The sequence below is a fragment of the Salvelinus namaycush genome, chromosome 18, assembly GCF_016432855.1.
Source record: "Salvelinus namaycush isolate Seneca chromosome 18, SaNama_1.0, whole genome shotgun sequence".
In the NCBI taxonomy this organism is placed as follows: Eukaryota; Metazoa; Chordata; class Actinopteri; order Salmoniformes; family Salmonidae; genus Salvelinus; species Salvelinus namaycush.
The window spans coordinates 22,919,145-23,183,398 of NC_052324.1; the positions used below are offsets into that span (position 1 = coordinate 22,919,145).

Genomic DNA, 264,254 nt, shown 5'->3' on the forward strand with positions numbered 1-264,254 from the left:
GCATACCAGTCTTTTTAGCTAACATTCCATTCCTTGCCATCCATGTCATTGCCTTTTCGCAATCTCAACGTGTTGCTCATTGGTTGTTGGAAATAACATTAATATTTCCCATGACAACATGTGGAGCCTTGGAATTAGAATTATAACAAAGTCAAAAACAAAACACTTACTGTAACTGTTAGCTAGGCAAGTGGTTGTATTTTGAGGCTTAACATCGAAGCAGAGGTTTTGTGGTTGGAATTGCAGTATGTATTTAGTTTGAGAATTTAGAAATTTTTTGACAGACTGGTTTCGCCTGGAAAAACAAACAAACGGAAACCAAAGTGTTCTGTGGAGGGAAAAAAGTGTTTGAGTTCCAATATTTGTACAATCGTTGTGATTGGAGGATAGCTATGAGGGTTATCGAATCAGGATCAACTCCTCGAGGTCATTGACAATAGAATGTTCATATTTGAAAACAGCAGAAAGGCCAGTCTTTGACAATGACAAGGAGTGGAATGTTGGCTAAAGAGACTGTTACTCACACGCTACCGGACGCGTCACGTGTGCGAGCGTTGCAAAATAAATTTAAACATGCATGTTATTCAATCATTGCACCCACACTGCTTGCGCGCCAACAAAGCGTCTGCATTGCCACATGCTAAAATAGAAGTTGCTTCTATTTGTGACATCGAACGCAATGCAAGTCCTGCCTCTCCCATCTCCTCATTGGCTTTTAGAAGCATATACCCACGTGCCATCTCCTCATTGGTTATACCCACGTGGGGGATTAAAAGATGAACTGAGGGCGGTCGGTTGTGGTAATACACCTTATTATGAAAGTTAGATGCCAATCGACATGTAAATTCCAAAGAAGAAAAATCCTGGAAGGAGAGATGACTAGAAACGATTTGGTTGACTGTTTTATGTGTGGATTAATTGTCGGAGTAGAGGACCTTGTGCATTTCAGGTAAAATAACAACTCAATGTTTATATCCCAGGACAAATTAGCTAGCAACAGCAATCTAGCTAGCTAAATTGCCATAAATGTTTAATGATTTTCGACCTGTCCCCAAATTAATATAATTGATTCAGAGTTTGTTTTGATATATCAACCTGCGTGTCATGATTGAGTTTGGTGTGGGGGGACTAAATCAATTTGCGCATCCGGTTTGGGCATGGTGTTAGTTGCGGGTAGAGGTTGTTTCAAACGGAAGAATAGGCTTTTATGAAGGCTCCAACAAATTAAGAGACTGTACGTTATTTATAATGAGACATACCTGGAGAAAATCGGACCTCTGAAATGGAAATAGATGGCCCTTCCTTCAGTAAAATATGTTTACCCTCCCTGAACGCTTGAAAAAAAACCTTCCCTTACCGAAAATAATAATAAAAACATAGGATAGCACAGAACATGCCTACAGTTTACCCTCACTCCTAGGACAGATCAGAGCCAGAAGATTCGCAGACCACCGCGGACAAGGGTAGGAGTGACAAGATAACCATTATAACAAAAGCACTGCATGAATCTATCATCTTATTTGCGATCTGAGAAAAGATAGCCTTTTATGAACGAATTTCATGCAATTCTATGTAATTTTACATGACTGGAGACAGGCAGAATCTTTTTTAATACCACAACAGAGCATGACAACGAATGATCGCATGCTGCAGCACCGGAGACGTTTTGATTTCTATACAGGCTATTGTTAAAAGGAGGATAGTCTGAGTTGGGAACAGTGCTAAAGTTGTCTATCAACTGTAAAATGTAGCGCAACAGAACCAGTTACAACCAAAGTATCTGATCATCACTAAGTATGGTTACATAGTGTCTCCTGACCCCTACTGTCTCAGCCTCCAGTAATTATGCTGCAGTAGTTTGTGTGTCAGGGGGCTAGGGTCAGTCTGTTATATCTGGAGTATTTCTCCTGTCTTATCCGGTGCCCTGTGTGAATTTAAGTATGCTCTCTCTAATTCTCTCCTTCTCTCTTTCTTTCTTTCTCTCTCTTGGAGGACCTGAGCCCTAGGACCATGCATCAGGACTACCTGGCATGATGACTCCTTGCTGTCCCCAGTCCACCTGGCCGTGCTGCTGCTCCAGTTTCAACTGTTCTGCCTGCGGCTATGGAACCCTGACCTGTTCACTGGACGTGCTACCTGTCCCAGACCTGCTGTTTTCAACTCTCTAGAGACAGCAGGAGCGGTAGAGATACTCTCAATGATCGGCTATGAAAAGCCAACTGACATTTACTCCTGAGGTGCTGACCTGTTGCACCCTCGACAACTACTGTGATTATTATTCTTTGACCATGCTGGTCATTTATGAACATTTGAACATCTTGGCCATGTTCTGTTATAATCTCCATCCGGCACAGCCAGAAGAGGACTGGCCACCCCTCATAGCCTGGTTCCTCTCTAGGTTTCTTCCTAGGTTTTGGCCTTTCTAGGGAGTTTTTCCTAGCCACCGTGCTTCTACACCTGCATTGCTTGCTGTTTGGGGTTTTAGGCTGGGTTTCTGTACAGCATATAAATACATTTCATTTTGATTTGACATACACACATTAATGTGATTATTGTGGATAGTAAGATCAATATAACAGTTAAATTAAAACATTTTACATTCAACGATTTCCCTAATAATCCTGTCTACATGGACACATCTGAAATCAGGCTAATAAAAACAAGTTTTACCACAACGACCACGTTATTTTCAGACATAATGTTTGTATGTGAAAATGACTTCTATGAAGCATACATTCAGTTGTTCTGAACTCACTTCACTCGTGCTAAAGAGGAAGGCTCGCTTGTCTGGTGCGAGCACATGCGTAGAGCGGTGTATTTGAGCTAATGCCGATTTAAGGTGTTTACAGGTCCTAATAATTAAAAAGCTGACTCAGAAAACCAGGTGTTTTAATCGGCTTATATTTACTTCCATTTTGACCTTAAGGTGATTAAAATAATCAGAGTAAGGTGTTTACATGACAATTGCCTAATCTGCCTACTGCCATAATCAGTTTAATATCGAATTATTAGTGTGCATGTAAACATACTCAATGAAATAGAGAAAAAGCCATTTTGTTTTTTAACACAGCAGCCACATATCATCAGGTTAGGCCTATATGCACTTCTAACTTTTAATTTGGGAAACTACAATTTAAGAATTTTATTTTATTCCATGATATTGTTGTTACAGAATACATTTGTGTTGACAGTGATTAGGGCATGGGAATATATGAGCATCTGCTAGGTTAAATTAACCAACTAGGCATGCATAGCTCACCGCATGAACAAAAGACTGGCCAAACTCGTGTTTCTAAAAGTGAATTCAAAGGCATGTCAGTCTGACTATAAAGTCTAATAAGGCATTTTTCGTTTCATTATTCTTTAATTATAAGTAATTATTGTTTTAATTTAATTTTATACAGCCTAAATGCGAAATGTATATGCATGTTGTTTTGGGCACCTTAGTGGCGCAGCGGTCTAAGGCACTGCATCTCAGTGCTAGAGGCGTCACTACAGACCCTGGTTTGATTCCAGGCTGTATCACCACCGGCCGTGATTGGGAGTCCCATAGGGTGGCGTACAATTGTCCCAGCGCCGTCCAGGTTAAGCTGTCATTGTAGTTAAGAATTTGTTCTTAACTGACTTGCCTAGTTAAAATTTAAAAAATGAAATTGTTGAAGTTCTTGATGTGTTGTTGAAATGCTGAGCGCTCCTGCCAGCCTGTAGCATGTCACAAATATTCACAATTTATTTCTTAAATGGCAGGCTAAAGCCTTGAAATAATAATAATATAGCTTAAATCAGTCATATTCGTTCCTCCTTAGTCTACCTGGCTTTCTCCTGATTGATTTAGAGTTAGTATGTTGTTTAATAGCTTTTTGAAATGTTGAACTTCAAATTATAGTATAAAAGCTTCTCCCAAGTGGGTGTGACACCTACTCCCATTGCCTGCTGCACTGCTGCTTGGATTCCACCTGGCGATCTGTTCACCGTCTGCCCTGGCCTGTCTCACCATGTCTGGTACAGGTACTCCCACCACACTCCCAAGCTTTTGCTTGCCTCCAGCACACACACACTGTTGGGGAGAGTGACTCTGAACGTACAATGGCTAGCCCCAAGTCATTATATATATATTTTTTTCTTGTGCATTTTGCTATTTGCCTCATGACTCCTGCATGCTTTGTTGACTATGAACTTTCTTGTTTATTTATAATTTATATTTTTTTTTCGGCAAGACAGATTCCAAAGGTGGGGGAGTGGCAATCTTTACCATGGATCACCTTCAGTGCTTGGTTGTCTCCACCAAGTCTGTCCCCAAACAATTTGATTTGCAGGTTTTAAGCATGAAACTTTCAAATAGCTCTTTGTTGACTGTTGCTGGATGCTATCGTCCTCCATCAGCACCGGCCTGTACCCTAAATGCCCTAAGCTCTCTCCTGGCCCCTTACACTAAGTCTGAATTTGTCCTACTAGGTGACCTAAACTGGGACATGCTTAAACCACCTGACCAATTCCAAAAGCAATGGGACTCCTAAATCTTTCTCAGATTATTACCAATCCCACAAGGTATGACTCCAAACACCCAGAAAAGGCTGCTCTCTTCGACGTTATCCTCACAAATAATCCTGATAGGTATCAGTCTGGTGTTTTCTGTAATGACTTTAGTGATCACTGTTTAACAGCCTGTGTTCATAATGGCTGCTCAGTGAAACAACCTGTCCTGATTTGTCATAGATGCTTGCTAAAAAACTTTAATAAGCAAGCCTTCCTTCATGAACTGGCCTCTGTAAATTGGTATAGAATCAGCTTGATCCCCTCTGTCGAAGACACTTGGACCTTCTTTTTTAATATTTGCAATGGTATTGTTAACAAACACACCCCCATAAAGAAAATTAGAATTATAAACAGGTTCAGCCCCTGGTTTGACCGTGATCTTGCAGAGTTACTCCACTTCAAGAATTGCATTTGGCGAAAGGCTTGGCACGTGCATACTCAGCCTGATTGGCTCTCGTTCAGGCAAATGAGAAATAAGTGCACTCAGGCTATCTGGAAGGCCAAAGTTAACTAACTTTAAGGAGCAGTTCTCTCTATATGGGTCTAACCCCAAGAAGTTCTGGAAAACGGTTGAAGACCTGGAGAATAAACTCTCCTCCTCACAGCTGCCCATGTTGATTGATGATGTGGTTGTTACTGACAAGAAGCACATGGCTCCTTGCCTCCTTGCCCATCCAACATCTCATCTCCCACTACTTCTAAGGCGACTAGCCCTGACGCTCCTCCCTCTTTTCCCCCTGCCCCACTACAAGGTTTCTCCCTGCAGGCGGTCACTGAGTCCGAGGTGCTAAAGAAGCTCCTTAAACTTGACCCCCAAAAAACATCTGGGTCATATGGTTTAGACCCTTTATTCTTTAAGGTTGCTGCCCCTTTCATCGCCAAGCCTATCTCTGACCTTTCTAACCTCTCTCCTCTCTGGGGAGGTTCCCATTGCTTGGAAAGCAGCCACGGTACGTCCTTTATTTAGAGGAGGAGATCAAGCTGATCCTAACTGTTATAGGCCTATTTCTATATAAAACTTATCAATGATCAACTGACTGGTTTTCTTGATGTCTATAGTATTCTCTCTGGTTTGCAATCTGGTTTCCGCTCAGGTTATGGATGTGTCACTGTAACCTTTAAAGGTCCTCAATGATGTCACCATTGGCTTTGATTCTAAGCAATGTTGTGCTGCTATTTTTATTGACTTGGCCAAAACTTTGAGTATTGGTGTCTCTGAGGGGTCTTTGGCCTGGTTTGCTAACTACCTTTCTCAAAGAGTGCTGTGTATAAAGTCAGAACATCTGCTGTCTCAGCCACTGCCTGTCACCAAGGGAGTACCCCTACGCTCGATCCTAGGCCCCACGCTCTTCTCAATTTACATCAACAACATATCTCAGGCAGTAGGAAGGTCTCTCATCCATTTATATGCAGATGATAGTCTTATACTCAGCTACCCCTCCCCGGATTTTGTGTTGAACGCTCTACAACAAAGCTTTCTTAGTGTCCAACATCTTTCTATGCCCTTAACCTTGTTCTGAACACCTCCAAAACAAAGGTCATGTGGTTTGGTAAGAAGAATTCCCCACTCCCCACAGGTGTGATTACTACCTCTGAGGGTTTAGAGCTTGAGGTAGTTACCTCATACAAGCACTTGGGAGTATGGCTAGACGGTACACTGTCCTTCTCTCAGCACATATCAAAGCTGCAGGCTAAAGTTAAATCTAGACTTGGTTAAAAAAAAAAAAAAAAGATTTAATCCATTTTAGAATAAGGCTGTAACGTAACAAAATGTTGAAAAAGTCAAGGGGTCTGAATACTTTCCGAATACACTGTAGAAACACTCCAGACTAGTACTCACCGGCACACAACCAGCTAGATGACATTGGTGAAAACTCTGTTCAATACCTGAGCCAGAGTCACCGCTGAGGAGCAGAGGCAAACAACTGGATCAGTATCTCTCTCTTTCTCTCCCAGCAGCTGTTCTGATGCCAAACAGCATGTGTAGTTTACAGTCAGGCCTTACCTAGCAAGGGCTCCCTCTCTGCTCTCGTCAAGAAGATAAGCAGCAGCATCACCAGAAATTGTGTAAAACATTCCACACACTGATACGAGGGACATGATCAGTACCATAGGAATATAATAAGTAAGGCAGGACAAATGGTAACAGGGGAGTATACAATCATGAAAATGTCATGACTAGTTTCATAAAGATGTTGCTTCATGAATACCCCATTCAATTAAAATGTTACCAAACAAATATTTCCATTTAATGTTCCATGATTTCATTGAATTCAGTGCCTCCCCCAGCACACACCAGTACTCACAAACATGAGAGAGGTGGGGACATGGTCGTTCTACACTCTGTGAAACTTATACAGCCACATCTCCTCTGCCTGGATCTCACAAATAAAGGTGGGAAGCTGTTGTCACACTGAGGGAGATCTCTCTCTCTCACACACACACACTTAAGATCATTTAAATAATTGAAATAGCACCAAACAAGTCAATTTGTCAATGTTATTACATATTTGGATGTAACAATGTTAATAAACGTTATTACATTATATTAGAAACCATACAACACTCACAGGAAGACAACCAGAAGCAGCAGTTGAATAGACCCCTCTTCATCTTGTTTCTCAGGTTAGTTTCCAGACAGATAACTTGGTAAATTCAATGGCATCCTCTCCTAAATTGGAAGGGGAAAATAAAGAAAATGGTTTCAAAATTATTAATTTATAACAAAACAAATGTTATAACAAATGTATAACACAATTCATAACGCATTTAGTCTGACTGGTGACACATGGCTGAGTCTGGACCAAATCAAAGGGGCTGATTGGTAGATTGATTGGCGCAAGAACAGCTACATTTAGCAAGGAGAGAAGTCATACTAGTCTTTCCTGTTCCATATGGAATCACGCATCCTCGTGGTGATGTTTAAAATGACCAACTTAATTAGCTAACGTTAACTAATGCATATCTTGAACATCCAATTGATTCACAATTTCGTAATCTTACACTTAGTGCACTGCCCCGATATTGGTGGCTACACCTCTATTCTCTTGCTAGAAGCCCAGCAACATTTTACGTCTCTCCACATCTGGGAACTGATAACTTTATTATTTTTTTAAATTTCACCTTTATTTAACCAGGTAAGCCAGTTGAGAACAAGTTCTCCTTTACAACTGCGACCTGGCCAAGATAAAGCAAAGCAGTGCGACAAAAACAACAACACAGAGTTACACATAAACAAAAGTACAGTCAGTAACACAGTAGAAAATAAAAATAGAAAAATGTATGTACAGTGTGTGCAAATGTAGAAGAGTAGGGAGGTAAGGTAATAAATAGGCCATAGAGTGAAATGATTATAATTTAGCATTAACACTGGAGTGATAGATGTGCAGATGACGATGTGCAAGTAGAGATACTGGGGTGCAAAAGAGCAAGAGGGTAAGTAATAATATGGGGATGAGGTAGTTGGGTGTGCTATTTACACATTGGCTGTGTACAGGGAAAGTGATCGGTAAGCTGCTCTGACAGCTGATGCTTAAAGTTAGAGAGGGAGATATAAGACTCCAGCTTCAGAGATTTTTGCAATTCATTTCAGTCATTGGCAGCAGAGAACTGGAAGGAAAGGCGGCCAAAGGTGCTACGGGTGGGTGTTGCTATGGTGACCAGTGAGCTGAGATAAGGCAGGGCTTTACCTAGCAAAGACTTATAGATGACCTGGAGCCAGTGGGTTTGGCGACGGATATGTAGTGATGACCAGCCAACGAGAGCATACAGGTCGCAGTGGTGGGTAGTATATGGGGTTTTGCTGACAAAACGGATGGCACTGTGATAGACTACATCCAGTTTGCTGAGTAGAGTGTTGGGGCTATTTTGTAAATGACATCGTCGAAGTCAAGGATCAGTAGGATAGTCAGTTTTACGAGGGTATGTTTGGCAGCATGGGTGAAGGAGGCTTTGTTGCGATATAGGAAGCCGATTCTAGATTTCATTTTGGAACTTCTTCTGAAAAAGTGTGGGAGCATTACCTGGTGAAAATCTCAGATCTATAATTTTGCTAGCGAAATTAGCAGGATCAACCTTTAAACTCGGTGTTTACGTCTTTCTCTGCATATTGATGTTCGCACCGATAGCTACCGTTCCCTTCCTGTCATCATCATCCTCGTCACGGGAGACCTACAAGAGTGATGATGCCCGGGGGAGAAAGCCTCTTGTCGTCACGTTAACCGGGTGACCTGTAGTGGACAAATGGTAGAATAACACATTTGATTACCAGGGCCGAAGAACACAGCAAAAAATACATACATCCAATTACTACAAATTATTTTCATCTGGCAATTGAAAGTATGATATTTTATTTCCCATGAAGACAAATGAGTTCCACTGAGACACAGTACAGCTTTATTTAAGTCAAACTTCAGGCATGTCTGAACTCCTCAGCTCCAACTCAACCTCACAACCTCATTTAGAATGAAAAGACAGAATCAATTGTTTGAAATAAAAAGACAGTCATGTACAAAAAGAGTGTCATCCTCACAGTCACACATATTTAGAAGCAACATTTTACAGGCAATAGCACGCCACAGTAACATGATCCTATGCAAGTTCAATGCAATCTATGTACAAGTCTTAACATTATGCAATATAACACAGGCTGCTGAACAGTAAAATAATATGGTAACTTTTTGTTCATCCAATTTTTCATTGAAGCAACATCGAGAGATGGGTACGACCAGAGCCATATATTTAGGAGTTGGGACACTGAGGTTTCTGCATTATGATGCATTTTACATGACACAACAATATTCTATGGCAGCCATAAACAATGCTATGTAACTGAATGTCTAGAATTAGAACAATAATAAACATTTTAAAAGTTGGCCCAACTCTCTAAAATATATGGCTTTGGGTACGACCCCAGCAGATTCACCAGAGCACTTTCACTACATTACTGTGGTGAAATTAGTTCTTCTGAAATCACTGTTCCTCCTAATATCTGGGAGAGCATGTCAATCACATGTAATGACAGAAATAACAACTAGTATTGCACAAAATAAACAATAACTGAAAGGTGTAGAACAGAAACATATGACTCAGAGAGGGCCACTTTCAAAGTCTGTGTTGGATAATACTTTGATAGCTTAATCTTCGTAACCCTACTGTCTGACATCCCTTTCAGTGAGAACCAACTGTCTTTCCTAAAGTATGGCCACTATATGATCATGTATAAACATGGGTCAAATCGATAATGTCGGTGACAAACAGAATGACAACCTGCAACACACACTCAGACTATACTAGGCTGAATGATGTGTTCAAGTTCAACTGGCATAAAGTGAGTAAGTTCAAAAGGAGGTGCAAAAAATAAGGGTTATTTGGTTTGGCCTTGATAATCTCTGTGCGATACCAAGAGGATAAAAAGACAATACAATGACATAAAAGAGCATTAACATGTGGTTGTTTTTAACATAATAAAGTAGCTTCAAAAATGCATACAAAAGATATCCCCAACAGATAAAAGAACAGATTCAGAACAGATTTGCGCTTCTTTCAGAATGGAAGGGGTGTTTTGCAGGGGAAGGGGTAGTTTGCAGTTTGCAGTTCTACACAAATTGCTGGTGTGTGTTGGGGTGAGTGTACAATGGTCTGGTTTACATGTTCACTTAGTGACGGTTAGAGAAGGTTAGAGACTAGTGACTCCTGTACAGGATCTGAAATTTGTCTGAATAGGCCGAATATCTATCATCTACCATGTCAAATCAGTTATCAGTAAAATACTCATGAAGTTCTTGAACACATTGCACTGTAGTACAAAACATGAACAAATACAAAAATAAAGAATGTAAAGAAAGAAAGAAATATATTTCAAGTTTTAAAAGTTTGTTAAAAATATGGAAAAGTGCATTGATGCACCCCATACTGCGCTGTGCGGACCAGTACTGAAATGATCTAAATCGAACACCTATCTGAAAAAAAAAACGATAATTTGGCAGGTTTGAGAGCAGTATGTCTATTAAAGTGTTAGTTTACCCTAAAATCTAATTTGATAGACGTTTCCATACTTCCACTTAAGTCTAACTGAGTCCATATTCCATTCTGTCGAGTTTAACCTGGTTTATGCATTAGGAGAATTCAGCATGCTTCAATTCGAAATGAATAGAAGATTTTGGCACAATCTAATTTATATTTTGTTAAGACAGACGTTGAATGTGGACAGCTTGACACTAAACAACAGAGGTATAGAAACGTTTGACAAACTTTTTGGGTGAGCTATCGTTTTACGGGCATAATCATAATCAGTCGGTAACGTACCAGAGAAGAGAAAGCACAGGCTCAGACTAATCTTGTAGTTTTATCATGATAATGCGAGTTTAGGCTGAATGAAGTGCTCGGTTACTTCACATCACAATTTTCACTTGCTTTTAACTGCTTCAACATCAGTAAAGAGTCACAACACAGCCAGCCTGGCATATGAGCAGCTGTTAAACATTGTGGAATCATTACACTAATAGAAAACATGGTAAATGTATTAGACAACTACACACAGAATCATCAATTGTAAAGCTCCCTATTGTTTCATAGTATATGTTACTTAATACTTTGGGAGGGAGCGATTTTCCAATAGGTGTTTTTGATACATAAATCAACTAGTATAAAAATGGTGTGATATAATTGTAAAAATCTGTCATAGGAGGATGAGAGATTAAAAACACTTTACATAATACATGTATATGTTTGTAGAATATGATATTTTCATTGTACCAATTTGTGGAGATGCACACAGTCATACAAAAAGTGAAAATAAATACCCACTGAATGTACTTAACACCTTGAATTAAGATGAGGGCGTTAGTCGTTCTACTAGGGCAAAGAATAGAAAGTGTGGACGGCAGTAACTTGTGTCAGAGAACGTTTTCAGTCTCTCAAAGATATTTGGATCATGTCGTTGGACCTATAGCAGAAGTTACAATACAGTTTAAAATTCCAACATTACTACAGAAAAGAGGTATCCATTTCAAGCATGTACAATGTCATATGTTCTACTATATACATGTATGTTATGACGTACCTAAAGTATGTAGCAATAAATGGTGAAAGTGCTTTAAAAAGGTTTAGCAGAACAATTTAAAACAAAACATTTGAGTGCACAGTACAGTACACACACCATCACTTACATTACTGCACACAAGGCCAATGAACAGCCACCTATCTGTCAGGTCAGTGTATTGGAAATAAGAATCCCTCTAGGCGGGCTGCAGTACTGTGTACAAACAGACTGGGATCATATCTGTATAATACTCACTTAGGAGGAAATCATCACCAAACGTAAGCTGCTTAACCTCTCAATTTTAATGAAATGCAACTTCCTCTCCTAAACTGCCTTTCTATTTCTGTTTCCATAGATATACAGTGAAGGGGGCTGTGGATAACACTGATGTCTCCCCTCTTCTTCTGTGGTTTACAATAGGAGCCAATTATGTACACAATGGAGAGTGAGACTGGGGAACTGGCGAATGGATCTTACATGTAATGATGATGTGATGTCATACCATTACACTATAAGCCATTATAATTCACCTTATTAGAAGGACTATATTCACAAGGAGATCTGCTCATTGCTAAACACCTAAACAAACAAACAATAATACACCACTCACCGAGATGAAGTGAGATAATCTGTCTGTAAACATTAACAAACATATACATATATATATATATATATATATATATTTATATTCATCTATACTCATAAGTATATCAAAAACCGGTATAAGGAATGTCGGAATGTAGTGTGTAGTCCTGAAAATTGCACAAATCTGATTTTCTTCTCGTTGTGAAAGGAGAGCTAGATAGGGATAATAGATCATGTTTGGAGTGATGAGGGTTGCAGAGGAGTGTTGGGCCTGGCTCTGCTGTCTCATCAACACACAGCAAAGCCTTCTAAGGGTGTGAAACGGCACCTGGCCTCTGGCAACGGGCGCCAAACAACCCCAGCTCACAGGAAGTAAACAAAGAGAAAAGCAGCATGATGGAGGGAGGTTTACACCCACTCTTCTTCCCCCTCACTGAGTTATTCAAAGTGCTGATTAACCAAGAACATAAGAACACTAACTGAGTTTCCACGCCTCTAGAAATGACAGAATCATGAAGTGTTGAAACTGAAACACTGGGTGTTTGGGGTGATGTCAGCGGCCGGAGAGAAAGGCAGGGCTATGGGCACACCTCTCCATCTCCCCTTGCCCTCTCCTCCACTCCCCCTATCCTTAAACACAGAGGAGCTCTGCTCCGATCTCTGATATAGAACAACTCTCACCGCTCACATCAGCCCATGGGAATCTCAAGTGTAACTGGTGGCTGCAGTTCTGGTCTATCTCACCTGAGGGCACATCTCTAATCACACCCTATTCCATAAAGGTATAGTGCTACATTTCTAGTGCACTATATAGGAATTAGGGTGCTATTTGAGACAGCTTCACTCTCAGTCCTACTGGCTGTGCTCCTCCTCAGGGTCCTGTGGCTCCTCTTTGACGCTGACCGTGCCAGGGGGGTGTGTGTGAGTGTGTGCAGGGTTGATGTTGGGGCCCAGGGGACTGAGGGGGTTGTGGTTGGAGCAGCAGGGGCGGCCCTCTAGGGTAGAGGGGCTGAGAGCCCCCCCCTCATGTTCCCGGCAGAAGGAGCGAGGGCAGAAGTCACAGAGGGATGAGGCTAGGACACCACACACACTGCAGTCATGCCATGGGCACTCCCAACGGCCTAAACACACAAAGAAAAGGTTACTACTGACTTATAGACACACACACACACACACACACACACACACACACACACACACACACACACACACACACACACACACACACACACACACACACACACACACACACACACACACACACACACACACACACACAGAGAGAGAGAGACAGACAGAGGGTGCGTACCATATGGAGGTTTGGTGAGGTTGAGACACAGCAGGTGGTAAGCTTTAGGACAGTCCTTCTTGTCACACATGACCAGCTCTCCTCCCTCTCCACAGCAGAAACAGATGTACTCATGTGTGTGTTTCCCCTCCGGTCGCAGCTTACGCTTCTTGGGCTTCAGTTTAGCGTTCCTCGCCTTCTCCTCCTTCTCCATCACCACCGCACTCTGATGGACAGACAGAAAAACAACGTTGTTTAACAATCCGCTCAGAGTGGACATTCTGAAAAATGACCTAGTTAAAGCTGAGAGAGAGGAGTTATCAGCCCTACTAGGCCAGCTTTTATATCACCAGACTAACCCTTTAGGTGTTCTCCGTGATTGAATGTAGACCCTGCCACATACATCTAGTGTCTGAGCCGTTGAATTGCGACGGCTCAGACACGAGACGTATGTGGCAGGGTCTACAGTCAATCACGGATTACAAAAAGGAAACCAGCCCCAACGCGGATATCGACGTCTTGCTCCCAGACAAATGAAACAACTTCTTTGCTCGCTTTGAGGACAATACAGTGCCACGGCCCGCTACCAAAGCCCGTGGGCTCTCTTTCACCGTGGCCAACATGAGTAAAACATTTAAACGTATTAACCCTTGCAAGGCTGCCAGCCCAGATGGCATCCCCAGCCGTGTCATCAGAGTATGCACAGACCAGCTGGCTGGTGTGTTTACGGACATATTCAATCAATCCCTTTCCCAGTCTGTTGTCCCCACATGCTTCAAGATGGCTACCATTGTTCCTGTTCCCAAGAAAGCTAAGGTAACTGAACTAAATGACTATCGCCCGTAGCACTCACTTCTGTCATCATAAAGTGCTTTGAGAGACTAGTCAAGGACCACATCACCTCTACCTTACCTGATACCCTAGACCCACTCCAATTTGCTTACCGCCCCAATAGGTCCACAGACGACGCAATCGCCACCACACTGCACACTGCCCTATCCCATCTAGACAAGGGGAATACCTATGTAAATATGCTGGACTACAGCGCAGCATTTAACACCATAGTACCCTCCAAACTCATCATTAAACTCGAGGCCCTGGGTCTCGACCCCGCCCTGTGCAACTGGGTCCTGGACTTTCTGACGGTCCGCCCCCAGGTGGTGAAGGTAGGAAACAACATCTCCACCCCGCTGATCCTCAACACTGGTGCCCCACAAGGGTGCGTTCTCAGCCCTCTCCTGTACGCCCTGTTCACCCACGACTGCGTGGCCATGCACGCCTCCAACTCAATCATCAAGTTTGCAGACGACACTACAATGGTAGGCTTGATTACCAACAACGACGAGACGGCCTACAGGGAGGAGGTGAGGGCCCTCGGAGTGTGGTGTCAGGAAAATAACCTCTCACTCAACGTCAACAAAACAAAGAAGATGATTGTGGACTTCGGGAAACAGCAAAGGGAGCACCCCTCTATCCACATTGATGGTACAGTAGTGGAGAAGGTGGAAAGTTTTAAGTTCCTGGGCGTACACATCACAGACAATCTGAAATGGTGCACCCACACAGACAGTGTGGTGAAGAATGCGCAACAGCGCCTCTTCAACCTCAGGAGGCTGAAAAACCCTGACAAACTTTTACAGGTGCACAATCGAGAGCATCCTGTCTGACTGTATCACCGCCTGGTACGGCAACTGCACCGCCCTCAACCGCAAGGCTCTCCAGAGGGTAGTGCGGTCTGCACAACGCATCACCGGGGGCAAGCTACCTGACCTCCAGGACACCTACACCACCCGATGTCACAGGAAGGCTAAAAAGATCATCAAGGACAACAACACCCGAGCCACTGCCTGTTCACCCCGCTATCATCCAGAAGGCGAGGTCAGTACAGGTGCATCAAAGCTGGGACCAAGAGACTGAAAAACAGCTTCTATCTCAAGGCCATCAGACTGTTAAACAGCCATCACTAACATAGAGAGGCTGCTGCCAACATACAGACTCAAATCTCTGGCCACTTTAATAAATTGATTTAATAAAGGTATCACTAGTCACTTTAAATAACGCCACTTTAATAATGTTTACATATCCTACATTACTCATCTCATATGTATATACTGTATTATATATCATCTACTGCATCTTGCCTATGCCGCACAGCCATAGCTCATCCATATAGTTACAGTGGGGCAAAAAAGTATTTAGTCAGCCACCAATTGTGCAAGTTCTCCCACTTAAAAAGATGAGAGAGGCCTGTAATTTTCATCATAGGTACACTTCAACTATGACAGACAAAATGAGAAAAAAAAATCCAGAAAATCACATTGTAGGATTTTTAATGAATTTATTTGCAAATTATGGTGGAAAATAAGTATTTGGTCAATAACAAAAGTTTATCTCAATACTTTGTTATATACCCTTTGTTGGCAATGACAGAGGTCAAACGTTTTCTGTACGTCGTCTTCACAAGGTTTTCATACACTGTTGCTGGTATTTTGGCCCATTCCTCCATGCAGATCTCCTCTAGAGCAGTGATGTTTTGGGGCTGTTGCTGGGCAACACAGACTTTCAACTACCTCCAAAAGATTTCTATGGGGTTGAGATCTGGAGACTGGCTAGGCCACTCCAGGACCATGAAATGCTTCTTACGAAGCCACTCCTTCGTTGCCCGGGCGGTGTGTTTGGGATCATTGTCATGCTGAAAGACCCAGCCACGATTCATCTTCAATGCCCTTGCTGATGGAAGGAGGTTTTCACTCAAAATCTCACGATACATGGCCCCATTCATTCTTTCCTTTACACGGATCAATCGTCCTGGTCCCTTTACAGAAAAACAGCCCCAAAGCATGATGTTTCCACCCCCATGCTTCACAGTAGGTATGGTGTTCTTTGGATGCAACTCAGCATTCTTTGTCCTCCAAACACGACGAGTTGAGTTTTTACCAAAAAGTTATATTTTGGTTTCATCTGACCATATGACATTCTCCCAATCTTCTTCTGGATCATCCAAATGCTCTCTAGCAAACTTCAGACGGGCCTGGACATGTACTGGCTTAAGCAGGGGGACACGTCTGGCACTGCAGGATTTGAGTCCCTGGCGGCGTAGTGTGTTACTGATGGTAGGCTTTGTTACTTTGGTCCCAGCTCTCTGCAGGTCATTCACTAGGTCCCCCCGTGTGGTTCTGGGATTTTTGCTCACCGTTCTTGTGATCATTTTGACCCCACCGGATGAGATCTTGCGTGGAGCCCCAGATCGAGGGAGATTATCAGTGGTCTTGTATGTCTTCCATTTCCTAATAATTGCTCCCACAGCTGATTTCTTCAAACCAAGCTGCTTACCTATTGCAGATTCAGTCTTCCCAGCCTTGTGCAGGTCTACAATTTTGTTTCTGGTGTCCTTTGACAGCTCTTTGGTCTTGGCCATAGTGGAGTTTGGAGTGTGACTGTTTGAGGTTGTGGACAGGTGTCTTTTATACTGATAACAAGTTCAAACAGGTGCCATTAATACAGGTAACGAGTGGAGGACAGAGGAGCGTCTTAAAGAAGAAGTTACAGGTCTGTGAGAGACAGAAATTTTGCTTGTTTGTAGGTGACCAAATACTTATTTTCCACCATAATTTGCAAATAAATTCATTAAAAATCCTACAATGTGATTTTCTGGATTTTTTCTCTCATTTTGTCTGTCATAGTTGAAGTGTACCTATGATGAAAATTACAGGCCTCTCTCATCTTTTTAAGTGGGAGAACTTGCACAATTGGTGGCTGACTAAATACTTTTTTGCCCCACTGTATATGTACATATTCTTATTCATCCCTTTACATTTGTGCGTATAACGTAGTCGTTGTGAATTTGTTAAGATTACTTGTTAAATATTACTGCACCGTCGGAACTAGAAGCACAAACATTTCGCTACACTCGCATTAACATCTGCTAACCATGTGTATGTGACCAATAAAATTTTATTTGATTTCGACAACATGGCAGACAAACCATGGACAGAAGGGATCTGTTAAGGTGAGACATCAGTAACATGTTACTTGATTCCTACATGATGCTGTCATAATGAGAATGTGGGTTTGTCCCATACCGTAGGCCGCACCCCCAGGAAGCCAGAGCAGTTCTCAGCACCACAGTGGCACGACGACCTTCTGTTACCCATAAGGTCCAGATTATAGTTAAACGTCAGCTCAGTGCCTGCAGAACACACACACAGACTATTATAGTTAAACGTCAGCTCAGTGCCTGCAGAACACACACACAGACTATTATAGTTAAACGTCAGCTCAGTGCCTGCAGAACACACACAGACTATTATAGTTAAACGTCAGCTCAGTGCCTGCAGAACACACACACAGACTATTATAGTTAAACGTCAGCTCAGTGCCTGCAGAACACACACACAGACTATTATAGTTAAACGTCAGCTCAGTGCCTGCAGAACACACACACAGACTATTATAGTTAAACGTCAGCTCAGTGCCTGCAGAACACACACAAAGACTATTATAGTTAAACGTCAGCTCAGTGCCTGCAGAACACACACACAGACTATTATAGTTAAACGTCAGCTCAGTGCCTGCAGAACACACACACAGACTATTATAGTTAAACGTCAGCTCAGTGCCTGCAGAACACACACACAGACTATTATAGTTAAACGTCAGCTCAGTGCCTGCAGAACACACACACAGACTATTATAGTTAAACGTCAGCTCAGTGCCTGCAGAACACACACACAGACTATTATAGTTAAACGTCAGCTCAGTGCCTGCAGAACACACACACAGACTATTATAGTTAAACGTCAGCTCAGTGCCTGCAGAACACACACACAGACTATTATAGTTAAACGTCAGCTCAGTGCCTGCAGAACACACACACAGACTATTATAGTTAAACGTCAGCTCAGTGCCTGCAGAACACACACACAGACTATTATAGTTAAACGTCAGCTCAGTGCCTGCAGAACACACACACAGACTATTATAGTTAAACGTCAGCTCAATGCCTGCAGAACACACACACAGACTATTATAGTTAAACGTCAGCTCAGTGCCTGCAGAACACACACACAGACTATTATAGTTAAACGTCAGCTCAGTGCCTGCAGAACACACACACAGACTATTATAGTTAAACGTCAGCTCAGTGCCTGCAGAACACACACACAGACTATTATAGTTAAACGTCAGCTCAGTGCCTGCAGAACACACACACAGACTATTATAGTTAAACGTCAGCTCAGTGCCTGCAGGAGACAGGAGATCGATCAGAGAGATCAATCAACAAAGATACAGAACGTGTGTGTGCTGCTCTCCTCACCAGCCTCCATGTCACACAGGGTGAAGAGGCCTATGCGTATGTCTCCGTTGACAGTCCATTTCTGTGTCTCACAGTTGGGGCTGCAGCTGTGGTTAATGAAGCGAGAGGAGTTCCCTTTGGGCCCGGCATCTATCACCCGGTCCTGAAGAACACACACGCACACACACACAGGCAGTTAGACATATACACACCGTTAGACCCCCCCACACACAGCCAAGAGACGCACACTACTGAACAGCGAGAGAGACAAATAGCTTAACAGATTCATACACATACTATGTATTACCGGTCATGAGGTGGAGATGTCAATTAAAGGAGCCCATTTCAGACTACTGGGACACAGTCTAAAATGTCATTACCTTGGTGAGAGTGAGCATGTAGAAGTCGGTCACGTGGTTCTCATGAGCGCGTTTGATTCGCTGCTGGCACTCCTCTGAATCGATCACCTCTCCCACGTACTCTGTCACAAAATCTCCCTGCGGAAGAGGCACAGAGCACATACAAAACACAATACACATCAATACTTACAACAAAGCACACCTGTGGTGTTATTAATAATCATCTCTGAGCTACACATAACACAGGCTCGGTTCCATTTTGGTCTTTAGCCCCGTTCCCTAAGCCCTCAGCCTGTTCACAGATCTGAAAGGTTTGGATAGGTTCAAACAATATGACAGGCTAGGTGGAACCCTCACAATGCTGCTAATGCCAGTCAATTTCAAAGGACACCTAAAGTGTTAGGGTCTAGGGATAGAAATATAACCAGGCCCCACACTACGTCCACCCCAGTGACACCTCACTCACCTTCCTGAGGGCCTGGTTGGTCTTGAGGCCCCAGCCGCAACCCTCTGTCTTAATGACTTCTGTCTCAGAGTACAGACGCTTCGAGAAGCATTGGTTCTCACAGCTATCACCTGCTGGACACACCTAGAACAGGAAAACAGGGCTGAATAGGGCTGCACACGCAAACACACACACACACACACACAAACACACACACACACCAACCTGTGAGTGACACTCATACTGCAGCATGCGGTTGAGACATTGGGAGTCCAGGCTGCAGGGGTGTTGGTCTGTGGGCTTACAGTTGCATCGTGGGATTTCTGACAGGTCGGCTATGTGCACCTGCACCTTTCCCACTGGCTTGTTGGACTGAGAGAGACATGACAACAATGTCACAATGAGATATAAAGAGGTCTCATTCAGCTCATTACATTTTGTTCGGCAAAGCAAGACTATATATGGCAGAAGATTTGTAGGGCAGGGTATGTGTTTGTAGGGCAGGGTATGTATTTGTAGGGCAGGGTATGTGTTTGTAGGGCAGGGTATGTGTTTGTAGGGCAGGGTATGTGTTTGTAGGGCAGGGTATGTGTTTGTAGGGCAGGGTATGTATTTGTAGGGCAGGGTATGTGTTTGTAGGGCAGGGTATGTGTTTGTAGGGCAGGGTATGTGTTTGTAGGGCAGGGTATGTGTTTGTAGGGCAGGGTATGTATTTGTAGGGCAGGGTATGTGTTTGTAGGGCAGGGGTGTATTTGTAGGGCAGGGTATGTGTTTGTAGGGCAGGGTATGTGTTTGTAGGGCAGGGTATGTGTTTGTAGGGCAGGGTATGTGTTTGTAGGGCAGGGTATGTGTTTGTAGGGCAGGGTATGTGTTTGTAGGGCAGGGTATGTGTTTGTAGGGCAGGGGTGTAACACAGGAGGTTGGTGGCACCTTAATTGGGGAAGACGAGCTCGTGGTTGTGGCTGGAGCGGAATCAGAGGAATGATATCAAATAGATCATACACATGGTTTGATGCAATTCCATTTGCTCCGTTCCAGCCATTATTATGAGCCGTCCTCCCCTCAGCAGCCTCCACTGGGGTGTATATAGTATGACTGGATGTATTACCTTGATGAACTTGTATGGTGAGGGTTTGCGTGAGTTGCGTTCCTGCTCCAGGGCCTCCCTACTCTCCCTCTGAGCCTTGAGCTCCTGGAACCTGCGAGCAGCCTCCTCCAGAGCTGACACACACAGAAGGGATGGATTTACACGGTGCCTGTCTCACACACTCAGGGTCAAGGCACTATCATTTCACTCAAGAACCAATAGTCCATTTCATAGTTTCCCTTGACGATTCCCAATCTATTGTAGCACAGAGTACAGAGCCCAAGGTGGCCTCACCTTTCTTGAAGGTCTTGTTGATGTTGATTTGGCCAGTGACAGGGGTCTTGTCGTTCTCCACGTAGGGGAACACACGGCCCTGGTTGATCCAGTAGTAGTCATGGGAACCAAAGAAGAAGACGGGGAATTCTCCGATGTCGTGACGGAGCGTCTGGATGTTGGGAGGCACCAGGCGAGGGTTACAGATCTCCGCTGGCCACCACCTGACGGGGAGAGACAGGGGACAGCATGGAAGATCAGGAAAGAAAGAATGTTACCAGTCCAGAAGTTACAGCTAGCTATAAGTGGCGGTGGGGGGGGGGGGGGGGGGGGGGGGGGGGGCGCAAGGTACGGCCCGCTGGGCACTTCAATCTGGCCCGCGAGACATTAATACCAATTTCTTTTTTTGCCCTTTTTTCTCCCCAATTTCATGGTATCCAATTAGTAGTTACAGTTTTGTCTCATCGCTGCAACTCCCGTAAGGACTCGGGAGAGGTGAAGGTCGAGAGCCGTGTGTCCTCCGAAACACGACCAGGCCAAGCCGCACTGCCTCTTGACACAATGCCCGCTTAACCTGGAAGCCAGCCGCACCAATGTGTTGGAGGAAACACAGTACACCTGGTGACCGGGTCAGCGTGCACTGCGCCCGGCCCGCCACAGGAGTCGCTAGAGCACGATGGGACAAGGATATATCGGCCTGCCAAAACCTCTCCTAACCCGGACAACGCTGGGCCAATTGTGCGCCGCCTCATGAGTCTCCCAGTCATGGTCAGGTGTGACACAGCCTGGGATCAAACCCGGGTCTGTAGTGACACCTCAAGCACTGCGATGCAGTTCCTTAGACTGCTGCGCCACTCGGGAGGCCCCCACAAATACATTTTAACAAAAATGCGTCCCTCCGTTGAATTTCAAAATCCCAATGTGGCCCTCGAGCCAAAAAGTTTGCACACTCCTACTCTAGACAGACTGGTTGCCTCCCACAATGTACCAATGCTCCAGCTTACACGTCTGTAGAAGTTCCGGCATCAGTTGGGACAGAGAGGACGAGTCGGAAATGGGAACATTTGATGTTTATCCATTACATTTTTGGGAGCATATGCAAGTATCTTCATTTATTTTTTTACATATGTTTACTATACCATTAGTAACCTCCTCTCCAACATATTTTAGGTATGCGTCAACTCATGCTGCTAACCTGTAGTTTCCCAGTTTGACCCAGACGATCTGTTTGTAGTGGGGTTTCTTTCCTGCCCTACACTCCCTGCAGGACCACGCCCCCTCTGGCATCTCCATCTCCAAACACTCTGGGTGGAACGACGCCGGGCACAATGCACAGCACAGCAGCTTCTCTCCTGCAGGTGTGTGTGTGTTTGTGTAGAGAGAGAAAAGAGCAGCACAGGGTTAGAGAATGTACTTCCACACCTGGGCACTAGGGGCCACCACACTCTAAGCCTCATCCTTAGGCATGCCAATCATTCAACCACTTCACTTTACACTGTGAGCAATGCTTTGCCCAAGTAAGTAATATAGTCTTCCAGAGAACTAGGTGGAGCCATTGTGACATTGCATCCGCTCGTTTCATGTGTATGAGAAGTGGCTAAGGATAGATATCTCTTGAGTCTTTCCCAAACGAGTCACATTGTTAGAATAATTTCTAACTCCCACAATATAATAAAGATTGCTTTATGTAGATGAAAACTATGCTGTTGTGGACACCATTTTGATAAGAGAAAGCAGTGTTGACAATGCTGAGGTCCTCTGCTTTTACCTCAGCAGTCAGTCATTGATGGTGTAATGGAATGTCTGACAGGCAGGTTTAGAGTACAAGGCCCATTGTACAATCACAACACATGCTATAGCACCCATGATAATAATACATCTGTAAATAAACCATAAATCACAAACAAACTATTACCAAAACAACAGAACGGCACAAAGCTGCCATGCACTCCTGCTTGTAAAGGGGGATGTTTCTATTCCCTGCACCACTGTACTCCACATAGTCTTGGATGGAATCTCATTTAAACAGCATGTGGTTGTGAATGTGTTTTAAATGTCAAATGGGTAATATCGTTGATGAGTAATAATCACATTATATGACAACTAGAAGGAAGACTGTCAGCATTTTATTCAAACATTGATTTCTTCATCGAATTGATGTGCTTGTGAGGAATAGTATAACTGCTATGAGCTATAACCTATCACAATCAATATTTCTTGGAATAATTAACTCCTTAACAAAGCAAAACCTCAAAACGAGACAGCAAACATCCAAGACAGATCGCAGTAAAGTGAGAGCAGCAGATAAATGAGGGACAATTATTTTCATTCAAAAACAGAACTTAGCAGTCATCAAAATAACACCATTAGATTTAGTCTTTCAGATGACGACAGGATCAAAGTGCTAAAGCAAAGAAGTTGTGTTCCTCCAGCAGCAACAAGCCCTCAGACAGACAGGTCGTAAAATAACCGTATTTGTGACTTCAGCAGCAACAAGCCCTCAGACAGACAGGGCGTAAAATAACCGTGATTGTGACTTCAGCAGCAACAAGCCCTCAGACAGACAGGGCGTAAAATAACCGTGTTTGTGACTTCAGCAGCAACAAGCCCTCAGACAGACAGGGCGTAAAATAACCGTGATTGTGACTTCAGCAGCAACAAGCCCTCAGACAGACAGGGCGTAAAATAACCGTGTTTGTGACTTCAGCAGCAACAAGCCCTCAGACAGACAGGGCGTAAAATAACCGTGATTGTGACTTCAGCAGCAACAAGCCCTCAGACAGACAGGGCGTAAAATAACCGTGTTTGTGACTTCAGCAGCAACAAGCCCTCAGACAGACAGGGCGTAAAATAACCGTGTTTGTGACTTCAGCAGCAACAAGCCCTCAGACAGACAGGGCGTAAAATAACCGTGTTTGTGACTTCAGCAGCAACAAGCCCCTTACAGGATGTACAATAACCCAGTGAGACAGGTCATCACCCTTCCAAATGATGATGATGAAATGGGATGATGTTATGTTACAGTGTGCTATGGTCCGCTTGTACAGATTCTATTTTGGGTTTGTGCAAAGTGCCTCATTCCACCGTTTCACAGAGACGAGCTTAATGTCTGTAACACTTTGTTAACGTGGTTCCTGTTGAACCTGTGCATGTTAGGCTCCCTGACAGGTTATTTTAAGCCCTGTTGTAGCATTAATAGCAGCAGATTGTCTGTTCACACTTTAGAGACAGAACCAAGCAATAAAGAGGAATAACAAATCAAATGTGGGAAGTCTAGACACATTCAAAACACACATACTAACATACATACACACGCACCAGTAGGAAAAGGGAGAGAGAGTAAAACAGTTCTGTTACCTTTCCCAATATTCTTTTTGGTAGCTGTCCAAGAAGAGGGAATCATAGGTAATTTCAACTCAGCACGATTTGACTCAGTCAGAAGGTAGTGGGACTTATAGGCATATGAACTTAATATGATGTCAGTAAGGTCCTGCACTAACAGTCCTACACAAGACACACAGGAAGAGATGGGGTGAGCCGCAATCAGACTACAGTACCCATGATTCCACAGGAAAGAAAGAACACATACGCTGTTAGAACACATAAACGAGAGAAAAAAACGGAGTAATAAGTTAAATGAAAGAGTCGTCCAAACAGAATACTGTAGATATACAGTGCACTTCACTTATAAAAAATTGAGAATCAACTGCTTTTAGTAACCATGGGGACAAATGTCACTAATACATTCACAAACAGGCAAATGCATCATAAGTGAAGGCTTAATGACATTTTTTCCAAACACAGACAGAGCTCAGTGGACCAGTACTCTCCCCCTCCTGCTGCTATGGTGTATCTGAGTTCAGCTAAGCCTCTGTGGTCTCAGCGAGAGCATCACACATCAATTATCTCTATGGGAATAAATAAAGTGTTATAGAGTTGAATGATTAGAGAAGAGGGGATCAGAGTCAGAGAGAGAGACAGAGGGTCACAATTGGCTGGCCATGATCACAGGAACCAACGTGAATGGAAGCTCTGGCTAACCCTGAGAGGAACAGAAGGAGTTGGTTAAGTTGTAGCTATGGCTCTATTCACTCAAACGCTTGCCTAAGGGGCAGGACAAAGCAACATCCCTCTCCCCTGCTGTCCTCCAGAGCCAAGCACTATGAAGCCACGGGGCTGAATCTGGAAGCTTCCCTTAAAGAGACAGTGGGTCAGGGGCCCTGGTCAATAGTAATGGACTATATAGTGAATAGGATGCCATTTGGGACACAGAAAAAGGTGAGTGAGTCAGGGTGGGTACCCCTACAGGAGGTCTAAAGTGGAAGATAGATCTTACCTCGGGCACAGAGGAAGCACCAGGTCACGTTGACGGGTGAGGAGAGGAGGCCGTTCCTCTTGGTGATGCCATGGCTGCTGCAGATCATGATGTGGTGGGTGAGGACCACACTGCCCGCTGCCACGCAGCTGTCCCCTGTGTGGTACGCCACCGGGCAGCGCAGACAACGCATCATACGTCCTAGGGAGAGGGGAGGAAGGGAGGGAGAGAGAATAACACTAACAGTATTTGAGGGATTTTTTAAAAGCTTAACGTGGCTTCCGTTCCTCTCCTTCATCTAGACCAGTGTTCTGCCCCCTACCTTTGGCAGCTTGGTGCAGGTCTCTCTCCAGGCAGCAGGTGGTGCAGGTATGTTGGGGGCAGTGGAACCCCCCGCCAGTACCCCCTCCCACAGTGCCAGGGAGTTTGTGCACGCAGTCATCATGGTAATATCGCCCGCAGCCAACCACAGAGCAGCGCAACACCTCCCCTCCCCCCGTCTTACAGCTGAAACACGAGTGAGAGCCTAGAGAGGAGGGAGGGGGCAGAGAGAGGAAGGGAGAGCGTGTGTGTCAGAGACAAAGGTTCCTCCATCAGAGAAATCTCTCAATGTTAATTAGGCTGCCGGGCTGAAATCACACATAGATTTGTCTGTACGGTCATTTGCATAATCAGGGCTTGAGCAGTATTTTCTCTGTTCACACTCATGGCTTCATTAGCATTCACAAAGTAGAAGGATGTGTCTTGGAATAACTTGAATAATCCTTTCAGCCATTTCAGCCTAAATGAGACTGTAAAGATGAAAGGAGCAATCAAAGAGAACTTGTCTAATGGTTGTGCAGGTCAAGTAATGATTAGGATGTAAATGCATAGTGTATACGTTGTGACATCGTGTCGTGTCTCACCGTTTCTACATTCCAGACAGGTAAATGTGCCCTCAGGTAGGAAGGTGAGGCCCAGGCACTCCAGATGGAACAGCCGACAGCAGTCCCCCTCACACGACACCAGACCCTCTCCATACACCTCACAGATCTAGAGGAAGAGTTATCACCAACGGGGTATAAAACCTTTTTTTTGTATCAGCTATTTAAAAAGACACAGAGAGCAGAGAGAGAAAAGTAGGAAGAAAGACAGACAATAGGACAAGGGCTGGGACAGGAGACCTCTTGGCCTACCTGGCAGACAGTGTCTCTCTTGGCCTACCTGGCAGACAGTGTCTCTCTTGGCCTACCTGGCAGACAGTGTCCCTCTTGGCCTACCTGGCAGACAGTGTCTCTCTTGGCCTACCTGGCAGACAGTGTCTCTCTTGGCCTACCTGGCAGACAGTGTCTCTCTTGGCCTACCTGGCAGACAGTGTCTCTCTTGGCTGTGCTGCTTCCTTGTCTGGACAGACTGGAATCCACTGACTGGCTGTCTGACGCGTCGGCATCTACTGCTGCTGGGCTGTCCAAACTCTTCCCAAACAGACTCTACATAGGAGAGAGAGCATGAGTGAGTGAGTGTGTGTCTATCTGTCTGTGTGTGTGTTTGCATGTGTGTGTCTGTTTACCTGGGGGTCGTTGAGGCCTCTAGAGTCAGAGTCGGATGTGTCTCTGTACTGAGAGGAGGCCATCTCTACGTCTGTGGAGGCTCTGCTGCGTTTCTTCAGAGGCTTACAGGCATCCGAGATCTCACTGGCTCCTACACACCACACCACACGTTAACACACACCTCCACAACACTGCTTCCCCCAACACGTTAAACAAAGCCAGTATGCTTAGAGCAGGATGGGAAAGAGAGTCATAGGACAGAGCTGGAGTCTCTACCTTTCTGTGAGCCTGTTCTCAGAGTGGTCTCAGGAGCCATCTCAGCCTGCAGGGAGACAGAGAAAGCGAGAGAGGGATGTTGAATATCTTTATGTTGTATTGTAATCCTCCTCTAGAGAACAGAGTGAAATAACATGCTACACTACAGAGGGGAACAGAACAGTAGGTGGTAGCAGCAGGTTGGTACCTGTTCCTTTTTGGTCTTCTTCTTGGGAACGGCCTCACAGCCTTTCTCTGACTCAGATCTGCTCCTCACTGACCTACGCTGCTGCTTACGCTCCTGAGAACCTACAGGAAGGAGACACCTGGTTAAACACCTGGTTAAAGGTCTGATCTGTGGGGAACATATTGGGGAACATATTCACACCAACACAATATTTACATATTCCAGCAGCCAGAAAACGTCCAAACACATGTGCATACACACGCATGCACAAACACTGCTGTAGAAGTGTTATGTACCTGGTGGGGTGCTCTGCTGAGACCCAGGAGAGGAGGTGTGCTGTGCTGCTTCCTGGTCACTTCTCTTCTCCTCCTTCTCCTTTCTCTCCTCATCACCCTCTTCCTCTGGACTGGGTTCTGGCTTAACTCTACAGCCCTGCTGGAGAGAAAAAAAACTCCACTTAGAAATAAATGCTTCAATTCAGTTTAGAGCGACAACAACTTTTAACATCATTGTCAACTAGGATGTCTAGACAAATAGAGAGCACCCACCTCTGCTGAAAAAGATCCCAGATCGGCCTGCCGGCCCTCTCCGTCCTCCCTCTCCACCTCTCTCTCCCTCTGTGGTGAGGGCAGGGACTTCCTTTTTAGCAGAGGCCACATTTGGTCACACTTGGTGATCTTTACATTTAGTTTCTTCATTGTGATGGAGAGAGGCAGCAGCTTCCTGGCAGCGGCTGTCTTCCAGGCCCGTACCGGGGCACAGGACTCCTGGGTTCCCCGTGCTTCAGACTGGGTCTTCCGGGCTGGGGGGATGGGCTGTCCAGGGTCCCCGCGCTGGTCCTTTTCTCCCTCCGAGGTTTTGAGGTCGGCTGGGTTGTCTGCATTAGGAACACTACACTGCCTACGAGGCTGTCTTCTGGCTGGCTCCGCCCGGTCCGGTGATGTCACTGCTCCTTCTTCTTTCTTACTGGTTGAGCTGGAGGAGCTTTGGGTGCGGCTGGCAGCCCTGACAGGGGTCTTCTTGGTGGGCGGGGGGGCGTTGGGGTCGGGGTCGACATAGATGAAGGTATAGTTGTCGATGCGTTCCTGCTGCGTCATCAGGAAGGCGTCCTCTGCATGGCCGACGCCCACCTCCCACTGAGCACGCTCTCTCTGGGGGAAGGGCTTCATCAGCTGACACACACATACATACATACAATTTACATTACATTGTAGTCATTTTGGAAGACGCTCTTATCCAGTCAGTGCATTCAACTAAGATTAGTATGAAAACAAAACTACATAATCAGAGTTATTAAAAGTAGACTCTTCTTACACTACTTCACCAAAAGTATGTGGACACCTGCCTATCGAACATCTCATTCCAAAATCATGGGCCTTAATATGGAGTTGATCCCCCCTTTTCTGCTATAACAGCCTCCACTCTTCTGAAGGCTTTCCACTAGATGGTGGAACATTGCTGCGGGGACTTTCTTCCATTCAGTTACAAGAGCTTAAGTGAGGTCAGGCACTGATGTTGGACGATTAGGCCTGTCTCGCTGTCGGCGTTCCAATTCATCCCAAAGGTGCTCGATGATGTTGAGGTCAGAGCTCTGTGCAGGCCAGTCAAGTTCTTCCACACCGATCTTGACAAACTATGTATTTTTGTTTATTAAACGGTAAGCAAAAACATTGAATTTGGTCATATCCGCATATGACCAAATTCAATGTTTTTGCTTACCGTTTAATAAACAAAAATACAAAATAAATGTGCCTTGCGGAAAGTATTCAGACCCCTTAACTATTTCACAATTTTGTTGTTACAGACTTATTCTAAAATGGATTAAATCGTTTTTTCCCCTTATCAGTCTACACACCATAATGACAAAGCAAAAACAGTTTTTTATAAATGTTAGCAAATTTATAAAAAATAATAAACTGAAATATCACATTTACATAAGTATTCAGACCCTTTACTTTTTTGAAGCACCCTTGGCAGCGATTACCGCCTTGAGTCTTCTTGGGTATGACGCTACAAACTTGGCACACCGGTATTTGGGGAGTTTCTCCCATTCTTCTCTGCAGATCCTCTCAAGCTCTGTCAGGTTGGATGGGGAGAGTCATTGCACAGCTATTTTAGGGTCACTTCAGAGATGTTCGATTGGGTTCAAGTCCGGGCTCTGGCTGAGCCACTCAAGGACATTCAGAGACTTGTCCTGAAGCCACTCTTGTGTTGTATTGGCTGTGTGCTTAGGGTCTTGACCTGTTGGAAGGTGAACCTTCGCCCCAGTCTGAGGTCCTAAGTGATCTGGAGCAGGTTTTCAACAAGGATCTCTCTGTACTTCATCTTTCCTTCGATACTGACTAGTCTCCCAGTCCCTGCCCCTGAAAAATATCCCCTCAGCATGATGCTGTCACCACCATGTGTCACCGTAGGGATAGTGCCAGGTTTCCTCCAGACTTCCTCGGCTTGGCACTCAGGCCAAGGATTTCAGTCTTAGTTTCATCAGACCAGAGAATCTTGTTTATCGTGGTTTGAGAGTCTTTTAGGTGCCTTTTGGCAAAGTCCAAGCGGGCTGTCATGTGCCTTTTACTGAGGAGTGGCTTCCGTCTGGCCACTTTACCATTAAGGCCTGATTGGTGGAGTGCTGCAGAGATGGTTGTCCTTCTGGAAGGTTCTCTCATCTCCACAGAGGAACTCTGGAGCTCTGTCAAAGTAACCATCGGGTTCTTGGTCACCTCCCTGACCAATGCCATTCTCCCGATTGCTCAGTTTGGCCGGGTGGCCAAGAGTCTTGGTGGTTCCAAACTACTTCCATTTAAGAATGATGGAGGCCACTGTGTTCTTGGGGACCTTCAATGCTGCAGAATTGTTTTTGTACCCTTCCACAGATCTGTGCCTTGACACAATCATGTGTCGGAGCACTAAGGACCATTCCTTCAACCTCATGGCTTGGTTTTTGCTCTGACATGCACTGTTAACTGTGGGTCCTTATATAGACTGGTGTGTGCCTTTCCAAATCATGTCCAATCAATTGAATTTACCACAGGTGGACTCCAATCAAGTTGTAGAAATACCTAAAGGATGATCAATGGAAACAGGATGCTCAGTCTCATAGCAAAGGGTCTGAATACTTATGTACATAGGTACTGATTTTTATTTTTAATAGATTTACAAACATATCTAAAAACCTGTTGGGATATACCTATGGGGTATTTTGTGTAGATTGATGAGGAAACATATTTATTTAGCCCATGTTAGAATAAGGCTGTAACGTAACAAAATGTGGAAAAAGTCAAGGGGTCTGAATCCTTTCCGAATGCACTGTATATTGATTGACACACTCCACTTAACAAAACCATTGCCAAATAATTTCCTGTCACCTGCTTTTATAGTGAGCCTTGAGGTGGTACCACCCAGCACATCTAGAAGGGAGTGGATTTTATTCTGAACCCCTCTCTTGAGATGACGTAGAGCAGGGTTCCCCAACTGGCGACCCACGTGACACTTGGCCCGCGGGTGATTTTATTTGGCACCCCAAGTTTGTTTAGCAAAAAATATATATTTTTATATTTATAAGAAATATATTTATTTATTTATTTTTATTTCTGGGCACAAAATACTGTAAAAACACCAGCAAATCAGCTCCAAGTGATTTTATTTTGGAAATCTGTTCCAAAGTATTCCCATGCATAGAGATATATGTGATCTTATACAAATGCAAGCAAGTTTTGAAATGATTATGTTTTATCCGCTCAAGAAAAGATCGGCCCACAGTTGAATCTATTTGATGATCCCTGAAGAGAGGCACCTTCTCAAGATTTCAATGGTAGAGTTGGACCGCTAGGAGCAAAAAGAGCTAGATTTACTACTAAAAGACCAAAATATATCACTGTCAAAATGATGACCAGAATTTACATGTTTAACAATAACTAAGTCTAAAACATCTAGTTTTCGATTCTTTTTTTCTCTTCTTCATTAAAGTTACTCTTTAAACCAGTGTCCAGAGTGTGAGGAGGGTATACTTGTCAGGCCATGCAGTGCTGTGTCTCTACCTTGTGTCTCTCTGCTGTCTTGGTGGTCTTGCGTAGAGTCTCAGCCTGCAGCTCATCAAACTGGTGTTCTCCCTGGTACATGACCACTCTCTTCTCATGGACCCAGGCCCGCTCTGCCACACTGCCAAAGAACTGCACATGGTACTCTCTGTGACCTGGAGGGCCAGGAGGGACACAGGCAGACAGCAGTTAGAGGCTTTTAAACAGTTATGTCTATAAGTGCTGTACTGGAGTGCCAAGTCTCGGTCCAAAAGGCTTCTCAACAGCTTCTACCCCCAAGCCATAAGACTCCTGAACAGCTAATCAAATGGCTACCCAGACTATTTGCATTGCCCCCCCGCCTTTACGCTGCTGCTATTCTGTTTATTATCTATGCAGTCACTTTAACTCTACCTACATGCACATATTACCTCGACTAACCAGTGCCCCCCGCACATTGACTCTTTACCGGTACCCCAGGTATATAGCCTTGCTATAGTTATTTTACTGCTGCTCTTTAATTATTTGTTACTTTTATTTCTTTTTTTTTTTTACTTATCTATTTTTTACTTAACACGTATTTTTCTTAAAACTGCATTGTTGGTTCAGGGCTTGTAAGTAAGCATTTCACTGTTGTATTTGGCGCTTGAGACAAATGAAATTTGATTCGATTTTAATTTGGAAAAAAGTATACACATTTTATGCTCCATGACATGCTCCATGACAGCAGTGTGTGTGTGTGTGTGTGTGTGTGTGTTTGTTCACCTCGGGTGTTGATGCGTGTGTGGACGTTCATCTGGGGGTCACAGGAGACCATGCAGGGCCACCAGGGGTAGGTACCCACTTTGGCCCACACCAGGTCCCCCACCTCGTGGTTCTTATAGCAACCTGTACCTGTTATCACTGTAGGGTACTGCTTCTGGACCTACAGTACAGGAGGGAGAGAAAACACATACACTCAATTAACAACAGGAAGTCATGATTTAAAAGAATCAGATGGGTGTATGCAATTGTCCACTAATCCCTTATTTTCAGATGTCTGAAACTGTTGAAACAGTTACTCTTTGAGTACTGAATAGTGAATTAATCGCACTGGATGACCTCAACCAACAGAGAAGGCGCAAACCAACACTTGCCTTAGGTGCCTTGGGATCTGCTTTGATGGGGGTCTTCTGTGGCTTCTCAGTCTGCCCCACAGGCAGCTCCCGTGGCTGGGTCTGGGTCTGGGCCTGGGTGTGGGTCTGGATGTCCCTGGCCTGCCCTATAGTTCCCCCCTGTGGCTGCTCCTGGTCTTGCTCCTGCCCTTCTTCTTGCTCCAGCAGACTGGCTGTATTTTTCCTATTCTCCTTCTTCGTCTCGTGTCTGCTGTGGGTCTGGGAGTCCTCGCTGGCCTGGGACTCCTGCAGCAGGTCTCCACACAGCGCAGACTCAAACAGCTCTCTCCCGTTCTGGTACGTCTTTATGATCTTCAGTTTGATCTCTGGAGAGCTGGTCTTCTTCAGGATCCCGCTGGAGGGAGCAGGGGGGGTGTGAGGGGGATGTGAGGAGGAGGTGCTGTCCAGGAGGGAGGGGGGAGGGCTGGTGGAGGGCAAGAGTAACGGGGGAGGAGTGGGGAGAACGTGGGACATGAGGTGAGGTGGTGGGGGGAGGTGGTGTTGGGAGGGCAGGGGCAGAGGGCTGTGAGGGTAGGGATGTGGGTGAGGTTGAGGGTGGTAGTGATGAGGATGGTGATAATGAGGGTGATGGAGGTGGAGGTGGGGGTGTGGGTGGTGTGAAGGTGGAGGAGACAGAGGGGAGCAGGGTCTCTCTTGGAGGACAGGTGCCCTCAGGACCGTTCCCTCCCCAGGCATGAGGCAGTGCTCTCCGTAGCCCCGGATGGCCCCATAGCCGTTGGCCGAGCCGTTGGGAAACTGGGGGTACATGGAGAACTTGGCCTGGGGCTCGTACAGCCCCAGCCCAGGAGGGTAACCGTTGGAGACTGGGGGCATGTCCTCGGAGGCCGAGGGCGGGTAGGAGAACTCTGCTTCCAGGGCAGTGTCGTAGGAGGGGCCTCCGCCCTCATCGCTACCGGTGTCGTAGGCGCCCTCCTGACGGATGTTGGCTGAGTCAATGAGCTGAGGGGGTTGCTGAATTGTATTTCCCATGATCCCTTGCATGAAAGAAAAGGAGAAATCCATTGTTGTGCTCCTGCATCCTTAACTGTCCTGTTCTCTGGCTGGACCTGGAAGAGGACAGACACATAGGAGAGGGCTTGATATATTGATATGGGTTGATATGACGTTAGAAAGGATGTGACTGAAAGAACAATCAGATCTACTACTGTGCATCTATCTTTTTTAATCAAGGGTAAGAAATGTTTATCAATCATTCCAGGTAGAGAAATAATGTGATTTACAGTATAACGAGATAACAGAACTGTCTATATATCTAATCTAATCCTACTGGTAAGGAAAGGCACAGACTGTTCTGATGAGAACTGGTGCGATATTCTTTCGATGCATCAAATAATAAAACTGATCTAAATGTTTTCATGCTTGAAATCGCTTTCCCATAATAAGACCTAAGAGCTCCCTGCACAGTGTGCACTGAATTAACAAAAATATGTCTGCTGAACGCTTTGCTTTCCCCCATCATTTTAAAGGCTGGCCTCTAATTAACTTTAATGTTATAAAGTTGTTATTAGTGTCCTAATCTTAAACACTATTAGTGTCCTGATACTCAACTGGTAAATGTTCACGTACAGATAGATTACCAAAATAATAAAAATGTAGATCAAGATCATCACGCTATGAGATATACGTTTTGGGAAACACTGACTGAATGAGCTAGGCTGCCATAGTCTCAGGGGCCACAGTAACTCTGTGTAATGTCTGTATAATATGAGAGATCCCTGCCAGTAGTGGAGACATCAGAGCCAACCTTTGAGTGCCAAAGAATGCAACTCATCACTCAAACAGCACAGGCACAATTAGCAGTTCTGAACGACTCATAATGATTGCACGGTAGTAGGCAATGTTGTGGTTATTTAAGTTAACCGTTGTTGTAGTTATGGTAGTTTTTCTGACCTTGTGACCTGATCAGGAAAAACCCTCTTATGATTGCCTATACAGTCAGAGTGATAGCCTACAGTTTAGGGCACAGAGTTTTTCCTGGTCAGTTCAAGCAGTATAAATAGACTGTGTGTACCTAATAAATGCCTTTGTTTTTGCCTCTGCCAAAATATGAGAAATCCTTAATTTCACTTCTAAAAAAAATAATATTGTTTGATCTCAAACCACCATGAATAAATGCAATGTACTATTAATGTGTAGGCAGGACCTACACATTTCATTCAGTCAAACAGCTCTAGATGTGAAAGCATAGCCTAGATGGCCAAGCTCCCATGCCCTGGGTGAGACAGAAGTACAGGGATAATACAGTGATAATTACAGTAATAATACATTGATTCCGAAATTGAACAGTTAAATAAAGTGTCATAACGTTGTTACATGCACAAAATAACCTTGAATCAATGTGTCCTTTTTTGGTGTCGACTAAACCTGGATTTGATTGAGATAAAGCAGCCTTTATTGCCATTCACAAGGTGATATAAGGGGAAATTCATTCTCATTAATATGTATCACAGCTACTACTGCTGGATGAGAATATAAAGTAATGTAGATCACGCAGTCCAGCTTTGTATACACGAGTTGATACACTGTAACACTGGGGTCACTTTATTGAAGAAAACGACGCGCACACAGACTGAAATATTGTTACATTGTACTGAGTGATTGAACTGCATCATTAGCAGCCGTGCTGTGCACTGTTCTGCTGCGATGTTTTTATCTAGCTAGCGTAGTTAGCTCTCATGAACACTGGCAAATGAAATATCGTGTCAATATAAAAACACGTATCTAAAGCCGAGACGATGTTCTTGCATTCTGACACGTCCGCAATGTTTACTCATGTATGTTGACATTTCAATACGACGCGGAAGACTAGAAACAAGATGGCAAAGGAAGCTATACATTGTTGCCAATATGGCTGCCTTTGCCCCTTTAAATCAAATTGTCTATCGTGATAACACCTCCATCATTCGTTTGAAGAAAATGTTGAAATATAAACCTAAATCCACACGGCGAAAACCTTTGCTAAATGCACAGTTAGGATGTCAGCAAGCTGTTTATCAATGAGAAAGATTATGAGAACGGAGAACGATAGATGCTGTGAGAGTCGCGAGATGTATTAAAATAAAATGTCAATACCTTCAGCGTGTCCCATTCTAAACACATACACCAGATATCTGCGCTTCCTTGTGCAAATTACAAAAAGGGATAAAATAAAAAATCTTGGGAAAATATTAGAATGCAGGCCTCTCCGTTTCTAACGCAATTCATTAATAGGGGCAATTTACGGTCACTGCTCGGTCTCCATGTCTTGTCTATTTGCTGTAGAACCTAAGGCCTAGTATTTTGCGGAATCTTGGTGGGAATGATCTCGCCCCCTTATGTATTTTCATTTTACTGGCTCCCTCTTCCTTCAGCTGTAACAAAAGCACCCTGCTTTGGGCCTTGTCTGTCTCGCTCAGCGCCAAATCACAAGCTCCCGATTGGTGGGGGTCACACAACCAGGCGCAAACCGGGATGTGTAGTTCTAATCGTTTAGAGAACATCTCAGCAGCAGAATAAAAATACAGGCCTATTAGGAAAACAATGACAAATAAAATACAGCAAAAATATTGTATACATAAGTTAGGTCTGGATAACGTTGGTATAAGCTATGTAAACAGAAACAAATTGGGCCAGCCCATATGGCCTAATGTCAAACATCATGTCCTAAATATATGGTGAAAATATAAATTCCTGTTTAGATATTCTCTTAATTGAAAAAAAATATTCTCTGAAATAATCAATGTGGAACGATCATGATATGATAGATAGCCCAGCCCATGTATTATGGCATGAAAGGTTAAGAGGACATAATGGCCCAGGAGGCCTTGACTGCACTCAGCAGATTTAGTAAACCTGACAGATAATAAAACATAGGCTACTGTACCTCAACATAGAAATGTGAGAAAGGCACTAGTGTGCAGGCTATATATATATCAATAGTGTGTAGGCTATATATTTCATAGTGTAGTCTTATATAATGTATAACTTACTATAATAGCCTACACTAGCCTGTGTGCAAATTGTGAGGCATACAGTGAGTTCAATGTCTATGTACTTTGGTTTGACCATATGTGCCATTTTATAGCACCTGCCCACTCTTCAAACCAAATCAAATGTTATTTGTCACATGCGCCGAATGCTAACTTTCAAGCCCTCAACCAACAATGCATTTTTAAGAAAAATAAGACTTAAGAAAAATCTTGACTAAATAAACTAGAGTAAAAAATAAAAGAGAAACAATAAAAATAACAATAACGAGGCTATTTACAGGGGGGTAATGCAAATAGTCCAGGTAACCATTTGATTAACTGTTTAGCGGTCTTATGGCTTGGTGTAGAAGCTCTTAAGATGCCTTTTGGACCTACACTTGGCGCTACGGTACCGCTCTTTGATGCATATTAGAATGTAAAATCATACAGTATTTGTTATTATTACTTTATTAATGGTGCAATTTACGTTTGAAGGGAAGCTTCTTTTCAATCAAATGCAGTTAATCAAACCCCGATATGAGTGGGTCTTCCCTTTAAGTGGATTGGTTCCCACTGGGAAAAAATTACTTAATCTATTGGTTCTCAGCCCTGTCAAACAAGCCCATCCTCGCCTGATCTAGTACGTCAACAACAATCATGCTTATGTGAATTGCAGTAACCTTTTCAGAGCAGCAGCAAAAAATGGGCGAAGTTGACCAAAAGGGTACTTACTACAGGACCTTTCTCGAAGGAATACTAGTAATAAACCCATCGTAAATGTGTTTATTATCGTCGCACATCTTCAATCAGCCGACTACTGTGAATGGATTGTACTATTTTGTTATTTTAGATCAGCCTTACGACGCCCAGTCGGCAGCCAAAGCAGGACATTTGACATTCGAGGTAAGTTAAGAAACAAACCTCATCGTCAATCGACTTCCAATTTCAGCTTGTATTAACATGTTTGCTAAGGTCATCCGATATTTTAGATGTTCCGTTGTCAAACTGTGAAAAGACTGCAGACGTTAGCTATTTAGCTAGCTAGTTTAACGGTCTTCATCCAATCTGCACATACTAGTTAGATAGCTAGCCACACTACTAACATGTTGTTGTTTTAACTAGCTAGCTATGGCGTGAGCTTGACAGTGGTTGCGTTGTGGCCAGATTGATAGTTGAGCAAATTGCCCCGTTCAGGCATCTTTCGAGAGTACGTTAGTTAGGTGGTCGATAGCATGGAGAACTCTCTGTACCTTTAGCTAGTCAAGTTACCAGTACCTAATGATTGTTCCTATGACATGTCCTGTTTACGTTCTCATATGACATAGTCATATGTCTAACTTTACCTACTCATAGCTAATAAAATGATCGCCTAGTATTATTAGACCAATTAATCCACTCATGGAAACACAACATTGCTATCAGCAAAGATGATTGGAGATGTGAATTATTCTGCTAGCATACAGTCACTGCTCCTTTCCACCCGCCTCGCTCTGCTTGCTTCGCACTCCCGCTTCTAGTGATTTTTTTGTTGATTTATCTGTGCGGTTTGGCCTTCAGCTGCTCGAAATTTGAGACAAAATATCCACAGGAAAGTATTGTTTCCCCGACTTTTTAGATAGCCGGTAGGTATATGGTTCGGTTCTGCACCAAAGTAAAATGTGTTGCGTTATCTCTCGTCAATAGCTATTAAACCATGCTATGACAATGAAAATGACATTCTGAATCAGGGGAGCAGATGGACAACCATACACACTTGTATCATTTTCATATTATATATATTTTTTGCAGATTGAAATCCGAATAAAAAAACATTTATTGTTCTCCATCCTCCCCTAATTAAGAATATACAATTTTCATTATCATGGCATACTTGTTGTCAGTTCGCCGGCTTTTCTTGCATAGGAGCAGATAAATACTCTCCCTCCGAGCCCTACAGTGGAGGTGTCATAATACCCATAAAACCTAGCGGTCAAACAGTGAAATGGTTCCTATCGTTTTTCCACAGGGAATTTTAGAAACACTTAAATTAAGGGCTGTGTTTCTTGTAGGCTTACCCTGTCGTGACGTTTTTATAATCTTGTAAATCTCTCTCGGACCAGGTGACTTTTATTAATATATTCAGCTCTATTTACTCTCAGATTCGAAAATGCAAATTAGCACGAAAATAGACATCATGCAAGACTACAAATCCCTGCAAGCTCCTGCATGTAATTTCCAGCTGACACCTTTGCTAACAGGTGAACTGCACAAGACAGTTCACAGAATTATCAATTTAAAGACATTTTGCCAATTAATTAATTACTAGATTTAGCTAACATTAGATATAAGATATCATGACATTTGTAGTTCTTTATGATAGCCACATTAGCAGCTAATTAGCATTTCATTTTGGGGGGGGGGTAAATACACATTAGTATATTGATAAGCGTCACATTGTCCTAGAGAGATTTACACGGATATCAAAACGTTATGCTAGGGTAAGCCTACACAAAACACAGCCCTTATATGAAGTGTTTCTAAAATCACCTATGGGAAAAATCCATGGTGAAAAAACAATTGGAACCATTTCCTTGTTTGACCGCAAGGTTTTATGGGTATGACTCATACTGTGGTACTTGTCGTGCAGTTAAAGATCCAGGGGATAGCATACAGGGACGGAGTTTCCATTGACACACTTAACAGCAGGTACCAGCATAGGGAAAGGGGGATACCTAGTCAGTTGTACAACTGAATGCCTTCAACTGAAAAGTGACTTCCGCTTAGGCCTACATGCACTCAAATAAAACTTGGAGCCAGCCAAGAAATTGATGTCAATTTCGGGATGTGAAACGTGGAACAAATGGACAATTAGTCTACAGAATGACTACAGCTTTCGCTTATTTTCTTCTCTAAAGATTATTTAGAATTCAAATTCTTCTCCTTTTTTCGCCGCAATGAAGTAATTCAAGGATGTGTACGCCACCATCTTGATGCATGTCATGATGACACTTACCTGTCTCGATCAATGTGAGAAGATTTGTAATAGACAAGATAGTGGCGTACACAATGTTGGATTACATAATGGAGCAAAACATTTATTTTATTTAATAATGGAGCATTTTCTAAATTCAAACGAGCTCCCTGAAACTAGACATTGGTATTAGTTGTCTTCCAAGTCGGGAATTGAAGTATTGGTCAAATGGTCTGTGCTACGCCAAGACATTTAGGGTTGTGCCGATATATGATTCATTCGGATATCGTGATATTTGACATTGACGAGATATTGTGAAGTGCAAGAGGATATATTGTGATGTTCAAGACTATACTCTATTTGAACTTTACAAATCAACTGCAGTTTTATCATTTAGGCTGTATCAATATGTTGAAAATGACATCTAAATGAATTAACTAAGCCTTGTAAAAATGTTTTGACATCCTAAGTGTCAGGTTTTGGCCAAGACTGTTCGGGTTTTGGTCACTAGATGTCCCCATTGCACCTTTTTTGTACCTTTTTGTTTTTCTTGCTCTATTATTGTTTGCACCTGTAGGTCATTCCCTTGTTAGTATTTAAACCCTGTGTGTTCCTCAGTTCCTTGCTCAGTGTTTGTAAGTTAGCACCCAGCCCCAGCCCTAGCCTTGTTTTATACAGATATTTCTCTTGTTGGATTTTCCAGAGGTTCTCTGGTTTAGTTCTTGTGTATTATTTGAGTAGTCTTTTGAGGTTTGTTTTTCCCTGCTGTTTTTTACCACTTTGTGGAGTTTCTTTTGTATTTTGGAGGATTTCCATTTTGTGCCTCTTGGCTTTATTTTTGGACATTGTGGATTTAGTTTCTTTGCCTGAAGATTTTGTTCTTTAATTAAACCACCATCTCTAGTACTGCTGTGTCTGCCTCATCTTCTGGGTTCTGACGATTATTAGTGACTGTTTCTCGCACCGGGTCCTGACACTAAGATTATTTAATGAGAATGTGATTAGAGTATCGTAAATAAGCACAAAAATTGCACAGTTTGGAATTATCTAGTCATTATCGGCGCAAAACGATTATATCGGATATCGCAGTATTTCGACTAGCATATCGTAGAAGAGGACTCCCCAAATTTCGCCCAACCCTTATGACATTAGCCCGTTACAATCTGCTAGCTAGCCTACACAGTCTTTGAGTCATCGGCCTATCAACACGTATATACTTATCATGCTAAATGTGACAAATGGAAACATTTTCTTAAAGTTTAAACAGAATTTTTTTTCTGTTTAGACGATAAGAAACAAATCATAAAATTTAATGTGAATTCACAAGGCAAAAGGGTCCTGCATATAACCGCTAAGGGGCAATGCAGTTCCATCTACTGCAGTCATGGCTACTCCTTCCCTCCATCCCCGAGTCTCACTGTCAGATTTGGAAAGAGATGTAGTGGTGGAGCGTCCTCGACTCCTTACATGTCGACTCCTGGTGTCAACTCCCATTCTGAGTGTCAATATTTGATTCAGCTAGGAATCAACACCTAAGAATCAGTCTTTTTGGAACGGAGGAGACTGATTCGTTGCAGTACTTCTGAGAACCCAAACACTTGCATATTTCATAGCGAGAGGGGAGGGGCATAGTATAGGCAGGTTTTCCACCAGACAGTCAGAACCATTCACTAGGCCTATCTATCGGTAATCAAAAGCTGTATCTCGCAATGGAATGCTGTATCTTGCAATTTCTTGGTTTGGATGTGTCCACAACTTCGGTAAAGCAGGGCCTAACAACAGTGAATAGGCTAGGATATTCCACATACAACAGACTGAAGAATGAACACACATTCACATTAACGAAGAGAAAGAGCAGACGAGCCAGCGTGAGGGAGGAAGGAAGGAAGGGAGAGAGAGAGAGAGAGAGAGAGAGAGAGGAGGGGGCAGGCAGAAAGAACCATGTGCATATGTCTTGGTAATCTGTATCTCGCATATTCACCAAAGTAGCCTGAAGTTTGCCTCTTTCTCCCTGGTTTTATTTAAATTATACAACTTTCCCAAGGCCTTTTTATAGCCTATCATAGTCTATAGCACGTCAAATAAATAATGTTTTGTGATAACTGCACTGTGATTTAAACATTTTCGGTTAGTGATTTCTTTCTAAACGTTAACGATCCCAATGTTGTTTTAACGTTTAAATGTCACACCCCTACTAAATACATTACAAAGACATGGGGTTCAAAATTAAATAGTTTCACATTATACATCCATCATTCCTAGAAAATTGTAAAGTAACATTATTTATTAATTTCACTGATCTTGTTGTTCACCCTTTCAGGAGACCTCGATTTGCCTGTGCAATGGCAGTGTTCAGTCCACAGGTGCTTCTGGCAGTAACAAGATCAAGGTAGGAGACCAGGTCACCTGCTCTACATTAGAAACCATTTAGACCTGCACTAACCTCTACTACACAGACAGTGGGGCCACTGTCCGTGTCCACAAGATCCCTGGGTGCTAAATCAGTTGATTAACACTCAGGAGGTCTTTTGGAAGAGTTGAATATGTAAACAAGCTAACTGTAAATACAGCAGGTGGTCATTGGTCTTGTCTACTTTACAGCAGTGTGTATGACTGACTGCTGTAGTGAAAGTAAGGATACTTCACATATGACCAGGCAGTCACTGACATACAGGTGTATCTGTGTTCTGTCTCCAGGGGATCTTACCTGCTGTCTAAAAGGCACAGCTGCTGTCCCCTCCCCTACACTGCTTACGTCCACCACCACCTGGACCCCGCCAGCCGCCTGTCACCCCTAACCTCCCTCAGGCACTCCAGGTCTGGCTACCCTCAGTGCGTTCGACTCCATGGCGCCAGACCCCACCACACCACCCTGCTGGCCAGATCTCTGCACAGCTCCTGTGTCTGGCTGCAGGGCACCAAGCAGGACACCAAAGCCCCCGCCACCCAAGCCCAGGATGACCCCCCAGGGACCCCCAAGAATGGCCCCTCTGTCCCCGCACCCCAACCTCCAGCCCCTGCTCCCCCCGCTGCCGTCACTGTAGCGGCTGCAGCTGCCCCTACGGTCCAGGTAGTGAGGAAGTCTATTGGCCAGAGGGTAGTGGATGAGCTGAAGCACTACTACAATGGTTTCAGGCTGCTGGGAATCGATACCAAGATCGCAGGGAGGATGGTGTGGAGACTTCTGCACGGACAACTGCTCTCACGCAGGGAGAGGAGACGGGTAAGGCCAGGGGAGTGATACAAATAAACCAATGTTTCATCTAGCTGCTCCATCTCAGTCGTTAGCCACCATGGCCCATAACGTCCCACCAATGGACAGCTTAGCTGACAATATCACAAAAACTTTGTGTTTGCCTCAAAGGGGCAGAAGGCCATGTGTTGTAATGGTTCTGGGTGACCAGGTAGCTAGCAACAATGACAAGAAACTGTCATGTTGTGAATCATGTGTCTTGTTTCAGCATGGTTAATCTTGTTGATACCATGTCTTGTTTTGAGGTGTTTTGACTGATGTCAAATTTGCTAGCTAGCTAACCAACATCTGTAATGTTGTATTTGAGAGTACTCATTGTGCAACTTCATTTATGTTTTCAATAAACATTGGAGACGAAATATAGTTTACATGTTATAAGCAATCTAAGCCAACCCCACCTGTTTTGCCTTATAGTTGCGTACGCGTCGGTTTTGTTGCTGAACAACCAATCCGTCTATTGGTTCCACCGATCTGACCAACACTGGACGAGACTAGAGCTTGGACTTAATGAGGATGATCAGCATGTAAACATTGATTGAAAGTGCTGAGCTGTATTTGACCTGTATGTGACTATGTTTTAGGTTGACTCTAAACTGTCTCCTGCATATTGCCCTCACGGCAGCCAGCATGTGTATAGTAGGTCAGACTGTCATTGTTGTGACCATGCAGGAAGTGTAGGCTGAACTCTCCCTGTGTTTAACATGTTCCTGAAGGAGTAAATAAAAGGCTTGGGCGATATACAGTGTATTTAGAAGTACCGGACATATGATTTTAAATACCGAAGAAGAAAAAAACGTTTGTTTTGTTAGTTTTTTGGGGGTCTGGGTGTGAGTGCTACACCACTGCTTATAACTATAAGAAATCTAAGATATGTCAAATATGTTATACCCAGCTCAGGGCTCCAGCTATGCATTTGGTTTACTAACTTGCTAGCTAAGTGGCTAGATGTCAAGATCAAGCTTCTTGGTTCCAGCAGAGACATTGAATCCCCTCCTGGATCAAGATCTCTTGTCCCCCCCCCCACACAAAAAATGTAAAACGCGCCCCTTATGGGCACTTCCGGTAATACCATATTCCCCGGTATGGTACAGAGATGGTATGAAAATCAGGATACTGCCAAACCCTAGTAAATAACAGGGTGAATCATAATTTTATGCCTGAGGGCAGGGTGAGAGAACCTTGGATGCGTCCCAAATGGCACCCTATTCCCTATGTAGTGCACTTGTTTTGACTAGGGCCTCATAGACTTCTGTTCAAAAGTAGTGCACTATATAATGAATTGGGTCCCATTTGAGATGGGGATTTGATATGCATAACGTGGTGACACAGCTCCATCTTGGGGAATCCAATTCAGAGGGTGTCCTGTTTCTAACAGTGACTGCAGTTGGTTGAAGGGTTCACGGTCTAGACGAGCAGCACTTTCTCTGCTAACTACCATGTTGACGCTCAACGCTCCATGACAATAATAACATGATAAGAATTCCCATTAGAATACTAAATCTATGGCTTTGAAATGGGGTGCCTTTCGTAAATTCGCTCTTGCTATCCTTCGATTTCAGAGCACTCTCGTCTGAGTGTGCAAGAGTTTAGAATATTTGAGGAATTTACGAACGCTCAACACCCGTTCGAATATGGCAGGTGTAAACAAATGTTGTCAAAAAAGCGTAATTAAATTATTGCCAGCAGCACAGTTACAGTCACCAACGCTCTAGATAACATGGAAACAGCCTAACCAGCTCTGCCAGAGTGAGTAAAATGGTCAGAGTGAGCTGTTCTCTCATTTGTGTCTGGAAGTAGCTAGCAAGCTAACCAACGTTAGCCAGTTAACTTGGGTGCTTCATTGCTGTTGTGAGGTCAGAACGCACGGATCAACCCTACTCCTCGGCCAGAGCGTCCAGTGTGAGCTCTGAACGCTCAGAGAGCGAAATGCTCTGAATTTACAAACGGACAATCTGATAACGCTCTGAATTTACGAACACCCAAAGGGCACTCTGAGCGCACTGGCACTCCAGATTGAGTTTACGAACACACCCATGGTCTTACTGTACATCCTACAGTTACCAAAGAAAGCTTTGGCATACTGTAGTCTCGTGATTCTCATAGATCTGTCTTATGTAACATGTGCCTTTCAGTTAATTGGAGGGCAGGATTTACAGCAATGTAGTACTTTAGGAGTACCAGGAACCGGAGAATCATGAAACAATGATCAGCTGATCACCTCAATCTCTGGGAGGTGTTCAGCGGTCAGGCACGTAACAGGGAAAGGTGTTACCCGTTAAACTTGTTAAACCAGTAACAATGCTGCTCATTTTTGCTTTCAGTTTGAACATTTTGCTTTCAGTTTTCTCTCGTTGTGCCTATTGAACGCAACCAAAGGAGTCCACCACATGCTGTGAGGTATTCTAGTTGAAGCCTCAGACAATTTTAGAAGCCCTCCTGTTGGCCATAGTGACAAAAGCTAATTTCCTGAATTTCTACACATTTGGCCATGTGGTGAAGATAACATTTTGCAGTTTTAAAGCACATTTCCTGCAATTATACACATTTTGCCATGGCTTATGCTATCTGAGTGACTCAAACATTATAACAAAATCAATGGGGGCCCAATAACATGGCAAAAAAACTCCTGAATGCAGCATCTTTGGAATTTTAGATTGTTTGTCCTGAAAGAGGATCTTATAAAAAATATATATTTAGGTACATTTTTCTACCTACGGACATAGGTGGCCCGCCCAATACTTTTCAATGCAGAGAAAAAAGTCCTCTGACTTCAGCCTCCAGGTTCATCAGTAAGGCTGATTTAGAAGGATGTATTGACCCTATTACCTCAATGATACAGGATAGGCACACCAACAGAATTTGTTCTTAACTGACTTGCCTAGTTAAATAAAGGTTAAATAAACAGCCCGCCGTGTCACCCATGCTCTGTGAATGCCATGGTAGAGCTTTTCTCGGCACCGGTCTATTTTAGAAAGACTCATAGTCCTGGTAGTTTGCCAGAGACTGAGGGACATAATCCTAACATATTGTTGCCCATGGTGGGTCAAGGTGGAATACTTCTTGTCTAATGGCTTAATATGTGACCACAGACATTCGTTTTGGTGACTTGGGAGGTCAAAAGGTCAAAGAACATTTTTGCGAAAAAGTTTTGTTGGTCATATTTAAAAATGTTTTTGTCAGTCACATTTCTAAATGTTTGGGATCCACTCTGTACATAGGTGTTGTGCACTGCAAAACTCACATTGCATCACTGCATCTTCTATAATGCCAATAAACCATATGGCAATGTTTGGCTTCCAACCCCTGTTATTCTCTCTCTCTGTCTCTCTCTCTCTCTCTCTCTCTGCCGCTCTCTTGTTCTCTCTCTCGCGCTGGCTCCTCTATCTGTCTCGCTGTCCTCTCTCTCTCTCACTCTGTCGCTCTCTCTCTCTACTCTTGTTCTCGCTCTGGCTCCTCTCTCTGGCTCGCTCTCTCTCTCGCTCCTCTCTCTGTCTCTCGCTGTGTCTCTCGCTCTCTTCTCTCGCTCTCTCGCTTTCCTCTCTCGCTCTACTCTCTCTCTCTCTCTCTCTCTCCTTTCTGTCTCTCACTCCCTATCTCTTCTCTTTCTCCTCTCCTTTGATGTTGTTACTTATCGTTGTCAGACATGTTACTGTTTGGTTTGCTAAGTGTTATCTGTGTTTCTCCAGCTGATGAGGACGTGTGCTGACCTGTTCCGCCTGCTACCCTTCATGGTCTTTATCATTGTCCCCTTCATGGAGTTCCTGCTTCCCGTCTTCCTCAAGCTCTTCCCTGAGATGCTGCCCTCCACCTTCGAGACAGAGACCAAGAAGGCACGTTTTTCACGCTGTTACAATGTTAATGACCCTGTTGTATGCTGCTTATCAATGGTCTAAACTTGCTTCCTTGTTTCCTCTTCTTCATCTGGACTGATCTGAAGTCATGATATTTTAGGTGAAAATGGCTGTTTTCCTGTTCTTCCATATCAATGCAGATGAAAGGAGACAAAAGTACACTATTGAGATACATCCCAGTAGGAATATCCTTCCACAGACCTGTAGGCCAGTAGAATAAGCAGGGGTGTGTCCCAATAATCTCTCCTTTCTCCCGACGTGTGCACTTGTTCACCTCCCTTCATAGATTTGACAGTGCATTACTGTTCTAAGAAACTCTTCAGCCCATGCCTATACCAATCCAATGTTTTTACATTTGTCAGGAATAGTGAACGAGTGCACACTTCAGGAAGAGAGAGAGATTATTGGGATATACCCCAGGTCTTTGTGTGGGATTAGCCCCAGTAGGCCTGACCTGTCGGGTCTAATGGTCCCTGTCTGCTCATGGCTGAATGACTCTCAGATATGTCCTCCTGCTCCTGTACAACAGTGGTGCCTGGCCTGGCCTCTCACATCATGGCTGTTGGGATACCAACAGGAAGCAGTGGTAAAGACCACCATTAGCCAACTGGTGCATTTTGAAGTGGGAATGTTTTCAATTATGAACAGGGTGGTTTGAGCCCTGAATGCTGATTGGATGACAGCCGTGGTATATCAGACCGTATACCATGACAAAACATTTATTTTTACTGCTCTAATTACATTGGTAACCAGTTTATAATAGCAATAAGGTACCTCGGGGGTTTGTGGTATATGGCCAATATACCACACCCCCATGCCTTATTGCTTAAATATACCCTTTTAAACATTACCTTTCAACTTGATTAAATGCGATTGAGGCTCCTTTTTAGAACATTCTAAACCAATTGCTATTAGCTGATGTTAGATTATGCATAAGGACCATTTGAGAAATAACTCTTTATAATAATATAATAATCTCTTTCTCCTATCCTTCTCTCCCTCTCTGTTTCTCCCTTTTCTTTCTCTTTAGGTGGAGAAGCAGAAAAAGGGTCTTGCTGCTAAGCTGGAGCTGGCTAAGTTCCTCCAGGAGACCATAGCAGAGATGGCCAAGAGGAACAAGACCAAGGCTTTGACCGAGGACGAGACGCAGCGCTTCTCCACCTACGTACAGAAGGTAATTTAGCCAGGGGGCAAAGGTCACTCATCCAAAGCTCTGATTCATGATTTAATGAGTGTTTCAAATGTTCATCCCGTTGTGTTCGGTAGCCCTTGTCAAAAGGTCTTAAGGCCTGATAACGCTCAAGATGTGATTATACGTCCTAAGCCTGTCTGCATGACTAGAGTCCCAAGACTGCTCTAACTAACCCCTGTCCTCCCTCTGTCATCTCCAGGTTCGTCACACAGGGGAGCAGCCCACCACTAAGGACATTGTCAAGTTCTCCAAGCTGTTTGAAGACGAGTTGACGCTGGAGCATCTAGAGCGCCCCCAGCTTGTGGCCCTGTGTAAGCTGCTAGAGCTGCAGCCCATAGGAACCAATAACCTGCTCCGCTTCCAGCTGATGATGCAGCTGAGAAACATCAAAGCAGATGACGAGTTGATAGCCACTGAGGGTGTGCCTGCTATGAGTGTGTCAGAGCTACAGGCAGCATGTCGTAGCAGAGGGATGAGGTCACTGGGTCTGACCACTGACCAGTTACATCAGCAGATGCAACAGGTCAGACACTCAACCGATCTATCTGCAGATCACCTTGTTAAAGATGCATCACTTCAAGCCAGTAAAGGAATCAATCTATTAATTGTATTATAAGAGATGCGTCCCAAATGGCACCCTATTTCTAAGGGAATAGGGTGCCATTTTGGACAACAAACAATTGGCTTCTTCAGTGACCCGTAACCTCTCTCTCTCTGTCTGTTCTAGTGGTTGGACCTGCACTTGAAGGAGAACGTTCCTCCCTCTCTGCTGCTGCTCTCCAGAGCCATGTACCTGACTGACGTCAAACCCATCATACCCGTCATACCCCCTGTACCCAAACTAGAGGTAAGACATCATACCCCCTGTACCCAATTAGAGGTAAGACACCCCCAACCAGCTCAGTTCAGAATGCTGAAAGGTAATCTGATTCTAGGTTTGGGATCAAGGTACATTTCTGCCTTCAGTGAGTCCCATAGAAGCACAGGTTTCCCCGAGAACTAAGGCTTGACCATCAGATCATGGAGACCTGCCCACATTCTCATGACTGTAGTGATGTAGAAATGCAGGTCAGCCATGTGAAGTACTGTACTTGCTGCCAACTCTCTAAGGCTGAGTTTTCACAGCCAGCCCAATTGTGATATTTTTTCCACTAATTGGTCTTTTGAACTATCACATCAGCTCTTTTCACCACAGCTCTTTTCACATCAGCTCAAAACTGATCTGATTGGTCAAAAGACTGTGTAAATGCAGCCTATGAGTCTCTATCACCACAACAGTCTCAGGACACTTTGTGGAAGGCACTACCGCTGCTTACACTACTGGCTTTATCATTCCATTTGTGTGTGTGTTTTTGTTTTCAGAGCAGTGTGAGATCATGAGAGAAATGTGTAAGTATGTATGATGATAATGTAACATCGAGTTGTGTTGCAGAAGGCCACTCCTCCCCCAGCTGAGATCCCAGAGGGAACCGCAGCTTCCTCCTCAGACTTACTGGTAGACCCAGCTCTGGTCATCAAAGACAGGCCGGTCAGTACACAGACAGACACACACACACGACAACAAGGTTTCTGTTATGAAAATGTGGCGTTTGACCGGCAGCATTTGAATTTACCGGACCCATATGCATTGGATGTGTAACCTGATTAGGGTGTTTGTTAAGTTCATGTTTTAAGTATCCCTATATTTCTGTTATTACGGGGCTATCACTCAGTCAAGAGTGCGCATGCGCAGGAAGTCTGGTCGTTGATGGACCTAGCCTTGAGTGTAATGGCTACTTGTAGTGTGTTCATATAGTAAACTTTGTTAAACTGGAACCTTGTCGTTGTGTCATTTCGAGTTAACATTGGTAGCAGAGGATGGTTTCTAACTACAATGTGCCACCTCGCTTCGACGAGAAGAGGTCGTACGAAAGTTGGAAAAATGAACTGGGAATCTGGACACGCGTTACTAATCTGGACGCGAAAAAGCAAGCACTTGCGGTGGTATTATCGCTCGAGGGAAGAGCGAGAGATACAGCACTGGAAATATCCGTTGAGGATTTGAACAAGGATGACGGTATGGGAACTTTGATCACAGCACTGGATTCTGTATTTCTTAAAGAAGAGAAAGACCGTGCCTACGAGGCATATTCAAACTTTGACAGTGTTACGAGAGATATTTCGGTTGCAATGACGGACTACATCATTGATTTCGAACAGAGGTACAATAGAATGCCCAAGTACGACATGGTTCTCCCGGATGCAGTGTTAGCTTTCAAGTTGATAGATACTGCCTGTCTAGATGGTAGGGAGAAACAGTTGGCTTTGACTGCTTGTACTGTGCTGACTTTTGCATCTATGAAGTCGGCACTAAAAATAATATTTGGTGAAAAGACGTCTGTCGCGCCAATAACAGATGGAATGCAAGTGAGTGACGCAGCATATTACACCGAGCAGCACAAAAAAGGCGCCAACAAGTCACGTTCTCAAGACAACCAGAAGAGGGCGCCATTTTCCGGCACAAATCCACTGGACAAATATGGAAGGAGATCGAAATGTGCTATTTGTCAAAGCACTTACCATTGGGTTAAAGACTGTCCTCATAAAAATGAACAAGTTAAACTAACAGAGGAAAATGTAAACACAGAGATAGATCAGTGTAACATTACACTGTTTTCAAATGAATCTGCTTCTGATACTGAGATTTTTATAGTTGAATCCTTAGGATCTGCTGTGATTGATACTGCATGTACACGGACAGTGTGTGGTGCAAAATGGCTTGATAGCTATGTCAGTGAACTAAATATGAAAGAAGTACAAAATATGATTGACACACCAAGCAACAGAGCTTTCAAATTTGGAGATGGGATAATTCTCCATTCTACCAAGAGAGTTAAGATACCAGCAAAAATTGGTCAGACTAAGTGTCACATTGAAACAGAGGTGGTCCCTACAGATATCCCCTTACTATTAAGCAAAGCTTCCCTCAAGAAGGCAGAGGCTGTACTAGACATAAAAAATGACAAGGCAGTGATGTATCATAAGGTGAATGCACCAATTTGTAAGTCGCTCTGGATAAGAGCGTCTGCTAAATGACTTAAATGTAAATGTTTAAACAACCACAGTGACTATTGAACTTACTACCCCAGGCCACTATTGTGTAAACATTTTAGACAAAGACATCACACAGTCCATGCAAAAATGAGATTCTGACTGACACAGAGAACATGAGCACTAAAGAAAAACACAAAGTATTGTTAAAGCTTTACAAACAGTTTGGACATGATACAGTTGACAGACTTCTGAAGTTTCTCAGCAGTTCAGGGAATAATGATGATGAGAAGTACGAAACTGGAAACAAAGTGTACTACAAACGAGTTGATTGTCAAAAGTGGAAAGGACCGGGAGTAGTCATTGGTCAAGATGGTGTGGTGATATTTGTGAGGCACGGAGGCATGATTGTCAGGGTGCATCACTCAAGATTGCGGAAAGTAAATGATCAACAAGATAGAGGGGCTGTTGCTGAGAATCAGTCTCCTAATGAAAATGACAAAAAGGACACAGTAACAGACACAAACCTACCAGATGTCGCATCCAATGATATGGACACTAAAACTGACACAGGAAATGGAGCAGAGACCTTCAACCATGCCACAGGTAATACTGTTGAGCGTTCAAATGAGGAAAACATTCAACAGCCACATGTGTTAAGAGAACATGGTTGTTCCAATCTGAAAACTGGACAAACTGTTAAATACATGGACAGAGAAAGTGGTATTCCACATACAGCAACCGTCATTGGACGAGCAGGAAAAGCAAAACACAAGAACTGGTACAACTTGCAGTACTCTGAACCAGCTACACTTTCTGGTACAACAGGGTCAGCTGACCTGTCACTTGTAGATAATATCAGAATTGAACCAATGGAAAATCGAGAAAAACAGAATGACATTCAAAATGATGATGTACTTGAAACAAAGGACGTGTCATTTGACTCAGCTAAGCTAGATGAGCTCAGTAATTGGAGGAAAAATGGAGTGTTTGAGGAAGTCAAAGACATTGGCCAAAAGTGCATCTCAACAAGGTGGGTGTGTACCCTTAAAGAATCCTTAACTGGAATAGTGCCCAAAGCACGTCTAGTGGCTAGAGGTTTTGAGGAGCTGGCTGCTAAAGAACTCCCAGAAGACTCACCGACATGCGCCTCAGTCACTCAGATTGCTGATGTCAGTGATCTGCCAGAAAAAATGGAAAATTAATTCCATAGACATAAAATCTGGATTTTTGGGAACAGAGCTGTCAAGGGACATTCACATCCGACCTCCGCCCGAAGCTAAAAGCGAAGGAACACTGTGGAAACTAAAAAAAGTGTGTGTATGGACTGGCAGATGGATCACTCTACTGGTACAACAAAGTCAAGGCAACAATGCTGAATACAGGTGGAAAAATGTCACAAGTGGATCCTGCAGTCTTCTATTGGCTTGATCAAGACTGCAATGTGACTGGAGTACTTGCCTGTCATGTTGATGACTTTATCTGGGGTGGCTCCCAGACCTTTGCTTCAACTGTGATTCCACACCTCAAAGCTGTTTTCTAGGTTGGCCGTGAGGAGCATGATCATTTTTGTTATGTTGGCATAGAGTTTATTACAGTTGAAGGAAAAATACTGATGCAACAGGAGAGCTATATCAAGAATCTTCAACCCATCCACATGGATTCTTCAAGAGCCGTACAAAGGAATTCCCCTCTGTGGAATTGAAGCTGGTCAATTGAGGTCAAAGATAGGACAAATTTTATGGGCTGCGAGACAGAGTAGACCTGGTTTGATGGTTGCAACTTGGCATCTAACACAAAACACGCCACTGTACAAACCATTCATGAGGTAAACAAAGTTGTTCGTAAACTGAAATCACAACAAGTGAAGTTTCAGCATGTTGGAGTTTCAGCATGTTGGAAAAGATGACTCTTTGAAACTAGTTGTCTTCAGTGATGCTTCGCTAGGTTAACACTGGTGGGACAAAACGGCACTTCCTACCTGTAGTTTGTGTCACTGACAACTACTCATTAGTTGATGCTGTGAAGTCAACCAAGTCTGTCACAGAGAGAAGACTTTGAGATTAGCAGCATCAAGGAACTTATTCAAGCACAGAGAATCCAGCGGATTCTGTGGTCGACCACAAAGGAACAGCTTGCTGACTGTCTGACTAAAAAAGGAGCATCCGGTCTTGTGCTCCTACTCAGTAATGGAAAGTGGCAGCTTGAGTAATACAAATAAAAACTGTCACACAACCCATTTGTAATGGGGATCTTGAATAATACTTGGACATTTAATTATGTTGTTGATGTTTTATTTGTCTTTAAAGAAAAGGGGGAGATTGTTAAGTTCATGTTTTAAGTATCCCTATATTTCTGTTATTACGGGGCGCATGCGCAGGAAGTCTGGTCGTTGATGGACCTAGCCTTGAGTGTAATGGCTACTTGTAGTGTGTTCATATAGTAAACTTTGTTAAACTGGAACCTTGTCGTTGTGTCATTTCGAGTTAACAGTGTTCACCCACAGTGCTCAGAATGACTGAATTCAGATTTAGATTATGGTAATTCATTTTAACAGAACGGTGTGCGGTTCCTTCTTACCGAATTCCAATGCCCACATTTACTTCTCCCCAGCCAACAAGATGAGTAATGAACAGGAAAATCACTAGCCTATGTCAATCTACGATTCCCCCATAGTAGAAAAGTTGACCTATTCTATTGGTCAGCTTGTCGAGAAAGAAATAGCCCAAACAGACTCTTGGACAGTTGTGGGACAATAGATCCCAAATTCATACAACCAGTAGGCCTAGGCTACATTAAAGTTTATATAAAACGATTGCTTCTCAATATGGTCTGATTTTGGCTAGGCTACACAGTAAAGGGTATAAAACATGAGCACTTTTTTTATGGACGGGAAATGGAATGCAACACATGATTGGATCATCACTCACGTTTCATCAAAACACAAAGTGCTTTCATTAGATAACAAAAGCCAAAGATAGAAGGCATACAATTTTCCCACAAATCATGAGCCCCAATCATGAGCTTGGTAGCACTGGTCAAAGACAGACCGGTCAGGAATCTTCTCCAGGATGAAGCAGTATACAGTGTCCTCATGTCTGGTGTGTTTCTGTTCCTCCAGGCAGAGGAGTTGAGAGACAAGGCTGCCATCATCTCAGACAAACCTCCTACCCCTGCCCAGGTCATCCAGGTCAGTCACCTTTGACCCCCAGTCATATACCCACAGGGATTAGTTACCAGATGGAATGGCAGAAAGTGCAGTGCTTTTCTAGCATGGCCAGATAGTGATGACCGTGAGGATAAACCAGTGCGTGTTTGTTTCCAAGTTTGTGGCTGTAATCCCATTAAGCCCAATACGGTCTCATCTTTCTCACGACATCCTAGTCTCTCTCTCACACACACACACACACACACTTGCTCTACGGGAACAAACAAATTAACTATACGACAATTAACCATTTAGTAGTTAAATTACAGTATGCCCATAACAACAGGTTCCTAAAATATCAAGTCAATAAACACCATGCACTGATGTATGTAAATAAGCTATTTAAAAGTATGTTTATTTCATTTGTTAAAGTCCATGTCACCATAATTCAATGAATGCCATTGGTCTCTTTTTCATTGTTTGTTCCTAGAATAACCATTGTCCTCTGACCTGTAGGCTAAAGGAGCAGAGGCGTCCCAGAAGAGCAAGATGAGCGCCAACGGAGTGTGAGGAGGAGCTAACAGTGAGCAGGACTGCAGGGGCTTGACCACACCACAACCCCGTGTCCTCATGGGTTGGGGGGGCTAGACAACAAGCTAATCGACAACCTAAGGGATCAGTCAACCCAACCACCCATCTACCCTCCTTAACGCCGCCTCCTCCTGAGTCTAAGATCCCTTTATAGCCAATGGGATCGGTGTCTGATGGAGAGAGGGGTCATAAGATCATCACATGAGATGTTAATGCCGTCAGACCAGACGACGTTTGGCAAAGATAGCACTTTTGCTCTCTTTAATTCTGTCCATGGATCAGAGCCCTATCCTCTCTGGCTACACCTGGATTGAGGTCGCTGGCAGGCGTTTCAAACGGGACACACACCTCTGCTCTGTCTGTTCATTCTCTGGGTCTTCTCACCTGCATCTATTTGGTTTCAAGTTCATGCACTCCATCCATTGGGTTTCACACTCAAACTCAGCAGGACAATGTAATGTAACGAAAACTCTGAAAAGACCCTGGATTAGGATAATTGTTTTGTTTTGGGATCACAGTAACCCAGTGATGTAACAAATATTATTATTATTTTTATGTCCTTGAAGAGTAGACACCGGCTGGTTGGTTGGTCTGGTGTAACTTTAGTCTGTTTCACTTCAGGTTGTATTTAGACTCATTCATTAGGCGCTGAAGCTGATTCCTCTTGACTAGATACACCTCAAAGACGAAAGCAGTGGGTGGCCGCGGTGTGTTAAAGGTGTCCACATGCCTCCCAGACTAAACAGTTCGGTAGAGTATGTGCATATATTATGCTGACATTTTGTTACGCTTTTGTTCGTTTTGATCAAGCTGAAGTTCGGAGCCGAAGTCTACACCCCTTCATCGGTGATTGTTCAACAGTAGGGATTCTCCGATAAAGTCTTTGTTGTCATTCAACTAGAGACGAATGGTCTTCATGACATTTTTATCATAAAGAAATACTGCGCCTTTTTCATCTTAGTTAGATGTAAAATTGCGCAACTAAGATCTCTTGGGCAAAAACGTCAATTTATGACAGGTTTCTTGAGTTATCTTAGATGAATTCTGACTTTTGAGGCAGTGTACAGTCATTTTGAGACTGGCTACGGCGTTTGATGCTTTTTTCTTGTTTTTCAAACAAGTGTATTTTAAGGGAGTATGCAAGCACACTCGTTGGGTTAGGCGCCAGCCGAGCTGAAGCATGCTGACGCCTTTAGGGGTCACCACCTTGGTGTTGACAAACGGTGGGGATTCAACATGTAGAGTTGTTGTGAAGTGAACAGAAAATGAAGGCCGACATTTTAGTCAGAGGTGATAGGACGGCCACCCGCTGCTTTGAAAAGGTGTGTTTTGTCTCTTGAGTTGGCTGAATCACCTCCAGATCAGACTAACAAAAACCACCACCTCTTTCTCTTGTATATTTGTAAATACCCTGTACAATGTTCATTGTCTGGTAGAAAAGGTACAACTGTTCTGTCCAGTTGGTTTGCCACTCCCTCAAGCTCTCTCAAAACTAAAGAGTTCTATGAACTTTTGCCCTCCTAATATTTTATTTTTTGTTTGTTGAATATTTCAATCTTAAGACTGGGCAACACTTCACTTTAACTTGCCTTTATGCCATGAAGTTACTCTCTAACTACCCTGGAAACCAGACTGTAATTGTTCAGATGTAAATGGTAATTGCAGATAAGGTACAAAACACTAATGTCTAAAGTAAGGACATTTTACAAATTATGTCCAGGTAGTTACAGTGTAGTTGCATTTAATTACACCAGAAAATGTAACACGTGGTATCTATGCAATTTATTGTGAAGTGTCACCCTATGACTGAATGAAGTGGCATTGTGTAGTTGATTGCAGCTGTAAATAGTACATGAACACTGATTATTTTTGATTGTAAGAGTGCGAGAGAGTTCACTCATTAACACAGAAGAGGCTGTAGTAGCGCCTAATTAAGCAATAAGGCCCGAGGAGGTGTGGTGTATATGGCCAATATACCAAGGGCTTTTCTTATGCATGACGCAACGCACAGCCCTTTGCCGTGGTATATTGGCCATATATCACAAACCCCCAAGGAACCTTATTGCTATTAACTGGTTACCAATGTATTTGGAGCAGTAAAAATAAATATTTTATCATACCCGTGGTATACGGTGTGATATACCACGGCTTTCAGCCAAACAGCATTCAAGGCTCAACCACACAGTTTAAAACTTGATTATAAACACAACCACCAATCTGTGGACAATTAGCTTTTCTATTGAAATATACAGTGTATATATTGTGTTAATGCTATGACAGTACTACCGTTTATTTACACATAAAAAATAAAAAGATAATACTTGACTGCTATTGGATATGATCCATACCCACTGTTCCAACAAAACTAATGAAATATCTACAGAGAAATCTCAAATAATGAATTTGAGTGAAACCACATGAAAATGCAGGATTTGCGAACTGTTAAAGGATTGCACTAGTGTTACATTTTATTTTAGATTCTCAAAGAGCTTGAAAGATGGCCCCTATTTCATGCTGAAATGCCTAGTACATATCCTGCTTACATTTAGAGTTAATACAACCATGTGAACAAGAAGGTATTTGGAAGGTTTACCATATAAACATATGTGTACTCTACTGTATATGCTTTATGCTTCAGTGTGTGAGAGTGTGCGTTTGGTGTTGCCTTAGCATTGAGGAAAACCTTAAGTTAGGGGATTACCTTTTTATGAACCTCTCCCACAACTCACCAACCAAATTACATTGTTTCATCATAGTGCGTCTTCCCTATCTCCGATCTGTATGTGAGTGGATAATCGAAAGCAAGATGTCCAACCTTCTGCTTTGACCAATCCAACCTTCTCAGATCTGTTATTACTTCAAGGGAGTACTATTGGACCTGGGACACTTCTTTCCATCCCAACAGTTTATTTTTTTACTTGGTTTAAGGATTGTTTAGAAAATGAATTTACAGGCAGAAGGTCTGTAACGAGGTGCTTTGTTACCTATGCTCTCTGTGGAGTGTCTCCTCTGCCCCTTCCCCACTGGCTCTTATGGAAGATGTTTACACTGTGTTCCAATTCCCCTGCCTTGATTACTTACCTTGTCTCCTATCCTTCATGTCCATACATGGGTGAAAGAAATCCACTGTATTGCTTACGCTGTTACCTTTTTAGGTCCTTTTGGATCCATGATCATGAAGGAAATTAGATTAGGAAAGGAATTTGGGAGAGAATTAGGACACAGGTAAACACCTGTATGAACCCTCTCACTCACATGCCCAATTCCAAACCCCAACCCCTAGACACTTGTTGGTACAAGCAATATAGTGAAAATCACACCTAGGTGGAGCAGCACCATATTGCTGAGCGGTCGGTGTGTAGGATTAGGATTAGTTTGGTGTGGAGTTGGGTAACATGAACTTACTCCCAAAGGTATTTCTCATTAATGTCACACAGACCTGCGGAGAAAGACAGACATTGTGGTATTTCAGTGTGTTGCTGTTGATCATTTGTGGTGAAATTGAGAGTTGATTTGGTCAGGAGAACTTTAATGGAACAGTAACTTATCCAATCATTTGATGGCAGATATGGTCAATGGTCCTACAGTAAGACATGGGCTTGAATCAACTTAATATAATATATGATACGTATTACTAGAACTAGCCACATAAGTCATCCATTGATATCAATGGGAGATTTGTTTAAAGTGATGGACACATAACTGAGGTTAGGATTCAGCCCTTCAACTGCTTGGACCTACACTGGGGGAATAAGGATGAGTGGAAATGCCCTTTGCAAATGTGTCCACAGGTATTGCACTGTATCATGTATTGATATGACTATTACAGACAGGACAAGACCGTGAGGCTGTGGAGTTTATGCCTTCTGAATGATTGACGTCTGCACCTTTTGTCATAATGGATTCCATAGATAGAGAACATACTCTTCTTCAACTTATTTTCCTTGAAATTCCCTAATTTCTCTTCAAACAAGGCTTCTTTTTTCATAGTTTATTATTTCATTTGGCAGAACTTATTTGTGTTACTAGTATTAGCTAGCCTTGTGCAAACTCTGGACGTTATGACTATGACCTTGCAGGAGAGTGTTTGTGACTGATGGATGTAGATCAGGGATGGCCATCCTGCCTAAAGAGCTACTGGGTATGCAGGCTTTTGATCCAGCCCAGCTCTACCATACCTGATTTAGCTAATCAAGGTTCTGATCAGCCGATGAGTAGAATGAGGTGTGTGTGTAAGAGCAGGAATAGAGCAAAAGCTTGCATAACCAGTAGCTGTCTGGGAAGAGGGTTGGCTACCTCTGAAGTAGAGGTTACCCCTAACCACAGATGTAGAATCACCTATCCCTAACAATAACCATTTGGGTGACGAAAACGTATCTGACCCTGTATCAGTGGTTATGGACAACCTCTACCTCCTCCTTTGGTGGCTTTCCTTGTGTAACAGACATTCTACCTCTCATGTTTACCCTCCTGTCCAATAAGCTCTGTAATGGAGGTCAGATGACACTCAACCATGTACAACATTGCTACATTATTTAACCAGCGTTGAAACAATACATCGTTCTACGGTGTCAAATGTCTGCTTGGGAGATGAAGTTCTGATGAAGTTCAGCATTACATTTATAAAAACCCTTTACACTTGAGTTCTGTTTCTTTATTTTTGGCAACAAACTTTTGCTACTACAGATGTCTGGCACTATGGATATCTGGCCCAGCTACTGACAGGCTAGGAGGTGCTTACATACATAAAGCTTCAGCATCTAAACTCAGCAAAAAAAGAAACGTCCTCTCACTGTCAACTGCGTTTATTTTCAGCAAACTTAACATGTGTAAATATTTGTATGAACATAACAAGATTCAACAACTGAGACATAAACTGAACAAGTTCCCCAGACATGTGACTAACAGAAATGGAATAATGTGTCCCTGAACAAAGAGGGGGTCAAAAGTAACAGTCAGTATCTGGTGTGGCCACCAGCTGCATTAAGTATTGCAGTGCATCTCCTCATGGACTGCACCAGATTTGCTAGTTCTTGCTGTGAGATGTTACCCCACTCTTCCACCAAGGCACCTGCAAGTTCCCAGACATTTCTGGGGGGAATGGCCCTAGCCCTCACCCTCCGATCCAACAGGTCCCAGACGTGCTCAATGGGATTGAGATCCGGGCTCTTCGCTGGCCATGACAGAACACTGACATTCCTGTCTTGCAGGAAATCACGAACAGAACGAGCAGTATGGCTGGTGGCATTATCATGCTGGAGGGTCATGTCAGGATGAGCCTGCAGGAAGGGTACCACATGAGGGAGGAGGATGTCTTCCCTGGAACACACAGCGTTGAGATTGCCTGCAATGACAACAAGCTCAGTCCGATGATGCTGTGACACACCGCCCCAGACCATGACGGTACCTCCACCTCCAAAGCGATCCCGCCCCAGAGTACAGGCCTCGGTGTAACGCTCATTCTTTCGACAATAAACGCTAATCTGACCATCACCCCTGGTGAGACAAAACCGTGACTCGTCAGTGAAGAGCACTTTTTGCCAGTCCTGTCTGGTCCAGAGACGGGTTTGTGCCCTTAGGCGACGTTGTTGCCGGTGATGTCTGGTGAGGACCTGTCTTACAACAGGCCTACAAGCCCTCAGTCCAGCCTCTCTCAGCCTATTGTGGACAGTCTGAGCACTGATGGAGGGATTGTGCGTTCTTGGTGTAATTCGGGCAGTTGTTGTTGCCATCCTGTACCTGTCCCACAAGTGTGATGTTCGGATGTACCGATCCTGTGCAGGTGTTGTTACACGTGGTCTGCCACTGCGAGGACGATCAGCTGTCCATTCTGTCTCCCTGGAGCGCTGTCTTAGGCATCTCACAGTACGGACATTGCAATTTATTGCCCTGGCCACATCTGCAGCCCTCATGCCTCCTTGCAGCATGATGTGTGATGCAGAGTCAGTAGAAAGGTCTCTTTAGTGTCCTAAGTTTTCATAACTGTGACCTTAATTGCCTACCGTCTGTAAGCTGTTAGTGTCTTAACGACCGTTCCACAGGTGCACTTTCATTAATTGTTTATGGTTCAGTGAACAAGCATGGGAAACAGTGTTTAAACCCTTTACAATGAAGATCTGTGAATCTGTGATTTTTACTAATTATCTTTGAAAGACAGGGTCCTGAAAAAGGAATGTTTCTTTTTTTGCCGAGTTTGTGTGAGGGCTAAATGTTAAGGACCCACATGCACAATTTCTCGCATTGATTTTACAATGGTGTAAACTCCCTCCAGACAATTCTTACACCAATCCTATACTTTTAAATCCATGGAAGGCAGTGTGCAAGGAAAAGGGTGGAGAATTGAGACATAGCCCAAGATAGCAAAGTAACATCTGGTTCTAGTTCTATCCTAGTACCGTTCTTTATCAGTAATAGATGAGGGGATATCGTTTTGATACTTAATGGGCACCATTCCAATTTGCTCTCTTCCCCTAGGTCTTACCGTTTTATGCTTGAAGACTTGACATGTCTGGATAGGTAAAATTTGTGTAGTGGTGGAGCTTCCACCATATTGTTTCCACCTTGCAGATCTGCAAACATTAAATAGTTATTGGACTTGGGACCAGATGATGGTATAGCACAATGCCTTTCTGACTAGAAGCAGCAGAGGGCACCATTACCTGTATTTCTAGAGCAATAGGGGCTTTCTGCATTTATAAATGAGACCAGCAGAGAGAGGCATTTGTATTTTGTATTTATTATGGATCTCCAAGGCAGCATCAACTAACTCTTCCTGGGGTCCAGCAAAATTAAGGCAGTTATACAATTTTAAAAACATTACAGTACATTCACTACAGAACTCACAACACACTAAGTGTGTGCCCTCAGGCCCATACTCCACTACCACATATCTACAACACTAAATCCATGTGTACGTGTGTGTATGCATGTCTGTACCTATGTTTGTGTCACTTCATTGAGGCTTAATTACATGAGTCTACTACCTCTACTGTCCCACATAGCACCAGGTTCACTATATAGTGCATTACATGTTCCTGGTCAAAAGTAGTGCACTACATAGGGAATAGGCTGCCATTTGGGATGCAGAATACTTGTCATGCTATGGTGTGTGACACTTCAGAGGATCTATTTTAATTAATGCTTGGGCTACCCAACTGACCCAAGAGCCGTGTCTGGTTTCTAAATTGTTTTGTGATTAGCATAGTATCCTGCTGGAAAACATATGTGTTATGGCTTTACACCCCCTGCTATATTGTGGATAAAGATTTACCTGTCAGAACACAGAGGGTGCTCTTTAATGGAAGCCTCTCCAACATAATCCAGGTAGAATCAGGAATTCTCAGGGCAGCCCCTTACTTTGAGTAAGCCAGTGTGTATGTATGTGGATGACTTAACACTATACACGTCAGCTACAACAGCGATTGAAATGACTGCAGTTAGTTTCAGAATGGGTGGCAAGGAATAAGTTAGTCTTAAATATTTCAAAAACTAAAAGCATTGTATTTGGGACAAATCATTCACTAAACCCTAAACCTCAACTAAATATTGTAATGAATAATGTGGAAATTGAGCATGTTGAGGTGACTAAACTGCTTGGATTAACCCTGGATTGTAAATTGTCATGGTCAAAACATATTGATAACACAGTATCTAAGATGGGGAGAAGTCTGTCCATAATAAAGCGCTGCTCTACCTTCTTAACAGCACTGTCAACAAGGCAGGTCCTACAGGCCCTAGTTTTGTCGCTCCTGGACTACTGTTAAATCGTGTGGTCAGGTGCCACCAAGAGGGACTTGGGAAAATTCCAATTGGCTCAGAACAGGGCAGCACAGCTGGCCTTTGGATGTACACAGAGTGCTAACATTAATAATATGCATGTCAATCTCTCCTGGCTCAAAGTGGAGGAGAGATTGACTTCATCACTACTTGCATTTGTGAGAGGTATTGACATGTTGAATGCACCGAGCTGTCTTTTTCAGCTACTGGCACACAGCTTGGACACCCATGCATAACCCACAAGACATCCAACCAGAGGTCTCTTCACAGCCCAGAACAGACTATGGGAGGAGCACAGTACTACATATAGAGCGAATGACTATATGGAACTCTATTCCACATCAAGTAACTCATGCAAGCAGTCAAATTAGATTTTAAAAAACCTGAAAAAACACACCTTATGGAACAGCGGGGACTGTGAAGAGACACAAACACAGGCACAGACACATGCATACACTCACGATAACATACGTGCGGCACTATACACACGTACACATGGATTTTGTGTTGTAGATATATGGCAGTAGAGTAGTGGCCTGAGGACACACACTTAATGTGTTGTGAAATCTATTGTGAATGTATTGTAATGTTTTTTAAATTGTCTAACTCCCTTAATGTTGCTGGACCCCAGGAAGAGTAGCTGCTGCCTTGGCAACAGCTAATGTGGATCCATAAAATACAAATTACCTACCTAAATCTTTTGCTATTCAACACATTTTCCCTTTAGGCTGAGAGAAAATGTAGCTCTTTTAAAGCTAATTTCCTGCAATTCGACACATTTTGCCGTGGGGAATAGAGTAAAATGTGCATGTCTGTAGCTAATCTCATGTAGTGGTGTAAAGTACTTTACTATTTATATTTTTGACAACTTTTACTTTTACTTCACTTACATTCCTAAAGAAAGTAATGTACTTTTTACTCCATACATTTTCCCTGACACCTAAAAGTACTCGTTACAATTCAATGCTTAGCAGGACAGGAAAATGTGGTCTAATTCACATACTTATTAAGAGATCATCCCTACTGCCTCTGATCTGGCGGACTCACTAAACACATGCTTTCGTAGAAAATGTGTCCGGGTGCTTTGCTTAATATAAGGAATTTGAAATGATTTATACTTGTACTTTGACACTTAAGTATATTTTAGCGATTACATTTCCTTTTGATACTTAAGTATATTTAAAACCAAATACTTTTCAATTTTTTACTAAATGTGTATTTTACTGGGTGACTTTCACTTTTACTTGAGTCATTTTCCATTAAGTTATCTTTACTTTTACTCAAGTATGACTATTTTACCTCTGATCTCATGCTATTCTAACATTGTTTCTTCCACCTAAAATGGCGGGTGGTACGCCAGTGTGTAGGCCATCACATTTCCACTTTCCATCAAAAGTGATTTTAGAGAGGAGACAACCATCCATTAATGTAAAGGCCATTGGACCACTTAAAGCGAGGACATCAACATTGTTTCTTTCGCCTTAAATGGAAAACACAAGTTTGAGAGACTTTTCAGAGGATATAATTCTCTCAGTAGAATTCTACTCATCTCATTTGGCATTGATTTACCTAGAAAGTTAATGCTATAAAATAGAAATTAGCCTAATAACAGTAGGCCTACTAAGAACCAGATAGGACCTGAATAGATCCTAAAAGATGCATGTAGTGAAATAAAGTCTATATAAAGGTAAAAAGATGGGCAATAAAATAGTTCATTATTAATTTTATTAATTTTGTTTTTAATTGATGGGACTAAACATCAAATCAAATTCAAATCACAGACAACAGGTGTAGACTAACAGTGAAATGTTACTTACGGGTCCATTTCCAACAATTCAGAGTTAAAGATAAATATTTAAAAATGAAATAGTGACACGAGGAATAAATACACAGTGAATAAAGAATAAAAATGAGTTAAGATAACATGGCTACATATAGAGAGTAGAAAATAACTTAGCTACATATAGGGAGTACCAGTACCAAGTCGATGTGCAGGGGTACGAGGTAATTGAGGTAGCTATGTACTGTACACACAGGTAGGGGTAAAGTGATAGATAGACAGTAGCAGCAGCGTGTGTGTGTAGTGTGTGTGTGTGTAGTGTGTGTGTGTGTTGGGGTGTCAGTGTGTGGGTAGAGTCCAGTGTGTGTGTGCATAGACTCAGTGTAAGACGGTTAGTGCAAAAAAGGGTCAATGCAGGTGGTCAGGGTAGACATTTGATTAGCTATTTAGCAATCTTGTTTAGAAGTCTTATGGCTTGGCGTTATTATTAGGTACACCCATCTAGTACTGGGTCGGACTTCCCAGTACAAGTTGTCGGAAATGTTCCACAGGGATGTTGGTCCATGCTGGTGCAATAGCATCACGCAGTTGCTGCAGATTGGATGGCGGTACATTCATGCTGAAAACATCTTGTTCCATTTCAATCGAAATATTATCTATTTGGTTGAGGTCTGGGGACTGTGCAGGCCACTCAAGTAAACTGAACTTGCTGTCATGTTCCAGGCAATGTTTTTCCACTCCACAATTATCCAGTGTTGGTGATAACGTGCCCACTAGAGCCGCTTCTTCTTGTTTTTAGCTGATAGGAGTGGAACCAGGTGTAGTCATCTGCTGTAATAGCCCATCCGTGACAAGGATTGACAAGTTATGCGTTCTGAGATACTATTCTGAACACCACTGTTGTACTGCACCGTTATTTGTCTGTTTGTGGCCCGCCTGTTAGTTTGCATGATTCTTGCCAATTTCCTTCGACTTCTTTCATTAAGGAGCTGTTTTCAACCACCTCTGACACCTCTTATTCCATTCCTTTACTTAGATGTGTGTTGGATTAGCATTAAAATTCATCATCATGAACACTTACCAAGCTGCGCCTTGGTCCTCCTCTCTTTCACCCGAAGACGAGCGTTACACTGCGACCTGGCCAAGATAAAGCAAAGCAGTGCAACAAAAAACAACACAGAGTTACACATGGGATAAACAAAACTATATGAAGCAGGAATCAAGGCATTCAGTAACTGTTCATTGAAATTTAGAATGGGCAAAACGAGTGACCTAAGCGACTTTAACCATGGTATGATCGCCAGGGCCAGGCACGCTGGATCAGGTATCTCAGAAATGTCCGCCCTACTGGGATTTTCACGCATGACAGTGTCTAGTGTTTACCGAGAATGGTGCGACAAACAAAAAACAAATCAAATCACATTTGATTGGTCACATACACATGGTTAGCAGATGTTATTGCGAATGTAGCGAAATGCTTGTGCTTTTAGTTACGACAGTGCAGTAATATCTAACATGTAATATAACAACTCCACAACAACTACCTAATACACAAACATAACACTACAAAATACAAAACAACAAACGAAGTGAACAAACGAACAAAACAGTCCCGTGTGGCACAAACACTGACACAGGAAACAAACACCCACAACTCAAAAGTGAAACCCAGGCTACCTAAGTATGATTCTCAATCAGGGACAACGATTGACAGCTGCCACTGATTGAGAATCATACCAGGCCGAACTCAAAACCCCAACATAGAAAACCACACATAGACTACCCACCCCAACTCACGCCCTGACCATACTAAATAAAGACAAAACAAAGGAAATAAAGGTCAGAACGTGACACGCAGTTGTAAATGAGAACTTGTTCTCAACTGGCCTACCTGGTTAAATAAAGGTGAAATAAAAATAAAATAAAAAAAATTGTTCCAGGTTTCAAATCCTGAAATTGACATAACTTGTTGGCTCCGGTAAGTGTCTGGATGGAAACTCCGCCCATGTCGGCTATCCCCTGGATCTTTAAATGCACAACACGCTATAAGGGAGACTATTCAACTTCTCTTTTGCAAGGGCAGCGGCAACATCCACATTAATAAAAGGTAGGGGCTTACATTTTAGGCTATTCATTTAATAAAATGTGAAGTTTTAAAATATAATGAAATAGGGAATTTTTTGTTTGGCTTTCGCACTGCGCTTGTCTGATTTGATAGATAATGCCGCCGGAAAGAAATGGCAGCAGTTTTACGGGCGCCCAACGAATTGTGCTATTATGTGGTTTTTTTCATGTTATTTGTAACTTATTTTGTACATCATTTTTCTGGCAACGTAATTTACGGCAAAAAAGAGCTTCTGGATATCAGGACAGCGATCACACCTCGGATTAGACAAAGATTTTTTCTTCAACAAGCAGGACGCACAGGACATACTCCGAACACCCAACAAAGCCAACATCCCAGTTATTGGCAAGAGGAAGAGACGCAGGTACAGAGGACACAGAGCAGGGTGCCTCGTAAGGATCCGCAGAAGGCGAGTGGGAAAGCTGCCGTTACCGTCAATTTTACTCGCCAACATGCAATCATTGGACAATAAATTAGACCAGGTATTATCACGAATATCCTACCAACGGGACATCAAAAACTGTAACATCTTATGTTTCACGGAATCGTGGCTGAATGATGACATGGATATTCAGCTAGCGGGATATATGCTGCACCGGCTAGATAGAACAGCACACTCCGGTAAGACGAGGGGGGCGGTCTGTGCATATTTGTAGACAACAGGTGGTGCACGAAACCTAAGGAAGTCTCTAGATTTTGCTCTCCTGAAGTAGAGTATCTTATGATAAACTGCAGACCGCACTATTTGCCAAGAGAGTTTTAATCTATACTTTTTGTGGCTGTTTATTTACCACCACAGACGGATGCTGGCACTAAGATCGCACTCAGTCAGCTGTAGAAGGAAATAAGCAAACAGAAAACCGCTCACCCAGAGGCGGCGCTCCTAGTGGCCGGAGACTTTAATGCAGGGAAACTTAAATCAGTTCTACCTAATTTCTATCAACATGTTAAATGTGCAACCAGAGGGAAAAACATTCTAGATCACCTGTACTCCACACACAGAGACACGTACAAAGCTCTCCCTCGTCCTCCATTTGGTAAATCTGACCACAATTCTATCCTCCTGATTCCTGCTTACAAGCAAAAATTAAAGCAGGAAGCACCAGTGACTCGGTCTATAAAAAAGTGGTCAGATGAAGCAGATGCTAAACTACAGGACTGCTTTGCTAGCACAGCCTGGAATATGTTCCGGGATTCTTCAGATGGCATTGAGGAGTACACCACATCAGTCACTGGCTTTATCAATAAGTGCATCGAGGACATCGTCCCCACAGTGACTGTACATACATACCACCACCAGAAGCCATGGATTACAGGCAACATTCGTACTGAGCTAAAGGGTAGAGCTGCCGCTTTCAAGGAGCAGGACTCTAACCCGGAAGCTTATAAGAAATCCTGCTATGTCCTCCGACGAACCATCAAACAGGCAAAGCGTCAATACAGGGCTAAGATTGAATCGTACTACACCGGCTCCGACGCTTGTCTTTTGTGGCAGGGCTTGCAAACTATTACAGACTACAAAGGGAAGCACAGCCGTGAGCTGCCCAGTGACACGAGCATACCAGATTAGCTAAATCAAATCAAATCAAATGTATTTATATAGCCCTTCGTACATCAGCTGATATCTCAAAGTGCTGTACAGAAACCCAGCCTAAAACCCCAAACAGCAAGCAATGCAGGTGTAGAAGCACTTCTATGCTCGCTTCGAGGCAAGCAACACTGAGGCATGCATGAGCGCATCAGCTGTTCCGGATGACTGTGTGATCACGCTCTCCATAGCTGACGTGAGTAAGTCCTTTAAACAGGTCAACATTCACAAGGCTCCCGTGCCAGACAGATTACCAGGACGTGTGCTCCGGGCATGTGCTGACCAACTGGCAGTTGTCTTCACTGACATTTTCAACATGTCCCTGATTGAGTCTGTAATACCAACATGTTTCAAGCAGACCACCATAGTCCCTGTGCCCAAGAACACTAAGGCAACCTGTCTAAATAACTACAGACCCGTAGCACTCACATCCGTAGCCATTAAGTGTTTTGAATGGCTGGTAATGGCTCATATCAACACCATTATCCCAGAAACCCTAGATCCACTCCAATTTGCATACCGCCCAAACAGATCCACAGATGATGCACTCCACATTGCCCATTCCCACCTGGACAAAAGGAACACCTACGTGAGAGTGCTATTCAATACTACAGCTCAGCGTTCAACACCATAGTACCCTCAAAGGTCATCACTAAGCTAAGGAACCTGGGACTAAACACCTCCCTCTGCAACTGGATCCTGGACTTCCTGACGGGCCGCCCCAAGGTGGTGAGGGTAGGTAGCAACACATCTGCAACACTGACCCTCAACACTGGAGCCCCTCAGGGGTGCGTGCTCAGTCCCCTCCTGTACTCCCTGTTCACCCACGACTGCGTGGCCAGGCACAACTCCAACACCATTAAGTTTGCAGACGACACAACAGTGGTAGGCCTGATCACCGACAACAACGAGACAGCCTATAGGGAGGAGATCAGAGACCTGGCCGGGTGGTGCCAGAATAACAACCTATCCCTCAACGTAGGAGGACTAAGGAGATGATTCTGGACTACAGAAAAAAGAGGACCGAGCACGCCCCCATTCTCATCGACGGGGCTGTAGTGGAGCAGGTTGAGAGCTTCAAGTTCCTTGGTGTCCACATCACCAACAAACTAGAATGGTCCAAACACACCAAGACAGTCGTGAAGAGGGCACGACAAAGCCTATTCCCCCTCAGGAAACTAAAAAGGTTTGGCATGGGTCCTCAGATCCTCAAAAGGTTCTACAGCTGCAACATCGAGAGCATCCTGACCGGTTGGTATCAAATAAAAATCAAATCAAATGTATTTATATAGCCCTTCTTACATCAGCTGATATCTCAAAGTGCTGTACAGAAACCCAGCCTAAAACCCCAAACAGCAAGCAATGCAGGTGTAGAAGCACGGTGGCTAGGAAAAACTCCCTAGAAAGGCCAAAACCTAGGAAGAAACCTAGAGAGGAACCAGGCTATGAGGGGTGGCCACATGCGGATGATCTCCGCATGTGTATTTCCCACCGTAAAGCATGGAGGAGGAGGTGTTATGGTGTGGGGATGCTTTGATGGTGACACTGTCTGTGATTTATTTAGAATTCAAGGCACACTTAACCAGCATGGCTACCACAGCATTCTGCAGTGATACGCCATCCCATCTGATTTGGGCTTAGTGGGACAATCATTTGTTTTTCAACAGGACAATGACCCAACACACCTCCAGACTGTGTAAGGGCTATTTTACCAAGAAGGAGAGTGATGGAGTGCTGCATCAGATGACCTGGCCTCCACAATCCCCCGACCTCAACCAAAGTGAGATGGTTTGGGAAGTGTCGGACCGCAGAGTGGAGGAAAAGCAGCCATCAAGTGCTCAGCATGTGTGGGAACTCCTTCAAGACTGTTGGAAAAGCATTCCAGGTGAAGCTGATTGAGAGAATGCCAACAGTGTGCAAAGCCCGGGTTCGGGGGGTATGGCGGTGCAGGTGGCTCCCTGTTCTCCCGCTCGGTGCAGGGTATGGGGATGGGCCCCTCGCAGCAGTCCAGGGGGTTTGGGCATAATACAGCGATGGCGGCCGGGGACAGCTCGGTTTCCCTGGCCTCACTTCGGCTTCCCCAACCCCCAGGAGTAGTACTACTATAACCACTACATGTACAGGAGGTACGCACCAAATCCACTGATGATAATGACTACAGCAGGGACTACCGCTTCAGCCCACCTCCACAGTCCTACGATAACTTCATGGAGACCTGTATGAAGAGGACTGACCTGCTGAGAGGTGGGGAGAAGGGTAGATCAGAGAAAGGAGCAGGGGAGAATTCACACCCACACGGAGCTCCAGGAAGCCCCAGCACTCAGGGAATTGAACCAAGTGGAGGAGGCACTGCAGACAGGGAGATTTTTATTTTATTTTTTAAAAACATTTATTTAACTAGGCAAGTCAGTTAAGAAAAATGTCTTATTTACAATGACGGCCTAGGAACAGTGGGTTAACTGCCTTGTTCAGGGCCAGAATGACAGATTTTTACCTTGTCAACTCAGGGATTTGATCTGGCAACCTTTCGGTTACTGGCCCAATGCTCTAACCACTAGGCTACCTGCCGCCCCAAAGTTGAAGAGTCAGCCCCTGTCCCTGGAGGTTCCACCAATACCACAGACCACGGCTCCACCCCAGCACCAGGCAATGACCCCAGTAAGAGCTCCGCCACAGGCAGTCCCAGTGAGAGTAACGTCACAGGTGAGAGTAACGTCACAGCTGCATCGGGAGAAGCCTGTGAACCCAGAACCCCTGAACCCTAACCCTCAACCCCCCCTGCTGTAGCCAAGTAGCTGTAGCTGTGCCGGAGGATGCTGATGATGAAGATACAGTGAACATCTCTGAGATCGGCTATCCAGAGCTGATAGAGCAGATGGAGGCCAGGAGGTGTGTGGAGCTCTACATGGTGTATGCAGAACACTACCTGGAGAAAAAGAAGAAGAACCAGCTCCGGGCAAGACCCAGAGGAGGAGTGGAGAGACTGGGAGGAGGATACCAGGAACTGATGACTGTACTCACCGAACAGCAACCTGCTACTACTGCACTGACTGACTGACTGAGAGTCAGAGAGAGAGAGAGAGAGAGAGAGAGCACTGTTTGCTGTCACACCCTTTTGAGTCAGGATTGGGGCTGATGGAGGGGTGCAAGGATAGAGGGATCAATGGGACAGTGTGTCTTCTGCTCTCAACCTCCTTTGAACAACAGCTCAGGATTCTCCATCATAAGTGGACTTTTTTTAATTGATAAAATGAGCGGATTTTTGTTCAGTTTTTTTGTATTGTTGTTTATCATGAACTGTTACTTCCATTTATATATATCTGGAATCATGCGAATGTTACTAGAATGCTGACACTTTTTAAATACAATCCATGCATGAAGAAGGATATTTCATAAATAAGATTAAGGTTAAACTGGTACTGTCTCAATCCGAAAACTGCCCCAACACAAGCCCTCACTGCCCAGTTCCCAGCACCAACAGGGATTCCAGGAAGAGCACTTAGATGCTGTATTATATGACAGACAGATGGAATGGAAACTGCCCATTATCCATTTACATCACATTAACTGGCTCTGTGGGCAGAGAAGACAACATGTTTCTACACCGGCTGGAAATGTTAGATGGTGTGTGTGAGATTATGTTTGATGGGCTTTCAGTGTGCATGTGCGTATCTAAATAGACAGCAATGTTGTTGTGTAAATATTGATTTGAGGTAAGATTAATCTTGTAACTATGGTAACACCACATATTAACATCCATATTAACCTTCCTGTATTAACATTAGCTGGGGGAGTGGAGGGTACCATTGTGAAATAGGACAGTCAACAAGTATGTACGACAATGAATGTGATTTTATTTTATTGACTGTGGGTTGTATTTATTTTAGTCTAATACAATACTAATACCTGTACAATTCTAACCGGCTGTAGCTTGTAAGACTACTGATAACACTATTCTAACAGCCTCTTTCATACATGAGAGCTATAAGCCTATGATTCTGCATATGCGCATATTTGTATACATTTTTACTACAGTGGCGAAAGAAAATCCATTTGACAAACATTGCTAGCTTGATTTCACTTTTGTATGGAAGTGCTAAAAGTTTGGTCATATGCTCTGATGAGGTCAGAAGACTGAAATGTTCAAACAAAAAAAGGTGGGGAAACAGTTGAAATTAAGCAGTAAGAGCTTCAGAATTTTCTTTAGAAACTGACACATTTGCCAGAGACTCTTGCCAGATATGTGCTTGCATCCCTTGTCATTCACCCACTGATATCCTATTAAATGGATGGCTCTCAGGTTATTTGAACCAATCATCCTGTATCGGGGCTTGGTGTTATCTTTATCTCTTATGTATCTTTAACGTTGTGGTTATTTAGTTTGACACTATTCAGTGCATTTATTGATTTGATTTTGTTTGCTTTGTTTTGGTATTATACTGTATGTCAAGTAAGCTGCATGTGCGCAAAGATACTTGCGAAAACCTGATTTCTTCCTCTGCTCTGAATCCGAGGGCCCTCTTTCCCCTTGATAGTGTCTTGCTTCTCTCGCTTCCCTCTCTGGGGTGGTGACTGTAGATTGTACTGTAAATGCTCTTACTGTCTAGGCCCAACCAGGCTTTGAACCAGGCCACTGTAGCAGTGGCCCTACAAGCCAAAGGATATGAATTCAGACAAACACTGTCCACTTTAAAGTCAGGGTCTTAGTCAATTTGGTACCTGGTAAAACCAAGGTCAACTATAATGATACAAGTTGAACTATAATGTTAGATGGATGTTCTAACCAGATATATGGAGAGAAGTGACTGGATTGAAGTCTAAATTGTTATACTGTATGTGTTGGGATGTATTCATTGAATGTTTAACGGTCATAAAGTTTGAATCCTTTTTGACTATATTGGATATAAACATTCCTTGTTTACCACCATGTCACAAACTATTTCTGCATTGTCACGGGCCTTGAATGTATGGGCGTGCATTCTGTGTTTATGTAAATACTTCCACTTGTTTGTTTCCTTTCTTCTTCTGAAATCTGTCTGTTTTCATTTTCACTCCCATTAAGGCTCAGTAGGACAGTCCTTATTCAAGGCTTTATTTTCCCCTACCGGTCTGTATCCTGGGGCGCGTTCAGCAGGACACAACGTTTTGGAAAGTTCAGATAGTAATATGTAGAACAAACATTCCTCTCTGACATGTAGACCAAGGAATAATGTTGGCTCTATTCATGGAACGTTTGGCTACTGAACGTGGCCCAGGTTTATGTTTGTGTGGTTTGGCTCAAGTATCTTATGACTGCTCTGTGGACACAACATTGTTGTGCTTCAGAGTGCTGGCAAATTATGACATTTTATGAACATCGCTTACCTGCGCTTTTACCAATGTCCCTGTTTGTCTTCAGTAAATAATTGTTTCCCTAACCTCAGTTATTTTCTATTCTTTGAATGACATATTTCACCCATATTCTACCTGATGTTGCGCTGATAGCAGAAAACCATTCAGATACCATGGTTGTTCTCTTCATTCCTGCAGAAATGAGAAATGTAACTTGAACATGAATTTGATTCTATTAATAAACTGTGAGTTAGAACTGTAAATGTTCAGAAATGTAACACTCATTGCACAGCCTCGTTCCAAACCAAACAGGGCTTCACATGTGGTTCAAAAGATGGTCACATCACACTTAGGTTTTACTTTACAAAATGAATGTTCGGGACTTGTTTCTTCACCGTCTTTTATAACAGCTTTCATGTTGGATAAGCTGTGGGAAGACGGCTACATTTGTACTAAAAGTCTTACCTCAGAGAATCAAAAATATGATTTTATCTGTAGGATGTCTTATCATTTTCTATTTGTTTTATGTGTTTGAATGTCTGTTTTGATTAATCAGTAGCCTTGGCTATAATACAGAAACAGAATGACTATTGTTGCTAGGCCTTCATCTATTTTAATGGACACCATGTGATACACTGGGGATGTAACCATAACTAGAGCCTGCACAGTGTTTGTTGTTGCTTGGTAGCTTAGAACTTGCTCCTGAAATGAAGCATGGCTATTAAAAGTGAAGGAACAGAAAGAAGGGGAGGGGGAAAGAGGGAAAATGGAGAGGAAAAAGTTAACCCCTTTATTTGCATATTAGGATGCCTGGACATTCTGGTGATCCATTTATCGTGCTCTCTCGTTCTGAGAGAAAATACATTTGAGAAAAATTCTCTCTAGAGTTCTCACTTTATTTTCTACAATAATCATGATCAACATTATTAATATAACAAGTCAATAAATATCAACATACTGTTCCTCCAGATATTCAGGGCAGTAGCAAGTAGCACCTTGTAGGTCTACCATCCATAATTGCATGAGTATCATTTCCATAATGAAACAGACCTATGGGGTTAACTAACAGGTAACCAGTATTCTTCCAGTTCTCCCATGTCTCCACCTGGTGATGAAGTGACTGTATTACAGCCTGCCAGCCAGGAGACCTTCCACAGTAACAGGATCACACAGTGAGGGTTTAGTCATGGGACATCCTATTATTGACTGCTGACCAACATACCTGGCACATGTTAACATATGTGTCATAACAATAGCATTGCAGCCCAATGATACTCTGGGCAGTCTAAAACCATTTACCATGGCAATGAATACCTCCACTGTGTGAATCGGGTCCCTAATCTTATTTTTAACAGAGATCCACTTCAATGAATGGTCTAAATACAGCCATTCACAGATTCCCAAGAACATATTTCAGAATCTAGAATCCAATCTGCCTTCAAGAGCCATCCTTGATTGACTGTTGGTTGTTGTACAGGTACTGACATGACTTGTAATGTTTAGTCTCATCAAAAGCCTCATCTAAATATTACTTCTATCTGAACTGACACATTCTCATTTTAATGAGCTGATGGTAGTTCCTCTTCACAGTCTGATTATAGTCAAGATCATAAATGGATACATTAATATCTCTGTCTCTCATGTCTTTATTGGAATAACCCCACAGGAAAAATACATCAAATGACACCGAAACAAAAACTTTTTTGATCATACTAGAATTTATACACTCCACCACACACATACCCTATTTAATAAAGTTAGAAACATAATGGAGACAAAATATAATTCATAGAATTGTACAATATACAGAATTTACAAATCCAAACGCTGCCAGTGTTCTACCAGGTGTTGAAATAAGTGAAACCTGTTTTAACGGGACTATTTAAAATAAAGATTTACCTTTATACTGTATGTCCACAGCATGGCAATATTAAAGTGTTGATAACAACCATGGTAAGGAAAATATAAAGTAAATCATGTGCTATTGAGGTAGTGAGTGCTCGACTGGGAGGAATATTATCACACTAGATATTTGTATGTTGTTTAAGTATGTCTCAGAAAACAAATGTTGTGCAAATAGTTAGTTGACAAAGAATCTGCATCAGAGTGTTTCTGGATCAGCGAGCTATACAGGAAGTTTATTTGCTCCACTACACCTGCAAATCAAATCAGATGGAATCACAACCTGTGAGCTCAGTGTTCAGTCATGGTTTGGGACTCAATACCCAAGGTCTTGGTCTAGGTCTGGGGTCAGAGTCTAGTTTTGGTCTTGGTCTCAAGAGTTTTTATATACACATGGTCTTGGTCTATCTTTAGTTGTGACTCTGTCCCTCTCTTCCTGTTCACTATATCTCTACATCACTCCCATCCAGTGCCCCATCACCAGTGACATTAGTGACCCAATGATGACGATGATGCTGTTATAGATGGGCCCGCTGGATGCTCCATAGTAGTACTCCATATCCCCAGAGCCCTCTGGTCCCTCATAGCCACCAGGCCTGGGGCCATACCCTCCACCTCTGGGGTAGCCCCCATAGCCTCCTCCATAGCCTCCATAACCCCCCCCATAACCACCTCCATACCCCCCATATCCTCCTCCATAGCCAGGACGACTCAGGGCACTGCCCAGCATTGCTCCCCCCAGGGCACCAGCAGCAGCAGCCCCTGCCATCTTCCCCGCACTGGAGCCTCCACTCTGGGCAGGCATTGGTCGGTATGCCGGTCCGCTCGAGGATGGCATTGGTCGGTATCCCGTGCCTCCACCTTGACGAGGGTAACCGCTACCTCCACGTCTACTACCTCCCCACCCCCCACCGCCACTACGTCCGAAGCTCCCACCACGACGAGCCTCTAAGGTGGGGCATAGGGTTGCTAGGAGAAATAGGCAGGTTGCCACGGTGAGGAGAAGTCTCTGTTGGCCAACCATCATAGTTCCCTGTGAAGACAAGAACATGACGAGTTTGTGATGAGCATATCCCACATTTCTACACTAGTGCTGGGTCGTTACCAAGACGAGAACAAGACATGAACATAAGCATGATCTGTGTTTAGTGTGAGACCCCCACAGTGACATAATGCCTGCATTCATCAGCTTGTCTGGAAAGTCTGTCCAGTGATTAGTATGGTGGAACACAATGTACACACACACACACGTTTTAATACTGTATGGTAGAACCCAACGCACACACACACACTAATGTTCTCGTCACTGCAGGCTTTGCGAATGTGCTAAGTAAGGGTTATTTTTACGCTAGAGACAAATTAACAGCGAGCTGGCCCTGCAAATCCAGCTTTGTCAGAGAAGTGTTACACAAGAGCCGTGAGAAGTCAACACCATAGCATCGATAGGATCTAACAAGTCAACATAGGATTTCTGGCTTCAGTGCATTGAGAAGCCAGGATATAAACTCAGGTTGGTATCAACTCTGGTTCTAGTCTGTCAGAGGAAGATCTATGAAAAACAACAAGGGGAATGAAGGGAGACTTTTTCCGGTCAACATTGTCTTTAAAACCTTTATCAGTGCGAGTTGACAATAATCCTTGTCAATCCCCTTGTTTTTGTGTTTCAAAACCCAGGAGATATATTTTCTACTAGGTCAGGGATGACCACTAGACCAATGCCATAACAGATTCATTTCATAAGGACCATGTCATCATCTCAGTAATCATCACACGGTTTTACTTTATGTCCATCATCTGTCTCTACTTTCTCTATCTCCCTCTAATCTCTCTGTGCATCTCTCTCTTCTGTCTCTGTCACTCTTACTCAGACCTCTTTACCACCGTAATCAATGTCCTCCCTAAGATTGTCTGTCTGTCCTCCTCTCTCCCCATCATCATCACACAGCATTACAGTGTAATCTGTGTCCTTGGCTCGGAGGCTATACTTATCAATAGCCTTTTGGCTTTAGAATAATCCCACACAGTAGCTTTCCAGTTTCCAAGATGACCTACTGTATTACGTAGAGAGTTCTAGAACATCCCTTCTGGTTCATTCAGAACACAGAGCTCTAGAACTTTACTGCTGGTCCATTCAGAACTTTTGGTAACTGTTTAGGCATGCTGTAAATGTCTATGTAAAACTTATCCAACGGACATTTGACCCCTATAGAATGAATTATACATGTGCAATACAACTGGGTCAAATGGCAAATAACACTAATGACACACTTGATGCACCTGCATTAAATAATTACATGCATCTTGGTATTTCTATTTTCAAATGCCAGATAACAGTTACAGTATGCTACATCATCAACAACAGATTTAAATATCTTCAGAAATGATAGGATAATGACAGTAATGGAAATTCCCTGCAAACACTGAGCAAAAAGCAGTAGTGAGGGTTGAAACTCTTACCTGTAGAAGTTGGCGAAGAGCTGAAGAAAATCACAGACAGGTCAGAGGATGTCCGTTGCTAGTTCTGTTGTTCTCTTGGCTCTCTCCTGTGTGTGTGATGGTAGGTGACTCCTGTCACTGTCGGGTCTCTTCAACCTCCAGACTTCTCATTGGCTGAGCAGGATAAACAATGATGCTCCTCCCTGCTAACACTGTAGTGTTTCGGTAAGCCCCTGCCCCACCAACACTGTACAGACAGAAATACCTGCACACTTCGATAACCTGTGTGTGTGTGTGTTCAGCTGCCAGTTACTGTAAACCTCAAAGCCCACCAAAACAACCAACAGAAATACTTCAGAGTTATATCATACAGTTTTAAATGACATCATATGATGTTCAATGTAAGATACAGTATATAAAATGGCATCAGTTCATATCTTTACATATTATACATGATTCAACAAGTATTATACAACCAGGATGACATGGTTTCTACCAAATGACCCAGAAAAGGATAGACCAAATCGGCTTCAAGATAACTCTTTATTAAATAATAATAATTCTTGTAAAAATACTACATTTCCAAATAGTGGCATGTCTTTGACTTTGAAGAGGGTGTCCTCAAAAAAAGGAGCGCTTAGTCAGAATGCAACATTACAACAGCTAAACAGCTATCATGAAATAAACGTGTCAGTCTTGAAAGAGCAATAGAAATTTAAATGACAAACATATATGCATGCACGCACACAAGCGCTCACAAACAATATACAGCAACCTTTTAAAAGCTGAGGGTAGATATACACTACCGGTCAAAAGTTTTAGAACACCTACTCATTCAAGGTTTTTTATTTATTTGTACTATTTTCTACATTGTAGAATAATAGTGAAGACATCAAAACTATGAAATACATATGGAATCATGTAGTAACCAAAAAAGTTTTAAGTCAAAATATATGTTACATTCAAGATTCTTCAAATAGCCACCCTTTGCCTTGATGGCAGCTTTACACACTCTTGGCACTCTCTCAACCAGCTTCATGAGGTAGTCACCTGGAATGTATTTCAATTAACAGGTGTGCCTTCTTAAAAGTTATTTTGTGGAATTTCTTTTCTTCTTAATGCGTTTGAGCCAATCAGTTGTGTTGTGACAAGGTAGGGGGGTACACAGAAGATAGCCCTATTTGGTAAAATACCAAATCCATATTATGGCAAGAACAGCTCAAATAACCAAAGAGAAACGACAGGCCATCATTACTTTAAGACATGAAGGTCAGTCAATACGGAAACTTTCAATAACTTTGAAAGTTTCTTCAAGTGCAGTCGCAAAAACCATCAAGCACTATGATGATACTGGCTCTCATGAGGACCACCACAGGACAGGAAGACTCAGAGTTACCTCTGCAGCAGAGGACAAGTTCATTAGTTACCAGCCTCAGAAATTGCAGCCCAAATAAATGCCTCACAGAGTTCAAGTAACAGGCACATCTCAACATCAACTGTTCAGAGGGGACTGTGTGAATCAGGCCTTCATGGTCGAATTGCTGCAAAGAAACCACTACTAAAGGACACCAATAAGAAGAAGAGACTTGCTTGGGCCAAGAAACACGAGCAACGGACATTAGACCGGTGGAAATTTGTCCTTTGGTCTGGAGTCTAAATTGGAGATTTTTGGTTTCAACCGCCATGTCTTTGTAAGACGCGGTGTGGGTGAACGCATGATCTCACACGTGTATTTCCCACAGTGAAGCATGGAAGAGGAGGTGTTATTGTGTGGGGGTGCTTTGATGGTGACACTGTCTGTGATTTATTTAGAATTCAAGGCACACTTAACCAGTATGGCTACAACAGCATTTTGGAGCGATAAGCCATCCTATCTGATTTGGGCTTAGTGGGAGTATAATTTGTTTTTCAACAGAACAATGACCCAACACACCTCCAGGCTGTGTAAGGGCTATTTTACCAAGAAGGAGAGTGATGGAGTGCTGCATCAGATGACCTGGCCTCCACAATCCCCCGACCTCAACCAAATTGAGATGGTTTAGGATGAGTTGGGACCGCAGAGTGAATGAAAAGCAACCAACAAGTGCTCAGCATATGTGGGAACTCCTTCAAGACTGTTGGAAAAGCATTCCAGGTGAAGCTGGTTGAGAGAATACCAAGAGTGTGCACAGCTGTCATCAAGGCAAAGGGTGGCTATTTGAAGAATCTCAAATCTCAAATATATTTTGATTTGTTTAACACTTTTTTGGTTACTACATGATTCCATTTATTTACTACATGATTCCATGTGTTATTTCATAGTATTGATGTCTTCAATATTATTCTACAATGTAGAAAATAGTAAAAAAAAAAGAAGAAAAACCCTTTAATGAGTAGGTGTTCTAAAACGTTTGACCAGTAGTGTAGGTGTAACAGAATTAATGTACCACATCTCAAAGTCCTGTATGCAGTCATACACACACACAGATCAATATCTACAAGGCAACTAAGTACTGCTTTAGATATGCGTGCACACACACAACATTCCCTCGTTTGAGCTATTGTAGTTGATCCATCATCTACATAATTCATAATCTTAAGGAACTCTGGTCCTCTCTCTGTTTTGTGCTTCAGTCTCCAGGTGTTTGTAGACACACAGGTCATATCACATCACGGGATTATAACCCTGGCAAGCAAGGCTAACATTATTAACGGACTTGCCAAGTTAAATAAAGGTTAAAAAAATCTATGAAAAAAAACAGTTCTGACCGACAGCGTCTTGGTACACCAGAAGTACGTTCATTTCCAATGGAACGCAGCGTTTGCCTTGCAGCATTGTGTTGCAGAGGCAGTTTCTGTGTTCTGTGTGGTGCAGATGTTGGATAAATCCAACATATGCATCAAGTTGTATGAGTAGACTTGACAGAAATAGTAGCAAAAGGTGAATGAACGTTTGTTGCACACATCTTGCACACATTGGATTACATAATGAAAAAAGTTTGACAGCAAAATTTCTTACGCAGCATTGATGCAATGACGCTGTCAGTCTGATCGAGGCATAACACACAGGTAACAGAAATGTGTACATGTTTTTGACATCCAATAGAACAGGTTAGGTGGTGGTTTCAGATTAACTGTGGACAATCATGAAGTTACATTACAGTTACAGACTCACTAGAGCTGATCATAAAGAGAGTCCTGCAACACACTGGGGACAGGCACGTTTCAACATCACATACTGTCACTGGACAGGAGTCATTCAACTCCCTCACTGACTGGCTGAGAAACTCATCTAGCGTGTGATGTCACTGAGTCTGAGGTATGTTCTGGTTTTGAGAGAGATGTAAAAGGTGAGACAAGTTTAGTTATCTGCAGGTGGCAAAATTGTTGAAAGGAAAATTAGAGGGAAAGAGAGCGAGAGATCGAGTGCTGTCTAGCTCAAAAGAACTAAGAAAGCTGGTTTTGTGCTTTAAATTCTTGTGCATCCGAGTGGTATGATAGAACATGGGGCAGGCTCAATGCTCCATACAGGCCCCCATATGAAAAGTGCCAGCCTTCACCTTCCCCACAAACCATTATTATTGCTGACATGGTACAGTTATGCAGATAACACTACAGAGGGGCAGGTATGTTAGAAAGGGATTGGGATGGCAAAGAGGATACCCACTGGGCAAAAAACGATTAAATCAATGTTGTTTCCATGTCATTTCAACCCCCCAAATCAACGGGATGACGTTGAATTACAGTGGAAAACCAACTGGATTTGCAAAAAGTAATCAACGTAAGGGCATTTAGTCTTTTTTTCAACCACCTATACATTTTTTTTGTTAATTTCAAGTTGAATTGACGTTAGTTGACAACTCAGTCAGATGTAATTCAAAACTAGAAGTTGAACAGACTTCTGTGTTCAGTGGGCATGTACTGTCTGTAAATGGTATGGACAGAAACAGCAGGAATCAGGAAAGAGGGTGGCATGCTTCACAATGTGTACACTGTCCCTACGGAGGTCTTGAAAGATAAAAAGGCGAGGTTGGAATGGTTGCCTCTCCTCTGGGTGGTTCTTGGTCACTCCTGTTTTGTGCTTGGGACGGAGTCAGGGGTGGGGAGGGGTAGCTGAACAGGTCTGGGAGATCTTGGGAAGGTTTTGTGAAGATGTGGTTGACCCTCCCTAAACCAGGTCACATACAGGTGGTCCCCTCAGGAAGACAATGCAACTGCTTCTCTATGATACACCGCAGATATGCATACCTATACACACAGAGAGAGAGACATAGAGAGAGATAGATAGATAGAGAGAGAGAGGGGGAGAGAATGAGACATTAACACACAGTACATTGGGGAGACACCATAGACACAGCTATGGGGAGAGGTAGATGTTGCCACTGCAGAGACTTTGCCAATACTGCACCTGCTCCTGAGTTTCTGCACCTCCCGGTCCTCTTCCTCCATCAGCTTGGTGATGAAACTCTGCAGCACCGGCATCTCAAACTTAATATACTGTGCCACCTGGTGGGGAGGAGGGAGAAATGCAGTTACAAACACAGACCTGACCAGGACCCAGCCCCTCCACTATTATGAAATCACAATACTGTAGTAGTAATAATAATAATAACAACAACATAAAGGAGGCCATAAATAGTCATAACAGCTTATGTCAGTTTTTGGCCATTGACTACACTGTCAAGCCAGTGTCAAGCCATTGTTGAGGACAGCTAATTGGCTTGGCTGGCAGCCCCTCAAGCAGCTTAACTTAAGTAAATGATGGTTTTGCTTGTCTAGTGCATAAATAGCCCACTGCAAGTTCTATTGAACTGAGCCCTTTTGTAATCGAAAGGGGGACGGACAGAACATTCCATTCAGAGGATGTGATTTAGTTTAGGGGCACTGAGAAGTAGTGAATGATTTATCAGTTGTATAGTGGGTGGGGAGTAATTTGGCAGTTACACATCAGCAGTCTTACGTCATAGGTGACTTCCTCTCCCAGGTCCTGCTCCATCAGGAAGATTCTGCTGACCTGTTCACATGGACCCTGAAGCACACGCAGCACCAGGGGGTAGTCACTGCGCTTCAGCTTCACACGCTCTGAAAGAAAAAACATTGTCAGACCTTTACTGCATTACAACGGATGTACTTAAGTTATGTTAGAAGATTGCCATGTTTTGCCACAGAGCTGCAGCACTCTTGCGCACACGGACACACACGGACACACACACACACACACGTCTAGGATAAACACAAACGGATTACATGGACCCTGTGAAACAGAGAAAGTGCTTCAGCTTTAAACTCTGTGACAGACACGCAACCACACAACAACACACAAACTCACTCACCCCCGCTTGTGTGTACAAGATACAGCGCAAAGTCATCTGGGCTGTTCTCAATCTTAAACTTGTTAAGTAGCACTCGCAGCACCTGAGGCGTGGTCATACAACTGTTGATCCGCACGTTAGTCACTGAACCATACGCTGGAGTAAAGACTGCAGTCTGAAGGGGCGATGGGGGCCGCAAAATGATGAGAGGGTGAGAGGATTGAGTGAGAGAGAGAGACAGGATTAGTTTATTTGTGGTAGTATGTTGTCATTGTAGTAGTGTTTGGTTGCAGTATTATAGTGTGTGTGTACCTTGTGATTGTAGAAGTGTCCGTTGATGGAGAAGCGGTGTCGTCGTAACCTTCTCTGGTCGCTAGGCGACCGGCGCTGGCCCCGTCTCAGAACCCCTGCATCGCTCTTCGTCCTCAGCAGCTGGGCGGAGCTCTCATATTCCTCTGTCCAATCAGAGCACAGATATAGGAGAAAGGGGAGGAGTCAGACAATCAAGCTCCTATGAACGTCACAAAATGTTCTAAAAATGTATTGTTGAACAGACATGGCTATCTGATGTTGGATAAATAATTGGGTTTTCCATAATAACAAGCTGAAGGTTTTCAGACTACTCTTCTATAAAACCCACCTTCTTCCTCATCCTCCTTCACAATGCTGTCCTCTGATTGGCTTTCGTGCTCTGTCACTTCTATGGTGGGCGGGATCTGCTGGGTACCTTCGTTGCTACTGACATAAGGCAAACATGAATATTCCCATATTTAATTAGCTGACCTTATTTATGACACATTATCTTCTCCTTATCTTCTCATTTATGACACATTATCTTCAAAGTTATACTACATCAGTGTGTAAATGACACAGGCAGAGGAACAGTAAAATATGGTTTCTATGTAATCTGATTGGAGAATATAATGTATGTTCAGAGTAAACTAAAAACCCAGAATATAGGTCATAATAAAGATATAACAGTATGGCCACAGGACAAACATTCACCAAACCAAACTCTGTAAAATGTCAACCACATGCCCACTGCCACACTATCCTGGTCAGACAAAATAAAATAAATATGCTTGACCGTTGATGAGTATGACATTTTAGGATAATCATTAGGCTATAGCAATACATCATTATCAGTAAAGAAATTATTTTTGCACTTCCCTCCCCCCTTTGCCCTCAGAACAGCCTCAATTTGTCAGGGCATGGGCTCTACAAGGTGCCAAAAGCGTTCCACATGGATTCTGACCCATGTTGACTCCAATGCTTCCCACAGTTGTGTCAAGTTGGCTGGATGTCCTTTGGATGGTGGACCATTCTTGATACACATGGGAAACAGTTGAGCATGAAAAACACAGCAGCGTTGCAGTTCTTGACACAAACCGGTGCGCCTGGCACCTACTACCATACCCTGTTCAAAGGCACTTAAATCACATACACAATCCATGTTTTAATTGTCTCAAGGCATAAAAATCCTTCTTTAACCTGTCTCCCCCCCCTTCATCTACACTGAAGTGACTTCAATAAAGGATTATAGCTTTCACCTGGTCAGTCTATGCCATGGAAAGAGCAGGTGTTCTTAATGTTTTGTATACTCAGTGTATACTTTTCATACATACTGTACATAGTACATGTTTCTATATGTTGCCTTCTCTGTGTTGTTGGTATGGTAACCAGAGCTCACTCCCTACCTCTGATTATCCAGGGCACAGCCGGAGTGCCAGGAGGTAGAGGAGGGAGGAGGTCTGATTCGCTCGTGATCGTCCTGCATCTGCAATCTAATAGGTCGACGCAGGCCCCAGGAGATATTCAGCAAACCCTCCACGATCAGCTCCCCTTCCTCCTGTAAAGACAGAGTTACCATGATCAATACACACACACAAAAACACTGACAGTTATTACCCTTTCGGTGCAGGGTAAATGATTGAATTATTGAGTCAGTGAGTGGTAAATTGAACAGCAAAGGCTTGAAAGAGACAGAAAAATAGACAAAGAGTGGAGGAAAAGAAAAAGCATACATGCAATAAAGAGGTGAAATAGGAGGGTGCAGCTATTACACGAATTATGACAGTGATTAGCAACAATGGAAAGACTCTCGCTCTTAATCTCATTCACACGTATATAAACGATCGCGCCACAGGGAAGGGCTGCCGTCTTATCGGCTCTTAACCAACCATGCTATTTTGTTTGTTTTTTCGCATCGTCCGTAACTTGTTTTGTACATAATGTTGCTGCTACTGTCTATTATGACCGAAAAGAGCTTCTGGACATCAGAACTGCGATTGCTCACCTCAAACTGGACGAAGAGTTCTTCTTCAATGAGTCGGATGGGAGGGAAATACTACTACAGACACCCGACCAGGCCTAGATCCCCGTGAATCGCTGGAGAAGGAAACTGAGATTTTGTGGAAAAAGATCCGGGTGCCTTGTGAGGATCAGGTGACGAGTGGCTAATCTACCCTTGCCTTCCGACCTGCTAGCTAACATTTAATCGCTGGAAAATAAATGGGACGAACTGAAAGCACGTATATCCTACCAATGGGACATTAAAAACTGTAATATCTTATATTTCACCGAGTCGTGGCTGAACGACGTCATTAAGAACATTCAGCTGGCGGGTTATACACTCCATTTGGAGGACAGAACAGCAGCCTCCGGTAAGACATGGGGCTGGGGCCTATGCATATATGTGAAAAACAGCTGGTGCACGATATCTAAGGAAGTCTCAAGGTTTTGCTCGCCTGAGGTAGAGTATCTCATGTTAAGCTGTAGACCACACTATCTACCTAGAGAGTTTATCTGTATTTTTCGTAGCTGTCTACATACCACCACAGACCGATGCTGGCACTATCCAGAGGTGGCGCTCCTAGTGGCCAAGGACTTTAATTAATGCAAGGAAATTTAAATCAGTTTTACCTCATTTCTATCAGCATGTTAAATGTGCAACCAAAGGAAAGAAAATTCTAGACAACCTTTACTCCACACACAGAGACACGTACAAAGCTGTCCCTCACCCTCCAATTGGCAAATCTGACCCTAATTCAATCCTCCTGATTCCTGCTTACAAGCTAAAACTAAAGCAGGAAGCACCAGTGACTCGGCCTATAAAAAAGTGGTCAGATGAAGCAGATGCTAAACTACAGGACTGCTTTGCTAGCACAGCCTGGAATATGTTCCGGGATTCTTCCGATGGCATTGAAGAGTACACCACATCAGTCGCTTTATCAATAAGTGTATCGAGGACGTCGTCCCCACAGTGACTGCACAAACATACCCCAACCAGAAGCCATGGATTACAAGCAACATTCGCACTGAGCTGAAGGGTAGAGCTGCTGTTTTCAAGGAGCAGGACTCTAGCCCGGAAGCTTATAAGAAAACTCGCTATGCCCTCCGGCGAACCATTAAACAGGCAAAGCGTCAATACAGGACTAAGATCGAATCGTACTACACCGGCTCCGGCGCCCATCGGATGTGGCAGGGCTTGCAAACTATTACAGACTACAAAGGGAAGCACAGCCGAGAGCTGCCCAGTGACACGAGCCTACCAGACGAGCTAAATAACGCCTATGCTCGCTTTGAGGCAAGTAACACTGAAACATGCATGAGAGCACCAGCTGTTCCGGACGACTGTGTGATCACGCTCTCCGCAGCCGATGTGAGTAAGACTTTCAAACAGGTCAACATTCACAACATTCACAGACAGATTACCAGGACGTGTACTCCGAGCATGCGCTGACCAACTGGCAAGTACCTTCACTGACATTTTCAACCTCTCCCTGTCTGTAATACCAACATGTTTCAAGCAGACCACCATATTCTTTGTGCCCAAGAACACTAAGGTAACCTGCTTAAATGACTACCGACCCGTAGCACTCACGCCTGTAGCCATGAAATGCTTTGAAAGGCTGGTCATGGCTCACATCAACACCATCATCCCAGAAACCCTAGGCCCACTCCAATTTGCATACCGCACCAACAGATCCACAGATGATGCAATCTCTATTGCACTCCACATTGCCCTTTCACACCTGGACAAAAGGAACACCTACAGTTGAAGACGGAAGTTTACATACAGTTAGGTTGGAGTCATCAAAACTAGTTTTTCAATTACTCCACAAATTTCTTGTTAACAAACTATAGTTTTGGCAAGTCGGTTAGGACATCTACTTTGTGCATGACAAGTCATTTTTCCAACAATTGTTTACAGACAGATTATTTCACTTATAATTCACTGTATCACAATTCCAGTGGGTCAGAACTTCCTGCCATCCAGGACCTCTATACCAGGCGGTGTCAGAGAAAGGCCCTAAAAATTGTCAAAGACTCCAGCCACCCTGGTCATAGACTGTTCTCTCTGCTACCGCACAACAAGTGGTACCGGAGCGCCAAGTCTAGGTCCAAGAGGCTCCTAAATAGCTTCTAACCCCAAGCCATAAGAATGCTGAACAGCTAATCAAATGGCTACCCAGATTATTTGTATTGCCCCCCCCCCCCCCCGGAACGCTGCTGCTACTCTCTGTTATTATCTATGTATAGTCACTTTAATAACTCTACCTACATGTACATATTCCCTCAATTTCCTCGACACCGGTGCACCCGCACATTGACATTGACTCTACCGGTACCCCCTGTATATAGCCTCGCTATTGTTATTTACTGTTGCTCTTTAATTATTTGTTATTCTTATCTCTTACTTAAAAAAAAAAGTATTTTCTTAAAACTGCATTGTTGGTTAAGGGCTTGTAAGTAAGCATTTCACAAGGTCTACACGTGTTGTATTCGGCGCATGTGACAAATACAATTTGATTTGATTTACACCAACACACACGCACTACCGATACCTCTCTGTGTCTCAACTGCAGGTTCTGTCCATCATAATAGAGGTTGTAGGTTTTGAGGTGGGACAGGACTGTTGCCCTGAAGACAGAAAGACAACTTTAATGACAACAATCAATTAATTTACACACATTTTATTATGGCATACATCGGTGTGTATGTGTGTGTGTGCATCTGTGGCGTATGTGTGTGTGTGCATCTGTGGCGTATGTGTGTGTGTGCATGCGTATGTGTGTGTGTGCATACGTGTATGCCTTACTTGCTGATGAACTTTTTGTCTCCGATCTGAACCCCGTTCTGAATGTTATCCATTCTCAGTCAGCATGAGAGGAGCTGGAGAGAGAGAGACAGACAGACAGTGAGAGAGGGCTAGACAGAGACAAAAGAGATCAGAAATCATATTCAGATGTTTTTATAGGAGGTTTATGAGTACTAGTCTTGCGTTGAAGCATAGAGAGGACATGGGAAAGGAAGGGAGAGAATAGGGGGGAGTGGAATTCAACATGAATGAGGATAGATATTGGAGAACAAGGATGCAATAGAGAGAGAGAGATTGACTGATGAGTCTCATGACACCTCATGATCAACCAGAGGCAGCAATTCACCCGAGCATCACCATGGAGACACACCACATTGCCACAGAGACAGGAGGTGGGTGGGGAGGAAGAGTAGGAATATGATTGAAGGAATAATAAAACATTCAAAAATGATTGGAATAGAATAAATATATACCTCAGACAGACAGGCAGGTAGGGAAATACAACAATCACTGATTTCATACATCTAGTCTGTCATCAAGTCACTCAACATTGTTAAAAGTGGAACTGACAGCATTTTAGAGATATTAAATATTGTTAAAATCCGTTCATATACACCCCCAGGAAGATTGACACTTTTAAAAAAAAATTCTGACAAGCAAGCACTTAGATAATAACTTTCATATTTTCATAAATTATAAGAATGTTTGGGAATTATGTACAGTTGAAGTCATACGTTTACATACACTTAGGTTGGAGTCATTAAAACTCGTTTTACAACCACTCCACAAATTTCTTGTTAACAAACTATAGTTTTGGCAAGTCGGTGAGGACATATACTTTGTGCATGACACAAATAATTTTTCCAACAATTGTTTAAAGACAGATTATTTCACTTATAACTCACTGCATCACAATTCCAGTGTGTCAGAAGTTTACATACACTAAGTTGACTGTGCCTTTAAACAGCTTGGAATATTCCAGAAAACGATGTGATGGCTTTAGAAGCTTCTGATAGGCTAATAGACATCATTTGAGTCAATTAGAGGTGTTCCTGTGGATGTATTTCAAGGCCTACCTTCAAACTCAGTGCCTCTTTGCTTGACATCATGGGAAAATCAACAGAAATCAGCCAAGATCTCAGAAAAAAACCTCCACAAGTCTGGTTCATCCTTGGGAGCAATTTCCAAACGCCTGAAGGTAACACGTTCATCTGTACAAATAATAGTACGCAAGTATAAAACCCATGGGACCACGCAGCCGTCATACCGCTCAGGAAGGAGACGCGTTCTGTCTCCTAGAGATGAACGTACTTTGGTGCGAAAAATGAAAATCAATCCCAGAACAAACAGCAAAGGACCTTGTGAAGATGCTGGAGGAAACAGGTACAAAAGTATCTATATCCACAGTAAAACGAGTCCTATATCAACATAACCTGAAAGGCCGCTCAGCAAGGAAGAAGCCACTGCTCCAAAACCTCCATAAAAAAGCCAGACTACAGTTTACAACTGCACATGGGGACAAAGATCGTACTTTTTGGACAAATGTCCTCTGATCTGATGAAACAGAAATAGAACTGTTTGGCCATAATGACCATCATTATGTTAGGAGGAAAAAGGGGGAGGCTTGCAAGCCGAAGAACACCATCCCAACCGTGAAGCATGGGGTTGGCAGCATCATGTTGTGGGGGTGCTTTGCTCCAACAGTGTGCAAAGCTGTCATCAAGGCAAAGGGTGGCTATTTGAAGAATCTCAAATCTAAAATATATTTTGATTTGTTTAACACTTTTTTGGTTACTACATGATTCCATATGTGTTACTTCATAGTACTGATGTATTCACTATTATTCTACAATGTAGAAAATAGTCAAAATAAAGAAAAACCCTTGAATGAATAGTTCTAAAACTTTTTTTTTTTACCCCCATTTTCTTCCCAATTTTGTGATATCCAATTGCTGGTAGTTATTGTCTTGTCTCATCGCTACAACTCCAGCACGGACTCGGGAGAGGTGAAGGTCGAGAGCCATGCGTCCTCCGAAACACAACCCAACTGCACTGTTTCTGAACACAGCGCGCATCCAACCCGGAAGCCAGCCGCACCAATGTGTCGGAGGAAACACCGTACACCTGGCGACCTAGTCAGCGTGCACTGCGCCCGGCCCGCCACAGGAGTCGCTAGTGCGCGATGAGACAAGGATATCCCTGCAGGCCAAACCCTCCCTAACCCGGACGACGCTAGGCCAATAGTGCGCCGCCCCATGGGCCTCCCGGTCGCGGCCGGCTGCGACAGAGCCTGGGCTCAAACCCAGAGTCTCTGGTTTGATGCAGTGCCTTAGACCACTGCGCCACCCGGGAGGCCACGTTCTAAAACTTTTCACCGGTAGTGTAGATGACATTGATTTTAGCGTTGGCAAATTGGCTTAGTCTCGTAGTGAGAACCCTATAAAACGTAGCTAGCTTCATAAACATATTTTTTGGAATTCTGAAATGTATTAGAATAAATTGCCATACCATAAAACTAGCTAGCCAACTATGGGTAACTGTAGCTCGTTAGCTACCTGACAGGAGTGCTAGTTAGCTATGTTAGCTTGCTTGGCACATTAATAGCTTTAGGCTGATTGTTTTTAAGCTCAATTTCAAGATTTCCACCAAGGACGTTGCCTCTCTAATCATTACTCTCCCTCACTTCGTCAAGGGACATCTAAGGTACATTTGGATATGACGATGTAAAATGTCATTCAAGGGCTGAGGGTTTAGGGCCGAGGGCTGTCTACTTTGAATTTGGACTGCAGCCTCTGTCTCTGACTGACTGAAACAGGAAGTGTGAGATGGAGCAAGACAGCTGTGCTAAACAATCTCTCTCTCTTCCTCTTTTCCTCCTCCTCTCTCCTTCCCCCATCTGTCTAAAACACACACCACACACAGAAAATCCCTAACACACATGGAAAGCTCTGTGGTGACCATCACACACACACACACGTTGGACTTCTAATTTAACATGGCATGCTGCCAGCATACTCCGAGGTTTCCTTCCTGCCAGGCTGAAAGAGAGACAGAAAGAGAGAGAGAGAAAGAGAGTGTGTGTGAGTGAGTGAGAGAGAGGGGGCAGCATAGAAGCTTGCGAAGGACAAGAACAGGTGCAAGGCACGCTGGAGTCACATGGGGCACCCTCCATACCAAATCATTTCAGTTGTATTAACAAACACATTCAACACCCTCTGACACGCAGGCACACACGTACACGCACACACAGTGTCTCATCCTTGTACTTCTCCTTGGCAGACCTCTTAAATCAAAACTTGCTGTTAATAACAGACACTCTAAACACACAATGTTATGCTATCCAGTACCCATTGTATATTTCCACTTGGCCACTTCCCCATCCATGCCGTGAAACATTACTGAAATATCTGCCAATAACAGATACATCCAACATAAACATTTGTGTGTGTGTGTATGTGTGCGTGTATGTAGAAAGCTGCTGTGTGGCTTACCGTACTGAGAGCTGTGTGACCCTGTCAGGCCAGGAAAGAGACAGAGAGATCTGCTACCAGCACTAGTAGCACAAACACACAATATGTTAGTCCTCAGGGTCCAGTTGACCTGAAGCTGGCTCGGCTTGAGCCGGTGAAGCTACTCTGTCCTTTCTGTGGAGTAGAGAGAGTGTTCAGCACTAAGCCTGTCTCTTCAGACTTCAGTGGCTGGTTATCCAGGGGAGTTACCCAAGGCCTCAGTCTAAGGCTTCTGTGTGTTTGTAGGGGAGAGGCGACGGAGAGAGCACCAGGGAGAGAAAGGGGCGGTCGAAGGGGCTGGTTTAAAGGAAGTGCTCCCCTTCCGCTAATCTCTTCCTCCTTTAGAGGCTCAGTCACAGCGGAAACTGATGCTGCCGCTCTGACATGAGACTTCCTCAATTCAAACTACAGACATGAAATATGATATCTCTCTCCCACATACACATGGACAAATACACCAACGCACACACACACACACACACACACACAGCTTCTCTCTGAAAGGCTCACAAGTAGCCCCATATACAGACAGAGAGAACTATTGAAAGGTAAGAAGCAACAGACAAAACCCACACACACATTCTACCTCACGTGTCCAGCCAATGCCTCACGTACAAACACATTCAATTATCGTGATCATATCAAAAATGTAAGACTAATCAACCAACACACCATGCAGCATTATCCATATTTCAGCACCTACACTACATGAGCAAATGTTTGTGGACACCTGCTCATCGAATATCTCATTCCAAAATCATGAGCATTAATATGGAGTTGGTCCGCCTTTTGCTGTTATAACAGCCTCCACTTTCCACTAGATGTTGGAACATTGCTGCAGGGATATGCTTCCATTTAGCCACAACAGCATTAGTGAGGTCGGGCACTGATGTTGGGCGATCAGGCTTGGCTCGCAGTCAGCGTTCCAATTCATCGCAAAGGTGTTCGATGGGGTTGAGGTCAGGGCTCTGTGCAGGCCAGTCGAGTTTCTCCACACCGATCTCGACAAACCATTTCTGTATGGACCTCGCTTTGTGCACAGGGGCATTGTCATGCTGAAACAGGAAAGGGCCTTCCCAAAACTGTTGCCACAAAGTTGGAAGCACAGAATCGTTAAGAATGTAATTGTATGCTGTAGTGTTAAGAATTCCCTTCACTGGAACTAAGGGGCCAAGCCCGAACCATGAAAAACAGCCCCAGACCATTATTCCTCCTACTAAACTTTAGAGTTGGCACTAGGCATTGGGGCAGGTAGTGTTCTCCTGGCATCCACCAAAACCAGATTCGTCCGTCAGACTGCCAGATGGTGATGCGTGATTCATCACTCCAGAGAACACGTTTCCACTGCTCCAGAGTCCAATGGCGGCAAACTTTACACCACTCCGGCCGACGCTTGGCAATCTTAGGCTTGTGTGCGGCTGCTCGCCCATGTAAACCCATTTCATGACGCTCCCGACGAACAGTTCTTGTGCTGACGTTGCTTCTAGAGGCAGATTGGAACTAGCCATGATTGGCTGAGATAATGGATGGTCTAGACATGCCGAGAGATGAGAGGATTGGTCTGCCATGTAGCACGCTTTTGTCTATAACATGAGCTGCTCAATATGTGTAGGTAATCCTTTCTAACGCAGCTTTTTGGAAAGATATCATGAAGAACTGCAAAAGTGTTGCTAATGCTCTCCACTTTCTGGAGGACCGAGTTTTGAAAACAGTGGAATGCCCGGTGGAAGCAGAGTATGATAGCTAACGAGATGGGAAAAAATTCTGCCGTTTGATTGCAAATATAAAACACCTGTCTCCGGATTACATCTTCAAACTAAAGGCAACCATAGCATCCGTGACAGAGGGAGAAGCGTTCATCCATGTATACGGGTAAGAGAGTCTAGCTAGCTACATTTTCAGATATTATGTTGAAAATTTTGTCAGAAAGTAATTTTCATTGCAAGTTAAAGCGTACTGTTAGCTAGCTAATGTTAGCTGGCTGTCTCGCTAGCTAACTTTACACATGTGATCTGTGTAGTAATATTATTTGTATCTCAGAGCCATTTGCATTGCTAGTTATTGTCAAATATTAGCTAGCTAGCTAACATTGAACCTAGTTGGTTAGCTTTAGCTATCTGTAGATTCATGCAAGGAAGTAACGTTATGAGTTGGGATTATGGTTCATTGTTTAGCTAGCTAGCTATCTAGCTCCATGTCTAAACAAAAGACTATGCAAGCAACCATTTCACTGTACCGTTTACACCTTCTCTATCCTGTGCATGTGACAAATACATTGAGATTTATTTTATATATAGTGTGTGTTTACCAGAGTCGGTCATGTGAAGAACATGACTCGCACCAAAGTCAAATTAGGATATAACGTTAGGTCACTGATACAGTGTCCAAGTTCTAAAATTATCCAGTAGAATACCCTGCTTTTATTTTGTCACACTCAAAACCATAAGCTATTTTCTGTAATTAGCTCGCCATTAACTTCTAAATTATGATCTTGTGAGTTTATTTTCCTGTAATAATGAATAGAAATTAGCTCGTTAAGACGTTGTCAGCTATATGATATGGTCTTTATTTGAACTGGCTAACTTAATATTAGCTAGCTAGCTAACAAGCGAGAATCAAACCAAAACACTGTTTAGAAAGTTGGTTTTAGTTGCCTGGTTTGCTAGATTGACATAAACTAAATTCTATTTTAAACAGATGGGTTTATTAGTGTTAAAATACACCAGTTATGCTATTTTGGACCAGCAGGCTGCTGATGTCATGCAGCCTGTCGTTTTGATGTCGGATGACAATAGAATGTTCATGATGTCACTGTGACAACTGTATACATACATGTGGATAGAAGTAGTATAAACCAGCCTTTAGTCTTGAAATCTTTGGTTGTTTAGTACACTACCGTAATCACTCTGTTTAGCACATGGCCTCATTGAATCCTTAAAGAGATGGGTGGGACTAAGGCTTAAGAGGGTGTGAACAATGCTGAATGGGTGTAGACAAAGAAGAGCTCTCCAGTAAGTGTATCAAAACATTCAAGGTCCATTTTCTCAAAAGTGGGGTTACAAGTTTATCAACTTTCAAAGCAGAATTACTTTCCCATTGTTCCTCAACTGTAGTGTATGATTTACCATTTACTAGCTCTGAGTCTACTTAAATCCAACGTAAAAATCACCATTTGAAATTTTGCTACATAAGACTGAATCGAGGTGGTTGGTCACATACAGTGCATATTAGGTCATGCCAGGCCTACACACACACACCACAATAGGAGACATTAGCCTTAATACCCAGAGCGGGGATGGGCGGCTCAGTCCTTGAGCGCCGAATTGTGCTGGGCCAAGCCAATGGTCCCAGTGATGACAGATTACTGGTATGTCGTTTAAGTCTGGGCTGTGGCCCAAGAAACCGCTAGAAGCTTTGATGGGTCAGGGCACGAACATGTGGGAACCCCTGGTCTAGCCTGGCAGTTCCACATGAATGATGATGTAATCTTGGAAACCCAGAACTAAAATCTTGCGTAACAGCATCACCTACTTTATGTTACTGTCAACGAGAGATTAATAATGATGTGGCTACACTCTACTTCTGATCTGTCTTAATTGAGTGTCTGCTGCCTGCAAAAAACACATCATGCCTGTTGTTTTGGGCCGACTGGCCGTATCTAAAAAGAGACAAATTTACCCAGGCTGGCTCGGGTCGCGGCTCTGTGTTCTGTCACTGTGTTTTGTTCTGCATTCCAGCTTGGATGATGGATTTGGGGAGAATGAGCCCTGTTCTGTTCTGGACGGGGGTCCAAAAATAGCCTCCAGCCTTCCCCTCCCTCTGCATTCCCTTGAATCCTCTACTGCCTCATATACAACCCCAGCAGCCAAGCCAGTCTCGTTCCCTCCCTACGCCTCCACCCCAGCAGCCAAGCCAGTCTTCCCTACGCCTCCACCCCTCAACCCCAGCAGCCAAGCCAGTCTCGTTCCCTCCCTACGCCTCCACCCCTCAACCCCAGCAGCCAAGCCAGTCTTCCCTACGCCTCTACCAGAGATGACCTAGTCTAAGCATAGCGCTCGCTCTTCTTCCCTCTTTCCACACAACTCTATTCAATAAGCTTAATAGCCATGGAAAAGAGGTGCAAATATTGGCAAAGCAGAACAGTTTTAGTTCACTAATACCAGATGTCTTTCTACCCCCCCCCCCCCCCCCCCCCCCCCTCCGTCACTCTCTTTCTACAGTGCTAGACTTATTAACTCCTGGTCTATTGCTTTCTTGCTGTAACATATCTATTCACATTAATGTTGTAATTTCAATTTGTTTTCCTCTTTATCTAACTTGTTTTCCTCCATCCCTTTCACTTCCTCTCTCAGTCTCATCTTCATGGACTGGCACCCATCCACCTCTATTAAAACTCCTGACCATGATTTCTGGACTTCTCTCTCCCTCTCTCATTCACAAAGACACACACACATTTTTTGATCTCTTGCTCTGTGCCGCTGTCCTTGGTGAACTGCTTTATCTTGTGGGATGAATGCAGGTCCAAACCTCCACTTCCCTCTTCCTCCCTCCTCCCTCTCAACCCCAACTTTGCCTCAGCACTATTGTTCACATTGTCATAGCAACCCTAAAAACATCTGAGGTTTAACAACCAAATCTATTACAGAGTGCCAAATATTGTGTGTGTGTATCCCTGCCCCTTCAATCTGTCTCTCACCATTGTGGTGAAATTAGATTTTACATGACCTTATGAAGCATTATATCCTATTAATTAGGAGTCATTAAGGTACAGGCCAATACATTATTAATTCCCTCACAACTTTGTGTGAAAAATATGACCACATGCTTGAACATCCACAATCTGAGAGGGTAAATCTCTGGGCACTCCCACAGTAGTGTGTGTGTTGAGAGGAATCTTAAATATCTGATACTTATGTAATCTATCCAGATTCCAGACTGACAGAGAATATTTTATAGACTAGACTGTATAGGAAGAGGCCGAGATGGCTTTCTAACGGTTAACATAATAAAACCCTGAAAAACGGTTATAACAGTTTTATTTGGTACTGTGTGTGGAGGGCGAATAGTGTTGCACTATCAATGGGATAACATGTTTTCACTATAGCCTCTGACTATCAATTATACCAGATTACTTCGAAAAGGTCTGTTTCGTTGGATCTTGACTAGTTACGCACACATTCTTGATCGTGCTCTAAAGTGCTCTAAAACTATAGCTGGCGACATTGTTATTTGTATATGCATAGAAATGGGCTACAAAGTGCTTGCCTTGAGTTTATCGATCACTACACAGGCATGGCAGACTCATATCGTTTTACATATATCTTACTTACGGACGGAGCTGCTAGACAGTCTGATGATTTCCCGAACCTCTTCAGGCTTTATGTATTGTTAACGAACGATAAACTGGGGTTGGTTCTTCTCTGCCACGTTGGGGGCTCGGGTGGGATATAGTCGTTAACCGTGCGTCGCCCAGTCTGCTCGGTTCGCCCTATCCGCGCATCGGAAACAATCGGCGCATACAAGCACTGGGTTTGCGTGCGTGCGTGCGTGCGCGCGCGCGACGAGAGGAGATCCCCATCTGTTGTAGCGGACCTCTGGCATCGAACCCGGTAACCAATCAGTGCGCGACCTGCCGCCCCTTTGTTCGCTCTGACTGCTTGCTCTCGGAATAGGTGAATAGAATAGGAGGGGGAATCCCGAAAACAATGCACCCCCCCCAAAAAATACATGCATAATAGATAACTAACCCTATGCGCATATTCAAGGAAAAACGAACTGAATAGGTCTAGGTCAAGTTATCCCTAAATAAATGTTAATGTGCTATGACTGATGTGTCATATGGGGTTGTATGGTAATCACTTATTTCTCAACATAGTTTGACAATATTATATTTTTAAAGTAGGAGACATTAGTGGTGCTCTCCTCTGTCCCACTAATCTCTTCGGTAACATCTGCTCTCTTTGCGCTCTTCAGCTCCAGGGCTTAATATCTGACGTCAATGAATAGAGAATGGCTGAGTCCGTGATATTACCAGACAGCAATATGCTTAATCTCTCTGCCATGAACACTCCCTGTCAGACAGAGAAAGAGGGAGAAAGAACAATCTAAAAATGTTTACCAATTAACTATTGAGACTAGATATGTGGTTGTTGTGCAGTAGTCCTGTGTCTTTAAAATTAGGGTAGAATAAAATAAAGGTCGAAACAAATCTATTTCAGTTCTACTAACAAAAAAGACAATAGACATGATTCATTCTGTAACATCTTATTAAATAGCTTTAGGAACAAAGAATATAACATTTTGTTGCTACTGTTAGTATACACAATGCCTGGTCCAGAAGTTTCTTAGCACATGGTACTCAATTCAATATATATTTATACATCTGTTTAGTCAGCTCCCTCAATTTGTACTGATACTGTATTAACTTGATAACAGGAAGCAATGTTAGAAAAATACATTATGAAAAAATGTCCAGCTAGCAAAACTATTCCACCGAACTACAGATTTGAAATAGAAACAAAACTGTATTTTCTATTTTTTTTTATTAAATAAAAATGTAACAAAAATGGTGCGCATTGCAGCATGACAATTTAAGTTTAAAAGGCATGATTTATTTTCTTACAAACATTTCTTTGTAAAAACAAAAATTATGTATAAAAAAACAAGAAAAACATTGGAAAAGATAAAACACGAGATAGACAAAAAGCATATTCTTCAGGTAGCTTCCCCTTCAAAAGAACTGAAAGGGATAGATTTCTTTGAGTCATACACCTCCTGACCTCGAGTGAGAAAGCACATGCAGAGGTGAGGCATTGGCTTCATATGAGGTGCGCTATGGGCTGATGCTCAAATGACACCCTACTCTCCCCTACTTTCCAGAGTCAGTTGTGCTCTACATGGGAAATAGTAAACCATTTCAGATGTACCCCTGGTTTATATTGTAGTATTATTTAACATAGTTTTAGGGGTATAATTCTTTTTTTTTTTTTTAACTATCCATGCTGTGAGAAGATTCTATCAGCACCAAGGAGGTCCATGCAATACAAACTAAAGATATATCAAAGTCAAAACAAGCTAAGTACCGATCAGCACTTTGGGTGGAAGATGCCCTTTGACACCGATCTAGGAACAGTTTACCCGCCCCAAATCCTAACAATCATTAGTCGGGAGGAATGGAAAACTGACCTTAGATCAGTGAACCTTGCCCTGGATCCAACCAGTGTCTATTTCTGCATTCAACAACATCGACATTTCAATAGAGAATACAGGTACACTAAAACGGAGAGGACACTGCAGGTGTGGAGGGGAGGAGGGGGTTGGAGGATGATGAGGAAGGGGGAAGGAAACAACGAAAAAATCTCTGCTAATTGCATTAGCGTGTGGTGACGTCACAGAAATTGCATTATAGAATATGCATGTGTGTGTACAAAGTTATTTCACCACAAGAAGTGGCAGAATACACCCCTCCTGTCCCACTCCCCATCTCCATCCCCCTTTCAAAAGACAGCAAGTTGAAGGTTTGGTCTATTCCATCTATCGTATCCCCTATTCCTAGCTCTACGGAGCAGAGAAAGGCAGTATGGCCTGTGAAGCCACAAGGGAACACTTTCTCACTGGGTAAACTGTCACAACACCATCTAAGCAGAATCAAGCATGCTGCAGTACAAAACCATTGACTACCCTCTTCTCTCCACACTCTGACTATAGTTAGTCTGTTTAGAGCAAAATGTTCAAGGTGTTCTCAGAACCCTGCTATTAGAACAGGTCTTCTAGACCAGGGGTTCTCAAAGTGGGGTCCGGCTGTACTGCAAGGGGTCCGTGAACAGATTTCAAAACATATCAAACTAAATATTATTATTATAAAAAAAAAAATGAATATTACTAACAGATTTTGGCCAAGTGATCCATGGAATAAGTTGAGGGTGTAATACAATATAATAAAATGTAACATTAATATATAATTTATGTTCTTACCCCTTGGCAACATGGGTTTGGAAGGCTCACAGGGATATTGGTATCCACAACAATTGATTGTTCAAATCAATTACTTCCTTTTATTCCCAAAAATGATTACAAAATATATATAAATGCACTGTAATTTAAGCTTTAAAACTACAGCAAAAAACATGCATGGCAACATGTATAGAACTGCAGGATATTAGCTTAAAGCTGCAACAAGAAAATCTCTTCCCTATGACAAAATGTGTAGAATTGCAGGAAATTTGCATGAAAAACGGCAACATTTTCACTCTGATGCCAAGAGATGGGCCTTTAAAATGTTCCTTTCCAGGGTTCAAGATTTGGTTCTTCCTTGTATGCAAATTTTCAGCTCACTCGAGTTGTGTTCTGATTATGAGGGGCGTCCTTGATAAATTTGGCATCATAAAAGGGGTCCCAAGACCTAAAAAGTTTGAGAACCCCTGTTCTAGACTGCCCTCTCACCCCGGGTCCCTAACTGAGCCATGTCCAGTTCAAAAGGGGTTTCATAAAAATATAACATGCATGGAATGACTTATTGTAAGAGCACCTTGTGTGATTATATGATTTTTGTAAGAATGTTGCTTTTCTCTGTCCAGGTTCTAAGAGTACACGCTGGAGCCTCTCCCTCCATAGAGCTTGTTGTATAAGTTGTCCTTAGGCACAGATATAGGACCAGTCACAACAAATTCTAACCATACTCATTAAGGGAGAAAACACTAAACTGATCTGTGATCAGTATCCAGAGGTAACTTCAACCTGCTGCCTGTGGGGACTAACAATATCAGTATCTCAGTGGAAAATCTGGATAACATTCTAATAGGGCCAGTAAACTCTTAACAAGTAAACTCAAAACTGATAAATGTATTTCTGACAATGTGCATAAGGCACACAAATTGGCTTCACATACATTCCACTAAACACTGACTTTCTTACTAATCATAAATAAATAAAACAAATGAGAAATTCAAGTCAATCTGAAATGTTACTTAAAATGGTTTACATTTCTATATGTCTGAACCGGTGACTATCACCACTCATTGTTTTGGTGCAGCAAAGAGAAGAGTAAGAGAAATAGGTGATGAGAAAGAATGAAGAAAGGACAGGTACTTCTTTTGCATTTTGGTTCTACAAAGATCACAATCATTATGCATATCTGTGCATCTTTTTAAGTTAACTATGTTATGTAGGCTTATAATAGACAACTATACTGGCCAGGAGGAGTCCCAATTCAACCCTACCTCAACAATCAACCATGGATTTTCTATAGATGACGGCTCACACAGTAAAACACAGCGCTCCAGTCCAGACACACATAGCAGAGGTTCCAGAGGGTCATCTCCATGTCAATCACACTCATTGTGTCGCAAATGGCACTCTATTCTCTATGTAGTACAGTGCACTATATAGGGAATAGGGTGCCATTTCTGACGCACACTCAGTTTTTGAATTCTTGACTTGAACTTGACCCCAGCTCTGAAACATGTGAACACACACAGTCAGGGCGCACTACCTGGCAATAGTCTTTAGAGTGATATTTACTGGTCCACTAAATGTGTAGTCAGTCATTAGAGGACATTCAACTTGTGAGGTGTGACCTGTACTGTATGTTACAGGAACTATAAATAAAGTTGTATTTGAAGTTGAGGTGCAGATTCCTACAGTTGATGTGAGGATGGAAGAAGGGAGGGTGAGGCAGGTGAGTGATGTAGAGGGGATTGGGGGTGGGGGGGTAGGCACATAGAACCAAACACGTGAACAATGCCAACAACATGAATAATGACACCAGTAACAATCATAACAATAATAGTAGATCAATAGACAGAATCAATAGGTGCAGGACAAGATTGTAGTCTGTGAGCCATTGTGAACAAATACCCCCAGGACACCCCTATAAACATCAAATACACTCTCTACCCCACAACCATTAAACTTGAAGACTATGCTATGGTGTCTAAATCAAACAACGTGTTCACTTGAACAGAACAGTAGTGTAGACCTCTGACACCTGTATCAGAGTAGGACAGAGCAGAGGGAAGGGGAGCCTATAGCGATCAGGGAGAGGATTGGTACTTAAAAATCACCTCTTTTCTCTCCCTATTTCTCACTTTGTCAGGCATCTGGGTACAAAAGATTTCAAAGCATCTTTCTGGTAATTTCCCTAGCTAAATCTGTGGAGCGTCTCCATTTCCTTCCTTTGTAAACCATGCACTGGTGTGACTCTGCATGTAAGCCTTTATCATAGCATGATCTTCACTCAGGCTGTGGTCACACCACCTATACCACCATGAATGTGCTCACAAACACTACAGAACACTAGACTAATAAGTATGAATCGAACACAATAACAAAATGAAGAACATCAGTGAAATAGAAAAAGGTCTGCATTTCAAAAACTACGTTGTGATCGCACAACTAGCTAACTAAGTGCATTCTGCTTCGCGCTAAATCGGTGTAGCCTCTCTAAACAAAGTACAAATGTGAAAAAGTTTTTGAAAGTGTCCTTATGAACTGCTCATGAACATTGTTACACAGTTTAACTATTACATTGTATAGTCTGTTTAGCATGATTTATGATTATAGGTCCTTACAGGTAATACATGTTAATAAATGTTACATTTTAATAAAACTTACAACAATGACTTGTAAGCAGTTAATACTAGTTAAATTATGCAATAATGGCTTATAAGCAGTTTATAAGTCAACCTTCAAATGCCGTATTAATTCCAGTTGTAATAACAGCAGCTGGTTGAGGGTGTATGCGTTCAGGAGAGAGCTGGTTTTGGTGGCATTTGTTAACGATGCTAAAGATAATACTGACACAGTAAGGCTTGCAAGCTGACTGGGTGAACATCAACATTCCCAGTCCTAAATCAAGCCCTCGTCCACAGCCCTAGCTCTTACCCCTGGCCTAGACACTTCTTCATGGCACCAGCTGGATTGAAAGAAACAGACTGGTGTAATCAGTGGTACAAGCTTCAACTATCCCTTTAGAGGGCTAGAATGAGCTTTTACCAGGATACTGACATCCATTCTCCTTCAGATCTATCAGAGGTCATTTAGAAATGTCTAGGGCGATACGAGAAGTGTTTAGGACTAGGGCGATACGAGAAGTGTCTAGGACTAGGGCACTAGGAGAAGTGTCTAGGACTAGGGCACTAGGAGAAGTGTCTAGGACTAGGGCACTAGGAGAAGTGTCTAGGACTAGGGCACTAGGAGAAGTGTCTAGGACTAGGGCACTAGGAGAAGTGTCTAGGACTAGGGCACTAGGAGAAGTGTCTAGGACTAGGGCACTAGGAGAAGTGTCTAGGACTAGGGCACTAGGAGAAGTGTCTAGGACTAGGGCACTAGGAGAAGTGTCTAGGACTAGGGCACTAGGAGAAGTGTCTAGGACTAGGGCACTAGGAGAAGTGTCTAGGACTAGGGCACTAGGAGAAGTGTCTAGGACTAGGGCACGAGGAGAAGTGTCTAGGACTAGGGCACGAGGAGAAGTGTCTAGGACTAGGGCATGAGGAGAAGTGTCTAGGACTAGGGCACGAGGAGAAGTGTCTAGGACTAGGGCACGAGGAGAAGTGTCTAGGACTAGGGCACGAGGAGAAGTGTCTAGGGCTACGGGACTGAGAGCCCTTCGTCCAGTGGATGACATTGTCTGATCTGTTGTGTTTGAAGTGTGGCCGTGTTATGTGGGTAGAAGCCAATTAGAGGAGCAGGTTTCAGCTAACATTCTGTGCATTAACTCTTGCGACTAATAGTGCGAAACGAAGATCAATCACTTTGCATGGCTAAGGTCTGCCATTTGACAAGCCACTTGCATCTACACTATCTGCATGACCTTGCCTATCTGCATGCAATTAAGCTTGTGCTTGCTAGTGTGCGTGTGTAAATGTAGTGTGCAGGCAAATTATTAGTTTAATGTGAATTTGCATCAAGCCTCTCCAACTTTCATCCAGTTCCCTTTCAACAGGACTACATTTCCCATAACCACCGTGGGCAGTGTAGGTTTGCTAAACAGGACTGACTGATTAGCTTCGTCTGATTCTCATTGGGTCTGTAAGGTGTCAATGATTCAGCTTAAAAACTTTTGTTGTAAATGAGATACTGTCCATCCATCTCTGTCCTTAAACAGGGAATGCGCCAATGCAAGTGACACACACAACCCCATCACAATGTCATGGGTGGGCATACACACACACACACAAACGCACGCGGAGCCCCTGGGAGTGTAATATATTAAGAGTATTTTGGTTCAACGGCTGAGAAGAAACCTTTTATTTCTTGGAATGAATGTAGACAGGTTGACCTTGAAAATAAGTGCTTTAACTTGATGACCCAGTAGAAATACTGTATTGGGAAGACAGGGACCTCAATAAAGGGGCCGTCTAATACACTGCTCTTATGCACACATACTAGGTAGAGACGAGAGCCAGAGAGAGTGTTGCAACTCCACCTGAACCCTCCTCTATAAGGGCATTATAACACGCTAATGTCACCTATTATAACATGCTAATAACAGCATGGATAGGGCATAAACAGGGAGTTCTACAGACACACAGACATACAAGACAGGGTTGAGCATGTCACACTGCACTGACGCAACCCAAAAGCCTCCACCCCTCCCATCCCTCTCCTCCCATGGTTCCAAGCTCCATCCCTTCCCCCTCCCCTCCACCCCATCTGCTATACCCCGCTCTCCCCTGGTTCTGTGACTCTCTCCATCTCTGCTCCCTTCCCTGCCTCCCCCCGTCCACCCCTACGTCTGCAGGCCTTGCGGATTGCGCTCCACTGGTAGCCACTGAAGGTGGGGCTGATGGGGAAGTACTGGAAGACAGTGTGACGACGCAGGAAGTCCATGCCAAACGGGAGGTCGTAGGTTCTCATCCCCTCCAGCTCCGCAGCACTGGGTCCCGACCCTCGCTTCAACTTCCCGATCCCTCGCTCCTCCCTGGTACCTGACAAGAGGAAAGGAGAGACAAATGAGAAAGAAAAGAGGAATACAGGAGGAAGAGGGGGTGAGCAATTGGAGAAGGCAACAGTTTGTGATATCCTTGTCCTATCTGTAAATAAAATCACAAGGGATATATAGTGTTTTAACTAACAGCGATAGTCCAGTCTACTCAGCAGGGATAGTGTTATAATTAACACTATCTTAAGGATCCGCCCCCTTTTTTCAATTTTCGCCTAAAATGACATACCCAAATCAAACTGCCTGTAGCTCAGGCCCTGAAGCAAGGATATGCATATTCTTGGCACCATTTGAAAGGAAACACTTTGAAGTTTGTGGAAATGTGAAAGGAATGTAGGAGAATATAACACAAATGATCTGGTAAAAGATAATACAAAGACAAATCCAACTGTTCTTTTGTAAAAATGTTTGTACCATCATCTTTGAAATGCAAGAGAAAGACCATAACGTATTATTCCAGCCCAGGTGCAATTTAGATTTTGGCCACCAGATGGCAGTGTATGTGCAACATGTTTGACTGATCCAATGAACCATTTTATTTCTGTTCAAATTGATGTATCAAGACTGCCCAAATGTGCCTAATTTGTTTATTAATAACTTTCATGTTCAATATTGTGCACTCTCCTCAAACAATAGCATGGTATTCTTTCACTGTAATAGCTACTGTAAATTGGACAGTGCAGTTAGATTAACAAGAATTTAAGCTTTCTGCCAATATCAGATATGTCTATGTCCTGGGAAATGTTCTTGTTACTTACAACCTCATGCTAATCGCATTAGCCTACGTTAGCTCAACCGTCCTGTGGAAGGGACACTGATCCTGAAGAAGTTTTAACTAACAGCGACAGTCCAGTCTACTCAGCAGGGGTAGTGTTATAATTAACAGTGATAGCACAGTCTACTCAGCAGCAATAGTGTTATAACTAACGGTGAGTGTGATAGCACAGTCTACTCACCAGGGATAGTGTTGTCCAGCACAAATGCCACTGACCCCCCTACGAACATGGCTGTGGTCAGGAGCACGTTCAACACCTGGTCTAGCGACACTATACCTGAGAGACAGAGAAAGAGAGGGTTCAGAGAGCTACCCAGTCCTTTTATAATGTGTGAGAACACTGAAGGAGTAGGCCATTGAGCTAATTATGTGGTGCACTCTAACTTGTCTTCCACTCACCAGTGACCAGAGGGTTCTGTTTGAGATAGCTGGGCAGCACCAGGCCAAAGAAGATGGAGAAGCCCAAAACAAAGAGGTTCCTGGAGGAGTTGAGGTCTACAAACTGCAGGTTGGACAGTCCCACAGCTGTGATCATCCCAAACAGGGTACAGAACAGCGCCCCCAGGACAGGGTCAGGCAGGGAGGCAAACAACGCACTGAATTTACCCACCAGCCCTAGCAGCAGCATCATAGCAGCACCGTACTGGATCACACGCCGGCTGCCTACCTGGAGGACCAATCAGAGAGCAGCAGGGAGTGAGAGCGAATCAAAGGATATCAGGAAGAATAAAACTGTCCCACTATACAGAGCCAATTAGATCCAAGCAGATTACTAGTCAGTGAGGGAGTTTTTTTATTCTGACATGGGATGAACCGTCAATGGCCTGTCACATCATCGGGCGAAAGCAGGGATGGAGCTGCGCCGTTCTCAAATGGAACAGTAATCTGCGCCGCTCCGTCATGATGTCAACAAGGCAGCATGGTGCATCGTCCAGAAACAAACATCTCTTTTCTATAAAATGTATGTTTGAATTTTCAAACTAGTTTTCATTGGGAAGGCAGATAGTGTTTTATCAGAAGGAATCACTTTCGCATGGGAAAACAGAATCCTACTAATTACTACAGATGGTTAATTAAGTCACTTTTGTTTTGAGCCAACATAGCTGTCCGGTTAAAAATCAATGCCTACACGGACGAGATGAATTGAACCCCCTCAATTAAAACATAAATATGTAATATTTGTATAGAATTCGTAGTGGGACTCTCTGTTGATGTGTGATGGTTACCTTTGTGATGCCCAGCACACCTATATTAGGACTGGAGGAAGTAGAGCCGTTTCCTGTCCCCATCAGCCCATCCAACACGCAGGACAGACCTTCCATAAATATACCCCTAGAGAGAGAAAAACATAAAAAAAGTTTTTGTATCTGTTTTGGAAGGTAGTTACAGGTACACACACGGATCTCAAGTCATGATTCAAACCATTGTCTGCGTGATTTAATCAGATTTATGCTACTTTTATAGCAAACTTTTCTATGATGTGCATTAGGCAAGGACCTATGCGAGCAAGGTCAGGTACCTGTTGATGGCGTGAACAGGGGGTGGGGGGGCACAGGAGAGTCGGGCACAGGCGTAGTAGTCCCCGATGGACTCGATGATGCTAGCGACCACGGCACTGAACATACCTATCACCCCTGCCGCTGTTACCGTAGGAACACCCCACTGAACTATGGGTAAAAACACAAACTCAACATTCTAGATTTGAGGAAGCTACAAACCTGTTGAATGCTCTTATCAAGAGTTTGGACTTAGCTAGGGGCAAGGTTGAACAACATAAGGAGGGGTAACTCACAGGGGTAGGGGATCTTGAACCAAGGTGCAGCTGCCAGTATCCCCTGGCGTGCGTCAGTGCGGGCGTAGTAACCGTACTTGTCTTTCTCCGGCGGGAAAACGTTGGTTACAGTGAAGATGAAACAGATCAGCCATGACACCAGGATGGCCATGATGATCTGAGGGGGAGGGTTAAACATGACCGTCAAATCAAAGAAACACATACAGTATGTCCTGGTGAGTTACACTGAAGAGCACCATAATAACTGTAGCGGAGTGATGATGATGATTACTTTATTCAAGTATGGGAGAGTTGTCACCAGTTCAACAGTAAACAGCAGCTTCATAAATAGTAGACCTTTGGTGAAATGCTACTTGAGGGTGCTTTTAACATTTAATCATAATTTGAAAAACTCTATTCTCCCACATTTGTTAAGTAAATAGTAACATAAGAGTGAAACTTTAATGAGACAGGGAGAGAGCGTGATGAAGATGACTTTATTAGATTGAAGTCACCATTGCAAGCAAAGAATCCTTTCCAGTGTCTACTGTTATATTACAGCAGCAGATAAATCATGACATCAAATGACCAGCAGGGGGAGAGAGACGCACCATAGGAGACAATCATTTCAGATCTTATTAAGAGGAATGGGGAGGAAGGAGACAGGGGAGTAGGGCTGGGCCATATGGCCAAAATCTCATATCCCGATATAGAGCTCATTTCATATCCCGATCACAATACATATCACGATATAGCACATTTTCTGTAAATACAATGAATAGTTTATATAAAATGACCACATGTAAAGGCCCATTTCTTATTACATGTTGAGTTAAACTCAAATAAAAGGTACTTACTCATATTTTATTATTTCTCCTTTTATTTAGAACCTTTGTGTAAATGTTCAATTAAGCATATATCAAAATATAACATTTTAATCTATAAAATCTAAAAAAGGTAAATAGAAAACACTTCAACTATAGTTGCAAACAAAATAAATATATATATTTTGGGGGGCTTGCCTGTTTTGCATGTTATTTTGGCATTAATACGTGTCACATATCAATTTGCATTTGGTACCTTGGGTCGCGTGTTAGCACCAACTCACAAAACCCTCACGAAACCCCCCATTTCTCGACCGTGTAAATTGGGGCCATGTCTTTGCAGATGTAAGTTGTAACGGCAGCTGTTATCTCCTTCAATCTTTGTGATTCTTTGCCATATGGTGTGCCGCGGGCAAAAGCCTCTTGCAACGTCTGAGTCGAGGGTTTGTTTTGAGCACTCGACTGTACTGTAATGAAACAGCAGGGAGCAGGCCTCGAACCCTCGACCTTCTAGCCCGAGGTCCGGCGCGCTATCGACTGTGCCGCAAAAGCATGCTCATGCGGCAGTCGATTTCCGCGTTTATAAACCCAGGGTCGTTACAGTACTTTTTTGGGTCTCATCCATAGACTCACTCCGTACTGTTTCACATGATTCTTGCGTAAGTGGTAAAAGAGGTTAGTGGTGTTTGAGCCTGTTGTTGGGACCGGCCAGCCGCATATTTTGCAGATGACGGTTTTCTGGTCCATGTCAGACTTTTCATACTTAAACCACGTCCATGCGACTGAACGGCACGAGTGGAAGAACGCAAAGCGGTGTCCAATTGACGAAAAATATTGCCGTAGAGTGTGATTTGTGTCGTGGCAGAATCAGATTTAGCTAAGTAACATAGATAGATAAGATGTTATTTTCATCATATGCTTGTGAGATACTTGTCATTAGAATGGGGCCAGAGAGGGGAGAGGTCAGGCTTGTCTTCATATGTCAATGTATATGTTAAACCATGTGGTGCTATGTAGAATATCAGAAGGGGAGGAGGACAGAATGGAACGTTGTTTTCTTATGGGAACGTTGTGTTCTTATGGGAATGTGTCTGTAACTATTCCTAAACCATGTGAAAGGATGGAGTTATTAATTGGGGAACCAGTCAGTTATCTCATACAATGTCTGTACGCCAGTCACTCCCTACTTTTCTCATAGGGGGAAGGAGTTTGGCAGTGTTTGGAACCATTGTATTTCCCCTCTGAGGTTGCCCTTATCTTGATCTAGTATATGACCTAAGAGGCTCACTGTCTTTTCTGAGCTTATCCAGGAGGGGGTGTAGTTGAGATGGGAGTATCTCAAATGACAATTGATATATGCCATTGGATGAGGTAATGGTTGGTAGACAGTGAAGTACCAAGCATGAGATTGAAACCTTGTCTTGGGAGATCAAACTGAACGATGATTTATAGCTGAGGCTGTCTAGCGATAGGATACTCCTCTTTCGGGTAAAAGATTCTTTGTAAGTTGAGGGGTGTATCTTCGCTATAAATGAAACTAAGAATTGTTTTGTAAGCACTCTGAGAATTCATTTATAGACACTGAATTGATCTGAGAGTCAAAAAAGGGCTTTGGTGAAGCTTGTATATATATTAAAGATGGAATATATAATTTAACTCTGACTTGTGTGTGGTCGGCTCTCTCTCTCTCTTTATTGAGTAATACAGGAAATTACCACGACATTTGCGAAAACGAAATAAACGATAGAGCATAATATGAAACGATAGACGTTTTTTTTCTATCGTCACACGATATACAGTTGGGAGTCATAACTTTATATACACTTCGGTTGGAGTCATTAAAACTCATTTTTCAACCACTCCACAAATTTCTTGTTAACAAACTATAGCTTTGGCAAGTCGGTTAAGGACATCTACTTTGTGCATGACAAGTAATTTTTCCCAACAATTGTTTACAGACAGATTATTTCACTTATAATTCACTGTATCACAATTACAGTGGGTCAGAAGTTTACGTACACTAAGTTGACTGTGCCTTTAAACAACTTGGAAAATTCCAGAAAATGATGTCATGGCTTTAGAAGCTTCTGATAGGCTAATTGAAATCATTTGAGCCAATTGGAGGTGTACCTGTGGATGTATTTCAAGGCTTACCTTCAAACTCAGTGCCTCTTCGCTTGACATCATGGGAAAATCAAAAGAAATTAGCCAAGTCTTCAGAAAAAAAATTGTAGACCTCCACAAGTCTGGTTCATCCTTGGGAGCAATTTCCAAATGCCTGAAGGTACCACGTGTGAAGATGCTGGATGAAACAGGTACAAAGGTATCTATACCCACAGTAAAACGAGTCCTATATCGACATAACCTGAAAGGCCGCTCACCAAGGAAGCCACTGCTACAAAACCGCCATAAAAAAGCCAGACTACGGTTTGCAACTGCACATGGGGACAAAGATTGTACTTTTTGGAGAAATGTCTTCTGGTCTGATGAAACAGAAATAGAACTGTTTGGCCATAATGACCATTGTTATGTTTGGAGGAAAAAGGGGGAGGCTTGCAAGCCGAAGAACACCATCCCAACCGTGAAGCACAGGGGTGGCAGCATCATGTTGTGGGGGTGCTTTGCTGCAGGAGGGACTGGTGCACTTCACAAAATAGATGGCGTCATGAGGAAGGAAAATTATGTGGATATATTGAAGCAACATCTCAAGACATCAGTAAGGAAGTTAAAGCTTGGTCACAAATGTGTCTTCCAAATGGACAATGACACCAAGCATACTTCCAAAGTTGTGGAAAAAGGGACAACAAAGTCAAGGTATTGGAGTGGCCATCACAAAGCCCTGACCTCAATCCTATAGACAATTTGTGGGCAGAACTGAAAAAGCGTGTGTGAGCAAGGAGGCCTACAAACCTGACTTAGTTACACCAGCTCTGTCAGGAGGAATGGGCCAAAATTTACCCAACTTATTGTGGGAAGCTTGTGGAAGGCTACCAGAAACGTTTGTCCCAAGTTAAACAATTTAAAGGCAATGCTACCAAATACTAATTGAGTGTATGTAAACTTCTGACCCACTGAGAATGATGAAAGAAATAAAAGCTGAAATAAATCACTATTATTCTGACATTCAACATTCTTAAAATAAAGTGGTGATCCTAACTGACCTAAGAGGGAATTTTTACTATGATTAAATGTCAGGAATTGTGAAAAACTGAGTTTATCTGTATTTGGCTAAGACTTCAACTGTATATATATATATATCTCATATCGCCCAGCCCTACAGGGGAGATGAATAATATTAGAAAAGCAGAACTCAACAAGTAATGGGAGGAGTGTGTGCCCATTGGTCTGACCTCACTTGATCCGTGACAGATCAGATCGAAGAGCACACTGTTCTAGGAGAAGTGACGTGTGTCTAGGTGTGTGTGTTAGTGCGCTCACGTGTGCCCCTGCTACTGAATTTCACAATCGTTCTGTGGGCATCTGTGTGTGTGTGTATGTGTGTGTATATGTATGTATGTATGTATGTATGCATGCATGCATGTATACATGTGTGTGCGTGAGGGTACTCACGGGGAACATCTTGAAGAGCTGTAATCTATAAGAGGTCCATCCTTTCTTAGCCTTGTAGATGGGCAGAGGAAGCTGTACGTTCCTCGCATACTGAGAGAACAACAACACCAGGAATATAGTCCTACAGACAGACACAGAGAGAGGGAGAGACAGAGACAAAGAGAGAGAGAGAGCGCTCACAAGTAAGAACTACAGCAGCCAAGGGTTTGTAGAACGGTTAAACATTTGTAAAAAGAAGCAATAACCCTCCTATAAAGACTGCCATAAAGACGTCTGGATCCAAAGGGTTCATTCTCAAAAAGGGACACAAAATCAATTAATTGACAACAAAGAAGTTAGAAAGATTTGACATTTTTGCTAATTGATAAAGAAAATGTATAAAACTGAAATATTACATTTACATAAGTATTCAGACCCTTTACTCAGTACTTTGTTGAAGCACCTTTGACAGCGATTACAGCCTAGAGTCTTCTTGGTTATGACGCTACAAGCCTGGCACATCTGTATTTGTGGAGTTTCTCCCATTCTTCTCTGCAGATCCTCTCAAGCTCTTTCAGGTTGGATGGGGAGCGTTGCTGCACAGCTATTTTGAGGTCTCGTTGAGACGTTTGATCGGGTTCAAGTCCGGGCTCTGGCTGGGCCACTCAAGGCTCCTGCGTTGTCTTGGCTGTGTGCTTAGGGTCGTTGTCATGTTGGAAGGTGAACCTTCGCCCCAGTCTGAGCTCCTGAGCACTCTGGAGCAGATTTTCATCAAGGATCTCTTTGTACTACATCTTTCCCTCGATCCTGACTAGTCTCCAGTCCCTGCCGCTAAAAAACATCCCCACAGCATGATGCTGCCACCACCATGTTTCACCAGGTTTCCTCCAGATGTGATGCTTGGCATTCAGGCCATAGATGTACATTTTGGTTTCATCAGACCAGAAAATCTTGTTTCTCATGGTCAGAGTCCTTTAGGTGACTTTTGGCAAACTCCAAGCGGGCCGTCATGTACCTTTTACTGAGGAGTGGCTTGCGTCTGGCCACTCTACCATATAAAGGCATGATTGGTGGAGTGCTGCAGGGATGGTTGTCCTTCTGGAAGGTTCTCCCATCTCCAAAGGAATTCTGGAGCTCTGTCAGAGTGACCATCGGGTTCTTGGTCACTTACCTGACCAAGGCCCTTCTCCCCTGATTGCTCAGTTTGGCCGAACGGCCAGCTCTAGGAAGAGTATTGGTGGTTCCAAACTCAATTTAAGAATGATGGAGGCCACTGTGATCTTGGGGACCTTCAATGCTGCAGAAATGTTTTGGTAGCCTTCCCCAGATCTGTACCTCGACACTGTCTTGGCGCTCTACCGACAATTCCTTCGACCTCATGGCTTGGTTTTTGCTCTGTCAACAGTGGTACCTTATATAGACAGGTGTGTGCCTTTCCAAATCATGTCCAATCAATTGAATTTACCACCGGTGGACTCTAATCAAGTTGTAGAAACATCTAAAGGACGATCAATGGAAACAGGATGAACCTGAGTTCAATTTCAAATGTCATAGCAAATGGTCTGAATACTTATGAACATAAGGTATTATTTATAAAAAATTATACATTTGCCAAAATTTCTAAAAACCTGTTTTCGCTTTATTATTATGGGGTATTGTGTGTAGACTGATGATGAAAAACAAATATTTAATACATTTTAGAATAAGGCTTTAATGTAACTACATTTGGAAAAAGGGAAGGGGTCTGAATACTTCCCGAATGAACTGTATGTGATGCTGTGCTGTTTGAGATGAGTTGCAAGACAAATTTCCCAAAATATAAAATAAATGAGTAAATAACTGAACGTAAGACAGAAACAGTTACCAGCAGACACAGCTCTGCTAAACCTCCTGACCCAGAGCTCTCTGTCTGGAGCAGCACTGATTTCCCACCTCCATTCTGCAGGGCAGCTGTGTCGACTGGGAATGGTTTCTGATTGGCTGTGTAATGGGCAGTTACGGTAATTGATTGGTTAAGGATGCCTCTGAGGGCGGGAATCAGTCTAATAGTATAAGATAGCATTTTATTGTCAGATTTGACAGAAATGTGCCTTGTATCATAAGACAACAGACAGTATAGTAAACTTAGCGGGCTGGGAACTGGACAGGGAACTAATCAGTCAGGAAAGCCTAGAACCACAGTGTACTACTCACAGCATGGCGATGCCCCAGTGTTTCCCTGCTCTCTCCCCTGCAGCCTGGAAGCCAGAAAGGCCGATGAGGGCCACGGTTGGGGTGATGGTCAGAGGGCCGATGTATTTCAACAGGAGCCCTGGAAGCCCCAGGAAGCCGATACACACCTCTATCAGAGACGACACAATGATAGCCCCCTGGATCTGTGTGGGGGGGGGGGGGGGGGGGCAAAGAGAGAGAGAATAGTACAATTTGTAATGTCATTTCATAATAAAGTACTTTATTTATGTGCCAAAGTCCCTAATTAAATGTACAGTGGGGCAAAAAAGTATTTAGTCAGCCACCAATTGTGCAAGTTCTCCCACTTAAAAAGATGAGAGAGGCCTGTAATTTTCATCATAGGTACACTTCAACTATGACGGACAAAATGAGAATTTTTTTCTCCAGAAAAAAATCACATTGTAGGATTTAATGAATTTATTTGCAAATTATGGTGGAAAATAAGTATTTGGTCAATAACAAAAGTTTCTCAATACTTTGTTATATACCCTTTGTTGGCAATGACAGAGGTCAAACATTTTCTGTAAGTCTTCACAAGGTTTTCACACACTGTTGCTGGTATTTTGGCCCATTCCTCCATGCAGATCTCCTCTAGAGCAGTGATGTTTTGGGGCTGTTGCTGGGCAACACGGACTTTCAACTCCCTCCAAAGATTTTTTATGGGGTTGAGATCTGGAGACTGGCTAGGCCACTCCAGGACCTTGAAATGCTTCTTACGAAGCCACTCCTTCGTTGCCCGGGCGGTGTGTTTGGGATCATTGTCATGCTGAAAGACCCAGCCACGTTTCATCTTCAATGCCCTTGCTGATGGAAGGAGGTTTTCACTCAAAATCTCACGATACATGGCCCCATTCATTCTTTCCTTTACACGGATCAGTCGTCCTGGTCCCTTTGCAGAAAAACAGCCCCAAAGCATGATGTTTCCACCCCCATGCTTCACAGTAGGTATGGTGTTATTTGGATGCAACTCAGCATTCTTTGTCCTCCAAACACGACGAGTTGAGTTTTTACCAAAAAGTTCTATTTTGGTTTCATCTGACCATATGACATTCTCCCAATCTTCTTCTGGATCATCCAAATGCTCTCTAGCAAACTTCAGACGGGCCTGGACATGTACTGGCTTAAGCAGGGGGACACGTCTGGCACTGCAGGATTTGAGTCCCTGGCGGCGTAGTGTGTTACTGATGGTAGGCTTTGTTACTTTGGTCCCAGCTCTCTGCAGGTCATTCACTAGGTCCCCCCGTGTGGTTCTGGGATTTTTTCTCACCGTTCTTGTGATCATTTTGACCCCACGGGGTGAGATCTTGCGTGGAGCCCCAGATCAAGGGAGATTATCAGTGGTCTTGTATGTCTTCCATTTCCTAATAATTGCTCCCACAGTTGATTTCTTCAAACCAAGCTGCTTACCTATTGCAGATTCAGTCTTCCCAGCCTGGTGTAGGTCTACAATTTTGTTTCTGGTGTCCTTTGACAGCTCTTTGGTCTTGGCCATAGTGGAGTTTGGAGTGTGACTGTTTGAGGTTGTGGACAGGTGTCTTTTATACTGATAACAAGTTCAAACGGGTGCCATTAATACAGGTAACGAGTGGAGGACAGAGGAGCCTCTTAAAGAAGAAGTTACAGGTCTGTGAGAGCCAGAAATCTTGCTTGTTTGTAGGTGACCAAATACTTATTTTCCACCATAATTTGCAAATAAATTCATAAAAAATCCTACAATGTGATTTTCTGGATTTTTTCTCTCATTTTGTCTGTCATAGTTGAAGTGTACCTATGATGAAAATTACAGGCCTCTCTCATCTCTTTAAGTGGGAGAACTTGCACAATTGGTGGCTGACTAAATACTTTTTTGCCCCACTGTATATACGCAGTTATCATTACCATTTAGGGAAGTGATCATAGAGAGTAAGTTATCTTTATTTTTCCTTTATAAGAGCAATCGCAACACCTGGAACAAGTCTGGAAAATGAATGACTGTTTAATGAAATTACTACTCCCCCTCAAGCCTATCAATGTCCATGTCTCTAATTCTATTCATTGTGACATCATTGAGTTATCCCCTCACACACACACACGTCAAAACAGGGTTACAAAACCCACTTACACAAGCCTTATAAAAAGGTTAATGGGAGTTAACCGCCTCTGTCATACTCTCTGCGCGCGCGCACACACACACACACACACACACACACACACACACACACACACACACACACACACAACGGCTGAGTCACAGCAACAGGCCTCAACAAGCATCATCAATTAGAACTCTTTGTACTCTACGTTTTAGTCTGTGACTAGGTGCCGCTGATGGGCTAACATGGGCTTGAATAACACTGACACAGAACACCGGAGTAGACCTCTCTCTGTACACTAATGCAAGGTAAGGTTTGGGTACTTTTAAAATATATCCCATGTCACCCCCTCCATCTCTCATTTCAGTGCTCCTCCCCCTCTCACCTCTCGTATTCGGGGATGCCAGATGTGTTCAGTGTTGAACAGCTCGGTTTCGTTGAACATGGGCGGAACCACTGAGGGACAGAAATAATGGAGAAAGAGAGGAAAAAAAGAAAATAGAGAAACGGAAAGAAGAGCGAAGGATGATTAAACACATTTATCGTTCTGAGTGTGTAAAGCTGTCAAGGCAAAGGGTGGCTACTTTGAAGAATCTCAAATAAAATATATTTTGATTTATTTAACACTTTATTGGTTACTACCCGATTCCATATATGTGTTATTTCATAGTTTTGATGTCTACACTATTATTCTACACAATGTAGAAAATAGTACAAATAAATAAAAAACCTTGAATGAGTAGGTGTCCAAACTTTTGACTGGTACTGTATACTAAATAATATATTTGTCAAATTCGTTTGGATTAAAAATGGACCATTACCATGCACCTGTCTCGATGACATCTCTGCACTTAAATAGCGAATGGAGGACGCTTTTCCTGTGGTCCATTTTCATGCCAGCCAGGTAGGCTATACTTCTGTTGTAAAGATAATTAATGTGCTTAATATTTGCTTAATATTAGGAAAGTTGAGGAATATGGGATCCTCCTCTTTTTAATAGAGGCCATCACTCTGTTTTCTCACACAATTGCAAAGCCTATAGAAATGTTGCACAACATGAGCTTATGGGGTCTCGAAGTGTTTGATTAGAGGTTTGATTACATTTGCAAACAGCTGGAGGCAGGGCTTTCTCCTTTAGAACTCCATTTTTATGGAATGGTCTGCCTACCCATGTGAGAGACGCAGACTCGGTCTCAACCTTTAAGTCTTTATTGAAGACTCATCTCTTCAGTAGGTCCTATGATTGAGTGTAGTCTGGCCCAGGAGTGTGAAGGTGAACGGAAAGGAACTGGAGCAACGAACCGCCCTTGCTGTCTCTGCCTGGCCGGTTCCCCTCTCTCCACTGGGATTCTCTGCCTCTAACCCTATTACAGGGGCTGAGTCACTGGCTTACTGGTGCTCTTCCATGCCGTCCCTAGGAGGGGTGCGTCACTTGAGTGGGTTGAGTCACTGACGTGATCTTTCTGTCCGTGTTGGCGCCACCCATTGGGTTGTGCCGTGGTGGAGATCTTTGTGGGCTATACTTAGCCTTGTCTCAGGATGGTAAGTTGGTGGTTGAAGATATCCCTCTAGTGGTGTGGGGGCTGTGCTTTGGCAAAGTGGGTGGGGTTATATCCTGCCTGTTTGGCCCTGTCCGGGGGTATCGTCGGATGGGGCCACAGTGTCTCCCGACCCCTCCTGTCTCAGCCTCCAGTAATTATGCTGCAGTAGTTTGTGTGTCAGGGGGCTAGGGTCAGTCTGTTATATCTGGAGTATTTCTCCTGTCTTATCCGGTGTCCTGTGTGAATTTAAGTACGCTCTCTCTAATTCTCTCTCTTGGAGGACCTGAGCCCTAGGACCATGCCTCAGGACTACCTGGCCTGATGACTCCTTGCTGTCCCCAGTCCACCTGGCCGTGCTGCTGCTCCAGTTTCAAATGTTCTGCCTGCGGCTATGGAACCCTGACCTGTTCACTGAACGTGCTACCTGTCCCAGACCTGCTGTTTTCAACTCTCTAGAGACAGCAGGAGTGGTAGAGATATTCTCAATGATTGGCTATGAAAAGCCAACTGACATTTACTCCTGAGGTGCTGACCTGTTGCACCCTCGACAACCAATGTGATTATTATTATTTGACCCTGCTGGTCATCTATGAACATTTGAACATCTTGACCATGTTCTGTTATAATCTCCACCCGGCACAGCCAGAAGAGGACTAGCCACCCCTTATAGCCTGGTTCCTCTCTAGGTTTCTTCCTAGGTTCTGGCCTTTCTAGGGAGTTTCCTTGCCACCGTGCTTCTACACCTGCATTGCTTGCTGTTTGGGGTTTTAGGCTGGGTTTCTGTACAGCACTTTGAGATATCAGCTGATGTAAAAAGGGCTTTATAAATAAATTTGATGATTTGCATTGATGTTGATGTCAAGAGTGATTAGAGGGACAATGGAGTGCTGAGTACCAGGCAGTTAGCACGTTTGGTGGGCTACTAATGACCATCAATAGCACCAGAGCTTGGAGAAGCCTAATTACCAGGACTAAATGGTCACGTGGAATTTGACTGCCTTCAAGACCGCCGGTGTGGCGGTAATATGGTCACCACAACCCTAGTCACACCAGATACTGACTGTTTTTTTTGGTTAAGTTATCTTTGACAAACAGATGCATATTTGTCTTCCCAGTCATGTGAAATCCATTGATAAGGGACTAAGCATTTATTCCAATTGACTGATTTTCTTATATGAACTGTAACACAAAATCTTTGATATTGTTGCATGTGGCATTTATATTTTTTTGTTCAGTATATTTTTAACAAAATCTAAACCACCGACAAGTGAAATACAAGGTTTTTCCAAAACACTGACATTAACACACCTTTGCACCAAACCTGGAAGCCTAATCTGATGACAACCTGAGAAACTCATCTGATGCCAGCTGAGGTTCCAGTCAGCTCTACTGATGCCAGCTCACGTGAGCAGGAGAGTGAGGGTGAGACCAGGTTATAGTGAAGGTACTTGTGGGGTGTGTGTACTCACCTGTGTATGCATTTGTGTGTGTGTTTACCTGTAGCGTTGCACTTCCACTTGTCTAGTGACAGGATTGCTCTGGCAGGAGCCAGGAAGGCAAATGCACTCGCCTGGAACAGAGGAAGCCTGGAACAACAACACCGCACAATTACTCTATTAGTAAGAATACACATGCACCCATTCCTCCAATACACTCTACCTCACTGCTCAGTAGGGAACTTTTCACTCTACTTGCATTGTACATATTGTTACTTGACATAGCATATTCTGTATATCTCTTCAATATATCGCGTTCACACATGTAAAATCGCTGATCTATCACTAAGTCGATCCAGTCAGTTGATGGAAACATTGTTAGTGTCAGTCAGTGGTAAACAGTGTAAAGTCAGTCATCATAGCATGATGGTTATGTGATGATTATGCCAGTGTTATGTGGCCTTTATAGCTGTGGGTTCCAGTGGCGCAAGCAACCGTTCTCCTGTTTGTCCACTAGATGTCACTAGTGAACACTAAGCAGCAGGGTCTACCCTGGTTAGGCAACAGTAACAGCATGGACACTGACAGAGCTGCGCTGTTTGAACGGAGCAGGTGCTGGCTGATAATTGGCATTGATTTGAATGCTGGTCAGTGTGCAGTGACACACCATCATTAACTCTGATGACCAACCAGATTAAATCGATCAATATACTGCAGCGGACCCAGGTCTCTGGCGTAAAAGGCAAACACCCTACTATGGGGTTAACCCACTTGGTGTGAATTATAATGTGGCTCCTATAGCAAGGATCACTACACTGCCCCATTCAAACGGGAAACCACGTCCCCGTGTGTCGACTACTCAGCCCCCTCACACACCTGGGTCATGTGTTCCGCTGGCCTCACAGGTGTTATCGCACTTCTGACACTAGTGTAGCGAACGGTGGGGCAGGGAAGCGAACCCAGGTCGCTGGCGTGAAAGGCAAAACACCCTACGCACCTTTAAAAGGCCGCTTTGTATTTGAATGTTTGCTCTAAAATGAAATATCACTAACATTATTGATATAATAATAGATTAGAACGAAACGTGGGCCATTTGAGTGTCAGCGTCACTGACGTGTGTGTGTGTGTGTATGGGGGGGGGGGGGGTGAGAGACCGTGACAAATGCACAGACACCAATTTACCCAGCAGCACTCATCTACCTCAGAGGGTCACATGTTGCCCGCAGGTGGGACCAGCTGTGCACACAATGACACGTAAACACACACACAAAATCACCTTTCCTAGAGTGTTTGTGATCTGACCTCACCTCACTTAGCACCATGACTCAAGCACAGCCACTAGCAGTCCTCTCCTCTCTCCATTCATCTTCCTCTATACATCCCTTCCCTCTCTCTCTCCCTCAGCCCCACCCTCCCCTTATGCTTCAGTACACATCAGCTCTCTACCTCAGTCCTCCTGTCCTCTACCTCATCCATCTCTCCCTCATTTCCAGCCCTCTACCACAGTGCTCATTTCTTCCCTCCCTCCACTCCCACCTTATCCATGTTGCCAGGGTGACACAGATAGCTGTGATTTGTGACACAAAGATGACGGTCATTAGTGAAAAGATGGACATCATATTGATTTTGGATGAGTTGGCAAGCAGCCGGTGTGTGAGTGTGTTGTCAGCGAGACATTATGGAGCAGAGAACAGATATCTCACTAACAATTTCTCAAATTCTTCTTTGAGTTCACAGTTCTAAGGTTTACTACAGGGCACACAGAAAAACAACATCAACTGTGACTGGTGCATGATCTTACCATCTGTGTGAGTGCTATGTATAGGCTAGTCCTCTGTGTGTGAGAGAGTACTGTGCATGCTTCTCTGTGTGACCAGTCCTAATTGCAGGACTAAAGACAGGAGAATTGGCCACAGCTAAAATTACATCGACCCATTTTTCACAGTAGTCCTATGTGGCAGAATGCCTGGTTTCTCCCTGAGCGGAGTGTGTGTTGTGTGTGTGCCAGGCAAACACAGGTCCGCCATACCGCTGGTCTGTGTGTGTACGCGTGTGGGTGAGTGAGTGTGGGTGTGTGTCTGCAGTTCTTTTCAAGGCTGTACCTGACTGTTACACAAATCACTAATGGCTAAAAAGTAAAAATACTGCTTCGTTCTCTCCTTTCAGAAAGAAATCACTCAAGGCCATGAGACTAGGAGAGTACTTTCTGTGTGTGTCCAGTGTGTGTGTGTGCAGTGGTTTCCCGTCAATGCTGCTGTATCTGGGCCATGAGACAGACAGGCAGACTGCACAAACACAATTACAAACAACAGACAGACTACCATGACGTGGCATGGCATCTAGCATCACATTCACGTTTGGTAGCAATAATAACCATGGCAACAAATATGAAACCTGGCTGTGGCATTTCTAAAGGATATCATATTTCTAGAGAGGGATAGAGGGGGAGATTGTAGAATAATAGTGAAGACATCAAAACTATGAAATAACACATATGGAATCATGTATTAACCAAAGAATGTGAAAGGTCAGAACAATAGTAGAGAGAATGATTTATTTCAGCTTTTATTTCTTTCATCACATTCCCAGTGGGTCAGAAGTTTACACACATTAGTATTTGGTAGCATTGCCTTTAAATTGTTTAACTTGGGACAAACGTTTCTGGTAGCCTTCCACAAGCTTCCCACAATAAGTTGGGTGAATTTTGGCCCATTCCTCCTGACAGAGCTGGTGTAACCGAGTCAGGTTTGTAGGCCTCCTTGCTCGCACAAGCTATTTCAGCTCTGCTCACAAATTTTCTATAGGATTGAGGTCAGGGCTTTGTGATGGCCACTCCAATACCTTGACTTTGTTGTCCTTAAGCCATTTTGCCACAACTTTGGAAGTATGCTTGGGGTCATTGTCCATTTGGAAGACTCATTTGCGACCAAGCTTTAACTTCCTGACTGATGTCTTGAGATGTTGCTTCAATATATCCACATAATTTTCCTTCCTCATGACGCCATCTATTTTGTGAAGTGCACCAGTCCCTCCTGCAGCAAAGCACCCCCACAACATGATGCTGCCACCCCTGTGCTTCACGATTGGGATGGTGTTCAGCTTGCAAGCCTCCCCCTTATTCCTCTAAACATAACAATGGTAATTTCTCCAAAAATTACGATCTTTGTCCCCATGTGCAGTTGCAAACTGTAGTCTGGCTTTTTTATGCCGGTTTTGGAGCAATGGCTTCCTCCTTGCTGAGCAGCCTTTCGGGTTATGTCGATATAGAACTCGTTTTACTGTGGATATAGATACTTTTGTACCTGTTTCCTCCAGCATCTTTACAAGGTCCTTTGCTGTTTGTTCTGGGATTGATTTGCACTTTTTGCACCTAAGTACGTTCATCTCCAGGAGACAGAACGCGTCTCTTTCCTGACCGGTATGACGCTGCGTGGCCCCATGGTGTTTATACTTGCGTACTATTGTTTGTACAGATGAATGTGGTACCTTCAGGCATTTGGAAATTGCTCCCAAAGATGAACCAGACTTGTGGAGGTCTTGTGGAGGTCTACCATTTTTTCCCCCTGAGGTCTTGGCTGATTTCCCCATGATGTCAAGCAAAGAGGCACTGAGTTTGAAGGTAGGCCTTGAAATACATCCACAGGTACACCTCCAATTGACTTAAATTATGTCAATTAGCCTATCAGAAGCTTCTAAAGCCATGACATAATTTTCTGGAATTTTCCAAGCTGTTTAAAGGCACAGTCAATTTTGTGTGTGTATGTAAACTTCTGACCCACTGGAATTGTGATACAGTGAATTATACGTGAAATAATCTGTCTAAACAATTGTTGGAAAAATTACTTGTGTCATGCATAAAGTAGATGTCCTAACCGACTTGCCAAAACTATAGTTTGTGAACAAGAAATTTGTGGAGTGGTTGAAAAACAAGTTTTAATGACTCCAACCTAAGTGTATGTAAACTTCCGACTTCAACTATATGTATGTATGCATGCAGGTATGCATGTGTGTGTGTGTACCTGCAGCCCAGTGTAGTCTGTAGCAGGGTGGTAATTCCCACACAGAAGAAGATCGTTCCTATGAGCTGACTGGTAGCCCACTGGTCAAACCCTACACACATGGCTTCAGCTAGCAGGAACGGCACTGCGATGGTACCACTGAAACACGTCAAGTAGTGCTGGAGAGAGAGGTGAGAGAGGGTTAGAATGAGATCTGTGTGTCACTGTGTGTGATGGCCTTTTACAGTGTATATGTGTTTATGTTAACAGACAGGACTGTTGTGTAAATATTGACTGAGTTAATATTGATTGAGGTCATTGAGGTCTCTGTGTGTCTGTGTGACAGTGAAGCAGAGCATCAACTTCCATAACAGTATGTTTCATAAGCATGAGTATAAAGGGGAGGGGCTTAATCTACCCACTCCTGATGTAACTATGTTACATGATACGGGTTATAGAACAGGAAAGAGGAAGTGACTTGAATAAGTGGTGAGATGGCATTTTTTTAGGCCTGGGCTTAGCTGCATTTTTATAGTCTGAATTTAAGTGGCTTCCTCTCCTTGTTCATCATCAGCACTGATAAAGGACAGGTGAAAGCAATAGGGAGAGGAACTTTATTAGGAATTAGCTTTCACATCAGTGAAGGAGAGGAGACAAGGAGGAAGCCATATTATTTAGATTACATTTATACATATTTCAGACAGTCAAACACACAACACATGCTTATCTGGTACTTGCAAAACAACAGAGATACCAGAGCTGTGGGTGTGTGTCTCACCTGTAAGCCCAGGAATATACACAGGTACCAGGGAGGTGTGTCTTCGATGGTGTAGATCATGTCCATTCTCCTGGCGTCCATACTGTCTGCACTGTCCAACGTCTCCGACATGGAACTCTACACAAACATACACGCAAAGGTGAGAAGACAGTTTTTTAGACTATAGCTGTAGGCTACTGTACACCCTCACACACCACAGGGTATACAATCTCTGGACCAAAGGGTTTTAAGACTTAAGTTTTATTTTTAGACTAAGTGTATTTAAGCCTACAGATAGATTACTATGTGCCTAGTTAAATAAAAGGTGAAATAAAAAAATTTGAGTGTGTGTTTGCCTTAGGGAGGTCAAAACCTGAAACTAACCATACCCCAAAATAGTGCACTATATAGGGCCTCCAACCTTCTCTAGCATGAGAGCTACTTTTTAAAAATGGAACATGTTTTTTTCTAGCTTTCAAATAGGCATTCTTCTCTTCTCCTGTCCCCTGCAACTATTCCCAGGATACTTGGTGTACATAAGAAAGTTCTGTCAATACACCTGATGAAATAATGGTTAATAAACAACTCTAAAGAGATTTTATAGTTGAGATTTTCCCCCCAAATTCTGTTTTATAGTTTCCCAAATTATGTTCTCAGTTTTATTTTTCACTCTTAAAATTACAATTGTCTATAGAGAAACAACTGAGTCCATGTCAATGCTTAAATCACACCAGATTTTTTTTTTTTTTGGTCTGGTTGAAAACGAACAAATTTAGATTTTTTAATGTAATTCCCCTTTAATACAGGTAGGCCGTCATTGTAAATAAGAATTTGTTCTTAAACGGACTTGCCTAGTTTAATAAAAAGGTAAAATAATGTATTTTTTAAAGAAAAAAATGAATAATTATATATATATATTTTTTTTTAAAGACCATCGCTCATCTGGCCCTTTAATTGAGCGTCTAGCGATAGATCTGTACTGCTGCTGCTCATTTCATGGCAAAGTTTGCAAATAACAAATACAGATGATATTCTTCTGCCAGGTAAGCCTATTTTGCAGTTAACATTTAATTGAGAAGGTTTTGGGGAAAATATTTCTGTCAACCCACAAGACGGTAATCACATCAAATGTCTACACACGGAGTGATAAACAAACGAGCGCACGCCACACAGACAGACCGGGACAATGTTCCTGGAAGTTAATTGGCAGATATTGTGTTAGGATTGGGTTTTTAAGCCAATAGTTGCTAACCAGGGGTGGGATAATGAACATTTTACATTGAATAGATAGTAGCTGGTGTCTGACACTTGTGAGATTTGTTTATGACCGTTTGCGGTGGAACACGTGAAAATTGCATGTACTTTCAGAATTGTTTGACGAGCTACTCATAGGTGGGCTGCGAGCTACTGGTAGCTCACGATCGACCTGTTGGGAGACCTCCCTGGAGACAAACTACAGAACAGTCATACTGTAGTCTGATGATTTGACAGCAACATAACAGACAGAGGGGCAGGAGATGGGAGAAGAATATTCAGCAAGGAAGAGGGAAAGGCTGAACAATTCAACAAGAGAGTGTAGTCAAAGAAATACGGGAGAGATTCAGAAAGGGAGAGAGAGAAAAAAGGGAGAGATTCAAGCAGACACCTGCGAGAAATTCCTCTTGCCTCTGACTATCTTACTCTCCCTTTCTCACACAAGGGGAAAAGTGCAGAGTCACAGTGACAGAGAGAAGAGAGGATGATCAAAAGAGCAGGGATAAACAAAGGATGTAGGGGAGGGACAGGGTGAGTGAGAGGGTATGAGAGAAGGGAGAGTTAGGAGTTTAAACTATGCGTGTGTGTCTCGTACCTTCTCTCTTTCCTGGTTCTCTTTAGTGTAGATGGCCATCAGCTCAGTGTCTTCAGTGTCCTGCTCTCCAGCGGCCTGTTCCACTCCGTTCACCACCACCTACAGTACAGTACATGGATGTCAATACTTCATCCACCTACAGACAGATGCATGTCAATACTTTAACCACCTACTGTACACTACAGTACATACACAGGCAGACACACAGATACATGTCAATCATTGATCTGGGCTAACTAACTGTGAAACATTGAGTACCAAGGACCCATATTTCATTATCCCTCTATTATTGTAACAGCATTTCTTTCAGAAATGTAACTGTATAAAGCCAATGTTGGGGAAGAGAAATTACAAACTTCCATAGTGTTATGCTGGTGCGCTGTGCCTTTGCAGTGATGCAGTGTTTTGACAACAGTGACGCTTTTTTTGCACCGCAAAAACCTCACCCTAGTAAGTATTTTACAAACATTTCACACTGCATTATACAAAGTAGCACAACTTATATACACTCACGTACGCACAACAGAGAGAACATTTCAAGGAAAGCAAGGACATTGATGCTGATTGGGTAAAGTTAACAGAACTATCAGACATAACACACAAAAGACAGCCTGGGTGTTGCTTTGGGAGCCTTTGCACTTTGTCTGGAAAATTATCTCTGGGAATACTGGGCCATAAGTACATCAGTTTCTTCATTAGTTGAAGACCCGAGCCGACGAGGTGAAAAAAAAAAGAAGGTCTATGTGCCCTTGAGCAGGGTACTTAACCCTCCAGGAGCACGGTACTACTATGGCTGAAATGTGTAAAAAAACATTTCACTGCACCTATCCTGTGTATGTGACTTTATTATTATATATTTTTTTACATTGGTCTATTTATCACACTGCTGCACACACACACGCTGTAGGGATGGATCCAAGGTCATGACATCACTGTGCGTGTGTGTTGTGTCCTGTTTGTTCTCCATCTGTGGCTTGGTTAGCAAATCACAGATGAAGTTTAAAGTATAGAAGGGCAGTCTCTCACACACACACACAGTGGCATTTGTCTAAATTTGATTTGAGGATGCGTCTTTGCATACTTTCATCCATCTTTGCATCTAGTCTGCCAGGCATGAAAAACAACAAATGACTCTTGTTCAGACTCAAATGTCATTGGCATTCAAGTGTGTGTGTGTGTGTGTGAGTACCTTTCCTGGGGACACATTCCATCCTACTGCCTATCTTTCACTAGCTGGGAAATATTACTGCTGACAGAGCAGTCATCAGATGAGAGAACTTAGAATGAACTGAAGGTCTGTCATTTGTATTAATGGACATTAGTTCCTGAAAAAAATATTTGATTGGCATACACTGGAAAGGTGCAGTGAAATGTGTTGTTCCATCTACAGATTTTTCACCTTGTAGGCTCGGGTATTCGAACAAGTGACCTTTCACTTACTGGCCCAACGCTCTTACCGCTAGGCTACCTGCTGCCCCAGACATCACATCCCTAGACGTCACAAAACTAGTACCCTTGGGAGAGAGCTATGGCGATAGAGAGCTATGGAGAGGACAACGAGGGGGAGATTAAAGAATGAATGCAAGAGGCAAAGAAAGAAAGACAAAGAAAGGAGGAAGAGAAAGACATAAGGGAGGGAGACTGGCTGTACAGGTAATTGAGGAAGGCCATTGTGTCCCTTTATCCACCTCTGTCCTATTCAGCCATTCAGTAACAGGAGCATGTGAATGGGATACTTATAACAAACAGGATATATAGTCGTAAATCTCTGAGTGACTTAAAACCCAGAGAGGCTTTGTGTTTGGGCTCCTCAGTACAGTATAATGTCTGTGTGTGTGTGTGGCTAGGGAAACCGTTATTGTTGATTTGTGGTGTGACCTACATGAGGGGACTGTGCACCAACCAAGAGGAAATGGCCAGAACAAAACTGGCACGACATGGAGACTAACAGTGCATGCGTGGATGTTCGTAAGTGGGTGTGTGACCCTGACAAGTGTTAAGTGATCCTAATGACAGGTCTTTGTGTATGGTGGACAAACCATGTCTTTACCATCACTCCTCTGTCAGTGTGTCAGCTTGATGACCCTTAAAGGGCCAATATGTGGTTGAAACAATAACAGTGCTCACCCCCCCTCTGCTTTGGTAAGAAGCTGAGGGATGGGCCTGGACAAATGTAACCACTTTCAAATTCATAGACAGTCCTGGCATCCATGGCTCTGACTATCCATGATAACAAAATTATAGTTTTAAGCATGCTTTAAGGCCATGTCTACAAACATTTATTTTGGGTTCTGATGGGGTATGACAGTTGAACTAAGCTCATGGAGGCATTTCTAAGTTATATTCTTGAAAAATCAAATGGGTAAATATCATTCATTTATAAGTCAAAAAAATGTATGTAGTAACTGCAGATTGCCGCTTTAACTGACTAAATCCCCAGTGTAAGCAGACACACACAGATGCACGCATACAGACAGAACACACACAGCGTACCGGAATGGGGTAGAAGTCTGCACTGTGTTTGTTCTCCTCCTCATACTTTCCCCCTTCTCCTCCCTCCATCGACATAGAGGTGGTATTCTTCCCCACGCCCATTCCTCTATCTTCCTCCTCTTCCCTCGCTCTTCCCGTCTCTCGCTCCGGTAGAAACACTGCAGATTGATCCTTCAGCTCCCTTACATGGTCCAGGACTGTGTCATCCACTGAGAGAGAGAGATAAAAGATGGATTATTTACTACACAACTTTCCTGAGTCTGCCCTTGATGTCATCTAGACTACAGTATTACAGTAGGTACGGTACCAGGTAGACTATGCTAGAAAATTGTCCTTTTGCCCACTGGGCCAAAAGCTCCACGGGGGTGTGTGGATGGAGAGCAGGGTTGGGCTTAAACCTGAGTTTACAGAGTTTGGCTTAAAGCGGAGTTTACAGATAGACAGCTGTCTGGTCCTGGTTCCAGAGCCCCAGACCTGAGGCATCAGTATCTGCACAGTCACCATCTCTTCACCCCAGACTGGATCATGAGCAGAGATCAGATGTGTTCCAGGACTGTGGAGAGACCCGATACTGGGATGGGCCTGGGAGACCCCGAAGGAGTTCCAAATGGCACCCTGTTCCATATACACTGCACTACTTTTGACCAGAGCTCTATGGGCCCTGCACAAACGTAGTGCACTATAAAGAGAATAAGGTGTAATTTGGGACGCAGCCCCAGATGTATACACTCATACAGTATGCTGTCAGGTATCGATGAGAAACAGGGCAGAGGATGGGGGATGATGGAAGAGAAAGAGAGAGGGGGAGGGGCAGGGTGGAAAGGAGAACAGAGTCGACAGGTACAATAGGAGAGCAGAGAGAGGGAAGGATGGAGGAGGAGATTGAGGAGGGAAAGAGGGAAGAGGGTGAGAAAGGGATAAAAGCGTAAGGAAGAGGTGTGAGAGGGAGGTCAGTTTGTTGGTCTCAGGCAGTGTTGTGTTATTTCTGGTGTCATCTCAACTCCATTTTATGTAAGACAATGCCTTGGGTTCAGTCTAGCCCTGTGACTAGTCCCGGTCTCACCCCTACTCTATACTTTAACACAAGAACTTTGGCTGTGTCTATCCCTGCATGTTATCTTTCTAAACTTGTACAAGGCCTTCTGTCAGACTTAACCTTCCTCTCAACACCCTCTCCCCAGCTTTAAAAATGACAGATTAAGCCTATTCTCCAGAGAACATTTTAGTCTAGGAGTAAGCAAAGTCCAACTCCAGTCTCCTTTTCAGTTTATCACCAAAAGGCACATCTCAATAGGTGGCCCAGGAGTCCTCTGACATCACACAAAAATGGGGAAGGGGAGGTGGATAGGACTTTCCTCTTTTGTTCTCAATTGTTCCTCAACCAAGGGGGAAGGCCGATGACAGAGGGCACCATCAGACACCAACTCTTTGAATGGCCTACTCCATGAAGTTTGTACTTGTCAAAAAAAGAAATATATATATTTTGCTCAAAAAAAAAAAAAATGTATACCCTTAAGTGTGTGTACATTACTGTATTTATCCTGGGGATATTGTTATTCAACAGGAAAAGTTTTTTTTTTTTTTTTTTGTTTTTTTTTGCTGGAGTGAGTCTTCAATCTAGTTCTGAGAAACCAGCCCTGAGCTTCTCCCACCTTTATTATACCCCAACCCTTCTCCCATCCTCCCCTCTTCTTCCCCCCTCCCTACTTTCTTCATGTGGAGTGTTGGATAATGTGTGAAGTACCTAGTTGACATCACCCCCATCCCTTCTCCCCTTTTCTAACCCCCCCCCCCTCTGTCCCCCCTCCCCTCCTGTTTTCTAACCCCCCCTCATCCCTGGTCAGTGTTAAATGTTGGTAAGTGAAGTACCTAGTTGACACATCCCATCGCTCCTGTCGAGCTGGGCAGCGGGGTGCATCTGTGTGGAAGGGGTGAAAAAAAGGGAGAGGGGCAGGTGGGAGAAGCGAGATAGAAAGAGATGGAGAGAGAGGAGAGAGCTGAGGGGGGGCGGGCAGGTGAGGGGTAAGGGGGCAAGATAGTTGTTAATGTGACAGCCAACATTCATTAACCGCTCATCAGTCAGGTAATTCATGAGATTGATTGGTTTCAATCCTCTGTCCCTCCCTCTCCAGCTATAGACCTATCACACAGGCACACATTTTTGTGACATGGAAATAATATGCCCTAACAGGCTGTCCTACAGTGGCAGTCTGTCCCATAGTAAACTACAGTGGTGTATGTAGTTGTCCCATAGTTTCTCACAAATACCACTGTGGCCTAACACAGCTCTGTTTCCCCCGTGTGCGTGCGTGCGCGAGCCATGGAGGTGGAGGAGAGTCTGTGTTGACAACATTCCATCCACCTGCTCCTCTGTGTGGTAGCACATCACTCCCCAACTCCAACCCTGGATGCTGAAGGGTACACGTTTCAATGTGTGTGTTGGTGGGGGGTGTGGGGGTTGTGTGAGGGAGAGTTAATTCAGTGTTCATTCATGTCAGAGAGGAAGAGGCGAAGCGAGAGCATTTGCTCTGCCCAAAATCTGTCCGCGTAAGATCAGCCCTTTTGTGTGTGGAGGTCTATGGAGAGTGTAGAATTACATGAGGCTTATTTGATAAACAGAAGTTTTGTAATGTTTAGGCTGTTACAAAAGTACTGATGAGTGGATGCACGTGGCATTCCGGCAACTACTTAGTTGTGCCTGTTGTTCATACGCGTATCTGCCCTCTCATTGACTAGAATGTCTCACCTGATCCACCTGCCTTCAATCATTGAGGACATGAATTTCAATTGTTAGAGCGGTCACTCGGCTATCTTGTCGATATAATAGATCATCTTTGTTCATGTCGTCTTATAGGGGACAAAAGCACATTGTGTGAATAGTTATTTTAATGTCAGCAATAGTCACAAAAGAATGTGGTGTGCGAGTGTGTTTACGGTCAGTTATAAGACTCCTCGGTCATTGCAGTTCTAGAGAAACAGAAGTGAAATGTACAAGAATAGGAAATCAAAACTTTACAGCACCTAGAATAACCTCAACCTTCACCCAGAGGGATAGTCCTATGACTACAGTTAATAGGAAGGAAAAAGATGACAGTCCTTAAACAACCAAAAGACAACTTCTTTATAAACAAAAGTACATACCCTGAGGATTAGAATGTGTAGAGAGAGAGGGATAGACAGAAATAGAAAGACAGAGGGAGAGAGAGAGAGAAACAGACAGGAAGGAGTAAGAAACTCAAAACAGGAAGTACCCGTGCTAAGGTCTATTCAAAGCTTGGTCTGACCAATCGGAATCAATCTTGAAGCATGGTTTAGATCACGCGGACTGGGATATGTTCCGGGTAGCCTCTGAGAATAACATTGACGTATATACAGACACTGTGACAGAGTTAATCAGGAAGTGTATAGGGGATGTTTTTCCCACTGTGACTACTAAAACCTACCCAAACCAGAAACCGTGGATAGATGGCAGCATTCGCACAAATCTGAAAGCGCAAACAACCACATTTAACAATAGCAAGGTGACTGGGAATATGGTCGAATACAGTGTAGTTAGTCCCTCCGTAAGGCAATCAAACAGGCAAAACGTCAGTACAGAGACAAAGGAGTAACAATTCAACAGCTCAGACACTAGTTGTATGTGGCAGGGTCTACAGACAATCACAGATTACAACGGGAAAACCAGAAACGTTGCGGACACCGACGTCTTGTTCCCAGACAAGCTAAAACGCCTGTTTGAGGATAACAGTGTCACCGACACGACCCTCTCCCAAGGACTGTGGGCTCTCCTTCTCCGTGGCCGACGTGACTAAGACATTTAAGCGTGTTAACCCTCGCAAGGCTGCTGGCCCAGACGGCATCCCTAGCTGCATCCTCAGAGCATGTGCAGACCAGCTGGCTGAAGTGTTTACAGACACATTCAATCTCTCCCTATCCCAGTCTGCTGTCCCCACTTGCTTCAAGATGGCCACTATTGTTCCTGTACCCAAGAAAGCAAAGGTAACTGAACTAAATGACTATCACTCCGTAGCACTCACTTCTGTCATCATGAAGTGCTTTGAAAGGCTAGTTAAGGATAAATCACCTCTACCTTACCTGACACCTTAGACCCACTTCAATCTGCATATGGCCCCAATAGATCCACAGACAAATCACCATCACACTGCACTATTCCATCTGGACAAGAGGAATACCTATGTAAGAATGGTGTTCATTGACTATAGCTCAGCCTTCAACATCCCTGGTTCTGAACCCCGACCTGTGCAACTGGGTACTAGACATCCTGATGGGCTGCCCCCAGGTGGTGAAGGTAGGAAACAACACCTCCACTTTTCTGATCCTCAACACCGGGGCCCCACAAGGGTGCGTGCTCAGCCCCTTCCTGTACTCCCTGGTCACCCATGACTGCACATCAACGGGGCCGCAGTGGAGAAGGTGATAAGCCTCGGTGAAAACACCACTGAATCTGAAAAGGTCCATCAACACAGACAGTGTGGTGAAGAAGGGGCAACAGCGCCTCTTCAACCTCAGGAGGCTGAAGAAATTCGGCTTGGCTGCCAAGACACTCACAAACTTTTACAAATGCACAATTGAGAGTATCCTGTCGGACTGTATCACCGCCTGGTATGGCAACTGCACCTGCAAACACAGGGCTCTCCAGAGGGTGGTGCACACTGCCTGCCCTCCAGTACACTAACAGCAACCGATGTCACAGGAAGGCCAAAAAGATCATCAAGGACATCATCCACCCGAGCCACGGCCTGTTCACCCCGCTACCATCCAGAAGGTGAGGTCAGTGCAGGGGCATGAAAGCTGGGACATCTTAAAACCTCTTAAGGATCGGCCCCTTTTTCCCCAATTTGCGCCTAAAATGGCATACCCAAATCTAACTGCCTGTAGCTCAGGCCCTGCAGCAAGGATATGCATATTCTTGGTACCATTTGAAAGGAAGTTTTGAAGTATGTGGAAATGTGAAAGGAATGTAGGAGAATATAACACATTAGATCTGGTAAAAGATAATACAAAGAAAAAAACTTTTGGGGGTATTTTTTTTGTACCATCATCTTTGAAATGCAAGAGAAAGGCCATAATGTATTATCTAAATTGCAACTGGGCTGGAATTTTGGCCACTAGATGGCTGCAGTGTATGTGCAAAGCTTTAGATTGATCCAATGAACCATTGCATTTCTGTTCAAAATGTTGTATCAAGACTGCCCAAATGTGCCTAATTTGTTTATTAATAACTTTGTTCAAAACTGTGCACTCTCCTCAAACAATAGCATGGTATTATTTCACTGTAATAGCTACTGTAAATTGGACAGTGCAGTTAGATTAACAAGAATTTAAGCTTTCTGCCAATATCAGATATGTGTATGTCCTGGGAAATGTTCTTGTTACTTACAACCTCATGCTAATCGCATTAGCCTACGTTAGCTCAACCGTCCCGCAGGGGACCCACCGATCCTGAAGAAGATTTAAGGCCATCAGACTGTTAAATAGCAATCAGTAGCCGGCTACCACCCGGTTACTCAACCCTGCACCTTATAGGCTGCTGCCCTATATACATAGATATAGAATCACTGGTCACTTTAATAATGTTTACATACTGCTTTACTCATCTCATATGTATATACTGTATTCTATTCTACTGTATTTTATAGTCAATGCCACTCTGACATTGCTCATCCTAATGTTTATATATTTCTTAATTCCATTCTTTTACTTTTAGATTTGTGTCTATTGTTGTGAATTGTTAGATACTACTGCACTGTTGGAGCCAGGAACACAAGCATTTCGCTACACCCGCAATAACATCTGCTAAATACAGTTGAAGTCAGAAGTTTACATACACTTCGGTTGGAGTCATTAAAACTCATTTTTCAAACCACTCCAAAAATGTCTTGATAACAAACTATAGTTTTGGCAAGTCGGGTAGGACATCTACTTTGTGCATGACACAAGTAATTTTTCCAACAATTGTTTACAGACAGATTATTTCACATATAATTCCCTGTATCACAATTCCAGTGGGTCAGAAGCTTACATATACTAAGTTGACTGTGCCTTTAATTAAACAGCTTGGAAAATTCCAGAAAATTATGTCAAGGCTTTAGAAGCTTCTGATAGGATAATTGACATAATTTAAGTCAATTGGAGATGTACCTGTGGATGTAATTCACGGCCTACCTTCAAACTCCGTGCCTCTTTGCTTGACATCATGGGAAAATCAAAAGAAATCAGCCAAGACCTCAGAAAAAAAATTGTAGACCTCCACAAGTCTGGTTCATCATTGGGAGCAATTTCCAAATGCCTGAAGGTACCACGTTCATCTGTACAAACAATAGTATGCAAGTATAAACACCATGGGACCACGCAGCCATCATACTGCTCAGGAAGGAGATGCGTTCGGTCTCCTAGAGATGAACGTACGTTGGTGCGAAAAGTGCAAATCAATCCCAAAACAACAGCAAAGGACCGTGTGAAGATGCTATAGGAAACAGGTACAAAAGTATCTATATCCACAGTAAAACAAGTCCTATATCGACATAACCTGAAAGGCCGCTCAGCAAGGAAGAAGCCACTGCTCCAAAACCTCCATAAAAAAAAGCCAGACTACGGTTTGCAACTGCACATGGGGACAAAGATCGTACTTAATAGAACTGTTTGGCCATAATGACCATCGTTATGTTTGGAGGAAAAAGGGGGAGGCTTGCAAGCCGAAGAACACCAGCCGAAGAACACCATCCCAATCGTGAAGCACGGGGTTGGCAGCATCATGTTGTGGGGGTGCTTCGCTGCAGGAGGGACTGGTGCACTTCACAAAATAGATGGCATCATGAGGGACGAAAATTATTTGGATATATTGATGCAACATCTCAAGACATCAGTCAGGAAGTTAAAGCTTGGTCGCAAATGTGTCTTCCAAATGGACAATGACCCCAAGCATACTTCCAAAGTTGTGGCAAAATGGCTTAAGGACAACAAAGTCAAGGTATTGGAGTGGCCATCAAAGCCCTGACCTCAATCCTATAGAAAATTTATGGCAGAACTGAAAAAGCGTGTGCAAGCTAGGAGGCCTACAAACCCGACTCAGTTACACTATCTCTGTCAGGTGGAATGGGCCAAAATTCACCCAACTTATTGTGGGAAGCTTGTGGAAGGCTACCCAAAACATTTGACCCAAGTTAAACAATTTAAAGGCAATGTTACCAAATACTATGAGTGCATGTAAACTTCTGACCCACTGGGAATGTGATGAAAAAAATAAAAGCTTAAATAAATCACTACTTTTATTCTTACATTTCACATTCTTAAAATAAAGTGGTGATCTTAACTGACCTAAGACAGGGAATTTTTATTAGGATTAAAAGTCAGGAATTGTGAAAAACAATACTTTAAATGTATTTGGCTAAGGTGTATGTAAACTTCCGACTTCAACTGTATGTGACCAGTAATGATTTTGAAGAGACATTTGTATCGCTAACTGTAACCCTACCCAGAATACCCTGGGTTGACAGTGCTGGCTCCATCACCATGGTAACCTGAACTGTGTTACATCAGTGTAAGATTCCACTGGAGGAGGAAAACAATCCCTGCCAACCAGATGGCAGATGTGTCTATTAGAGCTGGGCGATATGGACAAAAATTCCTATCGTGATACATATCCTGAATTGATGCAATAACGATAAATAGAACAATACGTTTATAACATTACGTTGTTTTAAATGATCTTTTAAAACTACTAGTTTGATGGTTGTAGTCATCAATTGTCACACTTTTTTTTTTTAAGTATCACTCATATTAGCAAACTTATTTCATTTCAAACTTTACATTTCTTTAGTATAGGCTACTTATTGTAATGAACTATATCAGCAAAATGCCTGCGATAAGGGATTGATATAGTCGGTGTCGATAATTTTCGGTTTATCGCCCCCAGCTCTAGTGTGTGTGTGTGTGTGTGTGTGTGTCCCAGTCCACCAGATGTTTGTCTAAAGTTAAGCATGGCCAAGTCTTCGCAAGAAAGATACATCTGTACACACCTCCTGGTATCAATACTTTATTATTGAAGTTAGGCAGCTGACAATATACTGATACACTGTTGTATCATGGCAAATTCAGAGATAGATCACATTTGGTATCTAATAGCTTCAAATACTAATCAAGGGTTTAGTGATTAGTTGAATCAGGTGAGCAAAAACATTCAAGGACTGGCTGGAGGTTTATAAAGAATGGATTGGAAAAGACTGTTATACAGTGGCAAGAAAAAGTATGTGAACCTTTTGGAATTACCTGGATTTCTGCATAAATTGGTCATAAAATTTGATCTGTTCTTCATCTAAGTCACAACAACAACAGACAAACACAGTGTGATTAAACTAATACACAAGTTACTGTATTTTTGTCTATATTGAATGCATATTTACCAATTTATGCATAAATTGAGTTCATTCCAAATGGTTCACATACTTTTTCTTGCCACTGTATGCTTATATGGAAAGAGAGACGGAGGGATTTCTATTCATCAGCTGAAAGGTCTCAAAGATGTCTATGGGATTTAATCTGTCATGACCTCATAATCTGGTGATAATCTGGTGTCATTATAATCTACACAGTGAAAAAGACTGGGAAGCAGCCATGCACTCCTGAGTCCCTCAAAATATATTTGATTATTATTAACTTTGGCATGAGTACTCAGGGAATGGAGAGGACTCAAAAATATCATCCAGCGTCTCCACTTACAGGTTGAAATCTCCTCCCACACAGGCATGCAGGCACGCACACACGGCATCCTCAATTCCTCAAAACAGACACAAATGGGTCCTGGCTGTGTTTTTGTCTAGGCCAGAACTACATAATGCCGACTCCCTTATGCTTTCTGTCTACACACTAGCAGATAACGGAAGCGTGAAGTCTTAACCCCTACACCAGGGGTTCAAACTTTTTCACTCAGGGCCCCCCATCCAGCATTGGGGAACATCTCATGCACCCCCTGCATGCGCCACGTCTATTTCTATGGGCACAAGCATTGTTTATTTTATTTAACAAGCATTGTTCATGACAAACTAGGCACACCCCTCGTTGGTGGAGAGAATTTAGCAATTTTAAAGCTTATTTCCTGCACATTTTCTTGCAATTCCATACATTTTGCAACGTCTAATGTGTATTAATGTGATATGAGAAAAATAATATATTTTGGCCTAAAAAAAACGTTAGCTGACATGGGCTAGTTGATCTGGACATTTGACAAGTTATAAATAGTTCTCTAAGGTATGCAATGACTAAGATGACAAGAGGAACTGATGACACACTACCAAATATCGAAATTGCGCCTTGTACATTCTACTATTACAACATTCAAGAGTAAATTTAAAGCCGGACTGAGTTCAAACTTTTGGCACTCCCCCTTGCCGACCCCTCCCGCCACAGTTTGGGAACCACTGCCCCATACACTTACTTAGCTTATGGAACTCCACATTGTCTGTTGCAGACAGGGCATGTTAAGTCACCTATGAAAGGCAGAGCCTTTTATTTATAAGGGTCAAAGGATCAATAGGGCATTGGTTGGAGAGGTCAGAGGCCACGGAACCATGCTGGGGTGTGTATGTATGTGTTGTATATTGGATGGGGGCTGTCCTTTCTCTTTCTGTCAGCCTCAAAGCTTCAAAACCCACAACCCCCTACACCCACAGCGCCACCCCCGCTGAGCTCCCAGTGAAAACAGAATTGCTGTGGCAGGCTTCACCAGCAACAAGAGTCAGACAATAGAAGACACTGCCACCTGGTCCAGAAAAGCGTCGGCACTCTTCTCCGGAATAATTTTTAACACTCATTCGTTTTAGCAACAGAAACACACAGTTTGAATTAAACAAGAGTCAAGACTACAACACTTCTTGTATCTACTGCTGGTGCAGCCACTCAATGCTCTTATCCTTTGAGATACAGAACAGAGGCAAGATGGCCAACTCTCCTTTCTGGAAAATTCTAACAAATCTACATGCAAGCAGTTGTAGAGAATAGCAGCGTGACAGAGAGTGGCATTGTGACACCTCCATCCTTACAGGGGATAAGAGCTATTGGCTGTAAATCCCTCTGGTCCTTTCCATTACTGTAGCTGGTGTTGCTGTTTCATTAGTTGACTCTGTCGGGGGGGCAGTATCTAACCACAATAGACCCCGACTGTCACCGAGTCTGGGAATTAAAGAATGCCAACACCCCAGGAAAGGCCTATTACACTATGTTAATGCTCCACTGCTATACAGCCCATCACAAAGAGCTTAAATACTAATAAAATATGACTTGGTTTAAACCATCTATACAGTACATCTGCAACAAAAGGCGTTAAATACTAAAGAAAGACAGCGGGCAGAAAGGGTGTGTGTGGTCTACTGTGACAGAGCAGCTATCCATGGAATCCAAGCCCATATAGTACAGTACACACTAGGGCTGGGCTATAAATCAATAATTAGAGGTAATTACTTCCCTTAATAACGATATAAAAACATTTAGATACATTTTTAATAATGTCGATATAGAATAATTAGGTACAGCAGTCCAGTTCACCTCTGACGCAGCAGGAACGTGCGGAGAAGTGACAATATGCGCGTGGAGAGGTATACGCCCACTAAAAACCACTTTGCACCTCGAGCGATGGAGTAGCCACTATTAACTATGAAAAATTAGTGATGTAGGCGAAAAGTGGCAATGATAGCCATGGAGAAGGAGCAGCTTCCAACGAAGAAATTATTGATAAAAAGGGTTCAACTGTTTCAGTTATTTGGAAGTGGTTTGGCTTTTTGAAGTCCAACAAAGAGCAATGTTCGGTGCAAATTGTGCTGTAGACAGGTGGCTACCAAGTCTGGTAATACGACAAACCTTTTTCACCATCTGAAGACAAATCCCTCTTTGGAACATGCAGAAAGTTTGAGTTTGCTCCACGGTATTGATAAATGCCTCTCAAGCACCAGCCAATCTAGGGATGTTAGCCCAAAGCAGTCAACACTGACAGCGTATATGCCCTATGAGCAAACATCGAAAAGACACCACAATGCTATTATGCATTGCATTGCTAAGGACATGCTACCAATTAACACAGTCGAAAAGGAAGGTTTCAAGAGGCCTATCAATTTAATTGACCCCAGATACGTGCTCCCTGGCCGCAAACACTTTGCTCACGCCGCACTGCCTAAACTCTACGCCGAGTATAGGGAAACATTTGAGGAACAGCTCAAAAGACATATTTTGCGCCTCCCGGGTGGCGCAGTGGTCTAGGGCACTGCATCGCAGCGCTAGCTGCGCCACCAGAGTCTCTGGGTTCGCGCCCAGGCTCTGTCGCAGCCGGCCGCGACCGGGAGGTCCGTGGGGCGACGCACAATTGGCATAGCGTCATCCGGGTTTGGCCGGTAGGGATATCCTTGTCTCATCGCGCTCCAGCGACTCCTGTGGCGGGCCGGGCGCAGTGCACGCTAACCAAGGGGGCCAGGTACACGGTGTTTCCTCCGACACATTGGTGCGGCTGGCTTCCGGGTTGGAGGCGCGCTGTGTTAAGAAGCAGTGCGGCTTGGTTGGGTGGTGCTTCGGAGGACGCATGGCTTTCGACCTTCGTCTCTCCCGAGCCCGTACGGGAGTTGTAGCGATGAGACAAGATAGTAATTACTAGCGATTGGATACCACGAAAATTGGGGAGAAAATGGGATAAAAAAATAAATAAAAAAAAGACATATTTTGCTACTACTACCGATCTGCGGTCTAGTCGCATGTCAGAGCCTTATATTAGCCTCACTATATTGACAAAGACTGGAATCTTCTAAATAAATGCCTTCAAACATCATACTTTCCCGACAACCACACGGGTGAAACTATAGCAGAGGGGCTCATTGACGCTCACCTCCTTTTTATTTATTTGACCTTTATTTAACTAAGAACAAATTCTTATTTACAATGACGGCCCAGGAAGTGGGTTAACTGCCTTGTTCAGGGGCAGAACGACAGCTTTTTACCTCGTCAGTTCGTGGATTCGATCTAGCAACCTTTCGGTTACTGGTCCGACGCTCTAACCACTAGGCTACCTGCCGCTCCTGGGGACTCAGTCAAGACAGACAGGTCTGCATTACAACGGATAGTGGTGCGAACGTGGTGAAGGCTGCTCAAATCAACCCGACTGCAATGTTTTGGACATCGTCTGCACTTGGCCTTTGGTAAGTAACCTTGTCAATTGTGTATATTGAAGTGATTGTGTAAATGTGTATTTTTTTTCATCAACTGATTTAAATTAAATATTACATTTGTACATAACTAAAGGGATTATTGCGATTTTAACATTTTATTAAAATCTCCTGATTCCTCTCAGAGAGAGTGGGTAGAGACAAACGGGTGGATCGAGCAATTGAGTGTGTTAGAAACTGGTAGGTGCCTTGTCCTATTCGCGGAAAAAGAAGAGACCGGGCTGTTGCTCAAAAAGAACACAACCTACCCCAGCACAAGTTGGTGACAGAGTCGCCTACCAGGTGGGGATCATGCCAAAAGACGGTGCAAAGAGTACTGGAGCAGGAGAAAGCCATTTCACAGGTCTTGTCCAGTGACAAGAAGATCCGGCACTTAGCTCCCACCTACACAGATGTTCTTGAGTCCCACCTACACAGATGCTCTGTCTGGTGAGTCTTATGTCAGTGTGTCTTACCTGAAGCCAGTACTACACCTGTTCAATACAGAGGTCATGAAACCTGATGGTGAAACAGAGCTCACCCAAAACATCAAAACGATAGTCATGGACTGAGAAATGTGATGACCTAGCCACAGATGACCTCCTGGACATAGCCTCGTTGGTCGACCCTCGGTTTAAAACACATTACTTCAAAGAGGAGAAGGTGGGCCACATAAAAGCAAGAGCTGTCTCAGAGACGGTCAATGAGGGACATGAAAACCCAACACAGGGAGACGTTGCTGCTGCTTCACCACAACTGACAGCTAAAAAGAGAAAGTCACTGCTCAGTTTTTTCATAAAGCCATGCTCAACCACCCCAGGTCTTACTGAAATACAGCTGGTAGAATAGGAACTCAGCTGCTACCTTCAGTCTCCTAATGCTGACAGTGAAACCAATCCACTGGACTGGTGGAAGATCCACCCCCACCCCCCCAAAAAAAACTTTCCCCAAAGTCAGTCACCTGGCAAAGCGCTACCTGTGCATTCCTGTGACCAGCTCCACCTCAGAGCATGTTTTTAGCACAGGTTGCTGTAGTATTATCTAAAATAAGGATGCACGGCAACGAGGTTCTAGCTCCAGCATGTTTACTAACCTAACCCTCGCATGTCATACATAGGTACAGATACCCACAAGGGACATCCTACTACATCTTCCCCTCTCACATGAACAAGAACTCAACGTGCATAACCACTGACGCATAACTGAAATGCAATTCGGAAACCAGTATTATTCTCTAACATGCTACTTCACATCCTGAAACAGTATGAAAGCATTAAAATCACACAGTATGAACATTAACTTACGTACAGTCTCTTTTTGCTGGGTATGGTCCCCAACAGTATGTTTTCTCTTCACGTAACATAGTCTTTCAGCCACTCTGGTGGCTTCACATCCCTTTTTGGGCGCGTTTGTAGCTCTGTGAGCATTCCCTCTCCTTCACCCTCTGTGTGCATTTTCTGTGGTCTCAGTCTGTGTGGCTGGTAGATCTGGAAGAGCTCTGAGGTGTGTTCTGTTCCTTCGTATCTCTTCTGAGCCTGTGTCCACCACATAGGAGCGTGGGGCATCCGCTTTCCTCAGCACTATTGCTGGTGTCTTTGAGTTTGTAATCCACACACGTTGACCTTCGGTCAGCTCTGGCCTCTCCGTAGCACGGTGTTTCCGATTAAAGTCTCCAGTTTGTCCCTCTCAGCGAAGGCCTTCCTGTTAGGCCATCGGGGTTTAAGCTGAGCCGGCAGGACAGGCCATGGGGAAGGCAGCCTCCTGCCCATCAGGAGCTCGGCAGGCGACGGCCCATGATGCAGTGGTGTAACTCTGTAAGCTAACAAAGCCCTGTATTGGTCCTTGTTCTTTTTCAGCAGTCTCTTGACTGTTTTCACAGCTCTCTCTGCCTCCCCAATACTCTGTCCATGGTAGGGGCTACTGGTCACATGTGTGAAGTCATATTCTGCGGCAAAAGCAGAAAAGGAGCTTGCAGAGAACTGGGGAGCGTTATCTGTAACCAGGACCTCAGCGACCTCTTGCCTGGAAAATAATTTGACTTTCATCCATTGATAACACCAGCTGATGTGGTTATCGGTGTCTTTGCTATTTCAATGCATCTTGAATAGTAATCTACCACTAGCAGATAAGTGTCATTTTTCCAATGGAACATATCTGCCCCTACCTTTTGCCATGGCCGTTTTGGCAGCTCTGTTGCTATCATTGGCTCTGGATGACAAGATTGACATTTTGTACAGACCTCACACTGGGCCACCAGCTTGGCAATCTGAGTACTCAGACCAAGCCACCACACCGACTGTTGAGCCCTCAGTCTGCATTTGGTTATCCCCATGTGTCCCTCATGCACTCGGTCTAGCATTTCTGGTTGTAGAGTCTCTGGGATAACTATCCGTTGTCCTTTCATGAAAAGGTCTCCATTACAGTGGAAGTCACTTTGGTGCACCCAATAGGGCTTCACCAGCTGAGGCCTGCCTGGGCCATTCCTTTTTGCACTCTGTCGGCAGATGGGGTCTCGTTATTGCTCCTCTGCAATCGGCTGCAGTTCGGTCTGAGATGCAGGTAGGCTGTCCCTTATTGCATTAATGGACACCTGTACCTCACCCTCTAGACATTGCTCCTCCTCTGATAATGGATGTTTAATTGGGGCCCTGGAGTGCATCTGCTGTGATCAGTGCCTTCTCTGGCACATACACCATCTTGTAGGTGAACCTCAGTAATCTGAGGCAGAAGCGCAGAACTCTGGGAGGCAAGTCGTCTAGTTATTTTGTCCCTAACAGAGCCAACAGTGGTTTGTGGTCAGTCTGTGCTGTAAACTGCAGGCCAATAAGGTATTGGCTGAGCCTTTCACATGCCCAAGTGATAGCCAACGCCTCCTTCTCCACTTGAGCATACCGTTGCTCTGTGTCGGATAAGCTTTGCGAGATGTATGCCATTGGATGCCACTCCATGTTGTCCTGCATCTGTGTGAGGACCGCCCCTAGCCCAAAGGATGATGCATCTGCTGATACCTTTGTCTTAGCGTGGGGACGGTACTGGGCAGCACTCTCTGAGGCCAGGTCTCCTTTGATTTTGTCAAACGCCACCTGTTGCATGTGACCCCATGACCAGTCATTCTCTTTGGCTAGTAAGTCTCTCAGAAGTTTGGTTGTATCTGAAAACTGTGGGAGGAACTTACCCACATATGTGGCCATGCCTCAGAAGGTCCTGACTTCAGCCAAATTCTGGGGTCTGGGCATATCTGTGATGGCGCTGATCTTCTCCGGGTCCGGCTCCATTCCAGCTGCACGGATTTTGTGTCCCAAGAACAAGACCTCTGACTGTGCAAAAGTGAATTTTTTCATTGAGTGTCAGTGTCAGGCCAGTCTCCTGGAGTCGGGTCAGAACTGCTGTGAGACTTACATCCTCTTCTGCTCTGTCCCTTCCGCACACATCGTCCACGTGTACTATGACGCCACTCAGCCCATCCAACAGCTGGGACATGAGTCTTTGGAAATGTTCAGGACCGGAAGCGATTCCAAATGTTAAAACAGTAACGGCCAAACAGTGTTATAAACGTTACGAGCGCCCTACTCTCTGATGACAGCGGTATTTGCCAGAAACCTGAGCGGGCATCCAGCTTTGTGAAGACTTGTGAGCAATCCAACTGAGCCAGTGACTGCTCCACTGATGGTAAGATGTGTCTCTCTCTGCAGAGTGCCTCATTCAAGTTAGTCATGTCCACACAGATCCTTATTTCACCATTGACTTTTGGGACCACTACCATCCCGTCGGACTCTCTATTTTAGACACCGCCCCAATTTCTTCCATCCTCCCCAACTCTCCTTTTACTCTGGCCAATAAGGGCATAGGGGACAGCATCCTCTTTCAGGCAGATTTTGTAGTCACCCATCCTTCCTAGACCAGAAAACACTTTTGGGAATTTCTTTTTGAAAACCTCACCTGGGTCCTCCAGTTTGCTCACTCTCTCAATGAGTTGCAATGCTTCATTTGCTGGCAGCCCCAGCAACAGTCTGGCCAGAGAGTCAATGACGAAGACAGGCTGGATGGCACTTTTGTCTTTACTCTCCAGATTAAATCACCAACTGCCCTACCACTGGTAATATCTTATTACTGGGCCCGTACAGTTTTTTGTTTGTAGAGAGCAAAGGGCCATCTCTGCTATACAGCCTAGTTGGGATAGCTGTCACTGCTGCCCCAGTGTCTAGTTTAAATGACACAACCTCCCCATTGAGTTTAATGTCAATGCCAGCCAGCATTGTTTTCCCTTACTTCTCCCAAAAAGATGCTGTCCTGCTGTCTTTTTACTGTCTCACTCTGCCTAACCTGGTTTACAGCTTTGGACAAGGTAAACTGGGAATCCAACTAACTTTTCAGAAAGTGATATATTTCTTATTCCCACTACAATCCGATCTCGGATCAGCTCTTCCCTGAGCGCGACAAACTGACAATGTTCTGCTAGTTTGTGAACAGCTGTGATAAAACTGTCGGTGGTTTCACCCTGCTCCTGTTTGCGCATATTAAACCTAGCTCTCTCAAATATAATGTTGTCTCCTTACAAAATGCGTTTCAAAACAGTCTTTAACTGCACTGTAGTTAAGTTTCTCTTCCTTAGGTCAACGTTGAAGCATTTAATATATCCTCGGCTTCATCACCCATAAAGTAGATCAGTGCATTAACTTGAAATGCCTCATTTCACACGTTTAAGCCTGATGCTACCCTGTACCTTTCAAAGCATCTGATCCATTTCGGCCAGTTTTGAATGTCCATACAATCAAAACTCTCCAGGGGACTAATGCGAAATCCGTCAGCACTAGCCACTGGCCTGTCCGTGTTTGCGCCAGAGCCCGTTGAACTTGGAGTCGCAAACCCTGAAATCCCGCCAGCTTCTTCCTCTTGCAACATGTTGCTTAGCAGTAACTTAGTCCTTGCTCGTTAGCTAGCAAAATAATGATATGCGCTGTGATCTCCAACACTGTGCCCTCCCTGCTTTGAAACAGCCTGAATGTATGATTTACTTGGTATGTCCTTCACGTTTATGTGAATTTTAAAACCACTTCTGACACCATGTAGTATTATCTAAAATAAGGATGCACGACAACGAGGTTCTAGCTCCAGCATGTTTACTAACCTAACCCTCGCATGTCATACATAGGTACGGATACCCCCAAGGGACATAGTGACCTGCCATAGGGCAGCTTTAAAGCCAGAGACTGTAGACAGACTTGTCTTTCTTGCTTGTAACTTGTAAGACAACACTACCCCAACAAACTGTGATGTGCCATTAGGCTAACAGTTATAATGCATATTGACTTGCACTATTTTATTTCTTGCTGACGACTTCTAAGGGTTTACAGCTTTAAAAAAAAAGTGGAGTTAAAATGGTATTTGTGTGTTCTACTTTGGTTTGTTCAGGCATTCTTGAGTCTGAAGCAGATATGCACCTTTTTAAAACATTTGATTAATATCGTGATAATGTAATGACCTGACTAGATCATAAAGGAACAATTGTCCAGACAGAGGTTTGAGTTTACGAATTGACGGTTTATTAACCCAACTTTACACAGGCTACTGTTTGGCCGTAGCCCACGCCAAATAAATGAGAGATAACCCACAATCCAACCGTGACCTTCTCTTGTGAAGGCCAGACATAAGAGAGAGAACAAAGGCTAAACCTGGTCTTAACTTCCAATGCTCCATCCCCCTGCCCAACCCCCCTCCACGCCACTCCGCCAACCGCCAGGATGCCCGGCATCAGAACATTCCAGGCATTCCCGTGATTGGCAGATAGCAGGTTGATTGACATGTCGGACCCCGCGAACACTGGGTACTGGTAAGTACAACACAACCACCTCCTAGCCTAACACAACACACAGCTGTCTGTGCGGGTCGCTACAATAATTATTGATTTTTTATTTTTTAACATACATACTAGTGCTAATTTATTTGCCATATCGCCCAGCCCTAGTACACACACTAAGCCCACCTCACTGCTCACTCCAAACACTAACACAGTGGAGTTGACTAAACACTATACTCACATGGTTCTATCAATAAAAAGAATATAAAACATGCATTCTTGCTGCACAACAACTACAGGAAAGAATGGGTTTGAGTTCAAATGAATAGCGTTGCAATTGTAGTTCACTGTATTTTATTCTACTGTAGGGCCCTGGGTATTAGAGGGATACATCATACACCAAGAGAAACAGACCACTACAACAAAGAGGACTTATTGTAACTCATAAGCCATTACAGCAAGTAACTACTGTACGGAAAGGTTAAGTTTGTAAAACAGTATTTAGGCTTTGTTCTCTGAATTATGTTGTGACACAGCAGTCCGGCAGCTATTAACCTAGCTGCCTGACCATTAACGCCTCAGACATTTTCCATCAGGCATTATTAAAACACCCAAAGCCCTGTGGATTAATTGTTCTGTTACATCCCTTTCATACGAACACTTTTTCCCGTCAAATCCCCACGATTGTCTCAAATCAGAGCGATGGCACTGTCCCAATCAAAACAATGCTGCAATTAGGCTATTGCTTAAAATGTATTACAAGGATTGGAGTACTGGGAGTTTCAGTAAGCAACAATTTGATACATGCCTTCAATTGCATTAGCCTGCTTTATTCCAGTATGTGTGTAATTCAGGGATATTTATTCCCACAGTAATTTATGGATTGTGGTTAAGAAAACAGTGCATGCTTAGTGGTGGGCTATGCAAAGAGATGGGTGTAGTGCAGCATTTCTTAAAGTATGAGTCGCGAACCTGTTAATGGTGGGTCGCGATTTAAATATATAATTATTTCATTAATTACTGGAATTGATTTGGCCAAGTGCAACGGTTCACTGCGGTCTCTGCTCATCAGCGGTGTCTGCTCAGTTTGGCAGCAGCGCGAGTGGGAGATGCCCATGTGCTTCGCTGTTTACCGGATCTTTTTTCTGCAGTTTTCTTGAAGATCACTCCGCGACCCACATGCTGCAGGGCTGTCGTTCAAGCCACTGACTTGTTATTCCCACTCTCCGCTGTCATGAAATGGACTCATGCTAGCCACAAGTTCTGACTGAGCTCAATCGTCATGAAACGCAAATACAGTGATTACTTGTCTCTTTCATACAAACTGAGAAATAACGAGGAGCGCCCACAATCTGTTTTGTGTGGGGAAGTGCTTAGTAATGAGTCTCTCAAAACAAACAAATTAATAAAAACCACACATTCTGACCAAACATCCATGCACAACATGACGGTAAACACAGGGAGTTCTTTCAGAACAGGGCAGAATGCTTCAGGAAAGAGTGCTTCGAAAGTGGTAAAGTCAGTCAACTAGCAAGGCATTGTTGTCATTTTATAACAGATGATAAGCAGAAATAAGGGAGTACTATCTCTCATAGTAGATGTGAGTTTCTCTCAAACAATCCCCTGACCTTGTAACGTTACACAGCTAAAAAGCTGACGTTAGCCAAAGGAAGCTAACTTGCAACTAAGATACAGTACAGATGAAAAATGCAGGCCTATTGTACATTCTACTGTAGAAATTATTGTTGAAAACTTATCTAGGTTGGAACTGTTGCGGTTACAAGTAATAACTTTCATTCTGAACTTAAACTGATTGAAGCAAGATGCTTTTTGGGACAAACACTCGCACAGTTCTGGGTTGCTCATCTGCAGCAGGAAGCTCCTGCCTGACTGAGAAAGCAGTCGATGTTCTGATCCAGTTTGGCACCACATACCTACGCAATTCAGGGTTCTCAAGTACAGAAACAGTGTCAATGCTGAGCATGACCTGTGTTGCACTGTCAAAAACTGAGCCCAGAATAGACATGTTGAAAACTTCAACCAGCCACACACACACACACACACACCTCTCACATTAGGACTACCTGGTTAAATAAAGGTGAAATATATATATATTTTTTAAAGGACTGTGTATTCTGTGTTAGGTGAGCAATTCCAGCTCAGAATAAAAAAAATGTATTTTAAGAGCAACAGTTCCAACCTAGACTTTCTATCAACAAATAAGATGTACGTAGGCCAGATCATTTTTATCTGTACTGTTACTGAGGTTTACACGATCAAAAAGCCTGTGTGTGTGTTCTGTTATACATCTGTGTGATGTGATCAATCCGTTCATTCCAGTTCAGAATGAAATTTATTGTATTTTAACTTCCACAGTTCCAACTTAGACAGATATGCAAGAGTGTTTTTAAATGGGGAAAATTAAACATGAAAATATATTTATGGGCATTTCATTATTTGTTTTTGTCTATATTGCATTTTTTTTTTTAGGCATAAGGGCAATGAAATATACCGATATTTACATATAGTTGCATATTTTTTAAGCTTGGGTCCCAGGAAAACAGACTTTCTAATATGGGTCCCAAGCTGAAAAAAAAGTTTAAGAGCCCCTGGTGTAGTGACATGGCTTCCAAAGTTTAGAACTTTGGGTGCTGCCTAGCAAGAGTTTAAGAGCGTAGTGTGTGCCAATCCCGCCTCAGCATTGCGGCTACGTTTCTTACTAAGCCGAAGGCAGCATATGTAGCCTAAATCAAGAGTAGGCCTATTATTTTGTTCGATCGAGTATAGGGAACTCCAAAAGCCTGCATAGGTTGTGAAATATGAACATGAGACTCCCATGATTTTGAAAATAGGATTGCTATTATTGGGTAGGAAAGAGATGAAATGTGGATCAAAAAACACATGGGCTTGGGCTCTGTTTAAAAATAATTTCATGGAAATTTTATATTTCCATGACACAAAGTGTGGGAAAAATGTATTTTATTGTGTTATATTCCATTATATTATTCTTACGATAAAATATATAGTGGCAAGAAAAAGTATGTGAACCCTTTGGAATTACCTGGATTTCTGCATAAATTGGTCATCAAATTTGATCTGATATTCATCTAAGTCACAACAATAGACAAACAGTGTGCTTAAACTAATAACACAAATTATTGTATTTCTTGTCTATATTGAATACATCATTTAAACATTCACAGTGTAGGTTGGAAAAAGTATGTGAACCCCTAGGCTAATGACTTCTCCAAAAGCTAATTGGAGTCAGGAGTCAGCTAACCTGGAGTCCAATCAATGAGATGATATTGGAGATGTTGGTTAGAGCTGCCTTGTCCTATAAAAAAAAAAAAAACTCACAAAATTTGAGTTTGCTCTTCACACTGCCTCATTTGAACCATGCCTCAAACAAAAGAGATATCAGAAGACCCAAGATTAAGAAAGGTTGACTTGCATAAAGCTGGAAAGGGTTACAAAAGTATCTCTAAAAGCCTTGGTGTTCATTAGTCCACGGTTAGACAAATTGTCTATAAATGGAGAAAGTACAGCACTGTTGCTACTCTCCCTAGGAGTGGCCATCCTGCAAAGATGACTGCAAGAATACAGCGCAGAACGCTCAGTGAGGTTAAGAAGAATCCTAGAGTGTCAGCTAAAGACTTACAGAAATCTCTAGAAGATGCTAACATCTCTGTTGATGAGTCTACAATACGTAAAACACTAAACAAGAATGGTGTTCATGGGAGGACACCACGGAAGAAGCCACTGCTGTCCAAAAAACAAACATTATTGCACGTCTGAAGTTTGCAAAAGTGCACCTGGATGTTCCACAGCGCTACTGGCAAAATATTCTGTGGACAGATGAAACTATAGTTGAGTTGTTTGGAAGGAACACACAGTTGGGATGAGGAACCCTCATCCCAACTGTAAAGTATGGTGGATGGAGCATCATGGTTTGGGGCTGCTTCGCTGCCTTAGGGACTGGACAGCTTGCTATCATTGACAGAAAAATGAATTTCCAAGTTTATCAAGACATTTTGCAGAAGAATGTTAGACTATCTGTCCGCCAATTGCGTCACTCAACTTCTGTTGAGCTTCAACAGCACGACCCAAAACACAGAAGTATCAACAACAGAATCGCTTCAATAGAACAAAATACACCTTCTGTAGTGGCCCAGTCAGAGTCCTGACCTCAACCCGATTTGAGATGCTGTGGCATGATCAAGAGAGTAGTTCACACCAGACATCCCAAGAATATTGCTGAACTGAAACAGTTTTGTAAAGAGGAATGGTCCAAAATTCCTCCTGACCGTTGTGCAGGTCTGATCCACAACTACAGAAAACATTTGGTTGAGGTTATTGCTGCCAAAGGAGGAACAACCCTGCACTGTGAATGTTTACAGTGTGTTCAATAAAGACAAACTTATAATTGTTTGTGTTTTATTAGTTTAAGCAGACTGTGTTTGTCTATTGTTTTGACCTAAATGAAGATCAGATAAAATGTTATGACCAATTTATGCAGAAATCCAGGCATTTCCAAAGGGTTCACATACTTTTTCTTTCACATACTGTATGTGTGTGTTGACTATGATCGGGAAGGTGTATCTTGTCTGTTGAAATGAACAAAATAACAAACTATTGATTTAATTGGGATGGCACAGCCATGGCTGCACAGACCCGTAACATAGGATATTTTGAGTTTAATTAGGCCTATTCTTTTGAAAATACATTTTATTAGTCTTATGTTTTAGGATCTGCCTAAACAAATTAATAATGGATTTATTTATTTTGGATGGTATATATTCTCAATGGATTTATTAAAAAAGACCACCCACATCTGCACACCACTACTACCACTCATTCCCGGCATGCTGGCATGCACATGGTAGGTATAAAAAGGTGTATACAGGCAAGAATGTGGTAAAATAATGGGCCTGCTTGTAAGGGGGGGCATATAAAGATTGCCCCCCCCCCCAAAATGTACAGGCAAAATACCATAAATCCTATGTGAAAGCAGTACTCAGTCTGAAGTAAATCTTCAAAGCCAGACCCACGCCTCTGCTCTCTGTGTGGGCTCCTATTACCACAGTCATGTGTAACTGCATTGACTTTTACTCTGCTGCTTTATAAAATGACAAAACTACATTAACAAAATAAATGCTGCTAACTGCATTTAAGGGCTACAGTTACTGCACTTCAGTGAAATAATGTTGTTATAGGTGTGTTATAGGTGGAAAAGAATGTTATAGGGGTATTAGAGGAAGTCAAGGAATATTTCTGTGGAGAGTCTGAGGTCTAGTAATGTGTATTCTGTGTGTGGAGTAGCAGAAAAACAAAAAAGGGAGGGAGATAAGACAGAAGAAGCAGAGGGGTAAGAGATAAGATTGTTCTCCTTAAGTCTATTTACTTCCACCAACAGACGGTTTCCATACCCCTCTACTCAAGTGAGAATCTTGTAACTACTATGAAACTGTCCTGCATAGAAATGGAGCTCCCCTAAGCCCATAGACCAACTGCTTACTAGGGCTGGCACAACAATTTATAATTGCGTAATAAACAATTATGGATAATAACCGTGAAACAAAATAAATAAAATCATCATCTTCTTAATGGGATACTTCCGGATTTTGGCAATGAGGCCCTTTATCTACTTCCAGAGTCAGATGAACTTGTGGATACCATTTTTATGTCTCTGTGTCAATTATGAAGGAAGTTTCGAGAGCGAATGCTAACTAGGGTCAAGGCAATGAATGGAAGTATCTGCTAGCAGGAAGTATCCGTTTAATGCAGTCATTTTAGGGGAGGGGGGGTAACTTTATTTTCAAGTAGGACTAGATATAGTTTACTGAAAAGCAGTTTTTCATTTTTACATGAAGAGGGTAAAGTTGGTAACTATTTTACGAGCAGAACATTGTGTTCGGAAGAGAGAGAAAAAAATCAAAAAACGTACAAAAGTTCCAAGCGGTCAAAACAATTCATTTTCTAAACTGGGGTGTCACCAAAGCTGTGTTGTATTCATTAGGTATGTTGTAGCACATTTTCAAAGAAGCATTATGACGCATTACAAGAGCTAAATATTTTAACAAAAATTACAATAACCGTCGTCATTTGCATGACAATGAACCGTTACCCAAAACATCACAGCTCTACTGCTTACACCTACCCGAAGGTCGTATCAGATGGAAACTTTGGTCAATAGGATACATGATAATGTCGGAAGCATCAAGATTACCGCTGTGCTGGTTACTGGCTATTCTTTTAATGAGCTCTGTCCCCAAACAAGACCAAATTTGGTTGGTCCAGACCGGACCAGATCTGAACCAATCATAGACGTCTATGTTTCACAAATTTGGACATCAAAGTACAGCTCACGAGTCGAGATCAGTAAAGTACATTATAGCATACTCTACTTTTCTTTACCGTGCTGTACTGTCCAAGCTTGTTAACCGACTGTGGTTTGTGACTACTACGATTTCCCGTTGTAGCCAACGCAATTGCAGAAATTCAGTTAATTTGTCAGAAATTTAGTTTTAATCACTTAATAATTCATAAACAAAATGTATACCAGTAAAAACAGTATAATTGATAGACATATCTTTACTTGTTACTTCTGTGAACTTTCCTTATCCTCCCTCCTCATGAGGGAGAGAAATTAGTAAATATCTTCAAGATAAGTCGGTTTTTGGTAACAGAATTTCAAGGCACAAGGCAATTTTAAAACTAGGGAGTTGTTCCTACCCACCGTGCTTCTACACCTGCATTGCTTGCTGTTTGGGATTTTAGGCTGGGTTTCTGTACAGCACTTTGAGATATCAGCTGATGTAAGAAGGGCTATATAAATACATTTGATTTGATCCAAAACTAAATATACAGTAAAATGTTGATATATTAGTTGACAGGGGTCTTTACTTCAACATTGTGTTTTGATGCATTTCTAAGACCCCTTTTCCATCAGTTTGACCAGAAATCAATGCCTTTGCTTATTCCTAATTTTTTCGGATGGAAAACGTTTGAAAAAAGTATATATGCCTTAATTTCAACAACAATAAAAATAACCTTGTAGCTTTCAGTTGACATGCTCCTATGAACTGTTGGTGCTCATGGGTCCTTCTTGGGCGGCAGGTAGCCTTGTGGTTAGAGCGTTGGGCCAGTAACCGAAAGGTTGCAAGATCGAATCCCAGAGCTGATGAGGTAAAATCTGTTGATCTGCCCCTGAACAAGGCAGTTAACCCACTGTTCCTAGGCCATCATTGAAAATAAGAATTTGTTCTTAACTGACATGCCTAGTTAAATAAAGGTCAAATAAAAAAATATGGAAATGACGATATGAACGCAATCGCAATCCCACTGCACTAACACATCTGGACAAGAGGAATACCTATGTAAGAATGCTGTTCATTGACTACAGCTTAGCATTCAACATAGTACCCTCCAAACTCATCATTAAGCTTGAGACCCTAGGTCTCGACGCCGCCCTGTGCAACTGGGTCCTGGACTTCCTGACGGGCCACAACCCAGGTGGTGAAGGTAGGAAACATCTCCACTCCGCTGATCCTCAACACTGGGGCCCCACAAGGGTGCGTTCGCAGCCCTCTCCTGTACTCCCTGTTTACCCATGACTGTGTGACCATGCATGCCTCCAACTCAATCATCAAGTTTGCAGATGACACTACAGTGATAGGCTTGATTACCAACAACGACAAAGCCTACAGGAAGGAGGTGAGGGCCCTCGGTGTGTGGTGTCAGCAAAACAAAAAAGAGATAATCGTGGACTTTAGGAAACAGCAAAGGGAGCACCCCCCTACCCACATCGACGGGACAGCAGTGGAGAAGGTTAAGTTCCTCGGTGTACATATCACCGACAAACTGAAATGTTCCCGCACACAGACAGTGTGAAGAAGGCGCAACAGCATCTCTTCAACCTCAGCAGGCTGAAAAAAAAATTGGTTTGTCACTGAAAACCCTCACCAACTTTTACAGATGCACAATTGAGAGCATCCTGTCTGGCTGCATCACCACCTGGTATGGCAACTGCACCGCCCACAACCGCAGGGCTCTCCAGAGGGTGGTGCGGTCTGCACAACACATCACCGGGGGAAAACTACCTGCCCTCCAGGACATCTACAACACCAGATGTCACAGGAAGGCAAAAAAGATCATCAAGGACAATAACCACCTGATCCACTACCTGTTCACCCAGCTTCCATCCAGAAGGCGATGTCAGTACAGGTGCATCAAAGCTGGGACAGAGAGATAGAAGCTGTTTTTCAATCCCAAGGCCATCAGATTGTTAAACAGCCACCACTAGCACTAAGAGGCGGCTGCCTACCTACAGACTTGATATCATTGGCCACTTTAATAAATTAAATACTAGTCACTTTAATAATGTTTACATATCTTGCATGAGTTCTCATGTATATACACTGTATCCTTCACTATCTATTGCGTCTTAGCCGCTCTGTCACTGCTCACCCATATATTTTATTCTTATACATTCTCATCCCATTCCTTTACTAGATTGTGTGTATATTAGGTTTTGCTGTGGAATTTGTTAGATATTGTTGGGGAATTTGTTAGATATTAGGTTTTGTTGGGGAATTTTTAGATATTACCTGTTAGATACTGCTGCACTGTCGGATCTAGAAGCATAAGCATTTCGCAACAATATCTGCTAACCATGTGTATGTGAACAATAAAACTTGATCTGATTACAGGCAGTGTCCTTGACAGTGTCATTCTGGCAAAAAAAGGCCCAATTTGTCAGATATCCTGCTGTTCACGCAACACACTATCACAGTTTATTGTGAAATAGATAAAGGACTTATTCGAAATTCGTAACAGGCACATGAAAAAGTCCATGTTACCGTGTCCAGTACACAATTTTCTTCATAGTGCATGTGTACATCACACAATTTTCTTACGAATTCCAGTTAGTTGTTGCTAACATTATCAATTTTGGCAATAGACCTAGAGATTAAAAATATATTCAGCTGAAATGTCTGGTTCATTCATTTCTAAAGTTATATTCTGTTTCTAAAGCATGCGGAAGATTTGAACGCATTGAAGCCTGCTTACTTACGTACCTGCACCCCACGCTGGAATGTCATTCAGAAAAATGGTAGAGTTCAATAAGATCTTGCACTCAAACCATAAAAATACAATGTCAGAGATAAACGAAACATGCACGTAAGCTTATTATGGCTTTTCTATGATTGCACTCTGAGCCACAGAAGTGGCAGGTAGCCTCGAGGTTAGAACGGTCATCGTTTCAAATACCGTAACCGAAAAGGTGAAGATTTTTTGTGTCACTGTGCCCTTGAGCAAGGCACTTAACCCTAATTGCTCCAGGGGCACTGTACAATGGTGACCCCACTCCCTGCGGGTGTCTCAGGGGAAGTTGGGATATGCAAGAAACACCTCCATTACACACTTGTGTGCAACAGGACAAATATAAGCACCCACAAAATTATTAGGTTATACCTCCACACTCTCTCGGAGGTACACAGACACAGTGTGACCTAGCACAGCAGGGTAGTCTCAGTTACATGCTACCTAAGGTGGTCAAACACACCACAATCCGAGTCTGAGACCCACTTCAGCCTAGGTCCACCGGATGGCCCAGCTCTCACACTCAACATAGTAATATTATTTAAAAACAGTAGGCTCAATTTAGCCTAATCCAGGGACCATGAACTAGATTCAACCGTGGGCCGATTGTTTTTTGAGCGGATGGTCAGGGGGTTGGAACATAATTACAAATAGTTTGTGGACTGCAAATTGACAGCAAGATATAATATGACTAAAACCATCTTTTCTACATTTGTATATGATCCCGAATCTCTATTATACATGGGACAACTTTGGGAAAGCTTTCTAAAATTAAAGTCATGATTTGCTGGTGTTTTTACAGTCTTTCATGTCCAACAAAAAAAATACATACACACATATATATAAAAATCCCCCCTGCTTGGGAACACTGGCCTAGTCCCTATGAAACAGATTGTGTGGCAAATTTAAGTTATTACGTTTTGTTCAATTTTGTTCAAGAATATGATTTACAGTGCATTCGGAAAGTATTCAGACCCCTTGACTTTTTCCACATTTTGTTACGTTAGACTTTTTCTATAATGGATTAAAATTGTTTTCCCCCTTAATCTACACACAATACCCCATAACGACGAAGCAAAAACAGGTTATGAAATGTTTGCAAATGTATTAAAAATAAAAAACAGAAACATCACATTTACATAAGTATTCAGACCCTTTACTCAGTACTTTGTTGAAGCACCTTGGCAGCGATTACAGCCTCAAGTCTTCTTGGGCATGACACTACAAGCTTGGCACACCTGTATTTGGGGAGTTTCTTCCATTCTTCTCTGCAGATCCTCTCAAGCTCTGTCAGGTTGGATGGGGAGCGTCGCTGCACAGCTATTTTCAGGTCTCTCAAGAGATGTTCAATTGGGTTCAAATCCAGGCTCTGGCTGATCCATTCAAGGACATTCAGAGACTTGTCCCGAAGTCACTCCTTCATTGTCTTGGCTGTGTGCTTAGGGTCGTTGTCCTGTTGGAAGGTGAACCTTCGCCCCAGTCTGAGGTCCAGAGTGCTCTGAGCAGGTTTTCATCAAGGATCTCTGTACTTTACTCCATTCATCTTTCCCTCGATCCTGACTAATCTTCCAGTCCCTGCAGCTGAAAAACATCCTCAGCATGATGCTGCTACCCCCATTCTTCACCGTAGGGATGGTGTCAGGTTTCATCCATATGTGACGCTTGGCATTCAGGCCAAAGAGTTCAATCTTGGTTTCATCAGACCAGAGAATCTTGTTTCTCATGGTCCGAGAGTCCTTTAGGTGCCTTTTGGCAAACTCCAAGCGGGCTGTCATGTGCCTTTTACTGAGGAGTGGCTTCCATCTGGCCACTCTATGATAAAGGCTTGATTGGTAGAGTGCTGCAGAGATGGTTGTCCTTCTGGAAGGTTCTCCCATCTCCACAGAGGAACTCTGGAACTCGGTCAGAGTGACCATCGGATTCCTGGTCACCTCCCTTCTCCCCTTGCTCAGTTTGGCCGGGCAGCCAGCTCTAGGAAGAGTCTTGGGGATTCTAAACTTCTTCCATTTAAGAATGATGGATGTCACTGTTCTTGGTGACCTTCAATGCTGCACAATCCTGTCTCGGAGCTCTACAGACAATTCCTTCGACCTCATGGCTTGGTTTTTGCTATGACATGCACTGTCAACTGTGGGACTTTGTATAGACTAAAGGTCGAAAGATGAAATTTCAAACGCCGATTCCGATTATTGGAGTACCATTTTTTATTTATACAGTGCTGTGAAAAGTATTTGCCCCCTTCCTGATTCCTTGCACATTTAAATGTTTCAGATCAAACAAATTTTTATATTACACAAAGATAACTGCATTTTGTGTTTGCTTTGGTTAAGTGATTTTTATTTGATTTATTAACCTGTTGAGGATAGAGGGCGCTATTTAAACGGCCTCGTACTCTATTCTTGCTTGTACAATATGCATATTATTATTACTATTGGATAGAAAACACTCTAGTTTCTAAAACCGTTTGAATTATATCTGTGAGTAAAACAGAACTCATTTTGCAGCAAACTTCCTGACAGGAAGTGGAAAATCTGAAATCGATGCTCTGTTCTAGGGCCTGCCTATAAATGTGCTTGATATTTATTAGTATACATGCACTTCATACGCCTTCCACTAGATGTCAACAGGCAGTGAGAGAAGAAATGGAGTGTATAACATCATCTGAGGTCGAATAAAAGCTCTTGGCATGACGTGACCCCAATTTCCTGTTTTCTGGAACGCGCGAGAAGTGACCTGGTATTGCCTTCTGTAAAGCTGTCGTTATAGACGACTAATATCTCCGGCTTTGATTTTATACATGTGACAATATCATTGTAAAGTATGTTTTTTCAATATAGTTTTATTAGATTATTGAAATTTTTTACGGGACGTTAGGCGTGTTGCTTTGTATGTTCAGGAAGGAGAGCTTCGCGCCACTTTGCTAGCTTTCCGTGCTAATTGACTGGAGAAGAGGACATTCTAAATCCAAACAACGATTGTTCTGGACAAAGGACCCCTTGTACAACATTCTGATGGAAGATCATCAAAAGTAGGACCCATTTTATGATGCTATTTCATATATCTGTCGAACATGTGAACTAGTAGTTTGCGCCCAGATTTTGGGCACGCTCTCGCCATAACGTAAACTGCATGTCGTAATGAAGTTATTTTTAGAATTCTAACACGGCGATTGCATTAAGAACTAGTGTATCTATCATTTCCTATACAACATGTCTTTTTTAGTAATGTTTATGAATAGTTATTTGGTCAGAATATGTGAGTGTCAGAAAAATATCCGGACGTTGTGGGAAAAAGATGCTACGTTAGCACAATGTATAACCACTGATTTCAGCTCTAAATATGCACATTTTCGAACAAAACATAAGTGTATGTATAACCTGATGTTATAGGACTGTCATCTGATGAAGCTTATCAAGGTTAGTCAAAAATTATATATCTTTTGCTGGTTTGTTACGATCGCTAACTTTTGCTGCTGGTAAATGGCTTGTGTTTCTGGCTATTGTGGTAAGCTAATATAATGCTATATTGTGTTTTCGCTGTAAAACACTTAAGAAATCGGAAATATTGGCTGGAATCACAAGATGCCTGTCTTTCATTTGCTGTACACCATGTATTTTTCAGAAATGTTTTATGATGAGTATTTAGGTATTTGACGTTGGTGTCTGTAATTACTCTGGCTGCTTCGGTGCTATTTCTGACGGTAGCTGTGATGGTAGCTGCAATGTAAAACTGATTTATAGCTCAAATATGCACATTTTTCGAACAAAACATAGATTTATTGAATAACATGTTGTTATAAGACTGTCATCTGATGAAGTTGTTTCTTGGTTAGTTTGGTTGGTTCTTGGTTAGTAAGGTTGGCTTTGTGCATGCTACCTGTGCTGTGAAAAATGTCTGTCCTTTTTTATATTTGGTGGTGAGCTAACATAAATATACGTGCTGTTTTCGCTGTAAAACATTTTTTTTAAAATCGGACATGTTGGCTGGATTCACAAGATGTGTATCTTTCATTTGCTGTATTGGACTTGTTAATGTGTGAAAGTTAAATATTTCTCAAAAATACTTTTTGAATTTCGCGCTCTGCCTTTTCAGTGGAATGTGGGAGGAGTTCCGCTAGCGGAACGCTGGGGCTAGACAGGTTAAGGGGAAAAAGCTATCCGAACCTTCATGGCCCTATGTGACAAAGTAATTATACCCCCCCCTGGTAAATCGTGAATTTACTGCGGTTAATCACATTTTTTGGAAAGCTGAGTTCAATTTCACTAGCCACACCCAGGCTTGATTACTGCCAGACCTGTTGAATCAAGAAATCACTTAAAAAGAACCTGTCTGACAAAGTGAAGTAGGCCCAAAAAATCTCAAAAAGCAAGACATCATGCAAAAACAATTCAGGAACAGATGAGAAACAAAGTAATTGACATATATCGGTCTGGAAAGGGTTACAGAGCCATTTCTAAAGCTTTGGGACTCCAGCGAACCACGGTGAGAGCTATTATCCACAAATGGAGAAAATATGGAACAGCGGTGAACCTTCCCAGGAGTGGCCGGCCTACCAAAATTACCCCAAGAGCGCAGCGACGACTCATCCAAGAGGTCACAAAAGAACCCACAACAACATCTAAAGAACTGCAGGCCTCACTTGCCTCAGTTAAGGTCAGTGTTCATGACTCAACCATAAGAAAGAGACTGGGCAAAAATGGCATCCATGGCAGAGTTCCAAGGAGAAAACCACTGCTGACCAAAAATAACAAAGGCTCGTCTCACTTTTGGCAAAAAGCATCTTGACCTTAAAAAAGGTGGTTCATGCTCGAAAACCCTCCAATGTGGCTGAATTAAAACAATTCTGCAAAGAGTGGGCCAAAATTCCACAGCGATGTGAAAGACTCATTGCCAGTTATCGCAAACGCTTGATTGCAGTTGTTGCTGCGGAGGCTGCTGGCACAACCAGTTATTAGGTTTAGGGGGCAATTACTTTTTCACAGTAAAAGCTAGGTTCGGATAGCTTTTTTCCCTTAATAAAATCACTTAAACAGCATTTTGTGTTTACTTGGATTATCTTTGTGTAATATTTAAATTTGTTTGACGATCTGAAACATTTAAGTGTGACAAATGTGAAAAAGAAATCAGGAAGGGGGCAAATACTTTTTCACAGCACTGTATATATATTTGTTGTTGCAATAATGACAGCTACAACAACTGAATGAACAATTAACCCTTATTTTAACTTAATGTAATACATAAAATCTATTTAGTCTCAAATAAATAAACATGTTCAATTTGGTTTAAATAATGCAAAAACAGTGTTGGAGAAGAAAGTAAAAGTACAATATGTGCCATGTAAAAAAGCTAACGTTTAAGTTCCTTGCTCAGAACATATGAAAGCGGGTGGTTCAATATTCCCAGTTGAGAAGTTTTAGGTTGTAGTTATAGGAATTATGACACGTCAACTATTTCTCTCTATACCATTTGTATTTCATATACCTTTAACTATTGGATGTTCTTATAGGCACTTTAGTATTGCCAGCCTAATCTCGGGAGTTGATAGGCTTGAAGTCATAAACAGCGCTTTGCTTCAAGCATTGCTAAGAGCTGCTCGCAAACGCACTTTATGCTGTTTGAATGAATGCTTACAAGCCTGCTGCTGCCTACCCACCACTCAGTCAGACTGCTCTATCAAATTATAGACTTAATTATAATAAAACAAAGAAATACAAGCCACAGGTCATTAATATGGTCAAATCCAGAAACTATCATTTCGAAAACAAAACGTTTATTCTTTCAGTGAAATACGGAACCATACCATATTTTGTCGAATGGGTGGCAACCCTAAGTTTAAATATCGCTGTTACACTGCACAACCTTCAATGTTATGTCATAATTATGTAAAATTCTGGCAAATTAATTACGGTCTTTGTTAGGAAGAAACACAGTTCGCTACGAGCCAGGCGGCCCAAACTGTTGCATATACCCTGACTCTGCTTGCTCTGAACGCAAGAGAAGTGACAATTTCCCTAGTTAAAATAAATAAATGCATGTTAGCAGGCAATGTTAACTAAATATGCAGGTTAAAAAAATATATACTTCCGTGTATTGATTTTAAGAAAGGCATTGATGTTTATGGTTAGGTACATTTGTGCAACGAATGCGCTTTTTTCGTGAATGCGCTTTTATTAAATCACCACCCGTTTGGCAAAGTTGAAGTAGGCTGTGATTCGATTATAAATTAACAGGCGCCGCATTGATTATATGCAACGCAGGACAAGCTAGTTAACCTAGTAATATCATCAACCATGTGTAGTTAACTAGTGATTATGTGAAGATTGTTTTTTTATAAGATAAGTTTAATGCTAGCTAGCAACTTACCTTGGCTCCTTTTGACGCTGCACTCGTGTAACAGGTGGTCAGCCTGCCACGCAGTTTCCTCGTGGATTGCTATGTAATCGGCCATAATCTGCATTTAAAAAGGCCGATTACCGATTGTTATGAAAACTTGAAATCGGCCATGCCGATTAATCGGTCGATCTCTAGTATACAGGTGTGTGCCTTTCCAAATCATGTCCAATCAATTGAATTTACCACAGGTGGACTCCAATCAAGTTGTAGAAACATCCCAAGGATGATCAATGGAAACAGGATGCACCTGAGCTCAATTGAGTCTCATAGCAAAGGGTCCGAATACTTTATTTTTTTAAACATTTGCATAGATTTCTAAAAACCTGTTTTTGCTTTATCATTATGAGGTATTGTGTGTAGGGTGATGAGGACAAAATGTATTTAATCCACTTTAGAATAAGGCTGTCACCTAAAAAAAAAAGTGGGAAAAGGGAAGGGGTCTGAATACTTTCTCAATGCTCTGTAGATAACGCACAAAACACGACTTGGTACATGATCGCTGACATTCACGCTTCTCTGTAAAAAAACAACCAGAGTGTGAATTATGAAAGTAATGAAGGCTAGATAAATCACATAGCCTAATTTGTGTAGCCTAGCCTACAAACCAAGGGTTTTGCTGCATCCTGTCATTGTGTAGAACGCACCAGAGATTATAGGCTATGAACATTACTGCTGAGGACCCCCAAAGAAATATTCCTTCCTCTTGTGGGCTCACAGACACATGCACACATACAAACCTGCTCCTCCAAGCAATGTTTCCAGGACAACCATACAGGGAGTAATAAGCTTGTCCTTAAGATCAGATGCGATCCCTATATCGTGACTGATGGATAGATTAATAGTCCTACCTGCTTATAGTCAAGTAGCGCAGACTAGAGCTTTTTTTTATGAACCTCAAATTCCTTCAAGTCACTATGTGTCGATACAAAAAAATAAAACATCTTAAACCCTTACCGTGTTTGTCCTCTGTTGTTGCCTGCCTTTGTTTGCTGAAATCCAGGGCTTGACATTAACTTTTTTTTGTGCCACGTAGGACAGATATTTTACTTGTCCAAAAGCCAAGTCAATTGGAGTCTGGGTAGCCAGTTAATGGTTGGCCACCCTTGGTTTGCGTTTACACAGGCAGCCCAATTCAAATATTTTTTCCAGTAATTGGTATTTTGTACAATCACATCAGATCTTTTCACATCTGATTGGTCAAAAGACGAATTAGTGAAATAAATATTAGAATTCGGCTGCCTGTGTAAACGCAGCCTTGGTGGCCAATAAAAATAAAAGGGGGCATCCAGTCCAGTCATCCCCGGGACAATAAAAAAATAAATATATATTTACGGTTCGAAACAGACTCTGGGATGACAGATCCAAAATTCTTATAACCACTGCACATAAAAAATATAAAATATTTAAAAAAAATCAAATGAGGCTGATGCAAAAGATCATTTTGCTTAAAAATATCAATAAAGTTGTATTAATTCATTTTAATTGTTGTATTTTAACCCCCTTTTCTCCCCAATTTCAATCTTGTCTCATCGCTGCAACTCCCCAACGGGCGGCAAAGGTTGAGTCATGCATCCTCCGAAACATGACCCACCAAACAGCGCTTCTTAACAGCCACCCACTTAACCCGGAAGCCAGCCACACCAATGTGTCGGAGGAAACACCATTCAGATAGAGCGCGATGAGCCAAGTAAAGCCCCCCCCCCCCCCCCCCCCCCCGGCCAAACCCTCCCCTAACCCGGACAACACTGGGCCAATAGTGCACCGCCCTATGGGACTCCCGATCAAGGCCGGTTGTGATACTGCCTGGGATCGAACCCAGGTCTGTAGTGACGCCTCTAGCACAGCGACGCAGTGTTTTGGGCCTCCCAAGTGGCGCAGCAGTCTATTACTTCGTATTATAAGCTCAACAATGCGCATATGTTCCAAAATGCAATTAGTGGGAAAACACAGTTCTCAAAAGAGCACCGCACAAGCGAGCGGTTTCATATGACAGATTACAATATCTCTTAGAAATTAAGAAAGAGGGAGATCTAAAGACACATGGGATATTTAACTAATATAACTAGGATTATGCCTTTGGCTTTTAGTCCATAAAATAAAAATTCTGGTTTCAATGGCATATTAAGTGTTTATAAAATAATTTCCTCAACATTTTTATGGTCGTATTTCAGCTAGGCTACTTTGACACGAGGTAAGACATGCTTCATAAAATGACAAATGTCTAGGTTTTAAACAATTCCATTTATGGTTAAATAGTCACAAAATGCTGACGGACTCTGCTCAGACTGAAGCTGTGTGATGTGCGGTGCGCAACAGGCATGGTCCTACACTTTCTGTTCTTGTGTAAATTTGATCTGAACGAGCCGTGCCTCGAGTCGACCTGTATGTTGACAAAAAAAAAAAAATCAAGCATTTAGATGTTAACATTAACTGTCCTTCATTACATTTGTCAAACATGACTGGCGTTTAGCCTGTAGTTATGTAATTAAGTCGCTCAGCATTGGTTGGACAAAGAACTAGCCAACATGCATATCACCTACACTTTGACATGTAGGCTTTTTTGGTTCACATGAATAGATTTTAATATTATCCAATTCTGATCTGAATAATTGTTTAATGATTTGTGTGTGACTTTCTTTACTTCTCCTTTCGGACAATTTAAATCTATATTATTCTTGTCCGACTATTTAATAAAAAAAATGTTGTACTTATCCCAGACAAGAGGACAAGCGTTAAGTTCAAGCCCTGAAATCCATAATTTTTAATAAAGTGTTAAATCAAATACAACCAGTGACTGATTCTAGATCTGATAGGTTGGAGGACGTCCTCCGGAAGTCATGATAACTACTGTGTAAGTCTATGGAAGGGGGTGAGAACCACCATGGGCCTCCTAGGTTTTGTACTGAAGTCAATTTACCCAGAGGATGGAAAATAGCTGTCCTCTGGTTACACCATGGTGCTACCCTAGAGCAGGGGTTCCCAAACTTTCACACAGGCCACCCTTCTAATATCGGGGAACACCCTGCGCATGCCACGTTTATTTCTATGGGCACAAGCACTGTTTGTGACAAACTGTTCATAACCCTTTTGTTGGCAGAGAGAAAATTTTGCAGGTTTAAAACTTTTTTCCTGCAATTCTATACATTTTGCCATGGATCAGTGGCAATGCGTCATTCAGGGCAGTTTTGCATGTTATTTTGGCCTTAATACGTGTCACAAATCAGTTTGCAAACAATATAAAAAAGCCGCATACAAACATGGTCTCTTTTCTGTTGAGTAAGGCAGCTCCAAAGTGCAGGTGTTCAGCCTAGCTCAGCTTGCTTTCTGTGGTGGTGGGGCAGACAGTGGAAAATACGGAGCGTAGGGGTTGGTAATGTTCTCTAGTTGCACTGTGATTGGCTCAATGTTGTCACTCATGGGGACTAAGTCACCGCAAAATCTATGAGTAGCGCTCGAAAATTCAAGCTGCCATAGACTTACATTAGAAGTGCCCATCCAAGAAGGCTCAAGGTCATGGCCACAGATAAAATGACATCAAATCACGTTATATCTATCGTAGCTTTGATTGGACTGATCATGTCAACATCTTACTTTCAAAATCTTAGCTAGCAAACTAGACAAGCAGTCATCATCACGCATTAAGTCGGCAATCTACTGGCAAATCCTTTTCCATCCTTGTCATTTGAAGATAAAACGTATCGGTGCTCATCGGTCATAAACATTACACAACAAGTTGGAAATTGCAAATTCAACATTAACTTCTCTGGGATATGTGGGACGGTAGCGTCCCACTTGGCCAAAAGCCAGAAAAAAATGTAGCGCGCCAAATTCAAATATATTACTATAAAAATCAATCTTTCATGAAATCACACATGAAAGACACCAAATGAAAGCTACACATGTTGTGAATCCAGCCAACATGTCTGATTTCAAAAAGGATTTACGGCGAAAGCACACCAAATGATTATGTTAGCTCAGTACATAGCCACAGAAAAACACAGCCATTTTCCCAGTAAAAGATAGTCACAAAAAGCCGATAGAGATAAAATTAATCACTAACCTTTGATGATCTTCATCAGATGACACTCATAGGACATCATGTTACACAATACATTTATGTTTTGTTTGATAATGTGCATATTTATATCCACAAATCTCGGTTTACAGTGGCGCCATGTTCAGAAATGCCTCCAAAATATCCGGAGAAATTGCAGAGAGCCATGTCAAATAACAGAAATACTCATCATAAACTTTGATGAAAGATAAATGTTTAGCATAGAATTAAAGATACACTTGTTCTTAATGCAACCGCTGTGTCAGATTTCAAAAAAACTTTACGTAAAAAGCACACCATGCAATAATCTGAGACGGCGCTCAAAAATAACAATTTCTCCGCCATGTTGGAGTCAACAGAAATACGAAATTACATCATAAATATTCCCTTACCTTTGATGACCTTCATCAGAATGCACTCCCAGGAATCCTAGTTCCACAATAAATCGTTGTTTTGTTCGATAATGTCCATTACTTATGTCTAATTAGCTACTTTTGCTAGCATGTTTAGTGCACATGTCCAAACGCTCGCGCATTTGCAGGCGAACACGGACAAAAACTTCAAAAAGTTATATAACAAGTCAAATAAACTGGTCAAACTAAGTAGAGAATCAATCTTCAGGATGTTGTTATCATAACTATCCAATAACGTTCCAACCGGAGAATTCCTTTGTGTCTCTAGAAGTTATGGAAAGCAAGACGATATCATTTGGAACGCACGTGACCAGGAACTGGCATTCTGCCAGACAAATGACTGAAACACCTCCCATCCGGCCCCACATCACACTAGCGGCTTCATTCCACGTTCTACAGACATCTAGTGGAAGGCGTAGGAAGTGCAAACAGATCCATATCTTACAGGGAATTGAATAGGCGATGAGTTGAACATTGACCAGTCTCAGAATTCTCACTTCCTGTTTGGATTTTTTCTTTGGTTTTTGCCTGCCATGAGTTCTGTTATACTCACAGACATCATTCAAACAGTTTTAGAAACTTCAGAGTGTTTTATATCCAATAGTAATAACAATATGCATATATTAGCATCTGGGACAGAGTAGGAGGCAGTTCACTATGGGCACACAATTCATCCAAAAGTGAAAATGCTGCCCCCTATCACAAAGAAGTTAAGTGCTAAGGCACCACTGCAGCCCCGGGGTCGATCACAGGCTGTGTCACAGCCGGCTGTGACCGGGAGACCCATGAGGTGGGGCCACAATTGGCCCAGCGTGGTCCGGGTTAGGGGAGGGTTTGGCCGGCCGGGATGTCCTCGTCTCATCGTGCTCTAGCGACTCCTTGTGGCGGGCCGGGCGCATGTAAGCGGACTTTGGTCGTCCACATTGGTGCGGCTGGCTTCCGGGTTAAGCGAGCAGTGTGCCAAGAAGCAGTGCGGCATGGCTCTCGACCTTTACCAAGTCCATAGGGGAGTTGCAGCGATGAGACAAGATCGTAACTGCCAATTGGATATCATGAAAATGGAACAGAAAAGTTTGAATACATTGGTCATGCTGTCAATCCAGCATGACTTCTGATGCATTCAAAACTGGAAACTGTGAAATCTCAGAATTCAGTGAGTTCAAGACAACTGGGAAAGCACATAAAACTAGCTCTGACTGGGAAAATATGGAAATCATTTTTAGCGGTCATCGGTCAGGATTGCGGGCCTCTTTCTAGAGCTCACAAGAAGGACACCGTCCTGTTCAAGTGAGCACGGCACAACAAGATGTGTCCAAAAATGTATTGCATGCTGCTGCATAAATTATGGAATATGCCAGGGAGATATGTATACTGTAGCTAAGAAAGTATTAGTAGCCCATGTGCGTCACCCTATTAATTTGGTCCCTTTCTACCTCATAATTTAGCCTACTGTTCTGACTTGGTGGTGCACATGTAGCCTATAGCTCTCTTTTAGAGAAAGGTAGTCATCAAATATTGTAAGAGCTTTCATTGTCTGCTTATATGGCCCCTTTATTTATCCTACGGTTCTGACTTGGTGTACAGGGAGAATACTAACCCCTTGTTCTGAATTCTGTCGCTTTACATTTCAAAAGTGCTGAACAAATAGTTGACTACATCCGTCCTAGCTCGCTCATTAAATATCCTAATTAGGGATGCACAATATAATAATAAATAGGTGAACATAAATCGGCCGATATTAGCTAAAAAATGCCAACATCGGCCCAATGTCTAGATTAACGCCGATGTCAAAGCTGATGTGCATACCTATATAGCGTAGGTACATGACGTAATGGCGCCACGTAAAATGTTGCGCTACACGTGCAACACAGCATTCCTAACCTAGCCCAAAATGTCTGCTGTGTGGATCGAGCAGTCAACAAGGTGAACAGTCATTTGAAAAAGTAAGAAAATTTCAGCAAGACATCTCAAAAGGCGAAATCCATTAACTTCTTATGGCTGCAGGGGCAGTATTGAGTAGCTTGGATGAAAGGTGCCCAGAGTAAACGGCCTGCTCCTCAGTCCCAGTTACTAATATATGCATATTATTATTAGTATTGGATAGAAAACACTCTGAAGTTTCTAAAACTGTTTGAATGATGTCTGTGAATATAACAGAACTCATATGGCAGGCAAAAACCTGAGGAGAAATCCAAACAGGAAGTGAGAAATCTGAGGTTGGTAGGTTTAACACAATTCCCATTGAAATCCCCTTGAGATATGAATGAAGTTGCACTCCCTAGGGCTTCCACTAGATGTCAACCGTCTATAGAAATTTGAATAAGGCTTCTACTGTGTTGTGGGACTGAATAAGAACAGAATGAACAGGTGTCTGGCAGACAGCCATTTTCTGGTCACGCGCATTCCACATGATATCCACTTGCGTTCCGTTCCTCCTCAAGACACAAAGGAATTCTCCGGTTGGAACTTTTATTGAAGACGTTTGATAAAAACACCCTAATGATTGATTCTGTACTTAGTTTGAAATGTTTCTTCGACCTGTAATATATAACTTTTTGAAGTTTTTGTCCGAAGTAACGCTCGACCAGAACGAGCGTTTGGATATGTATACCAAACGCCTAACAAAAGGAGGTATTTGGACATAAATAACGGACATTATCGAATAAAACAAAAATAATTTGTGGACCTGGGATTCCTGGGAGTGCATTCTGATGAAGATCAAAGGTAAGGGAATATTTATCATGTAATTTCTGGTTTCTGTTGACTCCAACATGGTGGCTAATTTGACTATTGTTCTGAGCGCCGTCTCAGATTATTGCATGGTTTGCTTTTTCCGTAATTTAAAAAAAATCTGACACAGCGGTTGCATTAACTTCTTGGGGCTGCAATCCCGTTAACGGGATGATATGACAACAGCCAGTGAAGTGCAGGGCGCCAAATTCAAAACAGAAATCTCATAATTAAAATTCCTCAGACATACATGTGTCTTATACCATTTTTAAAGGTAATGTTGTTAATCCAGCCAAAGTGTCCGATTTCAAATATGCTTTTCAGCGAAAGCACCACAAACGATTGTTAGGTCACACCAAACCACAATAAGCACAGCCATTTTTCCAGGCAAAGATAGGAGTCACAAAAAGCACAAATAGAGATAAAATGAATCACTAACCTTTGATGATCTTCATCAGATGACACTCATAGGACTTCATGTTACACAATACATGTATGTTTTGTTTGATAAAGTTCATATTTATATAAAAAAATCTGAGTTTACATTGGCGCATTACATTCACTAGTTCCAAAAACATCCAGTGATTTTGCATAGCTACATCGATTCAACAGAAATACTCATCATAAATGTAGATGATAATACAAGTTATACACATGGATTTATAGATATACCTCTTTAACGGCAACATAATGGAATTCATTGCCCTTGACAATCAACCGTTCTCTGTTGTGGGTGATGTTGGCTTTCGCGACAGGTCGAGCACTGGTACACACTACCAAGTGTGCTATTTTTCAGATGTTGCCCAACCGGAGTTACACAGTAACAGCGTCCCTGCTATTAGCTTCAGGACATACGCCGTTTGGGTCTTTGCGTGTCAAAAAAGATACGTCAAATAACACTATTTGACTCGTTAACTTATTATGGCTGGGGAGCAGTATTGAGTAGCTTGGATGAATAAGGTGACCAGAGTAAACTGCCTGCTACTCAGGCACAGAAGCTAAGATATGCATATATTAGTAGATTTGGAAAGAAAACACTGAAGTTTCTAAAACTTTTTGAATGATGTCTGTGAATATAACAGAACTCATATGACAGGCAAAAACCTGAGAAAAAAATCAAACCAGGAAGTGGGACACTGAGGTTTGTAGGTATTCAAGTCTTTGCCTATCCAATATACAGTGTAAAATTTGGTCCGATGGCACTTCCTAAGGCTTCCACTAGATGTCAACAGTCTTTAGAATCTTGTTTCAGGCTTCTATTGTGAAGGGGGAGTGAATAAGAGCTGTTTGAGTCAGGTGTCTGGCAGAATGCCATGAGCTCAGTCAGGCGCGTGACCGTGAGAGTTAGCTGCGTTCCTTTTCCTTTCTAAAGACAAAAGGAATTGTCCGGAATATTATTGAAGATTTATGATAAACATCCTAAAGACTGATTCTATACATCGTTTGACATGTTTCTACGAACTGTAATGGCACTGTCGTCTGAACTAAGTGCCTGCGCCGTGTGAATTTGGATTTGTGAACTAGACGCGAACAAAAAGGAGGTATTTGGACATAAATGGTGGACTTTATCGAACAAAACAAAAAATGTATTGTGGAACTGGGATTCCTGGGAGTGCATTCCGATGAAGATCATGAAAGGTAAGTGAATATTTATAATGCTATTTCTGACGTCTGTTGACTCCACAACATGGCGGGTATCTGTATGGCTTGTTTTGGTCTGAGCCTCTGGCAGTCTATGGGGTACCACAGGGTTCAATTCTCAGGCTGACTCTTTTCTCTGTATATATCAATGATGTCGCTCTTGCTGCGGGTAATTCCCCGATCCACCTCTACGCAGACGACACCATTCTGTATACATCTGGCCCTTCTTTGGACACTGTGTTAACAAACCTCCAAACGAGCTTCAATGCCATACAACATTCCTTCCGTGGCCTCCAACTGCTCTTAAACGCTATTAAAACCAAATGCATGCTCTTCAACCGTTCGCTGCCGGCACCCGCCCGCCCGACTAGCATAACTACCCTGGACGGTTCTGACCTAGAATATGTGGACAACTACAAATACCTAGGTGTCTGGCTAGACTGCAAACTGTCCTTCCAGACTCATATTAAACATCTCCAATCCAAAATCAAATCTAGAAGAATCGGCTTTCTATTTCGCAACAAAGCCTCCTTCACTCACGCCGCCAAACTTACTCCAGTAAAACTGACTATCCTACCGATTCTCGACTTTGGCAATGTCATCTACAAAATAGCTTCCAATACTCTACTCAGCAAACTGGATGCAGTTTATCACAGTGCCATCCGTTTTGTTACCAAAGCCCCTTATACTACCCACCACTGCGACCTGTATGCTCTAGGTCGGCTGGCCCTTGCTACATAGTCGTCGCCAGACCCACTGGCTCCAGGTCATCTATAAGTCTATGCTAGGTAAAGCTCCGCCTTATCTCAGCTCACTGGTGACGATAACAACACCCACCTGTAGCACGCGCTCCAGCAAGTATATCTCACTGGTCATCCCCAAAGCCAACAGCTCCTTTGGCCACCTTTCCTTCCAGTTCTCTGCTGCCAGAGACTGGAAGGAATTGCAAAAGTCGCTGAAGCTGGAGACTTATTTTTCCCTCACTAACTTTAAACATCAGCTATCTGAGCAGCTAAACGATCGCTGCAGTTGTACATAGTCCATCTGTAAATAGCCCACCCAATCTACCTACCTCATCCCCATATTGTTTTTAATTTACTTTTCTGCTCTTTTGCACACCAGTATCTCTACTTGCACATCAGCATCTGCTCATTTATCACTCCAGTGTTAATCTGCTAAATTGTAATTACTTCGCTACTATGGCCTATTTATTGCCTTACCTACTCACGCCATTTGCACACACTGTATATTGACTTTTTTTTTTTTTTTTCTATTGTGCTATTGACTGTACGCTTGTTTATTCCATGTGTAACTCTGTTGTTGTTTGTGTCACACTGCTTTGCTTTATCTTGGCCAGGTCGCAGTTGTAAATGAGAACTTGTTCTCAACTAGCTTACCTGGTTAAACATTTTTGTTTTAAGGAATAGGTTTTGACTATGTTTTACTGGTAATGGGGACATACGTAAATGACAAAATAACTTTTTGGTCAGTGTGGTGTGTGTCTGTAACTTTTATTTAACTAGGCAAGCTAGTTAAGAACAAATTTTTAATCACAATGACGGCCTACCCCGGACAACGCTGGACCAATTGCGCGCAGCCCTATGGGACTCCCAATCACGGCTGGATGTGATACAGCCTGGATTCGAACCAGGGACTGTAGTGACACATCTTGCACTGAGATGCAGTGCCTTAGACCCCTGCGTCCATGTGTGTGTGTTAAATAGTTAACTGTACTAGAATGCTTAAAAAGGCCGCTAAAATTTTAAATATCAGTTATCGGTATCGTTTTTTTGGGTAAGGAAAGATATCGGCCAAAAATTTCATATCGGTGCATCACTAGTCTAATACAAATTAAGTATGGCCTCAAGTGCTTGTCGTCCCCTTATGCCATAGTTTGTACATCTTAATTGTCAGTAGAAACCACATATGTTTAGGCAAGTCTGCCATATCAGCTATGTTTTTTTAAAGACAGTAAATGAGGCTGAATGAACTGTTTCGCTGCCAGACAAGGCTCCGCTGAGAGCCAGGTGTAGCAGTGGTAAGGATTCACTCCATGGTGCTGAAAAGAAAGCTCTGCTGTTGGGAACACATGATGTAGGCCTTAACAGTTTGTGGGCACCGTTTGTCACCGTTATAGTGCAATTAATATATTGTTTTGTGGCTTTGCTTGCATGCATCAAAAATATATATTCAGTTTGCCCCACCAAGATTTACATGCTAAAATCACCACTGCATGGGATGGATACTTTTTGTTATGCCATTTTAAAGCTAATTTCCTGCTATTCTACACATTTTGCCATGTCTTGTGTGTTCATGTGATATTTAAATGACAAACATTACAACAAAATCAATGGGCAAAAAAACCTAGCCAAATTGTTTTTGCTGATATGGGCTTGTTGATCTGGAGATTTCTGATAAGTTATAAATAGCTCTCTAAGATCTGCAATGACTGACATGACAAGAGGAAAACTGCTGATGCACTACCCAATTAACGAAATTGCACCTTGTACATTCAACTATTACAACTTTCAGGAGTAAATTGAAAGCCGGACTGAGTTCCTTAAAAGTTTCCCTTCCCAGTATGGGAACCACTCCCATTCCGGCAGGTAGCCTGGTAGCCTAGCCGTTAAGAGCGCTGATTCAAATCCCAGAGCTGGCAAGTAGGACAAATTCTGCCCTTGAGCAAGGCAGTTAAACCCCAGCAACTGCTTCCCGGACGTCGATTAAGGCAGCCCCCCTGCACTTCTCTGATTCAGAGGTGTTGGGTTAAATGCGGAAGACACATTTTAGTTGAATACATTCAGTTGTGCAACTGACTAGGTATCCCTTTGCCCATAGAGGGTGCTGTTGAGGCCACTGTATACCATTGCAAAACAGTGCGTTTTAATCAGTTGAGCCTCCTGCCTCACACACTTGTTATAAGATGAAGGAAAGGGAGAGAAGTCATAGGTATTTTTATTAGGATCCCCATTAGCTGTTGCGAAAGCTGCACCTAACGTTACTCTTCCTGGGGTCCACACAAAACATGACATAACATTAATAGACAACAGCTCAAGAACAGAACTACATCAATAAAAAAAAATGGCACAAGTAGCCAACATATCAATACATAGACAAACTATCTAGGTCAAATAGAGTCTAGGCTAATAAATAGAAAGCAAGTCGTCCTACTTTTCCACTGCGTATCTCTTATCATTAAATGACGAGGCCGTCTGATTAGGCGCATGCATCGCTATAGACATGCTCCTTACGCGTTTCCTATTGGTCCATTCTCGGATGGTCTCCCTTTGTATACTACGCCAGGGTTTCCCAAACTCGGTCCTGGGGCACATTTTGGGTTTTGCCCTAGCACTATACAGCTGTTTCAAATAATCAACGCTTGATAAGTTGGTTATTTGAATCAGCTGTGTAGTGCTATGCCAAAACGTGCACCCGGGGGGGAGGGGGCAGGACCGAGTTTGGGAAATCCTGTGCCACACTAGCTAACGCGTCTTATACCTAATCACGAGAATGATGCAAATACGGTTTAATAACCTAGTGAGCAGTAAACAGCCGGTTCCCCGGGTAAAGACTCACCTGCCCTGAGGAAGGAGAACAGACAGGACTCGATTCCCGTCAGGGTTAGAGTCCCCGTGTCGGTAAGGTTAGGGTTGGAAAGGCTACAGCCAAAGCTAAACCCGAAAATAACCTTAAAATGAAACCGAACGGAGCTCTAGATGTGTGTAGGTCCAGTTCTTAGTAGAAAATACCTATTCTTGTAGTCTACCACGACAGTGGAAGTTAGACAGTAATGTCTATAACTACAGAAGGATTTCGTCTTACATATGTACGGGCTTGACTGGAGACACAATAGCGCATGCTCAGGCCCTTGAAGTCCTTCCTCTGTCTCCTCCTTCAGAACCGTGCTTCAACCAATCGGAGGCGTTCGTACCTGTGATGCAAGCCGGACTGTCATTCGGTGTGTTCATAGGGGACGCTGATTCTATAAACCTAGTCTACTCATTCTCCTCCTTCTTTCCTCCCTTGCTCTCCTCCCTTCTCTCTCGCTTTCTCGGCACTCTCCGTTTCGCTAAGCTCATCTCTGCTGTCATTGTTATGAAAAAAATGGCGTCTTCCTCTTTCTCCCTTGGTCTGTGTATATTTGCGACGTTCTGTATTGCCATCTAGTGGTCTTCTAGCCGTATCGCAGCAACATTACTTAATTTACCTATTCGCTGTGGACGTCCCAAGGATCCCTAATAGCAATGGCACCATGCTTCAGGATGCATGCGCCACAATCATGAGCATGCTGCCCAAATAGCGGTGATTGGGATTAGTTAACTACATGTAGTTCAACTAGTAGGCCTAGTTTAATTACATTTTGCTGTAGCTTGGTGGTAGTTGAATAAAATAAAATCTTGGTAGTGTTTTGACTAGTTCATATCTTTTTACCATGTAGTGGTGTCGCTAACTACTGGAACTACACACTCTTTTTTTGCAAAAGAAAATATAGGTGGGTGAAGTAGGCAAGAATTTCCTTTCTTTTTCAGCATGAGACCTGCCTAAGATGAGACTTGAAACACATTTTTGGTGTTTAATAGGATAAATTGCACATTATGTTAACATTGACTCCAGAGTGATCTGTCTTGCAATTTGTAGCCTATACATTTCAGATTGCAATTTGTAACATATCATGAAATAGATGATGGAATTCCACAAATTAATACATACCATACGACATGTAACATATCATAGTAATTGGAGTGTCCCGGATTTAAGTTTACTATGTTACGTCTTAACATGGGTCCAGGTTGGCCAAATAGGTCAACCAAAAGTGAAACACCCAAAACAAGACCAAGAGGGGGGAGAAACACAATACTGCTTTAATGTAGGCCTGCTAAAAAACTATGTCTCCAGATTGTATTGTGGACATCAGAAGCACTGTAATATTGTGCAATCCTCCTACTGTTGAAATGTGGACTGGGGCAATAACCACAGTTTCCTAATAGTTCAATTTCTCTATACTGCATGACTTTATGTGTGTGTGTGAGTGAGAAAGAGAGAGAGCGCTCTAGGCCAGGCCATGCTGTCTGTGTATGCTTTAGTTCCATGGTCTGGTCTCTAGTCTGTTTCATTCATTCATGCCACACACACGAACATAACTAATCTGTTCTAGGCTAGGTCACATGAGCTATGTTATTATGGGAGAGATGGAGAAAACCTCTGTTAAAACACTCTACTTCTGAGACAACATGTGATTTCCTAGAACAGGTCCACTGGGTACAGTATAGGGCCTTGGGATAGGGGCTATATTTAGGGCTTAAGTATGGGGGTATGATGGATGGGGTATGGGTGTGTGAATTGGGGCTGGGTATGGGGCTGTGTTTTCTGCAGTTTGAGCTGTCAACATGTTACAGATATAAATGGTGGTATTACCATATCAGGATTATGGTATAGTTATGGTATAGTTTTGCTGTCTCAGAATTGTCCCTGGTTTCAATGAGAAAATGTAATGATACTTTATGCCACAGGAACACTGTTCCCATATTCACTACTGTATGTATATATGTAGTACAACAACAACAACAACAAACACATACCTTATCAGGGTTTAGGATAGGTAAGTATAGTGATGTCATCACTAGTGGCCAGTGCTCATACCTCAGATGATGACATCATAGATGTCCCAAATGGCTCCCTTTATAGTGCACTACATTTGACCAGGGCCATGGCACCCTATTCCCTTTATAGTGCACTACTTTTGAAAGGGATTAGGGTGCCATTTGGGTCATTAACAAAGCAAAAACTCTGATGAGGGATTAAGAAGAGGGATCAAGCCCTAGCTGTATACTCTGTATTCCTCTGAGGATGGCTTTAGTTTACAACACATATAGATCTTAGTATATCTGTCTTATTATTATTACACATATTATAAGGTGGCACTGACATACTGTACATCTAAAGCTTATTCTGACTCGCGGGTCCGTTGGTGACAGAGCAGAACCAGCGACCCTCCCTGTGTCACTTAGAACTATGACCAGACGCAACCAGTAGGGGTAGAACCCACCGACTGTAGGAGTACCTCTACACTCCAGAACGGACTTGGAATTAAACAAGATACCTGTAGGATCAAATGATCCAATAATACTTATATTAAACATGTTAGGCTACAATTATATCAATTAGTGTTCTGTAAGTGTTAAGAAAACATCCACACAGATTTTGTCTGGCCTTAACTTTAACACCTGTTACCCATAGTGGAGTACAGGTGAGAGCTTGACACCTGGCTTTAGGATGCTATTATTATATATTACTGTCTATACATATCTACATACACACTGAGTTTTTCTTTAGTGATCTACAGTGACTATCTACATTTACAATCAATACATTCTCTTCTGGTGCATATTGTACAATATGAACAATTCTTAGTGCAAGCAAATCACACATCACATCTGACAAACATGCTTCAGTTCTTTTCTTTTTAGTGTCTCTGTGGTGTTTGGTGCCGGTGCCCCTGCTCGGGATCAGTCCAGCTTTCTGTACGCTACATCAACTCTCTCAAACACTCTTCAGAGAAGTGTGTCAGTGTGTCCACAGATATCCTTTCCTGGCAAGCCTCTGCTGGGTGGGAAGGGTGTGTGTGCGTGCGGGTGTTTGTACAGCATTTGTGAGTGTGGGAGATTGTGTGTGTGTGTGTACCACATGTGTAAGTGCAGACAGATAGTGTGTGTGTGTATAGTGTGTGTGTGTGTACAGAATGTGTAAGTGCCAAGACACTGTGTGTTATAGCTACAGCATCCTTATCTGGAGGCCAGCAACATCGTGATGAGTTTTTCTCCTCCATTTCCACTCTCACACATCTCTCTCCATCATTTGATTGGTAATTTGTCTTTTGGGTCCAATGAGGCGGCAGAGTACTAGAAGCTCATAGGATCAGCAGTGTTGAGCAGTTTGGTCCTTCTTACATTTTTCTTTGGGATGCTGAGAATCTTTAAAGTAGCAGAGTTCCCAGTGGCGCTCTTCTCTTTCTCTAGTGTTCTCTTTAGTCCTGAAGCAGTGGCAGGTTGAGACTAGTGCAGCAGTAAAGTAGTTTCTACACATGTACATATCTGTGGATTAGCTAATCCTATACATACTGCACTAGATGTAGTGTGTGTGTGTGTGTGTGTGTGTGTGTGTGTGTGTGTGTGTGTGTGTGTGTGTGTGTGTGTGTGTGTGTGTGTGTGTGTGTGTGTGTGTGTGTGTGTGTGTCTTGGGATTGAACAGAAATTGTATATAGACAGAAGTACAGGATCGGATGTTGGGGGAATGGCGTGGAACGTTCTGCTGGGGTCTAGAGCACGTTCTCAAAAAGCTGCATGGAGTTCATTATGTTCTCATCCTGAAACAGAAACATACAGGACAGAACATTGAGCGAAAGTCATGAGGCAGTTTTTTTGTTCACTTGGATTATTAGTCTATGAACTAAAACATTCAGCAAATCTCCCACTGACATCTACATAACACTTTACTTGAAGGGGTTATTCATAAGACATTCACAACACCTTTATGAAACCAGTCATAACACCTTCCTGAGTATTGCAGTATGATTCATAACCTTCATAACACATTATTCAATATCATTCATAAGGAATTTTCAAAATAAAAGTTCCTTTTCATTACATAACTAAAAATGATCTGTAACACTGAAATATTTCTTATTTATCCATTGTACAACACAAATGGGTATGTTCACAGCCACAGTACCCAACCCCCTAAGTGTTAACCTAAGAGCACATGTTTTGGGCTTATCTTGATAGAGAACACACTGTAGGCCTAACTTGACATTAGCTCCAGACCAGGAGCCATATAATACAACTTTATTGTCCATGTTACAGAGAACAACAGAAATGTGTCTTCTGCGCTTACTACTCAACTCTCCCAGCTAGCACACACACACGTAGTGCAGCACTCCGGGATGGAGAGCATGTTGCTCAAGGGCCCAACGGAAGGGACTTGTCAGGAACTGAACAGTTACCAGATCAGTTCCCCCCTTATTCCAGCTCCTGGTGTATGTGACAACAATTCTCCAACTGGTGACCTTTCGGCTACAGGTCCAACTCCTTAGCTGCTGGGCTACCTACAGCCCCCCTGGGTGCATCCCTTGGATATCGTCACATATAATAGGGCGGCTAAGCTGAAATTTCCAGAATGATTGTTCATTTTGTGATAAAAGCACCACATATTGCAGAGAGAGATTTACGTGTCCTGAAAATATTTAGATATCGTGACATCACACATATTGCCCCTGGGGGTCATGGCACTCATCTTACAAATTAGAGGTTTAATAAAATGAACACATCCAGGAAAGAGTAGCTTGGCATTACCAACAGGAGTAAACAGCACACGACTGACAGTCAAACTCCTGGGTCAAGTCATTGCTTACAGTATGACCCCTGGGTTAAATTGTGTGACCCAGGAGTTGTTCCTGTCAGCTGTGTGTTGTTAACTCCTGAATCAAGATTCAGATTGATAAAAAATAAGGGTAGGGATGTTCTGATCAGTGGTGTAGTGGAGGGTAAACCCACAAACACCATTTACACACCTGTTTTATTTTTTGCAAGCATTTACCCACCTATCAGAAGAATGCATTGAAAATAAAGGGAGCGTTCATTTATTCACAGCAAAAGGCGACCAGTGTTTAGCCATATATTTTCTTACCTCTACTGATTATGATGAAGACATTGGTACTGTACTAGCTGAAACGTGTGAGCTAGATAACAACATAGGTGCAATTCACTTAGTGTGTGCTGCAGCTATTGTGCGTCGCCAAATGTTCCACTTTGAAATGCATCCTCTGCAAGAGATGTGCTATATAAATAAGACCTTATTTGATTCCCCTCTGGGTTCCCAGAGAGAGAGATGTGAGCGGACCAAGTACTTTGAGGTTGCTCTAAAGCAGAAAGTTGGAATAAAAGAGTCAGGAGCAGGTTTTCTTAATTGAACAAAGTTCTCTATTGAGGTATTTTTTTCTTCTCAAACACTCCAACACAATCAAGGATGATCAACCAAGGAAAACACAAATCTTCTTTACAAGACCAAGGAACACAAGGTGAGTATCTTTACACTATAACATAAATCACAGGTGTGTCACCGCCTTAACGGTCCGTTCGTGGAGAACCCTCTTCGGGTGGTGGTCCGGATCCGTGGTGGCCATTCCCAAGATGTAGTTTGTCCACTTCTTCTTCCTTCCGAAAGGCATGTCCTCTCCTTTGGAGAAGCAAACACTCTTTTCTTTCTCCAGCTCCCCTCACTGCCGGTTCCCTCCTCTCTCTTGTAGGGGAAAGAGAATATGTCATTAGTACCGTCAGCTGTGCTTAATTGCCTCTGATCACCTTGACTCACATGCCAGGCTGGGCTACTATCCGTGGGACCAGCCTGCCCTCTGGTGGTCCTTCCACATACCTCCGCCTTAGGACCGGACCGGAGGGCCGGGCGCCAGACGCGCCGTCTTGGTTGCGTTGGGACAGCGCGTCCGCATTCCCATTCCTCGATCCGGCCCTGTGGATAACATGGAAAGAGAATGGTTGTAAAGCAAGAAACCATCTGACTATTCTGTTGTTATTGTTTCTCTTACCGGCCATCCACGTGAGGGGAGCATGGTCGGTAACGAGGGCAAACCTATGCTCGAGTAGGTAGTACCGGAGATAAGCGAGGGCCCACTTAATGGCTAGGGCCTCTTTCTCTACGGTAGCATATCTCTGTTCCCAATCACTGAGCTTCCTACTTATGAAAAGAATAGGCCTCTCTGCTTCGCCTTCACCCTGAGCTAGGACGGCCCGGGCCCCGTATCTGAGGCGTCTACCAGCACAATTAACTCTTGGGAGAAATCAGGAGCCTGCAGGACGTGATCAGAGCACAGGCTATCTTTTAGCAACTGGAAGGCGTCTTCCGTCTTGTCTTTCCACGCTACACGGTTTGGCAGGTTTTTCTTGATTAGGTTTGTGAGGGGGGTGGCAATGGTTGCATATCCAGAGATGAGATAATATCCCGTTATCCCCAAGAAGGCTCGGACGTCCCGCTTCGTCTGGGGCCCGAGGCCAGTTCCAAATTGCCCTGGTCTTTACTGCCTGTGGGCGTATTTTTCCGTTCCCCACGGTGTATCCCAGGTATTCAGCTTCGGACAGACCCAGGCAGCATTTGTTTGGATTTGCCGTCAGCCCTCTAGCCTCCAGGCTCACGAGCAATGCCCGCAGACGCAGGAGGTGGCTATCCCAGTCCTCGCTGTGAATGACCACATCGTCTACGTACGCCGCTGCGTACTCTTGATGGGGTTGTAGAATGGCATCCATGAGGCGTTGGAAAGTTGCCGCAGCACCATGCAGTCCGAAGGGCATTCTCACATACTGAAAAAGACCCTCCCGGTGTGGTGAAGGCAGTCTTTGGGCGGTCCTCTGGAGCCACCGGCACTTGCCAATATCCTTTCGTCAAATCCAGGGTGGTGATGAACTTGGCCTTTCCTAAACGCTCCAAGAGTTCATCCACGCGGGGCATGGGATACGCGTCAAAAGTAGAGATGGCGTTTACACCTCTAAAGTCGTTGCAGAGCCTCATACTACCGTCAGGTTTGGGGACCAGGACTATGGGACTGGACCACTCACTTGTAGATGGCTCGATCACCCTCATCCTCAGCATCTCCCTTACCTCGTTCTTAGCGATGACACGGCGGGCCTCAGGAATCCTGTAAGGCCGGATATGCACCTTCTTGCCGGGTTCCGTGTGGATATGGTGAACCAGGACATCTGTTTGTCCTGGGAAGGGAGAGAATACCCTGCCAAATTGCATAATCAGCTTGTCTAGCTGTCTAGACTGCTCCGGCAGGAGAGTTCGGCCACGGCGCACCTGTAGCAGGGCCTCCTCTTTTTCCTTGTCCTCCACGGCCATCAAAGCCACACCCTCCTCTCTTCCATGGTACTTCAGCAGGTTGATATGATAGAGTTTGACCTTCCTCCTGTCAGGTTGCTTGATGAGGTAATTGACCGATGAGACCCTTTCTGTTACCTCGTAGGGCCCCCTCCACTGCGCCAGCAAGCGGTGTTCGGCCGTGGGCATGAGTACCAGCACTTTCTCTCCCATGGTGAACTCCCTGGGTGTTGCTGACTTATCGTAGGCTCGGCCTTGAGTCTGTTGCGCCTTCTCCATATGTTCCTTTACTATGGGCCAGACTGCCGACAGGCAGGCTAACAGACTACCTCATCATGGTAACATGTTCTATCGTCGACCGGAATGGGCATGGTTGTGCATCCCAGGTCTCCTTGGCTAAGTCGATGATCCCTCGACATGGCCGGCCGTAGAGCAATTCGAATGGGGAGAACCCAGTGGACGCCTGGGGTACTTCTCGCAGGGCAAACATTAAGTGGGGCAGAAGCATGTCCCAGTTATTCCCATCTCTGGACACCACTCTTCTCAACATGCTTTTAATTGTTTTGTTCAGGCGTTCGCACAAACTGTCTGTCTGCGGGTGGAATATGCTTGTGCGTATCTGTTGATCCTGGTATAACCGACACAAGTCCTTCATCAATCGGGACATGAACGGGGTTCCCTGGTCGGTTAGGATCGTCTTGGGAAGGCCCACCCGGGAGAATATCATGAACAATTCCTTGGCGATTCCCTTTGACGACATGTTGCGAAGGGGTATGGCCTCTGGGAACTTAGTAGCGTAATCTACGACAACCAGGATGTACTCGTATCCTCTGGCGGATTTCGGGAGGGGTCCCACGAGGTCCATAGCTATGCGTTCGAAGGGGGTCTCTATAATGGGGAGAGGAATCAAAGGACTGCGCAGGTGTGGCTGTATGGCCGTACGCTGACATTGATCACACGTCCTACAATACCTGGCCACATCTAGGGTGACACGGGGCCAATAGAACCTCTGCATGATTCTGTTGATCGTTTTGTCCTGTGCCAGGTGTCCTCCTAGGACATGGGAATGGGCTAGCTGTAGGACAGTATCCCTGTATGGTCTAGGCACCATTAGTAATTCCTGTTTTCCCCCCCTTCGTTGCACAACCCAATACAAGAGACCCTGCCTGATTGCATAGTAGGGAAGAGAGGGCTCACCTGATCCGTCAACATTTCCTCATGACATCCCGTAGATCTGGGTCTCTATGCTGTGAGGTGCTAAACTGTCCCTAAAATTCTTGGGGTAGGTAGACCTCGGTAGAGGGGTGGGGTGGTTGTTCCCCATCCCCGTCGGGGGTGCCCGAGGAGGATCTCTTCCATGTTCCCTCCTCTGATGGGGCTTCAAATATAGCCCTTAGCCTCTGGTTGCTCCTTCCTTCCTCCGTTGTATATAACCCTTCGCAGGTGTCTTCATCGGAGGTTTCCTGGAATAGCTGTCGGAGGCGTTGGGTCTGTATTCTTCCTCTGCTCCAGAGGACGAGGCGGGGCTACGTTTCCTTGTAGGGCTACTACCTCAGGCTTGGACTTGTTTTTTTTCTTTCTCTGCTTCCCTGCCCCCCTGTGGTGGCCCTGCTCTTGGCGTGTGATAGAGAGACCTGATCCCCTTTGTCCGGTGCATAACGTCATCTGCCGAAGCTCCTTATATAGGGGACAGTCTCTCCCGATCAATAATGGCACCTTCAGCTGGGGTACTTTCCCCACCCTGACCTTCCTTTCGGGGTGAGAATGGACAGACTCACAGTGGGGTAATAGTGAGTGTTTCCATGGATACAGGACACAGTTACTTTGTCTGGTAGCAGTGTTGCTGTGGTCACCATCTGCTCCTCCACGAACGTAACCATACTTCCAGAGTCGAGAATGGCTACCACGTCTCGTCCTTCTATTCAAACCGGAATCTCTGGGGCTGGGGATATTTCTGCTAACCAACAGAGGTGATCCTGCCCTCTCGGGCCGGGATGCATGGGGACGGGCAGCAATGACTTGGTGGCCATGGACTTGTCCTTTCTGGGACATTGTGGGGCGTAATGGTCCGGAGACTGGCATTTATAGCACCGACCCTGTTGTGTGGGTGATGACTTCTCCCAGGCCCTGAGCGGATTCGGTCGTTTTGGTGGAGGACGTGCCGGAGTCCTTCCGGTCCTCCTTTTCACAACTCCCATGTTGATCGGTACGTTTCCACAGCCTCGGCTATGGGTTTGCTTGCCCCACGACCCTTTCTAAGTCCCTGGGTAATTCCCTCAAAATCTAGTCCACTATGAGCGTTTCTATGACATGTCCTACTCCCTTTCCGGGCTCCAGCCATTGTTTCGTTAGGCGTAGGAGTGCGAATATCTGGGCACGGACGGGTTGGTCGGCCATATAGGTCCATTGATGGAACTTTACGGATCTATCTCGGGCGGTCAGCTGGTACCGGGACAGAATCTCGGTTTTTAGTCGCACATAGTCAGCAGCTTCGTGGGGGTCCAGGTCATAGTAGGCTTCCTAGGCTATCCCGGTCAAAAGAGGAGCTAACGCACTCACCCATTCTGTGGGGGCCACTCTTCCAAGGTGGCCGTCCATTCGAACGTCATGATGAAAGCCTCAATATCATCTTCCTTTGAGAGACGAGGTAAAATAGCGGCTTCACTCGGCTTCACTCTCGGTTCTTCTCGCCGGCTCAGCTGTTGTTGCATGAGTTCTATGGTTGTCTCCAGTGCTGTGATCAACTGTTGTAGTAGAGCGTTATCCATCCTTCTTGAATGGTTCCTCTGTGTCTACAGGTAGATTTTCGTTTTCCTCACTTATCCTTGTGTCACTCGTCCACATAATTCCCGCATTCTCCACCAATGGACCAAGTACTTTGAGGTTGCTCTAAAGCGGAAAGGTGGAATAAAAGTCAGGAGCAGGTTTTCTTAATTGAACAAAGTTCTCTATTGAGGTATTTTTTTCTTCTCAAAAACTCCAACACAATCAAGGATGATCAACCAAGGAAAACACAAATATTTTTCTTTACAAGAACAAGGAACACAAGATGAGTATCTTTAAACTATAACATAAATCACGGGTGTGTCACCACCTTAATGATCCGTTCGTGGGGAACCCTCTTCGGGGTGTGGTCCGGATCCGTGGTGGCCATTCCCAAGAGGTAATTTGTCCTCTTCTTCTTCTTCCTTCCGAAAGGTATGTCCTCTCCTTTGGAGAAGCAAACACTCTTTTCTTTCTCCAGCTCCGCTCACTGCTGGTTCCCTCCTTTCTCTTGTAGGGGAAAGAGAATAGGTCATTAGTACTATCAGCTGTGCTTAATTGCATCTGATCACCTTGACTCACATGCCAGGCTGGGCTACTATCCGTGGGACCAGCCTGCCCTCTGGTGGTCCTTCCACAGAGATGACAAGAAAAACTCGTGCCACCCCTACTGCTTTCTCTTGTTAACATGGTTCTCCAGGGTCCCAGTCTGACCCTTGTGACATCCTATCAAAACAATCTCACATTTAGAAAATAACAGGGTTGGGGTCAATTCCATTTAAATTTAAGTCAATTTAGAAAGTAAAACAAATTTATCTGGGAGTTTGTAGAATATTGTATTAATGAGACTTTAGACAGCAAAAGTCCCACATTAAATATTCTAAATATACTTTAAATATTGTAAAATATTGTACAATTATTATTCTTTGAAATACTATTTTTCATACACCGTTTAAGCTAGAAACGCCATTGAACTTTAAAACATGTAGACTAGTCAACTTTTTGATAACATTAATACTTACAAACTATTAAGCTTTTTGTCCTCCCCCCCAAAAATCTCATCCACTTTAATGCGATTTCTTCAACACTCTAAAAGTCCCATTGTTAAAAACTCACAGACTTCCAACATTCTATTCACAGTAAACAACCTTTGACAAAAATCAGCTACTTTGACAATTTTTCAACAAGTTAGACAAAAACTTAGAGCATGCGAAATCTTAGTCTGCTTCTCTGCTATTCAAATCTGAAATCGGAACAGAAATATCTTCTAGAAATCAAATGATACAGCTGTTTTAGTAACCAGATCTGTTGTAACTTTCATGGGTTACAGAGTTCATGTTTACAGTTAATTCATTAAGATGTATCTAAAGACATTATTTACAGTTATTTACATATGTACAAGAGTAATTGTATTACATTTGAAGTGATGGAGAATGAGAACTATAGTGGCTTGCGAAAGTATTCAATCCCATGGCATTTTCCCTATTTTGTTGCCTTTCAACCTGGAATTAAAATAGATTTTTGGGGGGTTTGTATCATTTGATTTACACAACATGCCTACCACTTTGAAGATGCAGCATATTTTTTTATTGTGAAACAAACAACAAGATAAAAAAAATGGAAAACTTGAGTGTGCATAACTATTCACCCCCCCAAAGTCAATACTTTGCAGAGACACTTTTTTTGCAGCAATTACAGCTGCAAGTCTCTTGTGGTATGTCTCTATAAGCTTGGCACATCTAGCCACTGGGATTTTTGCCCATTCTTCAAGGCAAAACTGCTCCAGCTTCTTCAAGTTGGATGGGTTCCGCTGGTGTACAGCAATCTTTAAGTCATACCACAGATTCTCAATTGGTGTCACGTCCTGACCATAGTTCTTATGTGTTTTGCTTGTTTTAGTGTTGGTCAGGACGTGAGCTGGGTGGGCATTCTATGTTGTGTGTCTAGTTTGTCTGTTTCTGTGTTCAGCCTAATATGGTTCTCAATCAGAGGCAGATGTCAATCGTTGTCCCTGATTGAGAATCATATATAGGTGGCTTGTTTTGTGTTGGGATTTTGTGGGTGGTTGTCTCCTGTGTCAGTGTTTGTGCCACACGGGACTGTGACGGTTAGTACTTTTGTTGTTTTGTATTCTTGTCTAGTTTTCATGTCATTAAATTATGGAAACTTACCACGCTGCACATTGGTCCTCCGATCCTTCTCGCCTCTCCTCGTCTGAGGAGGAGGACGACTTAGACTGCCGTTACAGAACCACCCACCAAACTCGGACCAAGCAGCGTGGCTACGGGCAGCAGCAGCAGCAGCGGCCCACTACACAGGACTCCTGGACATGGGAGGAAATTCTGGAGGGAAAAGGACACTGGGCTCACATTGGAGAATATCGCCGCTCTCGTGAAGAGATGGAGGCAGCTAAAGCCCAGGAGTGGTGGTATGAGGAGGCAGCACGGAAGCGTGGCTGGAAGCCCGAGAAGAAATCCCAAAAATTTCTTGGGGGGGTGGCTAAAGGGTAGTGTGGCGAAGGCAGGTAGGAGACCTGCGCCAACTTCCCATGCTTACCGTGGAGAGCGGGAGTACGGGCAGACACCGTGTTATGCGGAAGAGCGCATGGTGTCTCCTGTACGTGTGCTTAGCCCGGTGCGGGTTATTCCACCTCCCCGCACTGGCCGGGCTAGATTGAGCATTGAGCCAGGTGCCATGAAGCCGGCTCAAAGCGTCTGGTCTCAAGTGCGTCTCCTCGGGCCGGTGTACATGGCACCAGCCTTACGCATGGTGTCCCCGGTTCGCCAACACAGCCCAGTGCGGGTTATTCCACCTCCCCGCACTGGTCGGGCTACGGGGAGCATTCAACCAGGTAAGGTTGGGCTGGCTCGGTGCTCAAGGGAGCCAGTACGCCTGCACGGTCCGGTATATCCGGCGCCACCTTCCCGCCCCAGCCCAGTACCACCAGTGCCTACACCACGCACCAGGCTTCCAGTGCGTCTCCAGAGCCCTGTTCCTCCTCCACGCACTCTCCCTGTGGTGCGTGTCTCCAGCCCAGTGCCTCCAGTTCCGGCACCACGCAATAAGCCTCCTGTGCGTCTCCAGAGCCCTGTACGCCCTGTTCCTGCTCCCCGCACTAGCCTTGAGGTGCGTGCCCTCAGCCCGGTACCACCAGTTCCGGCACCACGCACCAGGCCTACTGTGCGCCTCAGCAGGTCAGAGTCGGCCGTCTGCCCAACGCCGCCTGCACTGCTCGTCTGCCCAGCGCCGACTGAGCTGCCTGCCTGCCCAGCGCCGTCTGAGCCATCCGTCTGCCCAGCGCCGTCTGAGCCATCCGTCTGCCCAGCGCCGTCTGAGCCGTCCGTCTGCCCCGAGCCGTCAGAGCCGCCCGTCTGTCCCGAGCCGCTAGAGCCGCCCGTCTGTCCCGAGCCGCCAGAGCCGCCCGTCTGTCCCGAGCCGCCAGAGCCGCCCGTCTGTCCCGAGCCGCCAGAGCCGTCCGTCAGTCAGGAGCCGCCAGAGCCGTCCGTCAGTCAGGAGCCGCCAGAGCCGCCAGCCAGTCAGGAGCCGCCAGAGCCGCCAGCCAGTCAGGAGCCGCCAGAGCCGCCAGCCAGTCAGGAGCCGCCAGAGCCGCCAGCCAGTCAGGAGCCGCCAGAGCCGCCAGCCAGTCAGGAGCCGCCAGAGCCGCCTGCCAGTCATGAGCTGCCTTCCAGTCATGAGCTGCCCTCCAGTCATGAGCTGCCCTCCAGTCATGAGCTGCCCTTCAGTCATGAGCTGCCCTTCAGTCATGAGCTGCCCTCCAGTCATGAGCTGCCCTCCAGTCATGAGCTGCCTTTCAGCCCGGAGCTGCCCCTCAGCCCGGAGCTGCCCCTCAGCCCGGAGCTGCCCCTCAGCCCGGAGCTGCCCCTCAGTCCGGAGCTGCCTCTCTGTCCGGAGCTACCTCTCTGTCCTGAGCTACCTCTCTGTCCTGAGCTACCTCTTTGTCCTGAGCTACCTCTTTGTCCTAAGCTACCACTTTGTCTTGAGCTACCTCTCTGTCCTGAGCTACCTCTCTGTCCTGAGCTGTCTCCTCTATCTAGGGGGGACCTTTGTGAAGGTTCCTAGACCAGGGTCGGGGGCGAGGGTCGCCACTCAAAGGACGCTAAGGAGGGGGACAAAGACAATGGTGGAGTGGTGTCCTCGTCCTGCGCCGGAGCCGCCACCGCGGACAGATGCGTTCGGAGTCCGCACCTCAGGAGGGGGGTACTGTCACGTCCTGACCATAGTTCTTATGTGTTTTGCTTGTTTTAGTGTTGGTCAGGACGTGAGCTGGGTGGGAATTCTATGTTGTGTGTCTAGTTTGTCTGTTTCTGTGTTCAGCCTAATATGGTTCTCAATCAGAGGCAGCTGTCAATCGTTGTCCCTGATTGAGAATCATATATAGGTGGCTTGTTTTGTGTTGGGATTTTGTGGGTGGTTGTCTCCTGTGTCAGTGTTTGTGCCACACGGGACTGTGACGGTTAGTACTTTTGTTGTTTTGTATTCTTGTCTAGTTTTCATGTCATTAAATTATGGAAACTTACCACGCTGCACATTGGTCCTCTGATCCTTCTCGCCTCTCCTCGTCTGAGGAGGAGGACGACTTAGACTGCCGTTACAATTGGATTGAGGTCTGGGCTTTGACTAGGCCATACCAAGACATTTAAATGTTTCCCCTTAAAGCACTCGAGTATTGCTTTAGCAGTATGCTTAGGGTCATTGTCCTGCTGGAAGGTGAACCTCCGTCCCAGTATCAAATCTCTGGAAGACTGAAACAGGTTTCCCTCAAGAATTTCCCTGTATTTAGTACCATCCATCATTCCTTCAATTCTGATCAATTTCCCAGTCCCTGCCGATGAAAAACATCCCATGCATGCTTCACTGTGGGGATAGTGTTCTCGGGGTGATGAGAGGTGTTGGGTTTGCGCCAGATATAGCGTTTTCCTTGATTGACAAAAAGCCCAATTTGGGCCAGAGTACCTTCTTCCATATGTTTGTGGAGTCTACCACATGCCTTTTGGCGAACACCAAATGTGTTTGCTTATTTATTTCTTCAAGCAATGGCTTTTTTTCTGGCCACTCTTCCGTAAAGCCCAGCTCTGTGGAGTGTATGGCTTAAAGTGGTCCTATGTACAGATACTCCAATCTCCGCTGTGGAGCTTTGCAGCTCCTTCAGGGTTATCTTTGGTCTCTTTGTTGCCTCTCTGACTAATGCCCTCCTTGTTTTGGTGGGCGGCCCTCTCTTGGCAGGTTTGTTGTGGTGCCATACTCTTTCCATTTTTTAATAATGGATTTAATGATGCTCCGTGGGAAGTTCAAAGTTTCTGATATTTTTTTATAACTCAACCCTGATCTGTACTTCTCCACAACTTTGTCCTTGACCTGTTTGGAGAGCTCCTTGGTCTTCATGGTGCCGCTTGCTTGGTGGTGCCCCTTGCTTAGTGGTGTTGCAGAATCTGGGGACTTTCAGAACAGGTATACTGAGATCATGTGACACTTAGATTGCACACAGGTGGTCTTTATTCTAATTATGTGACTTCTGAAGGTAATTGGTTGCACCAGATCTTATTTAGGGGCTTCATAGCAAAGGGGGTGAATACATATGCACGCACCACTTTTCCCCCCAAAATGTTTTGAATACTTTGAAACAAGTATTTTTTTTCATTTCACTTCACCAATTTGGAATATTTGGTGTATTTCCATTACATGAAATCCAAATAAAAATCCATTTAAATTACAGGTTGTAATGCTACAAAATAGGAAAAACACCAAGGGGGATGAATAATTTTGCAAGGCACTGTATGTACAAGTGTTGGTCCCATGTTTCATGAGCTGAAATAAAAGATCCCAGAAATTTTCCATACACACGATAAGTGTATTTCTCTCAAATTTTGTGCGCAAATTTGTTTACATCCCTGTTAGTGAGCATTTCTCCAATATATACAAAAAAGACAAAAAATACAAAAAGTAAACGACAGGACAACAAACCACGTCTGCACTGCTACGCCATCTTGGATGGCATCGTGTGAGCGAGCGGTTTGCTGATGTCAACATTGTGAACAAAGTGCCCCATGGTGGCGGTGGGGTTATGGTATGGGCATGCATTTTATCGATTGGCAATTTGAATGCACAGAGATATCGTGATGAGATCCTGAGGCCCATTGTCGTGCCATTAATCTGCCACTGTCACCTCATGTTTCAGCATGATAATGCACGGCCCCATGTCGCAAGGATCTATACACAATTCCTGGAAGCTGAACATGTCCCAGTTCTTCCATGGCCTGCATACTCATCAGACATGTCACCAATTAAGTATGTTTGGGATGCTCTGGATCAACGTGTACAACAGCGTGTTCCAGTTCCCGCCAATATCCAGCAACTTTGCACAGCCATTGTAGATGAGTGGGACAACATTCCACAGGCCACAATCAACAGCCTGAGCAACTCTATGTGAAGGAGTTGTGTTGCGCTGCATAAGGCAAATGGTGGTCACACCAGATACTGACAGGTTTTCTGATCCACGAACCTACCTTTTTTTAAGGTGTCTGTGACCAGGCCTAATGAATTGATTTAAATTGACCGATTTCCTTCTATGAACTGTAACTCAGTAATATCTTTGAAATTGTTGCATGTTGAGATTATATTTTTGTTCAGTGTACATCTTTCTGTTCCATTGGTTAGTATTGGATTACGCTATTGACTGCAAGTACCAGAATGCTTGGCGACAGTAAGTGGAAGTAGAACAAGAACGGTGCAGTTATGAAGAAGTGACAAGTGATTAGCCTGGCTTTTGCTCGAAACATTATTTTATTGTTTTGTAAAATGTAACGTGAACAAGTATTGTTATTAAAAGAAGCTTTCATTTTATAAGAAAAGTCCTGAGTCATTACTTTGAAGATAGTTATTCTGTAGCATCAACTACATTTTCTCTCAACTTTTACAAACGGACATTATGACCACTTTCCTAGCAAGTTAGACAAAACCTCTACTTATCCGCTTTACAAATCAGCAATCAGAATATAAATAAATTCTACCAATCAGGAGATACAGCTGTTTTAGTATATATTTTAGTAATCTTGCTCTCTCTTTTTATGAAACCTTTATTTCCTCATATCTCTCAACAATACATGTTATTTTTAACCCTTAACACCTTGAATATATTTTTTGTGTTTCATTTCTCTGTTGGAAAGCAGCATCGTGTGTGGGTGTGGGCACACACCAATCAGAGTACTGAATTTCCCATCATGTTGGCCGCTCTGATGAACCCTCATTCTGCCACATTACTTAAGAACTACATATGCATCATGTAAATCAAGTCTTAACCGCATGTGAAAATGTCATGGGATGCATTTCCTCCATTGTACATTTTTTTGATGGTGATCCAGTTAAGGAGTGTAGCTTTAAACACAAGCTCCACAAACCCCGCTGGCTTGCCAATTTCAACATGCCATCACCCTGCTTCCACCATTCCTGAAGAGGGTGGCTCTAAGCATCATAATCACAAGCTCCAACCCTGCTAGTGGAGGGCATTCCAACCCCAGAAGTAACTCTTCTTATCAACAGTATGCAAGAATTTGCTATGTGTTGTCTTAAGAATTCAACATTCTCTGTGTTGGTCTTGCCAAATCCCATTGTCACATCTCTGAGAATTAGAAGTTACGTCATGTAGGTCTGATATCTGATTGCAGGTTAACTTAACTCAGGTTTTGAATCCAAACAACTCAGATGCTTATAAAAGGGTTTAAGATTCAAAGCTCTTTCTCTTATTTGTTCCTGACCTGCTGTGGTGAGATACTATTTATTTCCTTCTTTCAAATCAAATCAAATCTTATTTGTCACATGCACTGAATACAACAGGTATACCTTACCATGAAATGCTTACTTACAAGCCCTTAACCAACAATGCAGTTCAAGAAAAAGAGTTATGAATATATTTGATAAATAAAAAGTAACACAATAAAATAACAATAATGAGGCTATATACAGGGGGTACCGGTACCGAGTCAATGTGTGGTTGTACAGGTTAGTTGAGGTAATTTGTACATGTAGATAGGGGTAAAATTACTATGCATAGATAATAAACAGCGAGTAGCAGCAGTGTAAATAGTACGGTGGCCATTTGATTAATTGTTCAGCAGTCTTATGGCTTGGGGATAGAAGCTATTAAGGAACCTTTTGGACCTAGACTTGGCGCTCTGGTACCGCTTGCCGTGCGGTAGCAGAGAGAACAGTCTATGACTTGGGTGACTGGAGTCTTTGACAATTTCTTGGGCCTTCCTCTCTCCACCCCATGGACTTTTGGGGCATGGCCTTTCAGGCTATGATTTCTTTCTCCCTGACCATGCTTAAAATAATGCCTTGTAATGCTTGTTAATGCCTTGTAACTTAAGCTTTATGCCTTGTATGTCATTCCATTAGTTTTACAAAGTAATTAAATACACTTATATTTAGAATCCATTCTCAGACATTTCTTAATTGCCTATTACTGTTACTCAACCGTAGTCTCTTTATGTCAGATAAACATTTTAATAGGATAATTGCTTAGTCTTATTTTGAGTCACATGTGATATATTTAGAATATACACATATCAAAAATGATTGCCCACTACACTGGCTTACCAACTTCAACAGATACTGTTGTGGGAATCTTCCACTCCCTTGTTATAGACCTTTGTTTCCTCATATTGCTCAGAACATTAATGTCTTTAAAGACTAACAGAAAATTGTGGCTTTGTGCTAGGACCCCAAAATGCTGATCCAGCTTTAAATAGGGGTTCTAGCACCGGTCCGAGCATATTTTTACTAAACAGTATGTTGTAAATCATATGTAGTATGATTAGTGCACAGTGTGTAGTTTAAGTAAGCAGTAGGCACGACAGATTTCGAACATGGCCTCTGTAGTAGTCTAAAGACAGCTTGTGAATAGTCATTGCGTTCCAAAATGACCACTCCACCTAGGGCTATAATGGCCATTTCTGCCTTGTCAAATTTAATGAAACTCAGCAGGATTGTAGAACCCACCAACAGGGTGTGGCAGGTAGCCTAGTGGTTAGAGCATTGGGCCAGTAACGGAAAGGTTGCTGGATTGAATCCCCAAACTAACAAGGTAAAAAATTATTGGTCGTTCTGCCCTGAGCAAGGCTGTTCCCCGGGTGCCGAAGATGTGAATGTCGATTATGGCATCTCTCTGATTCAGAGGGGTTGGGTTAAATGTGGAAGACACATTTCAGTTGAAGGCATCCCCCCTTAATGATGGACTGTTGTTTCTCTTTGCTTATTTGAGCTGTTCTTGCCATAATATGGCCTTGGTCTTTTACCAAATAGGGTTATCTTCTGTATACCACCCCTACCTTGTCACAACACAACTGATTGGCTCAAACGAATTATGAAGAAAATAAATCCCACAAATTAACTTTTACAAGGCACACCTGTTTAATGCATTCCAGGTGACTACCTCATAAAGCTGGTTGAGAGAATGCCAAGAGTGTGCAAAGCTGTCATCAAGGCAAACAGTGGCTACTTTGAAATATTTTATATTTGAGATTTATTTCACAAACTCAACTATTATTATGCTTATTCACCCCACTAACAGAAAATGCATTATTCAATAAGATAATATTGATAATTCCAAGGTGGCATTCTGTCGTTTTGAAAGATCACGAGAGAGGATACAAAACACTCAATGCACACTCAATGCACACAGTCACTAACCCCTAATCCTGCTCCCAGTCTGTTACGTGACTAGTGTGACAGAGGGTTGGTACTGTGGCAGTATAAATACACATTTCCACTGTTAAATAATTGTATAATTATTATTTTATTTTATTTAATCTTTATTTAACTAGTCAAGTCAGTTAAGAACAAAGTATTATTTACAATGATGGCCTACCAAGTGATAATCCAATGATAAAAAAGTATTTATTTTGAAAACTTTTGATGTTGTTTGAATGTTGAATAAATGTGTTAAATGTGAAAAGGTTTGTAACTGAGGATGCTGCAACACTCCTAAAGGTGACTGGTTTCATAAATGTGTTATGAATGCCTTAGTTATAGCCACTACAAGTAAAGTGTTAACAACATCTATGTATTTTATTATTTATTTCAAAATTTAGCTAACGTACAGATGTGCTTTAATGTTTTGTAACTGTGGTACCTTCTGACAGGTCTCAATGAACTCGTCAATGGTCACCACTCCATCTCGGTTTCTGTCCATTTTCTAAAGAAAGGAGAAAGGGAGGGAGGGGTAAGGGAGAGACAGAAAGGAAGGAAGTAAGGAGAGAGGAAGAGAGGAAGTTTAGTGGGTATCAAAAGCTTTTTTTTGGTGTGTGTATGAACAGTGTTTGCGTGTTTGTGTGTTTGTGCGCACAGTGCGGCACGCACCTGGAAGAACTTATCCACATGTTCAGAGGGTGCCTCGTCCCGTACACTGGGGTAGGTGTACCTGCCCATCATATCATAGATGGACTTCATAATAGCCAGCATCTCCTGAGAAAGAGAGTGAGAGTCAGTTTACCGTGATTTATCTAAAACTAGCCAATCATTTAGATATGCAATGTTTCTATAGTAGCCAATCACAGAGTACCTCTTTAGTGATGTATCCGTCCTTGTTGATGTCGTACAGGTTGAAGGCCCAGTTGAGTTTCTCTGTGACTGTCCCTCTCAGAAGAACAGACAGGCCGATCACAAAGTCCTCAAAACGAATAGAGCCGTTTCTGTCCATATCAAACGCATTGAACAGGAAATGTGCATAGGTGGTGGCGTCTGTACGATAGAAGGAGGGAGGGAATGAGAGAGGGGTGAGGAGACGAGGGAGAGGGAAGGGGAAGGGGGAGAGTGTTAGTGGTAGGAAGACATTCAAATAATCAGCAACCATAAGCTTTTCCTGGCATTCTTCATATAAATCTGTCAGAGTCGGGTGTACTATTATCATATTCCAGGCACATGGAAACAGAGAGTCAATGGAGATAAAGTAGCTCTCTCCTCTTACCTCCTTGGGGAAAGAACTGAGAATAGATGGTCTTGAACGTCTCTTCATCAACCAAACCACTGGGACACTCCTACCAGAGAGAGAGAGGGGGAGAGAGGGAGGGAGGGGTGTACAAGGAAAAGCCATGTGTCTATTACTTTTAAAGTACGTATACTCAAATCTACTCGATCACATTTATTCAACATTCTCATGTAAAACTCCAAACTGCCCAAAAATAGAGATCCAAGCTCAACCTCTAAGATGGCGCTGAAGAGGATGACTGACGTTCTACATGTTCCTAACCAATTGTGCTATTTTGTTAGTTTTTTTTGCGTTGTTTGTAACTTATTTTTTTACTTATTTTGTACATAATGTTGCTGCAACTGTCTCTTATGACCGAAATTAACTTCTGGACATCAGAACAGCGATTTCTCACCACAAACTGGAAAAAGCTTTTTCCTTTAACGAGTCCGACGAGAAGGATATACTGCTCTCCCGGGAGCAGGCCCAAATCCCCGTCATTTGCGTAAAAAAAAGATGGAGGAAAAGAGGATGCAGATTGGGCTGCCTTCTGAGAATCCGTAGGCGAGCGAGTAAACTCACACTGCCTTTCGTTCTACTTGCTAACATACAATCATTGGAAAATAAAATTGATGACCTACCATTACAATTATCCTACCAACAGGAAATTCAGAACTGTAACATCTTATGTTTCACCGAGTCGTGGCTGAACAACGACACGGATAATATAGAGCTGGCAGAATTTTCCATGCACCGGCAGAACAGAGATGCTACGTCTGGTAAGACGAGGGGAGGGGGTGTGTGTCTTTTTGTCAATAACAGCTGGTGTGCGATGTCTAATATTAAAGAAGTCTCAAGGTATTGCTCGCCTGAGGTAGAGTACCTTATGATAAGCTGTAGACCACACTATCTACCAAGAGAGTTCCCATCTATATTATTTGTAGCCGTCTATTTACCACCACAGATCAATGCTGGCACTAAGACCGCACTCAACCAACTCTATAAGGCCATAAGCAAACAAGAAAATGCTCATCCAGAAGCAGTGCTCCTAGTGGCCGGGGACATTAATGCAGGCAAACTTAAATCAGTTTTACCAAATGTTTACCAGCATGTCACATGTGCAACCAGAGGATTCCTGCTTACAAGCAAAAACTAAAGCAGGAAGTACCAGTGACTCGCTCAATACGAAAGTGGTCAGAAAACGTGGATGCTACGCTATAGGACTGTTTTGCTAGCATAGACTGGAATATGTTCCGGGATTCATGAAGTGCTTTGAAAGGATATTCTAGACCCACTCCAATTCGCATACTGCCCCAACAGATCCACAGATGACACAATCTCAATCGCACTCCACACTGCCCTTTCCCACTTGGACAAAGGGAACACCTATGTGAGAATGCTGTTCATTGACTTCAGATCAGTGTTCAACACCATAGTGCCCACAAAGCTCATCATTAAGCTAAGGACCCTGGGACTAAACACCTCTCTCTGCAACTGGATCCTGGACTTCCTGACGGGCCACCTCCAGGTGGTAAGGGTAGGCAACAACACATCTGCCATGCTGATCCTCAACACTTGGGCCCCTCGGGGGTGTGTACTTAGTCCCCTCCTGTACTCCCTGTTCACCCAAGACTGCGTGGCCAAAAACAACTCCAACACCATCATTAAGTTTGCTGACGACACAACAGTGGCAGGCCTGATCACCGACAACAATGAGACAGCCTATAGGGAGGAGGTCAGAGAACTGACAGTGTGGTGCCAGAACAACAACCTCTCCCTCAATGTGAGCAAGACAAAGGAGCTGATCGTGGACTACAGGAAAAGGTGGGCCGAACAGGCCCCCATTAACATCAACGGGGCTGTAGTAGAGCGGGTCGAGAGTTGTCCACATCACCAACAAACTATCATGGTCCAAACACACAAAGACAGTTGTGAAAAGGGCGCAACAAGGGGGGATTGGAGGGACGCCATGTGCGACTGACGTGTTTTCCATTTGCTCCCGTGGTATTCTTAAAGTTTATGTGAATTTTGCAGCAGAACCGTATTTATTTTCAAATATTAGTTTGGTGATCCCTTTCCGTAAAAACCAAGACTACTTTGCTTCCGAATGTCAGCATGTCGACGAAACATAAGGCCAAAAGCATGACTTTGAGAAAACCCGGCCTACAAGACCCACTCTCATCACCGCCCTCTCCTGAGTCTGAGGACCCGGGGACTCACACTTTACCCGGGGGTGCGGCTTGGCCTGGCGGTGCTGAAATTAACATTCTCGAGGCCATCAAACTACTACGCTCTGAGATAGCTGAAATGAAAACGGAGGTGGTTGCTATGATTGAGGCCCGAATACAGGAGGTTTCTGATACTTTAAAAGCAGATCTAACCATCCTGCGGAACGAGACGGTGCCAGCAATCACATCACTCAAAACAACAACGGCGTCGCACACTACAACGATTGCAGCACTGGAAACCTCCGCTACAAATGTCTCCGACTTAACTACATCCCTGGAGGCTGACGTGAAACGCCTAGCTGCGGATTTGAAAAAGGTGAAGGAGAGCTGTGTGAGTTTAGAGGGATTCTCTCGCCGTAACAACCTGAGACTTGTATCGGTCCCAGAGTCAGCGGAAATGCCTCGCGCCACGGATTTCGTTTCTGGGCTGCTGAAGGATGTTCTTGCCTTAGATGAAAAGCCCCTGATTGATCGTGCCCACCGGTCGCTGCGCCCAAAGCCCCGGGCCAAACGACTACTTCGGGACCATCCAGGTGTGAAGTATGGACTGCGATTCCTGGCCCGTTTATGGCTATCTCATGATGGTAAAGACTACACATTTGAGTCTCCGGATGAGGCTATGTCTCACATTCAACGTCACATCAAGAAGTCTTGAACTTGCTCACAGTTCAGCAACTGTTGCTTGCGAACTGTGGACAGTAAGTAACCCACCTGTGGTACAATTATGTTTAGTTATAACATGCTAGTCTTGTACAAGTTGGGAGTTGGCGAACCCATTCAGGCTTATTTGATGTGATCTAATGTTTTGATCATCTAGTGTGCTTGCCTTACAAGCATTCAGTCATTTTAATTCCATTGTATTAAGGTTTTACTTAACACCTGTGTTTCTAGGCTGTCTCGCTCACCTATTCAGTTTGTTTACATAGTGTCTCAGTGACTCAAAATATTTTTGGTTATTTGTTTACTGCATCCGTTTGCATTGACCCAGTAAACAGTAAATGTTTCCCGAGGCTACACGTTTTATGGGGTCTTCACTTCAATTTTAAAAGTTTTGAGCGTCATATATGCCCAGCAAACGTTCAATGTTGCGCACACGTAGTTTTTTGGTCTTGGTTGTAAGCTGTCTCAGCGTCAACTAGACAACTATTATAATTATTATTATTATTATTTTTGATTGTCTTACTACGATTTCCTTACTTCAAATTATGTTTTTGGCTGAGAGCCTTTATACATTTGATTTATTTTCTCTCTCAATGCCTGTTATAAGACTGGGAATATAATTATATACTTCTACAAGTGGTGCTTTTGTAATTTCGTTTGCACAAGGATTCACTTTTATTTTTTTAATAAAAAAAGAAATAAAAAAATCTATTTTTGCTGTTTGATCCACTAACAAAACGCGACTTTAAAGAGCGGGACTGTGGGTTTAGGTTTAAGACCGCACTCTCACAGACATACTGTGTGAAGAGAACATGTTCTATTTAGGCTTGTACCTCGTTTGGGGAGGTATTGTCTGGGATGGGGGGAGGGGGTGGGGGGGGGGGGAGGGGGGTTTGAATTGTTCAGTTCTAATGTTGTCATTCTGTCTTTTTAGTTTTTTTTTCTGTACTTTTTCCAAACATCTACCACCGTACATTATTACTCTGAGACAAGTTATTCTGGGGTTTTTGGGCGCTCATTGCTTTTCCATTCTATGCTCTAATGACAGGGTTGTATAACGGGAATGCCCAGAGGGGCCGAAATAATGCGATCAAGTACATTTCGTGGAACATCAAAGGGGTTAATAACCCAGTGAAGCGTAAGAGGGTGTTGACACACTTAAAGGGTTTGAATGCAAATGTTGCATTTCTACAAGAGTTTCACTTGAGGACTGGTGAGCATTTTAGGATGCGTAGGGACTGGGTTGGTCAAGTGTTCCACTCTAACTTTCATAGTAAATCAAGAGGTGCTGCCATTTTGGTTGATAAAGCTACTCCCTTTGTAGCTTCTAAGGTTATTGCTGATCCTAAGGGACGATACGTCATAGTAACCGGTAAACTGTTTTCTACCCCTCTTGTTTTGGCTAGTGTTTATGCTCCCAATTGGGATGACACAAGTTTAATTTCTTCCTTTTTGTCTGCTATACCCAATTTAGATTCTCATTTGTTGATTTTAGGGGGGGATTTCAACTGTAAAATGTCCCCAGTTCTTGACAAGTCCTCACGAACAACTACAGGCCCATCTAAATGTGCCCTACTTATTCAATCCTTTCTTCAGAAATATGCCATGTTTGAGGCCTGGCGTTTCCTACACCCTACACCCTACAGATAGACAGTATTCCTTTTATTCTCATGTTCATCAAACATACTCCCGGATTGATTACTTCTTTTTGGACAAAAAACTTCTGCCTAACCTTCGGCAGTGTACTTACAAGAGTATTGTTATTTCTGACCATTCACCATTAGTGCTTGAACTAGAGTTTCCCCAGCGACCTCCTATGTGTTATCAATGGCGTCTTAACCCCATTTTACTCTCAGATAAGGAGTTTGTCAATTTCATTTCTTCTGAAATCACCTTATTCCTTGAAACTAATTCAACACTAGGTATGTCCTGCTCTACCATATGGGAGTCTCTCAAAGCATACCTACGTGGCCAAATTATTTCTTATACAGCCAACCAAAACAGAGTTCGCTCTCAGCGACTTCGGGACCTGAGCGAGTCCATAGCCACATTGGATGAGAAGTATGCTACGGATCCTTCCTCTGATCTGCATAAAGAGCGCCAACTACTCCAATCTGAATTTGATGAGCTTTCTACCAGGCAAGCTGAACAGTTACTCTTGTGAGCTGGGTACAGAGTGTATGAACAAGGCGACAAGGCCAGTAAACTCCTTGCACATCAGATCCGTAAATCTGTGGCCTCACGTTTAATCCCACAAATAAGGACCCCGTCTGGTGCCACCACAGTTATACATAAAGAGATCAATGATCAATTCAAACAATTTTACTCTGCGCTATACACCTCTGAATCCCCTCAAGACCCTTTGCTGATTGATTCCTTCTTTAATGGCCTGAATATGCCTTCAATTGATACAGACTCCCATGACTGTCTAGAAGAAGAATTTACACCTGAGGAGATTGCAACAGCAGTGTCCGCAATGAAAAGTGGTAAATCACCGGGTCCGGGCGGTTTTCCAACCGAATTTTACAGGACGTTTTCTGGTCTGCTTTGCCCATTCTTGTCTCGACTATTTGCAGAGTGCCTTAATACCTCAAAGCTACCGCCTAGTCTTTATCAGGCTTCAATTTCATTACTATTAAAGAAAAACAAAGACCCCCTGGAATGTGGATCCTATCACCCAATCTCGCTTTTAAACTGTGATTACAAAATCCTAGCCAAGCTTTTAGCCATCCGTATGGAAGGCTCGCTGCACCAAGTAATACACTCTGACCAGACTGGCTTTGTGAGAAATAGGCATTTGTTTTTCAATATTAGGCGCCTTATGAATATACTGTACTCCCCAGCGCCGGAGGACCCGGAGGTGGTGGTCTCAATTGATGCGGAAAAAGCGTTTGACCGCGTTGAGTGGGATTACCTAACAGCTGCCCTTTATAGATTTGGCTTTGGCCCCAAATTCATTGCGTTGATAAAGATTCTTTATTTTTCCCCCATGGCTTCGGTACGGACTAACAACTTGTCCTCTGACTATTTTCCCTTGCACCGCGGATCCAGACAGGGTTGTCCACTCTCCCCCTTGTTGTTTGCTTTGGCAAACGAGCCTCTCGCCATTGCACTACGCTCTAATGATGCCATTCAAGGAATAATCAGGACGGGCTTAGAGCAGAAAGTCTCGCTATATGCGAACGACCTCCTTTTGTTTATCTCTAACCCTGATACCTCATTGCCACGCGCCTTATCTGTTCTTAAAAAGTTTGGATCAATCTCAGGGTACAAGCTGAATCTAGGCAAGAGTGAGCTTTTTCCTGTAAACAAGGCTGCTTTAAAGTGCTCTTTTACAAGTTCTCAGTTTAGGATTGTCCAGGATCAATTCACCTACTTGGGAGTTAAAGTGACAAGGAAATATTCAAATTTGTTTCAGGAAAACTTTGTTGCTCTAGCAGACAGTTTGAAACAATCTTTTACTTTTTGGAATTCGCTACCTCTTTCTCTTATCGGAAGGATTAATGTCATTAAAATGAGTGTGTTGCCCAAATTTTTATATTTATTTCAATGTTTACCCATTTTTATTCCAAAATCTTTTTTTATTTCACTGGATCAAACATTCATGCATTTTATTTGGGATGGCAAGGTACCACGGATTGGTAGAAAACATTTACAGAAGCCTAAGTCATTGGGGGTTAAGCTCTACCAAATTTTCAGACATACTATTGGGCTGCAAATTTCAGAGCCCTTCTGTACTGGCTGCAGACTGATCCTACTGGCCCTAGACCACTCTGGGTCCAGATGGAACCTGAATCGTGTAAACCTGCTGCACTTTCTTCTGTGTTGTGCTCGTCTCTCCCAGTGTCCCTAGGCAAAAGGTGTGTCAACCCAATTGTAAAGCAGTCTCTTAAAATTTGGAATCAGTTCCGTTTAGCCTTTAGCCTCCGAGGCTTTTCTCTATCAGGCCCAATATTTCCTCCATCTTTGAATGATGGGGCTTTTGGCATCTGGCACTCACTAGGCCTCTCCTCACTAGCCCAATTATTCTTTGATGATACATTTGCCTCTTTTGCTCAGCTACAGGAAAAGTTCAACCTCCCCCAATCCCACTTTTTCCGCTATCTCCAGACGTGGAACTTTGTCAGAGCTAACACACCTGCATTTCCCCATAGGCCTGCGAATACAGCTATAGAGAGCATCTTGGAACTGAACAAGCTTCCTAGCGGCGCAATTTCAGATGTATATGCAATCATTCATGACTTACAGAACCCTTCTTTGGTGCCTTTAAAGACTCGATGGGAAAAGGATTTGGTGGAGGAACTTGGGGAAGACACCTGGGAATCTGTGCTGCACAGGGTGCATTCGTCCTCTTTTAGCACTAGACACAGCCTCATTCAATTCAAGGTGGTTCACCGTATCCACTGGTCTGGGGCCAAACTTGGAAGAATATTCTCTGATTTTGATCCTACCTGTGTCAGATGTAAAATGGAACCAGCCACACTGTTGCATATGTTTTGGGGCTGTCTGTCACGATCGTTATGAGACGAATGAGTGGACCAAGGCGCAGCGTGGAAAAAAGACATCTTCTTTTAATGAAGAAAAAACAAACACTTATTAAACGAACAAAAACAAACGATCGTGAAGCTAAAACGAACTAAGTGCACACATGCAACATAGACAATTACCCACAAACACCTAAAGCCTATGGCTGCCTTAAATATGGCTCCCAATCAGAGACAACAATAAACAGCTGTCTCTGATTGAGAACCAAACCAGGCAACCATAGACTTTCCTAAACACCTACACTGAACACAACCCCATACATCTTCAAAACCCCCTAAACAATACACACACCCTAAACTAGACAAAACACACAAACATCCCCCATGTCACACCCTGACCTAACTAAACTAATAAAGAAAATCAATATAACAAAGGCCAGGGTGTGACAGTTCCCCCCCCAAAGGTGCGGACTCCGGCCGCAAAACCTGACACAGAAGGGGAGGGTCCGGGTGGGCCTTCCTATGGCGGCGGCTCGGGTGCGGGACGTGGACCCCCCTCCACCATAGTCACTACCCGCTTTGGTGGCGCCTCTGGAACGGCGAGTCCCGGACTGAATACCATCCCAGAGGGCGCCACTGGACTGAGGGGCAGCTCCGGACTGAGGGGCAGCTCCGGACTGAGGGGCAGCTCCGGACTGAGGGGCAGCTCCGGACTGGCAGATGGCTCTGGCGGATCCTGGCTGACTGACGGCTCTGGCGGATCCTGGCTGACTGACGGCTCTGGCGGATCCTGGCTGACTGACGGCTCTGGCGGATCCTGGCTGACTGACGGCTCTGGCGGATCCTGGCTGACTGACGGCTCTGGCGGATCCTGGCTGACTGACGGCTCTGGCGGATCCTGGCTGACTGACGGCTCTGGCGGATCCTGGCTGGCTGGCTCTGGCTGGCTGACGGCTCTGGCTGGATCCTGGCTGGCTGACGGCTCTGGCTGGTCATGGCTGGCTGACGGCTCTGGCTGGTCATGGCTGGCTGACGGCTCTGGCTGGTCATGGCTGGCTGACGGCTCTGGCTGGTCATGGCTGGCTGACGGCTCTGGCTGGTCATGGCTGGCTGACGGCTCTGGCTGGTCATGGCTGGCTGACGGCTCTGGCTGGCTGACGGCTCTGGCTGGTCATGGCTGGCTGACGGCTCTGGCTGGTCATGGCTGGCTGACGGCTCTGGCTGGTCATGGCTGACTGGCGGCTCTGGCTGGTCATGGCTGACTGGCGGCTCTGGCAGATCCCGGCTGGTTGGCGGCTCTGGCAGATCCTGGCTGGTTGGCGGCTCTGGCAGATCCCGGCTGGTTGGCGGCTCTGGAAGTTCCCGGCTGGTTGGCGGCTCTGGAAAATCCCGGCTGGTTGGCGGCTCTGGAAGATCCCGGCTGGTTGGCGGCTCTGGAAGATCCCGGCTGGTTGGCGGCTCTGGAAGATCCCGGCTGGTTGGCGGCTCTGGAAGATCCCGGCTGACTGGCGGCTCTGGAAGATCCCGGCTGACTGGCGGCTCTAGCGGCTCCTGACTGACGAACGCTCTGACGGCTCGGGACAGACGGGCGGCTCTAATGGCTCGGGACAGACGGATGGCTCAGATGGCGCTGGGCAGACGGATGGCTCAGATGGCGCTGGGCAGACGGATGGCTCAGATGGCGCTGGGCAGACGGATGGCTCAGATGGCGCTGGGCAGACGGATGGCTCAGATGGCGCTGGGCAGACGGATGGCTCAGATGGCGCTGGGCAGACGGATGGCTCAGATGGCGCTGGGCAGACGGATGGCTCAGATGGCGCTGGGCAGGCAGGCGGCTCAGATGGCGCTGGGCAGGCAGGCAGCTCAGACGGCGCTGGGCAGACGAGCAGTGCAGGCGGCGTTGGGCAGACGGCCGACTCTGACCTGCTGAGGCGCACAGTAGGCCTGGTGCGTGGTGCCGGAACTGGTGGTACCGGGCTGGGGACACGCCTCTCAGGGCTAGTGCGGGGAGAAGGAACAGGGCATACTGGACCCTGGAGACGCACATTAGGCCTAGTGCGTGGTGCCGGAACTGGTGGTACCGGGCTGGGGACACGCACCTCAAGGCTAGTGCGGGGAGCAGCAACAGGACGCACAGGACTCTGGAGACGCACAGGAGGCTTGGTGCGTGGTGCCGGAACTGGTGGTACCGGGCTGGAGACACGCACCATAGGGCGAGTGCGTGGAGGAGGAACAGGGCTCTGGAGACACACTGGAAGCCTGGTGCGTGGTGTTGGCACTGGTGGTACTGGGCTGGGGCGGGAAGGTGGCGCCGGATATACCGGACCATGCAGGCGTACTGGCTCCCTTGAGCACTGAGCCTGCCCAACCTTACCTGGTTGTATGCTCCCCGTCGCCCGACCAATGCGGGGAGGTGAAATAACCCGCACTGGGCTGTGTAGGCGAACCGCGGACACCATGCGTAAGGCTGGTGCCATGTATGCCGGCCCGAGGAGACGCACTGGAGACCAGACGCGTTGAGCCGGCTTCATGGCACCTGGCTCAATACTCAATCTAGCCCTGCCAGTGCGGGGAGGTGGAATAACCCGCACCGGGCTATGCACACGTACAGGAGACACCATGCGCTCTACTGCATAACACGGTGTCTGCCCGTACTCTCGCACTCCACGGTAAGCATAGGGAGTTGGCGCAGGTCTCCTATCTGACTTCGCCACATTCCCTTGTAGCCCCCCCCAAGAAATGTTTGGGTTTTACTCACAGGCTTCCAGCCTTGCTTCCGTGCTGCCTCCTCATATCGCCTCTGCTCGGCTTTAGCTGCCTCCAGCTCTTCACGAGGGAGGCGATATTCTCCCGGTTGTGCCCAAGGTCCCTTACCATCCAGTATCTCCTCCCAAGTCCAAGAATCCTGTGTATATAGCTCCTGCTGCTGCTTGACACGCTGCTTGGTCCTTTTTTGGTGGGTAATTCTGTCACGATCGTTATGAGACGAATGAGTGGACCAAGGCGCAGCGTGGAAAAAAGACATCTTCTTTTAATGAAGAAAAAACAAACACTTATTAAACGAACAAAAACAAACGATCGTGAAGCTAAAACGAACTAAGTGCACACATGCAACATAGAACATAGACAATTACCCACAAACACCTAAAGCCTATGGCTGCCTTAAATATGGCTCCCAATCAGAGACAACAATAAACAGCTGTCTCTGATTGAGAACCAAACCAGGCAACCATAGACTTTCCTAAACACCTACACTGAACACAACCCCATACATCTTCAAAACCCCCTAAACAATACACACACCCTAAACTAGACAAAACACACAAACATCCCCCATGTCACACCCTGACCTAACTAAACTAATAAAGAAAATCAATATAACAAAGGCCAGGGTGTGACACTGTCATAAACTGTCAGGTTTCTGGGAATTCATATTTAAATGTTTCTCTGATATATATGACACTGTTATAGATCTGTCTCCCCTTACAGCCCTTTTTGGAGTACTGCCCATAGGTACCCCCCTGTCAAGAATCCAGTCGGACACTGTTGCTTATACAACTATTTTAGCTAGACGGCTAATACTACAGAACTGGAAGATGGCAGCTCCCCCATCTTATAAATATTGGGTGAGAGATGTGTTGTGCTCTCTGAAACTAGAAGAAATTCAATTCAATTCACGTGGGAACCCCAAACTGTTTAATGAGGCTTGGGCTCCATTCCCGTCTTACTTTAAACAGCATCCTCTGATGGCATTCCTATTAAAACCAAAATAAGTCTGTATTTGACCCCCCTGTGACTTAGGGGTTGGATGAGCATTTCTTTGTGTTTTTTTCTGGGGCGGGGGGGGGCATTAAGGTTGATGTGCTTATTGATTGTGACCTGCGGATGCCTTGTTCATCTTGCCCGGGCAGAGACTAAAATGTGAGCTAGTTTTTCCCAGTTATTTTTAAATTTTGTTCACGCCTACATAAAATGATTATTATTCATTTTTTATTTTAAAGCATTGTAAACTTTTTATTTTTGGTCCAGTGGATGGTCGGTCTGTGGCCATGACTGTCTGTGAGTGGTTGCATTTCTCCACCCCTATCCCTTGACTGTTTACAGGAACAATGGTGAGGTGTTTGCTCTGTCCCTGTACTATAGATTGCCCTTTAACCTTTGTAGCCTTCTGCTTGGTGTGTTTAACTTGTCTAAAGTATGGTATCTTTAAAGCTATTAAAAAAAAAATATATTATTTGTATTTTTTCTAGTTGAGTATATTATTTATATTGCTTTGTGTTGTCTTGTGTGTGTGTAAAACTTAATAAACTGAGTTAAAAAAAAAAGAAAAGGGCGCAACAAAACCTTTTCTCCATCAGGAGACTGAAAAAATTTGGCATGGGTCCCCAGATCTTCAAAAAGTTCTACAGCTACACCATCGAGAGCATCCTGCCCAGATCTTCAAAAAGTTCTACAGCTACACCATCGAGAGCATCCTGACTGGTTGCATCACAGCCTGGTATGGCAACTGCTCAGCATCTGACCGTAAGGTGCTACAGAGGGTAGTGCGTATGGCCCACAGTGCGTATACATCACTGGGCCAAGCTTCCTGCCATCCAGGACCTATATAACAGGCGGTGGTCAGAGGAAAGCCCGTAAAATTGTCAGAGACTCCAGTCACCCAAGTCATAGACTTGCGGTACCGGAGCACCAAGTCTAGGACCAAAAGGCTCCTTAACAGCTTTGACCCCAAAGCCATAAGACTCCTGAACAATTAATCAAATGGCCACCGGACTATTACATTGACCCCCCCCCCCCCCCCCCCCCCCCCATCCCGGGAATTTGTTTGGTACACTGCTGCTACTTGCTGTTTATTATCTATGCATAGTCACTTCACCCCTACCTACATGCACAAATTACCTCAACTAACCTGTACCCCCGCACACTGACTCGGTAACGGTACCCCCTGTATATAGCCTTGTTATTGTTATGTTATTGTGTTACTTTTTATTATTATATATATATTTTTTTACTTTAGTCAGTTGGTAAATATTTTCTTAACTCTTCTTGAACTGCGCTGTTGGTTAAGGGCTTGTAAGTAAGTATTTCACGGTAAGGTCTGTGACAAATAAAGTTTGATTTGATTTGCAGTCCCAGTCCCACAGCATCCCCACCCCATCCTCTCTGTTCCACTACGTACGTTCTTGAAGCCCCTGTATAGAGACTGGAGCTCCTTCTTGGTGAACTTGGTCTGAACCTGCAGCTGGTCCAAGCCTTCTGGCTGGTGACGAACCGTAGACAGCTCCAAATCAATCTCACTACTGTCTGTAAACAAGAGAGAAGAGGGAGAGACGGAGAGAGAGAGAGACGGAGAGAGAGAGAGAGAGAGAGAGAGAGAGAGAGAGAGAGAGAGAGAGAGAGAGAATGGGATAGAGAGAGAGAGAAAGGGATAGAGAAAGGGATAGAGAAAGGGATAGAGAAAGGGATAGAGAAAGAGGGAGAGAGGAGGGAAAGAGGGAGAGGAGGACAGTGAAATAGAGGGAGAGGGATGGGTAGAGGATGAGTGCATGGCAAGCAGAGAAATAGAGGGAGAGGGATGGGTAGAGGATGAGTGCATGGCAAGCAGAGTAATAGAGGAGAGGGATGGGTAGAGGATGAGTGCATGGCAAGCAGAGTAATAGAGGAGAGGGATGGGTAGAGGATGAGTGCATGGCAAGCAGAGTAATAGAGGAGAGGGATGGGTAGAGGATGAGTGCATGGCAAGCAGAGAAATAGAGGGAGAGGGATGGGTAGAGGATGAGTGCATGGCAAGCAGAGTAATAGAGGAGAGGGATGGGTAGAGGATGAGTGCATGGCAAGCAGAGTAATAGAGGAGAGGGATGGGTAGAGGATGAGTGCATGGCAAGCAGAGTAATAGAGGAGAGGGAGGGATAACACATGTAAGGCGTGAGATCAAGAAAGAGATAGAATAAAAGTGAAAAAGAGCGAGATAAAAACAAAGCGAGGACTCAAAATGAGAGGGAGGTACCTTCTTTTATAACGTGATCTTTGCAAAGAAACCCATTTATATGTTAGTTTTCACTGATTAGATTTGAGTGAACAGGTGCCAGATTAGTAATAGTGAAAACATTAATCCAATTAAAGCCATGACTAAGAATGTTGACTATAAGGCTGTTTGAGGTGTATTAGTCCTACTTGTTCAAACACAGTAAGAGAAAGCACTAAGACTGGGAGAAAGAGAAGCAAGACATAGATCAAAAAGGAGGTGGAGTTTCTAAAAACCATACGTACCATCTTTTAACACACAAAAGAGAGAGAGTGTGTGTGAGAGAAAGTAAGAGATAGAGATGTAAAGACAGTAAATGGAGTAAAGAGAGGTACAGAGAGACGATGAGAAAAGGGAGGGAAAAAACAGAGAACATGGTCAAGTCAAGTCAGACATTGTGGAATACAAATACAGGCTAGGGAGAACAAAAGAGGAATAGACAGAATCTTCATAAACGCAGTTTGTTGCCCTCTCTCCCTCCACCCTCCCTCCAACCGCTCTCCCTTCCTCTCCCTCCATCTTACCTCTCTCCCTCCACCCTCCCTCCAACCTCTCACCCTCCACCCTCCCCCTTCCTCTACCTTACCTCTCTCCCTCCACCCTCCCTCCAACCGCTCTCCCTTCCTCTCCCACCATCTTACCTCTCTCCCTCCACCCTCCCCCTTCCTCTACCTTACCTCTCTCCCTCCACCCTCCCTCCAACCGCTCTCCCTTCCTCTCCCTCCATCTTACCTCTCTCCCTCCAACCTCTCCTCTACCTCCATCTTACCTCTTTCCACCCTCCCTCCAACCGCTCTCCCTTCCTCTACCTCCATCTTACCTCTCTCCCTTCCTTTCCCTCCATCTTACCTCTCTCCCTCCCTCCATCCTCCCTCCCTCCAACCGCTCTCCCTCCAACCTCTCTCCCTTCCTCTCCCTTCATCTTACCTCTCTCTCTCCCTCTCTCCCTCCACCCTCCCTCCAACTTCTCTCCCTTTCTCTCCCTCCATCTTACCTCTCTCTCTCCCTCCCTCCATCCTCCCTCCAATCTCTCTCCAACCTCTCGCCCTCCACCCTCCCTCCAACCTCTCTCCCTTCCTCTCCCTCCATCTTACCTATCTCTCTCCCTCCACCCTCCCTCCAACCTCTCTCTTCATCTTACCTCTCTCCCTCCACCCTCCCTCTAACCTCTCTCCCTCCATCTTCCCTCTCTCCCTTCACCCTCCCTCCCTTCTCTCTCCCTCCAACCTCTCTTCCTTCCTCTCCCTCCATCTTACCTCTCTCTCCCTCTCTCCATGCACCCTCCCTCCAGCCTCTCTCCCTCCACCCTACCTCAAACATCTCTCCCTCCACCCTCCCTCCAACCTCTCTCCCTTCCTCTCCCTCCATCTTAACTCTCTCCCTCCAACAACTCCCCCTTCCTTTCCCTCCATCTTACTTCTCTCCCTCCCTCCACCCTCCCTCCAACCTCTCTCCAACCTCTCGCCCTCCACCCTCCCTCCAACCTCTCTCCAACCTCTCGCCCTCCACCCTCCCTCCAACCTCTCTCCCTTCCTCTCCCTCCATCTTACCTCTCTCCCTCCACCCTCCCTCCAACCTCTCTCCAACCTCTCTCCCTCCAACCTCTCTCTTCATCTTACCTCTCTCCCTCCACCCTCCCTCTAACCTCTCTCCCTCATCTTACCTCTCTCCCTCCACTCTCCCTCTAACCTCTCTCCCTCATCTTACCTCTCTCCCTCCACCCTCCCTCTAACCTCTCTCCCTCATCTTACCTCTCTCCCTCCACCCTCCCTCTAACCTCTCTCCCTCATCTTACCTCTCTCCCTCCACCCTCCCTCTAACCTCTCTCTTCATCTTACCTCTCTCCCTCCACCCTCCCTCTAACCTCTCTCCCTCATCTTACCTCTCTCCCTCCACCCCCCTCTAACCTCTCTCCCTCATCTTTCCTCTCTCCCTTCACCCTCCCTCCCTTCTCTCTCCCTCCAACCTCTCTTCCTTCCTCTCCCTCCATCTTACCTCTCTCTCTCCCTCTCTCCATGCACCCTCCCTCCAGCCTCTCTCCCTCCACCCTACCTCAAACATCTCTCCCTCCACCCTCCCTCCAACCTCTCTCCCTTCCTCTCCCTCCATCTTAACTCTCTCCCTCCAACAACTCCCCCTTCCTTTCCCTCCATCTTACTTCTCTCCCTCCCTCCCTCCACCCTCCCTCCAACCTCTCTCCAACCTCTCGCCCTCCACCCTCCCTCCAACCTCTCTCCAACCTCTCGCCCTCCACCCTCCCTCCAACCTCTCTCCCTTCCTCTCCCTCCATCTTACCTCTCTCCCTCCACCCTCCCTCCAACCTCTCTCCAACCTCTCTCCCTCCAACCTCTCTCTTCATCTTACCTCTCTCCCTCCACCCTCCCTCTAACCTCTCTCCCTCATCTTACCTCTCTCCCTCCACTCTCCCTCTAACCTCTCTCCCTCATCTTACCTCTCTCCCTCCACCCTCCCTCTAACCTCTCTCTTCATCTTACCTATCTCCCTCCACCCTCCCTCTAACCTCTCTCCCTCATCTTACCTCTCTCCCTCCACCCTCCCTCTAACCTCTCTCCCTCATCTTACCTCTCTCCCTTCACCCTCCCTCCCTTCTCTCTCCCTCCAACCTCTCGTCCTTCCTCTCCCTCCATCTTACCTCTCTCTCTCCCTCTCTCCATGCACCCTCCCTCCAACCTCTCTCCCTCCATCTTACCTCTCTCTCTCCCTCTCTCCATGCACCCTCCCTCCAGCCTCTCCCCCTCCACCCTACCTCAAACATCTCTCCCTCCACCCTCCCTCAAACCTCTCTCCCTCCACCCTCCCTCCAACCTCTCTTCAAACTCTCTCCCTTCCTCTCCCTCCATCTTACCTCTCTCTCTCCCTCCATCCAACCTCTCCCCTCTCTCCCTCCCTCAATCTCCCTCTCTCTCTTCCATCTACATCCAACCTCTCTCTCTCTCCCTATCGTTCTCTCTCTTTCCCTCCACCCCCCCTCTCTCACCGGTCTCTGTGATGTCGATGAGTCCCAGTAAGTGCATCAGTTTGAGGAACATTAATACAAGGCAGACGATCCCAACAGTCTGTAGCCCCTCCGACTCCCACCTGACACTCATCTCCCCTTCTTCCTCCGTCTTTCCGTCTTTTTGTTCCCCCAGCGTGAAAATTCTCTCTGTCCTCTCTCTCTCAGTTCTTTCTCCCTCCGTTCTCTCTTTCTCTCTATCAGTCTTTCAATAAAATACCATCTGTCTCTCAAACTAAAGACAGATATGGCTTTAGATCCTTGGGATGCTATAAAGTTCTTATAGAGTTCTACAGTTCTAGAGAGAATAGTTCCAACTGTGATGCAAAGAGATTTAAGTTGAAGCCATGAAAAGCGATTTGACCAGACTCATGCTCAATGATATTCAAAAGGACTGAAAACAGCCTCTCAAATAAAACTGAAAGTACAGGTAACAAGTAAAATCCTTCTTTCCATGACAAATCCCACGCTGTTTGTTTTCCCAAAAAATTATTCCAATTGTTTACTTATTGTCCCGTCCTTTAACTCCCAAGTCCTGGGACAGCCAGGTTAGAGGTTACTGATATCATCCCACTGAATCAAAACTCTGATGAACGAACAGACATGCATCACTTAACCGTGAGAATTTACTCTCTGCCATCCCTCCTTCTTTCCTTGGCTTCCCCTCCTCCTCTCATTCTCTTTATCCCATTAACCTGTGAACTCCTGTGAAAACTATCCACAGATACAGAAGGAACCTAACACATTTCTTTCAAATAATCGTGAAAAACCAACTATATTTAGGGACAGTTCCAGCGACAAAAGAAATCCCTCCGTACCCCCTGCGTACAAGACAAATCTGTAATAAGACTTCTGCATTCATTACGAAGATGTTTAACAAGGTATTTCCACAAAATTGATGCAGTGCTTGTCAGTATACCCATTTGCCTTTAAGGATTCAGTGTATATGGCTGCATACCAACAGTTTAAAGTGGCTTCCTCTCCTCATCTCCTTCATCTGCTCTGATCTGATAGAAAAAGACAGGTGGAAGCTGATACCCAATAGAAATACGCCATATTGCTTATACCAAGCCTATGTTTTCAGATTAGTGTAGATGATGAAGAGGAGAAAAGGAAAAGAAGACGCTTTAGTTTACAGTAATGAGACCCAGCCCATTTGTCCTAAATCCCATGTCCCCAGCAGGCTCTGTGATCCAGTTCAAGTCTAATTGTTCTTGTCTCTCCAGAGTTCATTAACACAGCTCTCAGCAGGCAGAGGCTTCACACCGGACGATTCCCAAATGGCACCATATTCTCTATATCGTGCACTACTTTTGACAAGAGCCCTGTGGGCCCTAGTCAAAAGTAGTGCACTATATAGGGAATATGGTGCCATTTGGGACGTACCCATAGTCAGACACAGTCAGATAGAGCAGATACAGTAATTCACTGGACAATAGTTCCCTCGAGGCCTGTGACACTTGCCAAAAACCCATCTCTTTAATTCAAGGTCCTCATACTACTGTTTTTCAACTCACACACACACACACACACACACACACACACACACACACACACACACACACACACACACACACACACACACACACACACACACACACACACACACACACACACACAGAGAGAAAGACAATATGACTCCTTTGAAATAAAGGTGGTGATCATTACTGTCCTCTGGTGGCAGTAGTAAGGAAGTAGTTGGCAGAAGTCCAGACTGTATTGATCAGTCCACTGCCATTATAACATTAAAGGCCAGACTCATCACACACACACACACACACACACACACACACACACACACACACACACACACACACACACACACACACACACACACACACACACACACACACACACACACACACACACACACACACACACACACAGAGAGAGAGAGAGAAAGACAATATGACTCCTTTGAAATAAAGGTGGTGATCATTACTGTCCTCTGGTGGCAGTAGTAAGGAAGTAGTTGGCAGAAGTCCAGACTGTATTGATCAGTCCACTGCCATTATAACATTAAAGGCCAGACTCATCTCACTGACGCCACACACAACCCAAAATACAGCACCATCAGATGGCTATGTGGCTATTATGGCTATGTATCCATTATTATGGCTATGTATCTATTATTATGGCTATGTACCTATTATTATGGCTATGTACCTGTTATTATGGCTATGTATCTATTATTATGGCTATGTATCTATTATTATGACTATGTATCTACTATTATGGCTATGTATCTATTATTATGGCTATGTATCTATTATTATGGCTATGTATCTACTATTATGGCTATGTATCTACTATTATGGCTATGTATCTATTATTATGGCTATGTACCTATTATTATGGCTATGTATCTATTATTATGGCTATGTATCTATTATTATGGCTATGTATCTATTATTATGGCAATGGGACTATTATTATGGCTATGTATCTATTATTATGGCTATGTATCTATTATTATGGCTATGGGACTATTATTATGGCTATGGGACTATTATTATGGCTATGTATCTATTATTATGGCTATGTATCTATTATTATGGCTATGGGACTATTATTATGGCTATGTATCTATTATTATGGCTATGTATCTATTATTATGGCTATGTATCTATTATTATGGCTATGGGACTATTATTATGGCTATGTATCTATTATTATGGCTATGTAATTATTATTATGGCTATGTAATTATTATTATGGCTATGGGACTATTATTATGACTATGTATCTATTATTATGGCTATGGGACTATTATTATGGCTATGTATCTATTATTATGGCTATGTAATTATTATTATGACTATGTAATTATTATTATGGCTATGTATCTATTATTATGTCTATATAACTACTATTATGGCTATGTAACTATTATTATGGTTATGTAACTATGGATTATGGACATGTAACGATTATTATGGCTATGTAACTATGTATTATGGCTATGTAACTATGTATTATGGCTATGTAACTATAATTATGGCTATGTAACTATTATTATGGTTATGTAACTATTATTATGGCTATGTAACTATAATTATGGCTATGTAACTATTATTATGGTTATGTAACTATTATTATGGTTATGTAACTATGTATTATGGTTATGTAACTATTATTATGGTTATGTAACTATAATTATGGCTATGTAACTATGTATTATGGCTATGTAACTATTATTATGGTTATGTAACTATGTATTATGGCTATGTAACTATAATTATGGCTATGTAACTATTATTATGGTTATGTAACTATGTATTATGGCTATGCAACTATAATTATGGCTATGTAACTATAATTATGGTTATGTAACTATGTATTATGGCTATGTAACTATAATTATGGTTATGTAACTATTATTATGGCTATATAACTATGTATTATGGCTATGCAACTATTATTATGGTAATGTAACTATGTATTTCTCTATGTATATGTCTGCTGGGACTGAGTATATGTCAGAGAGTCACTTAAAAGAGAGAAAGTGAGAGAAAAAGAGGAGAGGAAAAGCTATTATGGGACACTACTGAACAGTGGGGGAGGATTTTGGGGGCCATTGCTGGATGGCCAGTGTCCTTCAGGGTCCTGGCGAAGGACTGCAGGCTCCATATGTAGGCGGTCTCAGAGAAAGCCTGTTCAATACTGCATGTATAATTAATGCTAGGTAATGCTAGACCTGGGTGTGGGCCCTGCCTATCTGAAGATGTGAGAGAGGGAGATGGAAAGAGGGAGGAATAGGAAGGAGAAGGAGAGAGAGAAATGCACTGTGGAAGGACTGAGGGAGAGAGAGAGAGAGAAAGAGAGATGCACTGCAGAAGAATTGAGAGCAAGAAGAGAGGACAGAAGTTTGAGTTCAGATGAAGGGATTTAGTGAGAGAAAAATATGCAATGATTCATGTATGAGCCACTCCTTCACAATCAACTATCCACAGGAACACCAAATGTGTCAAATACTACATCATTATTTACCTGATTCCTAGATAAGAATGTAAAAGGCACACATAGCTATTACCATTACAGTATAATGCTCTCTAATGCTTATGATGCCTGTGATAAGCACTTCAATGTGAGGTTGAAGGCTTTCAACTGTAATTGCTTTGGCACAGTGACCACAGGGCACTTTGACTGGCCTTTGGCCTAAAACTATTTATTCTTTAGGGAACAGTATATAATCAGATGGCTGATGTGATTCTTTACGACCCTGAATCTACACATTACCTTTAGTGTACACTTTACTTCAATGCCCACTAAAACATATATTTTCTCTTGAGAAAGATTTCCTAATAGATACCATAATGCCCTATCTCAGAATCCCCAGTGACAAGAGACATACTGCCCTACCCCAGCCTCAGAAGAGGGGAGCTTTATGTTTGGTTAGGTTTACACTCTTAGAAAAAAGGTGCTGTCTAGAACCAAAAAGGGTTATTTGGCTGTCCCCATAGGATAACCCTTTGAAGAACCCCTTTTACTTCCATGGGTTCCATGTAGAACACTTTCAACAGAGGGTTCTACGTGGAACCCAAAAGAGTTCTACCTGGAACAAAGAGGGTTCTACCTCTACCAAGAACCAAAAATGGTTCTCCTACTGTATGGAGACAGCCACAGAACCCTTTTGGAACCCGTTTTTTTCTAAGACTGTAGAGTGTGTGACTTGTTTTTATACTCTCTTAGAATATATCCAATGCCAAGACATCACACACCAAATGCCCCATCCCAGATACTAGATACCCAGATATGATCCCGGAATATCTACTGTGTAACCCGTATGCACCACATACCCACTTTTCCTCCCAAATACCAGATACAGATTTAACACCCTATCTCAGATAGCAGATAGTTAATGCTGAAACGTCGACCTAAATGCCATGTCCACCTTTTTGAACAAGGAATAAAAAGATACAGACCACCAGCATTTTGCCTCCCAGCCTTTTCACTGGGGGCTCTTACCTTCAAAGGAGGACATGGGCTCCAGGATGCCAAAGCCCTTGAGCACTGCCACAAACATTATCATGACCACGCCAATGGCAAACAGCTCCATACCCTGGATCTGGATCCCCATGGCTGGGAGAGGGCAAGGGGAGCCTGCTGAGGGCAAGCCCACACACAGAGGCCTGGCGTGAGAGACTCCAGCAGGTGCAAAGTTCGTGATAGGAATAGTCGCTGTTGTTGAACAACAGATGCTAAGCTATGCAGCAGTCAGTCAGTTAGGCTAGGTACTTTGAGGCTTGGCTAAGCGTGTCAGGTTGTACTAACATAAGGCACTGAGCAGCATGAGAGAATGGCCAACAAAATGGATATTAAATGTAAACGATTATGGAATGGAAAATATCCAAAAGTGGGTAGACACAGAAAAAAGCCCTCTTCAGATCTGATGCGTGGGAAAATAGAGGTTTAGTCAAAGGTCGCCTATTTTGATGGTGAGGAGGGATCTAAAGTTAAAGTTGAAGTCATTCCTCCAGAGTCGTTCTCAAAGATCCAGACAGATAGCCAGTGATAGAGCATCACTACACAGTGATGTTGTCAATCATCTTAGGAGTTGTCATTTGTGGGACTGAATGATCTCTGAATAAAAACACATGTAGGAATTAGACAATTCCCATCAATCAGCTGATTCCATGTGATATCCAGTTCATGATGTGTCTTAAAACTCTGAATCATTGAAGTGAATCCGATTACTGACTTGCTGACTCAGGAAAGTGTGTAGAAGGGAAGTGGTGAGAGTGAAATCCTACACTTCACTGTGATCATCTCATCTTTCCCACGATATCAACAGAAATATAAGAACAACCAACTTAAAGACACGGATTCTCTGAACTTAAATTCCCACTCTGTGAATGAAACATAATACCAACGTGCCTAAATAGAGGCCTTTCCCTTCCTTATTTTAGATCTTGTCACAGTATATGTGTAGATCTGTCAGCAAATCAATTAATCGATCAATCCACCATATAATCAATACTATAACTGACAGATCTGTAGTCAAGTCCCTGATAATTCACCAAACACCACTTTCTAAGGCACTACGAACAATCTTCACACTTATTTATCTTTTTTCCAACCATTCCTCCCTATTTCTCTCAGTAACAGATAGTCCAGTCCAGTTCAATCGATACAGGTCCAGATCTGGTTTGGTTCAATCCAGGTATGATCTGATTCAGACTAATATGATCCAGGCCTTGTTTGGTCCAGTATTTCCAGTCCAGCTTAGTCCAGGTAGTGACCACAGAGTGGTCCAAAGGATTGGGTCCGTGTAGGGCTGAGAGAGATCCGATGGACTGAAGAGCAAGCACCGCCCTTCCCTTACCGCCAGGCGTCTTCCCTTCTCTCCTCTTCTGCTCTCTCTTTCTCGCTCTTTCTTTCTTTCTTTCTTTCTTTCACTGTCTTTCCAATGTCAGTACTGGGGGCTGCTATCGCTTTCAACTTGTTCACCCCACTCTCCTTCCGTCTCTCTCTCTCCTCTCTCCCACTTTCCTGTAAGAATCCACAGATGATGAAGTTACAGTGGGCAGTCCGGTGAATCCCTCCATCCAGTCCACCCCTCCTCTCTTTCTGTCCATATTGCTGGTCCTCTCCCCCTCTCTCTCTCTCTTTCTCTCTTTCCAGCTGCCCTCCATCCCCCATATTCATTCCTTCACTCTTTCCAACCACAGGCTCAGTATCTCCTTCTGATCCCTCCTTTATTCTCTCTCTCTCTCTCCTCGACCTCCCCCTCTCTCTCTCTCTCTGCCCCCGCGGTCCCCCCCCCCTCACCCCTTTGCGCTCTCTCTTGCTTGGGCACCACGGGTGAAGACATTTACAGACTGAAAAGAGAGAGGGATCAAACACACACACACACACACACACACACACACACACACACACACACACACACACACACACACACAGTCAAACACATATCACAGTCACATCACACTCACACACACAGTCACACACATAGATCAAATAGCAGACACCCCCCGCCCCATTCATACTCCCCCTCAGAAAGAAATAGAGATGAGATTTCTACTGCAATGTTACAGGTTTCATTTTAAAGTGCTTTTGAATCAAACTAACATAGACCACTGTTCTGTTAGAAGGCACACACACACACACACGCACACACACATGCACACGCACACTGCAAGTGCTAAACAATGGTTGATGTATCTGTATGTGTGCATCCACACATGAGTGTGCACTTGCGAATGCATTGAGTGTGAGATGGTGATAGAGACAGGTGTGTGTGTGTGTGTGTGTGTGTGTGTGTGTGTGTGTGTGTGTGTGTGTGTGTGTGTGTGTGTGTGTGTGTGTGTGTGTGTGTGGGGGGGGGGGGGGGGGGGGTGGGTGGGTGTGTGCACTAATGCATTGATGGAGACGGGGAGAGGCCAGAGAGAGAGAGATCAATCGACCTGTGGTGAGCCTCTCCCCTCTCCTCTGTCCTCTGCTCCTACCTCCACAGCACTAACTATAATACTCCATATCCTCATATTTATACACTACAATCATCACCCTGACATGTTAGGGAAGCCTGCTTGCCATCCTGTGACCCAAAAAGTGTGTGTATGTGTGAAAGAAACTGATCCTTGTCCTAATCTTCATTTAATCTTGTGTACTATTCTTATCATGTTTTCATTCCCTGTGTGTGTGTGTGTGTGTGTGTGTGTGTGTGTGTGTGTGTGTGTGTGTGTGTGTGTGCGTGCGTGCGTGCGTGCGTGCGTGCGTGCGTGCGTGCGTGCGTGCGTGCGTGTGCCCTCGCTCTACTTTCTTCATTCAACTTTTTCACCCCGGACGCTTTATCTGGACATGTTTCTACAGGACCTCCATCAGCCGAAGCTAAGTAGTAACATTATGCCTTCTAATTGCAGTCACTGTACTCATTATATACTCATAATATACAGGAGAACGATCACCTTATGGTGAGGATAGCCGTGCTGCAAGCCCAGCTTCAGACGCAATCGTTAGGCAAGGGTCATTTATGTGAAGGAACGGATGAAACAGCATCTGTGCCACCAGTAAGTACAGATAGTAGTATTAATCCCCTTGCACAGTCCCCGCAGCCGGACAATTTTCTCATGGCTTCTGGAAGGAAATGCTGTAGGAATGCTCAACCGGTGTCGCTCATTCAGCCGACAGCCGACACAAACTTTCAACCGGTTCTCCCCATTAAGCAACGAGTCGGAGTCAGAGGCGGAGCCTTCTCTGGTCTCTCCTCCACCCGTTACGGGGTCTGAGACGCCGAAGCCTCCCACCATTAGCTCTGACAAATTGAAAACCCTAGTCATTGGCGACTCCATTACCCAGCAGTATTAAACTTAAAAATAATCATCCAGCAATCATACACTGTTTACCAGGGGGCAGGGCTACCGACGTTAAGGCTAATCTGAAGATCGTGCTGGCTAAAGCTAAAACTGTAGAGTGTAGAGAGTATAGGGATATGGTTATCCACATCAGCACCAACGATGTTAGGATGAAACAGTCAGAGGTCACCAAGCGTAACACAGCTTCAGCGTGTAAATCAGCTAGAAAGATGTGTCGGCATCGAGTAATTGTCTCTGGCCCCCTCCCAGTTAGGGGGAGTGATGAGCTCTACAGCAGAGTCTCACAACTCAATCACTGGTTGAATACTGTTTTCTGCCCCTCCCAAAAGATAGAATTTGTATATAATTGGCCCTCTTTCTGGGACTCACCCACAAACAGGACCAAGCCTGGCCTGCTGAGGAGTGACGGACTCCATCCTAGCTGGAGGGGTGCTCTCATCTTATCTATGAACATAGACAGGGCTCTAACTCCTCTAGCTCCACAATGAGATAGGGTGCAGGCCAGGCAGCAGGCTGTTAGCCAGCCTGCCAGCTTAGTAGAGTCTGCCACTAGCACAGTCAGTGTAGTCAGCTCAGCTATCCTCATTGAGATCTAGGTTGGGCAAAACTAAACATGGCGGTGTTCACTTCAGCAATCTCACTGGAATAAAGACCTCCTCCATTCCTGTCATTATTGAAAGAGATTGTGATATCTCACATCTCAAAATAGGGCTACTTAATGTTAGATCCCTCAATTCTAAGGCAGTTATAGTCAATGAACTAATCACTGATCATAATCTTAATGTGATTGGCCTGACTGAAACATGCCGTAAGCCTGATGAATTTACTGTGTTAAATGAAGCCTCTCCTCTTGGTTACAGTAGTGACCATATCCCCTGCGCATCCCGCAAAGGCGGAGGTGTTGCTAACATTTACGATAGCAAATTTCAATTTACAAAAAAAGAAATGACTGCGTTTTCATCTTTTGAGCTTCTAGTCATGAAATCTATGCAGCCTACTCAATCACTTTTTATAGCTACTGTTTACAGGCCTCCTGGGCCATATACAGCGTTCCTCACTGAGTTCCCTGAATTCCTATCGGACCTTGCAGTCATGGCAGATAATATTCAAATTATTGGTGACTTTAATATTCACATGGAAAAGTCCACAGACCCACTCCAAAAGGCTTCGGAGCCATCATCGACTCAGTGGGTTTTGTCCAACCTGTCTCTGGACCTACTCACTGCCACAGTCATACTCTGGACCTAGTTTTGTCCCGTGGAATAAATAATGTGAATCTTTGGACTATCGGACCACCATTTTATTACGTTTGCAATCGAAACAAATAATCTGCTCAGACCCCAACCAAGGATCATCAAAAGCTGTGCTATAAATTCTCGGACAACCCAAAGATTCCTAGGTGCCCTTCCAGACTCCCTCCAGCTACCTAAGGACGTCAGAGTACAAAAATCGGTTATCTACCTAACTGAGGAACTAAATGTACCCTTGCGTAATACCCTAAATGCAGTCGCACCCCTAAAAACAAAAAACATTTGTCATAAGAAACCTGCTCCCTGGTATACAGAAAATACCTGAGCCCTGAAGCAAGCTTCCAGAAAATTGGAATGGAAATGGCGCTACACCAAACTGGAAGTCTTCCGATTAGCTTGGAAAGACAGTACCGTGCAGTATCAAAGAGCCCTCACTGCTGCTCGATCATACTACTTTTCCAACTTGAGGAGAATAACAATCCTAAATGTATTTTTGATACTGTCGCAAAGCTACCTAAAAAGCAGCATTCCCTAAGAGAGGATTGCTTTCACTTCAGCAGTGATAACGAAAAGATCTTGGACGAAAAGATCATGATCATTAGAAAGCAAATAACGGACTCCTCTTTAAATCTGCGTATTTCTCTAAAGCTCAGTTGTCCTGAGTCTGCACAACACTGGCAGGATCAAGGAAAACACTCAAGTTTTTTAATACTTTATCTCTTGACACATTGATGAAAATAGTCATGGCCTCTAAACCTTCAAGCTGCATATTCCAACTAAACTACTGAAAGAGCTGCTTCCTGTGCTTGGCCCTCCTATGTTGAACATAATAAACGGCTCCCTATCCACCGGATGTGTACTAAACTCACTAAAAGTGGCAGTAATAAAGCCTCTCTTGAAAAAGCCAAACCTTGACCCAGAAAATATAAAAAACTATCGACCTATATCGAATCTCCCATTCCTCTCAAAATTTTTTGAAAAAGCTGTTGCACAACAACTCACTGCCTTCCTGAAGACAAACAATGTATACGAAATTATTCAGTCTGGTTTTAGACCCCATCATAGCACTGCGACTGCACTTGTGAAGGTGGTAAATTACATTTTAATGGCGTCAGACCAAGGCTTTGCATCTGTCCTCGTGCTCATAGACCTTAGTGCTGCGTTTGATACCATCGGTCACCACATTCTTTTGGAGAGATTGGAAACCCAAATTGGTCTACACGGACAAGTTCTGGCCTGGTTTAGATCTTATCTGTCGGAAAGATATCAGTTTGTCTCTGTGGATGATTTGTCCTCTGACAAATCAACTGTAAATTTCGGTGTTCCTCAAGGTTCCGTTTTAGGACCGCTATTGTTTTCACTATATATTTTACCTCTTGGTGATGTCATTCGGAAACATAATGTTAACTTTCACTGCTATGCGGGCGATACACAGCTGTACATTTCAATGAAACATGGTGAAGCCACAAAATTGCCCTCCCTGGAAGCCTGTATTTCAGACATAAGGAAGTGGATGGCGGCAGATTTTTTACTTTTAAACTCGGACAAAACAGAGATGCTAGTTCTAGGTACCAAGAATCAAAGAGATCTTTCGTCGGATCTGACAATTAATCTTGATGGTTGTACAGTCGTCTCAAATAAAACTGTGATGGACCTCGGCGTTACTCTGGACCCTGATCTCCATTTTGCCGAACATATCAAGACTGTTTCAAAGACAGCTTTTTCCATCTATGTAACATTGCAAAAATCTGCAACTTTCCATCCAAAAATGATGCAGAAAAATGTATCCATGCTTTTATCACTTCTAGATTAGACTACTGCAATGCTCTACTTTCCGGCTACCCGGATAAAGCACTAAATAAACTTCAGTTAGTACTAAACACGGCTGCTATAATCTTGACCAAAAAATGTGATCATATTACTCCAGTGCTAGCCTCTCTACACTGGCTTCCTGTTAAGGCTAGGGCTGATTTAAAGGTTTTACTGCTAACTTACAAAGCATTACATGGGCTTGCTCCTACCTATTTTTCTGATTTGGTCCTGCCGTACATACCTACACGTACGCTACGGTCACAAGACGCAGGCCTCCTTATTGTCCCTAGAATTTCTAAGCAGACAGCTGGAGACAGGGCTTTCTTCTATAGAGCTCCATTTTTATGGAATGGTCTGCCTATCCATGTGAGAGACGCAGACTCGGTCTCAACCTTTAAGTCTTTATTGAAGACACATCTCTTCAGTAGGTCCTATGATTGAGTGTAGTCTGGCCTAGGGGTGTGAAGGTGACCGAAAAGGCACTGGAGCGACGAACCGCCCTTTGCTGTCTCTGCCTGGCCGGTTCCCCTCTTTCCACTGGGATTCTCTGCCTCTAACCCTGTTACTGGGGCTGAGTCACTGGCTTACTGGTGCTCTCCATGCCGTCCCTAGGAGGGGTGGGTCACTTGAGTGGGTTGAGTCACTGACGTGATCTTCCTGTCTGGGTTGGCGCCCCCCTCGGGTTCGTGCCATGGGGGAGATCTTCGTGGGCTATACTCGGCCTTGTCTCAGGGGTAGTAAGTTGGTGGTTGAAGATATCCCTCTAGTGGTGTGTAAGCTGTGCTTTAGCAAAGTGGGTGGGGTTATATTTTGCCTGGTTGGCCCTGTCCGGTGGTATCGTCGGACGGGGCCACAGTGTCTCCCAACCCCTCCTGTCTCAACCTCCAGTATTTATGCTGCAATAGTTTATGAGTCGTGGGGCTAGGGTCAGTCTGTTATATCTGGAGTATTTCTCCTGTTTTATCTGGTGTTCTGTGTGAATTTAAATATGCTCCCTCTAATTCTCTGTATAGCACTTTATGACATTGGCTGATGTAAAAAGGGCTTTATAAATACATTTGATTGATTGATGTGTGCATGTGTGTGTCATCATAGCCAGCATCACTGCAGAGATTAGCTCATTATCAAATTTTCTGAAAACAAAAAAAACATACAGTTTGCATTCAGAGTTGACTCGGACAGGATAGAGCTCAAAGTCTGGTATCTGGTCAGTGAGAGGAGCATCATTAGACCCACCCCCAGCTCCATTCCCAGCCCCTACCCCAGCCCAAGCTCCATCCCCAGCCCCTACCCCAGCCCCAGCACCTACCCCAGCTCCATCCCCAGCCCCTACCCCAGCTCCATCCCCAGCCCCTACCCTAGCCCAAGCTCCAGCCCCTACCCCAGCCCCAGCTCCAACCCCATCCACTACCCCAGCCCAAGCTCCATCCCCTACCCCAGCCCCAGCTCCATCCTCAGCCCCTACCCCATCCCCAGCACCTACCCCAGCTCCATCCCCAGCCCCTACCCCTACCCTAGCCCTAGCTCCATCCCCAGCCCCAGCTCCATCCGCCAGCCCTTACTCCAGCCCCAGCCCCAGCTCCATCCGCCAGTCCCTACCTCAGCCCCAGCTCCAGCCCCTACCCCAGCCCCAGCTCCAACCCCAGCCCCTACCCCAGCCCCAGCCCCTACCCCAGCCTCAGCTCCTTCCCAGCCCCTACCCCAGCCCCATCCCCAGCTCCAGTCTCAGCCCCTACCCCAGCCCCATCTCCAGCTCCAGTCCCAGCTCCTACCACAGCCCCAGCTCCAGCTCCAGTCCCAGCCCCATCCCCATCTCCAGTCCCAGCTCCTACCACAGCCCCAGCTCCATCCCCATCCCCATCTCCAGCTTCAGTCCCAGCTCCTACCCCAGCCCCAGCTCCATCCCCATCCCCATCTCCAGCTCCAGTCCCAGCTCATACCACAGCCCCAGCTCCAGCCCCCTCCCCATCTCCATCTCCAGCTCCAGTCCCAGCTCCTACCACAGCCCCAGCTCCAGCCCCATCCCCATCTCCAGCTCTAGGCCCAGTTCCAGCCCCAGACTCTGGACAGATGAGCCATAGATAGCCTGAGGATTGATCCATGCTATCCGTATCTGGCTGGTGAAAACAGTCATACTGTAGCAGAGTCACAGGGTCCAAAACACAAACAGACAAGATACACACATGTCAATATGGACATGTCTAAATACTGCTTTTAAACACTGTAGATCCATCTTCAGAACAAAAAAAAATGGTCACATGCTTCATAGACAACAGGTGTAGACTTAGAGGGAAGGAGAGGGATTGAGTGAGGGGGAGAGATAGAGAAAAGAAAGATAAAAAAAAGAAAATAGGAGAATTTAGGAAAAGTGTACAACTGATGGGTTCTTGAGAATATATTGAGGGAGTAGAGAGAGAGAGTACATGTGATGGTGTACAGTAGCTGAGCAGTGGTATCTAGCAGCATTATGGTGACAGTCAGACAGAGAAAAGGAGATCAAATAAAGAGAAGTAGAGAGAGAAGTGAGAGCCTACCTGAGCGGTGGTAGCGTGCAGCACCATGGCGACAGTCAGACAGACAGCTGGGGCGAGACAGACGCCTCCTGGCCTCCAGGGAGAGAGCTGCCATCACAGCACCCATAGCAACCACACCAGATGAGACTCCACAAGACAACTAGAGCCTAGACTATACTACACTAGACAAGACTAGACTCCAACTCGGAATAGAGTAGAAAACTAGATGACTAGAGACTCCAATGAGATGAGATTAGGCTAATCGATACAGGAGTCCTAGAAGAGACAGCTAACTATACACTAGACTCAACTAAAGAATCCTACAAGACAAGATGAGACTTTGAGACACACTGCAGAGTGATCCACTCAGATAATAAACTAATAATAAAGTCAACTCTCAGATAATAACTATTCTACCTGTCATATCAAACTACAGCCCGATAGATCACAGAACAGATTGAACTGACGCTGACAATTGTGTGGAGAGGACAGACGATGTGTGTGTGTATGTGTGTGTGTCACATTTTCTAGTCTGTTTGTAGTTTGTGAAACTGGGCTTGAGTCAGACCCAGATGAAGAGAGAGCAAGAGAGAGAGAGAGAGTAGAGAGAGAGAGAGAGTAGAAACTTCAAAGAAGAGGCCAAAGAACCAAAGAGCCTGACCTTTCACAAACATCACGCACAGCCACCTCTTTCTTCTCTTCTTCTCTCTCTCTCACCACTGAGTCTCTCTGTCTGCTTCTCCCACTCTGTCCACATTCCTCATGTTTAACGTTCCCTCTCCCCTCTCCTGTTCCATGATCACATGTAAAATAAAGCAAATATACAACCTGTAACACGTGTACTTGAGGAACTGTAGAAACTGTTGTAAAAGTTGGGTCTTAACTAAATAGCTACACGAAGTACAAAATTGGTCATATAACCATGCTCATGACAAAATCCAAGCTGTGTAATGACTTACAATACCCACTAGTGGGCGCTAGCACCATGTATGCAGCAGAGCCATGTTTACCAGTCTACAGTTCTGGTATACAGGAATGCTGACTGAGGTTTGTGATCTGATATCTTCAGTCATAATAATCAGCCAGAGATGAAACATGAGAGGATTTATCAAATAATAGTTCAGGCTATTTAAAGAATCACATGGAGCGTTACTCAGCTGTTCTAGAGAAACAGCCATGATCATTTAACATGGAGACGCCTCAGAGGAGGAAGGGGAGGATCAGTGAATTCCATAAAAATGTAAATAATGAAACATTTAAAAAGTTATCCTTTTTAGTTAGCTATTATGGTGGCAAAGATATAGGCTGTGTGTAGCGGTTAGCGGTTATGATATGAAAATTTGGCTTGGAAACGTTTTTTCACCTGGTTACAGACAGCTGATGTGTTGTGCACTGAAGTCCACAAGCTAAGGGAAAAGGTGAGAGGAGGAGAGCGTGTAGATGTGAGAAGGAATTATGCAACGAGCAAAATGATCATGCTGTTTGTATGTTTCTACTATGAAAGTGAACTGTGTTTGCGTGTGATCAGTGGTGTATTTGATTCTGTTGACAAACATAACGAAACAGGGATAAACATACCTGAATTTGACCAATAGAAACTATCATTTGCAACTGTTGGACTACTGATTACCCCCTAGATCAGTAGGCAAGAGTGTGCAAAGTGGTATTGAATGTGTCATTGTCTGTCACCTTGATTACTAAAATGTTTATCTCGACCTGTGCACCTACGTTGTAAACTTTCATTTCATTCATAGATCTAATCTTCCTCCAATCACATGATGGGTATAGGGAACATTAGAGTATCATATAGTAGCCTAAACCTATCGATGTTACATTGAGCTGGGTGAATGGAATATGAATGACAGTCATCCAATATGCTGTCATAGAAATAAGGCCATGCTCATAAAAAATGATATCGTCCTCCCTCATCATAAACGTCACCGATCGCCACTGGTGTAGACCTACAATGTGTCACATGGTTGGCTGTTCCTATATTCCTCTTTACTTTCACAGTGTCTCAAGGATGATATAAATTGAAAACAGGAACCCAAATGGAAACAAAATAAACTAATTTGATCACACAGATGTTACTAATGCTTCCACTACAGGCAACTCTATATATAATTTAACTTGGTCTAATAAAAAAAGTTAATGTATTTATTCATTCATTCATTCCAAAATAATAGTCTGGGACCCAATGCCCAGCCACTTTCTGGGTTGCAGCTAGAATTATGGAAGGTAAAGTTAATATGTTCATACACAGGGAGGGTCACCAGGGTTACGGGTCAAGTGGGGTCATTTTACCGTAAAGTCAGATTAATCATGGGGGGGTAGTCCTCATATCTGACTTTATCTCTCTCCTCTCACCCTCTCTCCTAACTTAATCTCTCCGAATTAAGTCTAACTCATACCAATCCCTCTTCTACATATTACAATCACTCATTCATACACCACCTCAGCCCCGCAGGTTTAGAGACAGCCACAGCTAGGCAATTAAAGAGAATAACTTTTTAATCACAAAGCTAATTTCTCTTTCTTTGAAATAGTCCCTATCTCTCTTCCTCTGGCCCTGGTTCTCACCTACCTCCACCCCTCTCTCTCATCTCTGCCTCTCTCTCTCATGCTGAAAAATGTAATAAAAGAATATAGCTCACCCCTGTCATTCTTATCATCACTCCTCTTTCTCCACCCTTTCTTCTTTTCTCTGTCTCTAACTCCATCTGTCCGGTTATTTTGAGCCAGAATGTGGCTTAGGTAACGGAACTATAGGGTATTACACCCCTATCTAGACTGCATGGAATTGTGAATTATGGGGATTTAGACTGTGAACTGCGTAAGCCAACTTTCAAAGGGACACACTGAGTAGAGAGAGAGAGAGAGAGAGAGAGAGAGAGAGAGAGAGAGAGAGAGAGAGAGAGAGAGAGAGAGAGAGAGAGAGAGAGAGAGAGAGAGAGAGAGACAGAGACAGAGACAGAGACAGAGACAGAGACAGAGAGATATGTTCTTTAAAAAAAACATCTTAACAGTATAGCAACAGTCATAACAGCCCCATTTTTTAACTATTGCCTATCCCTTCTCTGGCCTCTGGAGTTCAGAAGGGGTAGGGGGAGAGAACAATGGCATACACTCAGAAATGCTTTCCCCAGACAGCCCTAGCCTACATAACAGAGGACGAAGAAAGAGAAGGACACACACTTGATGATTCAGCAGTGGCAGAGGGACTGATGAAGGGATGGATGCTATTGGACAGAAGGACAGAAGAGGATGGGGGATAGTTTTATATCTTATCAATGCCAACGGAAGGACAGGCAAACATCTAATTAAATGTATGTCAAAAGACAGACAGACAGGCAGACAGACAGAATGACTGACAAGCCAAGCCATAACCACAAGTCAGGGAGAATGCCGTTAAATTGAATGCCATTAAATTACACTGATACTGCAGATATTTGTCTTGGTATTTGTACCAGTACCAACAAAAAAACTATTGATTTAAGAGTGGGAATATAGTGCTGCTGCTTCCAACCTGTCAGAGCAAGATAGACCACAAACCAGACTGGAGGAAACCAGAGTGAGCGTTCCACCCAATGACCCCCAGTGGTGTAAAGTATTTACGTAAAAATACTTTAAAGTTATACTTAAGTCATTTTTTGGGGTATCTGTACTTTACTTTACTATTTATATTTTGACAACTTTTACTTTACTACATTCCTATAGAAATAAATGTACTTTTTACTCCATACATTTTCCCAAACACCCAAAAGTAGTCGTTACATTTTGAATGCTTAGCACAACAGTAAAATGGTCTAATTCACACACTTATCAAGAGAACATCCATGGTCCTGCCTACTGCCTCTGATCTGGTGGACTCACTAAACACAAATGCTTAGTTTGTAAATTATGTCTGAGTGTTGGAGTGTGGCCCTGACTATCTGCACATTTTAAAAACAAGAAAATGGTGCAATCTGGTTTTGTCACGTTCCTGACCTGTTTTCTCTTGTTTTGTATTTATTTCGTATGGTCAGGGCGTGAGTTGGGTGGGTTGTCTATGTGTTGTTTTCTATGTTGGGGTTTTGTGCGTTCGGCCTGGTATGATTCTCAATCAGAGGCAGCTGTCAATCGTTGTCCCTGATTGAGAATCATACTTAGGCAGCCGGGGTTCACGTGTGTGTTTGGGGGTGTTTGTATTTCGTGTCAGTGTTCGTGCCACACGGGACTGTCTTTCGGTTTGATTCGCTTTTGTTATTTTGTTTCGTGTAGTGTTCAGTTTATTGTTAATAAATCATGGACACTTTCCACTCTGCGTCTTGGTCCGATCCCTACACCTCCTCTTCAGACGAAGAGGAGGAAATCTGCCGTTACAGAAACACCCACCACCAAAGGACCAAGCGGAGTGGAAAAGGGCAGCAACAGCAGCAGCAGCAGCGGCCAAAAACCCAGGACTCCTGGACTTGGGAAGAGATCCTGGACGGCAAAGGACCCTGGGCTCAGCCAGGGGAATATCGCCGTCCCAAGGCAGAGTTGGAGGCAGCGAAGGCAGAGAGGCGCTGGTATGAGGAGGCAGCGCGGCGACGCGGTTGGGAGCCCGAGAGTCAGACCCAAAAATTGCTTGGGGGGGGGGGGGGCACACGCGGAGTGTGGCAAAGCCGGGTAGGAGACCTGAGCCAACTCCCCGTGCTTACCGTGGAGTGAGAGGGCGTCGTACTGGTCAGACACCGTGTTATGCGGTGGAGCGCACGGTGTCCCCAGTACGCGTGCTTAGCCCAGTGCGGGCTATTCCACCTCGCCGCACTGGTAGGGCTAGGTTGGGCATCGAGCCGGGTGTCATGAAGCCGGCCCAATGCATCTGGTCTCCAGTGCGTCTCCTCGGGCCGGCGTACATGGCACCAGCCTTACAAATGGTGTCCCCGGTTCGCCAGCATAGCCCAGTGCGGGCTATTCCACCTCGCCGCACTGGCAGGGCTACGGGGACCATTCAACCTGGTAAGGTTGGGCAGGCTCGGTGCTCAAGAGCGCGTGTCCTCCTTCACGGTCCCGGTAATTCCGGTGCCACCTCCACGTACCAGTCCTCCGGTGGCAGCCCCCCGCACCAGGCTGTCTCTCCGTTTTCTCTCTCCAGTTGCTCCCGCCTGTCCAGCGCTGTCAGAGCCTTCCTCCTCTCCAGCGCAGCCAGAGTCTGAACTGCCTGCCTGCCCAGCGCTGTCTGAGCTGCCTGCCTGCCCAGCGCTGTCAGAGCTGTCCGTCTGTCCCGAGCCGTCAGAGCTGTCCGTCTGTCCCGAGCCGTCAGAGCTGCCCGTCTGTCCCGAGCCGTCAGAGCTGCCCGTCTGTCCCGAGCCGTCAGAGCTGCCCGTCTGTCCCGAGCCGTCAGAGCTGCCCGTCTGTCCCGAGCCATCAGAGCTGCCCGTCTGTCCCGAGCCGTCAGAGCCGCCCGTCTGTCCCGAGCAGCGAGAGCCGTCCGCCAGACAGGAGCAGCGAGAGCCGTCCGCCAGACAGGAGCAGCCAGAGCCGTCCGCCAGACAGGAGCAGCCAGAGCCGTCCGCCAGACAGGAGCAGCCAGAGCCGTCCGCCAGACAGGAGCAGCCAGAGCCGTCCGCCAGACAGGAGCAGCCAGAGCCGTCAGCCAGCCAGGAGCAGCCAGTGCCGTCAGCCAGCCAGGAGCAGCCAGTGCCGTCAGCCAGCCAGGAGCAGCCAGTGCCGTCAGCCAGCCAGGAGCAGCCAGTGCCGTCAGCCAGCCAGGATCCGCCGGAGCCGGCCAGCCAGGATCCGCCGGAGCCGGCCAGCCAGGATCCGCCGGAGCCGCCCGCCAGCCAGGATCTGCCCCTCAGTCCGGTGCTGCCCCTCAGTCCAGGGCTGCCCCTCAGTCCGGTGCTGCCCTTTGGTATAGTGGGATTGACATGGAGGGTGGTTGTTAGGAGGAGGCCACGGGGGCGAGTAAGGAGGCGGACAAAGACATTGTTAAGGTGGGGTCCACGTCCCGCGCCGGAGCCGCCACCGCGGACAGACGCCCACCCAGACCCTCCCCTAGAGTTTTAGGGGGTGCGCCCGGAGTTCGCACCTTGAGGGGGGGGGGGGGTTATGTCACGTTCCTGACCTGTTTTCTCTTGTTTTGTATTTATTTCGTATGGTCAGGGCGTGAGTTGGGTGGGTTGTCTATGTGTTGTTTTCTATGTTGGGGTTTTGTGCGTTCGGCCTGGTATGATTCTCAATCAGAGGCAGCTGTCAATCGTTGTCCCTGATTGAGAATCATACTTAGGCAGCCGGGGTTCACGTGTGTGTTTGGGGGTGTTTGTATTTCGTGTCAGTGTTCGTGTTCGTGCCACACGGGACTGTCTTTCGGTTTGATTCGCTTTTGTTATTTTGTTTCGTGTAGTGTTCAGTTTATTGTTAATAAATCATGGACACTTTCCACTCTGCGTCTTGGTCCGATCCCTACACCTCCTCTTCAGACGAAGAGGAGGAAATCTGCCGTTACAGGTTTGCTTAATATAAGAAATTTGAAATTATTTATACTTTTACTTTTGATACATAAGTATATTTTATCAATTACATTTACTTTTGATACTTAAGTATATTTAAAAACAAATACTTTTAGACATATACTCAAGTAGTATTTTACTGGATGACTTTCCAGAACATGCTCTGTTCTGACCCATGCTGGAAATCAGTGTTTCCCAACTCCGGTCCTCAAGTACCCCAACAGCACGCATTTTTGTTGTAGCCCCTTATTCAACTCATTGAGGGCTTGCTGATTAGTAGATAAGTTGTATCATATGTGCTTGTCCGGGACAACAACAAAAAAAGTGTGCTGTTGGGGAATGAACCTCATGCTGTAAATTAATCTCGCTATCTAGTCTCCCACACATATACAGTAGGTCACTGGCAGAGAAGAGCCTGACACGATGTTGGAGAGACACACAGAGGAAGAGACTACCTGGAGGAGTGAGTGATCCGGTGAGGAAGCCAAAGAAGCAGTGTAGGAAGTTCTTCACCTCCTTCTCAATCTTGGTCCTGCACTCGTTCATCCTCACTTCGGTAACTAGGTAACCAGGAAGGAACCAGGTAACCAGGAAGAGGAGGTCAACGGCACCAAATCAGGACCTCCACACGTCTGCTTCTAAAGGAACCCAACGTCATGCACAGTCAAAAACAGTCCAACACCAGGAGAACGCAGCTCAGTCCTGTTGTTAAACACAGCTCTGTCCTGTTGTTAAACACAGCTCTGTCCTGTTGTTAAACGCAGCTCAGTCCTGTTGTTAAACACAGCTCTGTCCTGTTGTTAAACACAGCTCAGTCCTGTTGTTAAACACAGCTCAGTCCTGTTGTTAAACACAGCTCTGTCCTGTTGTTAAACACAGCTCTGTCCTGTTGTTAAACACAGCTCTGTCCTGTTGTTAAACACAGCTCTGTCCTGTTGTTAAACACAGCTCTGTCCTGTTGTTAAACACAGCTCTGTCCTGTTGTTAAACACAGCTCTGTCCTGTTGTTAAACACAGCTCTGTCCTGTTGTTAAACACAGCTCAGTCCTGTTGTTAAACACAGCTCAGTCCTGTTGTTAAACACAGCTCTGTCCTGTTGTTAAACACAGCTCAGTCCTGTTGTTAAACACAGCTCTGTCCTGTTGTTAAACACAGCTCTGTCCTGTTGTTAAACACAGCTCTGTCCTGTTGTTAAACACAGCTCTGTCCTGTTGTTAAACACAGCTCAGTCCTGTTGTTAAACACAGCTCTGTCCTGTTGTTAAACACAGCTCAGTCCTGTTGTTAAACACAGCTCTGTCCGGTCTCAGAGAGCATGGGTCGTATTGGTCATTATTGTTCTGTGACAGGCTCAGTTCTGTTTGGTAGTGTGAGTCCCTCGAGTCTGCTGGATACACAAAATCATATGGAGGAAGTCTTGGTCCAGTCTTCTGAGATGCCTAAAGCTCTGAGAGGCACAGTGCAGAATCTAGTATGGACATAATCCCACATAAAGTACCTCAGCCCTCAAAGGTGTAGGTATTGAAGTTATTTTGTAGTGAAGGTCTTTGTTAGGTGAAGTAGCCTACCTCCACTGCCGACCCAGACAACACTACACACCTTCCAACTCTCTCCCCTTCAGAATCACAGTCCTCTCTCTGTTTCTTCTCTTCTCTCTTTCCTTGTCTTTTCTTTCTCTGGTAGAAAGCAGCGTCTGTCCCTCCTTTCTCTCCTGTGCTTCCTGTGCATCCAGTTTCATATAACACACAGCAACAAACCACAACACACAACACACGGATGTGATCGCGTCTCCAGTTTCATATAACACACAGCAACAAACCGCAACACACAACACACGGATGTGATCGCATCTCCAGTTTCATATAACACACAGCAACAAACCGCAACACACAACACACGGATGTGATCGCATCTCCAGTTTCATATAACACACAGCAACAAACCGCAACACACAACACACGGATGTGATCGCGTCTCCAGTTTCATATAACACACAGCAACAAACCGCAACACACAACACACGGATGTGATCGCGTCTCCAGTTTCAGTCACTGGGACACACAGCCAGTCAGGAAAGAATCACAACAATTCATAAATGTTTGGTTGACTGTTCAGACTGAGAAATCCTTCCTTCCTCTCCTCCTTCTCCTCACCTTATGCTCCTTCAATCTCTCATCCTCCTTATATTACACCTCTCATATTACACTCATTCATATCTCTCTGCCTCTCCACCTTTTGTTCTACAGTTCTTTGTCAGCTTAAACCTTAAGCTTAAACTTTTTCTCATCCCTCTAACTCACCCCCACCCTCGCCTTCTCCCTCTTTATTGTTCTCTTAGTGTCCTTGATCCTTCATCTCATAAGAATGGATCTACTTTATGAGTCTCTATAATCAGAACAAAATGTAAGACACTGTCACACCCTGGCCTCTGTTATATTGATTTTCTTTATTAGTTTAGTTAGGTCAGGGTGTGACATGGGATGTTTGTGTGTTTTGTCTAGTTTAGGGTGTGTGTATTGTTTAGGGGGTTTTGTATAGTGTATGGGGTTGTGTTAAGTAGAGAGGTTTAGGAAAGTCTATGGTTGCCTGGTTTGGTTCTCAATCAGAGACAGCTGTTTATTGTTGTCTCTGATTGGGAGCCATATTTAAGGCAGCCATAGGCTTTAGGTGATTGTGGGTAATTGTCTATGTCTAAACGTTAGTAGCTTGTGTGTGCACTTTCGTTTTATAGCTTCACGGTCGTTTTTTTTTTTTTTTGTATAGTTTGTAAAAGTGTTTCGTGTTCATCTTCGTTATATAATAAAAGGGAAGATGTTTTCATATCACTCTGCGTATTGGTCCGATCCATGCACCTCCTCAGACGAGGAGGAGAACGAACGTGACAGACACATGTTCATTTCTCTTAACCTCAATTTACCTTTACCTAAGTGTAATTCAAATGCTCCTCCTTTTATGGTTTGTATCACTCTGATAATAACACGTGCAAATATCATCATCAAAGGACATCATGTACTACTTTCACCATATCTCCATAACCTATCTAATGATGAGCACCACCACACAAGATAAACTCAGACTGACCTACAGTACACAACACTCCTCCTTTTCTCTCATGAATCTCTTTCTCTCTATCACATTTCCCAATGACCTCTCACTCTCTCCCTGTCTGTCTCCTCTCTATACCTGTCTATCTCTCTCTCTCTGACCTATTGCTCTCGCTCTGTCTGTTTCCACTCTCTCTCTTTCTCTCTGTTGATCTTGAACACACTCTCTTACCCTGTCTTGATCATTCTCATTAACCCTCTCCCCAACCTAAGTCTCTCTCTCTCTTTCCCTCTGGTACATACAGTAATGCATCTCTGTTTATAGCTGCTGCTCATTAGCTGGGACCTAGGTGAAGGCTAGCTCAACAGCATAATATCACAAACCCCAGGAAAGGGGTTTGTGATATTACGCTGTTGACCCTCCTCCCCTTTCCCCCTCTATCTCTGCCCCACTCTCTACCTCTCTCTTTCTCTCCCAGTCTCCATCTCTAGCTGTCTCTTCCTCCCCTTCTATATATTTCTCTTCCTCGACCTCTCTCTCTCTATCAATTCAATTTCAATATAAGGGGCTTTATTGGTATGGGAAACATATGTTCACATTGCCAAAGCTAGTGAAATAGATAATAAACAAAAGTGAAATAAATAATAAAAAATGAACAGTAAACATTACACTCACAAAAGTTCCAAAATAATAAAGACATTTAACATGTCATATTATGTATATATACAGTGTTGTAATGACGTGCAAATAGTTAGAGTACAAAAAGGAAAATAAAGAAATAAAGAAATATAAGTTTTTACAATGGTGTTTGTTCTTCACTGGTTGCCCTTTTCTTGTGGCAGCAGGTCACAAATCTTGCTGCTGTGATTGCACACTGTGGTATTTCACCCAGTAGATATGGGAGTTTATCAAAATTGGATTTGTTTTTGAATTCTTTGTGGGTCTGTGTAATCTGAGGGAAATATGTGTCTCTAATACATTTGGCAGGAGGTTAGGAAGTGCAGCTCAGTTTCCACCTCATTTTGTGAGCAGTGTGCACATAGCCTGTCTTCTCTTGAGAGCCAGGTCTGCCTTCGGCAGCCTTTCTCAATAGCAAGGCTATGCTCACTGAGTCTCTCTACCTCTCTCTCTCTCCCGCTCTATCTCACTCTACCCCCCGCCCCCCCCCCCCCCCCCCCCCCCCCCCCCCCCCCCCCCCCCCCCCCCCCCCCCCCCCCCCCCCCCCCCCCCCCCCCCCCCCCCGTGCTTTTCAATTGAGATTTTTCAACCTCTCCCTGACCCAGTCTGTAATACCTACATGTTTCAAGCAGACTACCATAGTCCTTGTGCCCAAGAACGCCAAGGTAACCTGCCTAAATGACTATCGCCCCATAGCGCTCACATCTGTAGCCATGAAATGCTTTGAAAGGCTGGTCATGGCTCACATCAACACCATCATCCGAGACACCGTGGAACCACTCCAATTCGCATATGGCCCCAACAGACCCACAGATGACGCAATCTCTATTGCACTCCACACTGCCCTTTCCCACTTAGGCAAAATGAACACCTATGTGAGAATGCTGTTCATTGACTACAGAACTGAATTCAACACCATAGTGCCCTCCAAGCTCATCACTAAGCTAAGGACCCTGGGACTAAACACCTCTCTCTGCAACTGGATCCTGGACTTCCTGATGGGACACCCCCAGGTGGTGAGGGTAGACAACAACATATCCGCCACGCTGACCCTCAACACGGGAGCCCCTCAGGGGTGTGTGCTTAGTCCTCTCCTATACTCAATGTTTATCCACTACTGCTTGGCTGTGCATGACCGCAACACCATCAATAAGTTTGCAGATGACACGACGGTTGTAGGCCTGATAACAGATGACGATGAGACAGCCTATAGGGAGGAGGTCAGATACCTGGCAATGTGGTGCCAGGACAACAACCCTCCCTCAATATCAGCAAGACAAAGGAGCTGATCGTGGACTACAGGAAACGGAGGGCTGAGCACGCCCCCATCCACATCGGCGGGGCTGAAGTGGAGCGGATCGAGAGCTTCAAGTTCCTCGGTGTCCACATCACTAAGGGTCTATCATGGTCCAAACACACCAACACAGTCGTGAAGAGGGCACGACAATGCCTCTTCCCCTTAGGAGGCTGAAAATATTTGGCATGGGCCCTCAGATCCTCAAATAGTTATACAGCTGCACCATTGGGAGCATCTTGACTGGCTACATGACCACTTGGTATGGCAACAGCTTGGCATCCAACGGCAAGGTGCTACAGAGGGTAGTGCGTATGGCCCAGTAAATCACTGGGGCCAAGCTCCCTGCATCAAGGACCTCTATACCAGGTGGTGTCAGAGGAAGGGCCTAAAAGAATGTCAAGACCCCAACCACCCAAGTCATAGACTGTTCTCTCTGCTACCGAACAGCAAGCAGTACCGATGCACCAAAATCTCCAGCTACAATAAATAGGATATGTGGTTTCCAGTTTGCCCAAAGCCCAGTATAGTTCCTTGAGGGCCGTCGTGGTATCGGCTTGAGGGGGAATATACACTGCTGTTACTATAACCAAAGAGAATTCTCTTGGGAGGTAATAGGGTCAACATTTGATTGTGAGATTGTGGATGGAATTTATATGTTTAAATGAATGATTAGAATATTCCACCCTGAAACTATATGATTGTATGTAACTGATTAGAATCATCAATGAAATACATTAGAATCATCAAATGATTGTTAATGATGTGTGTAGTGTTAGTCAGTAAAATTATAATAAATGATGTGTGTAGTTTTAGTCATGATGTGTGTAGTTGTAGTCAGAATTAGGGTAAAACAATATAACAATATATCTCTAAAGTGTCTTAAACACAGACTGTCTGAGCAAGATTCGGTGCCGACCTTGGCTGGGGGCCACTGAGAGTACTTCCCAGGGTCTCCCTATCTTGAGGGAGGACGGGGAGTGATTCTCACAGACTCCCCTAATCTTTGTCGGCTGGGTAGTGGGACAGTGTGTGCGTAGGATACCTAATGTTTGTGTGTGTAAGTATGTGCGTAAGGAGTCTGTTTGTGTGTGAAAGTATGTGCGTAAGAAGCCAGTATAAAATGAATGGTTTTGTACAACTAACGAGCGCTCTCGTAAATAAACTTTCTGACTATCGTAGCTGGGCCTCCGTCTGTTTCATTTCAACCAGTTTCTTACACATTCTTACACTTACACAGTTTAATTGAATTGGGTTTATGAACATTGAGAACATAATTCTCGTAACAGAGATATTCTAGGTCGGGTGAACAAAAGGACTTGAGTTCCTGTACGTTAATCATAAAACATACACCACGCCTTTCTTCTTCGTGGAGAGTTCTTTGTTCCTGTCTGCACGATGTACTGAGAACACTGCTGGCTGTATGGACTGAGACAGTATATCCGGAGAGAGCCCTGATTCCATGAAACAGAGTATGTTACAGTCCCTGATGTCTCTCTGGAAGGAGATCCTCGCCATGAGCTTGTTTACTTTATTGTCCAAGGACTGAACATTAGCGAGTAAAATACTCGGAAGCAGTGGATGGTGTGCACGCCTCCCGAGTCGGACTAGAAGTCTACTCCAAATATCTCTTCTCCATTGGCGGCATCTTGGAGCAGCCTCTAGGATAAGTTCAATTGCCCTGGATCAGTCGTATTTCTGGCTGTAATTCTGGTAAGTTACCGCCGCTCTGATATCCAAAAGTTATTTCTGGCTCTATGTAATAACACAAAAAACGTTCTGGGCTAATAATGTAAGAAATAACACACACACACACAAAATTGTGCTTGGACAATAAAAGGCCACTCTAAAATGTGCAGTTTTGTCACACATCACAATGCCACAGAGTTTTGAGGGAGCGTGCAATTGGCATGCTGTCTGCAGGAATGTCCACCAGAGCTGTTGCCAGAGAATTGAATGTTAATTTCTCTACCATAAGCTGCCTCCAATGTAATTTTAGGGAATTTGACAGTACATCCAACTGGCCTCATAACCACGTGTAACCACGCTAGACCTCCACATCCGGCTTCTTCACCTGCGGGATCTGAGACCAGCCACCCGGACAGCTGATGAAACTGAGGAGTATTTCTGTCTTTAATTAAAGCCCTTTTGTCAGGAAAAACTCATTCTGATTGGCTGGGCCTGGCTCCCCAGTGGGTGGGGAGCCCCAATGCCCTCCCAGGCACCCCTGTCCAGTCATGTGAAATCAATAGATCAATAGATTAGGGCCTAATGAATTTATTTCAATTGGCTGATTACCTTATTAAACGGTAACTCAGTAAAATCATTGAAATTGTTGCATGTTGCGTTTATATTTTTGTTCAGTATAATTTAAGAAATCTGTTCCCAAGTATTCCCACCCATAATAGAGAGACACATGATCGTATACAAATATAACCAAGGTTTGAAATGATTATGTTTTATTCAAACATTATATCTGTTTGGGATTCTTGCGGTCAATTTGCTGTCTGCAAATTATTTGTAATTATGTTCTGGCCCCCGACCATCAGGTCCAGAAAAAAAATCGTCCCACAGCTGAATCTAGTTGATGATCCCTGGTCTAATGGAACAGTATGACGTGAACACTGTATATTTAGAGACACGAAGAAGGAGAGGGACACAACCAGTTGATGTTTTTAATGGCCGCTTTAGCTGCTGTCTGTTCAATCTGCAATCAGCCACTGAAGAGTAACTAAGAGCTCCAAAATAATGAGCAAAAAAAAAGGCCATTGATGCATCCAATACAGTGTGTGTGTGTGTGTGTGTATGTCTGCGTGTATGTGTGTGTGTGTGTGTGTGTGTGTGTGTGTGTGTGTGTGTGTGTGTGTGTGTGTGTGTGTGTGTGTGTGTGTGTGTGTGTGTGTGTGTGTGTGTGTGTGTGTGTGTGTGTGTGTGTGTGTGTGTGTGTGTGTGTGTGAACTCTGACCCCTTGGTGAATGTACCGCCCACTACATGTGTATGCTCACCCACAGGGACCAGCAGAGGTCAGGCCAGTCCAGTCTTGAATCCATTCCAATTCAGTTACTTACTGTTTACACATTCAACTCCACAAATCTGTCCCTCTCTCTCCACCACCGCTCTCTCTCTGTCCTTTCCCACTCTCTCCACTTCTCCCCCACTCACCCCCTCACCTGCCACCCTCCCCCACACCCAACCCAACCCCACCCTCTCCACAAATCTGTCCCTCTCTCTCCACCACCGCTCTCTCTCTGTCCTTTCCCACTCTCTCCACTTCTCCCCCACTCACCCCCTCACCTGCCACCCTCCCCCACACCCAACCTAACCCCACCCTCTCCACAAATCTGTCCCTCTCTCTCCACCACCGCTCTCTCTCTGTCCTTTCCCACTCTCTCCACTTCTCCCCCACTCACCCCCTCACCTGCCACCCTCCCCCCACACCCAACCCAACCCCACCCTCTCCACAAATCTGTCCCTCTCTCTCCACCACCGCTCTCTCTCTGTCCTTTCCCACTCTCTCCACTTCTCCCCCACTCACCCCCTCACCTGCCACCCTCCCCCACACCCAACCCAACCCCACCCTCTCCACAAATCTGTCCCTCTCTCTCCACCACCTCTTTCTCTGTCCTTTCCCACTCTCTCCACCTCTCCCCCACTCACCCCCTCACCTGCCACCCTCCCCCCACACCCAACCCAACCCCACCCTCTCCACAAATCTGTCCCTCTCTCTCAACCACCTCTCTCTCTCTGTCCTTTCCCACTCTCTCCACCTCTCCCCCACTCACCCCCCACCTGCCACCCTCCCCCACAGCCAACCCAACCCCACCCTCTCCACAAATCTGTCCCTCTCTCTCCACCACCTCTCTCTCTCTGTCCTTTCCCACTCTCTCCACCTCTCCCCCACTCACCCCCTCACCTGCCACCCTCCCCCCACACCCAACCCAACCTCTCCGTCTTCTCTCCTCACCTTTGTCTGGTGTTGTCCTGCTGGTGATGATCCATTTGACCAGACAGCTCATCAGGGCTTTGCGTGTGAACCGTGGCTTCTGCCATTTCCCAGACTCCTTCACTCTTCCTGGACTTGGCTCCACCCCGTTGGCATCACCCAACAGACTGCCATCCACCACCTTACCATCCTCCTACAGAGAGAGAGAGAGAGAGAAAAAGAGAGAAAAAGAGAGAAAAAGAGAGAGAGGAAGTCATGAAGTTTAATTACAGACCTGTAGACCACTAGGGAGACAGACAGTGAATGATTATTACTGCAGACCCATGATGATAGATGTGCAACCACAGAGAGGCTCGAGAGAGATAGAGATAGAGATAGAGATAGAGATAGGGTCAGGGTCATCAGATCACAGATTCAATATGAGAACAGACAGATGGGAGGGAACAGAAGGATGGGGGAATTATAGAAAGGAAAGGGGAGCAGGGGAGCAAGAGAGGTCCTAGGGTGTGTCTCCACCACTAACCACTAATCCTAAAGCATAGCAGAACAACATTGTCTCTTTACATAAGGATGTTTCAACAAGGTGCTTGTGTGGTCCAAGGGCATTATGAAAGTCAGTGTGGATGGATGAGAGATCTGATAAGAGTGATACAGCTCATTTCCCTAAACTCTCCTAAAACGTCTCCATTGATCAGTCGTCTGTCTCGCCCCCCGCCCGCACGCACACACACACACACACACACACACAAACACAGGATTGGCTAGGTCCCCTTGGTGATCGAGGGAAGGAGATGAAAGAGAGAAGATACAGGAGCTCTGTTTGCTCTCTGCTGTGTGGGAGGGAAGCGAGGGATGACAGGGGGAAAAACACAGCGGAGGGGTGTAAACGGCTGTGAGATCCTGGGGGAGTCTGACAACACAGGCACATCCCTCTCTTTATACTGAGAGAGAGAAAGAGAGAGAGAGAGAGAGAAAGAGAGAGAGATAGATAGATAGAGAGAAGAGATAGAGAGAGGATGTAAAGGAGTTTGTTCTTGGAGTTTGTTCTTGGAAGAATTGAAGTCAATTATCCTAATGAATACTGCGCTATCTAAGCACGAGCACAGGACGAATAGAGGTTTAGGGGGGAGTATTGGCAGAGAGGGATGAGAGAGAGAGGAGGTAGTGGTGAGCTAGAGATAGAGAGGGGGGGGATAAGGACAAGGGAAAGAGAATGGTGGAGGAATGTGGGAGAGAAAGGGATGGAGAGAAGACTGGAAAAGGGAGAGGGGTGGAGGGAAAGAAAAACGAAGGAGAGATGTAGATAAGTGCAAATAAATGTTGCATGGCTATTTCTGTGTATTTCACAGGAGCATGAGGTGAGGAAGAAGAGGGTAGAGAGAGGGAGGTAGATAAGGTAGGAGAGAAATAAGGGAAAACAGAACGAGAGAGAGTGTATGTGTGTGTGTGTGTGGTGTGTGAGTGGTGTGTGTGTGCTTGTGTGTGTGTGTGTTTGTTCATGTCACATACATTTCCCACTGCATAATGACCACATAAGAAGATGAAGTGACATAATTATACCCATCCTATTATCTGGCAATATTTTTATTGTTGCCAGATTAAGTGTAAAAAAAGCACGCTCGGGGGAAAGGAGCACGCTCGGGGGAAAGGAGCACGCTCGGGGGAAAGGAGCACGCTCGGGGGGAAGGAGCACGCTCGGGGGAAAGGAGCACGCTCGGGGGAAAGGAGCACGCTCGGCGGGAAGGAACACGCTAGGGGGGAAGGAGCACGCTCAGGGGGATGGAGCACGCTCAGGGGGGTGGAGCACGCTCGGGGGAAAGGAGCACGCTCGGGGGAAAGGAGCACGCTCGGGGGGAAGGAACCCGCTCGGCGGGAAGGAACACGCTAGGGGGGAAGGAGCACGCTCAGGGGGATGGAGCACGCTCAGGGGGGTGGAGCACGCTCGGGGGAAAGGAGCACGCTCGGGGGAAAGGAGCACGCTCGGGGGAAAGGAGCACGCTCGGGGGGAAGGAACAAGCTCGGGGGGAAGGAACACGCTAGGGGGGAAGGAACACGCTCGGGGGGAAGGAACACGCTAGGGGGGAAGGAGCACGCTCAGGGGGGAAGGAGCACGCTCAGGGGAAGGAGCACGCTCAGGGGGGATGGAGCACGCTCAGGGGAAGGAGCACGCTAGGGGGGAAGGAGCACGCTCAGGGGGATGGAGCACGCTCAGGGGAAGGAGCACGCTCAGGGGGAAGAGATGGAGAAGGAAGAAAAGAAGGACAGGAGCGGATCAGTCTTTCAGTTGGAGGAAATAGTTTTCATTGTGTGAATATTAACAGGAACAGAGAGAGGAGGAAAAGAGAGGACGAGAGGGCATGCAGGAGGAAGAGATGAAATGAGGGAGAAGATGAGGAGAAGACAGAAGGAGGGGGAAAGAGAGGAGGAAGAGGAGGAGGAGGAGAGACGTATAATGAAGAGGAGAGGAGCAACTCACACCCTGAACTAGCCTTCCTCCCTATCCAGTTCGAGGCTGCTGAATAAAAAATAAAAAAACTTTCTGGATTATTCATACAGTAAGGCCAGTCTACTGTTCAAACACACACACACACACACACACACACACACACACACACACACACACACACACACACACACACACACACACACACACACACACACACACACACACACACACACACACACACACACACACACACACACACAAATATCAGCCAGGATTCCCTTCTCCTGTTCTCTCTTAATGTTCCAAATGGCTTTGGCCTGGGGCAGCACTTCACTGGATCGCTCTGACATCACCACACACGTTTGCGCACAAAAGCATGCACCCACCCACCCACCCACCCACCCACCCACCCACACACACACATACACACACAAACAAACGGCACATCAGTATACTGCCATTTACCATCAGTTATTTAATATTAGTCATCATGTCTTTAGTCCCATTTGTCAATAGATCATGCAAGACATATGTTGTCATTACACGGCTTCTCTCTCTCTCTCTCTCTCTCTCTCTCTCTCTCTCTCTCTCTCTCTCTCTCTCTCTCTCTCTCTCTCTCTCTCTCTCTCTCTCTCTCTCTCTCTCTCTCTCTCTCTCTCTCTCTCTCTCTCTCTCTCTCTCTCTCTCTCTCTCTCTCTCTCTCTCTCTCTCTCTCTCTCTCTCTCTCTCTCTCTCATTTAAGGGCTTTATTAGCATGGGAAACATATGTTAACATTGCCAAAGCAAGTGAAGTAGATAATAAACAAAAGTGAAATAAACAATAAAACATTTACAGTAAACATTACACTCTAAAAAAATTAAAACCTTTAAAATGTCATATTATCAAATCAAATTGTATTTGTCACATGCGCCAAATACAACCTTACATTGAAATGCTTACTTACAAGCCCATAAACAACAGTGCAGTTTTAAGAAAATTCCTGAAGAAAAAAAAGTAAGAAATAAGAAAAACAAATAATTAAAGAGCAGCAGTAAATAACAATAGCGCGGCTATATAAAGGGGGTACCGGCACAGAGTCAATGTGTCAATGTGCGGGGACACCGGTGTCGAGGTAGTTGAGGTAATTATGTACATGCAGGTAGGGTTATTAAAGTGGCTATGTATAGATGATAATAGAGAGTTGTCTGGGTAGTCATTTGATTAGATGTTCAGGAGTCTTATGGCTTGGGGGTAGAAGCTGTTTAGAAGCCTCTTGGACCTAGACTTGGCGCTCCTGTATCGCTTGCCGTGCGGTAGCAGAGAGAACAGTCTATGACTAGGGTGGGGGAGAATAGGTTTTTCCCTCTCTGAGGGAGAATAGGTTTTGTTGTAACCTCTTCACGACTGTCTTGGTGTGCTTGTACCATGTTAGTTTGTTGGTGATGAGGACACCAAGGAACTTGAAGCTCTCAACCTGCTCCACTACAGCCCCGTTGATGAGAATGGGGGCGCGCTTGGTCCTCCTTTTCCTGTAGTCCACAATCATCTCCTTTGTCTTGATCACGTTGAGGGAGAGGTTGTTGTCCTTGCACCACACGGTCAGGTCTCTGACCTCCTCCCTATAGGCTGTCTCATTGTTGTCGGTGATCAGGCCTTCCACTGTTGTGTCATCAGCAATACATATATACAGTGTTGTATATAGATATATGTTGCTGTTCTGGGGCTCTGTGGGGTCTGTTTGTGAACAGAGTCACAGGACCAGCTTGCTAAGGGGGCTCTTCTCCAGGTTCATCTCTCTGTAGGTGATGGCTTTGTTATGGATGGTTTCAGAATCTCTTCCTTTTAGGTGGTTGTAGAATTTTACGTCTCTTTGCTGGATTTTGATAATTATCGGGTATCAGCCTAATTCTGCTCTGCATGCATTATTTGTTTTACGTTGTACACTGAGGATATTTTTGCAGAATCCTGCATGCAGAGTCTCAATTTGGTGTTTGTCCCATTTTGTGAATTCTTGGTTGGTGAGCGGACCCCAGACCTCACAAGCATAAAGGGCAATGGGTTCTATAACTTATTCAAGTATTTCTAGCCAGATCCTAATTGGTATGTCGAATTTAATGTTCCTTTTGATGGCATAGAAGGCCCTTCTTGCCTTGTCTCTCAGATCGTTCACAGCTTTGTGGAAGTTACCTGTGGTGCTGATGTTTGGGCCAAGGTATGTATAGTTTTTTGTGTGTTCTATGGCAACGATGTCTAGATGGAATTTGTATTCGTGGTCCTGGCAACTGGACCTTTTCTTTTTTGGAACACCATTATTTTGTCGAACTGATATTTACTGTCAGGGGCCAGGTCTGACAGAATCTGTACAGAAGATCTAGATGCTGCTGTAGGCCCTCCTTGGTTGGTACTCTCTCTCTCTCTCAATTCAATTGAATGGCTTTATTGGCATGGGAAACATATGTTTACATTGCCAAAGCAAGTGAAATAGATAATAAACAAAATATATACAGTGTTGTAATGATGTGCAAATAGTTACAGTCTCTCTCTTTTCACTACTTCTCCCTGAGAGGAGAGAGACAGAGAGATGAAGGGATGAGGAATAAGAGGAGATGCTGAGACATTATAGACCCATCACTAATGATGGAGAGGAGAGCGAGGAGCAGAGGACAGGAGAGAGGGATGAGGAGTGGAGCAGAGGGGAGTGGAAGAGAGGAGGGGGAGTGAGGAGCAGAATAAAGAAGAGAGTGATGAGGAGAGGGAGCAGAGGGGAGTGGAGAGCAGAATACCAAAGCAGTGGTGGAAAAAGTATTCAAATGTTATATTTGAGTAAAAGTAAAGATACCTTAATAGACAATTAGTCAAGCAAAAGTGAAAGTCACCCAGTGAAATAATACTTGAGTAAAATACTAAAAATGATTTTAAATATACTTAAGTATTAAAAAGTAAATGGAATTGCTCAAATATACTTAAATTCCTTATATTATGCAAAGCATACGGCAGAATTGCCTTGTTTTTATTTATTTACGGATAGTCAGGGGCACACTCCAACACTTAGACATAATTTACGAACAAAGCATGTGTGTTTAGTGAGTCCGCCAGATCAGAGGCAGTAGAGATGACCAGGGATGTTCTCTTGATAAGTGTGTGAATTGGACCATTTTCCTGTCCAAATGTAACTAGTACTTTTGGGTGTCAAGGAAAATCTTTAGGAATGTAGTGAAGTAAAAGTAAAAGTTGTCAAAAATATAAATAGTAAAGTAAAGTACAGATACTCAAAAAACGACTTTAGTAGTACTTTAAAGTATTTTTACTGAGGTACTTTACACAACTGTAGAGAAGAGAGGGATGAGGAGGAGGAGCGGAGAGGAGAAGAGGCGGAGAGGAGAAGAGGGGGAGCGGGTGAGAGGAGGGAAGCGGAGGAGATGGGGGAGGGGAGCAGAGAAGAGGAAGGGGAGAGGAAGGGAGCGGAGAGGAGGGGAAGCAGAGGAGAGCGGAGAAGAGAAGTCCTCGTCTGTAGCGTCACAGACGGGTGATTCCATTAACAAGTCATGTGTGATTAACATCCTATCTGGCCACGCTGGAGAGATAGAGAGACCATGGTACATTCTCTATATCTCTCTCTCTTCATCTCTCTAGCTCTGTCCTTCTTTCTGCATGTTTGTGAGTATGTGTGCCTCTCTCTCCCTCTTCTGCCCTTGTTCCCCACCTCTACTCCTCTCCTCCCCTATTTCCTCCTCTCTTCTCCTCCCCTATTTACTCCTCTCCTCCCCTATTTCCTCCTCTCTTCTCCTCCCCTATTTCCTCCTCTCTTCCCCTCCCATATTTCCTCGCCTCCTCTCCTCCCCTATTTCCTCCTGTCTTCTCCTCCCCTATTTTCTCCTATCCTCCCCTATTTCCTCCTCTCTTCTCCACTCCCATTATACTAACGTTTTAAAGATGTTAGGCCTACATGTCTGAACACTACTGGTATTCATCCTTCCCTCCTTTTTAGGGACTGATTAATACCTGACTAGGAGACCAGAGTGGTATAGTATGATGCCAACTAGAACTCCAACTAGCCATCTTCAGTTAGCTTCACATTCAAACTCAGGCGTCATCCATGTTACGAAGGTGGATGTTGATAATTTCTGAGTCAATCACTCCACTCCTCTTCTCTCTCCTGTCCTCCTACACTATCTCTCTCTTTCTCTCTCTGCTCCAGGTGTAGCCTAAATACAGCAGTTTGTGTGTGGGTGTGTGTGAGAAAAGAATCTGTGTGTTTAATGAGTATTGACCCAAGGAAGACCACTGACAATGGGTAACATGTCTACAAACGAGAGGGAAGGGGATGGAGAGAGACTGATGGAAAGAAAGAGAGAAGGATGGAGGAAAATAGAGAGATTGGGGAAGAGAAGGAGAGAGAGAGGGGTCCAAAGCTGCTATTTGTCTTTTATATGAGACTGCCTCTCTCTCTCTGTGAGAAAACACATGGTTGTCATAGAGCATGAGTGTGTGGGAGGGTGGCAGATTCATGTGGACTTGAGTGTGTGTGTGTGTGTGTGTGTGTGTGTGTGTGTGTGTGTGTGTGTGTGTGTGTGTGTGTGTGTGTGTGTGTGTGTGTGTGTGTGTGTGTGTGTGTGTGTGTGTGTGTGTGTGTGTGTGTGTGTGTGTTTGTGTGTGTGCATGAGAGTGTGTGTGTGTGTGTGTGTGTGAACTGACATAACAGTAATCAATATGTATTGAAGACGTTGATCAGTGTGAGCTCAACATGTACAAATCAAGAATTGAAGCTTTTCCACAAACATGCTTTGTGTGCTATAAAAACGCCTCATCAAAAAAAATGGTCTTTCTGTTTGTGTAGAGTACTGATCATTGTCCTATTCTTCATGTAATCTTGTTTACTATTTGAATTATGTTTAATTCACTCTGGTGAATACCAGATGGAAACTTCACATCCATGAAAACACTTAGCTAGTGTGTGTGTGTGTGTGTGTGTGTGTGTGTGTGTGTGTGTGTGTGTGTGTGTGTGTGTGTGTGTGTGTGTGTGTGTGTGTGTGTCTGTGTGTGTGTGTGTCCACAAGAATAGTAAACAAACCCAAATTTGACCAACTAGGGACATTATGTTAGTCCCAACGAGGTCAAATGCTATTTCTAAGGGGTTTGGGGTTAAGGTTAGAATTAGTGTTAGGGTTAAAATTACATTACCGGTTAGGATTAGGAGCTAAGGTTAGGTTTAGGGTTAGGGTTAGGAGCTAGGGTAAGGTTTAGGGTTAGGGTTAGGAGCTAGGGTTAGGTTTAGGGTTAGGGTTTTGGGTTAAGGTTAGGGTAATGGTAAGAGTACGGGTTAGGGTTAGGTTTAGGGAAAATAGGATTTTGAATGGGACTGAATTGTGTGACCCCACAAGGTTAGCTGTACACGTGTGTGTGTGTGTGTGTGTGTGTGTTTGTCTGTGTGTGTGTCTGTGTGACTGGCTTCTACATTTAAACAGTAAGGTGCCCTGGTACTTTTATGTTGTGTCACTCTGACCTTGACAGTACTCAGTGGTGTATCTTGACCATGTGAGTTAAGAGACTACAAAGACCAGGACATTGGTGCAAAGACCCAGAGCCAGAATAATAACTAGTGTAGACAAGACTGTATTTCAAATCACTGAATCAAGACTGTGGCTCTGGTGCGTGCGTGTGTGCGGGCGTGTGTGTGTGTGCGTGCGGTCTAACCTTATTATCCTTTTGGGTTCCAAAAGTTCAAAAGTTTAGTGGTTAGGATTAGGGTTAGGAATTAGAGTTAGGTTTAGTTTTAGGGTTAGGGGTTAAGGTTAGATTTAAGGTTAGCGTTAGGTTAAGGGGTTAGGGTTAGGTTTGGGGTTAAGGTTAAATAGGATTTTGAATGGGAATAAATGTTTTGGTCCCCACTTGGATAGTAAAACCAATGTGTTCCTCTCCACTCAATCACCCCACATATTTCCCAATTCCCATACATTCGTTCTGGATTAAGTGAAACTGTGGACAGTAGCATGTAACACACAGGACAGTAGCATGTAATACACAGTAGTACACTCTCACAGACAGAGTCGCCCATTAAAGTCCTCTATAAAACAGACTATTTAAAGATACAAAGACATGCATGAATCACAATAGACCCAGGCAGACAGACTATCGGCTCTAGTCACCGTGGAAAAGTTGAAGACACACACACACACACACACACTCACAAACACACAGTCCATTCACTGTGGAAGACATGATTCTCTGTGACACCTCACTGGAAGCAGCCGGAGGATGGGATCCCTGTGCAGTGCGCGCTAAGCGTGTGCCCTAGCCCAAGCCATATAGCGCTGTAGAATTACGTAAATTCGCTCCAAACTCTGGCTCAACATGCGAGAAATATGTTGCTGAAGGACATGTGGACGAAAGGATGGAAGGATGGCAACACTGGACGATTTATCGCAATTTCTTGTCGGAATTGTTAGGGCGTGAAACATGTCGTTTTGAATTGACTCACAATTTCAGAAGCTTGGTAATCTTTCTAAAAACGAAAACATCTATAGCCATGTTAATAGAATGGATGAGTTTGTTTACCTGCATGTTGTAGCCGAGTTCTCTGATTTAAAGGGTTAATTAATCTGTCCTCCCGCTCTTCTCAAAGCAGACCCTTGCCTGTCCGCGGTAATGCAAAAGGCAGGCACTGGTACTGTCCGTGACTTTTCTGAGAGAGGTGGATGGAGTGTGGTGAGCGAGAGAGAGTGTGTGGGGTGTGTGTGTGGGGGGGGGGGGGGGTATAGAGAGCGAGGAGTCAGATGCGCTGTGTGCTCCCTCGAACTCGTTTTAATTTTCCATGCTCGATTTGAATTGGCTATGTAGTCTAAACAGAAATGCTAATTAATTTAATTATTTGAATATAGTTGCCATTTAGGAAATTTGAAAAACTCACAAAATAATGGAATGGCATCAAATGCCACAAAATTAACTGAGCCAAGGTGAATTATTGTTCACCTCTGAATTATTTGTATTCTCTTCTCTGTCATTAGGCTACTGTTTACCATAATAGGCATCCAATTGAATCTCATCATGTGGAGAAGACCAATCCTCTGGGGAGGACTGTGGTGTGTGTGTGTGTCTGCACACACGTGTGGGTGTGACCAGAGGCGTCGTGCCCATAGTGGGAACAGGGGCACATACCCCCTCAGATTTGTCCTGTTAAAACAAAAACAAACAGGTTTATATATACAGTGCCTTTGGAAAGTATTCAGACCCCCTGACTTTTTCCACATTTTGTTACGTTACACTCTTATTCTAAATGGATAAAAAAAATATATATAATAATCCTCAGACATTTACACACAAAACCCCATAAGGACAAAGCAAAATGTGATTACAGCATCGAGTATTAAAATAAAAAACAGAAATACCTTGTTTACATAAGTATTCAGACCCTTTGCTTAGAGACTCAAAATTGAGCTCAGGTGCATCCTGATTTCATTGATCATCCTTGAGATGTTTCTACAACTTGACTGGAGTTCACCTGAGGTAAATTCAATTGATTGGACATGATTTGGAAAGGCACACACCTGTCTATATAAGGTCCCACAGTTGACAGTGCATGTCAGAGCAAAAACCAAGCCATGAGGTCGAAGGTATTGTCCATAGTGCTCAGAGACAGGATTGTGTCGAGGCACAGATTTGGGGAAGGGTACCAAAAAATGTCTGCAGCATTGAAGAGCCCCAAGAACACAGTGGCATCCATCATTCTTAAATGGAAGAAGTTTGGAACCGCCAAGACTCTTCCTAGAGCTGGCCGCCCTGCCAAACTGAGCAATCGGGGGAGAAGGGCCTTGGTCAGGGAGGTGACCAAGAACCCGATGGCCACTCTGCCAGAGCTCTAGAGCTCCACTGTGGAGATGGGAGAACATTCCATAAGGACAACCATCTCTGCAGCACTCCACCAATCATTCCTTTATGGTAAAGTGGCCAGACAGAAGCCACTCCTCAGTAAAAGGTACATGACAGCCCGCTTGGAGTTTGCCAAAAGGCACCTAAAGACTCTCAGACTATGAGAAACAAGATTCTCTAATCTGATGAAATGCCAAGTGTCACGTCTGGAGGAAACCTGGCACCATCCCTAGTGTGAAGCATGGTGGTGGCAGCATCATGCTGTTGGGATGTTTTCTAGCTGCAGGGACTGGGAGACTAATCAGGATCGAGGGAAAGATGAACGCAGCAAAGTACAGAGAGATCCTCCGGACCTCAGACTGGCGAAGATTCACCTTCCAACAGGACAACGACCCTAAACACACAGCCGAGCCAACGCAGGAGTGGCTTCGGGACAAGTCTCTGAATGTCCTTGAGTGGCCCAGCCAGAGCCCGAACTAGAACGCGATCGAACATCTCTGGAGAGACCTAAAAATAGCTGTGCAGCAACACTCCCCATCCAACCTGACAGCGCTTCAGAGGATCTGCAGAGAAGAATGGGAGAAACTCCCCAAATACAGGTGTGCCAAGCTTGTAGCGTCATACCCAAGAAGACTCGATGCTGTAATCGCTGCCAAAGGTGCTTCAACAAAGTACTGAGTAAAGCGTCTGAATACTTATGTAAATGTAATATTACAGTTTTTAATTCTTTATAAATTAGCAACAACTTCTAAAAATCTGTTTTTGCTTTGTCATTATGGGGTACTGTGTGTAGATTGATGAGGAAAAAAACAATTGAATCAATTTTAGAATAAGGCTGTAACGTAACAAAATGTGGAAAAAGTAAAGTGGTCTAAATACTTTCCAAAAGCACTGTATATACAGTATATATATATAAATGTGTCTCTGTAGGCTAATACTACTAGACACCTAGCAATTTTATGAAGTTGGCTTTAGCTAGCCCAGATAGGTTCCCAATCTCCCAACGTCATAACTACCAAGAAATGATTTTAGGCGATTGATCAAGTTAGTGTAGCTAGCTTGTCTAACTATCTTAGCTGGCATGCCTGCTGGCAAGGTTGGTAGACTTTAGAAAAGCAAGCAGTAACTAAATGTACTGAATAAGACTCACATTCCTTTCAATCTTTTACACAGAATTTAGCAGAAATGCAGAGAAGCATATTTAGTTTCTTTAAAAAAAAAAAACACCAGTCAGGAGGATACAGACAGCTCAAGGGGTATGGTTAGATATGCAGAAAAATAAATGAATGATTATCGCTCTAGACTGCAAGAAATAGCTGTTTCAACTTATGGACGCGGGGCTTAGCCCCCTTGCGGACCACCAACCAGCCATCCTCACATACTTTGTGCCCGCTCATATTTTTTAGGTGCATCACGTCCCTGTATGTGACGGTTGGTACAGAAACGCAATTAAAAACCTGACAAAGAAGCTCAGCGAATATCCAAATCAATTTAGGCGACCTTGGTTTAGTCTGAGGCCGCTCACGTCAGAGAAAGGGGGAGAGGGTGAGAGAGAACAGGGTTGGAGTGAGAGAGGGTGTGAGAGAGATGGGGAGGGAAGGGAGAGAAAGAGAGAGATAGAGGGGTTGGACTTGGAGAGGGTGTGAGAAAGGGAAGGGAGAGAAGGAGATATAGAAAGGGGTGTGAGAGAGAGGGCTTGGATTGGGGGAGGGTGAGGGAGAGAGAGGGTGAGAGAGAGGGAGAAATGGGGAGGTAGGGGAGAGATAGACAGGAGAGAGGGGTGAGAGAGAGACCTGGGTGGAATAGCAATCAAGCGGGTCAGACATTTTCTGGACGTGTGCATTGCATGATAAAGAGTTAAGATATGCAAACAGCCTGCAGGAGCCACAGGCCAGAAGATAATCTACTCTGAGTATACTTTACTCCCTAATACAGCGGTCCTGTGGTTAAGCAGTAATATCTGATTGAAGGAAACCGTAAAGAGAGGTCATGTGAGTGAGGGCACAGGTCATCCCATCCCATCCCATGTTGTCCTATTTTAGTAATGCTCGTTAAGTCCACAGGCACGGCTGATTTCCTGCTATGAAGCACATGCACTTGGACTAAGCTCAATGAACGTTCGGGATATGTTCAGGGTCACACACACAACAGACCGCAAACAGATAATTACATAGTGGCTTCATTAGGTGGCTTTCTCTCTCTCTTTTCACCATATTACCCAGTGTCAGTGGTCTTCTTTGGGTCAATACTCATTACACACAGGGATCTTTTACTGTAGACGACTGTCACACACAACCACGGAAAACATCGCCAGACCATTATTCCTCCTCCACCAAACTTTACAGTTGGCATTATGCATTGGGACAGTTGGAATTATGCATTGGGGCAGGTAGCGTTTTCCTGGCATCTGCCAAACCCAGATTTTTCCGTCGGACTGCCAGATGGTGAAGCGTGAATCATCACTCCAGAGAATGCGTTCCAGCCGATGCTTGGCATTGCGCATGGTGATCTTAGGCTTGTGGGCGGCTGCTCGGCCATGGAAACCCATTTCATGAAGCTTCCGACGAACAGTTCTAGTGCTGACGTTGCTTCCAGAGACAGTTTGGAACTCGGTAGTAAGTGTTGCAACTGAGGACAGACAATTTTTACGCTCTATGTGCTTCAGCACTTGGTAGTCCCGTTCTGTGAGCTTGTGTGGCCTACCACTTTGCGACTGAGCCGTTGTTGCTACTAGATGTTTCCACTTCACAATAACAGCAATTACAGTTGACCGGGGCAGCTCTGGCAGGGCAGCAATGGCTGTGTGCTCGATTTATACACCTGTCAGCAACGGGTGTGGCTGAAACAGTCAAATCCATTAATTTCAAGGGGTGTCCACATATTTTTGTGTATATAGTGTATTTAGTTAACTATTTAACTAACTATTTAGCACTTATGGCTTGGGGTAGAAGCTGTTCAGGGTCCTGTTGGTTACAGACTTAGTGCATTGGTACTGCTTGCCGTGCAATAGCAGAGAGAACAGTCTATGACTTGGGTGGCTGGAGTCTTTGACAATTTGTAGGCCCTTCCTCTGACACCGCCTGGTATAGAGGTCCTGGATGGCAGGGAGCTCGGCCCCAGTGATGCACTGCCTTGCGTTCTGATGCACAGTAGTTGCCATACCACGTGGTGATGCAGCCAGTCAATATGCTCTCAATGGTGCAGCTGTATAACTTCTTGAGGATCTGAGGGCACATGCCAATTCAGCTTACTGAGGAGGAAGATGCATTGTTGTGCCCTCCACTAAGCCCAGTCAATGTGAATAGAGGCGTGCTCGGCCCTCCGTTTCCTGTAGTCCACGATCAGCTCCTTTGTCTTGCTGACGTTGAGGGAGAGGTTGTTGTCCTGACCTGTCAGGAAGTCCAGGATCCAGTTGCAGAGGGAGATGTTCAGTCCCAGGGCCCATAGCTTAGTGATGAGCTTGGAGGGCACTATGGTGTTGAACACTGATCTGTAGTCAATGAACAGCATTCTCACATAGGTGTTCCTCTTGTCCAGGTGGGAGAGGGCAGTGTGGAGTGCAACAGAGATTGCAATCATCTGTGGATATGTTGGTGCAGTATGCGAATTGGAGTGGGTCCAGGGTGTCTCGGATGATGGTGTTAATGTGAGCCAACAACCTTTCAAATAATTTCATGGCTACAGATATGAGTGCTACAGGGCGATAGTCATTTAGACAGGTTAACTTAGCATTCTTGGGCACAGGGACTATGGTGGTCTGCTTGAAATATGTGGTTACTACAGACTGGATCAGGGAGAGGTTGAAAATGTCAGTGAAGACACTTGCCAGCTGGTCAGCGCATGCTCTGAGTAGGGGTCCTGGCAATCCATCTGGCCCTGCGGCCTTGTGAATGTTAACCTGTTTAACCTGTTAACCTGTTGTTACAAGGTGACAGACAATGACACATTCAATACCGCCTTGTACACTCTTGCCTGCATCTAGCTGATCTAGGGTGTAATCATTAGTCCAACAGTTGCAAACGAGAGTTTTCTATTGGACAAATTCAGGTATGTTTATCCCCGTTTCGTTCCGTTTAATTCTGTTTAAGAAACATTTTTCAACAGAATCGATTCAATGAATACACCCCTGATCACATGCAAACATAGTTCACTTTCCTCATTAACAGCATGATCACTTTCCTCATTAATTCCTTCTCGCATCTACGGGCTCCCTCCTCTCACCTTTTCCCTTCGCTTGAAGGCTTCAGTGCAAAACACATCAGCTGTCTGTGACCTGGCGAAAAAACCTTTCCAAGCCAAACCTTTATATCATACCGGTAACCGCTACACACAGCCTACATCGTTGTCACCATATTAGCTAACGTCAGTCAACATAGTTACTAGAAATAACGTGTTGGTAAACCCGCTACAATCATGCAGTACTGTGTAGAGTTAGCAAGCAGTTTAGCAGTTACACTGGTGGGCCCTGGTGGCAATACATTTATAAAACCAAATGCTTACCTTGACTTGGAAAAGTTCCAGTGTTGGATAGCCATAGCCAGCTAGCTAACATGGCATCCCTCTCTGTTTGAGCCTGGTGTTTGAGTAGGCTAAACTAGCTAGCTGCATTAGCTAGCTAAGTAAGTGAAAGTGAAAGAAAATACAACAAGAAAATACTCTCTCTTGTTTCTACTTTATTTTTGAAAAATTAATTTGTTCAAAACTGTTCAACTATTGTCTTTCTCTCTCTTTGAGTCAAATACTCACCATATTTTATGCACTGCAGTGCTAGCTAGCTGTAGCTTATGCTTTCAATACTAGATTAATTCTCTGATGCTTTGTTTGGCTGGACAACATGTCCAACATGTTCATACTTCAAGAAGTTGGAGGACGTCCTCCGGAAGTTGTCATAATTACTAAGTCTATGGAAGGGGGCGAGGACCATGAGCCTCCTAGGTTTTGTATGGAAGTCAATGTACCCAGAGGAGGACGGAAACTGTCTGTTGAGGCTACTTTAGACCTTCGTTGCAAAACAGTGTGTTTTAATCAATTATTTGGTGATGTGAATATATTTAATACAGTTTTATCTAAAAAGGATAACTTTTTTAATGTTTCACTATTTATATTTTTATGAAATTCACTGAGGAGGATGGTCCTCCCCTTCCTCCTCTGAGGAGCCTCCACTGATGTACTGTCACTTTGGGGACAATACACTTATTAATTAATGAAGCTGGTGACAGATGTGGTAAACTCCTCAATGCCATCAGATGAATACCAGAACATATTCCAGTCTGTGCTAGCGAAACAGTTCTGTAGCTTAGCATCCACTTCATCGAACCACTTCCATATTGAGCACGTCACTGGTACTTTCTGTTTGAGATTTTGCTTGTAAGCCGAAATCAGGAGGATAGAGTTATGGTCAGATTTGCCAAATGGAGGGCGAGGGAGAGCTTTGTATGCGTTTCTGTGTGTGGAGTAAAGACGGATTTCAGTTTCACTGCATTAAACTCACAGGCCACTAGGAGCACCGCCTCAGGATGAGCATTTTCTTGTTGGCTTATGGCTGTATTCAGCTTGTTGAGTGCAGTCTTAGTGCTAGCCTCGGTTTGTGTTGGTAAATAGACAGCTACGAAAAATATAGATGACATTCTCTATTCCACCATCAAACAGAAAACAAACACACAGGTACTGTACTAACACACCACACACACACACACACACACACACACACACACACACACACACACACACACACACACACACACACACACACACACACACACACACACACACACACACACACACACACACACACAGAACATCGTTTACCAGTTAGATGGATTTCATGTTTCTATGGAGAAGAATGTAGCTATTTTTAGAGGTGATATAAATAGCTTTTCTTTAGCTCAAACATTTACATTCATGTCTGACTGTAGCCGGCAGCCTTGTTTTCTGTTGTTTATAGATGTTAGACACGGATGTTATTATCTACTCTGTGATTCTGTTCTCTCTGCTATCGCACGGCAAGAGGTATGGGAGCGCCAAGTCTTGGACCAAAAGGCTCCTGAACATCTTCTACCCCCAAGCCATAAACCAGCTGAACAGTTAATCAAACGGCTACCCTGACTATTTACATTGATCCCCTTTATATTTGAACTGACTCTCTTGCACCGGTGCTATACAAACTCACTGAACTCTACCCACACACTCACACATAGACTACCCACACAACACACACATACACACACATAGACTACATACAACTACATACCCTCACACACACACAAACCACACATACACACACACGTATATTGACATCATACACACAAAACACACTTTCCCACTGTTTCACACTTCACATATCAAATCAAATCAAATGTATTTATATAGCCCTTCTTACATCAGCTGATATCTCAAAGTGCTGTACAGAAACCCAGCCTAAAACCCCAAACAGCAAGCAATGCAGGTGTAGAAGCACAGTGGCTAGGAAAAACTCCCTAGAAAGAGTTGAAAACAGCAGGTCTGGGACAGGTAGCACGTCCGGTGAACAGGTCAGGGTTCCATAGCCGCAGGCAGAACAGTTGAAACTGGAGCAGCAGCACAGCCAGGTGGACTGGGGACAGCAAGGAGTCATCATGCCAGGTAGTCCCGAGGCATGGTCCTAGGGCTCAGGTCCTCCGAGAGAGAGAAAGAAAGAGAGAATTAAAGAGAGCATACTTAAATTCACACAGGACACAGGATAAGACAGGAGAAGTACTCCAGATATAACAAACTGCTGCTACTAATAACATACACTGCTGCTACTCTGTTTATTATCTATTCTGATTGCCTAGTCACCTTAACCCTTACCTACATGTACAGTTGAAGTCGGAAGTTTACATACACCTTAGCCAACTACATTTAAACTCAGTTTTTCACAATTCCTGACATTTAATCCGAATAAAAATTCCCTGTCTTAGGTCAGTTAGGATCACCAGTTGATTTTAAGAATGTAAATGTCAGAATAATAGTAGAGAGAATGATTTATTTCTGCTTCTATTTCTTTCATCACATTCCAAGTGGGTCAGAAGTTTACATACACTCAATTAGTATTTGGTAGCATTGCCTTTAAAATGTTTAACTTGGGTCAAGCGTTTCTGGTAGCCTTCCACAAGCTTCCCACAATAAGTTGGGTGAATTTTGGCCCATTCCTCCTTACAGAGCTGGTGTAACCGAGTCAGGTTTTGTAGGCCTCCTTGCTCGCACGTGCTTTTTCAGTTCTGCCCACACATTTTCTATAGGATTGAGGTCAGGGCTTTGTGATGGCCACTCCAATACCTTGACTTTGTTGTCCTTAAGTCCTTTTGCCACATCTTTGGAAGTATGCTTGGGGTCAATGTCCATTTGGAAGACCCATTTGCGACCAAGCTTTAACTTCCTGACTGATGTCTTGAGATGTTGCTTCAATATATCAAAATAATTTTCCTACCTCATGATGCCATCTATTTTGTGAAGTGCACCAGTCCCTCCTGCAGCAAAGCACCCCCACAACATGATGTTGCCACCCCCGTGCTTCACGGTTGGGATGGTGTTCTTCGGCTTGCAAGCCTCCCCCTTTTTCCTCCAAACATAACGATGGTCATTATGGCCAAACAGTTCTATTTTTGTTTCATCAGAACAGAGGACATTTCTCCAAAAAGTACCATCTTTGTCCCCATGTGCAGTTGCAAACCGTAATCTGTCTTTTTTATTGTGGTTTTGGAGCAGTGGCTTCTTCCTTGCTGAGCAGCCTTTCAGGTTATGTTGGTATTGGAATCGTTTTACTGTGGATATAGATCATTTTGTACCTGTTTCCTCCAGCATCTTCACAAGGTCTTTTGCTGTTGTTTTGGGATTGATTTGCACTTTTCGCACCAAAGTACGTTCATCTCTAGGAGACAGAACGTGTCTCCTTCCTGAGTGGTATGACGGCTGCGTGGTGGTCCCATGAGGTTTATACTTGCGTACTATTGTTTGTACAGATGAACGTGGTACCTTCAGGCGTTTGGAAATTGCTCCCAATGATGAACCAGACTTGTGGAGGTCTACAATTTTTTTTCTGAGGTCTTGGCTGATTTCTTTTGATTTTCCCATGATGTCAAGCAAAGAGGCACTGAGTTTGAAGGTAGGCCTTGAAATACATCCACAGGTACACCTCCAATTGGCTCAAATGATGTCAATTAGCCTATCAGAAGCTTCTAAAGCCATGACATAATTTTCGGGTATTTTCTAAGCTGTTTAAAGGTACAGTCAACTTAGCGTATGTAAACTTCTGACCCTCTGGAATTGTGATACAGTGAATTATTGTCACGACTTCCGCCGAAGTCGGTCCCTCTCCTTGTTCGGGCGGCGTTCAGCGGTCGACGTCACCGGCCTTCTAGCCATCGGGATCCACTTTTCATTTTCCATTTGTTTTGTCTTTGTCTTACACACCTAGTTTCAATTCCCCAATTACTTGTTCATTATTTAACCCTCTGTTCCCCATGTTTGTTTATGAGTAATTGTTTGTATGTAATACGGTCCGTTATGTGGGCTCGCTTTATTGTATTGTATTTGTCTATTTTGAGTAAATTACATTTATTTACTCATATCTGCTGTCCTGCGCCTGACTCCTCTACACAAGATACACACAGACCTCATTACAGAATTATCACTGAGAATGGAGTCAGCAGGAGCAGACGTTCTCCCTGTGGCGATAGAGGAGCGCGTCCACCATATTGCAACGTCTGGGCACCGCCATGGATCGCGTGCTGCAGACGATGGATCGTTGGGAGAGAGGAGGAGGTCGTCCAGCGTCTCCACCAGCCCCACTACAGCAGTCCCCACTATCCACCGCTCCTTCACCCGGTCCCAGCGGGATTCGGCTCGTGCTCCCGAGGGAGTATGATGGGACGGCTGCCGGATGCCAGGGGTTCCTACTCCAGCTTGAGCTCTACCAGGCGACCGTCCACCCAGCTCCTTCGGGACGTGAGAGCGTGCCTGCCCTTGTCTCCTGCCTCTCAGGCAAAGCCCTGGAGTGGGCCAACGCCGTATGGAGTGAAGGAGACGTGACGTTGGACCATTACGCAGAGTTCACCCACCGCTTTGGGGCAGTTTTCGACCACCCGCCTGAGGGTCGAGTGGCGGGTGAACGTCTGTTCCACATGAGGTAGGGGACGAGGAGCGCTCAGGATTTTGCTTTGGACTTCCGGACCCTGGCCGCCAGCGCGGGATGGAACGACAGGGCCCTGATCGATCACTACCGGTGCAGTCTGCGCAAGGATGTCCGTCGGGAGTTGGCCTGCCAAGACACCACCCTCAAGTTGGACCAACTGGTGGACCTGTCCATCCAGCTGGACAACCTGCTAGCTACCCGCGGACGTCCAGATCGGGACCTGTGAGTTCCATCCCCCAGCACCTCCGCTCCGACACCCATGGACCTGGGAAGTGCTGCACTTAGGGCGGCCGGAGGAGGGGCCATTCCCTGCACCATCTGTGGACGCAGGGGGCACACTGCTGGTCGGTGCTGGGGGGGTTCCTCAGGGAGTCGAGGCAGCAGACAGGGCACTTTCGTGTCACCCCAGGTGAGTCGGCACCAGGCTCACCCAGATCCCCCTGTTGCTCACATGTATGTGTTTATTACATTTCCTGAGATTTCCCCACATTCCCAGCATAAGGCGCTCGTAGATTCAGGCGCAGCTGGGAATTTTATTGACCGTTCATTTGCCCATAGTTTAGGGATTCCCCTTGTTCCTGTGGATATGCCCTTCCCTGTGCACGCCCTAGATAGTCGACCATTAGGGTCAGGGCTGATTAGGGAGGCCACCGCTCCACTAAGCATGGTTACGCAGGAGGGTCACAGGGAGAGAATCTTCCTTATTGATTCTCCTGCGTTTCCCGTGGTGCTGGGCCTACCCTGGTTGGCCTGTCATGACCCCACTATTTCGTGGCAACAGAGGGCTCTCGACGAGAGTGCTCAGGGAGGTGTGTAGGGGTTTCCATCGGTGCGAGTACCGTGGAAAGTCCAGACCAGGTCTCCACCGTGCGCATCCCCTCAGAATATGCCGATTTGGCTCTCGCCTTCTGTAAGAAGAAGGCTACTCAATTACCACCCCATCGACGGGGCGGATTGTGCAATAATCCAGCAGCACTTCCCAGGAGTCACGTGTATCCTCTGTCACAGGAGGAGACGGCGGCTATGGAAACATATGTCTCCGAATCCCTGGGGCAGGGATACATTCGGCCCTCCACTTCACCTGCCTCCTCAAGTTTATTTTTTGTGAAGAAGAAGAAGGATGGAGGTCTGCGCCCGTGTATTGACTATCGGGGTATCAATCAGATCACTGTCAGGTACAGCTACCTGCTGCTTCTCATCGGCAGTGCAATAGAGTCAATGCACGGGGCGCGCTTCTTCACAAAATTGGATCTCAGGAGCGCTTACAACCTGGTGCGTATCCGGGAGGGGGATGAGTGGAAGACGGCATTTAGTACCACCTCAGGGCACTATGAGTACCTCGTCATGCCGTACGGGTTGATGAATGCTCCATCAGTCTTCCAGGCCTTTGTTGACGGGATTTTCCGGGACCTGCACGGGCAGGGTGTAGTGGTGTATATCAACGACATTCTGGTATACTCCGGTACACACGCCGAGCATGTGTCCCTGGTGCGCAGGGTGCTTGGTCGACTGTTGGAGCATGACTTGTACGTCAAGGCTGAGAAATGTCTGTTCTTCCAACAGTCCGTCTCCTTCCTAGGGTACCGCATTTCCACTTCAGGGGTGGAGATGGAGAGTGACCGCATTTCAGCCGTGCGTAATTGGCTGACTCCCACCACGGTAAAGGAAGTGCAGTGGTTTCTAGGGTTTGCCAACTACTACCGGAGGTTTATCCGGGGTTTTGGTCAGGTAGCAGCTCCCATTACCTCACTGCTGAAGGGGGGACAGGTGCGGCTGCAGTGGTCGGCTGAGGTGGACAGGGCTTTTGGTCACCTGAAGGCTCTGTTTACCTCGGCTCCCGTGCTGGCTCATCCGGATCCCTCTTTGGCGTTCATAGTGGAGGTGGACGCATCCGAGGCTGGGATAGGAGTCGTGCTCTCTCAGCGCTCGGGCAAGCCACCAAAGCTCCGCCCCTGTGCTTTCTTTTCGAAGAAGCTCTGCCCGGCGGAGCGAAACTATGATGTGGGGGACCGAGAGCGGTTGGCTGTTGTCAAGGCGTGGAGACATTGGCTTGAGGGAGCTAAACACCCTTTTCTCATCTGGACTGACCACCGCAATCTGGAGTACATCTGGGCGGCAAGGAGACTGAACCCTCGCCAGGCAAGGTGGGCCATGTTTTTTACCCGTTTTGTTTTCACTCTGTCCTACAGACCAGGTTCCCAGAACGCTAAGGCAGATGCACTGTCCCGGATGTATGACACAGAGGAGCGGTCCATGGATCACACTCCCATACTTCCGGCCTCTTGCCTGGTGGCATCGGTGGTGTGAGAGCTGGACATGGACATCAAGCGAGCGTTACGCACAGAGCCCACTCCTCCCCATTGTCCAGCTGGGTGCCTGTACATTCCGTCTGCTGTCCGCAACCGTTTGATCTATTGGGCCCACACGTCACCCTCCTCTGGTCATCCTGGCATCGGTCGGACGGTGCGTTGCTTTAGTGGGAAGTACTGGTGGTCCACCTTGGCCAAGGACGTGAGGATTTATGTTTCCCCCTGCTCGGTGTGCGCCCAGTGCAAGGCTCCCAGGCACCTGCCCAGAGGGAAGTTACAACCCCTACCCGTTCCATAATGGCCGTGGTCGCACCTGTCGGTGGACTTCCTGACGAATCTTCCTCCCTCACAGGGCAACACCACGATCCTGGTCGTTGTGGATCGGTTTTCTAAGTCCTGCCATCTCCTCCCTTTGCCCGGTCTCCCTACGGCCCTCCCTACAGACTGCGGAGGCCCTGTTCACTCACGTCTTCTGGCACTACGGGGTGCCTGAGGACATAGTTTCTGATCTGGGTCCCCAGTTCACATCCAGGGTCTGGAGAGCGTTCATGGAACGTCTGGGGGTCTCGGTCAGCCTCATCTCAGGTTTTCACCCCGAGAGTAATGGGCAGGTGGAGAGAGTAAACCAGGATGTGGGTAGGTTTCTGCGGTCATATTGCCAGGACCGGCCGGGGGAGTGGGCGGCGTTCATCCCCTGGGCAGAGATGGCCCAAAACTCACTCCGCCACTCACCTCTCTCCCTTCCAGTGCGTACTGGGGTATCAGCCGGTTCTGGCACCTTGGCATCAGAGCCAGATCGAAGCTCCTGCAGTGGACGAATGGTTTAAGCGCTTGGAGGAGACCTGGGACGCCGCCCATGTGCACCTACAATGGGCTGTGAGGCGGCAGAAGGCGAGCGCCGACCGCCACCGCAGTGAAGCCCTGGTGTTCGCACCGGGGGACCGGGTCTGGCTCTCGACCCGAAACCTGCCCCTCCGCCTGCCCTGCCGGAAGCTGGGTCTGCGGTTTGTGGGGCCATTCAAAGTCCTGAGGAGACTGAACGAGGTATGCTACAGGTTACAGCTTTCCCCAGATTACTGTATTAATCCCTCGTTCCATGTGTCTCTCCTCAGGCCGGTGGTGGCTGGTCCACTCCAGGAGTCTGAGGTGCGGGAGGTTTCTCCGCCCCCTCTGGACATCGAGGGGGCCCCGGCGTATGCTGTTCGAGCCATCCTGGACTCGAGGCGTCGGGCGAGAGGCCTTCAGTACCTCGTCGAGTGGGAGAGGTACGGTCCAGAGGAGAGATGCTGGGTGCCGGTGGAGGACGTCTTGGACCCTTCGTTGCTGCGGGAGTTCCACCGTCTCCATCCGGATCGCCCTGCGCCTCGTCCTCCGGGTCGTCTCCGAGGTCGGTGTCGGCGCACTGCTGGAGCCGCGCGTCGGGGGGGGGGGTACTGTCACGAAGTTGGTCCCTCTCCTTGTTCGGGCGGCGTCTGGCGGTCGACGTCACCGGCCTTCTAGCCATCGCCGATCCACTTTTCATTTTCCATTTGTTTTGTCTTTGTCTTACACACCTGGTTTCAATTCCCCAATTACTTGTTCATTATTTAACCCTCTGTTCCCCCATGTTTGTTTGTAAGTAATTGTTTGTATGTAATATGGTCCGTTATGTGGGCTCGCTTTATTGCATTGTATTTGTCTATTTTGAGTAAATTACGCTTATTTACTCATATCTGCTGTCCTGCGCCTGACTCCTCTACACAAGCTACACACAGACCTCATTACAATTATAAGTGAAATAATCTGTCTGTAAACAATTGTTGTAAAAATTACTTGTGTCATGCACAGAGTAGATGTGCTAACCGACTTGCCAAAACTATAGTTTGTTAACAAGAAATTTGTGAAGTGGTTGAAAAATAAGTTTTAATGACTCCAACATAAGCGTATGAAAACTTCCGACTTCAACTGTACATATTACCTCAATTACCTCAACTACCTCATACCCCTGCACATTGACTCAGTACCGGTACTCCTTGTATATAGCCTCGTTATTGTTATTTTATTGTGTTACTGTTTCCTTTTTTAATGTTTGCAAAAAACATTTTGTCTCTACATTGTTGGGAAAGGACTCGCAAGTAAGCATTTCACGGAAAAGTCTACACCTGTTGTATTCGGCGCATGTGACAAATAAAATCTGATTTGATTTGATCTATATAGCTGTTATCTGACCTGGCTCTTTACACAGAGCACTTATATTGGTGTGTGTGTGATGTCTCTCCATCCAATCACCCCACAGATATCCTGGAAATTCTTTCTAGATTAAGTGAAACTGGAAATGTGAGGACAACCACACACAGTATCACACACACTCTCACACATAGTCCATTATATGCCTTAATCT

General features: G+C 44.2%; 5 protein-coding genes across 5 annotated transcripts; 1 reads left to right on the plus strand and 4 right to left on the minus strand.

The window, feature by feature from the left end:
- Positions 1-8,908: 8,908 nt before the first annotated feature.
- LOC120063245 (histone-lysine N-methyltransferase NSD3-like) lies at positions 8,909-35,760 on the minus strand. The gene is made up of 23 exons (XM_039013491.1): positions 35,458-35,760; positions 32,347-33,431; positions 31,976-32,135; positions 31,232-31,386; positions 27,746-28,369; positions 27,494-27,632; positions 27,219-27,319; positions 27,032-27,077; positions 26,776-26,906; positions 26,570-26,695; positions 26,132-26,258; positions 25,549-25,752; positions 25,248-25,427; positions 22,107-22,263; positions 20,933-21,135; positions 20,660-20,772; positions 19,777-19,923; positions 19,573-19,695; positions 19,128-19,244; positions 18,769-18,910; positions 17,534-17,640; positions 13,473-13,677; positions 8,909-13,284 (listed from the first exon to the last, which is right to left on the minus strand). The coding sequence occupies exons 2-23, from the start codon at positions 33,385-33,387 to the stop codon at positions 13,016-13,018; spliced, it is 4,617 nt and encodes a 1,538-aa protein (XP_038869419.1). The 5' UTR covers positions 33,388-33,431; positions 35,458-35,760; the 3' UTR covers positions 8,909-13,015.
- Positions 35,761-36,996: 1,236 nt separating this feature from the next.
- Positions 36,997-58,983, plus strand: LOC120063246 (LETM1 domain-containing protein LETM2, mitochondrial-like). Its single transcript, XM_039013492.1, has 10 exons — positions 36,997-37,235; positions 41,603-41,671; positions 41,980-42,505; positions 46,222-46,365; positions 47,417-47,560; positions 47,778-48,101; positions 48,306-48,425; positions 49,011-49,106; positions 53,730-53,798; positions 54,273-58,983. The coding sequence occupies exons 2-10, from the start codon at positions 41,625-41,627 to the stop codon at positions 54,324-54,326; spliced, it is 1,524 nt and encodes a 507-aa protein (XP_038869420.1). The 5' UTR covers positions 36,997-37,235; positions 41,603-41,624; the 3' UTR covers positions 54,327-58,983.
- Positions 58,984-79,646: 20,663 nt separating this feature from the next.
- Positions 79,647-91,408, minus strand: LOC120062751 (ras association domain-containing protein 2-like). The gene is made up of 10 exons (XM_039012814.1): positions 91,169-91,408; positions 87,678-87,751; positions 87,424-87,499; positions 84,274-84,425; positions 83,217-83,314; positions 82,889-83,031; positions 82,598-82,751; positions 82,225-82,346; positions 81,673-81,770; positions 79,647-81,512 (listed from the first exon to the last, which is right to left on the minus strand). The coding sequence occupies exons 2-10, from the start codon at positions 87,728-87,730 to the stop codon at positions 81,443-81,445; spliced, it is 966 nt and encodes a 321-aa protein (XP_038868742.1). The 5' UTR covers positions 87,731-87,751; positions 91,169-91,408; the 3' UTR covers positions 79,647-81,442.
- Positions 91,409-103,840: 12,432 nt separating this feature from the next.
- Positions 103,841-173,587, minus strand: LOC120062878 (solute carrier family 23 member 2-like). The gene is made up of 15 exons (XM_039012946.1): positions 173,330-173,587; positions 127,424-127,632; positions 124,931-125,029; positions 123,103-123,219; positions 122,346-122,503; positions 118,388-118,476; positions 115,735-115,805; positions 113,239-113,420; positions 111,067-111,187; positions 106,694-106,850; positions 106,421-106,568; positions 106,128-106,233; positions 105,301-105,568; positions 105,083-105,178; positions 103,841-104,112 (listed from the first exon to the last, which is right to left on the minus strand). Exons 2-15 carry the CDS (start codon positions 127,523-127,525, stop codon positions 103,841-103,843), a joined length of 1,986 nt encoding a protein of 661 aa, XP_038868874.1. The 5' UTR covers positions 127,526-127,632; positions 173,330-173,587.
- A 7,375-nt stretch (positions 173,588-180,962) lies between these two features.
- Positions 180,963-215,874, minus strand: LOC120062879. The gene is made up of 7 exons (XM_039012947.1): positions 215,763-215,874; positions 206,933-207,057; positions 194,382-194,451; positions 193,977-194,155; positions 193,775-193,879; positions 193,548-193,610; positions 180,963-181,565 (listed from the first exon to the last, which is right to left on the minus strand). Exons 1-7 carry the CDS (start codon positions 215,872-215,874, stop codon positions 180,963-180,965), a joined length of 1,257 nt encoding a protein of 418 aa, XP_038868875.1.
- Between the last annotated feature and the right edge of the window lie 48,380 nt (positions 215,875-264,254).

Bases quoted from the DNA above. Each gene is read 5' to 3' on its own strand.
- LOC120063245 (XM_039013491.1), bottom strand. From the start codon at position 33,387: ATGGATTTCTCCTTTTCTTTCATGCAAGGGATCATGGGAAATACAATT. The intron at 27,078-27,218 runs GTACCAACCTGC...GTCTCCCTGCAG, and splicing joins AGAAGACCAAAAAGGAACAG to GCTGAGATGGCTCCTGAGAC. The intron at 19,245-19,572 runs GTGAGTGAGGTG...CCTCTTCCGCAG, and splicing joins CCAACCAGGCCCTCAGGAAG to GGAGATTTTGTGACAGAGTA.
- LOC120063246 (XM_039013492.1), top strand. From the start codon at position 41,625: ATGGCAGTGTTCAGTCCACAGGTGCTTCTGGCAGTAACAAGATCAAG. The intron at 47,561-47,777 runs GTAATTTAGCCA...TGTCATCTCCAG, and splicing joins TCTCCACCTACGTACAGAAG to GTTCGTCACACAGGGGAGCA. The intron at 49,107-53,729 runs GTCAGTACACAG...CTGTTCCTCCAG, and splicing joins TGGTCATCAAAGACAGGCCG to GCAGAGGAGTTGAGAGACAA.
- LOC120062751 (XM_039012814.1), bottom strand. From the start codon at position 87,730: ATGGATAACATTCAGAACGGGGTTCAGATCGGAGACAAAAAGTTCATC. The intron at 87,500-87,677 runs GTAAGGCATACA...TTCTGTCTTCAG, and splicing joins GACAAAAAGTTCATCAGCAA to GGCAACAGTCCTGTCCCACC. The intron at 82,752-82,888 runs GTACACACACAC...TCGCCCCTTCAG, and splicing joins GACACTTCTACAATCACAAG to ACTGCAGTCTTTACTCCAGC.
- LOC120062878 (XM_039012946.1), bottom strand. From the start codon at position 127,525: ATGGGCGTGGGGAAGAATACCACCTCTATGTCGATGGAGGGAGGAGAA. The intron at 123,220-124,930 runs GTACGAGACACA...ATGTTTGTGTAG, and splicing joins AGAACCAGGAAAGAGAGAAG to AGTTCCATGTCGGAGACGTT. The intron at 122,504-123,102 runs GTGAGACACACA...CTCTCTCTCCAG, and splicing joins GTATATTCCTGGGCTTACAG to CACTACTTGACGTGTTTCAG.
- LOC120062879 (XM_039012947.1), bottom strand. From the start codon at position 215,874: ATGGGGATCCAGATCCAGGGTATGGAGCTGTTTGCCATTGGCGTGGTC. The intron at 194,156-194,381 runs GTAAGAGGAGAG...TCTATCGTACAG, and splicing joins TCAGTTCTTTCCCCAAGGAG to ACGCCACCACCTATGCACAT. The intron at 193,611-193,774 runs GTGCGTGCCGCA...TCCTTTCTTTAG, and splicing joins ATGTGGATAAGTTCTTCCAG to AAAATGGACAGAAACCGAGA.